The sequence below is a fragment of the Pleurodeles waltl genome, chromosome 6 (genome assembly GCF_031143425.1).
Source record: "Pleurodeles waltl isolate 20211129_DDA chromosome 6, aPleWal1.hap1.20221129, whole genome shotgun sequence".
NCBI lineage: Eukaryota > Metazoa > Chordata > Amphibia > Caudata > Salamandridae > Pleurodeles > Pleurodeles waltl.
Window position 1 is genome coordinate 205,523,538 of NC_090445.1, and position 288,358 is coordinate 205,811,895.

At 44.7% G+C, this 288,358-nt stretch overlaps 1 protein-coding gene across 1 annotated transcript; it reads right to left on the minus strand.

The window, feature by feature from the left end:
- Nucleotides 1–76,850: 76,850 nt before the first annotated feature.
- LOC138299535 (all-trans-retinol 13,14-reductase-like) lies at nucleotides 76,851–229,013 on the minus strand. Its single transcript, XM_069237831.1, has 11 exons — nucleotides 227,671–229,013; nucleotides 216,510–216,692; nucleotides 213,172–213,401; nucleotides 201,656–201,851; nucleotides 185,282–185,479; nucleotides 170,556–170,675; nucleotides 136,464–136,602; nucleotides 120,822–120,931; nucleotides 105,741–105,907; nucleotides 101,909–102,068; nucleotides 76,851–84,098 (listed from the first exon to the last, which is right to left on the minus strand). The coding sequence occupies exons 1-11, from the start codon at nucleotides 227,834–227,836 to the stop codon at nucleotides 83,953–83,955; spliced, it is 1,815 nt and encodes a 604-aa protein (XP_069093932.1). The 5' UTR covers nucleotides 227,837–229,013; the 3' UTR covers nucleotides 76,851–83,952.
- Between the last annotated feature and the right edge of the window lie 59,345 nt (nucleotides 229,014–288,358).

The window sequence follows — 288,358 nt, forward strand, 5'->3', positions numbered from 1 at the left end:
TTGAGGCGTCTCATGGGTCTGAGCTGGTTTGCACAGAGCATCAGCAATCTTAGTAGGAGAAATGAAAGTCTTTCCTGAAGGTGGCTGCCTCCAACTCAATCACTCCCTTGCAGGACCTCAGCAGCAATCTCTCTCAATTCTTAAGCAACAAAATCACCATCATTTACAGCGACTTCAACCCTCAACCGGACCAGAAGGACCTTGCCAAATGCCTCCTGATCTTATTCAAAGAACAAAAGCTAACCACATGGCTCACAATCCCCCCAGAAGGAACCGCCACAACCATGAAGTCCGTCCACGCATGGGCCCCATCAGACCCCTACCATACCTACTCCAGAGGACTGCAACCTGTCAGTGCCATGAACATACCCATCCTTAGCACCTCCTCCTCTTCTACGAATTTCCACATGCTCGAAACATACAATAGTCCTATTGCTGAAGAGCCTTCAACGCTTTCCAACTACAGATTCATCTCCCGGCTATCATTCCCAGCCAAGGTCTTAAAGAAAATTAGCAGATGCCTCGCCAAATACTTCAACGACTACCAACTCCTTGATATCACTCAGTCTGGGTTCAGACCCAGCCACAGCATAGAAACTGCCCTCATTGCTGCTAGAGGTGACAGCTGCATAACTCAAAGGAGGAGACATGGCAGCATTTATCCTCCTGGACCTCTCTGCAATGTTTGAGATGGTCTCCCAACCCATCATCATCCAGTGCCTACATGACACTGGAATCCAAGGACACGCATGCTGATGGATCTGTCCTTCGTGACTAAGATCCAAGTCACCCTGGCACTGTATACCTTTGATGCGTGAAACTGTAGGAAGCTGGCCTGGATTGTAGTGGGTACCAAAGGTACTTACACCCTATACCAGGTCACCTTGGAGACTATATTCCCTTAGGAGGTAAGTAATATACACAATATATACACTAGAATGCAGAAATAGCTCTAAAACATTAAGAAAACAGTACAAATAGTGAAAATCACAATAGGTTGCAATGGGCCTACGGGGAACACAAACCATATACTAAAATACTGGAATGCGAAAGTCTGTTTCCCACCTAGGTAAGTGTAGTGTGTAGTGTGTAGTGTGTAGAGGGGAGCTGGGAGTGTAAGAAACCACCAAAGGTAAGTAATAGAACCCACCCCAGAGCCCAGGAAACAGGAGTAAATCACAGTAAGTTTCCTAGAACACACAAGAAGTCGTGATAGGAGATTACGCAAGAACCAGAAGAGACTGCAAGACACCAACAATGGATTCCTGGACCTGAAGTACCTGTGGAAGGAGGGGACCAAGTCCAAGAAGCAGTGAAGAGTCCAGGGAGAACAGGAGCCCCTGATAACTCGGATTAAGGTGCAAAAGAAGGACCACCGGTGAGAAGACAAAGGGGGTCATTATGACCCCGGCGGTCGGCAGTAATATGGAGGGAAGTACTGCCAACAGGCTGGCTGTACTTTCCTCCATATTACAACATTGGCGGTTTGGCTGAAGCCTCAGAAGGCAGGTATGGCAGTAATGGGGGGTCCACTGTGGAGCCCCCAGAGTGCATGGAATTATAAAACCAATACTAGAATCAGTATTGCGGTACAATTCCCAGATGTTAGAAACCTTACATGGACATGCTCGGAGTTACCATTGTGAACCTGGACATAGGTATTGACCTATGTCCAGTGCACGCGTAAAGTGGCATCCCCGCACTCACGAAGTCTGGGAAAATGGTCCTGGACGACATGGGGGCACCTCTGCTAGTGAGGGTTGCCCTCACACACAGTTACCGTGCACCCAGCCTTCGGGGTTGGAGGGTCTGACATATAGGTGACTTATAAGTGATCTGGTGCAGTGTAAATGGCTGTGAAATGGTGCAGGCACTATTTCACACAGGCTGCAATGGCAGTCCTGTATAAGCCTTTGCATAGACTCCCTATGGGTGGCAAAATAAATGCTGCAGCCCATATGGTTCCCTTGGAACCCCAATTCCCTGGGTACCTAAGTACCATATACTAGGGACTTATAAGGGGGCACCAGTATGCCAATTTGGGATGAAATACTGGGTTACCAGTATGTAGTTACAAATTTGGGAAAAGACAGAACATAAGCACTTGGTTCCTGGTTAGCAGGATCCCACTGACTCAGTCAAGCATACTGACTAAACAGTCAAACATACTGACAAACAGGCCAAAAACCATAAGCACTGGGGTCCTGGCTAGCAGGATCCCAGTGACAGAGTCAAGCACACTGACAAAACAGGCCAAAAATGCAGGTAACCATGTTAGAAAGAGGCTACTTTCTCACAGCAACCCTATTCACGGCATTTGCAAGAATTCTCCCTGAGCCTGCTTCTCTTCAATTCATAGATGATTCCTCTAGCCAACATCATTTACTCTCACAACATCAGCGTCCTCTATTACAACACACAAATTATTCTCTGCTTCAGACACTAAGGGGGTCATTTTGAGTTTGGTGGGTGAAAACGTCTGCCCGCCAAACTCCCACGATCAGGTTGCCGCCAGTGCAGCCGCCTTCCTGCGGACCCCATTACAAGTTCCCCTCTGACCCAGCAGGGAACAGCCCACAACATTGACGCAGGCTCATAATGGAGCGAGCTGCAAAGTTGAGGTGCATAGTGTGCAACAGCACCCATCACGCTTTTCACTGTGAATGGCAGACAGTGAAAAGTGCGTTGTGGCTGTCTATGGGGGCCGCTTCACTGCCCATGCCTCCTGCACCCTGTATCTGCAAGCTTTAATATGGCGGTGCAACCACCATGTAAAAGCTGGCAGAGAGAGGGCTCGTAATCCCAATGGCAGCGCTGCATGCAGCACTGCCCTGGCAGATTAGGACTGCCAGTCCCTTCAGTTGAGGGAAACTGGCAGTCAGACCGTGGGCGAACTGCCACAGTCATAATGTGGCATTCTGACCGGCACCAAATCAATGGTCTGACTGCTTTGGCAGCGGTCAGACCGCAGACAGGCCAGGGTTGTAATGACGGTCCAAGTCTCTGGAAATCATGATCTTTGGTAAGAATACTTCACCTGGTGGCCAGCAGAGCTAGGCTTGACACCCGTCCCCAGCACCAAGAACCTTTGGATCATCATCAACCACAAACTCTACATGACATGGCCACAAACCTTCCAGATACTACTGCTCATTCAGACTTCTACTAGCAGACATTCAATGCATACAGAAAACCAGATCAGGTGGTCAAGCCTTCTCCTACATCATTCTTAAAGCATGAAACGACCTGTTGTCTACTCACTTCTTGAATTCCACAAGACACTAAGGGGCATATTTATACTCCGTTTGCGCCGAATTTGCGTCGTTTTTTTCGACGCAAATTCGACGCAAAACTAACTCCATATTTATACTTTGGCGTTAGACGCGTCTAGCGCCAAAGTTCATGGAGTTAGCGTCATTTTTTTGCGTGAACACCTTCCTTGCGTTAATGATATGCAAGGTAGGCGTTCCCGTCTTAAAAAATGACTGCGATGCATATGCGTCGTATTTATACTCCCGGGCAAAAATGACGCCCGGGAGTGGGCGGGTCTAAAAAACCTGCATTTGCGCCGGATTTTAGCGCCTGGGTCAGGGCAGGCGTTAAGGGACCTGTGGGCTCAGAATGAGCCCAGAGGTGCCCTCCCCTGCCCCCAGGGACACCCCCTGCCACCCTTGCCCACCCCAGGAGGACACCCAAGGATGGAGGGACCCACCCCAGGGACATTAAGGTAAGTCCAGGTAAGTATTTTTTTTTATTTTTTTTTGTGGCATAGGGGGGCCTGATTTGTGCCCCCCTACATGCCACTATGCCCAATGACCATGCCCAGGGGACAGAAGTCCCCTGGGCATGGCCATTGGGCAAGGGGGCATGACTCCTGTCTTTGCTAAGACAGGAGTCATTTCAATGGGGGATGGGCGTCGTTAAAAAATGGCGCAAATCGGGTTGTGGCGATTTTTTTGCCTCAGCCTGACTTGCACCATTTGTGGACGCCCATACGCCATTTTCCCCCTACGCCGGCGCTGCCTGGTGTACGTCGTTTTTTTAAACGCACACCAGACAGCGCCGGCGGCTAACGCCGGCTAACGTCATTGAATAAATACGGCGCCCGCATGGTGCTTCAGAATGGCGTTAGCCGGCGCTAATTGTTTTGACGCAAAAATGCGTTGGCGCAGTTTTGCATCAAAAAGTATAAATATGGGCCTAAAGACCTGACTTTTGTCATAGTTTGGACTCTTGCTCTGGGCAAGACTGCTGGTTCAAGGATGACAGAACTTATGTTTGTAGGCAACTATGCCTATCCTACAACAAGTTGCAACTGTAGTCCCAACCCTTCCAGCTCACTAGCAGTACCTCACCAACAACCCAAACAGTTAAAGGTGATTTGTGGCAGCCTTTACGCATGGACTCAGAAGTATGATATCTCAAGGATTGTCGTGGTAAAACGGATATTACCCCTTTCTCACAGATATATCATGTCCCAACCAAACACAGGCAATGATGAAGATGCAGTAATGATTCAATAGTTTTTATTTAATACAATGCGGTAAATCGCATGGGCTGCAATGATTAAGATAATGAACAGTGCAAGAAATAGAATTTTAAAGACGAGAGTCATGATTATGAAGACCCCCACCATCTTGCGCTAGCACGGAAAGAAATAAAGTATGTAGTATGTCCTAGTACCCTATCATGATAGCTCTAACTTTCTACCTAGAGGAGAGCTGGGCATGTTAAACCTAATCTGCCAATGCCATGTCCCTGGAAGGAGCCCCCAACCCTTGTTACCTTGAATGAGGTCTCAAGCTCAGACTTCGGAAGAACACGAAGTCTGGGTCAGCGTTAAGGCGACGTACAGCATCGATAGCAGCGATGGTATCTGGTCGGAATCCCTCTGATTATCTGTCTAAAGTGTGATGTATTTATACAGATCTACTTGGACCCCTGATGTAGGCTGTTCCAAAACAATAGATAACGCTGCATGCTTGGGACGGTAATTTCAAATGTGAGCACCTACAGTTTGTTTGTCTTAATTGCATGGGTTGATGCCTTAGCTCGGTGACACTAATACATAACTCTAAACAAAAGGGCCTAACTATAAACAAGGCAGCCATCTTAGAAGAGTCAATTAAATAAATGGTCTAAGACAGAGCAAGCTAAGTAGGTTAAAAGTCAATAGGTGAAGGGGGCATGAGTCTGCAAGCCAAAGGCTAAGCTAACTCCTGTTATCCTATTAAAACAAATTATGATTCACTACACTTTGATTAGTCCCACTAGGCCCTAGGTTTGGCTAGACTCATATTTGCTCAGCACCAGGATACCCCCCGCCTCCCTCCCTGGGGGATAGTGTTCTCTACAAATCTGCAAAACAATGTTTGTTAGGAACCCTAGCTCGTGGGAAAAGATTCATGTTTGTCCACCATTAGCCCCTCACACCACTCTCGTTTGTCACTGTGGTCCATCTAATTGTACTAAACAGTGCTACATGATCCATGTAACTGTCTGCTCCTGTGACCTAGTATCCATAGGTAGAAAGGGCAGTGCCTCTGGAAACAAACCGGGATGTGGAATTCCTATAGCCTGATGCCCGGGTTATATTGTTTGGGGTCAAGGGCTAAAAGTTTTCATGTTTATTTTATCCTTGAGACAAGTAAGCCAACCCTGTCAGCCCAAACCCTTTGGCTGTCAGTTTACAGAGAAGGACACTGTCTGCAGTTGAGGTAATGTGTATTCAAATGATAATGCTGTTCGAACATGAATTTATGGTTCATTGATGAAAAGCCTTTATTATTAGGATGAGCGCTGTAAATTAACATTTTACGATCCCAGTAAAAAAGAAAAGTGTACACACTTGTTTTAAAAGTTTATCAATATGAGGCTTACTATAAAGTTCCCTGAATGCTCTCTAATAAGATGCAAATGTTTACAGAAGCTCGTAAGCAAGAGTGATGATTCTATGCTTTTAAAATAAAATGTTCAGAAAAAAATGCAACTAGGACAAAAAAAAGTTAGAGACTATGAAATTATGCTATTTCTCCAAAGCCTCATTTAGTAAAATGTGTTGATGCATGCTAGTATTTCCCAAAAACATTACTAATGGAAAATCAGTGTAACCATTTTTTAACAAGATTATGGGAAGCATTAAAAACAACAAGCACTTGCAAAGACAGCTGATCCAATATTTGTTGAGAGTCTTTTGGTTTCGTCAATAGCTTTTGTAACACTTTATTGTTGTGGGAGCTGCCAGGTCTTCACCATTGTAATGAACAGTGGCAAAAGCAAAAAAAAGTTTTTGGGTCTCAAATAAAAGCACACATTGCCACCAGTGTTGCGACAACAGGCCCCTCAGCACAGCACCTGCCCTGAGTGCACCCATGAATTATGTCTTTGAATTAGCGGCTTTCATGAATTTCCAAGAACTTACAGAAGGAAATCGTACTCATAGAAAATATTTGTGAACTGTAATTTAGCACGAGTAAATATGCATGTGTAGATTTGCTCATATGAAAATCTAGTGAGCGTTTACAAGTTCACTTTCCCTCCAACAACTTTTTTCCCAACCCTGGAAGGACTTCTATTTTCTGCTATTGTCAGGAGTAAATTTCCAACCTTTCTCAATATGGGAAAAGATTAGAGAATATCTGCTGAACATCCTTAAACATGCAAGTTAGTAGGTTTGCAGACTCAAAGGCATTTCCAGCCCTGGAACTATTGCCGCAAAAGAGATCATCAACATCTAGTGGGAACACAAGAATTTGAAACAGAAGTGCATCCAGGTGAAGCAGAAAAAGATGGGAGCAGTCGAGCCAACTGTATTGGCCTCTAAACCACAAAGACTGCCTTGGCATTGAAAAGTTTGCCTACCAAGGACTATTTGAGGAAAGTAGAGCCCCTCGGCTGCCATACAAAGGATATCATAGGCAGTCAAGCCTCTGAGAAAACACCAGCGTCTATAGGCGATAGAGGTACAGAGAAAGCAAAGAAGATAGCTGCCCAGTCAATAACAGCTGAAACTTCTACGCTAAAGAAAAGACAGTTGACCACACTCTGCACGGAAAAACATGCATTTGAAATCAAGCACAGGAAAAGACGGCCGGGGTCGAAACAGCTGTAATCCTCAAAAAAAGGACACGTTGACTTCGATGGAAAGTGCATGGGAGGAGAAAGGCTGGGGCAAACAGATTCACAGCTGATGCCAGAGCTGAAAGGGAAGGGGCAACAAGAACTCTTCCATGAAGAGAAAGACCCAGAGTCTCAGAGATTGTCCCAGGATGTCAAGGGGTCCAAAGGAATTGAAGAACAATGGCAAGACCTCATTACAAATTGACCCAAGGAGCATGTGAACACATATCTATCAAGGCCATCACCCCCAGATGACCTCTCCATGTACAACCAACTAGTGAAAAAGGAGGCAGTGTGGTATAGAGTGCAGTTGGATGAGGAGGAGTTGTAGACATGCTTTCTGCACTCCTACCCTCACAAAGTAAGTTTCTGCCAGTGCTCCTGAGCATCTTGGACCAAGGGAGAGAGATGTCCAATGAAGCAGCAGGTTAGTGATTCCCCAGGTTGAGAAGAAATACAAACATTGTCCAAAGAGTCCTGCATACATCTGGGGCAATGCAGTGGCAGACTCCATCATTCTAGCCACCGCCAGGAAAAGACCCAACATTCCAACTTCCTCCAGATCCCTTATGACTAAGAAAATTAAAAGGATGGACATGGTGGGGAGAAAATTTGAGAGGGGAGCTGCAACACAGTGGCATATTGCAAACTTGAATGCCCTGCTTAACAGGAATGCCTAGCAAAATTAGGAGGAGAGGGCCCAGTTAATGAAGCCTCTGCCAGAACAATACCAGAAGAGGGCAGGTGCTCTCACAGAGGAAGGGAAGAACAAAGCTAACATTTGCCTAAAATCAGCACTTAAATGCTGCAGACACAGGGGCTAAACAACTAGTGGCAGGAGCAAACTTAAGGAGACATGCATGACTGCAAATCTCTAGGTTCAATAATGAACTTTAGGCCAAGATTACAATTCCCCCTTCAACTGAGCAACACCTGTTTGGAAGTGCAGTAGAAGACACTCTGCAACAAGTCAAAACAACACAGCAAAATTGATGGGGGCCATACAGTTTAGAGGGCAGCAGCAGAGAAAGGGAGCCACCCTCACTACAAGACCAAACTGGAAGAGGAGGTTTTCAAACCATCGCAACACATCAAGCCTACCAACACACAGGTCAGGCACAAGCACCAGCACTGTAGTGGTAAATCCAGGTGCCACAGAGACAGACATTTTGCGGGTGAATGACAGGCAAGGGACAGCTTCGAAGAGGGGCGGCAGTAGCAGCAAAAAAGTTACTTGGAAAATCAAGAGTTCTACCCACACACACTTCTGTGGGAAAAATAGGAGCCTTCCTCCATTCGTGGCGTGAGGTCAAGTAGAAAGTGGCTATGGCATAGAAGTGGAAAAACATCCACCATGTCTGGGCCCAAAGCATACAACCCACTTGAAAGAAGAGAAAACCTATCTTCATCAGGAAGTAAAATTGCCGCAAAAACAGGCAATAGAAAAAGTGCCTCCAAAAGAGATCAGCTAGGGTATCTATTTAACATACTTCCTGGTACAGAAATGAGAAATCGCTATGGCCTATACAAAACCACAGTTTCCTAAACAAGTTAAAAAAACACAAAAGTACAAAATGACAACTCTAAAAGACATTATCCCTCAACTCATGGCAACCATAGACTTAAAGAACACATATCTGCACATCACGGTGAATCACAGGCATAAGACATTTTTGCAATTCATAATAGACCAGGCACACTACCAATTCAGAGTGCTACCTTTTGGGACAAAATCAGCTCCGAGAGTATTCACAAAGTGCTTAGCAGTTGTAGCGCTCACCTGAGAAAGAAGGGAATGCATGTGTACCCCTACTTGGATGACTCGCTAGTGAGGGCATGATCCTCACACAAGTGCAGAGACAGCATGAAAACTGTGATGACGACACGCGAAAGGCTGAGGTTCTCCATAAATGTGGAGACGTTTTCACCCACACCAGAACAGGAGAGGCTCTTCTTGGTAGCCAAAAAAAAACAGTGCAAGTGAAAGCATTTCCATATAAGAAAAGGGTTCTAGCAATAATGCAAGAAGCTCGCCATTACTAGAAGGGTCATTCTCTGAAAGTGAGGACTGTGGGGAAGTTACTAGGATGGAGTCGATGACATGGAAGCGAACAAACTGAGCAGGCAAGCATCCACCTCGCACAAGTGGAAGTTGAATGATGCAGTGATAAGGTGTTCAAAAGGTGGAGGCACACCAGAAATAGACCTGTTTGCAACATCAGGAAATGCTAAATGCCTGTTCTTTGCATTCAGACACCACATACCCCCACTCCTTAGAGAATGTGCTGTTAGACTGGTCTGGGAGATTTATTTACATTTTTCACCTGATCCCGATATTATCAGTGGTGATCAATAAGTTCAGGCAATCATGGATGACGCTGATTCTCAGCACTGCCGAGTGGGCAAGACAAACTTGGATCTCTGATCTGATAGAGATGGCACACAAAGTACAGAGACTGCTAGTTTCACAAGACATGCATTCCATGCAGGGAGTGGAAGTTTCTTCAACCAGAAGCAAGAACACCGAGTCTAGTGGGATGGCTCCTGAAGACATAGAATTTGGTCATCTGGGACTGCCAGAGAAAGCAATGGCAGCCCTCAGGAGGCAAGAAGACCGACAACTAGAAAATGTCACACATCAGAATGGGAGAGATACACAAAATGGTGCCAGACATCCTGCCTTTTTCAGGGCAGGGCACGTGATACTACAGTCATCAAATATCTTACACATCTGTGAGTAAAAAACCTAACTTATGTATCACCAAATGTACATCTAGCCGCGATAGTGGCCTATAGAAGGGGATGAATAAGAAAATGCTTCTTTGTTGCACCAGTGATCAAAGGTTTCTGGAAGTCGCAAAAAGGATAACCCCACTAAGGAGTGCACCTTCGTCCACGTGAGACCTTAACATGGTGTTGATGCCACTGATGAAAGAACCATTTGAACCACTCCACAGGGCCACCTTGAAGTTCATCATACCAAAAAAACATGTTTTTTATTGCTATGACATCACTCCGCAGAATAAGCAAACTGCAAGCACTAGTCATACAGGAACCATACAAGCAAATACGCAAGGACAGGGTAGTCATGAGGACCAACCCATTACTCTACTTCCACATAAATCAGGCTACCCAGATACCATGTTTTTTCCAAGAGCCAAAGACTCAAGCAGAAAGAGCATTGCACACACTGGATGCCTGCTGGGTGATTATGTATTATGTGGAGAGAACAAAGTCCATCAGGAAAGGGAAGCAACACTTCGTATCAATTGCAGACAATCACAAAGAAGGACCTGTCACCAAAAAAACACAATCCCAAGTTGGATAACTCAGACAGTTCAAATGTGTCACAAGAGGGCTGGCATACAGGTTGTGTCTAAACCAAAAGCACATTCAACAAGAAAGAAGGGAGCTACAAAAGCATTCCTGGAAAACACTCTGATTAATGATATATGTGTGGCAGCCAGATGATCATCTGTACACACGTTCACAAAACGCTGCTGCATTGATGCAAAGGTGAAAAGAAAAGCACAAGTGGGATAGAGTACTGACGTATTTGTTTACAAGCTCAACCTCATCTCCAGCCCAGCCACCAAAATGAGGAATCCACCAGAAAAGATTCACACTGCCAAATGAAATGGTTACTTACCTGTAGGAGTAGTTTTGCTGATTGAAATATTTTCTGGATTCACATGCGACCCGCCAGTCTGCCCAGGAAATGAGGCAAGTCAGTAAACATGGGACATAAAGAGGGTACAGCAAAGGAAGCCCACAGGACATTAAATAGAGAATTGCTGGGTGTGAGGGTGGAGGAAGAATCTGAAGATGGCGCCCACGCATGGAGACTTCCAGGGTGGGCGTCTGACATCAGGAGAGGATGGACTAAGCACCAAATGTTGAGGACCGTCAACGTCCAAACAAAACAAAAAAAGGGAGAGAGGAGACTACTGTGCAAGAGGAGAGTTACGGACCCAACCACGAGATGGTGGAATAATGCACAGCTTCTGAATCGAGAAGATTCTTCAAGCTGTAAAACTATTTCTAGAGGGAACTAAACATTTAGGGGGTCATTCTGACCCTGGTGGTAATTACCGCCATGGCAGAGGTCGGCGGTAGCACCGCCAACAGGCTGGCGGTGCACCGCTGGGCATTCTGACCGCGGCGGTTCAGCCGCGTCCAGAAACGGAAAGTCGGCGGTGTCCCGCCGACTTTCCGCTGCCCTTGAGAATCCTCCATGGCGGCGGAGCGCGCTCCGCCGCCATGGGGATTCTGACACCCCCTACCGCCATCCAGTTCCTGGCGGTTCTCCCGCCGGGAACAGGATGGCGGTAGGGGGTGCCTGGGGGCCCCTGCAGTGCCCATGCCAATGGCATGGGCACTGCAGGGGCCCCCGTAAGAGGGCCCCAAAAAGAATTTCAGTGTCTGCCTAGCAGACACTGAAATTCGCGACGGGTGCAACTGCACCCGTCGCACCTTCCCACACCGCCGGCTCAATTCTGAGCCGGCGTCCTCGTGGGAAGGGTGTTTCCCGCTGGGCTGGCGGGCGGACTTTCGGCGGTCGCCCGCCAGCCCAGTGGGAAAGCCAGAATGACCGCCGCGGTCTTTTGACCGCGAAGCGGTCTTTCGGCGGGAAACCTATTGCTCTTTGACACCAATCTCTTTGTAATGTCAAATCAACTGGCTCTCTCCGAGACAACCCAAAATGTCTACAAGTTTATCCTCACATTGCTCAATGGAACCAAACAATATGTGATTAATTCTGGTTCCAAAATAGTGGCCGTAGATTATTTTTCTCCCTAACCTGGATGTTAACATTCTGCTTTCATTTCACCTCTTTCCGTTTCTAAAGGCCTTCAGTTCCAAAAGTATATATATTTTCTGCAACATAATGTATTGTGCCATTGTTTTCTAGCTCTTAAATCAAAGAGGGTTTGCCCCCAAATGATTTCTCACCACTATGGGTTAATGCATTATCTGAACATCATTTTCCCCAAATTAAATAATTCTTGTGGTCAAATCCAATATATATTGATCAACATTATATTTAAATCATCATGCAGTAAGCGCTGTTGAGATACTCCATCTTACGCAGGGATAGCTTACCCCCTTTGCATGCTAATTTGGCACCCATATGTTGTGAACTGTTAAGGACTTCACCTTCATTAAACTCCATCATCTGAGGAGCGTTAAATGTTTCTTTTTCCTTTGAACACTTACCCCCAGGTCCCTTCTATTACCGACCCTCATCTTGTGATCAAGACCAAAATTCTTCTCCTTCCTCTGCAATCTTGTTTCTTCTTTAGGCTTTTTAACAGCATCATTCCTTTACTGATGTGCCTTTTAATAATCTCCTTTTGATAGTAGGATCACAGTCAAACATTTGTGTCATCTTTAGATTTCCTAATCAAACATTATACCAGAAGTTACACAAAGATGAATTGAAATAACCTTATACTATGTAATTTGTTTTAGTGACCAAACTCTTCACATCTGAGCAAACTTAACTTGTTTCCAGTGGGCACAGCTGACTCGACATAACTGTCAAATTTCTGTGCCTAGGCAGCTGTGCCTTATTGAGTGTGAAAACAAAGGCATCTGCAGACCTGTCAACCTGGAAATGTTTTTTAGTGTGAGGATGGGGGTGGGGCATTGAAGGGCGCAGGACTTAGTGCCGTGCACAGCTGGAGGCACTTTTAAATTGACTGCCTCCCAGTACACAACCCACATAACAGCGCCGCTCACCCCATTTTCTGCCCTGCCAACAGCATAATAAGCAATGGCAAAGCCAGTAGGTCTCATCTATACAATAGCTTTTGGCTTTTGCAATGTATTTTGCCATTTTGTACACCAGTGTGGCTGCTGTTCAGCATGGCTAAAATTTAGTGATGTGGAGTGTCAGAGTGAAGTGGGGGAGCAGAGTATCGTAGGGTGGATTTGTTGGAATGTTGTAAAGTGGAGTAGGATGAGTACAGTGTCATAGAGTTGAGTAGAGGGGAGTAGAGTTCAGTGTTTCAGTGGCAGAGAGTCCCATGGGTTGGAATAGGGTGGAGTGGATTGAGGTTGTGGGGTGGATTGGAGTAGAGTGGAGAGAACTGGATTGGGCTTAAGTGTGGTGGATTGAAATGGGGTGAGGTGGATGGGACTGTGGTGGATTAGATTGGATTGGACTGGAGTGGGGTGGATTGGATTCACTGGATTGGAGAAGGGTGATTAGGATTGTGGGATGGATGGGATTCTAGTGGATAGGATTGCATTGGAGTGGGCTGGATGGATTGGGGTGGGGTGTATATTGGACTGGGATAGAGTGGATGGATTGGAATTGTGTAGTGGATTGGAGTGAGTATGGATAGATTGGAATGGGGTGGGGTGGATTAGATTGGAGTGGGGTGTGTTGAATTGATATGGCGTGGGGTGGACCGGAGTGGTAGGCTGGATTGGGATGGATTGGATGGGAGTGGGATGAATTGGGATGGAGTGGGATGGATTGGATTGGGGTGAAGTGGATTAGAGTGGGGCGAATTGTTTCGGACTGGAGTTGGGCAGATTGCAGTGTGGTGGATTGGAGTGAGACTGATTGTTTTGGACTGGAGTGGGGCAAACTGGAGTGTGGCGCATTGTCATGGGGCAGATTGTTTTGGGTGTGGTGGGGCTGGTGGGAGTGGGTCATATTGTTCTGGATTAAAGTAAGGCAGATTGGAGTGAGGTGCATTGGAGCAGGGAAGATTGTTTTGGATTGGAGCAGATTGCTTTGGATTGGAGTGCAGCAGATTGCAGTGAGGCAGACTGTTTTGGATTGGGGCAGATCGTTTTGTATTGGAGTGGGGAAGATTGCAGTGGGGTAGATGGAAGTGTGGATTATTATTTTGGATTGGAGTGTGGGCAGCTTGTTTTGGACTGGAGTGGGCCAGATTAGATTAGAGTGGGTTGGGAGTATTTGAGATGTGTGTGTTGGACTGGATTGGGGTGAGGGGTTTGGATTGGTGTGGGGATAAAGTGGAGAGGATTGGGGTAGATTGTAGTGGGGTGGATTGGAGTATGGTGTATTGGTGTGTACTGCATGATTTTGTGTTAAAGCATCATTAATAAATTTCACATAATAAAGAAACAACGTTGCACTGCAATATTTCGAACAAGATAATCGTTCAAGAACGACCATGAGCAAAAAACAAAATAAAAAATGAGTGGAACAAGAAAGGCTGACTTGGCAAAATAAAAGAAAGTTAGCTATAAAAAAGAAAACGTTGTAATTTTGTTTGTCCTGCTGTGCACGTTTTTGCCAGTTACCAGCCTTCTGTTTGTAGAGCACTAGAAGTCAAAAAGAACAAAATAGTTCCTCAATCACGTTGGGAGCTGTGGACGGGCACTTATTAAGTTAAATCAAATAGTGCTTGGTCCCTGCGCCATATAGAGGAAAGGAAATAATGACAGGCCTGAAGTGGACAAATTACGAGGCTGTAAAGAAGAGTGCCACACAAGCCAACAAATGGTGAGTGACTGGCAAGCTACAAGCCCTTTACAGTACACAATAGAGTTTTGAAGGTGAGACGCCCGCGCTAGCGCATGCACTCGCAGGCTCGACCCTACACAGAGCTGCTGAGGCTGTAGCGATGTTCCTGGAAGGGTTCACACCTCGTATTGGACACTGGCTGTACAGAACCTCAAAACAATTAGCTGGAAATCTGCTCTCTGCACGGGTTTCCAGCTAATTGTGCTGCCCAAAGCAGACCACAATTCATCTCAGTAAAGCACTGATGTACTTAAACAAAAGAGCACACATCAAGTTGCCTCAAAACATATTAAACAGCCCTTTAACCTCACATTTCAATATTAAGATGGTTACTTAATGTATTTCCCATAAATATGGAAATTAGTACAATTCTCTGCCTAGCCAAAGCCATAATTTTCTAAATCAATAAATCAAAGTTCTACTTATGCTATACTGAGTAACAGACAATAGGAGGATGGATCACTGAGGGTTTTACATCGGAAGAAATTGTTGTATTTTCCGTTGTGTTCTTACAATGTTCTACATTCTACTGTTCTATAAAGTGCTGCAAAATGGTGAATAGGAGGGATAATGCACATTTCTAGCCTCCTATCTTGACCTAAAATCTGCATGCCATGCTAACTCCTGATATGCGTATTGGCGAAGCACATTTCGACCCCTTAGGGCAACTTGGCAATGAAGAACAGATGCTCATTGTTACCTTACTCACACACTGGTGTTAATCGGGCCAATTATCCATGTAATTTCAGGATAGTGGCTGACATATTTATATAATATTTATTTTTTATGTAGTCTATTTTACAAACCGCAGAGTTAACCAATACACATCAGAGTGCCTAACAACTGAGAGCTTAGCACAGACATCACATGAAAATGCAAGATTGAATTATGGCTGAGTCAGTTCAGTAATGAATAGAAGCAGCTGGCCCTGAGCAAAAATAACCAAGCAAAGCTACTTAAAGAATCACAGAAAACAAGGTCATTTGCCTCCGTCAGGTCACAAATCCGGAAGAAGCAAGATGAGTGAAACTTAGACCGGTTGAAGAATGTTTGTAGTCGCAGCAAGATGAGTGAAATTTAGACCAGTTGAATGTTTGTAGTCGCACAAGAAAATGCCAAATTGTGTTTATGACACAGGGAATGGTTGTGAAATGTTTGGTCGGTTTTGTGTGTGTAGGCATTTTCCAGGAAGGGTAGCTGGTTGGTACGCACCTTATTTAAGAATGACTTCATTATGAGTGATACAACCAGTGTTAAATAGACAAATGCTCAAGTGAAGGAAACCGCACATTAGACAGAGTTGACCTTAGCTATTGGTTCCTGCAACCCAGCAGGTCAAATGTGAGCGATCTTGGGAAGCCCTACTTGAAATACGGTGTTTGGAAACAATGTGGATACATTTTGCGTGTAATAGGACCTCTTCTGAGAGCTCTGCGTCACATAAATCAGGTCCACGTTGCTTTCTGCTGTTCAAATGAAAACTTCTGTCCGAGATACCGTAGTTCTTAGTCGCCTAGACGTACAGTCATGGATCACTTTGATCTGGTGGTCTGCTGGCGAGCAGGATGGTGAGGTTTGTGAGCTTCACTAGGGTGCAGCCTCCAAATGGGTTTATTTCATGAGTGTGCTTGTCTTTTGTGTGGTTTATTTATTTCCTGTTTTAGATATTCTCCTACAACACGACCGTGGTGAACCAGCATTAGGAGCCTCCACTTGACCTTGTAGACTTCAGAATTCTTTTAGCCTCAACTGCAGGGGCTGAGAGTCACTGGGGCTAATGGTGGAACAGTGCAGAACACAGCAATCTCTGGTGAAGGCCCGCCCTGACTACCTTCTTTCATCTGCCACTGGGAGTGCATAAAGCTGTGGTAGGCCACCCCCGTGACCAGGCCACACCCACCAAGCTGTGAGTTCATATTAGGCTCCCTGCTGGTAGTTGTGAGCATGAGATTGCATGTAAATGAGCGCACCCTGGCTCCCTCCCACATAGGATACAGGCTTCGTGCCCTACAGAGGCCCATTTTTTAAACTTCTCAATATTACATATCACTCTTGAGGCAGTGAGTGATGCGGCTAGTGATCAGAATGATTATCACATAGTGCCTCTGCAGCCGTGAGTACCTCCGGGCTGGTCCATGACAGAGAGTGGTAGCACACAGGAACAATCTTCATTGTTGATCTAAAAGTCTATACTTTGTACCTTAAGATACCACGCCTGTGGCATCAAGTGCTTTGATTAGTAAACAGAGGCCTCAGGGTGGTTCATGCAAGTTGCATCTTGTGTACCTCTCACCACTGCCAGTTCATGCTTGAAAAGGTTTGGTGCCTTGCCGCGTTAGATATTCTCTGGTCAGGGCTCATAAAAGTGTTGTGCAACTGCTGCTCTCTATGTTGCCAAACCATGGGCAGATTGTGCTCTATGCAAACTGCAATGATGTGACTTTCCTCCCATCCTGTAAAAGGAAATGATGTGCATTCACTCCCAGGCCTTGGACTGGCTACCTAAGGTGCAGTCTGAGATAGAGTGCCCTCCCTCGCCATTCAAGCATTGTACATCATTACTGTGTGAAGAAACATGATCGGCACAAGGTAACCTTAGTTTCAAATGAAGATCAACTTTAATACTTTATTGCATAGTTATTACAAATCATTGCAATCAGCAGCGAACATAAAAGCGTTATCAACTAAAAAACCTCCTACTGGGATTTATTATTCTCACAGATTTAAAGGCACTAATACCAAGATAAGCTATTGGTCACCCACTTAAATAAAGTAGTGTATTTCATCATGAGTGCAATAGCGGGAACTGTCTCCTCCAACTTCATGCTGTCCTTAAAGTTCTACATGTAGGCTGATCTTGTAAATGGGGCTAACAATGTTCCTTAGTCGTAAGCAGAATAGCTCCATCAGCTTTCACAACGCATGCTTTAAAATGTGTTACGCTTTTAAATTGAATTTTGCCACGCATGCCATGTGTTGAGGTGTCAGCCCTTTGAGAATAAATAGGATTGCTGATGGCAAGATCTTATACCATTGGAGATAAAAATATTTTTGAGGTACAGTTTCTTCCAGGGTAGCAGTGTGTGTCATATGAATAGAAAGTGTAAAAAGTATTTTTGGTGGTATGCACATAGCCTACAATTCCCGTTGACCAAATCTGTTGTGCAGCACCTTTATTTTTTAGAGATTTTTAAAATATTTCTGCCAGGTTTGGCTGTGCTGTCGGAGCATTGTACATGTTAATAGTCATACTTGAATGGGATTGTAGCCTAAACTTGTCTTTATCCTTGCTCCATGATAGCCACTTGATTTATTTATTAGTTGCTTAAATGATTTATGCGGTATGGTCTTTTGCCACAGCTCTTCTAACTATAGATGCTTAATTGCCGAGACAATTTCATCTGACCATGAATTTGAGACCTCCGACAAGTTCAGGCCCATTTCCTCCCAGATCAGTGCTTTTTGAGTGTTCGGGTGCACCTGACCTAGGAGAGAGGCATATTTGAGGAGAGCCCTGTCCTGTACTAAGGCTTAGCCTTGTAGCCCTAATTCCAATCTGATTTGTGCTGGTGAAGAACTGTATGGCAGGCAGAAAAGAAAGCAAAACATTTTACTCTGGGCAATGTTCATGAAATCGTTAAACTTGCCAGGATAAGTTTCCAGACCAGATGCCAGGGAGAGCAAAAACTTTGCCTTAAATCACCATGAGGAGTGGGCTCCAGGTTGGTCTTTGCAAATTCGCTGACAGATTTAGAAGAGATACAAATTGGGATGCTACTCTGGCTTTCAAGGTGTTTAGGTGCAAGTCGTGAGACCACTGATCCTGCAACCAGACCCACAGGTATTTGTAGCTACTACTTCTGCCCACAAGTTGGTTTCCACAGAGCCACTGCTTTTTCTTGATTACACGCTTGCCAAAGATGACTACCTTGGTTTTCTCCAGGTTTATCAGCAGCATGTTGGTCCTGCAATACTGATCAAGGGTATTTAGCCATTTTTGGAGACCCGTGCCTGAAACATTCAATTTAATAGTGATGTTAGGAGTTGATGGCCCAGTTTGGGGGATGGGAACTGGACGTGTTCAATTGTGTGCACAGATCTGCCAGATATAAGTTGAATAACACTGGTGCTAGTATATGGCCTTGCTTAATGCCTCTATCTGGATTTTAGCAGGCACTCTTCCATTACTGCCAACTTTTACCCTAGCCCAGTTGTCAGAATATAAAAGCTGTATTCCTCTTAGCATTTTTGGGGGAAGATTGAGATCTACTAACTTCTTTCACATTTTGTGCCATTCCTCAGAGTTTAAAGCTTTAGACAGGTCCACAAAGCAGGTATACAAGGCCATTTTCTTTTTTGTGTATTTTTCAGCTAGCATTGCTTGTGCTATCAGGTTGTCAGAAGTGCTGAATGTTTGGTTCAGAGGAATTGGATTCAGTTTGGTTGCCCAGTCGTTCAGTTCCTCTAACAGGCAACCGCAAATATTTTTGCATCAGGGTCGAGTAGATCGGTAGCTATCGGGTTCCCATAGGCCCCTTCTTGTAGATTGGATGGAAAATTGCCCCTTTCCAGGAATCAGGAATTTTGTTTTCTGTGATGCAGGCAGTGAACATATTACTGAGCTGGTCAGACCAAAAATCAGGATCATGTTTTAAGACCCCCCTCGGGAAGGCGGTTTGGACGGGGGCCCCATTAGTTCTGCAGTGTCAGAGTTATCCTTCGATCTTTTGTACTTCAAGTGATAGGAGATGTGGCTCATAGTTTAAGATACATTTGAGTTCTGCCACTTTCTGACAGCCATATAGTTTGGAAATATACTCGATCCACTTCACCTCTGGCACAGTGTTGCATAGGGTCCCTGCAGTCCCACGTACCAGTTGATTGACAATGGACCACAGGGGACGTCTCTTCTTTTGTTTGCACGCATCAATTACTTTGATCCATTCCTGGTCTAGGTGTGCCTGCTTTGCTTCCTAGACTGCCTTCTTGTATTGCTTTCTTAGTTCATGGAAGGCACCAAGTTGGCTGGTGTCCTTGTGTTGTTTCTTTAAGAATCTTGCTGTTTGTTGCGCTGTTGCCTTTGTTGCTTTAGGGGTTGTGTGAACCATTGATTTTTATTCCATGGTGAACCCACCTTGGACTGTTAGATGGGAGCTAGCTGGTTCCTTAGTGACGTTAACATTGCTTCCCATATGATGATTGTGTCCATCTGGGCCCGTAGGGTGGATAATAAGCTGTTTTTTCATGCCTCATATTTCCCCATACACATTTTCGACCATCTTATACGATGTAGATGGCTTCCTGGATCCTGGATTCCTATATTATGTACCAGTGTCATGTAATGGTTGTTGTACGTGAGTTTCATAACTTGTGGGTGATGGTCACTTTCGCATCTGACCTCTATGCTAAAATCATGAAAGTACTTGAAGATTCCCATAGAAGCAAATGTGTAATCTAGGGTGTTTGCCGATTTCTTTGATTTGTGTGTAGGGTTCATTGAGCAGTCTGTGGAGAATCGATCATTCAGGGCCCTTAGTCCTAATGCCTCTAAGGCTTTCACCAGAGGATGATCACATTTATCCATGTCCCTAAAGTGTGATAGTTGCTGCGGGATGCCCTGGCACTGATCCAAGGCTCCTTCTCCTGCACTTTTTTTTCCCATGGTTGGCCATGTTTAGGTTGAAATCACCTGTGATAATCTAGGAGGCATTCACGTATGAGGCTCTTAGAGATAGCAATTAATGTTCCGCTGTGTCTAATAAATGCTGTTTGTGAGCCGTGTTGGGATTGATGTAAATGTTTAATACTATGACCGATAATGATGTCTGTTCCAATAGCCAATTTTCAGTGATGACGGCTAACATGTGGGCTGGAAGCTGATCAATGCTCCTTGCCTTTAAAGATTTACTTGTGGTTATGCCTGTTGATAGACCTCCCTTAGGGTGCAACTTGGATTTTGGTTTTGCAGCTGGGCTAAAGAATTCTTGGAACCCTGCTACCATATTTTCAGCCTCTCTTCAAGTTTCTCATAGACAGATGATATCAAACTCTCAAAAAGGATTCCAAGTTTGGGTCTTGAGCGGTTTTGCTTGCCCCTCTATGTTCCAAGATAATTACCCAGTGTACATTTGGCAGAGTTCGAGAGTTTACGATTTTTTGGTGTAGCTGGATTCCAGCGCCATCCTTGAGGCGCAGAGATGCGTCAGGATCGAGGGGGCAATTTGTTCCAACTGGCTTCCTCTTTCTGTAGGTCTGCTTCCTGGCAAGGTCTTGTCACTGATTGTTCCTGTGCGATGGAGATTATGAATTCTCTTGGCCCTGTGATGAAGGGGGAGGATACCATCTTGGCGTGCTGTAAGATTAATCTCTGATTGACTGCCCAGAGGTTTGCAGTCAGTGTTCCATCGCTTTTTCCATGAGCTCCTTGAGGGATGAGGAATGTTGGCTACTTTACTTGGTTCACTTCCTTAAGCTCTATACCCCCATGTTCGAATACTACAGCAACTGCACTATTTCCGTGCTGCTAAAACAAACTTCTTTGCACTCATTTGAATCGCCCTTTCTATGTGCTAAAAAGGCTACGTATTCAAGATATTTACTGTTCAATTGTTCCAGACCTTGGATAGCGTGGCAGATTCTCATGAGGTTGTCTATATTTAGGATATCCTAGGGGCCTTGAGATTTATATGTTGAATTAAAAATTAGGGTGTGAGTGCCCGTATCCTTTGAGTGCAGCAGGTAATAGTGTGCTGTCATATGGCCTTTTGTGGAATGCTGAGCTGATGCAATTGCGGCATCTGTACTTATCCTTTGCTATACCACGGTGGGTGCTTGATACGTGGGATGTGCACTAATCTGGCGGGCGGCAGTCTTTGCGATGGACCCCGGTGGTCTTGGGACCCAGGATAAGAATCGCATGGAGATGTGATCAGTCGATTGTTCCCTTGTTTTTCTCAAGGGCAACCCCAAGACGGGTTGCCTGGATGGATGTCTCGTATCTATCGGGTTGGACACGGTTCTCCTGGGACTCCACCACTCTAGTTAATATAGGGTGTGCCCCATGTGAGGCGATGGATCTTAGTTCCCCTCCTGCACCATCCCGGGAGTTGAGATCTGTATGTTTGTTTCTGGGGGTGCCAACTACGGATGGGCATTTGACCTTGGGCAGTTTGCTTGTAGTTCTTTGAGCTTCCCTGTTGGCCCTGTTTTACCGAGGACCCCTTGGTTCATACTTCCTGCTAAGACAGATCCTTCCTCTTTCTGCTGCCATTGAGGATTGTTACCACTCTGTGGAATTGGTGGCTGAACTTTGGTGTCTGTCAGTTGAGCGGGGGTGTGCATTCTATCATTTTCACTTTGCTACTTACCTCTTTTTTTGTTTTCCCTGTCAATGGGCTGTCACTCCCATTTCTGTGCAAGTGAAGGGCTTTGTTTTCCTGACCCATAGATCACTTGTTGTGCATTTTCCTTAGGCACTTCTTATTTTTCCTGGACCGAATGGAAATGAAAGGTCCTTCCTCTTGACTGTACTTTTTTGGGGCTTTCCGCTATTACTCCCAACATCCGTTCTAGGCCTACTTTTGCCTGTGTTGCAACATCTGGCACTCTTTTTTTGTGGGTTGTTTGTTGTTTCAGGGCTTCATACTCCCTTTGGCTACTACTTGCCATTTCTCCACTGTTCGGCTTCCTATTTTAAGTTTACCACTATTGTCGACATAATTGATGGGAATTTTTGTAGTTTGTCCAGGATTGGGCTGTAGTGGCAATGATGGACCTGAGTAGTTGGCTCCTTGTCGGCCTCCACATACGCTTGTGCTTTTTTGATTCTTAAATTTAGTTTGTCCAACTTATTGTCATTTGCCATGGTAGTTGTTGCCAAGCTTTGCAAGATTTGAATTTTAATGCCCAGTTTGTCTGTAAATTGTGGCATTTGCTATGGCTGTTAGCGGTTTGTTCAAGAGTCCCATCCTGTCAGGAGCAGGGTGTCCTTCGAGTCAATAAGCCCATGATTTTGCATAGTTTGAGGTGCATACGGCATATCTGTGGTGGACTGGTTAATGTTCCTTTTCATGGGTGTGTGTTGGGAAGCCCCCTCCCCTGAGCACAACTCTTCGTCTTTGTTGAAGCCCTACTCTAATTCCTCCTGTGTAAGAGAGGTCTCCGTGGGGCTGGGGTGGTTCTTCCTTGGGGTTGATAATTGTAATACCAGATTATCCCAGCTTCCTTTTTGGCTTCCTTCTGTGCAATGTCCCTTAGCTAGGAAGTCATCAGGGACTATGCTTCTGTCCTTTACCACTATAGTAGGAGATAGCAGGATTACCCACTTTTGTGGCTGGAAAGTGTGCTCAGTTTTATTGCGTTATATTTCCAAGCGAGGAAGAGCGCTTGGTGCTGAAAGTTCCAGCATTCACTCTCGTGCTGCATTGCTTGGCGGGAAGTCCACCCAGGAGTTGCCCAAGGTGATTGCACTATCGCTGAAGGATCTCCAGCCAGGATATGGTATTGGGACTGCTTCTCCAGGGAGTGCTCTGTGACTGGTGCTTTTCCCCAGTGGCGTAAAGTATTCAATGATACCTTTAGATCCTCCTTTCACCTTCTGGCTTCTCCCTTGTGACTGCTCCTGGGGCCCGGGGGAACACTCCTTTTGAGACCGTTGCTCCCTTTGGTGCCGCCTGTGTCATGGGTTGAGGCCTTACAGTGTGCTTCACCTTCCCCCCTTTCGTGCATCCCCCCCGTTTGTTGGGGGCCGCCTTCTCTCACCTTATTAAATTTTGTACCCTTTCATGTGCCATTAAAAGGAGCGTGCTATGGGTCCTCATGCTCTCCCCACACTCTGCTTCGGCTATCTCCCCCCGCTGCTGATGCCTATAGATTAGTCCTCCTAATTCTCCCTCTCCTCCTCCTTGGAGTGAAGTACAGAAATGTGGTGGGAGAGCTGAAGTTTTCCCCAATTTAAAGTGCCTGGCTGCTGCTGCCTGCCAGTTACAGGCATTAACAAGGGGGCCTGAAGGCTGATGGCGAGTGGGTCTCTCCGGCTGCCCCAAATGCCGCACCTAGACCTGGCTGGGGGCTTCTGTGTGGTACTGGGGCATGCACCCAGTGGCAGCCACCGACAGCTGCCATGCTCGCTTGGCAGCTTGATTGCTGCACTCACGTTTGCTTGCTGCACTGCTGCAGTGGATCCTGTGGCTACAGCAATAGCTGTAGCCTGTAGAGCCAGGGTAGCCTGGAGTCCTGGGGTATTGTGGCTCGCCGCACTGTAGTCCATCCCACAATCTGCAGCGGCCCTCTGGTTGCTGGGGTCGCGCTGTAAAAGCGGGGGGTGGGCAGCTCACTTTATAGGCGAATCGGCCAGGCGGCAGGCAGTCACAGAGCCACGCTACGGCCTCCTCCACCTGTCTGCCTGAGCGGATCAGGCCGGGTAGCCAGGCCGGCAGTTGGCAGTTGGGCGTGCTTGGTGCTCTGCACGCGGTTCTTCCTCTCAGCGTCAGAAGCAACCTCAAAAGTCAGAGAGATCTGAAATGAGGATTTATTCGTTCAGGAGAGACAAGACTCTGCATCGCCAGGTCCAAGAAACCATCGACTGTGAAAGAGAAGCCGACGTTCCCAGGACACAGCAGAAGCACACGCCTCTGAGGTGTTTAAATGCCATAACCTGGAGAAGGACACTAGTGGAGGGGCACACAGAGATTGAAAAATTAAAGTGATAAGTAAAGCACAATTAATTAGAACATTGGAATCCTGGGAGCTCCACGGAAGAGAGTGAAGTGGCTCAGGGCTAATAATGGCTGGTATAAGCCCCTAGCTCAACACTTCACAGCTTGTATTTTTCTCCCTTTTTAATGTAGAATATTCTATACTCAGTGAATGTAATGTTCTAATAGCCATATAGCCCTAGTTTTCTCAGGCTATACCAGTTGGTAAAGGCCCTCGCCTTTGTTACACGCCCTCGTCTGTGGCTCTGTCCTATAACTTGGTTCAGGGGCTTCAAACAAGTACAATCAGTATTGTTCTTGGCAGTGGGCTATAAGGGCTTTAAGACTATATTAAACAATGCTAAGGAGGGAGCAAAGGCAAATAAGGATTCAACAACCATATTGGCATCAGATAGAGGCGTTCAGGAGCTTTGATGGGGCTTTGGAAAAAAAAATGTTCTACAGGCCAGAGAGCTCGCCTAACACACAGAATACTGATGGTCGTGGAGATGTTAATTGATCCCTTTAAAAATAAGACCTAGAGGGCAGGTAGGGTCTTATAGCCAACAGAGCATGTGCAATTAGTGAAATGTATTTGTAATTGTATTTGAGGAGAGTGGAAATTAGGAAGTTGCCTGCCCTCTGCCGCCTGCATGGCAAAGTCTATGGTGGAAAGATGATTCTTCATCATAATTGGGAATGTTATATTGCAAGAGCATTACAGCATCTTTCCCAAATCCCCCATGACTCCCATTCTCATACACATAGGGAACAAGTCTGGTTGTGGATATGCCCAGGCTCCCTTCTGCAGACCCTCAAGACCAAGGTATTTCAACTTCTCCATGAAGACTGCATATCCTCTTCTGCTGAGGTCTGTGCAGGTCCCAGGGGTCTCAGGCAGGATGCTGATCATTGCATAGTCAATCAATCTGGTATATTCCACTCAATGGAGAAACTGTTTAGAAGTATTGAACAGCCTTCCTGGGAGATTAGGAACAAAACAAAAACAGTTTTAAAGCAGAAAAGCACCACAAAAAGGGCCTTCTCGAAGTGTCAAAATAAACCAATTCTAGAGAAAATTGAAAGCCACTCAGAAAAAAATTAAGTACTGAGGTAAGGTGTAACATGCCGTCGAAGCCCACATCAAAAATGCACCTTTCTCCACATATTAAAAAAAAACACTGACCCCCCTCCCACCCTCACCCCCTTAAATACTATCTGAGTGCCTGCTCCTTGACTAAAATCCTGTCCAGACTGAGGGGGTTATTACAACTTTGGAGGAGGTGTTAATCCGTCCCAAATGTGACGGATATACCACCAGCCGTATTACGAGTTCCATAGGATATAATGGACTCGTAATACGGCTGGTGGTATATCCGTCACTTTACCGTCACTTTTGGGACGGATTAACACCTCCTCCAAAGTTGTAATAACCCCCTGAATGTTTTACGACTATCAGAGTCCAGTTGGGTTAATGCTGCTGTAATCCCAGAAATTACCTTATGTAAATTAGTGTATTTGTCGCGTAAAATGTTTATGCGAGGTTGGTAAGACTATACATTATGTGGAATCAAAATGAAACGGAAATGCATGCTTTACCTAGGCGTTGACATATATTGTAACTTGTTCTGTTAATAGATTTCAACATGTATATTGTGTTACTGGTTTAACTTCCTTAATCCTACTTTTATGCTTTATATACAACATGTATGCGACATTGCACACTGAGTGGAGTTGCATCACAAATATGTAGCGCTCGGAAACTCTCTCAAGTCAGGTCAGCGCTTTATTAAACAACTAAAAATATTCAAGCTGACAAATGGCTTGAGGTTCCATAACGCTCGTCTTGCACCTCTAAGTACTTATAGTTTAATAAATAAAGCAAATGACTCTGCATTTCCCCATCAAAGTGGCTTTTGAACTCGAAGATCTTTCCTAAATGCTCTGGCAGAACTTCAGTCTTTGCCGCCTTAGGTGTTCTGCTCCTCTTGAAAAGCTGTTTTCTGCTGATTGGTAGCCACCATTTTCTCCTTTGGGAGGGGGTGTCGTGGTTTCCTTTTTAGGGTCGAGCCTGCATCGCATGCGCATGCGTTTCGCTTGCAAGACGCTTTAGGAATTAGAAAGGGCTGGGAGCCCCGTTGTCTTTCATTGGTTCGTGGGCTTGCCTGTTAAAATCTGCTTGCTTTCATTAGTGGAAGGCACGCATACGTCATGCCTTTTCCGGTGGTTAGCCCTCCTCGAGCACAGCAACCAAGTACTGGAAACGTGAGGCTCGCTGTTTCCCGTCGTGTTTGTGGACTACTTTTTATCTTTTGTTTGCAGCGCCATCTCGCTTGGCAGAAGTCCAGCGCTTTGTATAACATCGACCCTGTTACATAGTTAATTGCACTTTTGACCATAGGTTTCATTACAAGTGAACTGCTGCAGCGCGATCGCGCAGTTTTTTTCTTTCAATGTGGAAAGAAAAATCCGGTTGGGAGTTTACAACTACGAATAGCTGTAACTCGGAGAAATGCGAGACCCTAGTGCATTGCAAATGCTTGTTTTCGTTTCTTAGGACAAAAACAGCGGGTGACGGTTTACCGGTACGTTTACGCTTTGCAAACCTGTACGCATAAATCTTGTGCAAGGAACTAGCTGTCAGTGTCTGCATTGCATGTCCCTTAGGTGCATGCACATGCATACCCATTTTACATCTTATTTGAACGGACTTCAAATGGCCACAAGAGGGCACTGTTGATCCACGATACCCCCTATAAATTTCGATCGGCTGTATCACAGGAGGATGACCAGCTACTACGAATTTGGATCAATTTGTTATTTGTTAAATGTATCGCCTTACCGGGCATCTGTGCTTTGCTAGACCGGGTGCGCCGACCTCCATTCTCCTTTCCCCAAAAGAACTCGTTAGGCAGGCATATCCTGAAGTGAACAGAAAATAATTGCACCACTTTTATTTAGAATTAGTGCTCAGAATTAACCGAAAACGGGACACCCAAACTCCTAAAAACTTCCAACTAAATTAAAAAAACATTTATAAAGCCAGTATGTCTAGCTTTAATGTGCGGGAGTATGCAAACAGCATTTGTGCTTTTTACCTTTGTTGGTGGTGGTTAATCAGCTGGGTGACTTAGTTAAATACATTTTACGTTTGGTCGTGTTACCATGCGCAATATTAACAGCTTGAAAGTAGCAGAAAGGTAGAGGATTATCGTTTTGCTAGTGTGAGGTCAAAATACAGTCCAGTTTCCTGCACAAAGGTGCCAAAATCTAAGAATTTTAGAGTTATATCCAAAGTACTGCATCACTAAAGTATGATGCAAAAGTTACAAAAAAGTTCAACAAGTGTACTGCTGCCTCATATTTGTTATCATTTACTCAGCAGTTTAAAAAATGGATTATGAATTATGCTATGCGTCATATGCGCTCTTACAAAAGCATCATCACCAGATGGGTAAAGAAACCTGTTAAGTTCGAACGATGCTCTTTGTAAGAGGAAAGGGGTGGATGGTTTGGTGGGTGGATAGATGGGTGGAAGGATAAAAGAACTAGCGGAACAATGAGTCAGAGACTCCCTCTTCCTCATAGAAATGAAAAAGGATGTCATTGTCCACTATGGGGAATTTACACCGAAGTTTGCATGTATTAGGAGTCATTGTTGGCTGTCTGGGGCCGGTCCTGAGGTTTGCAACAGGGCTGTTTCAGTTGCACGCGGATGGTGAAAACCAGGCAACAGAGGGTCTTGTAAACAGTGTCAGAAGGAGCCTGGAGTTGGGAAACAGCACCTTTGTACAGGCTCTTGTTTGCAGTAGGAAGCCAGGGCTGTCTGTCGTTGGTGAGGACTGTTTATAAGTGACTTATTCAGACTACTGGTTAATGAGATTGGTTATGGGCGGATGGCTGCACACTCTTGGAAACATTTTTATGCGCATGGCCAAAGAGGGAAAAGCTTTCATGTAGACTTCTAAATGAATCCTTGATGGTGGTTTTGAGGATGGTTTCTAAGAGAGCAGAAACCATACCTGGTGTCTTTGCTCTCGATCTGTTTTGTTGATGGTGTTGATATTGGTTTGGCTATTCCGTTGCTCAGTGCACCGGCACTTATTTTTGAGGGCCGGTGCTTATTTTTCTGCCTCAAGCATTTACTGCCAGCAAATGACACATATGGGAAAGACGGAGGAAGAGAAAAACGAAAAAGCGTCACAATGGGAGAATGCAGAAAGCTGCAAGAGTGAGCTGAAGGGGCAGAGAGAGGCTGTAAATGGATTGAAGAGGTCCAGAGGTGGCTTCAGGATTACGCTGCCTCAGTATTCAGTGCTCGCACACTTAATTGCAGCAGCCGCGCGTTTAAGAGGAGGGCTTTGAGCACCAGCACGTTTTTATGTACAAATTAAGTACTGCCGTTGCTGCATCTCCCAGTGTTTTGTTTTGTCAATGAAGAAAGTTTGCAGATTTCTACAAAACTGTTGAGCATCGTTCGAAGTGGGCTATAATCAGGTGGAGTCTAGAGACTGGGATGTAAATTTGAATTCGATTTTTGGGCATTTGTACTTTCTCTGCATGTTACATCATTATAGGGGTGCCTTTGGAACAGAGGCTTTCAATAGTGGTCCTTGGAGACATTACTGAAAGAATATGAAATGTAAAGTCAGAGGTTCTAAACAAAGGACGATAATGTAAGTAAAACTGTGGAGAAGCTGAGATTGTATCAAGAAAGATAAAATAGCTCTCTCCGATTAGTGCCCAATCTGCAGTCAACCAACTACAGGGCCCAGAGAGAATATTAGGAGACAAGACCTAAATGATAAAATGACAATTGCTTGGTATATGTGTGCACTTGCTGAGTATCTGGTAGCCCTGAGACGTTTTCAGGTTACCAATTTTGTGTTATTTGTAATGCTTCTTGACCTGGTGCATTGGAATCAGTGCCTCACGTGTACCCTCATGGTTGATTGGCCATTCATTACTCATTTTTGTTATGCAGCTCCTTAAGTGTGACGAGTTGCTTTTTGTTTTGTTCTTTTCTAAAATCACACAAGCAATTCACACTATCTACAGCTATCATACACATATTTGAATATATTTTATACAACGATAGACTTGATGCTCTTTGAGCTTTCCTTCAGGCTGCCTGGAAACAAATTAATTGAGCACAACCAGTACTACAGAGAGTTGGCAAAACCTAATGAAAGAACAACTAAAATCGAAGTCTTGATTTTCTTTTGTGAGCCCTAAAATCTCTTTTTAGGTAGGTGTGTTGTCTCTTCTACTCCTCGCTTCCCGACTCCTTGCCAAACAAAAACATATTTAAATAAATGTTAACCTCTAGAAGCTGAGCATATCGACGATTGGAGAAGGAAAGGGGAAGGCTCGGAAGTGATATTTGCAAATAGACATTTGGAAAGTATAGTGACGGAATGGAATAGTTTCTCAACAGAAGCAGTGGAAGCAAAATGCAAAAAACAAATAAAACAGTCTGAGTGAGATATGCAAGTAGTAATAAAAACAATATGCACACCTGGCGACCTGGTGAGATGTTTATAATAAGTGAAGGCTGGAAGCTGAATGGGCCTGGCCGCCATACTATGTGAAAAATGTCTAGTCCGCTACATTTCCCTGATTTTGCTGAAGAAAAGTAATGGGACATTTATTTATGGTAGTGGTGCCTGGCCTGTTGCTGGCTGTACATTTCTAAAGTGCCCATTTCCTGAGGTGAGTGGTCTCACATGATTCCTTGTGGGTAGAATGACTCTTGGGAGGCTATCTGTAGAGTTTAAGGTGTGGTCCACTGACTGCACCCAAGCGAGTTTGCATACAGGGTCCCATGGAATATCCATGAAGGTTCAAAGGGGGGGTTCTGTTTCCGCCACACACTTACGAATGGTATCCCCTTCAAAGTGATACAGCAGTGTAGTAAGGGAGCTGACCCTTAGGCGCTCATGATAGGATCACACTTTTCTTTTCACTTAACCCCCTCCCGAGACTGTCAGCACCTTGAATTTTCCATTACCCAACCCCTTGAAGCAATTGAGCTGGAATCTGGTTACCCTCAAATGGTGTCTGTCAGACTTCCTTGAGCTCACCTCTAATGAAAACCCCGCGTCCTCCAGACAATGCCCCTAAAGGGAGTGGTGATGGCTGGCTGAAATATACTAACTTCTGCCACGCCAGCTTAATAAAGTTTAACCAACAACTTACCTCTGAATACACACCGGTCCTTCACGGTCAGGGATAGTCAGACTCAAACAATGCCTTGATCCTTATTTAAAACTGCGAATAAGTCACAAGTTTCTACAAAACAATATGAATACTAGACCTTGTGGATAGTGGACCAAAGCCTTCTGAGGAGACAACAGATCCTGCAGACTATTCTCCAGAGTGTGGGTATGCCATGAGGCTACGTCCATCTCTAAATTGGGACAATCAAGATAATTTCAGCCCTTCTCCTTTGACCTGCTTCTACCTGTTACCTGAACCAACCAAACTGTGACTATCTAGCAAACACCCTCCAGCCACCACGCTCCATGACTTCCCTCCCTTCGTAAAAGTCCGAGCAAGTGACTGTAGAGCTCCCATTGTAAACAAGTGAGCAGCTGGTGGGGACGGTACTTGGAGTGCTGTTTCTCACTTTTAACATTGTTTTCATCCTAAGGTGGCGACTCAGCCCTAAAAAAGCAAATATCCATTTGAGGGATGGGGCACATGCTGCCTCCTCTCCCAGCTTCCTTATCAAGACCGCATTCTATCCTCACAGAACCAGGCCGATTTGAGTAGGGTGAGTGACCCTGAGCCCGTTTTTAAGTCCAGCATAGCGGTGCACAAGTGCTGCGTTTACGACGTGTTGGAATCTATGTGGGCTTTTAACTACGCCCACCTCATGTCCATCACTTTCACTCGTTCGTGGGCTTGCCTTTCAAAAATCCTTTGTTATCGTTGGTAAATGTTTTACTTTGGTCCCTCCTTGAGGCAGTTTTGCTACCAGCTTGGCCATCGACACTGTTACCTGGATAATTGTTCATTTGCCGATATGTTTGACTGCAAGCAAACTTCTTTTTCTTTTTGTGTCTCTCCTTCGTGCTCACGCTCATGGCAGCTTTGGCGCTTTCAATCATCTCGCTTATGTCAACTGTTTTACTTTACATTTTCAATTTATGTGGCAAGAAAAGTCCAGTTAGGACTTTAAAATGCTAATAGCTCTAACTCGAGCAAACGTGAGATCCAATGCATTGCAAATGCTTGTTATTTCTGTAATGGTGGCCTTCGCCTTCATGCGCCTGTGCGGGCTGTGTAACCGGCTATGTCGGTCCAACGCAGGGCGACACACAAACAACATAGAATCTGGGCAGTTCCATGAAGCACCGGTGTCACCAACAATCTCTGTCCCTTTCACGCACTAGCAGGAGATTTATGGAGCACCACCACCTTACAGTGAGGTAAGCGCTGCAGTCTTGCATTCTGTTTAATCTCAGTATTTTGTGGGTTTGTTAGTTGATGAAGGTTGGGACCATTACAGTCGTAGCTGGAAGGATCGCCATTTAGAAGTCCATGCTGCAGGAGCTCTTAGAAGCGTGTGACATGTTCTTAAGCCTGTTATGATCTCCTGTGATTAGTGACTTGAGTGTGAGATGTCATGCCTTCAAAGGGGTGCCAGATCTCTGGATCACCGGTGCTGGTTCTTCTCAGTGGTCTTGGACTGCTGGTGCCCAACTACAGGTTGCTCTTTGTTGTGGAAGTGGGTCAGTCGTATCCTTGAATTTCCCATGTTTTATGTTTGACTGGAGCTGAAGACCCTGCTGGATCAATGTTTTTATTCTGTACACAGCACACCAGTCCTTGTAGTGCTTCCCTGATAACCCTTCAGGTCTAGTGTGAAAATATAACCATGTCAAGCATAGACCCCCCCTCACCACACACACAGACTCCTACCCGTTTTCCTGGTGCACCCCGTTAGATTTCCATAGCTCCACAAGGTTTGGGATATAACCATCTCTTTCCATCTTGGAGAAAGAGAAAACAGACAGGCACCCGCCTCCCTCCCTTTGAGCTTTACAAATTTGCAGGAGAGATGTTTGGAGGACAATAGACCTGCCAAGGACTTTGGAGGGTTTGTGGGGGGCTTGGATCAGGACACCCACAAGGAGGTGGGTAATTATATCCAAAAATATTGTATAATGTGTGCACATCATAATCGCATTAATTGTAATAGAAACACTAAAATAATCAGTAGTAATGTAAAATTGCAAACCATAAAGATTGTTTGCAAAATTCTACCATACACTGTTTCTTAGATCTGCATAGATATATAAAACTTTCACACCATACCTTTGTGCATTTAAGTTAACTGGACTGCTGACTTATCGGTAAGAAAGCACCCTTTGGAAGGGCATGGCTCACCTGCTCATAGAGATGGTCCTCCTTCAAGATCCCAATGCCGAAGAAAGTCAGAAACTCCTTGTGTGTCTTCATGAATAGGCTGAAACGTGTTGACCTGAAAAATGGGGAGGATGATCACCTCTTTTTATCCTCCAGGGTTTGTAATCTTACTGTTGCAGGCTGAAATAAGAGTATGGGTTTATTCTTTTTTTTGTTTCTTTCTGAAACGCACGCCCATTTGAGCATTACAGACTTTTGTCTGAGTGAGTAGTATAGGCCCTATTACAAAATATACCACCATGGTATTTGAGGTTCTTGTACATTTTAAACAAAAGTGTTTGTTGGTGTAATCCTGCTTAGTAATCAATTCTTAAAAAAAAAAGACAGACACTGTGATTTCACAAGTGTGAGCCAATCACACCTTTTGTTGAATGTAATATAGGGAGGGGGGCGGTCTGACTGGCCCTACAAACACATCTCTCCTAATAATTTCTTAAGATTAGTATTTTGCCAAAAGTGCCCACAATATGCAAAGAATAACCGTTGTTGGAAATTGCGCTTTTTGCAGGGTTATGCCAAAACTGTTCGCCTTCTTCCTCCTATTTTTTTAATTTGTTTTTACTGGTTTATTGTCTCTGGGCACTTTTTCAATGCTGATCAGTGCTAAAATGCAAGTGCTCCCTATGTAAATTGTATTGGTGATTGGTTTATCCATGATTGCCATATCTGATTTACTGGTAAGTCCCTAGTAAAGTGCACCAGGGGTGCAATTGGCCTGTAAATCAAATGATACGAGTGGGCCTGCAGCACTGATTGTACCACCCACATAAGTAGCCCTGTGAACATGGCACAGACATGTTGTGTCTATGTGTGCACTTTTAAACTGCCAATTCGACCTAGCAAGTGTACCCACTCACCAGGCCCAAACCTTCCCTTTTTATATATGTAAGGCACCCATGGGGCTTCCCTAGGTAGCCCCATGGGCAGGATGCAGTGTATGGTAATGGTAGGACATGTACTGATGGGTTTTACATGTCCTAACAGTGAAATGCTGCCAAATTCGTTTTTCACTGTTGCAAGGCCTATCTATCTCATAGGTTAGCATGGGGACTGCCTTTAAATAACTTTTAAGTGCAGGGTCCCTTTGAGGGCAGATGGATATATGGAATTTGGGGTCTCTGAACTCACAATTTAAAAATAAATCTTTTTGTAAAGTTGGTTTGTAAATTGTTTGTTTGAAAATGCCCCTTTTAGTAAGTGGACATTTTCTTGCTTAAACAATTCTGTGCCTCTGCCTGCTTGTGTATTACACCTCTGGCCGTTGGGCTGTTGTGAATTCCTTCTAGACAGTGATACAAAGGGAGCTGGGGTGTATCCTGCATATCCTGATGGGCCATCAGGACTAGAGGGGGAGGGAGGAGTGGTCACTTACACCTGAAAGGGCTGTGCCTGCCCTCACACAATGCAGTCTCCAACTGGCTAGTGTGTGTCTGTGGCCAGGCCTGGGCAAGACAGGATCTTGTCGACGACAGAGACTTTCCTTTGAAGTTTGCCTACTTCAAAGGCTGATAGGGGTATAAGTATTGGACCCAAAACCCTAGACTTTTAGGGGCATATTTATACTCCGTTTGCACCAAATTAGACGCAAAACTAACGCCATATTTATACTTTGGCGTTAGACGCGTCTAGCGCCAAAGTGCACGGAGTTAGCGTCATTTTTTGGCGTGAACGCCTTCCTTGCGTTAATGAGATGCAAGGTAGGCATTCCCGTCTTAAAAAATTACTCCGACGCATATGCGTCGTATTTATACTCCCGGGCAAAAATCATGCCCGGGAGTGGGCGGGTCAAAAAAACCAGCATTTGCGCCTCAGAATGAGCCCAGAGGTGCCCTCCCCTGCCCCCAGGGACCCCCCTGCCACCCTTGCCCACCCCAGGAGGACCCCCAAGGATGGAGGGACCCACCCCAGGGACATTCAGGTAAGTTCAGGTAAGTATTTTTTTATTTTTTTTAAATATTTGTTTGGGCATGGGGGGCCTGATTTGTGCCCCCCTACATGCCACTATGCCCAATGACCATGCCCAGGGTACACAAGTCCCCTGGGCATGGCCATTGGGCAATGGGGCATGACTCCTGTCTTTACTAAGACAGGAGTCATGTAAATGGCGCCTGGGCGTCGTAAAAAATGGCGCAAATCGGGTTGAGGCGATTTTTTTGCCTCAACCTGACTTGCCCCATTTTAAGACGCCCTAACGCCATTTTCCCCTACGCCGGCGCTGCCTGGTGTACGTGGTTTTTTTTCACGCACACCAGGCAGCGCCGGTCTGCTTGCACCGGCTAACGCCATTCTATAAATACGGCGCCCGCATGGCGCTTCAGAATGGCGTTAGGCGGCGCAAAATTTTTTGACGCTAAACTGCGTTAGCGCAGTTTAGCGTCAAAAAGTATAAATACGGGCCTTAGAATCTTCCTGGATCAAGAAGAACCTCTGCCAAGGAGAAGAGCAGAAGAGCTGGAGAAGGATTACTGCCTCTTTGCTGTTTTGCTTTGCTTGGTTGGCCTGCAGTTACTGCTTCTGCCTTAAAAGAGAGCAAAGGGTGAACTTTGCTGTGTATTCCTCTTGAGATAGTTCTCCACGAGGTTGGAGAAGAGCTTGCTTCCTATTGGAAGTCTCAGGGACACCAAAGACTTCAGTTTTATCTGCTTCCAGAACTGGGAACTGTGTGTTTTGCGCTGTTCAGGAAGAAAAACCACTGCAACCCCACCAACGATTCCGCTGGCCTGCACCGTGATCTGCCGATGCCGTACGGAGCAGCACTGCCCGCTTCACACCGCCACCCTAGTCTCACTGTCTAGCCACAATATGATGCCGCCACTGAGCCGTTGCTTCCACCGTGACCTGTGGGCCCCGCACTCCGGCATCGTCTTGCTCACACCACAGCCTAAGCATCCCTGATGACGCTGCTCCTGCTGACACCGGCACCGCTCCCTGCACCGTGGCCGGTGGACACCTCTCGTAAGGTACACAAAGCACCGTCCTGCATCTTAGCCCCGGTTCACCGATGCCAGCACCATCGACTCCAGTATCGTCACCAGGCGTCCCTGTCTGCACTGCGACCTGTGGATGCCGCACAGAGCCTGTCCTGCGTCGCACTTCCGACTTGGGCCTACCGACCACAACGCTTCAACAACGATGACGACGGTGCCTGCATGTGACCTGGTGATACTCTACGTTGCACCGCCCCACTTCACACCGCAGCCCTGTTCTCACCAGCGCCGCTGGATGATGTCACCAAGCCACTGCCTGTACCGTGACCTGTGGGCACCACACATCACATCGTCTCGCTTCGCAATGCAGCCCCGACGCCATCCACGCCAGTGCTCCTGACTTCATCAGCTCGTAGTTCGATCTACAATGCAAGTGACTTCAAGGGCCCGACATCCCCTGCACCTACCTCTGGAACCGATACCGCAACGGCAGCGATGCCACTCTCCAGACCATATCACAAGGATCACGACGCCGTGCATTTCCAAGGCATTGTTTGCGGGTCTCCCCAACACCGTAGCTGGCCGACGACACAGCGGCCGGCCTGTACTGTTGGATTTGTTGCTCACAATGCCGTGATAGGTCCAGACAGAGCTATTAAGTTCAAGGAACTGTCTTCTTAAGTAATACTTTCAAAATTCGTATCTTATTTATTGTATGTTGGATTTTTATCGTATTTGGTCTTGTTTTATATAGATAAATATTGGCTATTTTTCTAAAACTGGTCCAGTGTACTTTTGAAGTGTTTTCATTGTATTACTGTGTGTTATGTGCAAATGATTTACACATTGCTTCTGAGATAAGCTTGAAAGTTTGTGCCAAACTACCAAGGGGTGAGCAGGGGTTATCTGAGCGTGTATCTCCCTTATCCTGACTAGAGTGAGGGTCCCTACTTGGACAGGGTGCAAACCGACTGCCAACTAGAGACCCCATTTCTAACAGTCAGCATTATCCCCGAGGCACCACCACTAGCCAGGGTGAGCACTATTCCAGTGGTCACAGCCATGCCAAGAATGGCCACCCTCATAACAGAATGGGCCTATCAGCAAAATATAGTAATTTATCCTATCATGGTCCACAAGATGTCACATGGCCACTAAAGGGGACATTGCCAGGACAGACAGAAAGACAGACACTTGTGCAGAGGTGCATACATACACATATATACAAAGGTATGCATAGATATCCCCACCCTACAGCTCTCTAAAAGAGCTGAGAAATTTTATTTTACTCCTCTGTTTTCGTGGTGCTTCCACTCAGACGCTTACTTTACTGCTATACTTAGGGCCATATTTATACTTTTCGACGCACAACTGCGCCAACGCAGTTGTGCGCCAAAAACGTTAATGCCGGCTAACGCCACTCTGAAGCGCCATGCGGGCGCCGTATTTATTCAATGACGTTAGCCGGCGTTAGCCGGCGCTGCGGAGTGGTGTGCGCCAAAAAAAACGACTCACACCAGGCAGCGCCGGCGTAGGGGAAAATGGAGTTTGGGCGTTAAAAAATGGGGCAAGTCAGGCTGAGGCAAAATTATCGCCTCAACCCGATTTGCACCATTTATTTTTGGCGCCCAGACGCCATTAACATGACTCCTATCTTAGCAAAGACAGGAGTCATGCCCCCTTGCCCAATGACCATGCCCAGGGGACTTATGTCCCCTGGGCATGGTCATTGGGCATAGTGGCATGTAGGGGGGCACAAATCAGGCCCCCCTATGCCACAAAAAAAAAAAAAAATACGTACCTTAATGTCCCTGGGGTGGGTCCCTCCATCCTTGGGCGTCCTCCTGGGGTGGGCAAGGGTGGCAGGGGGTGTCCCTGGGGGCATGGGAGGGCACCTGTGGGCTCATTCCGAGCCCACAGGTCCCTTAACGCCTGCCCTGAGCAGGCGTTAAAAAATTACGCTAACGCGGGTAGACGTCATTTTTTTTGACCCGCCCACTCCCGTGCGCAATTTTTGCACGGGAGTGTAAATACGGCGCAGAGGCCTGGGAGTCATTTTTTAGACGGGAACGCCTACCTTGCATCTCATTAACGCAAGGTAGGTGTCCACGCTAAAAAATGACTCAAACTCCATGAACTTTGGCGCTAGACGCGTCTAACGCCAAAGTATAAATATGGAGTTAGTTTTGCGTCAAATTTGCGTAAAAAAAACCGACGCAAATTCGGCGCAAACGGAGTATAAATATGCCCCTTAGTATTTCCTTGCACCAGGTGCCAACACCTTATTTAGCTTTGGAGAAAGCAGAGCCTGCAAAACTGTGTAGCATGCACCCGCTACCCATGTATTGCATGGGTGTGTGTTAGAAATGGGGTCTCTAGTTGGCAGAGGTATTCACCTTTGTCCGAATATGGACCACAATCCTATTCAGGGTAAGTCACACACAATCCAAACTATCCTGTGCCCACCCTCTGGTAGCTTGGCACTGAGCAGTAAGGCTAAACTTAGAAGGCAATGTGTAACGTATTTGTGGAATAAATCATACGTTAACACAGTGAAAAACCACAAAAATACACCACACAGGTTTGGAAAAATATAAGATATTTATCTGGTTAAATTAAGGTCAAAATGATAAAGATTTAATAAGCACAAGTTGAAATATCACTTTTGCAGGATTAAGAAGAGTCTTAAATCTTAGAAAGCAACAGTTCTCTTTTCTTGTTAGCACAAAGTACCTGGTTTTCATAAAAAATAAGGAGGAGGAGATACATGGAAAAATAGGGTGTGCTTTGGAATTTCCGGTGCAGCACAGATGATGCGTTGTTTCTTTCCATACTGCAAGGGGCTTTGTGTAGATTTCCAGCACAAAGGCTTGGTTCCTCACTATGATGCAGGGATCTTTTCAACGCCCAGAGATGATGCGTGGAAATCCTGGGAGTGTGGGATGAAGTCACAGCTGTTGCATTGATCCGGTAGCTGATGCGTTGAATTTTCTGTCGCATGGCAGGTGCTGCATTGTTTCTTCACTCAGTAAGTCAGGCTGCGTCATTCCGGATCAGCTGTGCGTTGATCCGGTAGGGCTGTGTGCATCGAATTTCCGGTCTCAACGCAGGCACTGCGTTGATCTTCACTCTGTAAGTCAGGCTGCGTCGTTCCGGTTCGGCTGTGCAGTGATTTTCTTGTCCCAGGGCAGGCTGTGTGTTTTTTCGGCCCTGAGACGTCAGAAAACATGAGGCAAGCTCAAGCCAAGCCCTGGGAGAGCACTTCTCAGCAAGCAAAGTCAAAAGGGCAGCAGGGCAACAGCAGGGCAGCAGTCATTCACAGCGAAGCAGTCCAGATGAGTCCTTTCGGCAGCCAGGCAGTTCCTCTTGACAGGTTGCAGGTTCAGGTCCAGAAGTGTATGATTTGGTGGGGTCAGAGACCCAGTTTATATACCCCAAAATGCCTTTGAAGTGGGGTAGGCTTCAAAGAGTGGTTTTGAAGTGCACACAGTCCCCTTTCAGTAAAGGTCTGTCTGCCAGGGTCACAGTAGGGGGTTAGGCAGTCCATTGTGTGAGGGCAGACAATAGCATTTGAAATGTAAGAGTCAGGCCCTCCACCCTTCCAGCCCAGGAAACCCATTCAGTATGCAGATGAGTGCAGGTGTGACTGAGTATCCTGTGTTTGTGGTTGTCTGGGTGAAATGCACAAGGGAGCTGTCAACCAGCCCAGCCCAGCCCTACTCTGGAGATAGGCTGTAAGGCACATATGAATTGCAAGTGCAGAGAAATGCTCACTTTCTAAAAGTGTCATTTCTAAAATAGTAATATAAAATCCAACCTCACCAATAAGCAGGATTTTGTATTACCACTCTGGCCATACTAAATATGACCTTGTTACTCCTTTCTGATCAGAATCTACCACTCAAACAGTATATGAGGGTAACCCTAATGTTATCCTATGAAAGGAGCAGGCCTCACAGTAGTGAAAAAACAATTTAGGAGTTTTCCACTACCAGGACATATAAACTACACATGTACATGTCCTGCCTTTTAACTACATAACACCCTGCCCTATTGGTTACCTAGGGCCTACCTTAGGGGTGACTTATATGTGGAAAAAGGGGAGTTTAGGGCTTGGCAAGTACTTTTAAATGGCAAGTTAAAGTGGCGGTGAAACTGCACACACAGGCCTTGCAATGGCAGGCCTGAGACATGGTTAAGGGGCTACTTATGTGGGTGGCACAACCAGTGCTGCAGGCCCACTAGTAGCATTTAATCTACAGGCCATGGGCACATGTAGTGCACTTTACTAGGGGTCAAATATGCCAACTGGGTATGAACCAATGTGACCATGTTTAGGGAGAGAGCCTATGCACCTTAGAACTGGTTAGCAGTGGTAAAGTGTGCAGAGTCCTAAAACCAGCAAAAACAGTGCCAGAAAAGTGGAGGGAGGCAGGCAAAAAGTTGGGGGATAACCACTCTAAGGCTGTCAGGTCTAACAGTGAGCATCCTCTGCCAGCTTGTTAAAGCTGAAGTCCATGGTGTTGGAGTCTAAGCCCCATATGTGGCGAACATAGCTCTTCCTTCCACACACTGATGTGCTTGTAGCCAAGGCTTTGCCTCTCTGAAGGGATGTGGCCTAGCTCATGGCTCAATGAGGGAGGGTGCATGTTGAGTGGGCCACACCCGCAGCCATCTCGTGACGGAGATCACTGTGCTGCCTCGCAGTCCGAGCAGGTGATATAGACAAGAGCCTTCAATACAGCCCTGCTTGTCAGGGTGAGTGGCAAAGAGCTATTCACTGTTGATCCGGTGCATGGAAATAGGTTGTAAACCGCCTCCTCATTTAAGGCTTCCTGCATACCTACTTTTGATAAGGATTTATACCTACTACTGGAGCCTTTCGGCTAGCAGTACTCCTAGCACTTGCTTTATAATGTAAATAGAGATAAGGCTGAATTGAAAATGTTTCAGTAGTGATCTGCTGTGGTGGCAGCCATCTTAAAATGGGGAAAGGCAGTTTCAAATATATACATTAGAAATGTGTGACAATTCTGCTGAACTGACAAGTATGAATGCGTTGCTGTCCATATTATAGCAGCAAGTGATTTGGCATGGGGGTTGTGCATGTGACGCTTTGTCCCACATCCGTTCAGAATTCAAAAGAGGAGCACACATTTGTTTTTCTGCAGGCTGGAGCTTTGTTAGAAGTCACTTGGTGGTCCACTTTGGGTGAAATAAGCCAAAAAAGACCACTTTCCATTTAGTGTCTGCAAAATGCTGCTTTACTGGAACAGGTGCGTATCACAATTCAGCCCTTGGCATCCTGCCATCCAAAACTATGTACCTCTCTATACAAACAACATCTGCCTGACACCTACCCACACCCCTAAAACAACACCCTCCCCTTTTACGTTGCAAACTACCTAATGTCGGACTACCTTCTGTTATTCATAACACTTGAACTTCCCCGCTTAAGTTTTAACTCATGCCTATTCGTAAGTGCCAACTTCCTGTGTAAATAACCCTAATACCTGCCCTTATTCTGTTTCTAATTCATTGCCTCCTTTCTTAGGGCCTAGTTCCCCTCTGTAAGCTCCACTGACCTTCTGTAAAGACCCCTCCAACCTCCCGGGCATCCTCCCCACTACACCTGTTCCAAGCGACACCGTACATCATTGCCTTACGCTCCTGCTCCTACAACGCAGCCCTATTATCATTAACCACTTCAAATCCCCATTCCCTAGGGTGGGAGGGCAGTGCTAAAAAGAAATATACTGCCTCCTAAGCAGGGCTACCACTGTGTGTTCTCACAATAAAATGGTGGCTAGCCCTGCAAAATGGCCACTATATATCCCTTGGGCTACATCCTTTAACGGATATAGCCCAAACACAGCTCATTCGTGCGGCTGGGCTACCTTCCTCCAGTGCCCACAGGGGATGGACTGCTTGCGGCATCTGTCCCCCAAAGCACTATTGTGGTTTCCTCGGAGGCTGTCTCCCAGCCATCTCCATCTTAAGCTGAGCGCTGGCGTGCGGTGACACGAGGGCGCAGGCAGCCTGCCCCAGCAGTGCCGTCTTTCAGCACAGCTTGCAGCAGAAGCCTCGCCCCTCACTTGCAGCCTTCCCGGAAATGCATTGTAATGTAGTGACTGCTGAAAAGACTGACAGCGTTACACTTTCTCTGTGGATGTTAGGGGCTGTACTGCCAATGAGAACATCTCTCCCAGAAACCAGCTGCCCTTAAATTGCTTCTGTCTCCACCCTTCATACAGCCTGGCTAATGAATTAAGTGAGAGGAGAGTCCAAACTAGAGAAATGTATTAAACAAATGATGGGCCTAGTGCTGCAGGATACATTCGTGAATCATAGCAGCAGGTTTCCATTGTCCCATGGTGTGTTTGGAATGACAATAGTGAACAAATCTTTTCCATTTAGCAACGTAACAGGCCCAACTAGCTGGCCTGCGTGCCTCTTTGAGAATGTCCACACACTGCATTAACCTTCTGTCACTGTTAGATCTGCGGACGCTTGTTGACTCTACATATTTTGTTAAATTTGATTCCAAATCTGGCTAGTAACGAGTGAAGTGCTGTAATTTCTTGGAAGACCCGATATTTTTACCTATTCCCCAAATCAATTAGCTGTTGCTTTTTGGGCCTCTGACACCAAGAAGTATGACGCAGTGCGGTAATCCCAAGGATGGTACCTGCAGTTTCCACTGCTATTGCAGTATTATCTAAACAGCAGCATAAGCATCCTCAGGGAAACATTGATGTGTGCAATTTTTAGGACACATGGAAAATTCATGCTCATGTCTTATTAAAGAGTGTAACCTGGCTCCTTGTTCATTTTTAAGGATTGTGTCATTAGCCATGGTAGCTTAAAGGTCAAGGCTTTAATTTTGTCTTTCCAGTTGAAGTGGATTACCTCTACTTTCATGGCTGGGAGCAGGAGGTAGCTCTGAGTCCTCCCATCCTGAACAATTTTTAAGACTTCAGCCACTTGTACCTACTTCAGGGAGATTTCATGTTAAACAATGCAAATGAAAATACTCCCAAAGTATTTTATGCAGAAGAAATTCTCAAAGATCCTACGACTGGAGGAAAAATTGTCTAGCAAAATATTTTGCGAAAAATTCACTTATAGGTGAAGTTGTACGAAGTAAAAGAGCTTCAACTTCACAAAGCTTTAACGCTATAAGCTTTTCCGTTCCACAGGCTTTGGCCACCCACAAAATGAAAATAACTTGGCTCTGCATGTGCTGCTGGAACCAATCAGTGCTGAACTCTGACTTCTTGAGACTCACAAGCTCTGAATGGTTCAGTTTGGGAATATTGATTTATTTTACTTCCAAAGATTATTCTATGTAAAATTTTAGTAGTACTATTGAGATCTGCATGTGGTACCTGTTCTGCTTATAAATGAGACCTGATGCGGGGGGTTGCTTTCAGAGCTGTGTTGTCCTCAGGAGGACAAGGTCATGGGACCTAATCTAGATCTTAGGCTGAATTACATATTGAAGATGGTATCCAGTTCCAAATCTTGTCTTTTTCTATCTTTACAATGCCTATATACATATCGATGCTGGATACATGCTACAAGAAAACCTTAATATGTGTCAGTGGACAGTGGTTTTAGTAAACCTCACTGTTGGTAGTAACCCCTCTGACCTAACAAGTTGCTTGTATACCTCGGCCTAAATCAGAGGTTGATCAAGACTCTGCTCTTCATCTGGTCTGCTATTCACAACCTAGTATTCACCAAGAACTTGCTAATGTCTTCGGTACAGCCTCAGAAACCCTCTATTAAGCAGAAGCAGCCTATTATACTACAGTGAGTAAGGCTTTTGCACTTCCAAGATGAGCTACGGCTAGAAAGTGCACAGTACCTTACTGCTGGTTCTGCAAATCTATTGTATTTCCAAAAAGTATTGGGCCTTTTGAATCCCCTTCACTTCACAGGTCAGATTGAGAGCCACAGGGAAGATGGAAATATATATATATATATATATATATATATATATATATATATATATATATATATTTGTACTTTTGTTAGCTATGTGTTCGCCAGGGGCCTTAAGTTTTGATTTGTTTTCAGGAGCGTAACAATAACTAACTAACTTGTGTTTGTCAAACATTTGGAACATTCAGAGTTTTGTTAAAAGCCTAATCTGAACTCTCTAGAAATCAAGTGTCTCTGATACCAACATGTTTCTGAAAATCATCCAAATGTTATTGGTGGCTGTCTTTTAAGACCGTAGGTCAGATGTCCCGGTTCACAGTAAAAAGTTGGTTTTATTATACATTGACCTCTCAGCTATGTCCATCCACAAAGAGCTGGACATTTACATCTTTTGACCTCTTTGTTAATTGGCCATGAATATTTTAAATTTCACCCTGGACCTACAACTTTGTAGTCCTTTGTGCCAGTCCATTCCATCAAAGTGAAGTGTAGAATCAGTTGGACTCTACAGATGTGCACCCACTGCACAGTGAGTAGTTGAACTGCACAATGCCAAGGGTTTGTCTTGATCTTCACAGATCACCTTTACTGGTCGGACACATTGTCCATTTCCAGGAGCCTGCATCAAGAATTAGGAGAGTCCATTGCTTTTCTTTGGATACCTTCCTCATTAGCTTTTTGAAAGTTGTGGTCAAGGTGTGGGCTTGCAATTAAAAAGTATGTATAGGGATCTGGATTGTTGCCCATTGATAGAAATTCATGGGTCCCTAGCCTTGTTTAAATAATGCTTTAAAATACTTGCATTGCTCAGAAAATGGTAAAGTCACTAGTTAGTCATGGAGAAAGCCAAATAGCTGAGAGTCGCGCTACTTCAGGTTCTCCTTTTTTGCTTCTTCGGGATATGTGGATAGTTAATCATTTTGCATAAAGCTGGTATCCTCTAAATGGATCACTATGGCTGAGTGGGTTATGGTGCCATAAGAGTAATTGCAGGACAAATTCAGCAATGTGCTCTACAAATTAAATTATGCCAATTTGGTGTCATGCTTACGCAACTCAGCAGTACTTCTAGACTTAAATTTCTTGTCTCGTGATTTTCTCTGCTGGTTGAAATCCATATGTTTGCAATTATTTATCTCCTGATTCCCTTTGTAGGTAACGTCTAAGCCGTTCCTTTATCCAGCACCTGAAGGTCAGCCTCCAGCCTATAGTAGGCTGATGATCGAAGATGCCAATTCTGAAGAAGGCTACATCCAATCTGCCTTCTGAGGCAAAGGCTTCCTTATATGGACTTGAGTCTATTAGAAGTGCTGTGTGAGCTCAACACTGACTGTAATGTGTAATGAGCAGTCCACAGGGGACCACAGCATAGAGTGTCCCATGTGCTAATAGGGCTCCTTGGGAGTCCGCCCGCCCTTGTCTTTTGGCATCATCTCGTCTCTTTCGGAAAATGTGAACTCCCTTATTGGAGTGTATCTGAGAGATGGTTCATTTGTATCCAGCTCCAAGTTTGAAGATGGTGGGTGCCCACCTTTGGTCATTCGACTCTATAGGTGCAGATGAATAACCAGACTTTACAGTGCCTCTTTGGGTGCAATGGCAACATGTATCTTCTGAAACATTACAGTCTGCATGTGGGAGGGCCTTGCACCCTAGTGGGCTTATTCTAGAGGTGTGTTGCTCATGCAGGGTCTAGAGGCAGATGGAAGGGACGTTTTCTAACAAAAGAGGGAGCTGCTATTTATGTGAACACTCAGAGTATACTGTACACAATTGATTTCTCTACTGTGTAGATGACTGTGGCTTATTTATATGACTGATTGTTGTTTTATCTTTTGTTAAAAATCAAATACATATTTTTTCCAGAAAACTGGTATATGGGTATCATTGGAGTTTATCTGGTTATCTGGCCTTTGAATGAGTGAGTGATTTGTTGGAAAATTTAGGTCAGTTTTATATGTGGGCTGAAGTAGGGCACCATGGTGGGGACCGTAACACTTCAGTAATATTGTACTGATTGAAGTCCAATTTCACTGAAATATTTTAAGTGCAGATATTTTCTCCAAATGACATTTGGGAGGGGAAGACACAGAGCAGGGTGGGGGCGTGTGACAAACACTAATAGGAGTGGTAGACACTAATAGGAGTAAGTAATAGCAGATGTGCACATTACAGTAGTGGACGTTGTAGGTGGGTGAGCTGCAGGAGGAGTAAAATAACTATTGACACTGCATTGCAAATAAGAGACAGAAAAGGGGCAGTGGAAAATAGCAGTGAGTTAGCACAGTTGCTGACAGTGTGGCACAGCAATGGAAAAACCTGGGCAAAGTGTGGCTCTGCATACTTTGCAAGTTGGGATAAGAAGGAAACCAGCATTAGAAACAAGTACGGATTGTAAAGGGTAGTGAGGAGAGTGGGTGGGAAGGTCTGGTGCTTGTTCAGTGTGTTGCTTGTGCAGTGTGTTGTGGTATTTTCACTGTGGCAAAACCTTATATGGATCTAAGTAAATGCTGAAATTTTACTCAGTGAATGTTAATCTCCGACCCGGCGCTGAATGTTCATCTCCAACCCGGCGGTCCACAGAAGACCACGGGCGGCATTAGAGCAGGCCTATCGCCATGGTTACCGCAGCAGTAGCACTGCCACGAAAACCATGGCGGTAGGGCGACTGGTGACAGGGAATACCCCCTAGCAAGCATTTGACTCCCCTACCCCCCTACACACATAGCGCCCCTACACACATAGCACCCCCTACAGTCACTGCACCCCCCTACAGTCACTGCACCCCAAACCACCTCCCCGCATACATGCACATGCACACCCACACGCACCACACATACACCCATTCAGCTCCACTTCCATACACGCATCCATTCACCCATACTCACATGCATGCACACTGACATGCAGAGATGCACTCGTTGCAACATTCATACACGCATTCATTCATACACCACAACACACACAGACTCATTCACACATGCACCAACATTTGTACACACACGCAGACACCACACACTCAGACACAACACCCCCATCCCCCTCCCCTGTCGGGCGATCACCTTACCTGCTCCGAGGACAAGGTCGTCTGGAAGTAAACAGGAAGGTGTGCTGCTACCGCCGGCAGCGCCCCACCATCAGAACACTGACAGGCCGTATTAATGGTCAAAATATACCTGGCGGCGTCCTTCTGGCCGGGCAGTGCAAGTGGTAGCATAGGGCTGGGGTGGCCAGCATGGATACTGCCGGATTTCCTCTCAAAGTGTGGTAGAAATCCTGCAGTATCCATAATTTGGTGGGCGGGAGACTGCCAGCACTGGTGGTCTCCTAGCCCCCGTGGCTTCGGCGGTCTTAAGGAAAAACTGTTGAAGTCGTAATGAGGGCCCATCATACCTGCTCAGCACCAGGGTGCACTATACCACAGGTGAGGGCATAGCTGCATGAGCCATATGCCCCTACAGTGTTTAAGTCAATCCTTAGACATTGTAAGTACAGTGTGGCCATATTAAGTATATGGTCTGGGAGTTTGTCAAAACAAACTCCACAGTTCCATAATGGCTACACTGAATACTGGGAAGTTTGGTATCAAAGATCCCAAAATAATAAACCCACACTGATGCCAGTGTTGTATTTATTAAAAAATGCACACAGAGGGCATCTTAGAGATGCCCCCTGTATTTTACCCAATTCTTCAGTGCAGGACTGACAGGTCTGTGCCAGCCTGCCACTGAGACAAGTTTCTGACCCCTTGGGGTGAGAGCCTTTGTGCTCTCTGAGGCCAGAAACAAAGCCTGCACTGGGTAGAGGTGCTTCACACCTCCCCCCTGCAGGAACTGTAACACTTAGCAATGAGCCTCAAAGGCTCAGGCTTCCTGGTACAATGCCCCAGGGCACTCCAGCTAGTGGAGATGCCCGCCCCTCCGGACACAGCCCTCACTTTTGGCGGCAAGTCCGGAGGAGATAATGAGAAAAACAAGGAGGAGTCACCCACCAGACAGGACAGCCCCTAAGGTGTCCTGAGCTGAGGTGACCCCAGCCGTAAGAAATCCTCCATATTATTTTGGAGGATTCCCCCAATAGGAATAGGGATGTGCCCCCCTCCCCAGGGAGGAGGCACAAGGAGGGTGCAGACACCCTCCAGGACAGTAGCCATTGGCTACTGCCCCCCAGACCTAAACACACCCATAAATTGAGTATTTAGAGGTGACCCTGAACCCAGGAAATCAGATTCCTGCAACCTACAACAAGAAGAAGGGCTGCTGACCTGAAAGCCCCGCAGAGACAACAGAAACGACAACTGGCTTGGCCCCAGCCCTAACGGCCTGTCTCCAGACTCAAAGAACCTACACAGCGACGCATCCAGCGGGACCAGCGACCTTTAAGGACTCAGAGGACTGCCCTGCACCTAAAGGACCAAGAACCTCCTGAGAACAGCGGCTCTGTTAAAAAACAGCAACAAAAAAACAACGTTAAAGAGACTCTAACTTCCCGCCAGAAGCGTGAGTCTTCACACTCTGCACCTGACCCCCCCGCCAACTCTGCAGATAGGACTCCCAGGCGACTCCAACGACGTGGACACCCTGAGTTGACCTCCCTGCACCCCCACAGCGAAGCCTGCAGAGAGGATCCAGAGGCTCCCCCTGACGCGACTGCATGGTAACAAAGGAACCCGACGCCTGGACCAAGCACTGCACCCACGGCCCCCAGGACCGTGAGGAACCACCTACCAGTGCAGGAGTGACCAGCAGACGGCCCTCATCCTAGCCCAGTCGGTGGGTGGCCTCAGAAGCCCCCCTGTGCCCTGCCTGCATCGCCAGAGTGACCCCCGGGATCCGCCATTGTTTTCTACGGCAAACCCGACACCTACTTTGCACACTGCACCCGGCTGCCCCTGTGCCGCTGAGGGTGTGTTTTGTGTGCTTGTGTGTGTGTCCCCCCAGTGCTCTACAAAACCGCCCTGGTCTGCTCCCCGAGGACGCAGGTACTTACCTGCAACAGACTGGAACCGGAGCACCCCTGTTCTCCATAGGCACCTATGTGTTTTGGGCCCTACTTTGACCTCTGCGCCTGACCGGCCCTTTGTTGCTGGTGCTGTGGCTTTGGGGTTGCCTTGAACCCTCAACGGTGGGCTGCCTACGCCCAGGAGACTGACTGTGTAAGCGTTTTACTTGTCTGAGAAACTAACTATTACTTACCTCCCCCAGGAACTGTTGATTTTTGCACTGTGTCCACTTTTAAAATAGCTATTTGCCATTTTTACCAAAACTGTGTATACTACTGTTTGAAATCAAAGTTCTATACTTACCTGTGTGAAGTACCTTACAATTTATGTACTTACCTAAACATTTGAATCTTGTGGTTCTAAAATAAATCAAGCAAAGATATTTTTCTATTTAAAAACCTATTGGCCTGGAGTTAAGTCCTTGATTGTGTGTTCCCATTTATAGCCTGTGTGTGTACAACAAATGCTTAACACTACCCTCTGATAAGCCTACTGCTCAACCACACTACCAAAAAATAGAGCATTCGTATTATCTAATTTTGCCACTATCAACCTGTAAGGGGAACCCTTGGACACTGTGCACACTATCTCTCACTTTGAGATAGTATATACAGAGACAACCTCCTACACCTGTCTTCACCTCAACTTGTTGGAGTTGCAGGCTACTTGCTTTGCATTGAGAGCCTTCCTGTCATCCATCAAGGGGAGGCTAGTTTAGCTCCTCGCAGATAACCCCATCACCATGTGGTATTGCAACAAACAGGGAGGGTAGGGGTTCTGTGCAATGGGGCCCTGCTACTTTAAGACTGACCGAATCATCTGTGTTGTTTCCTAATCGTTCTCAATCTGGTAGAATTTTTAAACGTCAGGGCCGATGAACTCAGCAGATGCTGCCTATTTGATCACGAATGGCAGTTACACCAGGAGGTGGCACAGGGCATCTTTCAGCAAATGGGAGAACCCCAGCTCATTCTCTTCACCACTGCAGAGAACGCACAATGTGAACACTTTGGAGTTCCCAAGAAGGCCCTTTCTCGGAGACACCTTTCACCTAGAGTGAAGCATGGGACTCCTGTATTCCTTCCTGCTGCTACCTCTCCTGCTTTCAGTTAAAAAGAAGCTAAAAACGATTGTGCCTAAGTCATCCTAGTGGTTTCGGATTGGGCAAGTGGTGTATAATATTCAGAACTCTTGGGCTTAAGCATCTGTCCTCCAATCAAGCTGCTCCTCCAGAAGGATCTGCTGTCACTGCAGCAGGGAAGGGTTCTGCACCTAGGCCTTTGCAATCTCCAGCTTCATGCTTGGAGATTGAGCAGCGACAGTTGAACACTTTCAGCTGTCCTCTGGAGTTGGCTGATGTAATCGTGGCAGCTACGCGTCACTGGCCAAAATCTGGATGTGCTTTTTGTTGGAACATATTTGTTGCTAGGTACCTTACTTGGCATAGAGGTCTGGCAAGGCTTTCCTCTGGGCACTGAACACAGGGTGGATGATCAGTTTTTTGTAGGGTTGTCTGGAGTGAAGAAAGGCAAGGTTGTGCAGAGGATAATCTCCCACTGAATCGTGCTCTGCATGAAGATCTGTTGTATACTGGTGAAAAAGCAGCCTTTGGAATGACTGCATGCTCATTCTACCAGGGCCAAAGCTGCTACCACTGTGTTGGATATTTCTTGGATATTTGCCAGGTGGCTATATAGGCATCCCTCCATACGTACATGAAGCACTATTATCTGAACCGTAAGATTCGCTGACAGACATTTTGCCTGCTTGGTTCTGCAGGACCTTCTGATTTGAATCCAGCCACTGACTCACCTCCAAATAGGTAGCGCTTTGGTATTTACTCAAACAGTGAATAATCTGAGGCTAGAAGTCTCTATCAGAAGAACAAGTTACTTACCAATAGCAGTGCTCTTTCTGGTAGAGACTCCATCTAACTGCAGATTCCAGACCAACCCTCCCATCCCCATCCTCCCGTTCTGTGATTGTATTCTATCCATTAATAACATCCTAAGTCTGAGGATCTGCAAATTGGTTACACCAATTTGTTTTTGGGGCTCTGTGTCTGGAGGAGCGGACACTCCCGAAAGCAACTGACATCAGAACATGCAGGAGTGATGCCTATATAGGCTATGCACATAATTGCAGCACCTACCAGAGTGCAGGGACACTGGTGAAAAGTTTCCGGATCCAGTCTGAGGCTTGTTGAATATTTAAAAGATGAGGAGTATGTGGCTAAATAGAGTCTCTACCTGAAAGAATGTTACCAAATATGCGTAACTTGTTCAACACAAGGCTATTCCTATGGTATAAGACCCATATCAGATCTGGTTGGATTGGGAGATAGGTTTGCTGAGTGAGACCTTAGCCACTGAGATTGTTCTGCTGCCTGAGGCCTAGTCTTTTAGTATTATTGTGACCTGAGGGATAGATTTGCTATCCAAAGCTAGGACCTATAAATTCTGTGTTTTGCTGTGGGATTGCTCGCTGTTGATTGACAAAGCTTTCATGTTCTGTAGGACCAAAGGCATAGTACTGCTGTCCAAGGCAAAATGTGTGTATTTAACTCTCAACAATGCCACCATTCTGGCAAGAGGTTAAGTGTTAAAAGGGTTTAGGTAGTCGGTGTGCTGAGAAGTTACGGAGTGCTGGGCCATTGTTATCCAAAAGTAAGTTGAGCATGCGCCTTGCTATCACCAGGCTGTTCACTGCTGCCACCCATAGCCTCAGGCATATATTGGCCCTTGAGAAGCAATACACTTCAGTTATATTTCTAAAACAGACTACTGTCAGCATTTGCCTAATTATTACATATGACTTCATTCAATTGCGTGCTCCAACCTGTCTGTTAAGTTTAGCTATGGTTCATGCTGATCTGCTTGAGGAGATATCATGTGCAAATAGATCTACATGGAGTAGCACTGATGTAGTTTATTTGGAGACAGATGTCTTCTGCCACATTTAAATGACCTTGTAAGATTAGCACATTGAAAAGTTTCTAAAACTTAGGAGCTGTTGAGGGTGATGCAAGCTGAGAATATCACTTACCTACCACATCAAGATTCTGACTACATCAAGAGTCCTGTGTTTGCTGAGGGAAAACACAATTAAGACACGATCAGAGGTTGTTGAAACATAATGGGATGTGGTGCAGAACACCACTTGAAACAGTGCAGTAGGAGGGTGGAACTGCTGGTTGAATGATGTGGAAGAGGGCTAGGCAACCACCCACTGGAATCAGACTAAATGTGATTCTCAAAAGGACAAGAAGATTTGGCCTCACGTCACCTCAGAGACTAAAAGTCAAAGGAATAGCTTCTGTGGAAAGTGAGTGGCTTGAGTCAGACTCCTACTCACTCCACTCTGGTATTATAGCAGTCTCTTGAAAACTTGAGAGCTCTTAGCCTCTCTGGAGAAAGGTAAATACTTTAGTGGAAGGATGAGTTGACCAGCTGAGGCTGGACTTCAGGGGTGTATTCCAGGGAAATTTGGTGTACAACACTCCTGAAATAAATGCAGTTCTGGCTTGGTAGTTGGATCTAGGGGCCCTGAGTCAAGTTTGCTATGTCGGTTGGTTTTAATCATTGCCCGGATTTCACTACGGAGTTTAAAATTATTAATGTTTTGCATCAGAAACATAAATATATATAGTGACCGGTTTACCAAAAAGTACCAAATCTGCACCCAAACGAGCATTCCTTGAATATATATAAATGTATTACTTTTCAGAATTCATACACTTTGGCAGACAGAATACAAGTTTGCCAAATTTAGAATCAGCCACATTGGCCCTCCTAATGCAAATCAGTACAGATCCTACTCCTCATGGAAATGGTCCATCTTGAACACTGGTCATCTCCCCCATTCACCTTGCTGCCCACTGTATTTTTAGTTGGGAAATTTGAGACACACAGCCCTACCGCATCTTACTGACTAAGCTGTGCTCCTGCTGGACTGAGCTGTGTGATGCTTTGTTGGAAGTGAGTGGTTTGAGCATGGCTTCCACTCGCTGCATGCTTGCGTAAGGCGAGCTCTCCTTGGGAAATCTGAAAGCTGTTGTCATCACCAGGGCACAAATGCATTTAATACTTGGAAAAGTGAGGACCTATCTTCTGACTGTGATAGAGAAGGAGAGGGACAGAAGACTCTGCCTCATCTGGGAATCCTCAACCACAGGTTTCAAAGAACACTATTGATGCTGTGTACCAGCTTGCACATGCTCACTGACTCTAACCTGCTGAATATAGTATTATTTGTTTTATTGTATTTTTAAATTTGTATATAGCATGTACTGGGCCAAAGAGCATCAGAGGGCTCTACACAACATATAATTACTTGAACACATAACAGGCACTAGAAGGGAGAGTGCAAAATATGTAACAAAGCACACTGTCAATGTTCAGAAAAGCAGATCTCCAGAATCATAAGCTATAGTGCATTATAAGGGCAAATAGGTGGGTGATGAGGGAGATGCAATCTAGGTCAATATCAGAATATTCAGCACAAATAATAAATCAGGACTGTATGCAGTATAGACAGACGAAGAAGATATTGAAGGTGGACAAGGACAATTGCCCATCCCAGTCCAGTATCAGAAGAATACCCATGCATTTAAAACATGAGAGCATGGTCCAAAGTCAAAAACTAACCCCACCTCCTGTAAAGGTGCAGCTAATATACAGTCATATTTAGAAGCCATTGGGTATGCTGCAGAGCATCCAATGAAGCTACTTAGGGGTTGTGTTTAGGAAGAACTTATTGAAGAGCAAATCTTTGAGTTGTGGTTTGAAGGCTGGTTGAGAGGTTAAGACTGGAATTTCTAGCGGTACTGAGTTTTCAATTCTGGGGACGCTTCCAGAGACTGTTTGCCTCAAAGTTTGTTTCTTCCTGAAGGCTAGGATTTTAAGTACTAGTAGTATAGTTTACATGCACAGGGTATTGGTGCTGGGTTTGTTTTTTGTATGTTTTTTAATTTATTCACTGAGGATTATTGCATATTGCACTTTGGTGATATGGCATGGTTTGGTAAGTAGGGGTGTATTGTCTAATATTGGAGATAATACGATTTAGTAATGATTATATTGGTCAAGAAACATTTTACAGTTTTATCATTTTTTGGATTACAGATGTTGAAAGATAGGACCACAGTCTTTGTGTAGTGATGTTTTCAAATAAAGCGCTCTATATTGGTTGTGTGCCCTGAGGAAGGTGAGTGTCCGGATGGTCATGTGGCACCGAAATGCGTGTCAGCAGACACTTGGTTTGGACTTATCCTTTTCTTTACCTACCCCTGTTCTGATTATCACATATCATGAATGGAAATGCCCCATTCCTGTGACAAATGGTTATGTTTATCAGACTACACAAGATTCATTGAGAAGATTATTTAAAAAAACTTTTTAGAGAATCTGGAGTAATCATCATAAGTTCAGAAGAACAGTAATATGTATATCATGCTATGTATTTATGTAAATTCTCTCTGTTGGTTTGTGGGGGGAATTTATATCTGTTTTGTTCAATTGTTATTGAGTTCTGGTTTTAGTAGTAAGCTAAGTATGTGATTGGTATGAATGATATGCTTTGTAGTCATTTAGGGAGCACTATGGTGGGGTCCTACAATTGTATATTATATTATGAATGACGATCAACAAATACAAGTAAGAATATTAATTAATAAAATAATGTTTTTTTATTATCAGTTTTGTTTCTTCACTCCTGTTGCTTAAACATCTAAGGAGGGATTCCTTTTTAGGAACCATTTTGGAGGTGGGTTGTTCCTTTTCTAACTTTTGTTTTTTAGGTCGAGCATTCGAGACCTCTTGTATATACTTAAGTATATACTTCTATACTTCTTTGTGGGGTCTCTGCTTTTTAACTGGTTTGTTTTAGTGTCCTTAAAAGATCCTTGCTTGCTAGTGGTCAATCCTTGCTCTTTGGCCCACCTTTTCCACAGTTGTACACTCCCCTGGAGCATGGCCCTAGCACTTGTACACTTCCACTTGTGCCTATGTAGCATGTGCTGAAGGATTACTTTTTTCAAAGGCTAATAGCATTTGACCAGAACGCTGGATATTTCAGTGGCTCCAGTCTGTTTCTGTTAACAGGGCTCTAGTCTTTTACTTATTTTCATCTGCAGTCATGTGTGACTTTGTTTATTCCATTCATTACTCTCCCTCAGTCATTTTTTTGTTCTTGCATTGCAAATTCTTGTTCCTTTTGTCTATCTCTGCGACCTCACAGTGGCGCTTTGAACCGGCCGCTTATGTCAACTGTTTTACTTTTTATTTTCAGTATGTGTGGCAAGAAAACGCTAACAGGTCAAACTCCAGCGAACACGAGACCCACTGGAGTTCAAATGCTTGTTTGTATTATTGTTTTCGTGCTGTAACACGAGCGAGACAACCTCTGATTAAAGCAGCTTAATTAAATCTGCTGCTGCTGGACCCATATCCCACTGCTCACAGCCGCTCACTCTTACCACCGGGAGCCTGGAAGAGTAACTGCGGCGCACAGGGAACATGCTAGCAAGACTCCTCTTGGAGGGGCGGATAAAATGCACACTGCAGCTTTCAACATGTACTGGTTTGTTTGACTTTTATGGCGCCCTGGCACACCGCATAAAGAGCAGTGCTGTTCCTAAACACAAGTCGCTCTGCTCCTGTGCTGTAACACAAACTAGCAGACATCTGCTAAAGTCTGCTTAATTAACTGCTCACTGCTCACAGCCGCTCTTCAGCTTTCACCATTTACTTGTTCGACTTTCATAGCTGGATGGCACTGAGTGTAAAGAGCAGTGTTCTTCACAATTGACATTTGAAATGCTTGTTTTTATTCAGTGCTTACCTGTCTGTTTTCGGAATGGTGGGAACATAAACCTAAAATACGAACATGCTACTAATTTTTTTATTACTTTAACTTTGTAATCAATTTTTATTTACATTTGTTTTCCACAGGGCATCCTGAACGTAGGAACAAGTGAGAACAAACTTTGCTTTAATCTGTTACTTGAAAACGTACATTTCACTTTGTATGCAAAAAATGGCAACTCGTTATTTTCCTCAAAGCAGATCAGTGTGTAAAATGTGATTCCTTCAGATCTTGCATAGTTGCCACTATTTTTTGTAAATCTTCGTGTTCAAGTATGAGTCACAGTTGATTTGTCACCATTCAGGATGGTGTTATTCATAGGAAATAGAGATGTTTGTCTTGCTTTAACAAGATGTAATTTTGTAGCTAATTATTAGTCGCTGTGAAGTTATCATCCCAGTGCATGCTTATTTTAATTCTGCTATTTTAAGTACCGAGCTTCAAAATAGGACTATCATGTAAATAACCATTATCTTGGGCCCTCTTCTATTGAACGGGGTGCTCTGGTTGCAGCTAGTGGTACTAGTGATGAAATAGGGAGAGAATGCATGCGATTTACGTGGTAGATGGGCTTAAGTATTAGGGTTTCTATTTGGTCATGTTTTCGTTTTGATTGTGCACTATGTCTATTCATTTGCAGCAGTAAGTATGTAACAATACTATGTTCCTAAATTAATAATAAATCTGAAAACTTAATCTGAGGGGTATTATGAAAAAACACAAAATAATAATATAAAAAATATTATAAATAATGGCAAAATTTTCATTTTTTTGCTGCAGATAGAGGAAGAAGGTAAATAGAAGTGCTTTAGTTATATGCAGGGTCACTAGAATAATGTGGCAGAGAGGACCACATTATGCAGCATGGTTGACCAATTTATGTGGCGAAAAAGTCCAGTTATGCATTTACAACACCAATAGCTGTAACTCAAGCAAATGCGAGACCTATTGCATTGCAAATGCTTGTTTATTATATCACCCATCTCAAAGCCAGACCCATAGAAATGATGAAGAATTCAACAGGAATATCTTCCTCAAGGAAGGCAGCATCACCCAACTCGTGTTGCATGCTTTCTACTTCGTCTAGGATGTACTGACACGTATAGCAGAAAAGCAAAGAAGCAGATAGTCATCAACTTTGAAAGTGCTGTGCTTTGTGTCAGACCAGCCCTTCAGGAACTCTCTGATTGCCTTACAGGCCAGTCCGACTCTGCTATCCATATATTGGCATGCAACCATTTCACAAGTTTGAAATGTGGTTGGCTGGTCAATGGTGGATAGAGATGATTTGAGACATCCAAGCCAGAAAGCTAATGGTAAAATATTTGTGAAATAGCAACTATCAGTATCGCGCACACAGGCTAGTTACTCATGGACACAAGTCAACCCTCCAAGGCCTAAATGCCTTTGAGCAAATTGCTTCTGAATAAGATGTCCATGAGAAAACTGAGAAAGATCAATATGCCATTTTTAGAGGGGGTGCTGAAATTCCCAGAGGAGCACGCTTTCACCTTGAGGGCCAGAATTCTTATCCTTTAGTAGACTATAGAGGTGCAGTCATTCTCTTGAAACAGGCACAGTCCCAGAGCTGGAAGACTTCTGCAAACATCTTACCCTCCGCATCGTACGTTTTTCTCATTTGGAAGCTGCCATTTTGCTCCTCTTTTGTTAGCTCTGAACTTAGAAGTTTGCTAATGAGCACATTGTGCGTGAGAAACCACGCTCTAGAATGTTTGTAAGAGATCACCTTTTTCTGGAGGCATGCACATCAAGGACCAACATATTCTGTAGCGAACTACGCGCTCTGTTCTCCTCATAAGGACTGAAAAAAAAACTGCCTGTCCAACACAGCAGACTTTAAGTGTGCTCCTACCTGTAAAGGATGTTACTGTGTTTCTTTGTTTATGTTTACCTGATGCAACTAGAATGACTAATTAATGTAGTTTCTCGCTGCCTGCGGGTGACTGGCTTGGCCTTAAGTGTAATCAGCTCCAGATGCCAGGAGGCCAGTTCAGGATGACAAAGGAGTCGCAGAAGTAACTGAAGGTCGTGGAGATGTGACCAACAAAAAGGCACATAGGTAGGGAAGGAGTTTCATTGCTAACAATTAAAAAAAATTCTAGGGTGTAGGCACTCCTGTCACTCCAATGCTTATAACCCAATACCCAGCATAAGGGCCAGAGTGCATGGATATCCCACCTCTACGGGGACACAGGATTGTAGGGTTGTTGATTGGCAATTGACCTCATGAGTAGCTTCTACTCTAGTCTGTCCCAGTGGAGCAGACCATATCTGGGAAGTCATTTCATGTGTTTTGTTACATGTCGAACTGACGATTGTCACTTCTGTTCTGGTATCATTACCAATATTTTCTAATCGCTGTTCAGTCATTGGATATTCATTTCAAAAGTAAACTTGACTTCACGGACAAGCAATAGGAGTGGGTCCTGGATGTCCCATCCTCCCACATTTGCTCTGGCTTCTCTATATTTACTTATGTTTCCAGGTATGGTAAGGGATTCAAGTCTCTTCTTCTAGCAGGGACGTATCACAACCAGGAGGAACTGGGCTAACTAAAACCCGTGTGAGGTTACATTATTAACCCTAGAAGAAACCATATTGGAGCAAATACCCTCCTAACTCCAGGAGATGCTATTACTAGCACTTTTGGTTGTAAAGTACGCTATTCTCTTCTTTTCCACTGATATTTCCACCCAGAACCCCTACAACAGACAAAGCAAAAGTCTGTCACTGTACTAAAGCAGACTTAAACAACATCGCCAAAAATTAGTCCCAGCTACCCACCAGGAAAGACATGAATAAAGAAACATGACTTACGATCCCAACATAAGCTAAACATGCATTCACATCCAGTCATAAAAGGGTCAATTTTCATATTGCCCTTTATGACTGTCAGAGGATCACATGTCAAGATGATTTTTTATTTATTTTTACAGATCTAGAGGTGGAAAATGCAGGCACTTGTTTGACTAATTTAATTTTAATTTACAGTTTTAACATGGCCGTTCACCATATTAGAATGGTAAACAAAAAAAGGTTGACTGTGACGTGACGGATGCCCAAGCTCTTTGGGCACGTGGCATGAATCCATTGTGTAGTCCCAACAGGTTCTAGTCATAAGGTAAACCTATTATCAGTGTTGATCCATTGATATAACAATATTAGAAGAGTCCAAAGAAGTGATAAACACTTGGGTGGCTGGGCTGCCCAGCTGCTGTTGTTGCAGACCGATGGAGGACCGTGTGCTTCAATGTAGATCTTTGCTATTGTGGCAGGAGTTTTACCCCAGGGCAGCTCCACCAAAAATTGTAATGGTCAAGCAATACTTATGGCGGCACTAGCCTCATGACCTTGGCATGGTCTTCCTGATTGTGTCTCTTAGGTTCTCATTATAGGAATGAGGCTACTGGATTTGGGCGGTAGGATCGCCTGGACTGCGGGTACTAAGTACAATTCCACACCAGGTGACACCTATTGTCCTAATCCGGGGTTTCCGGCTAACTAGAAGCACTTCATCCCACACTGAAATGATTGTGGCAACCAGCACATGGCAACCTATAGCAATAACTAAAATGATAAAACACAATAGAAGCAAGCGGGTGACTAGAAGTGTAAAACACAAAAACAGTCCTACCATACTGCCGATAGGGGGGATGAGCGCAGCATACTAAGCCCAATCTGCCCTTTGGGTTTCCCCATGGGAGAACATCATCCCTCATACCTGGAGAAGATGCATGAAGTCTAGAAAGACACCGTCCCCATATAGATCAGGGGTTCGGCTGTCTAAGCAGGTAGCTGTAGCGAAGCATTCAGCAATCAGCATACAGTCGCGGTCATCTGGCTGGAATCTCCCTCTAACGTGTCTGGGATAAAGGGATGTTTTATAATAAAACAGCTGGCAATCTAAGAAATATTCCCACGTATGAATGTGCGTTTTTCTGTGAATGTTGGAAAAACAGCATACCACGCTTGTCGGCAATCCTATCTGACCGTAGCCTTGCATAGAGAACAAAGGGGCATATTTATACTCTGTTTGCACCGAATTAGCATCATTTTTATTTACTCTAATTCAGTGCAAAACTAACTCCATATGTATACTTTGGTGCTAGACCCGTCTAGCGCCAAATTTATGGAGCTAAAGTCATTTTTTGGAAGTGGAAACCTATCTTGCCTTAATGAGATGCAAGGTAGGTGTTCCCGTGCAAAAAATGACTGTATGAGCTTAATGTCATATTTATACTCCCGTGCAAAAATGGTGCACGGGAGGAAAGAGGAGTCAAAAAATGGTGCAAAGCTTGCTTTGCCCCATTTTTTAACACCTGGGTCAGGCCAGCCGTTAGGGGACCTGTGGGCCTATTTCCATGGTGGAACACCATGCAATAAGCCCACAGGTGCCCTTCCCAGGCCCCAGGGACGCCCCCACCCACACCAGAGAGACAGCGGCGGATGGGGGACCCCATCCCAGGTAAGTACAGGTAAGTATTTTATTTCATTTTTTATAGTGCCTGAAATGGGCCCCCCTACATGGTACTGGGTGAATTGGCCATGCCCAGGGCACCCTGTGATGGCCATTGGGGTGGTGGGCATGACTCCTGTCTTTTCTAAGACAGGAGTCATGTGGTATGGATGGTTTTGAGTCAGAAAATGACTCTAGGCAGGTTAGAGTAATTTTTTTTACTCTAACCTGGCTAATGTCATTTTCTGGTGCAAAAACCCCTTCTTCCATACTGCCAGCCCAACCCGGCTAAAGTCATTATTTTTGCCGCTAGCCTACCCTTTGCACCGGCTTGCACCATTCCATAAATATAGTGCCCGGCTGGTGCACAGAAATGGTGCAGCCTGGTGCTAAACTTTTTGGTGCAGAACTGAGTTGGTGCAGTTTTGCACCAAAAAGTATAAATCTGGGCCAAGGTGTCTACTAAGAGCGTACTGTTTTTCTAGTATAAAGGACAGAGTGATAGTAATAATAAAACAGTACCGCAAAAGTGGCTCTTGGTAGCAAAATAAAAACACACTGACGGAAATGTATCTAGGTGAAAGTGCACAGCTGCAGGCCCAGGTTGCTAAAATAACGTGTATAAAATATGGCTAAAATAGCTATACAACGATTGAGGAGCTGTTGATGGCTCTGCCACAAGGAACACAGCCTTCACCACACTCCAAATGAGGTAGGGAACACAAAACTGGGCAGACAGGATTGAGGCCATGTTTGGGAAGATACCCTATTGCCAACCACCTCTACATCAGACCCCAGTTATCTGAAAGATATATTTATATAATTTAGGTCATTTTTATAGTGTGGTAAAACATTTTTTTATTGAGAGGCATGTTAGCAGATCCAATAATGACTTCCCATAGCAGTAGATATAGAGTTAAACATATGGTGTGAGATTTATTAAGTAGTTACATAGAACAATAAAATAAGCTAGTATACTAAAGATGTTTAGAACATTAAGAGCTAGATGTATGGCCACTAGTAATAGTGATTACCAAATAGCTATGCTTTGCGAATCGCTATTACTAATGTACTAAAGTGAACCCTGGCCCTGATTTCTTACCATGATGTTAGAGTTTATGCTGCCCTGCTGGTCTATGACACTGGCCAGGTAGGTGAAGGCCTAAACCTCTTCCAGTGCATCACCTTCATTAGTGACTGCAGTTGTGCTGTCCATGCTAGTCTTCAATATCTTGGTTTTTCCTCTGTAGCTGTTGAGGCCAAGTTGTGCTGATATGGCTGACACATTACCTTTCTCCTCGATCATCTGCATCTCCATTGGATTCCATTTCTTCTCCTTGCTGTGGATGTCTTCGTGATCCGATCTGTGGCCAGGAGCAAGAGAAAAGATGAGAACAAACAATCTTGTTGGACTCTGCTCTTCTTCCCTTGAAAGGCTTCTGTGAGTTGTCTTCCATGGACTATCTTATAGGTAATTTCCTTGTAAGAGTTCCTGATCATTCTTACAAGTTTATCTGGAACACTGTAGTGGCGGAGGAGTTTCTGTCCATGCCACAGAATGCCTTCTCGTAGTCGATGAAGTTGATATAGAGGGGGGAGTTCCATTCCATTGTCTGCTCAATGATGATCTGCAGTGTTGCAATCTGGTTGGTGCAGGATCTATCTTTGTGGAAGCTAGGTTGCTAGTCTTGCAACTGAGTGCCTACTTGTTCCTTCACTATTTTTAGGATGACTCCGTTGAAGACTTTGCCTGGGGTTGATAGAAGAGATATCCCTCTGTAGTTTGCACAGTTACACAAGTTACCCCTTTCTTTGGGATCGTGATGAGATGTCCCTCCTTTTAATCTGATGGCACCATTTCTTCTTCCCATATCGTTCCAAACATGGAGAAGCACATATCTACTGATGTTTCAATGTTTGATCGCTTGCTGTATTTCTTCCTTGGTTGGGCTGCTGCAATTTATCGGCAAATCCTTGTCAGCTGGCTGTTTGTCTGATGGAGACTGAGGCATGGGCTGGTTCAGCAATTATTCAAAGTGCTCCACCCATCTTCGTTGTTGGCCTTTGTTACCCATGATTGTCTTCCCAGCTTTGCCTTTAACAGCTTTACCGGGCCTTTCTGACCTGCTGTATGTGCCAGAGAGTTTCCTTGTTATGTTGTAGAGTTCTTTCATGTTTCCATCTCCTGGTGGCTCTTGAACATCTGTGTCAAAACCATCTAAAAATCTTCACTTGTTTGCACTTAAACTTCTCTTTGCTTCCTTGTTGGTGTTGGTGTATTCACCCCGAGCTTTTGCTTTGTCTACTCTTGTTCGGCTGGTACTGACTGCAGCTTTCTTTTCCTTACCCTCTTGGATTTTGCAGAGAGTCTCCTGGGGATCCATTCATTATGCTGGTGTTTTTTGGGACCCAGTACCTCCTTTAAGGTTGATATCACAGTTTCTTTGGTCTCCTACCAATGACTTCTACTGGGTCTCTCTCATCCTGTAGGTTTTTAATGAGGGTAACTCATTATTCACTCAATTTCTGTTAATCTTTGAGGAAGGTGATGTTATATCGCTGGTTTTGATTTATCGGTTCCATCTATGCTTTCTTCAGCTCTAGGTTTAGTCTGGCCAGGACAAGGCATGATGCCACGTCTGCTCCTCTCATCACTCTCACATCCTGCGGGGACCTCTGGAACTTCTTGGTAGTACGGACATGGTTGATCTGATTCTCTGCTAAATGTTCTGCTGACACCCTTGTTCCCTTGTGTATTCTTTTGTGTGGGAATATACTACTGCCTAACACCAGACTGTTCAGGGCACAGACATCTGCAAGCCTTTTACCATTCTCATTCATGTAGCCACAGCCATGGTTGCCCATGAGTGTTGTTGCGTCTAATATTGGCATTGAGGTCCCCCATTAGTATGGTGGTGTACCTTTCAAGGCACCTCTCCAGGATGGACATGAGTCTGTTGTAAAACTGTTCTTTTTCCTATTCTTTGCTTTCATTTGTAGGTGCACAGCACTGGATTACATTAATGTTGATCCTCTTCTTTGTGCAAAAGGTCACTGTGATGATTCTGGGACCGTGGGCTTCCTGTCCAGTCAGAGCTCTGCTGGCTTTAACATCAGTGCTACTCGCTGAGTATGTGGCACCATATCTTTTCCTTGTGTCCAAAATACAGCAGCATTCCTCCTGGAGCCAGTCTTTTTGTCTGGACTGTGTCCATTTGGTCTCACTGATGCCAAACAGGGCAAGGTTGTATTTTGTCATCTCCGCTGCCTCTTGGGCAGTCTTGCCTGTCTTGTACATGGTCCACACATTTCATGTCCTGATGATGATAGTTTCGATCAAAAGTTGGTGGATCAGCTTTGTGGCTTCTAGTGATCTCTGGCTTTTAACCCAAGGCGTCATAGCTCTTCCAGTGAAGGGAAAACTCTCTCCTCAAGGCTGGGATTTCTTTTGGTTGATGTTTCAGTAGCTAGGATTTATTTACATGGTGGGGTAGATAGGCTTCAGACTGGCCATGGTGGAGTTAGCGATTTCAAGTGGGTCGCAAATAGAACTACCTCATGAATATTAATGAGGTAGGTTGCAATTTGTGACCCCCTAAGATTTGCTGCCATCACAGAGAAGGTGGCCTGCTGGTGTCAGCAGACCATCTAGTCTGTGATTGCTTCTAGATAAAGCATTCATTTTTTTTTCAAACACAGACGGTTTTCCTTAAGGATAAAAGGGATGTGTCTCAAAAGAAAAATTAAATGTTTCATTTTTATGTATGAAAAGCAGGTAGTGGTCCTTCAAACCACTCCCTGCTCTTACAAAATATTTTTTCAAACATTTTCAAAAGGGAAAGCATCCCAAGGGGATCCCTATACATTTGCCATTGGGTTACCACAACATTTTTATTTGTGGGAAAAAGCAAATGTTTTGTGACCACATTTCAGTTAAAAATAACATTAGTACAAAGCATTCAGATTCCCTATTTGGAAGGGATGCCCTGATCGATGACAAAAATTCTCTGTACATCTAGCCCTTAGTTCAGTAACAGCGATTAGAGTAGCAGGCAGCAGGCAGGTGATCTTTAAAGTTTGGACTTGAAGATAATAAAATTAGTGTCTTTAGGTGTCTTTGTTGGGAGGAAGTTCCAAATGTTTGGGCCTTTGCTTGAAAATGGAAAGCAAGCTTCAATGTCATTGTTTTCCTAAGTTTGGGAAGACTGGGTTGCAGTAGGGAGTGCTTCCCTTTTGAGTCTTTTCGTCCTTCAGATAATTTCAGCTTGTTTTCCAAGTATTCTTGAGTACAAATTCAAAATCTTGAATGTGATGCAGGCGGTCTTGTGCTTCATGGCTCCAATGGAAGTGAGTTCAATAAAGTTAGGACTGGGTGAAGTGGTCAAATCTCCCTGCAGGTAATGCAAGATGGACAGCAGAGTGGAGACCAACTTCGAGTGGAGCAAGTCACAACAGAGTGAGGCCAATGTATAGGCCCTTTCCATATACAACACTAATTTCAGGGCTTGAACTAAGCTAAAGATTACATCTGACCAGGAAATAGCTTATATTACATATCATTCTGAAATGGAAGTTTGAGTTATTTTCTATTATCATTTGTGAGTGTCATGATTGAGTAGTAAAACTACAAAAGGCCCCTAGGTATTTAGTCAAAGATATGATTTTAGGTGCAAAGCCATTTTATTAAGATGGTCGATGCAGCCTTAGATAGTTCACAGGTTTGGCTGGAGGAAAGAAAGAACATTTTGTGTATTTGGGGTTGAACTTTATATAGTACTATATTTCAGATATGCAGGTAGTTTGGGTCAGACGGCTGCTGGGGCAGTTCCATTTTCAAATGTATCTGTGTTTCATCTACGTTTTTTCGAAGGGAGGCTTTCTGTGGGAGATTTCCCTAACAAAACCAGTTTTCACTTTGAGACCCATACATCAGAAAAAAAGAATCAGGAGACTCCAGTAGCCAGTTGTATCTACCGCTGAGGATAGGATGAGTAGCATGAAAAGTCACCAATTTCTTTTGTTAGTAGCTGGAGAAGTCATCTACATTTTGAGAAGGCCTGTTTCACTACTGTGTCCAGATCTAAAACTAGACTGGGAAATCCCAAGAAGAATGTATTGTTGATATGCTCGGTGAATTGGACAGCCACACATTTTTGAAGTAATTTAGCCAGATACTAAAGCTTAGGGGCTAGTCCATAATTGTCAGTTTGGATAGGATCAGCATTTTCATATGTTTTTCTAATTTTAAAAGGATTAAATGGAGTACCATTTTGGATTGAACAGTCAATGCAGTATAGCCAGAAGGGTGTAATGGCATCTATGTATGTTTTTTACCCATTGGAGAAGGGTTAGGAATATCATAGTATTATGGTGGCCTTGTCTAAATTGTGGCTTTTTCAACATTCTGTACAGTGATAAAAGCACATGTACTAAATTCAGCTGATAGGTTTCTTGGGGTAAAAGTTGGCATGTTGTCTTTGTTAGTGGCTGTATATGCAAATGTTTAACAGAGCATCTTGAGTTTCAAAGGGGGTTCTTAGGACAGATGCTTTTTCCACGAACATCAACAGCTCGTTTTTCAGTTTTTGCATTTGTGTATTTACTGAATCACACTACCAGTGGGTGGTTTGCTTGTTATTTTCAGTTAGATGTGAAGGGGACCAATGATTTCTAGGATATGAGCAAGTTTGCAGTTGTATTCTTAGATGAGTATGTCCAGAATCATGCTTTTAGCTAGTCTATATTTTAATAAGCACCCATGACTCTGAAGGCTTTAGGGTTGATGTTGTTTAGATCTTGATTGTTCTCTACGGTTTTCTGGGTGGCATGTCCTTATAAAGAGTAGTGTAGTGGAGAAGGAAAAGGAGGTATAAGCGATAGTACCACTCAGTTTAAAGCCGGTAAGAAATTGGTGTGACCTCTTTCCCGGCAATGATGAAGTCAGAGGTGGAGTCATTGTTTTGTGTGGCAGTATCTGAAGTGTTGGGCAAGATCACTTTCATTCCAAAAAAGCTTTCACTTTACAGTGGGCTTGTTATTATATTTGTTCCATTGTTCACGAAAGTCACCAATATTTTCCCTGAATGGTGACACTCATTCACACCTTCAGAGCATTTGACAACAGGTGCCATTCTTTTGAGGGCATCTTCAGCTAGTCTAATCACCAATTTTACTCTGGCTTTTAGTACCATTGAAGTTCAAGATTTCTTGCCGATGACTTTCTGCTTTACGAATCTTCCAACTAAATGCCCAATCTTTGATCATGCACTCCTTTTACTTCTAGGTGCAGCAGGGACCAAGTTGTTTATAGACTTTCAAAAGTGGAACTTTGCACTCCCTGTACACCTGTAGCATACTGATAACACAAAGCCAACAAGTAAGAAACTAAAGTTAATAATTACCAAAAACAATATCAAACTGACAGATTAAGAAGATTAAAGCATGTACGGTACAACAAACTATTCTGTTAATGTGAATGAAATGCAGACCAGTACTAAACAGAGCTGTCATCATGGGAAGCCAGATGTGTCAATTTCTACCTTCACACTAATGAAACCTCTTTCCACCCTCTGATCTCCCTACTAATATTTTGAAAATAAGTCTATACTTAGCTTTTTTTCATTTTATTAGCTGATTGCCTTTATGTTCTGTCAACCACTATTTATTTACCGTCCTGCTGTAATCCAGTTTCTGTCGTGGAGCAAAAACAACTAGGGATACCGAATGCCTATAGGGATCTCATAACATCTGTTTGTATGCTTACATAACATTCTTGATCTATTATCTTTTTTATTCTTTGTCAGGAGAATGGCCAAAGAAAGCCAATGCCTGCTACTGCTTGTACACGAACCACTTGAGATAGTGAGATTTTCAGTGTTTGTGAGAATGAAGACTAAACCCTAGTGACCTAGCTGCAGTGTATTGGGCATTCATTATGTGGTAAAAAAACAGACATAATTAGGATGCAGATGGCCTCTCTCACCCAGGACCACTGCACCAGATGCCACAATTGATAGCTAAACCCCGGCTTAGCCACATCAATGAAACATGCCTCTGTATACATATAAGAGAGTGGCACAAAAATAACTTAGGACATAGAGATATGGTCCAATGGCCCTTGGACAAGAAGGGGTTAACTTAGGTACCCAATTATAGATAACCTTAGGAAGACCTTGGGACCTTACACCTGCATGCAAATACTACAATGTGCAAGCTTGAAAGTAAGGTGGGCCTCAATCGATAACCGCTATCATAAGAAGTATGAAGTTATTTAGGGCTAGATTTACAAGGCCCTAGCACCACCGGAGTGTACGTTCAGAAACGCTTTGGTGGCACTTTTCACTGCACCATATTTACAAGGAGGCATAACGCCTCCTTGTTAATATGCCCCCCCGGACAGTTTTCTGCGTAGAGGGGCGTGCAATGGGTGTTGCTGTGGGCGTTCCACAAACACCCACTGCTTTTGACACTGGTCCAGATTTACTAGAAGGCGTAAATCTGAGGCAGTGGCAAAAACTAATGCGTTCGCATGGCCCAACGAGGAGGAATACTTTTATTTCTCCTAATTTTTGCTCTATGTGTGCTGCATTCTGCAGTACACAAAGAAGGAGCAAAAGGCAATGAATAATAGTTTGCGTGCAGAAAGGAAAGGTGTCCCTTGCTGCACATAAACAATCATCCTAAAATGATGCTTTGGTACTTCTATGTGTGCTGCATTATTCAGCACAAACAGGAGTGCCGAATCGCCACTGTAAATTAATTATGTGCAGGAAGGGACACCTTCCTGCACGTAAACAATCTATCCCCTCACCGCAGACACCCTTGCACAATGGTGCAAGGATGCCTGCATTGGCGCAGGAATCTTAATTCAGCACCGGCTTAGGAGGAAACACAGGACCGTAATTACGGTACATCACTGCATTTCAAAAGTGCCACTGCACCGCGCTGCGTCACTTTGTCGTAAATCTGGACCTTAATTTCTTAGCAAAGGTGAGCCGATGAGATACAGAGAGCACAAAGGTTTTTTTAATATCTCTTCGGAAGGGTTAGGGTTAGTGCCTTACCAAAATGTTCATGCATATGAGAGGACTCGTCACTGACTTCACATCTATAAGGTGAAGCATGCCCTGATCTTAGGAAACTGATGGAGATGCAGAATTCACATTCAATTACTGTGGCCTAGTGATCTCAGACTGTCAGGTGGGTTTTAACTGTGAAGCCAAAACATGTGGCCTCAGGACCTAGAGTGATACAATAACTGAAAGTGGGAGTTTGTACAGCCAAGTTTGGACAACAGGCAGACGATCTTGTTAACAGCACCCCATGACTCGCTCGGCCTAGAGTAGAACAGGTCTCACCAGCCTCATGGAATAGGGAAAAAAGGCACTGGCAAAGTCAACAAGACAGATTTACAGTAAGTTATTCTTTTTTCTTGTAATGGCTGAATGTTGTGTGATGTCTGGATCCACAAATATGGCCCACATGCAGATCGAGGCTAACAGTCTGAGACTTTAGACAGCATAAGCCTTCAAGAGACACAACTTAACAGAGTCATAACACAATAGTATAGAAGTATAAATAGATAGATAGACAGATAGAGAGATAGGTAGGTAGGTAGGTAGATAGACTGAAAAAGTGGTTAAGGTGACATGATAGATAGGTGAAAATGTCAGTTAAAATGTTACATTTTAACTTAAAAAAACACACACAAATTCACCACTTATCATTACCTCAAGTAACTATAACTTGCACAAAGTGATGGCATCAATTAGGTCATGTCAGTTTTCATCAGTGATGTTATGAAGTTATGAATGATATAATGGTTGTTGGAATATGTGAGGTTATATGCAGTATGAGTCCGGTGTAGGCAACAGTCCAGATATTTTGAACCTTAACTTCTCAAAAACTACTGGATATATTTGCCCCAACTTGCAAAAAGCACACTTTCTGAGTGAAGATCTAGCTTTCTGCCAAATGTCTGTTCAGCCGTTTTGGCTGGAGTGATGTTAAAAATCTTTATGGAAATTGCTTATGGGAAAATTACATTTTGTGACCCCCCCCTTTTTTTCCTTCTTGGCCTCCACTTAACCAATCACCCCAAAACTTTCCAGGAAGGAGCTAAGGTGGATGAATTTTTTTTGGGAAAGGTTTGGAAATACTAATCAAAAGTTAATAGAAAGTTATTAGCAAAATAAAAAATCCATTTAGAAATCCAAAGTCTATTTCCTATAGTAACTTGGCCCTAACCACAGGGGTGATTGCCACTAAGTAATACATAAATAAATAAATATAGATAGATCAATAGATAAATAGACATATTGATAGCTTGAGAGCAGACAATAAGCATGATATGACATATTATTAGAAGAGAACAATTCTGCGCTCATTGGACTCCAAACTTATGCCACTGAAATATGAAAGTGTTCTAGCCATGCACCAGAAACTTTGGTACGTTTCTGCAAACATTTCAAGGCACTATAGATATCATGTTCAGTCAAAGTGGATCTATTAATTGCTCGAACCTATTACTGGAGGGGGACCAGAAGTGGATCTCAATTATTTAACAATGTATCTCTTGGAGAGTAATAGTCCCAATCTCTCTTCTTCCCTAGTTACCAGAGGGAGAAAATAAAATGCCTTGTCAGGAAAGCTACAAGACTCCTTAGATATCTAGAAAGTATTGATGGATACTGGTTCATCTGATGAAACATGCAGGAAATCCTCAATTTGTGTCCAACATTGAAGGCTCAGTCAGTCAGGAAAATGTAACTTACCCAGACAGCATCAGTTTGTGGCATGTAGTGCTGTAGATTCACATGCTCTGCATACTCCTGCCATCTAGTGTTGGGTTCAGAGTGCTGCCAGTTGTTTTTCTTTGAAGAAGCATTTTCGTGTCACGGGATCGAGTGACTCCTTCTCGGTGATACTGTGAATTGGCATTGACTCCTTTGTTAGATTACTTTCCCACAGGCTATAGCTGTGAGATGTAAGCAAATGGGTAAGCTAACTTTGCTTTTTGTTTGTGAAATAAGTAACAAAATGATGTCTTGGAAAGCAGCTTTAATGGGATTCATATGTTTGGGTTGGCAGTACCATACAAAACGTTTCCATTTTGCAGCATAACATGCTCAGGTTGTGGGTATATAAGCTCCCCTGAGAATGTTCATACATTCCGCAGGCACCTCTAAGTAACCAAACTCTATGACTTCAGGAGCCCTATCGCAAGGTTGAATGACTTGGGGTCTGGATTTCTGATCTGTTTGTGATTTTGAGTGAGAAGGTCTGGCCTGTTGGGGAGCTTCTTGTGAGAAACTACTGAGAGGTCCAGAAATCTGATAAACCGTGGCTGATGCACCCAAGTGGGAGTTATAAGGATCATGGTGAGAGATGTCTGGTCCTCCAAACCAGAAATGGAATGAGAGGGAGAGGTGAAAAAGCATATCCAAATATCCCTGACCAGTTCATCCGTAGAGTGTTGCCCTTGGGTAGAGGGTGTGGGTACCTGGAGGCAAAGCTTGGGCATTTTGCGTTTCTGCTGTGGTGAAAAGGTCTACCTGAGGAGTTCCCCATTTCAGGAAGTATTTTTAAGAATTTGTGGGTGGAGCTCCTATTTGTGGACTTGTTGCTGCATCCTGCTGAGCAGGTCTGCAAAGTCGTTGTCCGCTCCTGGGAGATACTCTGCCACTAGGTGAACGTGGTGGTGAAGAGCCCATTTCCATATTGTTTGAAAGAGTTGTGACAACCACCATGTCCTCCCCTTGTTTCTGTAGGTAATACATGGCTGTCATGTTATCCATGCGGACCAAGACAACCTTGTGAGACAGGTGGTGAAGAAAAGCTTTCAGGGATAGAAATACTGCTAGAAGCTCGAGGTAATTGATATGTAGGGATTGGTAACTGACACCCCAAACCTGTACTGTGAGGTCTTGAAGGTGAGAGCCCCAACCCGTCAATAATGCATCTGTGGTCAGAACGGCCGGAAGCACAGGGTCCAGAAAAGGCAGCCCTTTCAACAGGTTGGTGAAGTATGGTGGTCTAACAACAATAAATCTTCCAGGTGACCTTGTGACTGAGACCACTGACAAGACAGCCACTGTGGTAGTGGGCACAGGTGAAGTCTGGCATGGGAAACAATGCAGTGCAGGAGGCCATCATCCCTAGCAGGTGCATAACAGTCCTGACGGTGCATGTATAATTCTCTTGATAGTGGGGAAGAAGAGACAGGAAATTGTGAACCTAAGTGGAATTGGGGTATGCTATCGCTAATTCCGCATTGAGAATAGCCCCTAGATAGGGCTGTATTTGAAGAGATTGGAGGTTGGATTTGAGAATGTTGAGTGTGAATCTTAACATCTGCAAACGGTCTACTGTCATCTGAGTGTGACGTTGGCATTGTAGTAATGTGCTGGCTTTAATAAGCCAGTCGTCTAGGTAAGGGAACACATGCGCATTGTGTTTCCTGAGATATGCTGCCACTACTGCTAAGCACATTGTGAAGACCCTGGGAACTGTGGTGACTCCGGTAGGGAGGGCTTTAAACTGATAATGTTTGCCTGAAATTACAAATCTTGGGTATTTGCGATGTGCAGGGTAGATGGGAATATGGAAGTATCACTGTTTTGATGTCTAAGTAGAGCTGCAGGTGGTGGTGCTCTTACCTCAGCTCAGTTGTTATTGCCTCTATAGGCTCCCCTGAAGAAACCTCGAGAATATGAGATTGAAGGCTGTCTGGGCTGGGAGGTAGAGGCTTCTGGGGTTGTTGATCTGTAACCCCCCTCTAAATGTGGGGCAACAAAAAGTGCCTCTTTGTGAGGGAGACTGAAGAGCACACATGACTTCTGCGGTGTCTGTATCTTTTTTCATCTTCTCAAGGGTGGAGTCCACTTGAGGGCCGAAAAGATGTTCCTTGTCAAGGACATATTGAGCACTGCTTGCTGGACCTCTGGTTTGAAGCCAGAGCATCTAAGCAAGGTGTGTTTCCTTACTAGGATGCTGGTGTATATACCGCATGCAGCTGTGTCTGTGGCATCCAGGGCACAACGGATGGTATTATTAGTGACTGTTTTCCCCTCTGAAACAATCAGTTTTTCTCTTTCGCAGTGCTCATCTGGGAGATATTCGAGGAGCTCCTCCATTTCATCCCACAGAGCATGATCATATCTTGCTGTCAATGCCTGTAAATTGGTGATGCGCCAATGTTTGGCTGCCTGTGCGGCCACCCTTTTGCCAGCAGCATCCAGCTTTTTGCTTTCCTTGTCTACTGGAGGGGAGTCCGCTGTGAACTGACTATTGCCCTGGTTTTGTGCAATGGTGGCCACTATGGAGTTTGGCAGGACCTGAGATCTGATATATAAAAGGTCAGAGGAAGCAGGTTTGTACTTTGTGTCTACTCTAGAGGTGATAACCCTACAGCTGAACTGTTCTTTAAAAATGTAATCTGCATGACAAAGCATGCCAGGGAGCATGGAGAGGAACTGGATATCCATATGTGTGGACGTTATCATATTGAAAAGGAAGTCCTGCTCAGTGGGGTCCTGTGCAGCTCAACATTATGGAAGGCGACTGCCTGAGCTATTACCTGCTGGTAGAATGTAGAATCCTCTGGTGTGGAGGGTTGTACAGGGTACAAATCTGGTCAGTAGTTATCATGGGATTGGGGTCAATGTGTCCCATGGATCTGGATCCTGATGCATTCCCACATCCTCCCCGATAAAGGGGAATTCTGAGGTGTCAAATCTCCTGCAGTAGGAGAGGCAGGTGAATGAGGAGGTGGAGAAGAAGTGGGGAGTGGAGGTGGTGGAGAAGGTGGATCAGGACGAGGAGGGGAAAGAGGAGAAGGCTTGAGAGAAGTGGAAGTAGCTTTGTCCTTAATGACTTTCTTTGGTGGCGATAAAGTGACCAAAGCATCCTGGAAGGACAGTTTCCTTTTGAATGTGACAGGGGGCAAGCAATAATGGATCCTGGATATGGAGGCGGTGCTGTTGAGTGTCCATAGTCTCCAAAAGAGGCTCAACTGGTGATGGCGTAGCTGAAGCCTGGCTGGAGTTTTTGTGCTCTGAAGGAGTTGGGTCCCTTATTTTCATCTCTGACAATTTCGGTTGGTGTCCATTTGCCAGCCCCAAAGCAGAGGTGGAAGCTAGTAGGTGCAGAGCCAAAAGTACTCAGTGCCTGAGTCCGGATCGAGATGGCTTTGACCGAGGAGCAAGAGGTTGATGCCAAAGACGGTGTGTTGTGGTCTTGGCTATTTTCGGAGCTGAGCCTGAAGGAGGGGCAGCTGAAGCAGTTTTTGTGTATCTGATCATGGCTTGATGACAGTGGTGGTCTGGTGACCACTACAGGAGGCCTTTTAGCAGTTTTATGGTGGGCAGGAGGGGCCACAATACTCATGGGTTGTGCTGATGTCACCTCATGGCTTTCGATAGCCGACTGGATGTCAGAGCCCTGGATGGAGAAGGCCTTCACTTGTTTCGGCTCTTCCTGGGTGTGCTCCTCCCCGTAGATATCCGGAGTGTCATCCAGAGTCTTGTGCGCGAACTCCAACCAGCAAGCTCTTCAGTCCCGAAGGGTCTTCTTCGACAAGAGGGATTTGCAGGCATTGCAGGATGCTTCCTGGCAATCAGGGGAGAGGCACGTGTTGCACAACAGATGTTGGTCGGTGTGGGGGAATTTCGAGTGGCACAGAGGACAGAAACAAAACAGCATCTGTTCCATCAGCTCAGCATATTCTTCGGTGCCATGTGGTGACGTAGGCGTGAAACGGGCAAGGGTGCCCCGGAGGGCGTGCTGTCGGTGCCCAGACCGATGAGTGGAGATGAACGTGAAGGTGGAAATATGCAATTGAGAAAACAATCTTGTTGCTAAAGTGAAGACGGAAGGAAAGTTTCAAACTGGAGCGAGTCAAAAGACGGAGCAAAGACACACATGTCTCGATTGTGGAGATAAAACAATCTAAGAAAGGAGTCAATGTCCATGCACAGTATCATCGAGAAGGAGGAGTCACTCAATCCCACGTCCCAAAAATGCTTCTTCGAAGAAAAACAACTTGCAACACTCCAAACCCGTCACTAGATGGCAGGAGTATGCAAAGCATGTGTATCTACAGCCACACATGCCATCAAATATTTATTTTCATAGTGGACCAGTAAACCTTTATGTAGCTACTCATATAATTAACAAATGATGCTGTCAGTGTGAAAAAGGAGTAAAAGGAAAGATGCATTGTTTTAAAATCTGTAATGTTCCTCTCTAGCACCTTATTTATGAGTCCTTAGGTAATGGCTTCGAGTATCTTAATCATATCCTTTGCTTTCCACGCCTGCTGGTATGTGGGATCATGGGAGGAGGATGGGCTAGTCTAAGCAAACACTTCAAAGGTTCATGGGGGCATGCGTCCATTTATTGACTGGTCCTAGGTGAAACCCAAGCACAGGTCTGTCTGACGGCTGAAGAAAGAGCTTTACCTTCGCTATTTATCCGGTAGTAGGGTTTTACCAGTGTTTACCACTTAACAGCAACAAGCTTGAGTCTCTAAATATAAGGAATCAGACATAATATAAATTTTTCTAGCATGATAGTTCTACGTATTTTGATATGATATGACTGAATATCTGAAATGATTAAATAAATTCAGATTCAGAATCAGAATTTTATTCATTTTTGTAGAATATGTATCCTTAAAACACATTTGGTGAAACTACCGATTAAAATCAAAACTACTCACAACAACTTAATTCCATATCGTGAAATCCACCATGTAGGGATAAATGCACAACAATGCATGTCATAACAAGTATTATTATTCATAATGCTTAATGAGGAAAGTATGTTTAGTATGTGTATCCGGGTGCCCACATAGCAGAGGAGTATGAAATAAAATATATCCTTGTTTAATAACTAGGGCCTGATATATTGTATGGTGGTCTTGACTCTATCTGTCAGTGTGGCAGAGGACATTACTTCTGCCACACTGACGGACAGAAACCACTTTAGAGACCACCTCTGGCCTAGGAGTGATATCGGTACTATCAGAGAACGTGCTCTCATGGTGGTTCCTCTGAAGGTACCAAACGTTTAACAACCAGCCACCAAGTGTTTTGTTTTTCAAACACAAATAACTAATGGTCCCCACACCCAGGAACTTTTTCCCTGTCTCTATAGGTCGTTATTTTAATTTTTCTGATTGTTACCGTCATGTTTTGCCTGGTAATAACATAATGAAAAAAATTGCATCAGACATTATCTTTAATTAGGGCAGGCAGTTTGATGCCCTAACTCCGTTCACCACTTTGTCAGGCCATCAGTATCAGCTTTTTGTCGAGAGGAACTAACGGAAATACTGCGGACGGCAAGCAGATGATCTGCCCAACTCTAAGTGGGGTGGATGGACTGAACGTCTGGCAGACAGGGCTCTCACGTTTGTGAGGGAGTAACCTGTACTCCAAACTCTAAACCAGGCTCTAGTACATCAGTACAAAATGTATTTATAGAGAGTTGGATTTCATAATTAGCCATTAAAATTTGTTTAAACTCTTTTGTAATATTGTGTTCTACAACACATACTCAGTGGCATATTAAGGACTCAGTCATTATTGGATACTATAGAAAAGCAGGCCTGCATTGGCTAACCATTCTTTTTCACAGTTCGGGGAGCACATACCTGAAACATAAAGGCCCGTATTTATACTTCGTTTGCGCCGTTTTTTTCGACGCAAATTCGGCGCAAAACTAACGCCATATTTATACTTTGGCGTTACACGCGTCTAGCGCCAAAGTATGGGCAAATTGCGTCATTTTTTTGCGTGAACGCCTTCCTTGCGTTAATGAGATGCAAGGAAGGCGTTCCCGTCTAAAAAAATGACGGCGACACAAATGCGTCGTATTTATACTCCCGGGCAAAAATCACGCCCGGGAGTGGGCGGGTCAAAAAAACCCGCATTTGCGCCACTTTTTAACGCCTGGGTCAGGGCAGGCGTTAAGGGGCCTGTGGGCTCAAAATGAGCCCACAGGTGCCCTCCCATGCCCCCAGGCACCCCCCCTGCCACCCTTGCCCACCCCAGGAGGACCCCCAAGGATGGAGGGACCCACCCCAGGGACATTCAGGTAAGTTCAGGTAAGTATAATTTTTTATTTTTTTTTAATATTTTTTTTGTGGCATAGGGGGGCCTTATTTGTGCCCCCCTACATGCCACTATGCCCAATGACCATGCCCAGGGGACATAAGTCCCCTGGGCTTGGCCATTGGGCAAGGGGGCATGACTCTTGTCTTTACTAAGACAGGAGTCATTTAAATGGTGCCTGGGCGTCGTAAAAAAATGGCGCAAATCGGGTTGAGGCGATTTTTTTGCCTCAACCTGACTTGCCCCATTTTAAGACGCCCTAACGCCATTTTCCCCCTACGCCGGCGCTGCCTGGTCTACGTGGTTTTTTTCCACGCACACCAGGCAGCGCCGGTCTGCTTGCGCCATCTAACGCCATTCCATAAATACGGCGCCCGCATGGCGCTTCAGAATGGCGTTAGACGGCGCTAAATTTTTGGACGCTAAACTGCGTTAGCGCAGTTTAGCGTCAAAAAGTATAAATACGGGCCAAAGTGTTTTTGAGATCTTTGCAAAAGAGATAAAAGCTCTGGTTTGTTTTTTTTTACTTAAAGTGCGATATACAAAGTTACAGCATTCTCTTGCTGACATCACTAGCTCACAATAGCGTAGCAATGTCTTTTACTGAATATCTTCCTTGATATGACAGATGTATCCAGATGATGTACTTCCCTAACCATCAGATGGCGCTGAACCAGGCCAAGGGCAGCAGGCATATTTGCCTACCCTAAATAGGTGGCGACCATTATGACAAAGGAAAGCTGGCGAACGTTGTCGCACTATGGTGATAACCCAATACAAGGCAAAGAATAACAGAACAGCTTGTCAGCTCCGACTGAAAGGTATAACACCAATGGCCGGTAACAAAGAGCAGACAAACTCATCCACTCACAGCAACTAAAATGGTGTCCAGGTTTGTGGATCACTGCGAACAAGGTAGGAGCTTTATCTTCCCTCTAGCACTGATAAAAAGGTGAATGAAACCATTGACTTACTCAAGTATGTAATGTAATTTAATTTTAATAACAAATCCAAAGCAGCCCCACAACAAACAAAATCTTTCCTTAAGAAATGTCTCACATATTTAGATGTGTTTTGGGAATCGGTAAAGGTTTCTAGCCTGTAATTATAAATAAAAGTCAAGACCACAGAGCAATAACTTTTATTTGCGATATGTGGATAGGCACATGAATTGCAGAGCGGTGTATCTTTCTGATCTGGATGGACAAGTGATAGAGAGCTGTAATGTCATGGAAGCTGAAAGGCTTAGGTTGTGCCAATAACTGCATGCCTGTATTTGCACTCACAGAGACAAGTGCTGGAGAGCTTCAACGATCAGCAACTATGTTATGTTTACTATGTAGTTGGAATTTAGAATACAGGGCTCGGGGTGGTGGAATGTGGAACAGAGGGCTTGGGGAAGCTCGTGGGGAATGAGATCGGCGGTTGGCATGTTGCCAACAACACGCGTTGTGGTGGCTCCTGTATTTGATTCACGAATAAACTTATTTTCCGCTCTTACTTCGCTTCATCACGTTCCTGGATCACAACATAATTTTGGCGACGAGGGGTTCGTCCTGCTGGAGCCAATGCGGAACCTGCGCGAGCCTTCGGCGTACCTTCTGGTTTCCGTTTACAAGGCTGAAGACTTTCTCTGTCAGTAAGCTGCGATCCTACAATCGCTCGACACAAAGGTTGTATTGTCTAATTGTTTTTCTAACTACGCCTTGAGACAAACTTGCACGAGCCCGCACTACGACCAACGAGCGCGTGAGCAGGGTGTGCGCGCGTCCATGTATATGCCGATCGGATGATTCAAGTTTACTTTGTTTCCTAGCAACCGGAAAGCTCATGTGGAAGAGCCTTCGTCTGCGGAACGATTGCTAGGCAACGGACTGTTTTCTTTGCCGAGGATTTTCACGTTACTGTTGAAGTTTTACAAGGAATACAAGGCTTACAAAAACGGCAGAATTTACCTTATGAAAGTTGTGGCGGCTTAATATTATCTTGTTATTTGTACTTTAAAAGGTGTGGTGCGGTTAGACAGGAATTAGACAGTAATTGTCTGTTCCCTTTTCACTGCTCATTGTCTAAAGTCAACCAAAGTTCTAGGATTGACTGGTTCTTATTCACCACGTTTTGTTCTTCATACTTTAAAGGTCTATTTGTTTTCCATTATGCAATCTGTTATTGCTTCCCCGCCATTCTTGGAAACACCTGGAGAACCACCTGTGTTATGGTCTCAGTGGTTTGACGCTTTTGAGACTTATTTAGGGGCAATTGGGGCCTCACGTTACAGACCAGAGAGGAAAAAGTTTTTATTGTTACACTCTCTAGGTTTTGAAGGCCGTGAAATTCTGAAACATCTCCCAGAGATCGAGATTGCAGAAGGCGAAGAATTGGATGAATATCAAGAAACAGTAAAAAAACTGGTTTTGAGATTTGATAAGCAACCAAGCATCGTTGTTTTACGACACAAATTTTTCAAGAGGGCCCAGTTGCAAAATGAATCCATTGATGAATTTGTCAGTGCACTTCGTAAATTATGCGCACAATGCCAGTTTGGCACATTTCGGGATCAACTTGTCAGGGATCAGCTGATAGGACATTGTGTTGACAAACACATCCAGCAAAGACTACTTACAATGGGGGACCCTTCACTCGAAGATGTGATTAAGCAAGCTAAGAGTATTGAGTTGGCTCAAGCATCTCTTAAAGAACTACCAGCTCAGCGCAAGGAAGAAGAGAAAGTCAATATCAATGTTGTCTCTGCGCGCAAAGAACTTAAATCTGTGACCAATCAATTTTTCAAACGAACAAATATTTGCTTTAGATGTGGGAATTTTCCACATGCAAAAGAATCTAAAGGTTGTCCAACCAAGAGCGTTGTGTGTCATAAATGTGGTCGCATAGGCCACTTCGCTAAGGTGTGTCAGAGTAGTGTGAGCAAGAATATCAAAGTTAACTGTGTGTGTGAAGCCAGTGAAGTATCAGAACAAAGTTTGGAAAGTCAGTTCCATGATATGATTGTTGTGGTCACGTATGAACAGGCTGTTTAAGGTAATCCTGAAGAGTGTGTTGACCCCTATGTGGACATTGCTGTGGGTGGCAAGATTCTTAATTTGCTCGTTGATTCTGGTGCACGTATTACCATGGTGACATCAGACTTATTTAAGAAGACGTGGGGTTCTAGGAAATTATTTCCACCTGACAGAGCTCCTGTCTCCTATGAGGGTAGGAGGATAGAACTTGAAGGTTTAATTGAAGATATTTTGGAGTTCAAGGGGCGCAAAATCCGGGGAAAAGTGTATGTTGCTATAAAGGGTCTTAACATATTAGGGTGGTTCCACCAAGGCCTCTTTGGTATGGTACTCAGACCGGGTACCAGTGAGCAAGTAATGGTGGTTAAAGAGTGTGGTGGTCTAAATCTGCAAATCTTGCATAACACATTTCCTGGTGTGTTTAAAAAAGAACTGGGATGTATCAAGGGTTTCAAACATAGGATCAAAATCAAACAGGGCGCCATTCCCATTAAGCACAAATTGAGAGCAATCCCTTTCAGCTTGAGAGAGGATGTTAAATTAGAGTTGGATAAATTACAATTGGCTGGGGTAATTGAACCGGTGGAGTCCAGTTTGTGGTTGTCTCCCATTGTGGTTGCTCGCAAACGCAGTGGCGAAATGCGCTTATGCGTTGACTTAAGGAGTTTAAACAAGGAAATATAGGTCGACTCTTTTCCGTTGCCCAGTATTAACGACTTGTTGGGTAAACTCAATGGTGCAGAATGGTTTTCCAAGATTGACTTGGCTTCAGCGTACCACTAAGTTGTTCTTGAAGAAGACTCTAAACATTGTACTGCTTTCAACACTCCCTTTGGTACTTTTCAGTTTCGCAGGATGCCTTTCGGTCTTGCGTCTGCAGCTTCAGTTTTCCAGCGCATCATGTCACAACTATTGAGGGATATTGAAGGGGTCCTGGTGTTCCAGGATGATGTACTTATTTTTGCTAAGCAATTGACAGAACACGACGCAATACTTAAATTAGTATTACAAGTCTTTGAGGAGAGTGGGGTTGTTGTAAAAGATGAGAAGTGTGAATTTTGGAAGAGGAAGATTGAGTTTTTGGGACATGTTGTTTCATCGGAGGGTGTCAAACCAAGACCTGGTCTAGTCGATGCAGTTAGGAATTGTCCTCCCCCTAAAAATAAGGACGAGTTGCGCTCTTTTGTGGGCTTATGCAAGTTTTTTTCCAGGTTTATTCCTAATTATGCCTCTATGATGAAGTGTTTGTCTAACATGATGAAAAATAGTGTTGCGTTTGTTTGGGACAAAGGTTGTCAAGACACTTTTGATTTAGTGAAGTATGAAATGACCAATGCTTAAGCTCTATGTCCTTACGATGCCCTGTTAACGTGTAAAATAATGGTTGATGCCAGCAAATATGAGTTGGGGGCTGTTCTCGTCCAAGATACTGAACAAGGAGAAGTAACTATCGGTTATGCTTCTAGAGTGCTGAGAGAGGCAGAGTTGAATTACTCTGTTATTGAAAAGGAGTTATTGGCGTGTGTCTGGGCAAGTGAAAAGTTCAGAAGTTATGTTTGGGGAAGGAAGTTTGTGATTGTGACCGATCATAAACCGCTGCTTTATATTTTGAGTGGTGACAAAACTAATTATACTACCACGCGCATTGCTCGTCTTACTACAAAATTGTTGCAATACAATGTTGAGGTTAAGTTTTTACCGGGTAAACTTAATGTAAGGGCTGATTTTTTCTCTAGATTACCCATTGAGGACTTGGATGATTTTGATTCTGAGGATAACAGAGAGGATTGTTTCGTTGCCAGCGTGGATCTTCCAGTATTCAAGACTTTTAGCAAAACTGATTGGGAGATAGCAGTCCGGGATGATCTGATTTTAGTTCAAGTTAAAGAATTTGTGACTAATGGTTGGCCGAAAGAGAAAAATGTTCCTTTACCGCTACAACCGTTTTGTAAGGTTGCGGATGAGATCTCAATTGAAGATCAGATAATTTTGAGGGGTGAGAGGTGCATTCCACCGTTTGGTATTCGTTCTGGGTTGATTAATTCAGCACATGAAGGTCATTTTGGAGCTACTATGACCAAAAGGAGGTTAAGAGAGAGTTATTGGTGGCCATCTATGGATAAAGATGTAGATGTTGTGGTTAAGGGTTGTGTCATTTGCAATTCTGCTGAGAAGGGTTTGAAAGTTTGTACCCCGCCTTTACACCCTATTCAGGTTCCGGAAAGACCTTGGTCTAAACTTGGTATTGATATGATTGGGCCATTTAATTTTCTTCCTCATAATTTGCGTTGTTATGCCTTTGTTCTCATGGATTATCAGAGCAGATGGCCAGAGGTTTATTTTTGTGCCGCTCCGTCAGCGACCAATGCGGTCAATTTTCTTAAAGAGGTTTTTATGCGCGAAGGTTTCCCGAATACTATTATTTCTGACAATGGGGTACAGTTTGTTAATTCTGAAATGGAACTCTTCTTACGGCAAGCTGACATTAGACATTTGAGAAGCTCATTATATCATCCCCAAACTAATGGTTTGGTCGAAAGAATGAATAGGGTTGTTGGGGATTGCATAAAATGGGCTAGACACAATAATTATGACATCCAAGAGGCGATTAGCACCATGTTGTGGGTTTATCGTTCCACTCCTCATTCCTTGACTAATGTGTCTCCTTTTGAAGCGTTAAGAGGTCGCAAACCTACTTCCACCTTGTTTCCATCTTGGTTAGCAAGTTCATTGAAAAATAAAGGAAAGAGTGTAATGAAAGGTGGTGTCAGTTGGGAGAATGTGGAGTCAGGACAGCAATGCATGAAGAAGAGATACGATGTGATTAAAGCCACTAAGTTGCAGGTGTTTTGTCCTGGAGACTTAGTACGTATAAAAAAAGAGCATGTTTGTTAAAAAAGGTGGTGCTAGTTTCAGTAAACCTTTTAGGGTGAGAAAAGTGTGTGGAAGTGCGATCATGCTTGATGATGGTCGGTGGTGGAATATGTCAAAGATTGTAAAGGTGTCCGAGGATTTTTCTCCAAGTGCTAGTGGTCAGCGTGATTATGGTGAGGGGTGTAAAAGTGGTAATTTGAAGGTACATGTCCAAAATTCACATAGGTCTAGTACTCAAAATTCAGCTACAAATTTTACAGAAGGGTGTTTGCGTAGATCTTCCCGGGAAACGTTTTTACCATGGAAGTTGAGGTCTGTTGAGTGATGGTTGCTGGTTTAGTCTCTGTGCTCACAACAGAGTGTTTTCAGGAATTGTTCAATATTTATGTTAACAGTTAGATATTTGTTTTTTTTGTTATGTTTGTTATTTATTTAAAAAAAAAAGGGGAGAGATGCTATGTTATGTTTACTATGTAGTTGGAATTTAGAATACAGGGCTCGGGGTGGTGGAATGTGGAACAGAGGGCTTGGGGAAGCTCGTGGGGAATGAGATCGGCGGTTGGCATGTTGCCAACAACACGCGTTGTGGTGGCTCCTGTATTTGATTCACGAATAAACTTATTTTCCGCTCTTACTTCGCTTCATCACGTTCCTGGATCACAACAAACTACCTAACATCTCTTTGTTTTGATTGCACCATAATATATCAAAGAACATAATACAATGCTGTTTTCATAACAAGAGACTTAAGAAAACCTTGCTGAAGAATAGGCGTGTATTTGTTACAACCATAAGCTATTAGTAGTAATCGCAGGACTCTAACCAACTTGTATAGTTTAATGTTTCACTGTAAATCACAAGTACATATAGAGGTTGTAATGATGAACAGCACCTCAGCACCCTTGCTTTCATACAGCACTTGAATAGTCTGTAGATTTGTCATAGAAAGAAATCCACACATATATCTTTCGAGCATTGAACAGGACATTTTAACATATCCTCATTCAACCTATTATGCAATAGATGACAATTTATATGCAAATCACAAAATATATATTTAACACAGATACTTGGGTACCCTTCCGTGAAATGCATCAGATTCAGTCTTAGCTGACCATCAGCACAGTCCCACACTAGTAGCTATCCAAGACATTTACATTATTGATGTATTTATACTTATACCAATTAATAGCAACATCAACCTACCACTCCATATGGATCTACTCAACAGGAAGGACAATAGCTCATTATTCCAACAGACATGAGTAATGAAGACAACATTTTATGAAACTAGAATAACCTGCAAGACTGTAGATTCTCTTACAGTTCATTCATTTAATCTTCCAGTGTAAACTTCACAGAGAAATTAAACACCCATGTCATGGTTAGAAAAAGCCAGCAGAGCACATTCAAACAAATGTGCTACAAAATAATTGGGGAAATACTGCATTACAAACGGAGAGAAGCTGTGGTGTGATTGCACCTACTTCCCTGAGGTAGGAGGTCGCATTATTCAGCAGCAATAATAGGATGAGAGCATAGACTATGGAAGATCTACTGTGGCATAGGAGGTAGAGAAAGAGCCCAGTGACTCGGGACCACCATCAGTACTGGGGAATATGCTCAGATAGCAGCTATATTTATTTGTACTCATTCAGTTTAGGACGGCAAACCTTCAGATCTGGAATAACTGGGGTCCATGCAGATGTTCCCACAGTATGTCAGTACGAACCAAGATCTGATCTTGTATTTCAGACACTTACATTAGATAACGAGCAGCCCGGTTACTTGCGATATGTGTAGTAACTCCTGTTAATGCACATATCGCAATTATGAGTTGACATGCCAATTCTTATCGAGGAAAAAATTGCCAGTATTTCATTGTTGACACATTGGAGCATCCCGAGAACCTCATACAGGGCAAATCCTGTTCTAGCTGATTGTCCCATCCAGTCTTCATCTCCTCAGCGTATCAAGCAGACTTCTTAGCGCTCTGTCTTTTCAGTCTCTTCTTCATAAGCAAGAGGTCCAGGTAAAGGATGCGATTTAGAACTGCACAGCCAGCAATCAGACCACCGTGGACTGCCCCAGCGATGCCACAACTGAACACGTCCTGTCCTGTAGAGGAACAGAGAGATACCATGAGCCTTTGGTTCAATGCAAGATTGCATGCTCATACAGGTAATGCCATTAGGACACCAGCGAGCTTCCACCACTTGTGGAGACACTGCTTCTACCAGACTGCTGCTGCTTTTTTTTTCGCCACACCGCACCACTGCCACAGTGTAGCCTGAAGAAAAAAGTAGGGACGCACCCACCTCTATTTCCCCAAACTGAGCCTGCGACTCTTCCAAAAAACTGCCACAGAAGTCAGGAAAGGGCACCAGATCGGGAAAAGTGGTACAGTGGAGTGGGGTAGGAAAACAATAGGATCCCAATGCTGAGTGAGACAGGTCATGGGCGAACCATGGCGGCACGGGTGGGGAAGTCACAGGAGCTAAGTGACCAGCGGTGTGTGTACAATGGTGAACTTTCCATTTAGAATTCACCTACGAGTGCTCTCTCTCTCTCTCCCCCACCCCACCCCCCCAAACATAAATCTATGGATGAACCTTTTTACCTACTCACAACACAGACTGACAAACCTGATCTACTGTAGTACAGGACAGAATATAAAGCATTTCCAAGTGTACAGTACATCCCAACGAAAGTGACAACAAAAGGCAGAAAATCAAGATACACAAGGCGAGAGTCCAACATAAGTAGAATACCTAGTATCTCAGGAAGAGGTGGTAAATCAGGGAATGCAAAGGGCAGATGGGTACTACAGGACAGAATACTAACTAAAGATTCCAAGGACAGAGGGTAATAGAGAAAACAAATAACACGGATCGCAAGGATGAGAGTTATACACAGATAAAAGGGACAGGAAGTAACACGGGGTAGAATCCCAGGGAATTTCGATCACAGAACAGTAATCTGAGAAACAACACCAAGACAGGTGGTAACAGAGATCAGATTACCACACTGTTCCAAGCACAGGAAGTGACACAGCCAAAAATGAAGTATCCAAACGACCGAGTAGTAATACAGGGAAGAAAAATGTGTCTCTCAAGGACGTGGGTAATATAGAGCAAACAGATGTGTTTTTAGACTTACCATGCTATGCACAGTGATCCTGGGCAGGAAAAAAATATTTAAATTACATCAAATGGGTAACTGTAAATAGGGTGGGCCTTCTGAAGCTGGTGCTGCCTGCGATCACAGTGCTTCCGAGGAATTAACTGGCTGCAGATCCATTTTAAGAAACACAGAGTTTCCACCTGAGTTTAGCTCCACCAATGGAAAAACAGCAGTAACCCACCTCTAATTGAGGATGGAGAACCAAGAGTTGGGCATCTGTCAATTTTATGCACATGCCACATTAACTGTCCAAATGTAAACAAGGTCCACTGTATTCATCAGAGCTGCTCAGCAATACATGGTAGCGCCTGAAAGCTGCGTCAAAAGAAATCATTCACTATTACGGGCGAAAATGTACTATACTGCAGATCAGGCGCTAACGAGATGCTAAGCGGGACTGCTATGCAAAGGGACGCCACCAGCAGCATCATTCAACTTCCACATGCAAAAGCATTTTTGCCTAAATTAAGCACAGTACTAACTAGTTTGCATCATATTTAACACCAATAATTAATGTAAAGCACGCATAATAACAGTGTAGAAACGCCTCAAATTCCATATGAAGTCAGATCAATTAAACCTAACATGACATAGCTTCGAATAGCATTCTATTAACAAATAAAATGAGGTAACAATGGGCATAGGGAACATTGTGTGATTTTCCCAGGCATTACACCTGTAACTTCCATGGAATTACATATTTTATTGAATAAAACAGCATCAGCTGTTTTCGTGTAATGATTTGTACTGGAAGGTAAGCCTTAAGTACCCGTCTCACGCAAAACAGGGCATGCTCACCTATGTGCATTAGCACAGTGTAGTACGCTAAAATTACATTTTTGCTAAGGAAGAAATGTATCATAACATACAACAGGTACTCTGATGTTCCAGGTATATCAATAATACGTTGATTTGTTGAAGGTCATATTCGAAATGGTAAAACCAGAATCTGAAAAAACACTATCCACAAACCTTAAAGTGACCTGTCAAGATTCTTCCAAAACTATCAGTCAAAAAAGTTGTGAATAAAAGCACACCAGTAAGCCTGCATCACCTGAACTAGCAAAGTGACGAGGGAGGAGCGAATAGGAGAAAGAGCAAGCAGTCAATATCAGCAGTTAAAGGGGGCATCCATTGTTCTTGACTAGTCTTGCATTACGAGCAGTTAGATGATATTTGCTAGGGTTTTAAGACATATTTTGAACTCATTCACCGGATGGTCACTTGAAAGGGCCATTTTGCAGTACTTTAGGTACTCTACTTGCCATTTTTTTTTAAACATTATTTTTAGTGGTGAGATATGTTCACAGATCATAGGGTATCTAAAACTTCATTGGTCTTTATCAGCAAGTAGTACCTTAAACATTGTCCATGTGTCCATAAATAGTTCTGCAGTGGGTACTATGTTCCCAAGTATGAAATGGGATTTCGATGCATCAACCAACAGGCCCTTCCTCCTTTAATAGGGATAGCGTATTTGTTTGTGGTAACACTCGAGGAACTCAGACTTCTGAGAGAGGTTTATACAACAGGAAGGGACGGTGAACATGAAAGGAATAGGAAAGGCGAGGACGAAGGGTTATCGGGCCAAATGTCTGATTGTGGTTGTAGGGGAAATGTGAAATGGCATGAGGGGTGAGAAGTTGAGCGGGGGCAGGCAACATAGAGGACCTCCCTCTTCTTGACTCTGGTGGGTCTTTGGCAAGATCCCTAAATCTCCAAAAGGCAGCAACTGCCTGAGGAGACTAAAGTATTTCAGTGTATGCGGCATCCAATGAACGACTTGTCACAAAACTAGACTACAAAGAAGAACTAAAAAGCTCAGACCCCTGACGTCACACAGAAAACATGAGATGTAATATGAGTCTAAGAAAGCAAATGAGAAGATAAAACATAATCAGCACAACAGAATCTGACAACAGCCAGACCACACCAAGGCTGCTTAGGAAACCCCCTTTTCTGCTATCTCAGAGAACAGAACTCTTCTAGAGAAATGCAAGGAAACAGGATTGTGTTCAGTTAACAAGATACAGCAATTACTGTGCACAGTCTCAGGGGCTCCAACACAACCCACAGAAGAGTGAAACCTTATGAAGAAATTTGAAGCAGAAATGAAAGTGCAGCGAAGCAGTTCTTCCCCACACCACTGAAGCAGTGAGAATAAAGCAGCCAGAAGGGAAAGCATCACCCAGAACAGAGTATAGGGCTTCTGGATGTGGTAAAACAATCAGTGGCGTAAAAGAGTGCTGCAAGCCTTAAAACAACCAAAGAAACATTGTCTACTCTATCTCAGTAGTAAACCATGGCCACAACTGGCAACAGTAAGCAAAGCCACTTCATCTGCTGTACTAAAGATAACCATGAACTGAACAACACAAACTTCACTTACAGCTGCACTCAGGCAGCCAGCGCAAGGAGAGCCGGCTGTCACTCACTGTTGAGAAAATGTGGCTTACAACTGAATCGATGGGGCACATCTTTTATTGATGCTCAATATCATGTAACCCAAACAGGCACCAACAAGCTTCAACAACTACACCAGAGTGTGCAAGCGATGGAGGACTGCTGATCTTCACTCAGAGAAGACATGAAAGCACGAGCATAGTGTTTCCATTTGTTTTCCTAGAAGGACCAATGTCCTCAATACATGTTTAGTATCAACCAGTGGATCACCAAGGATGGAGATGCACATTACCCAATATCACAAAAACAATTAAGGCAGCATTTACATAGCAACCTGTAAACCCAACACAATATAGAAAGAAACTATTTATCATACTACTGAAAGACAATTACCTTACTTAGGTTTTGGGGTACATGTCCTGTCTGCTGCATTTAAAGTACCTTTGCCACCAATGCACTTGTAACACAGCAGACAAACATATACCTCTTTTAGCGGGTGTCGCTTACACGGCCAACTCTAACTAACGCCCACTGCCCTGACTCGAGACCCTGTTTAACCGGGTTCACAGCATTGCATTCCCATGGCTTTGCACACACATTAGTTTAATTGGGATAGCCAAGCAATTACCAAGGCTTGGAAGCACAGCAGGAGTCCAGAGAGGTTCCCTGAGGTTTAATACCCACAGCTGTGTCTTAAATTACAGTACTGCACTGTGAAAAGGCCAAATAGGCAAAACCTCAAAAGAATCACTAGAATACTGTTCCATGGCCCTAAAATTCTGTCAGGTGAGGGTTCCGCTTTAACTAATTTCTTTACTAATGATAGCAGCGATTTAACAATTATGTTTGTAGGAACACTGAATCAGGCAGCGGTTTCAGAACAATTGTGTGACCAGCCCCACCAACCCCAGCTATGAAACTCGTCTATGTCTTGGCTCTGCTCTAGTCCTTCCTCTTTCTTTCCTACTGGAGAAGCTGCTGTGGGGACTAGAGTCAGGGGTTAAATCGTGTGCAAAGTGACTGGGCTTGAGGAGAAAGCAAACCATGTGTTGCGATGCTTCGCTTTTAACTGTGTTATCAGCAATTGTTGTCCCATCAGAGGCTGCAGAACTCCTACCATTTCCACTCTTTCTGTGGAGTGTCAGCTGCACGTCTACTCACAGCAAGGAGTGCAGCTTCACGGGGCACGGTTTTGGGGATGGAACAAGGCAGGAGAGATTCCCAGCACTGAAGAGAGGTAGACGGTAAATAGTCACTTTCTGCAGCGGTGCATGGTAGACGCTGTCTGTGTGGCATCCTTAGCATAGCAACCGTGACTACGGGAGGAAGCGTTTGCTACATACCCTAAGCACCTTTAGGAAGGATCGGGGGTGGGGGATGGGTGTAATCAAGCCAGGTGCTTTGTTAATCATCCACATTGCCTTTGAGCCATGTGTTACTGTTAGCAGTACTTCACTTGTGTCAGTGTTTTCCGCTGCTCGGCACCAGCACTTATTTGTAAACACCGGAACATATTTAAGAGAAACTACCACATAGTGGCGTTGTGTGTGTATTTTTAAGCAACACTCATTAATGAAGCATCAAAGAAATGTAATATATGCTAAAAAATAATTAAACTTCAACTCGAACTTGCATTTGAAAGTAGTGTGGGTTATGACAGCTGCAGTGTACCAATGAGTAATACCTTGGGCCCTGGAACTTAATTTTTTGCAAATTAAGCACTGCTTGTGAGGGATCACATCTGGCATAGCTCTGGCGTATTTAGAATTCCAACCTCATCATTGACAGAGGGTATAGAATATGTATACACTTCAGTACGGCAAATTTAAAATATTAAGAAAAAAGACAAGGAAAAATGCATTTACCTGGCCTATAGAGTTGGCAAGATGTGGAGCAAAAGTATTCAAAAGATGAAAAGCTCTGCCCTTTGGGGTCAGTGGATGAATGATTGTCTTCCACTGACCAACAGGCCCAGAGTCAGTGTCATGTGCCTTGCTGGCGGACAAGCCATTCGACTAATGGAAGACAGTGAGATCCCTCCACATCGAGGGTACAACACAAACTGCTAGTGGCAAACATGAGCCATGACAGCAACTCTTTAGGTTTCATAACAAACAGGGCATTTTAAAATAATAGAGCAATTCCATGAAATGAGTCTCAACGCAGGAGGTTAGATTGATGAAACTCCTCCTAAGACTTTGGTCAAAGACCAGGGACATACCCTACCCTCACACCCATCACTCAAACAGCAGAGATGAGAGATGAAGATTATCTCTGGAACCCTCGGTGGAGGATTAGAACCTGTTGGCCAAGAGGAATGTTCAGACAGTGAGCCCGTGTTTGATTATGATGGTCTACACACCATCAGTGTTACTCGAATTCAACTCCCAGAGTCAGCTCCATTGCCCTCCAAGAGGCCAGTAGTTAGCACATATTCTGGAACGTATATTCCAGTCACTAGAGCGGGCTACCAGGCAAAGTGATTTTACTCCAGTTAGCACAAATTACACTTTAAAAAAAACAAAAAAAGCTTTTCCACTACAGTTATGAAAAATATACTTGTACAATTTAATTTGATTTTTGGTAACAAACAAAATTATTTCTTTATCATTTTCAAGTCTGAATTATGAAAAAAAATATTCACAATTAGTCCTACACATGGAAAATGTTTTTTGGCTTGTATAGTGAAAGCCAGGTTTTGGCAACGGTTCACATAAGGACGTAGTTTTTCTTACTAATTTGCAGTGGAGGCTGGTGAAATTTGAAAGTGGGGCGGCGTAAAACCAGTGAATAAATTGTTGCATGAGCAAGGTCAATGTTTATTGGGGGGGGGGGAGAGGAGGGTCTCCTCTGAGAAACGTTTTGAAAATTGGTGAGTTTCGGGGCAATATTCAACAATATTTCTGGGGTAAATGGACAAAAAACAGAGTTCTTATGTTGGCTTAATCCTGCCACTCTCCCTCTACCCAGGATGTGGTTTTACAGTCAGAGCTGCTGAATTAGGAACTGAGGAACCAAGTTAAATTCTCAGCATGAATACACTGTAAATCTGGGCAAATCACCTAATCTCACATGTGCCAATACAAAAGTGAATGTGACAATGTTTAATGTAATTGATGCTCATGAAAGTGCTTAAATTACTTTGGGTCGAGTTTGTGCAAGATAAAAAAGTATATATAAAAACTGCACAAAGAGGTTAAAAACAAAGCCTAAGCATAATGAAAGACAAACAGATACCCATTTAGTGGCTGATTGGTTCAAAGTGAAACCAGAAAATATTGATAAATCATGGCTACCCTACTTAAACTGTGTGATCTTAGGCAAATATTTTATTTCATCAAAACTCCATTTTCTTCATTATCATGTATGAAGCACTTTTAAATATGTGAGTTCAGAATATCTGTTGTACAAAAGGTGTTGCTTAAAAAAAAAAAAAACACAAAATATTCCGTACGTTTCACAGTCAGCTATCTACATATAAAATAACGCACAACTTAAACAAAGAAGGCACTATGATCTATAATACTTCATAAAAGTCTACTAATTAATACACTGCAGAGGTCTGCGTGTAACGAGACCGCTACAGAATTACATTTTGGTTGGAACAGTGAAAAATAGTGACGTATATTTTTAATGCTACGAGGCCACCGCCTGTGACAGAAAGCACTGTGAATATGGCATTACACACAGTATAAGACAGACTGCAACAAAATGCGCAAAAGGTTTTAAGAGAAAATGGTGCTTCCAAAATAAAGGTTTTAGTAATAGCAAGACTATACTTAATGTAGTTTACTGTCCCTTCAACACCTCATCAGGGGGTTTAAGCGCTATATAAATAAATACAATCACAATTGTGGTTTTGCACACACTTCACAGCTCAGTTAACTCTTTGCACTACCACTGAAAAACAATAAATCTTTGTCAAAACAAAGCGTCAAGTGATTCCATCAATTAAAGCCAGTACACTCCCATTCATCCTTTACATTTACAGATTACCCTTAACAATTTCACATTAACTCATAGTGCACATATGCATTTTTTCAGGCAGCAGCACCCTGACAGGAGAACTTGTATAGGAAACTCACTGAATGAAACTTTAAAAGTGAAGAATTTAATTGAACCTATTGGAAATAACGAAGGACACAGGAGAGAAAATAGTGGGAAAGGAGTGAGCAACAGGCCAGGGACAGTAGGAAAAGGAAGTCTGGAAGGAGTTAAAGGGAGGGAAAGCAAACCTGAAAGTAAAGGAGAGATAACACCACTCACCCAAGTACTCTCGTAGTACATCCGGTGTTCCAGTGGCAGATCACGCCCTTCCGGTGAGGCCCTGCTGCAGCTCCTAAAAATGCCTCTGTCAGAAGGCTCTAGACCATGGGTAATCACAACATTTTCCCAGGGGCCGCACTGTTTGGTCTGTGAGGTGACCGAGGGCCGCATTGATGTCAGAACTAAAGTTGAGTTCCAGGACACCCTAGTTACTCCCTTTTCCATTAGCTTCCAATTAAATACTTGATAGTTTATTTAACATTTTTTAGTGCTGGTGCCAAGTCGAAAAAAACAGCAGCACAGTGCTGCTGTTGACCTTGGGGCCGCATGTAAATGTCAGGAGGGCCGCATGCGGCCCCCGGGCCATACTTTGAGTATCACTGCTCTAGACAGAATACAGGGGGCGCAGTATAACTGTTTAGAGCACATGACGATCTACGTCAGGCCATCATGCTAATGCTGTAACCCCCCCTTTTCAAGCCATCACCCTGTGACGACTTGAAGGGGGGGGGGTGGTAAAAAGTAGCTGGTGATAGCCAAGCAGCACTTTGGGTACGGGGCTGATTATTTAGAGGCGTGGGGCTGCTTCAGAATGTGACCATTTTAAGCGTCATTTGTGGACAGTACCGGGGGACCCCAATTATAGCAGAATCAGGCTGGAAGCTTCTCAGTCCTTTTGCTTTCTTAACTTTCCCCGCTACCAACTGGCACCTGTGCACTAGCACAGGTGTCTAACTAAAACTGCCTGACTGCCCGGTGTCCGTTTTGCAGAACAGGGACCAGGCAGGTCACAGAAATGAATGCTTTTAGCATACTTTGAAAAGGTCGGATGATAATTGCTTTTTGCAATTACCATCCGTCATGTTTAACTGCACGGGCATAGCCTCTCCGCCCACCTCCAGAAATTGCTGCTGGTATTTTGTATGTTTGACTTTTATGCATTAGGTACCCAACTTTGTGGACTTACAAGGCACACTTGGGTGTGACTTAACTAATATATAAACAAAGGGTTCCTTCATAGATTCTTTCATAGCAAAAGCAAATTTCCTTGGATCACTGCCTCGTTATAATGTAGCCAACCACAGCACAATAGTGTAACCTGGAGCCATATACAGCAATCATACATGTATGGGCTAAAGGGACAAACTGTATCCCGTATATGGCATTTAGCTTTCATGCCACTAGTACGTTTCCTGTGCCTATTTACCATGGCTTTACTGAAAAGTTATATTTTCCATTTAGTAGTAACCAGTTATATATGACTGGTTTCTAACAGATTACACAGGCTGTGGCTCTGAAGTCCAGTTCCAGTCATAAGCAAAAATAAAGGCCCATATTTATACTTTTTTTAGCGCCGCATTTGCGTCATTTATTGACGCAAAAGCAGCACAAACTTGCAAAATACAATTGTATTTTGTAAGTTTGTGCCGTTTTTGCGTCAAAAAGCGGCGCAAATGCGGCGCTAAAAAAGTATAAATATGGGCCAAAGTATATAAAAGGTAAAAAATCAGAGAAGCCCATGAAGAAAAATTCAGATTGCTATAATTCAAGATTGGTCGAAGGTGATAAATAACTCATTCACGTCCATTAATTGAATTTTCAAATTGCTAGAAAATAGCTGAAAACACAAGGATGGTTCCAGTAGTTACGTCATAGATAGCACAACCTTCGTTCCCATTTCTACTGGAACTTTCCTGAGACTTATAAATTGAACTTCTTCACAATCTGATGTTCAAGGATTCAACAGAGCAGTCACATCTGATGGGGAGAGTGGACTTGCCGAGGTTGTCTGCTTGTAAGATTTCGGGATGAGTGATTAGGGTCTTCTACTGACCAACAGACTCAGAGCCATTTCCATCTTTGTCATGTTCCTCTCCAACAGACCAGCCAGTCCACTAATGGTAGGGGATATTGATCTTTTCCAGGACCTTTTGGAGTCACTGACAAGCTCATTCAAGACTCCAGGATTCAATGGATAGTTTAAAGTTATTAATCAGTATTATTGTGATAATCTATCATGGGACAGGGTTATAATCTTTTAACATCCCTTGTATCGGTACGGAGTACCTTGTAGAGAAGGTAGAGGCAGGTGAATGACACAGAACCGTGAAAACTATGCTGTCAGCTATGTTGGCATGTCATGCAAAGAGGTGCTGCCTGGTGATCTTCCCTTAGTCCCCAAATTATTTTAGGATCCACAGGTGAAGAACCTGCTGAAGGAAAAATACACCAGTATGCGGGATGTTACCAGGATTTAAAATTGTTTCTGGAGTAAAACAAAATGAGAATTTGTCAGTTTATTGTCAGCTTAATTTGTTATATGTGATTTCATCCAACAGGATCTCAGCATCACAGTTCTCCGCTTGAATGGAAAGGTTTGTCCTAAAGGAGGTGTGATATCTGATGTCACAAGGAGTGCCAAACTCCATACCAGCACCATAGTGTATCCTAGATTTGAAGATAAACACATGTTGTGCATTGCGTGTGAAGATAAACACATATTGTGCATCGCATGTTGTGTCAAACTGTACAAGAACTGTGGTCCTAAACTAGTCAACAGTTGTTGATTGTGTCGAAGAGCCTTTTGCCCACAGCATCTTCTTTCACTCTTACACATTGGATGAGATGGGTAATGCAGCAGGCGGATGTTGATACGTATCATTTTGATGCTCATTTACCAGAAGCAGTATCATGGAAGATTCATTTTTAGCTAGATTTAGCCTAGAGAGTATATTAAAAGCAGCTGATTGGTCAGGGGAGTCTATGTTAAAAAAACATTTTAAACGAATTAATGGAATGTACATAATTGTGATGAGTAAGGTATGAACGAAAAATAACCCGTGTCTTCAGTCCTGACATAGAAAAAACAAGTTACTTATCTGTACACCGTGGTTATCTTTCGTAGATTCACATTCTTGAATCTTCCCTGTCGTCATGGTGGGAGTCAATAATAATAGTAATATAAGAAGTATTCAAGCAATAAAATTATAATCTCATAGAAAACAATAGACATTGGTAACCAAATGACATTGTTTTAAAGTATCCAAACTTCAACACATCAGAGCAGAGACCCTGAAGCACTCATCCCCTGCAGGGCCACCATACCTCAGATTTCGTGCAAGTGTAAAAATCATAAAAGAAGAGGTATAAAATATGGTGAGCCATAATGGGGAGGAGGGAGGGTTGCATGTGAATCTATGACAGATAACAATAATGGAGAACCACAGTGTACGGGTAACTCCCTTTTTCTCCAGTATTGTATCTTTCATAAATTCACATGCTTGAATCAGACTAGCCAGCAGTACCGAAGCTGCCGCTGCACTGACAGAGGCCTAATCGGAGGGTAGGCCCGAAAAAGTCCCTTCGTGAACTCTTTGATAAGGCGGTCGGACCATAGTGATACCTTTCCAGAACATCTCCTGAATCTGGAAATGGCTGCAAGGTGGACTTCAATGGAGGAATGGAGCAATAGAGGAATGAGATAGACCTGATTTGGCCAGCTGCAATAGATACAGCAAGAGCTGCTGTGTGGAGAAGATGGGATGGTAAGGATGAGAAGAACACCATGAACAAAATCTTTTCCACTGTGCCGAGTAGCATTTGTTTGTTGACGCAGCTCTTGCCTGTAGCAAAATGGGCGAGCATTCCTCAGAGAAATCTAAGGGATGAAATTCAATGTCATGAGGAGCCAGGCCGACAAATTGAGAGCGCAAATTTGAGGATGTAGCACATGGCTTTCCTTCATTGATAACAGATTCGGCACATAGGCGAAGTAGCTCTGTGAACCAATATTGCCTTGGCCACATGGGCTACGAGAATTAAACGGCACAGCTCGCTCTTCATCTTGTGAATGACCCTGGGAATAAGTGGAAACTGAGGGAATGCATAGGCAAACATGCCTGTCCATGCAAAGTGGAAAGCGTTTTCCCACTTATCTGGCTGAGGATATCTGTTGCCATATAGTTTGCACCTCTTGTTGCGATGAGTGGCTAACAGATCCAGGTTCCGAAAACCACACCATTAAAAAATTTGACGCAACTCTTGATGATTTATTTCCCACTCTTGGCATTCTTTGTCTGTTCTGCTGAGTGAGTCTACCCAATCGTTCTGTACGTCGGAAACATGCTCTATCTTGAGAGAGATGTTGTCCAACAACCAATTCCAAATCAAATGAGCCTGTGTCGAGATTGCTTGAGACTTAGTGCCCCTTTGCTTGTGAGATAAAACATTGTAGTAGTGCTGTCTGTTCTCACTAGAACTGCAGAGTTACGAATTCTGGGAAGAAAAGCTTAAAGGCCCAGAAACACTGCTTTCAGCTGTTGAAGGTTTATGTGCAAGTGAGCTTCCTGAGTGACTACTTTCCATGCACCTCTAGGTCCTGTAAATGAGCTCCCCCATCAATCAAGGTGGTACCTGATGTTATTATCACTTGTGGTGTAAGAGGAAGGAACGAGAGAACCTGTGAAAGATTTTCCGTGTGTGTCCACCTGAACATTGCAGCCTCCATCTTTGGTGTGATGACAATAGTGTCCTCGAACGATCCCTGCCCCTGGATTCACTGAGTGTCTACCTGCTCCTGCAGAGGGCACATGTGGAGACAACAGTTCGGGATTAATGAGAAGCACAAGGACATCATCCCCAACACAGACTTGTACTTCCTGACAGAAGTGCACTTTCCTCTTGAGAGCGTCTCCGATATCGCTTTGAGATGTAGAATTTGTTCTTGAGTAGGAAATGCTTTGGAAACTGTTGTGTTTAGCACTGCTCGTAAGAACACTGGCGATCTGAATGGGATGAGATAGGATTTTTGTTCGGTGAGCTTGAGACCCAGAGACTGAAAGAGCCGATGGCAAGCTTGAGTTGACTGCTTTGCCTTCAGAAGTGTGGGGCCTTTTATTAACCAGTTGTCCGGATACAGAAATATCTGGTGACCTGAATGTCTGAGACAGGCTGCCATTGGCTCCATGCACTTCGTAAAAACCCAGGGAGCCGATTTCAGGCCAAAGGGGACCACTTTGAATTGGTAGTGGCACCCTGTATCCAACAGATCCAGGGAAGTCATTTAGACCCCAGTTTCCATCATCTGTGGATCTCTTGCAGAAATAACATCCGGAAAGACTGCTTCTTGATGAATTAGTTCAAGAGCCAATGATCCATGACCTGCCTCCATTTCGCGGACTTCTTTTTGATGAGGAAGAAATTGGAATAAAATCCCTTGATGTGTTTGTTTGGCAGAACCTTTTATACCACATTTTTGGTTAAAAGTGTACAAATCTCCTCCTTCAGAATGGTGAGATATCGATGGGAGGATCTGAGCAGAGGAATATTGGGGGGCTTTTCCACAAATTCCATGGTGTGACCATACTGGACTACGTCTAACACCCATTTGTTGGAGGAGATTATATTCCACTGATCAAAGAATTTGGACAAAGGGTAGCTGAATTAAAGAGGGACTTAGGTGCCAGGGGCCCGCATCACTTAATTGCCTCCTGGAACCATCCTGGACCTTTCCTCCTGCCATGGGATGTCTAATCACTGGTTGTCTGGCGTAAGATGCTGCTGATGATCTGAAGGGGTACTGTGATGAGTAAAAAGCCCAAAATCCCTGCTGTGGATAAGGTTGATACCTCATTGAAGGCATAGATTCCTTGGTCGAAAACTGGCCTCCACCTCTGCCACGAAATGGCTGAAACCTTCGTTGTTGCAGAGTGTCTAGAGAACTTGCCGCCTCCACCTTGATGGACTGTAAGGTTTCATCTACGTGTTCACTAAACAAGTTCTCTCAGTCGAAGGGCATATCTAGTATCTTGGACTGAATCTCAGGACAGAAATATGGTGCTTTTAGCCATCCTTGGTGACGAAAGACTGCTGCACCTGCCATCTGCCTGAAAGCTGTGTTAGAGATGTCCATGGCGACATCTATAATCTCCAACAAGACTTTTTCACCCTCCTTTAGAATGTCTTGAGCCTCCTTCTTATTGTCCTGTGGCAGATAGTCTAAGAATGATAATAAATCAGACCACATCTGGCGGTCATATCTACCGAGGATGGTCAGAGCATTGGGGATCCTGACAGAAATCGCTGCCAAGGCCGAAAATCTTTTGTTTATATTGACCAGTCTGCGACCTTCCTTGTACGAAGGAGCAGAGCAAGGTGAAGATGTTTTTTTTGCTTGTCACTGCGCAGCCTGCATAATAACCGAGCCTGGCTTTGGGCGACCAATAAGGCATGTTGAGTGGAATCAGGAGCCTTATATTTTTTATCCAGCTTGGGGACAGCTGCTGGGATAAAAGCTGGAGTCTTCATAACTTTCAATCCTTCCTGCCCACTGAAGTCTACAATGGGAATGGCCCTCATAGAGCTTTAAGCATCAGGCTTAAAGTCATAAAGGAAGCATTCAGTTTACTTCACTAGTAGCAGAAGATTTAAGCGTTTGCATGCCCTCTCTGAAATATCATGGAAACCCCTATTTCTGCTAGAGGGGAGTCCGCTGGAAGAGGAATAGGAGAGTCCGGTAATAGTGTTACAGAACCATCCCATTTAGGTAGATCCCAAGCATGTGAATGGATTTCACCCTCTTCAGGTGGCTGATCACCATCGCTGTCAGCATGAGTATCCAGAATAGTAATAGGATGCACAGACTTCTCTCTGGGTGGTAAGAGAGACAAACCTCTAGGGGTTGACGAAGGCACTTGAACAGGTTGTGTTGTTGACGTTTGCGCATCTGATGTATTAGCTTAAGGAAAAAGCCTATAATAATCCTTAATCACTAAGCATAGGTCAGAGATTAATGATACTGGAAGCATAACAGGAGAGTCCTGTACCTGATTATGATCATCCTCTGACTCCTCATACGGGTAATGTTTATTGAAAAGAGTCATATACCTGATGCTGACAGCCTTCCCTGTCTTTAAAAGAGAAGTCACCCCCCGGATAGGTGGACTGTTCATGGTCTGGGCCCTCATCCTCTGACTCTTGGCATTTCACATTGAGTTTGGAGAGACTGCAAGCAGGGCCAAAGAGACCCTCATCTCCTGACTCCTGCATCTACAGTAAATGTACAGGTGTCAAAAGAGTTATATGAGACAAGTTCCGTGGTAAGGAGGATAGTCCCTTTGAAGAAATCAATATAATGTCTTTTGTACTCGTTGGCAGGGTCATCGACGATGACGTCGATGATGGGACCCCAGAAGAAACCTTAGTTGATGGTAGGTTTTGTGGTGCAGGCATCGCAGATGGCGAGGAGATTTGTTCCATTGTAGATGGTCTTGTCGACAAGGAGGAGGATGTTATCACTGTCTTCATCAACAACGCGGAAGTTGTGTTTGTCATTGCTGTCGATGCAGTGAACAACGTTGACATCATCACTCGTATAGAAGATGACATCGTTGTTGCCACTGTCATCGGTGCTGTAACCTTCGTCGACGGGGCCATCGATGGGCGAGATTTCTTTAATGAAGATGGCTGTTTAAAAGGCATAGAAGGCGCAGAAGAGATGGTGGCAGACTGCTGTGCCTGAGAGAAAGAAGGACCAGCCGGCACATTCACTTTACACCTCTCCTCACTGGTCTCCCTGGAGTGAGACTTTGCTTTTATGCGCCAGAATTCTCTGAGAAGGAAGACTTCTCTTTTTGTTTTTCTTGAGGAGGAATGACCCCTCATCTCAGAATCAGACTCAGAGTGCTGCTTTTTCTTTTGCAAGCAGAAGAACAGTTTGTTCTCACAGTCTTTAAGAGTTTTTGCTGAAAAAGCATGGTAATATTTGCACTCATTAGGTTTGTGCTGAGGGTATAAACAGTAAAGGCATTCCTTATGAGGATCTTCTGAGAAAAGCCTTGACTTGCCACAGGATCTGCAAGGCCTGAAGAGCCTTTTTTTGGAACCCTCAGACATGATGAAGAAAAAATACAATAAGAACTTCCAAGTGTACCTCAGGTGATCTCTGAAGGGCTGGTGAAAAACTGGAAAGCTGCCAGGTCAAAAGGTGAACTGAGCAACACAGTGACTGAGCAACACAGTGACTGAGCAGAGCTCAGGGAGACTCCCTAACACACGATATGCAGTAATAAATCTGAGGTATGGTGGCCCTGCAGCGGATGAGTGCTTCAGGGTCTCTGCTCTGATCGGTTGGAGTTTGGATGCCTGAAAACAATGACAATTGGACCAATATCTATTCGTTTTAACATATTTTAATTCTGATGCTTTAATACTGCTTAGATTACAGTTACTGTGGGAATCCCACCATGACGGCAGGGAAGATTCAATCATGTGAATCTGTGAAAGATACAATACTGGAGAATATTTTTTCTACTTAGCATGAAGGAAAACTCAATATTCTACAAACCAATATATCTTGTTTGTTGAAAATAAGTTAGGTATGAATAATATATAGGGATGTAAAAGCCCCGGATTGGAATCAAAGCAATTAACATAAACTAGATTCTGGAGTAGTCGCTGAATGGCATTGAAAACTGTACTGTAACTGCAGTTACGTGTGGAGGAGGGATTAGAGAGGATTCACAGCTTATATGAGTTGATGGTCAGGGCTGGTAGAGATGGTCGCATGTTCTTGCTGTGAAACTACTGAATCCTTTAAATGTACATGGGGAATCTAGTTTGGTAAACACTGCTGTAGTAAATTAGGCCCATATTTATACTTTTTTAGCGCCGCATTTGCGTCATTTTCTTATGCAAAAGCAGCTCAAACTTACAAAATAAAATTGTATTTTGTGAGTTTGCGCCGCTTTTGCGTCAAAAAGTGACGCTAATGCGGCGCTAAAAAAGTATAAATATGTGCCTTAATACTGAAAAATAATTGCCTTTGGACCATTAATACAATAGAAGGATAACACATAAAATGTTAAATTGGTATCGCAGAAAATGAGTGGCAGGAGGAGGGACTGCCCAACAGCCTGAGTCAAACACCTGGGCGCTTATATACAAGCCCATTGCGCCGCCGGTGCGTCACTTTTTCTATTGGAAAAAGTGACGCACCGGTGGCGCAAGAGGTTTGAAAATAAACCTGTTATAGGGGAGATAATCTGTAAACAATTCGCCTTGGAAAGGTCAAAACAGGGAGACACTGCCACTTACATATGCACATTTGTTTCCCGTATTCTCAGGGGAAAATAAACTTATTTCGAGATCGGCCTCCTGGTGGACTACGGCCCTCCATATTTAAGTATGCCCACATTCCTGTTTGGAATCCCTTTTTCAGAAAAGTGTATCTGCAGATGCGTTGGATCAACGTTTGGCAAATATGAATGCTGAGAAAGTCACATGGTTTTGTGGCGACTTTGCATTCTTTACATTTTTAAATGTTCTATAGTGACCTCTATAATGGGTTTCGCTTTGCAGACCAAAAAAAGTCCCTGGCATGCAGGAAGATATCTCTCTGTGCGTCAGGGCTTTTTTAAATTTATTTTCATGAACCCTGGAACAAAAGGAATAGGGCAGGGCGTCTGCCTCTGTGACAGACAGGATGCAGTGGACGTAGAGGTGGTGGAGGTTTCATGAGCAGAAACCCTTCAGTATCCCCACCTCTAAATGTAGCAGAGACTGTAAGTCTTTACTTGTGAAACCAAATTATATTGCTGAAGAAGAAGAAAACTATAGTTCATACTAGCAGGCCTACCCCAAAGAGAGGAGTGAGCAGAAAATGTGTCTATGCATGTCACCAAAAAGACTGAATAAAACAGCACAGGCATCGACATAGGCTCTATACACTGTTATATTATCAACTTTATGTACATTGACAGTACGTGTCTGAGGTATCACAATTGGTACCTATTAATGTATGTTATTGTACTGAGTACTAAGGCCTCCCAGGAAAGAGCTGAGAGGGTTTTGCAAGAGTGAGGGAGATATGGTAGAGAAAACAAGAAAAGTTAATGAAAGAGATACAAAGGTGATCTCTATGGGACCGCTGGAAGAATGGGAAAGGAAGGAAAATATCAGGGTGGGGGCTCAGGAAGAAGAGATACAGAGTACAGTGATGGGTCTAATCACTTCCAAACCATTTCATGAGAACAGGACACACAGAGAGGACAAAGCATCGTGTCCCACCTCCACCTCACCTGACAGGTAGAGTCCCTTGACTGGAGTCTCTGCACGGATGGAGGCCATTACCTCCAGTTGAAAGCGCCCTAAGTCGTGCTCGGCCCCATACATATCACCGCAAGGGGCCCCCAGGTAGTACTGGTTGGTGAGTGGGGTGGCAGCATCCATATACTCCATCTATGCAGAAAAAGAAGAGTCAGAAATGTAACAGGCACATAATAACAGGCCCTCCTGCCATTGGATTCCCTGTCTGTCTGGACAGAAGGATTATGTTATGCACACAACACCCCACTCCAAGCGCCCTACCCAGTTTCATACTGTTACCATGAGCATTCAGTTAGGAGTAGCCAGGTCTAATAGCTGCTAACTCTGGCTTGCCCTTCTGCACACTTGCACTACCCATCCTAGCCCCGTATATATATGTGGTATCTGCACACTCTAAACCTGACTGAAAGGCGGTGGAGCACTCTATCCTGTCGAAGGCACACAATACAATCAGATGCTCTATGATGGGAGGCCAGGGCTTGGTCCTGAGACAGTTGTAGTACTTACTGTGTCATAAGGGTGCATTATTTAAAGAAGTGTGTCTTCAATCCTTTGCTAAATTGAGGAAGAATGGCGTGGTCATCATGCGTATGAAGATGTCATTCTAGATACTCGTTGAAAAGGTGGAGAAGGTAAGTTGCCCATTTATTTTCTTTCTTACATTTCTTTGTCTCCAGACTAATGGTGTCCTGGCTGAGGGTGAACCGAGAGCGCAGGAGAGGCTGACCTTGTCAGCCAGAGAGGCAGGGGCGCTGATCATGAGGGCTTTGTAGAGGATACAAATGGTCTTAAAGGTAAAGCAGACCAGCAAGAGGAGCTAGTAAAGTTCCTTTCGGATTAGGTGATGTGGTCATATTTCTTCAGGCACTGAATGAGGCATGTAGGATTCCATTAGGAGAGGCTAATTCTGAGTCTGGAAAACTGTGAAGCAGAGGCCATTGAGAACATCCAGATTCAAGAACGCATGGATTTCAAAGTTCCCAGAGGAACAGTTTTAATTTCTTTAGTTCACGTAGCAGCTACCAAGTTGTGTTGCTTAATTGAAAGTTGAACTTTGAATGCATCCAGGTTCGTGCTGTTGATCTCTTGACTCAGGGGGGTCACAGGAACAGAAAGTGAAAAAAGCATTGGCAAAGCCAGAAGGGCTCACATTAGAGACCTGTTGGCTGTAACAATGCCTTTTGTTCATGCTGCAGAGCGTGGGAAAAATGCTTATGCTTTATAGCATCAGCAAAAAAAAAAAGAGGTACAATGATGTGCCTGCATCATTTTGGAGGCACATCTGCATCATTTTGGAGACGTGGCTGCATCATTGTGTGTGCATGTTTCATAACAGATACACATGACACAGGTGCCATTTTTTATTTACCCCATCTGGGAGGAAATAAAGTAGCACAAATCACTTTTATTTGCAAAGTGTAAGGGCAGGAAGCAATCTGCTCCCTGGATCTGCAGAAAATGTAAAATTAATATAAGAAAAAAGTACCAGAGTGGGGCTTGTAGGAGGAGGCAACGGGAACGGCTAAGTGTAGAGGGTGGGGAAAAGAGAGGAAAAAGAAGCACATTAGGGGGGACCAACAATGAGGGCAAGGGTTGATGCACACGAGGTAGAGGACAACATGGGGTGAAGGGAAAAGCACAAGGGTGAGAGAGCAACACAGAGCCTAAGGGGGAGAAGCACTTGAGGGAGATAGCTGGAAAATACATGCACTCTTATTGAGAGCTTAAAAAGGAAAAAATACTCCTAATAATTATCAGTGGAAGGGTACAAGTAATAGACTATTCTTCAGGGCAAACAACAGATGGAAAAGGCGAACCACTGAATAAGAAGCAAGCATATGAGAGTGACAATATAGCTAACCAATGGTAAGCAATGGGTGCCCAATGTTTGTTCTCAGTGTAAGCTGACAAGAGGCCTTTTGCAACATTGAGCTGTATTGTAGACTTGATCTAAAATGGCTCAAATGCGTCTATGGTCATGTTCTGTACTCTTGGCTAAAAGGTTTCACGAAGACTAACTAAAAAGGTCTCAAAAGTCCATGTTAATAGACATCAAAGACGCTTACTTTCCTTCTGGAAGGAAGGGAGGAACTGAGAGCCACATAGGCCAGTCCTTCCCTTGACCATCTGCTTTTCTTTCCGCACCTACTTCTCTCGCCTAACTCTGAATTTCATTGTCTCAAAAGGTAAATAAATACATCTACCCACAGGAAGTGGTGCTTGTCTTTGTGATCTCTGAATTTCATTAGGCCTAGTGGTGTTCTTATCTCTGACTAACTAAGAGGATAAAGCTGAAGAACTAGTTCTAAAGTTAGTCAAGTTCATGATCAGCCCCATGCCTCCTTGCGGTGAGTTCTCTTGGCACATTCTAAACACGAGCCAGGTTCCTTCAGAAGAGTGCACTCAGTTTAAAGTGATCTAGGTCTCACAACCTTTGAAGTTACATAAAACTAATGGGTATATTTGCTAACGCACGTGGCATGGCACAATTTTAAGCTATGTCAAAGAATGGAAGCCCCTGCACCATTAAACTAGGAATAGTAAAACCTATTATTTACAGCACTTAGAATTCGTAGAAGTGCCATGAGAAGCGCTATATTGTTACTGTTAGAAGAAGGGAGACCAATGTGATTATATGATAATGAGTGTATTATTATTATTGGGTATAAGCAGTGCGCCCCACTGATTACAACCGTTTGATACTAGAGGGCACAGGTTGTCCATCACAAATAATCTTGAAACCTATTTTGTTGTTCAGCTCAACTGCAAAAGCCCTGTTAAGTCTGCGATGCTGTGCACTAGTTGAGTTGTGATGTTCTTGTGCATGTTGGCATTGAGGGTGTTTCTTCATTACTATACACGTTTTCTGTGTATTTGTGTTTTTTAATTGTGTATTTGTATGCTGGTTGTGTGAACTTCATTTTGTTTGTACCTGTGTGAATATCGGTGCGCAATATTGGTGTGGATGTCGATTGGGCAGATTTAATAATTCTCAAGTTTATGGGGCTCAGTGTCTAACTGTGTGTCAGTCAATATTTTATTCTGCCTTTATCCTTATCTTTACACATAGGTCCATGCGTTTCATCCTTGTCGATTGTCCATGTTCTCCTGTCCCAGTGTTGATGTTGCCTTGTCATAGTATGTGAAACACTGTCCCAGTGACCCTTCGGGCAGTTTCTCCCTATTATAATGGTCACCAAGGCTCAGGGCCTGAATCACAAAGGTAAACTTACACTCTTGTGTAAGTTTACAATTTTTTGCAATTCACAAAGCAATTTTCCAACTAGTATCTTTACTACCGCAGTCCCTGCGCTCATGGCAGATACTCCAAACACAAACATATAGGTAGTCGGAAAGATACTACTCGAAAAATTGCAAAAAATTGTAAACTTACATAAAAGTAAAAGTTTACCTTTCTAAACCAAGTACTCTTTGCCCATGTATTCCCTTCCCAGCACACGTCTCCCTGTCCAGTGCCCATGTGACCTGCCCAGTGTCCATATCTCCCTCTCCCATCGTCCAAAAGTTAAAATGATGTTATAGTTAGTGTTAGACCTGACATAGGTTAAAATGACGTTATAGTTAGTGTTAGACCTGACATACTTGGCGTGTTCCCCTGACTTTTTTGCTTTCAGATCTCTTGTTTTGCTCACCTCGTTTTTACAGGGGTTATCTATAACTTGTGCCCCTATCGTGCACTGCTCATAACCTGACAAATTACATCACTCAAGACATGTTCTTTGACATTATTCATGACATCACTGTGTGTTTGTGCCTGGGTTGGGGAATGTTGAGACACTTTACCTTATCCTTCAGCTGTGGGAATCTCTCCATAGCCATGTCTATCATTGTCTGTGCAATCGCCATCTTGTAAGCCTGGTATTCGGGGCCCCTGTGCTTCACACGGGCATCCTTCCACTCCTCGAACCACTCATAGCGGGCCATGGTCAGCATAGTCATGCAGGACTTCCCTACGGACCGATCAGAATATATTATCACCTGTCCTAATCGGGACATTCAGATCACTGTGCAGTCTTTGTCACTACCTTTGGGAATACCCCTACTTCACTGTATATTAAAAGTAGCAGATTTCATGTAAACAGTTGACCAGGGGTTCTGTAAACAATGACAGCAATTTTAGTTGGCCAATTACAAATGATTTCTACCACAATAAGAGAGAAAAGTTTTGGACAGATAATGAACTACTCTGAAGAAAGTTCCAATTAATTCTAGTTTCGAATTGTAACTGGTTGTTGGCTGCTGCTTCTACTTAGTATTTGCTGAACCAGTAGAAACTCCTGTGCTTGCTCTACTGGACACATATTGTGCAATGTCCAAAATAAATGTATGCCTAAACTGGATCCATTAGCAACCAGGTGCAGTTGATTAGCTAGAATTTCACTGGCTGAAAACTGATGTGTAATCATTTCTAAAACATGGGAAATTCATAATTTTAGCATTGCAGTTCTGTTTGGATCATCGTAAATTGCTCTTGAACAAACATAATTTGGTCCAGAAGTACTTTAAAAATGTCAAGGTGTACTCTTTATATATATATATACATATATATACATATGTAAAATCTAGTGGCGGTGCCACTAGGTAGTTATTGGTGGGATCTAGTTTCAATAGAAAACGTTTTTTTTAGTTGTTTATATTTTCGGTGCCAGTAAATGAGCCTTCACAAAATTTTCACATCAGCTGCTGTCTGGAGAGTTTCAGGGTGATCCATCAAGTGGAGTCCCAGAAAAAAGGGTGGGGGATAGCAGGTTTAGGGTTGGGGTGGAAATAACGGGGGGCAAAACTGTTTTTCCCACATGTGAATTCCAATAGGGTTTTTGAACAGGTCTAGAGCCTGAACCGCTGAATTACACCAAATTTGGCAGAGAGGTAGCTTTTGGTCCAAAGAACACCCTTATTGTTATTTGGTGTAAATCTGTTCAGTAGTTTTCAAGATATTAAAGAAAATTCAAATTTAAATATATAGGGATGCAAAGGCTCCGCAAACCCTTCTGATCTTGTGCTGAGATCTGACTGGCTTCCAACACTTCAACAAGGAAGTGTCGGTAGCCATTTTGTGGACTCAGCTTCAGCCAAGTACCTGAAAAAAGATAACAAATAAAAAAGAGGTCAGGGTAGGGACAGCCTACCCTCATAGCTCTGGGGTCCCAGAGTGCCACCCCAGGGCAAAAAAAGCACTTTTTAAAAAGTACCAGTGGCCCCACCTCCCTGGGGATAACCACTTAATGTATGCAGGGGGGGGGCTGTGCACCCCTCTCCCCACAATCCTAGGTACTGCCACCTCCCAGGGGCCATTGATTTAAATGAATGGGGGACGCAGTCTTCCTGCAGCCCTGGCAACAGCTACCTTCCCGGGGCCCCCGCATCACCGGGGACTGTCACCTTCCCTGGGCTGAATTTAAATGATGAAGTGGGTCCGTCGCAGACCCCCAGCCCCGGGGACCACCACCTCCCTCTGGATGTTTAACATTAGAGGTGGGTCACACGGCCCCCAAGGAGGAGTCAATATTGGCCCTGGGGACCACCGCACCCCAGGGCCAGCTCCTGCTATGTCCTGGGGTGCCCACACCCAGGACATAGCTGTTTGCTCTGGCTTGGCAAGTCAGAGCAAACACTCCAGTTCCAGAAATTGAGAGCTGTCAAACAGCTCTTGTTCCTGGAGTGGAGGTTTCCTCTGTTTACCTGCCTGCATCTCTGCAGGCAGGGAAACACAGAGAACTTTTGTTCTCAAAGACATGGAGCTGCATGTTTAGTAGCTCCCTGTCTGTGACAGCAATGCCAGCTCCCACAGGAGGCGGGGAGCTGGCTGGGACCACAGGGACCTTCAGTCTCCACCCTGCAGTCCCCAACAATGTTGACTGGATGCCCTGGGGGACACCCAGGTGGAATGGCCGGGCCCCAGGGATGGGTCCTCAGAGCTGAAATCGTCCGGGAAAGGGCCCCCTTACCAACCAATTTCTTTTATAAAATGTTAAGGCTGGGCCTCGGGGATGGGGTCCCAAGGGCTGAAATCGGCCATAGGAGGGAGGTCACGTGCCCCACCCACCCACAATTTTTTTTTGTGTTAAGACCAGTCCCCGGGGGGTGGGGTCCCCAGGGCCGAGATCAGCCTGGAGAGGGGTCCGCATGGTCACCCTCCTTCATTTAATGAAGCCCGGTGGATGGGGTCCTTGGGCGGAGATCAGCCCGGGGGCATGAGGGATGTGGAGGTTGGGGTAGGGGTAGGGGTTGTGCACCCCCACCCATTGAACTGTAGTAGGCTCTGGCGATGGGGTCCCTGGGTCTGAAATCGGCTCGGGAGGAGAGGTCCATGTGGCACCGCCAACCCACACTGGCCATTCACCGAAATAAGGTAGCACTTGCTAACTAACCAGTAGAAAGTGCTCCCTCTCACACACACATGGAACCACTCACACCTATTCCACCTATTCCTGCACACAGAGAGGCAGGCCCTTAGCCAACTTCTGACACACATAGCCTTCGGCTATGCGCGATTGAGTGGTTATGGCCAACTGCCGCCTTTGGCTGTGCACTGCAGTGGCTGGATTAACATATAGTAATGAACATTACTTTACGTTAAAAAAAAAAAGCAATTCACAGAAAAAAAACAAAGATTACCAGACGTTATAGTTAGGGAAAAGAATTAAAAATCCTTACAAATCACTTAAAAAAATCAAATGTTACAGGGACGTTATAGTTAGTTTCTGAATTTGATCGTACAAAACCAGACAAATTCACCAGTTATAGTTATTTCAAGTAACTATAACTCACGGCATAAGGTAACTATAACTCGTGCCAAGTGCTAGCTTTCTGCCAAATTTGGTGTAATTCCATTCAGCGGTTTGGGCTGTAGTTGTGTCAAAAAATTTGAAAAATCCCATTAATGTAGAATGGGGGAAACGTGCTTTTTGGACCCCCCCTAGTCTCGGCCCCTGCTTGACGGATCACCCCGAATCTTTCAAGACATCAGATGAAATGACTAAAGTATTAGGGCCCGATTACGACATTGGCGGTCTGAGGACCGCTAATGCCTTGGTGTCTGTCGGACCGTGGCGGTTGTGGCCGTCTGACCGCCACATTACAAGGTTGGTGGGAAGACCCGCCAAACTCCTGTCATCCCCGCCAGGATCTTAAATCCTGACAGGCTGACGGCGGTGCAGGTTTCAATCAGCCAGGGCGAAGCGGAACAAATGCAGGGGGCCACAGGGTATGGGCAGTGCAGTGGTCCCCCGGCCCAGCACCAACAGTGTGCATTTCGAGGGTGCTGGTGTCCCTTACGTGCGGCAGCATTGCCACCAGCTCTATTATGAGCCAGCGACAATGCTGCCGCCACTTTCCCGTCAGTCCAGCGGGAAAGTCTTAATAGGGCCAGTGGGGAGGTTGCCAGCATGGCAGTAACCACCCTATCTGGAGTTTGGCAGACGTGTGTTCCCGTTCACCTAACTGGTAATAGGGCCCCAGGTTTTGAACATTTTGCGAAGATTTGTCAAATGGCACCAAAGTTATGGGCAAAACAAAATATGCTCCATTTAATATATATATATATATATATATATATATATATATATATATATGGAAAATGTCACTTACCCAGTGTACATCTGTTTGTGGCATGTTCCGCTGCAGATTCACATGCTATGCATAGGTCCTGCCATCTAGTGTTGAGCTTGGAGTGTTACAAGTTGTTTTTTCTTCGAAGAAGTGTTTTTTGAGTCACGGGATCGAGTGACTCCTCCTCTTCGGCTTCATTGCGCATGGGCATCGACTCCATCTTAGATTGTTTTCCCGCAGAGGGTAAGGTAGAAGTGATAGAGCATAAAGAAAAGAGATGTCCATGCAAATGAAATTTAAATAATATATATATATATATATATATATATATATATATATATATATATATATATATATATATATATATATATATGTACATATGTGCAAATGTTTGTTGTAACTTTAATGGCTACAGGCTCCCGGGGAGGCGGGTGGGCGCATGTGAATCTGCAGCGGAACATGCCACGAACAGATGTACACTGGGTAAGTGACATTTTCCTTTCAATGGCATGTGTAGCTGCAGATACACATGCTATGCATAGACTACAAAGCAGTTTTCCTCCCATAAGCAGTGGTCAGCCTGTAGGAGTTGAAGTTGTTTGAAATAGTGTTCTTAGTACAGCCTGTCCAAATGTGGCTTGTTGTGCTGCTAACACAGCTACATAGTAATGCTTGGTAAATGTATGGGGTGTTGACCAAGTGGCTGCTTTACAAATCTCTGTCATTGATATGTTTCCTAAAAAGGCCACTGTTGCACCTTTTTTCCTTGTGGAATGTGCTTTTGGTGTCACTAATAGCTGTCTTTTGGCTTTCAAGTAACACGTTTGGATGCATTTTACTATTCATCTAGCTAGTCCTTGTCTTGAGATGGGATTTCCAGTATCTGTTTTTTGGAATGCCACAAATAACTGTTTAGTTTTCGTAAATTATTTTGTTCTGTCAATGTAATACATTAAAGCTCTTTTAATGTCTAATGTATGCAGCGCTCTTTCCGCTACTGAGTCTGGCTGTGGGAAGAAGACTGGAAGTTCCACTGTTTGATTTATATGAAACGGTGAGATGACTTTAGGTAGGAATTTTGGGTTTGTGCGAAGTACTACTTTATGTTTGTGTACTTGTATAAAGGGTTGTTCAATAGTGAATGCTTGTAATTCACTAACTCTTCGTATTGAAGTGATTGCAACGAAGAATGCTACTTTCCACGTTAGATATTGAATCTGACACAAATGCATGGGTTCAAATGTACAATATTGAGATTCCATGAAGGCACTGGTGGTGTTCTTGGCGGTATGATACGTTTTAGCCCTTCCATGAAGGCTCTGATAACAGGGACTCTAAATAGAGACGTGTTTTGTATATTTTGTAAATACACTGAAATAGCTGTGAGATGTATTTTAATGGATGAAAAAGCTAAATTTGCTTTTTGTAGATGAAGTAAATAAACCAACAAAGCATTCCATGAGATTTTCATGAACGACCGCACTCCGGGACCTCGTATTTCAAAAGGTGCATTTATTTAGGCTCCATTAAATTCGTTTTCAAGCACAAAAACACCCGCCCATAAATAACCTACAATGTCTTGTATGGATGCGGAAAGAGGTGCTATTTGTTTGGATTGACAGTAAAAGTCAAACATTTTCCATTTGTTTGCATAGCACTGCCTGGTAGTGGGTTTTCTTGCTTGTTTAATTACTTCCATACATTCTGGTGGAAGATGTAGATATCCAAACTCTAAAACTTCAGGAGCCAGATTGCTAGATTGAGTACTACTGGATTTGGATGCCTGATTAGTTGTTTGTTTTGTGTCAACAGATCTGGTCTGTTTGGCAGCTTGACGTGTGGTACTAGTGATAGGTCTAGCAATGTCGTGTACCATGGTTGACGTGCCCACGTTGGCGCTATAAGTATGAGTTTGAGTTTGTTTTGACGTAGTTTGTTGACCAGAAATGGAATGAGAGGGAGAGGGGGAGAAGCGTAAGCAAATATCCCTGACCAGTTGATCCATAGAGCATTGCCCTTGGATAGAGGGTGTGGGAACCTGGATGCGAAGTTTTGGCATTTTGCGTTTTGGCTGGTGGCGAATAGATCTATGTCTGGTGTTCCCCATTGACGAACGTACTTGTGAAGTACCTGGGGGTGAATTTCCCACTCGTGTGTTTGCTGATGATCCCGGCTGAGAACATCTGCTAATTGATTGTGAATCCCTGGAATGTACTGTGCTACCGGGTGAATGTTGTTGTGTATTGCCCAATACCAAATCTTTTGTGCTAGAAGACAAAGTTGCGATGAGTGGGTCCCTCCTTGTTCGTTTAGGTAGTACATTGTAGTCATGTTGTCTGTTTTGATGAGAATGTGTTTGTGTACGAGAAGAGGTTGAAAGGCTTTGAGTGCTAGAAATACAGCTAGCAATTCTAAGTGGTTTATGTGAAGTTGTTTGTGTCTGTTGTCCCATTGTCCCTGAATGTTGTGATTGTTGAAGTGTGCTCTCCATCCAATCATTTATGCATCTGTTGTAAGTGTGGCTTGAGGCACAGGGTCTTGAAATGGCCGCCCTTTTTTTAAATTTGTGGAATTCCACCACTGAAGCGAGTGTGTGTTTCGCGGTCTATCAACACTAGATCTTGAAGTTGTCCATTTGCCTGTGACCATTGTTTTACAAGGCACTGTTGTAAGGGCCGCATGTTTAGTCTTGCATTGAGGACAATGGCGATGCAGGATGCCATCATGCCCAACAGTTTCATGACAAACTTGACTGTTTACTGTTGGTTTGGCTGAATTTGTGGTAATGTATGGTGGAATGATTGTACCCTTTGTGGACTTGGGCTTGCAAGTGCTGTTTGGGTATTTAATGTGGCTCCTTAATACTGTTGAACTTGCGCTGGTTGTAAGTGAGATTTTTGGTAGTTATTTGAGAACCCTAGTGTGTGTGTAGGGTCTGTATTACATAATGTGTATGGTGTTGACACTGTGTCTGACTATTGGATTTTATTATCCAGTCGTCGAGATATGGAAAGACATGGATGTGTTGCCTTCTTATGGAGGCTGCGACTACAGCAATGCATTTTGTGAATACTCTGGGAGCTGTTGTTATGCCCAAAGGTAACACCTGAAACTGGTAATGTTTTCCTTATATTACGAACCTGAGATGTTTTCTGTGCGCTGGATGGATGGGTCTGTGAAAATACACATCTTTGAGATCCAGTGTTGCCATAAAATCTTGTTGTTGTAACAGTGGGACTACATCCTGTAGTGTTACCATGTGAAAGTGTTCTGATAGGATGTAAAGATTGAGAGTTCTGAGATCTAGTATTGGTCTCAATGTTCCGTCTTTTTTGGGAATGAGGAAATACAGGGAGTAAACCCCCGTTCCTAATTGATGATGTGGTACAAGCTATATGGCTTGTTTGAGTAACAGTGATTGCACCTTTGTTTGCAACATTGAAATGTGTTGGGAGGAGAGTTTGTGTGGTTTTGGAGGTATATCTGGAGGACTTTGTGCGAATTCTATGCAGTAACCATGTTGGATAATGGTTAAGACCCATTTGTCTGTTGTGGTGGGTAACCAGTGTGTGTGGAACTTTTGCAGTCTTCCTCCCACAGGGGAAGTGTGGTGAGGGAAGATGTGGAGCAAGTCACTGCTTTGTGTGGGTGGTTTGCTTTGAGGGCTGATATTTTCCCCTACTTCTGGGGAATTGGCCCCTGTATGTTCCTCGAAACCCCCCTCTTTGGTACTGTGGCTGGAAAGACGGTTTTGATTTTGAGGTAGATGCCTCAGATGTTTGGGCTCTAAAACCTCCCCTGTGTTGAGGCTTTCGAAATGAGCCTTTGTACTGTGTTGAATAAAGAGCCCCCATGGCTTTAGCAGTGTCAGAGTCCTTTTTCATTTTTTCAATGGCTGTATGAACCTGTGTGCCAAACAGCTGTTTTTCATTAAATGGCATGTTAAGGACAGCTTGCTGGATTTCGGGTTTAAAGCCTGACGACCGAAGCCATGCGTGTCTTCTAATGGTGACCGCAGTATTGATTGTTCTTGCTGCTGTGTCTGCGGTGTCTAACGCTGACTAAATTTGATTATTTGTAATAGCCCGCCCTTCCTCGACTATTTGCTGGGCTCTTTTCTGTTGATCCTTGGGGAGATGCTGGATGATATCTTTCATCTCGTCCCAGTGGGCTCTATCGTACCTAGCCAGTAGTGCTCTGGAGTTGGCTATTCTCCGTTGATTAGCCGTTTGTGATGCTACTCTTTTACCAGCAGCATCGAATTTCCTGCTTTCTTTATCTGGTGGCGGTGCATCACCAGACGACTGGGAGTTAGCCCTTTTTCTTGCTGCGCTGACCACTACGGAATCTGGAGGTAGCTGTTGGGTAATAAAAGCTGGGTCAGAAGGAGGTGGCTTATATTTCTTTTCTACCCTAGGAGTGATTGCTCTTGTCTTAACTGGTTTCTGAAAAATCTGATGTGCATGTTTTAGCATGCCAGGAAGCATGGGTAGAGACTGGTACGTGGTGTGAGTTGAGGACAACGTATTAAATAGGAAATCATCCTCAAGAGGTTCTGTGTGCATGGGTACGTTATGGTATGACACTGCCCTAGCTAGAACCTGAGTGTATGAGGTGCTATCCTCTGGGGGTGATGGTTTTGACAGATAGCAGTCTGGACTGTTGTCAGAAATGGGATCATCGTAAAGGTCCCATGGGTTGACATTATCTTGGTGTGAATCTGCAGAGTGTACTGGAGAATGTGCAGTGGGGGTAGTAGGTGGAGAGACAGTTAGGTGAGGAGAATGAGGAGGAGACTGGTGAGGTGAGAACTGAGGAGGTGGAGATTTTTGTCTGGGTTTTGTCACTTTAGCCAGTGGCTGATCAGTGTCCAAATGTCCTTGAAAGGCCAGATTCCTCTTTGTTTTTAGAGGGGGTACAGTGAGGATCTTGCCAGTGTCTTTATGAATTTGAATTCTGGCTTGCCTTTCATCAAATTCCTCCATTTGCATAAGTTCCTCAGCAAATCTATGGCTTTCTTTAGGTTGTTTGGAAAGTCCATGCTCCTCTGTATATATGGGTCTTTTCGGCTCCGAAGCCGGTTTCTTTGGGATCGAAAGGCCTGGAGTAGACGTTGGCCTCGGCTCCGAGAGGGATTTTCGAGGCTTCGACTCGATGGGTAGGTGTTTGACTATTTCGGAGCCTGTGCTTCGGCTCGAGTCCGAAGGCTTCGGTGGCTTGGCCTTTCTCGTGCCGAAGTTGTTGCTTGGTCACCGGAAGTCTTATTACGGGTGGAGCCATGGCCTTCTGGCAGTGGCGTCCCCGAGGCCTTGTGCTTGGGCTTGGATGGGACAGGGGCAGGCGTATTCACGTACCGTCCTGCTGTTATTGGTCTGTCATTTTCGGACTCCTGCTAGGAGTCGGACCCCCGGAGACTGCGGTGTGCATAATCTCCTCCTCTTCCACGTCGAGACGTTCAGTGCTTCTCGACACCACTTCCAACCTTTGCGCTCTTCGGTCTCGTAGAGTCTTCTTCGAGCGGAAGGATCTGCAGGCCTCGCAAGTATCCTCTCGGTGGTCTGGCGATAGACACAGGTTACAGACAAGATGTTGGTCCGTATAAGGGAACTTGGCGTGGCACTGAGGGCAGAAACAAAATGGGGTCCGGTCCATGAGTCTTCGACGAGGCTTTGGTCAGGCCAACCAGGCCCGAGTTGTGCACGGGTGCCCCGAAGGGCAAGTAAAGAGCTGGATCCGCAGGTACCGAAGTGTCGATGATAGATGGTACGCGATCAAAACAATACCGACGAATTTAGAGAGTTTGTAGTACTTTTCTGACTTGAACTACTGGAGCGAAAAGAAACACGTCTGAACCCGATGGCGGAAAGAAAACAATCTGGAGTCGATGCCCATGCGCAATGGAGCCGAAGATGAGGAGTCTCTCAATCCTGTGACTCGAAAACACTTATTTGAAGAAAAAACAACTTGTAACACTCCGAGCCCAACACTAGATGGCAGGACCTATGCATAGCATGTGTATCTGCAGCTACACATGCCATCAAACATATATATATATATATATATATATATATATATATATATATATATATATATATATATATATATATATATATATATATATATATGATACACCAATTGGAGGAAAACCACTGCACACAAATATTCTTGTATTATACAGTCTTTATTCCTTTCCAGCAAACACCAATGCGTTTCAACTCCAAAGAGTCTTGGTCACCGTGACAATACAAGAAGATTGGGGTGCAGCGGTTTTTCTACAATTGGTGTATCACATTTTGAGGGGGATTGGTCTACCCCCTACTGCTGGCACTGACAGCTGAGTGCACCGCAGAAATCAATTGACCTTTTGCTACACACACACATATATATGTATCAGCAATACAATAGTGATACATGAGCTACAGAAGGGTTATAAATCTCAAGCTGCTTTATTCAGTCGTGCCACAGATAAAAAGACAATACGTTTCGTGCTGCCCCCCCATAGGTCACGCTCAAAGTCATCAGTCTTTTAAACATAAAGAAATTGAAGAAAGACTACTTTCAGTTAACCTAGGTCACTTATACTTTAAAAAAATGACAATACGGTTATGCACATAACTTTAATAATTTGATAACTGTATAATCAGTGTTTTATCTTGAATCAGCATCAAATCTTATTAGTGACTGATTACTCTTAAAATATGTTGATGTTCAACATTATATTGATTTAATTTTTTTTGAGATTGTCGTCCTTCATATCATAACTTAACCTAAAATCTCAGATCTAGTTTTTCATCATAACTATAGTAGTCCTGTTACAGAATTAATCTCCATTTGAATTGTAATAAATGTCACAATCAAGCAGCAAGTACACTCCTTTCTATAGCAGACCACAAACCTAAAAATAAAAGGCTGTAAAATTTCACTGGTTGTCGACCCCTCCAATTTTCAAGTGTTATTCACATTCTTTTTGTGACAATCGGAATATTGTACCAATTTAATATAGGGAGACTTTTTGACAACTGTTTTGAAGTTTGTTACCCCACTTAATGGGAATGAAATGTTGAACATTGATATGTTTCAAAGAGTAATAAATCACTAATAGGATTTAATGCTGATTCATGATAAAACACTGATTAAGTACACCATTTCCAAGTGATTGTAGTTATGTATATAAACGTTCTATGACGTTTATTAAGTTTGGATGTCCTGGGGTAGCTACACAGTCTTCTATTTTTTTGTGATGCAAGAATGTTTCAAAGACTGATGACTTTAAGCGTAATCATGTGATCAAGACTTGATTGGATGGAAACGTGTCATCTTTACACATGGACACAAATGAATAAAGGAGCATGGCATTAATAACTCTGGTTAGCTCGTGTATCATCTCTGGATTGCTGATACCAGTGAGTATTAAAAAACAGTGAATGAGCTGCGTCCCTGCAGTGAGTGATTCAATTAAAACAAAAACAACATAAAATGTTGTACATAATTAATTACAAATGAATAGATTACATATAGATATCAATTTAGATGAAAAATGTTATTTTTATTTTCTTTACAATCCACTCACCTAAAAAACACAGCTCTAAAAAATACATGTAGGATAAACATATAAAACGTAAAAGTATAATAAAAATAAAGCTGAACAATCAAACAATAATTAATAAATTAAGTAACTTACATATTTAATAATCAAATCATATTTAAGTAACAAAAAGGTTTTACCACTGAATTAAAAAAACATTTAATTTTATGTAACTTCTCACAATAACCCCTACAAACCCAACAACCACAACTAAAATGTAACTTAAATAAATCACTATTAAACTATTTATATATGTAATAATGAATTAAATAATTAACTAACAAGTAAAACCTAAATGTCAATATTATTGTAATTATTTATATCTTAACTTCCCACCCTAAAGCTCTAAAAACCCTAAAGCACACTAGTAAAATATAACTTACTATTACTAATAACAAAACAAGAATAAAATTTCAAATTACAATTTTAAATGTTAAATTCAAAATATAACACATTTTTACATAGTTAATGATCAATTAAAAAAGTAACAATAAAAAGGAAATTGCCAATAAATTTAAAATATAGCTTATTTGAATAAAATCCCAACTTATCTCCCTACAAACCCAACAACTGCCTTAGACACTATAAATTACTAGTAAAGTTTAAAAGAAATACTAAATTACTTAAAATCACAAACTATATTTTATAAAACTAATAACAACTAAACCAGCAATACTAGCATGTAGAATATATTTACTAAAACACATTCAAATATTAGGAGGAATATTTTTACAAATATATTAATGCAAACAATATTTAAAAAATAATGATATTCTTGAAAACTATATTACTTACCAAAAAAAAGGTATTTCTGACAACAATATTCTATACCGCTATATTTTGGAACTACGATATTTACTTCTTAGTATTTATGTCCTCTGATAATTGAAACTCAATATTTTGTCCAAACACCGCTGTAACTGCGGTTTAACGTGGTTCGCTGCATGTTCGCTGAGGTTTTTCCTGTGGGGGCTTGTTTGAATTAAAAATAGAAATCATCCAGACAGAATTTGTCCACATCATTTCTCATGACACCAACTTGGAACAGCTAGCTTGGGTGGTTTCCAAAATAAATAGCATGTTAGCTGAATTTAAATCCATTACCTTTTAGCAATCCAAACAAGCATTCTTGGACTGTAGGTTAGAATCAACAAACGTCCCATGCTCTCTGTAATCTTAGTCAAAGCTCAACAGCCTATTAATCTGATTTTTAATTTTCTGCCTAACTCCTCATGGAATTTAGCTTTTGTCTCGCAGATTTAGAAGGCGGCTAAGGTCACTCCTCTGCTTAAATAAACTCTTCTTCAGATCCAGAGATTCCATTTAATAACTTTAGACCTGTCTCATAATGGATTTATCCCCTCTGATTGGTGGCCAGAGGGATTGGCCAACCCTTCTCTGACTTCACCAGTGGTGAGAAACCTAGTTGTTAGCTTTGATGAGGATTTGTCTTTCCGTCTACAAATTCTTGCATTGGAAGGAACATGTTTCTACCTGATAAAGTCATTAAAGAACTTTCTTGATCTCCTGCCATTATATGCACAAAACATAATGTTATATGCACTTATCACTTAAGGGATTGACTATGCTAACAGTCTATATCTGGGTCTACCAAAACATCTAAACAGTAAATTACAACCACTGCAGAATTAAGCTGCGATATAGGTGTTTACACTTTTATGTTAGACTTCTGTCTCAGGTTATCTGTAAGAACTGCCCTGTTGGGGATTACATAAGCACATTTAAAAAAAACTTTCATCTTGCTTTCTTCAAGAGAGTAACCAAAATATCTCAATAAAGGATGTAGTCACTATACCTCTAGAGTATTAGGATCTTCAAACTCCAACCTCCCAGCACTCTGAAATTCAGATTGCCTATGAGAGGGGCAGCTCCTTCTGGGTGTTCGCTGCAAGAGTTTGGAATAAACCCCCTCAAACACACAGATTCACAAAAAAGTAAAAGATCTTTAGGAAACAAAGATGTCACTGTTCAAGCAACCATGGTGGTTGGTCAACTGAATAGCCCCTTCACACAGCTGAGAGGCATAGTACATTGTTTCCAGTCTAGCCCCAGGATGTACCTTGCGGCAACAGCCGCACTCTATAAAAATGACCTCATTCATTCATTCAAGGAGATCAAAGGAATGGAACTGTGAATTAGCACAAGAAGGTTTGGGGTAGAAAGTTGGACTCAGGAGTCAAGGGGGTAATTAGGGGTCTAGAGAGACACCGGATGGCCGAATAGGGTAAAGATTTCAGTTAAGAATTTGAACTGGGCTATGATTTGTACTGATAAATAACTGACTGGGATAGATTAACAAATGTGGCTCACTGACACTGTAGTGCAGGAGCACACTCACAGTGACACTTGCAGATGAGACTCATGTGTCACTTTCAAAGTTCTACTGGATATGCTCACATGGTTAAAGTATGAGCAGGAGCCTGCACAGGTCACAAACATGGAGTGGGGCTCATCCACCAATGTCTTTGTGTGCTGGAGGCCATCAATCAATCAGCATCTACTCATAGTGGGTGCAGTTAAAGGCTTAACCCACCATTGTGGGTGCCTCAGAGAGACTCCTTCAAGAACTAAGTTGCAGGGGACCCTTGTGCATGTACTAACAGTAAGACCCCTGACACATAACATGTCTTTCTAGGTTTACTCTCCTTGTGAAAAATCTCCAGTTGAGGTGGCCCCCTAATGGCAAATGAAGGGTGCTATTTGTGGTCTATCTCACAACTTCAGGGCTTCTTTGTGTGCATACTTTTTCATATACCATATACCCAAGCCATCACAATATTTATTTTGCAGAATACTATGTCGCCATGTGTTTGAGGTTTCATACTCTTTTGAATCTGTACCCTCTGTAACAGCAAGTGCATAATCAGTATTTCAGAATGGGCATCCTGCCACCATCTGTACCTTATTGGGGACACAGATTTTATAATAGGGCTCTTAACACCTAAAGCTTGGAAAATTCCTACTGGACAGGTTTCTGATTTGCCAGGTGGAGTGAGAAAATGTATAGTGGGGTTCCAAAATGATCTGGTTCTTTGACAGGGTTTCACATAAGTGAAATGCTAAGTGTGAAAGGATTAAGGGGTCAGTTTAATTAGCAGATGGAGTTACTCCATCAGGATGGTTGAGGGCATTACCTCTGCCATCCCAAGGATCTCTCTACATTGAAAGAAACTGCCATCATGGAGATTCCTGTCAATGTAGGAAAATGTTTATGGATGGTACCATCAGCCATGACAGCCAGCCATTAAACTTTATTTAAACATTTTTTGTGATGATTGCAAGTAGAACCATATGAGGAATCCAGCACACTAAAGTGTTGCCAACCTCTGCACCTTGTTTTATTGCTGCAAACAAGTGTAATAGAAAATCGTTTGCGGAGTGGATTAGGGTAGAGGTAGACATTTATGGGTTGCGATATTGCTGACTCTCACTTAAGAGGGAGCAAAGGGAGAGAGGTAATTTACATAAATTTACCTGACATTTGATGGGTTTAATAGAGTGTTCATTTGGGGTACCGGGGTTAGAGATAAGGCTTTCCCCTTTTGTCATGCAGCAAATTAATTGAATGGTGATGCACCTTGAGTTATTTAATATTTGGTGTGTGTGTGAGAGGGAGAAGCATAGCTGAGTTACTTGATGTAGCTAGTAGTCTCATGTAGGGGTGGCTTATGGGTTCAGGCAAGCAACAGATTAATTGGGTGTCTTACCTGGATGTCTCTGCTGGTAGGTTGGGTCTTTGGCTGATGGAAAGGTGATTAACATCATTGGGATGTTTCCAGGTACCTCCTCTTTGCGAAGAGCTGCAAATCGAATTGTCCTGCATGGTAACAAATCAAGAGCGTGTGAAGTAGCCAAGTCCTGTAACACTTTTCCAATACAACTGCTATCGACCTCAATGTACTAATGATTTTCTAGCCAGCCTCTGAAACCTTAAATGCATGTGCTTAACTTATCCCAGCAGCCCATTTGCCCTTTATGAAAAGTCAAGATCCTTATCTCATTAAACTTTGCGTCCTCCAACTCAGCCTGCTGGTCCATATGTCAAAACACCTCATCTCAATAAGCATCTAGTTACATCAACACCAAGATGCTGCTTTTGTGGTGAATGATCACTTTATTAGATTAGTAATTGTTGGTAATGTCGCCCTTTCTGCAATCCTGGAATTTGTACTTTTATGCTAAACCCTGGATTTGGTGGCTATAGAATTCAGTGCACTTTACCAATGCTAACCAGTGGTAAAAAGTTTGCTATCCTCTTTTGAACATGGTAACATTGGTATACTACTGATCATCATATTAAACTTATCCATAGGTCCCTAGTATCTGGTACCAACAGTGTTCTCAGGCCCTCTACTTTAAATATCACCTGTGGGCTGCAGCGCTCACTATGCCACCCATGCAGTGAAAATGCCAAGATGACTGTAGACCTGCCACCAGCAACCTTGCTGTAGAGGTTTAAACTGCAGTTTCGATCCGTCAAAATAACCCCTTTTGACAAGTCTAAAACCCTCCTTTTAAATATTTGTAAGCCACCCCTAAGTAAGCCTTTCTGTTCAGTAAGGCAGGGTGTCTCATATTTAAAAGCAGGGCATGGAAAGCTTAATGTTAAAAATTTCTTTACAGTGACTATCGTCTTAAAGCTATTTTCACTGTAGCATGGTTGGCCCTCCCACAGGCAAGCAATGAGATAAAATACTATGCTTACTAAATATTATATCCGCCTAGGGAGCAGATAGAGAAATGTTTCAAGGACTCTTTAATCATTAAGCAAAATCTAATTTAATGGCAAAGTTGCATTTTATCTAACTATTACAAAATAGGTACTTTAAAAAGTTACCTTTTTGCTGTCTAAAGCCTCTAGAGGCCTTTCTGTAACTATTCAACTGTCCCCCGTGGTGAGGTATGAACTATTCCCAGGACAGGGACAATGGATCTTGGATGGGGGGAGGAGTTGCCCTCCCCTTAACAGGATGGCCTGCGCCCAGACCCTTGGTACACTTCAAAGGAGTCGCCCCTCTCACAGCCAGATTTGGCTTACACCTTTTGCCAGCCAGGTACCAACCCCAGTGGGAGGGAGAGCTGCCCCAGAATTGGTTTAAAGTGATCACTGGGGTGGGGCTGTGTAAAGTGTCAAATTGAATGTCACATCCTGCTCAACTGGTCTGCTGGATTTACATATAACATGTGTGTGCACTTCAAAGGATGGAAACAGAATGCCAAAACACTTTGTGAGTATTCACTTCCTAGTTGCTGGAAACTCAGCATTGCTTTTACCAGATTTCTGTCTCTGAGTTTTTGTTATGTTAATTTCTATGGTGCACTAATCATCTGAGAGGGTGTCCTGGTGCTTAGGAAGGTCTGAAGGTGTGTGGTCCCAAAGGTGCTAAAACGAAGAGCTAGATCTTCAGCTTCTTGCAGAACTCAAGAAGTGAGGAGAAGGCTCTGATGTGCTGAGGGAGGTTGTTCCATTTCTTGGTGTTATGTAGGAGACTGTTAGATGTGGGAGGGCACCAGGATTGCTATGATATACTCCCCACACATACCCCCAGCCCTCAAAGGCCAAGTTTAATATGGACGAAGACTGGCCATCTTGAAATTGCCCAAAGCAGGTAAGATTAGCTCCAGGAACCTTTACCTCATTGGATAGTGCATCCTCAGGGGTCATTCCCAACCTCTAGCTCATGCCAGGCATAAATGTGACACCTCCGGATAACCACTTCAGAACAAACTTGGATCTGTGGAAGATCAGAAGACTGAACCTGCTGTTGGATACGAGACTTGAGAAGAGCCTAGAGAACTGGACCTGCTCTCCCTCCTGTAAACAGGACAAAGAAGGGGACTCAAAGGGTCATAAGGCTGATCTGCAGTTACAGGCACACAACAAGCTATTTCCCTTTCCTGCAACTGCCCAGCTGAAGAGTGGCAACTGGACCTGGAATGGACTCTGCTGGGGTCTCTGCCTGCCACCCTGTGAGTATCTAAGTGCCTCCCGTGAGGTCCTGATGGGCTTTAGAAATGTATTCCTGTGGTGGATTTGAACTTAACAGACTAAAGTCAGAAGGTAAACTCTTTGACTAGGACGATTTTGGTTAGTGTATCCAACCTGTGCTCCATTGCGGCCAATGCCAAATTGCACCTAGGTCCTGTTCTACCGGGACCATTGACTACTTTTGGCACTTTGTGCTTCCCGCTACTATTTTTACCTAAAACTTTAAAAATTCATATATGTAATTCACCTTATTGGATTTTTGTCACTTTCGTGAAATGTTGCGTGTTAACTTTATTTGCCTGATTTGTTTTGGGATTTTTATTGTATTGCACCTTAACTTTATAACTGTTTTAGTACAGCACAAATGCCTTACACATTGCCTCTAAGGTAAGTCTGTGTGCTCTGTGCCATACCCACCAGGGGGTTGAGCTCAGGTTTATTTAGTGACTTTAGTGGTACACCCTGACAAGGATTGTGATTATCACTTGAGGTGGGTAGTTACCCCCTCAACTAATAGCTCAATTTCTTAGAGGGATACAGAACAGAATCTTGCCATACCCGAAAGGGTAACCTTATCCTGTTGTACAATGATTTTACCAAGTTCTGAATATGTGGCTCCCCCAGTGGTTCAACTTAACCTACTGATCCCTAATTCCCATGGGTTCACATCCCATTCCATTGGTTCTCCTCTCCCTGAGGCCGCTTCTTGACTTGCAGCCCTCACCTTTCCATTCCCTAAGACAAAAGCTATACTCATGGCCTATTTTCTCTTGTGGGCTTTAATCAGTCAGTTAGTCTATCATCCCAGGCTCTAATTCAAATTAGAGGTTCAAACTAGCTAAGCCCCCTATCACAGCTGTAGACCTCTTAGTGTGTCTCACCCATCTGCTGACCCTCATACAGCCATCTGCCAAAACACAAAAAGCTGCCTTGGAACCAGGTCTCTCATCTAACAAAAGTGAAACCATTATTTACAGAAAACAACTTCAGAACTGCTTTTCAAGCCCTTGTACTATTGTATTTGGATGGTGGTAATGCCCTGCTCCTTGGCCTCCCAGACAAATATTTATAACGTCTTGCATATGCCTCAGCAAGCCCTTGGTAGTTGTATAGAGCGCTAAATGTTACCTCATGGCTACTTCAGAGAGCAATGATGTTCAATGATGTTCAAACACAGAATTAAGATTTTGGTATAGCAGAAGTCTAACTAAATGTGCAGTTGGACTTTTATCTAATAGTGCACACTTGTTTCCCCAGGTATGACAAATGGAACTGGGCACTGACCCAATTAAGCCAAGTCTAAATCAGTTATTAATCTGTATCAATTAATTTTTCTATCTCAGCTCTGCGATTGAAGCAATGCACTTAAACAAAAAAGGGCATGAGATCCAGTTATCAGGGTAATAGATCAGTGTAGGAAATTGGGTTGTTAGTTGAGGGGGGTGAAACCCCACTTAAGCAGCAACCACAATTCCTGTCCGGGTGGAGTCACAAGCAACCCCAAATTAACCTGTGGTCAACCCTCTGCTAAATTGGTACAAAAGCAGTCAGGCTTAACTTAGAGGTATTGTGTAACATATTTATGCATCACTTCAAACAGTAATACAGTGAAAATACAACACAAAAAAAATCCCAAAACAATTTAAAAACATAAAGTAAAAGTTAATACGTAATTTGAAACCAAAACAACAAAAATACAATCAGTAACATAGGAGATGTGCAGTTTTAAAAGCACAAAGCGCCAACTGTGGTTATGTGGTCACGCCAGCCCGGGACAAAGTCAAAAGTTCAGGCAGACCATGATGGAGTGCGGACTGGATACAGGGACCAGGTTAGGCCAGCTGAACAAAGTACCTTAAATCCTGGGTGCGGAGCATTGTGAGATCCCGCGTTGAGGATGAGTCACACAGTGGTGGCTCTAATGAGCTGCGGGTAGCGATGCGAGGTTCTGTGCATGGATGTGTCACACTGTGGCGGTTTTGATGAAGATGTGGATGAGGCTTGTGATGCGAGGTCCTGCGTCGTTGTCGAGGATGCAGTCGATGAAGGCTTGCATTGTGAAATCTTGCATTGTGGATGCACTGTGCAGAAGCAGGTCTGATGAGCTGCAGGCTGCTATGCGGCTATCCTGCCTAGGGAATGCATCATGCAGTGTTGGTTCTGATGCGGAACTGTGCGGAGATGTGTCAAACTGCATCAGTTCTGCCGAAAAGTCCACAGCTGGGTTGGCGAAGCACCTTCAGGCCCACTTTCAGGGGTCCAGTACTGGGTTGGCACCACTTGGGGAGGAGGGAGCAAGGCTTAAGGTAGACAGAGTCCAGGTGAGGGTACTGAGTCAGAGCCTTTGTGATATGTACTTGTGGTGGGTGACAGCTTCTCTCGTCTATCAAGTCAGAGATGACCCACCCTGCCAACAGCTGTTCCCAATTTGTCTCACTGTCTGGAAGCAATGCACAAAGGCCAACTGCCAGCTACACCTATTCATGTAACCCAGGATACAGGCTACAGGCACCAAACGGTAGGGACCAGAAAATGATGACTTTTTAAAAGTAGCATTTTCAGAACTGTGCCTTAAAATATAACTTTACCACTAAAGAGGCTTTTGAATTGTAATAATTCAGACACCAAACTCAACATTCCAACTGCTCCCAATTTAAAGTTATAACTACTAAGGTAACCCAATGTTATCCAATGGGAGAGGTAGTCTTTGCAGTAATGAAAAAATAATTTTATTGATTTTCACTACAAGGACATGTAAAACATAAAAGTACATGTCCAGCTCTTCGAATAAACTGCACCCTACCCTATGGGCTGTCTAGGGCCTACCCTAGGGGCAACTTATATGTATTAAAAATGAATGTTTAGGCCTGGCAAAAGGATAATTTTGCCAGGTCGAAATGGCACTTTAAAACAGAACACACAGGATGCAATGGCAGGCATGAGACATGTTTCAACGCTGCTTAAGTGGGAGGCATAATGAGTGCTGATACCAACTAGTAGCATTTCATTTACAGGCCTCAGGTACATATAGTACCCCTATACTAGGGACTTAAAAGTAAATTAAGGGAGCCAATTGGGTTTAAGCCAATTTTACCATGTTTCAGGGAGTGACGATACCACTGGTCAGCAGTAATTAAGTGCACAGAGTCCTAAAGGCAACAAGAATGAGATCAGCAAAAATGGAGGACTAAGGCAAAAGATTTGGAAGAAGACCACCCTAAGGCTGACAGGTCTAACAATCATGCTCAGAATGAGCTGAACACTACCTCTGTATGCAAATCAAGACTAATGAGTAACAGAGGTCTTAGTAATGGATATATTCATTGGGAATAGTGACTGGCCATATCAGTGCAAACATTGAGCCTGATTTAGGGTTTTGGAGACAGGGTACTCAGCAACTTTTGTCTGCAACACCCTCGGCCCACCCACCTCATTTAGAGACAGGCAGACCATATGCATTTGGCCAATGGAGCCCACATTGCCTCTGTCAATGGAATACTTCCTCTGATGGGCCAACGAAGAATAGGCTGTCATAGGAATGACATTACACCATCTGCCCTATTTGGGGTTGACAGTGTAATGCCTCTTTTTCCTGTCTGTCACTGCCAGGCAAGTTTGACGGTGGCCATCAAACATTTCCTACATTGACAGGAACCTCCATGATGTCAGTTACTGTAAATGCACAGAGACATCCCTGGGGTGTGCGTGGATCTCTAAGTTTAGTGGACGAGATGCCTTTTAGAGCGACAGAGTAAAGTACTCTGTCTCCCTGATGGACTTTAATCCATCTGCCAAACTCTAATCAGCCCCATAGACTTTCTATTTCGTTGACCAGAGCCACTAACAGTAGCAGTAGAATTAGAGGCAGAGAAATACAAGCAAGTTCTCTGGATATGCTATTAGAGGGGAGGCAATGGTTTTTGTGTTGTGTGAAGATACAGACTAATACTTGAACTGGCTGGTCTGTAAACACTGGCACAGTCCTATGCTGAAAGTAAACAGTTATATAACATAAAAATGTGTGTCAAGGGGGTTGCACAAAGTTTAGCCTGATGTTTTCTCAGCAATACAAAAGATAAGATAATGCAGTAGCGTTATTCAGTAAAATAATAACGGTACCAAGTGCTAGTCAAAGCAGTCCTATGAACTGGGTGAATTATACAAGGAACTGCAGAGACAAAAATACTGCCATGTGCACTTCCAACTTCACGTCTGTAAGGAACTCTTTTGAATCAGCATATCCGTCATAGACCCTAAGAAATTTGAAAAGCATGCCCCTTATGAACTAACCTTATCGACGGACACGGATCGACAGAAGACTGTGCTGTCCGCTACCATCTCTGGATGCGACCCATACGTTGCTGAACTCCCCTGTCCCTGATCTACGGTGTCACAGCTTTAGGGACTCACTGACACCACCCATCAGTGAAAAACAAGATATTGTCTCTGAGTTGCATATTGACATTGATAGTATGCCCCCACCAGAAGTGGCGGCACTCTTCCCCGCCGACCAACACAGCATTGTGCCGCCTCGGATGTCAGAGCTGGGACTCTGAGAGGTTTCTCCTGCCAAATAGATCACTGTGTTGCTCACCACCATCCCTTCAGAGCCCATTTAACTACTCACACATCTGCACAACAACCCGCACCTTGTTAGAGGCTGCCCCAGGCTGGAATTTGAGTGTGTGTCCTGAGAACGAGTGTGCAATTCAGTCGGTGAGGGCCTGACTAGCCTCAGTTGCGGTTCTCCTAAAATAACCACAAGTAGGGCATGACTCGCTCGCGTCACCACGGTGATCACTAGAACCTCAGCTACCTCCTGAGCACACCAGCGGCCCCTGATTATATCTGCCATCATGGTGAAACCAAAATCCACAAAAAGGGCGGCAATGGAAGTGACTGCCTTTCTGTCATCCCCTCTCCCATCCAGGGAGGGCACATCCGGGGTCCTACAGCAATTAGAAACCACTCTCAAAACACATTCCACACCATTTAAAAAGATACTGCAGGTGATACTGGAGACCAAGACTTTGTTGGCATCAAGAATCAATACTATCTCCCTGGAAGTCAACCTATTACGGACTGATCGCCACAAACTAGTTGATCGTGTTGATGATGCAGAATCATCAATGACCTCCCTTCGCCCCACAGTACAATACCTACAACCCCAAGTGAAATTGCTCATGGACAAGATGGTCACTCTACACCGCCGCTCTGAAAACGCTGAGGGCAGATCCCGGAGCAACAACATCCGACTGCAGGCATTTCCTGAGAAAGCTGAAGGCCCTAACTTGGAACTCTTTGTGGAGAACTGGCTGATTGAGACAGTGCTAGCTGGGAAGGTCCCATAGTTCTTCTCCATCGTAAGGGCACATCCCGAGCAGCCACCTAGCCCCTGGTGCACAGCCGAGAGCAATCTTCGCCATCGCGATTTGGTGCTCAAAACTTTTCAGGTGCATGGCCCCATGAAATATGAGAATGCTCTGATCACGGCCTATACAGGCTTCATGGCTGAAGTACAACAACTCTGCAACTCCTACTATAAAATGAAGCAGAAACTCAGAGAACCTGATATCAAATATGCTCTCCTATACCCGGCAAAGCTGAGAGTCATATCTGATGGGACCACTCATATGTTCTCCTCGCCAGAGGATATTTGGACCTCACTACATGCCAAGGGATTGGTGCTGCAGACAATTGAAACTGCACCCACAGAAGATTGGCTGATTCCTCGTAGGCACCACAGGTAACGTAAACCGGGTGGCAAGCACGGACCTACTCGAGATCAGGCAGCTGATGAACAAGCCACTAAAGTACAAAAAGCTTCGCAGCTCAGTTGCAATACTTTTGCCCCCCCCTCTTGAATGGAATCCAGTCAGACGCCAACTCGGAAGCAGAGGAATCCAATCTATCAGCGGCAGTGTCCCCTGTGGGCCCATGGTGACTCCTGGGTAAGCCGAAGAACTTTGACGTTGATGGCCCTTAGCTGCATTATTGGACAACAATTATAAGCATCTTAGGCATGGGGCAGCAGCTCAGGTAACTCAATCTCTACCTTAAACTTTGGATGGGACGACATCTGTGATAGGCCATTGGCACAAACTTAAGGGCTCTCTACCTTACATTCCCCCCAAGGCTTTCAAAATGAACTTATGTGGTTATTTGTTATCATTTATATCTTACAATTATATTAGTGGGTTTGGATGTCCGGGGACGGGTCCGTGAACTGACCGGGGAGGGAATGCATGCTCTTGTTCTTAAGATTTTTGTGGTTATCATTATGTCACATTACTGTTGCTGCACACACTTATACATGCAAAGGGCGCACCTGCATTGCAGACTTTTCCTCATCCCGGATATAAAGGACAGACATCAGGTCGCCCTAGTCTATCGCCGAGCAATGGGATCCTATCCCTCACTTCTCTGTGATTCCTTTAATCAATGACTGATATGCCATATAACAGAATACCACACTATAATCTTTTCACATGGAACATGAGGGGTATAGCTATGCCTGTTAAGTGCTATCGGGTACATGCATATCTCAAGCGCCACAATACACACATTGCTATGATACAAGAATCCCACCTCACAGAGGCTGAACTACGCAAACTGCACACAAAATGGGAAGGACAGTTCTACGGTACCACATCCTTGGCGTATGGCCAGGGAGTACTTATATGGATTGCCCGTGGGTGCCCTACGCAGTTACCAGGAACCTTATGGACCCGGAAGGGCGCTATGTAATTGCAGAGAGACACTTGGATGGCTCCCCCCTTACACTTGTGGGCCTTCATGCTTTGAATTCCAATCAGTCTGCTTTCCTCGACAACCTCTCTCCAGCATTATTCACTGAACCTCAAACCGCCAGAATTTGTGAGGGTGATTTCAATGGCATAGTGGACATCGACCTGGACCGCTCCATACCTACATTACACTCCACCCCCTGCGTCAAGACATCTCAACACCTTAAAGCATGGTTGGAGCGCCAGCATCTCCATGATATATGGCGTACATTGCACCCAACTGACCGGGACTTCATTTTTCTTACCAGGTCATAACTTACATACACAATTAGATTTAATACTCAGCAGGGACACAATACTAACACTCTCCACCCACACCAGGTATCTAGCTGGCACCCTCTCAGACTACTGCTCCTTGCAGTTAGTGCTGCAATGGGGAAGATCCATTCCGACCATTCCCACGTGGTGACTACAGCCCAAAGCTTTACAGGATCCCCCTTTTAAGGCTGACCTGCCACAATACATGATCTATTACGTCACACAGAATAAGGGATCTACTCCAACTAGAACGACAGAATGGGATGCTCATAAAGTGGTTATGAGAAGGCACTGTATGTCCACCTCGTGGGGTGTCCGCTGTACTCTTCCCAAGGAAATAGTGTCTCTGGAGCTCAACTTGCGCAACTTAGAGCCGGAAGTGGTGGTTGCCCGGAGAGAGCAACAAATCTCAGAGACAAGCGTAAACAATATAGAGAAGCAGAGGTATGCCTTAGACGCCATGATTATTGATGACGTATATCTAGGTTACACGCAGAAGGTGACAGGGCGGGCAGGCTACTAGCTTGGCTAGTTAAAGAAGATAATCAACATACACTGATAGGGGCCATAAAAAATAGAGACAGTAGAGTACTGAATACACAGAGGGAGCTCAATGATGAATTTCGCGATTATTACTGTACGCTCTATGCGGCAGGACCAGCCCCTTCATTTGACAGTACACCTGAGTTCCTCCGTGGCCTGCTAATCATCCGCCTCACTCCCCTTCAACAAGCTGACCTGAATGCACCAATAAAATTAAAAGAGGTCAAAGTAGAGCTGTCACAGATTGCCAGAAACAAAGTTCTTGGTTCTGATGGATTACCAGTCGAATGCTATGCGGCTTTCTCAGCAACATTATCCCAACATGTACTGGAGATGTTCCAGGAAGCTCATTCAGCCACCTGCTTACCAGCCTCGATGCGAGAATCCATAATAGGAGTATTGCATAAGCAGGGTCGCTATCCATAGATGTCCGCTCATACCGCCCCCTCTCCTTATTGAACCTTGACTGTAGAATATTGGGGAAAGTCCTAGCCAATAGACTGCTACCCCTCATCACCACTCTTATATACGCGGATCAGTTGGGGTTTATACTCAGACGAAATACGTTTGTGAATATCAGCCGCTTTCTGCTACTGGTCCATGACACACCACCTGGGACACATGGCAGAGTAGTAGTCTCTCTTGATATTGAAAATGCGTTTGACACCCTTGGCTGGAACAACTTATTAAGCATGTTGGAATTTATGGGCTTTGGTCCTGGATTTATAAGATGAATACACACCTTATATTCCAAACCCTCAGCTCGAGTTAAAACTGGACACATGATCTCAGATAGTTTCCCTATTCAACGAAGCACTCGCCAGGGGTGCCCACTGTCCCCTCTTCTATTTGTAGTTGCAATGGAGCCCCTGACTTTTCACCTACGCCTCTGAGTGGAGGATTGGGGGATTCGAGTCCTGACAACTTATCATATAGTGTAATTATAAAAATGACACTTTGGTGTTTCTGCGCGAGGTAGTCGACTTTACTGGAATTGATGACATTATTGGACGATTTTGGCCTGCTATCCGGCCTCAGGTTTAATTGGGGTAAATCTTGTCTGTTCCCACTGACACGAACACCTGAACATAATAGGAGGATAGAATCCAGTCTCAGACTTAGGTGGTGTCATATAAATAACATGGAGAATGCCCTCAGGGAGGGCAACCTGGACTGAGTTGTGTGCGCTCTACGGGGCTCTCTGCCCTTCTGGCACTCAATGCCGCCATCACAACTGGGCCGTGTTAGGATATCCAAAATGCTGATCCTGCCAGGGCTATTACACCTCTTTGCTGCCCTCCAGGTTGTACTTCCTAAACCTTTCTTTCGAGACCTCGCTGGATTGCTATTGGAACTGGTGTGGGCGTTGGGTAGGTGAAGGGTAGCACTATCGATCATAAAGCGCCCACTGATGGAGGGAGGGTTGGCTGCACCACACTTCGAATTATATTATGCTGCGGCAAAGCTGCAATGAACTATGACTTGGCTTTACCAGGCTGCCACCCCGGAACAATTAGCAGCTCGGGCTTTTATGGGTGACTCTAATATATTCTTCTGGCTGGCAGACCGCAAGATCCACCATCAACACCAGCCACTACAGCCACCAGCCACTACAGATGCGAACGGCTCAACAGTACTACTAGCGATACCTATATTAAAAGGGCCAGCCCACTCCATACTCCCCCCCCCATATACCAACAGATCAAATAACAGGCATGTACCGCCTAAAATCGCAGCATGATATACCCTGGTGAGCAGTGGGATTCACCAAAGTGGAATGCTTCTTCCATGAGGGCTCAGTACTATCTTTTCAAGACATTAGGATTGAACACATTGTTAGACCAGGATTGTTCCTCTCTTATTATACCATTTAACGCCACCTACAAGTAACATGGGGGGCAGGGGAGAAGGAACCTGCATTAATGCCCGCTTTGCACACACTCCTAACATGGGGGACCGCACACCAGGCAGTATCTGTGTCATATTTCACTCTACTAGCTGCACCGCTAACTACCCTAACCCGGGCGAGGGCCAGGTGGGACAATGTATTGGATCCTCCATTGGCGAATAAAGCTTGGATGCTTGCCCTCCATCAGGTTAAAGGCGTATCTCGTAACCCCAGATTCAGATACACACAATTTAATTTTATCCACCAAACATACCTATCGTCACACCTAACTGGCCAGATATTTCCAGATGCACACACTGAATGCCCGTGAAGCAGGCTACCCGATGCCGGGTTCTACCATATGCTGTGGAAATGCCCCCATTACAAAAGGATCCTGGATGAGGTCACAGCACTCACATCAGAACTGGTGGACCACACCTTATCTCCCACTCCTGAATCTTGTTTGCTGGGAATCAGACCCAAGGCCAAAGGCTCGAAACACACAGATTTGTTGATCTTGTGTTTGCCCTTTTCAAGCACCAGATAGCCATGACATGGAAAGCCCCACTGGCGCCAGATAGGGGACAATGGTTGCCAACCCTGCTCCTGTGGGCCCAGGCCGAAACCAATACATTTCACACAGCAAAAAATAAGGGCTTGCTGAGTACAGGGATGGGACACTGGGACACATACATTCTTAATGTGGAGGCCAAAAAATGATAATTACCCAACCTAAATAACAAGAACCGCCTGCCCCAGACGGTTCAAGAAGTGGTTAGCTTTGTTTTCTGTTTTGAGACATTCATTACCTGGTGATGAGTCCTGTTGCTTCACCCCATGCTGTGATGTGCATGGCCCGACCCCTGCGGCCTTTACGGCTAGCGCTTACCATGGCCCAGTCCCTTCTCAATGCTTGATCCTTTTAGGAATCACTATCATTTTCACATTTTCATCCGAGCTCCCTGCACTAACTCCATTGCTCTCATACTAAATGTTTGGGTGATTCAGTATATCCCCAGCGATTAACAATAGCAACTATCGTGTATACCCATCATGTGGTTGGTTAGCACCCTCACAGATATAATGGCCCTCATTATGATCCTGGCAGGGCAACAGTGGCGGTTTTACCACCAACAGGCTGGCGGTGAAGACCTCCAAATTATGAGGGTGGCGACTTGGCCTCTGCCAACCCGCCACATCCCCACTTGTATCGCCAGGGTGGTCGGACGCGCTGGGCCAGGGATGACCATCTCCGACTCCGCGGTCCACAGAAGACCGCTGGCAGTATTATTAACCGCCTTTCCACCAGGGTTTCCGCGGCGGTAGTACCTCCACGAAAACCCCACCGGAAAGGCTACCGGTGACAGGGAACTTCTTCCCTATCACTGTCATATGACTCCCCCAGCACGACCACTGCTAGATTTCTGCCCAAAATGTGGCGGAAATCCAGCAGTATCTGTAATATGGTGGGCGGATGAGGGCCAATGTGATCTAAACCATCTAAGTGCAGATGTATTGGATTGATGTTCTTATGCATGATTAAGTTGATAAATGATGTGTTAATCTCAATAAAAAGATATGAAAAAAAGCATGTTTGGGGGTATTAAGATAAAGGATTGACAAGTAAGTTCTATATTGGAAAATATTCTCCATGGAATTTAGAAAAGATAATGGCCCTCATTATGACTTTGGCGGTCTTTTTCAAAGACTGCCAAAGCCACGGGCGCCCGAAAAACGCCAGTGCTGGTGGTCTTCTACCCACAATATTATGGGTACTGCTAGATTTCCGCCACATTTTGGGTGGAAATCCAGCAGTAGTCCTGCTGGTGGGTGGAGACACTGGGGCGGTTCTACCATTGGCACCGCCCCACCAGTAGGACACCGCCTGCCATATTGTGTGCAGTAATACGGCCTGGCGGTGTCCTGATGGCGGGGTGCTGCCAGCCGTGAAAGCGCCCATTCCCTGCCAGACGACCTCCTCCCCAGACCAGGTAAGTCGATCGTTCGACAGGGGAAGGTGGGTGTTGTGTGTGCATGTGTGAATGGATGTAGTCTGCGTGTGTGCATGAATGTGTGTATGCGTGGTTGAATGAGTGTATGAATGTAAGTGAGTATGCGTGTGTGTATGTTGTGGTGAATGCGAGTATGAGTGCCGAAGTGAATGCATGTGAGTGAATGCCTGTATGTCAGTGTTGGTGAATGAGTTTATGCACGGTGCGTGTGGGTGTCTGTGTGCATGTGCATGTATGCGGGGAGGGAGGCGCTGTACTTGGTGGGGGTGTTGTACTTTGTGAGGGGGAGGGGGAGAATGTGCTTGCAGTGGGGGAGTCGTCTACCAGTAACAGGGAATAAATTCCCTGTCATCTGTAGCATTTCTGCCAGGGTTTTTATGGCGGTGCTACCACCATGGTAACCCTGGTGGAAAGGCGGCTCATAAATATCGTCAGCGGTCTTCTCTGGATCACCGGGTGGAGATGGTCATCTCCGGCCCAGCGGATCCGACTGCCCTGGCCGTACAAGTGGGCAGGTGGCAAGTTGGCAGAGGCCAATCCACCACACTCATAATTTGGCAGTCTTCACCACCAGCCTGATGGCAGTGAAACCGCCACCGTGGCCCTGGAAGTCAGTAGACCGGCAGGGTCATAATGAAGGCCAATGTGTCCAAATTAATAAAGTCAAAACATTTATGAATTTCAATCAGATGTTATATTTAGGGATGATCGTACATTTTCCAATTTGATGCTTAGCTGATAGTAATTGGAGCTACCAACTGAGGAACGTATGAGCAATATGTGAGTAATTGAGTGACTGGATAATTGTCTGTCACAAACAAGCACACCTGTGAGGGGCACTTTATGTTAAAACTCATCACTATGTATTGGCATGTGGGATAGGTGCATGTAGCATGTGGGAGAGCATCTTAAGTTGTCAGTCATGCACTGGTAGACTCACAATAGATGTGGAGTTTGCACACATGAAGAAAGACTAGTAATACCTGGTTGTAGCACTATTAACATAATGTGCACGATGTAAGCAATAACTTGGTGACCATGCTAGAGTTATGAATGGCTATAATCATAGAATATATGCAGATTTAAAGTACAAAAGTACAAATAAATCAATTTAAAGTGACCCGTTGCTGTGCCATGAGCCTAAACATTAAACATTACATTGTATTGTATTTCGAACATACCCCATATTCAGAACACAAAAAATATATATTTTTATCACAGTTGGTCCTGAAGAAGGTTGCACAGAAATAACACTACCACTGAAAGTCCCCAAACTATGACCCAAAAGTTGTGGAAGAGATAAACGATAACCTCCCTGTTAAGGTGTGTATGGATTGGTTTGACACAAGTGGTCTAGTATTATGAGTATGTGTGAAGTTGTCTGAATGGTATGATGTGAGGGCTTTACTTTCTATGCGGGGTTTATGATTAATGGATTGTATTTTAAACTGTACAATGAGAACAGAAGTATGATATGAATGTTTCACTATATATTTAAAGCGGTTGTGAATATATTATAGCAAATGAAAACAATGTATTTTTGTAAAACGTAATAAAATAATCAATAATTTTGGATAAGACACATTTGTGGTCAGTCATCTGTTGATTTACTCTGGAACAGATGTAATACATGTTAAGTGGGAACATCTTGTGATATATTGTTGTCACAGTACCCTTGTCCCGAACATAAAAATAATTATTGTGGCTGCCCTTTGTGTATTGTTCTATAGGGTTGGACAGACCCATGGCAGATACAAGTATTGTACTACCTTGACAGAAGTTAGTCAGTTTGCTCATGTGTTGACAATGGATACTGGAAAACTGATTGATTATTGGTCCCCACCCTCACTTACATGTTGTCCATATCATTGTGCTTGAAGATCCAGCAATTGGTTGACTTGAGTCCCAGTTCCTCTTTCGATCCTTTCAAGCCCACAAAGACCAAGAAGGATCCCATTCCGTGGTGGATACTGTTTAGCTGAGACTGTAACGCTAAGCAAGAGAGACAGAAGGAAATACCGTCTTAGAATACATCACCTACCATCTTTTATGTTCATGGAGATTTTCTATTTTTTGACTGCAACAGTCCCTGACTTCCAGGATCCTTCATACTGCTCGCACACACATAAACAGACTGGATTTTTCATCCATCGACTACCCACGAAATGGGAACAACATAGATCAGAAGTCAAGTGGGATTTGAACCAGGCGCATTACTATTTGATTAGCTCTCAAGGCAATGAGATTGCTATGATTACTTACTGCTACGCTTCGTTACCTCAAATACACTTTTTCCTTATCAGTCCTTGCTGTTTGTGGTAGAGCCTGCACCTGCAAGACAGGCCAGTGCTGTTTGCCATCAATTATATTTGTAACATGTTTTGACCATTTAATTTAGGTTTCTATCCCTTCCGTTTCCCAAGTACATGTCCTCAGTAACAGCTGTGCATAGCAATCAGTGACATACATGGACCAGTTTGAGGATGAATTGTGCCAAAGAATAACTGGACTTGAAGTAATAATATGGATGGTTATCAAGTCATTACTCCCTTTTACTTTTTCCCTATCACAATCATTACTATTTGAGTAAGTACTAAGCGGAATTAGATCAATGGTATCAATAATAAAACCAGCCCATCCTTGATGCCCTATCTATGTTTTATTAAGAAATATTTACATAACATCAAAGACTTCAAATACTGTTTAAAAATATCAGCCTAATGTGTGTAGAATTTCCATTATTAACTCCAAGCGGGCAACATGTTTTGTAAAAGATATTTAGAAAACAGTATTTATGTCACAAGATACTCTGGCTACGGTATTCTGGTAGCACAAATACTGCCATGGCGCTAGAGGCACATAGTGAAGATTACTGCCTGCTACCTTCATCTATGCATCAGCACTTTCCAGCACGAGCCTTGAGTTACCAAAATCTATATATCCTTACATACAGTGCTAAGCCTCTACCTACACTGTCCACTGCTTTTCTCACAGTGCCAGAAATGTAATATAACTGTACGAGATTATTTTCCTGCAGTGCTGTTCCTGACACCACTTCCTGCAATACCATTTATCCATCCAGGAAGTTTAGATGTCACTTCTGTTGGGAGACAGAAACAGCCCAGAGTGGAAAATACTGCCTAGCTAGAAAAGAGGCAATGATGAACACCTGCAATGGATTGAAGGCAGTGGTTGGCTGAAGCAGGGTAACTGGGATTGGGGCAGTGCTGTCATGCCTTGTGGCATATGGAGCATATACTGTAGTCTCCCAGTCAACAGTGCTAGGCATTGGACTTCAGATATTTCCCAGACCTCCGTGGCATAGCAAGTATACTCTGTGCCCTATCACATTAAGGAAAATTGGACTCCCTCTCCTAGTTTGAGTAGAAGACAGGCAAAACTGGGACCCAGCGCCTGGTGCAACTGCAATCGCTGCACTAATGAAAGGGAAATCCAGGCTGAGCATCCGGGCCCCACTAACAATATTGTGAAGTTCCATGACTCCACTTGTTTGCTAGGACTTTGAATTTGGAGTCTGGGAATTATTGACAGAGGGCAAGAGAGGGGAGAGAGACAAAGAGAGAGATGGGCTGTGTCACACAAGCACCCCACAAACCTTTAACAAATGCGGCCACAGTAACTACATCTTAGCCTTGAATACAGAGAGAAGCCAAGAGGAGATGAAATTCGATCTCCTGCACAAAGTCTTTTATAACTGGGCACAAAGGTTGCACTTATAAACTTATAAAGAAGAAAAAGATACGGCTTATGATATAGCGCTATTTTACTTAGTAGGAAACGCCATTGTTTCAAAGCTTTGAACAGGTAATGATCTGGTTTGAAGAATATGGAGGTTTCCATGATCTAGATGTAACACACAAAATACAGACATGTCTACCCTATCTATATGCTCTAGTCAGAGCTGTGATTGTTAAATGTTGAACAAACAAAGTGATGTTGTTGTGTCCCTTGCAAGAGAACACACAAATGTTCTCACCAAGACAGGACATATTTGACATCCAAGCACATCATTTCACTTTATTGGGGACATTATCTCATGTGGCTCACCTACAACCTCTACACTGAAAATATGCTCCCTCTCCTAACCTCCAGACTCCAATTTCCAATGCTATCCCTAGCTAACACTGTATGGATTGGTTGTTCATTAAAATGAGGACTCCATCATGCAAACTACTACACCTTGCTGTTGAAAGTGATCATTTTTATGTCTATGATATGTCTCACTCACCAGCCCCATGCAAACTCTTCTCAGCTGGTAATCTCTCCTCTGGCAATTTCAATATCCTTAATCTCCATAAACCATTGTGTTCCTCAACCAAGAGCACAAGTTGGCCACAGGGCCTGTCTCTGTCAGTGGATGTGTAAATTGGTGCATGAGTGTCTGAGTAGGTCTGAAAGTGGGTGTGTGAGTCTATGTGTGGGCCTGACTGGGTGCAAGAGTGTCTGAGTGGGTGTGTGAGTGGGCGCTTGAGCCTCTGAGTGCATGCATGAGTGAATAAATTGGTGTATGAATGAGTCTGTGGTTTTTCTTTAAAATATTTCCATAATCGCGAATGTTTAGCAAATAATTCACAGAAATTTGCGAATTATCACGCATATCGAGAGTTGTGCAGCAAAATTATATTAAACCTACAATTTTCCCCTTAATCACCCTATATCACACCCCTGGGGTCGGGGTACCTTCACCCTGACCCCTTACGCCACTTTCTTTTTGCATGCATATGCGTGAAAATTTACAATATACAAATGTATTGCCCTTAAATATCTCCTAAATTACTGAATGGATTGACACTGAATAACAAAAAGCACAATCTGCGTACCAGGAGCTAGTATTCTGCAAAATCTGGTGTAATTCTGTTCAGTGATTCAGGCTGTAGGCGTATTGACAGGACCTATGGGAATTAACATGGGAAATACAATGTTTTTTGGTCCCCTTTTTCAAGGACCCTGCTTGACGGATCACCCCAAAACGTCCTGTAGGCAACAAGAATCACTGGGCCACTTTTTTGGGAAAACTTCGTGAAGATTCGTCAAACGGTGTCAAAGATATAGGCTAGTCAAAAAACGTTTTTTATATGGAAGCATGGTCCTAGCTATAACTACTTCCTGGCCACTGCCAGTAGGTAACATATATATAAAAATGCATATTGCACTGGTGGCGACATATATATATTAAAAGAAACAAAACCAAACTATACAAATATTGGAAATTTTTAAATCATAGGTGGTCATTCTGACCCTGGCGGTCTTTGACCGCCAGGGCGGAGGACCGCGGGAGCACCGCCGACAGGCCGGCGGTGCTCCAATGGGGATTCCGACCGCGGCGGTAAAGCCGCGGTCGGACCGGCACCACTGGCGGGGTCCCGCCAGTGTACCGCGGCCCCATTGAATCCTCCGCGGCGGCGCAGCTTGCTGCACCGCCGCGGGGATTCCGACCCCCCCTACCGCCATCCAGATCCCGGCGGTCGGACCGCCGAGATCCGGATGGCGGTAGGGGGGGTCGCAGGGCCCCTGGGGGCCCCTGCAGTGCCCATGCCACTGGCATGGGCATTGCAGGGGCCCCCGTAAGAGGGCCCCTACATGTATTTCACTGTCTGCTGCGCAGACAGTGAAATACGCGACGGGTGCAACTGCACCCGTCGCACAGCTTCCACTCCGCCGGCTCGATTCCGAGCCGGCTTCATCGTGGAAGCCTCTTTCCCGCTGGGCTGGCTAGCGGTCTGAAGGCGACCGCCCGCCAGCCCAGCGGGAAAGTCAGAATTACCGCCGCGGTCTTTCGACCGCGGAACGGTAACCTGACGGCGGGACTTTGGCGGGCGGCCTCCGCCGCCCGCCAAGGTCAGAATGAGGGCCATAGTTCTAACATATATTTATAATTTCCACACCACCTTCAAATTACTTTATCTTTATTCTTTTTATACAAACTAATCCTAGACTACACAAATATTAGAAATTCCAAAGTTATAGTTATACCTTTAATTTATAATTTACCCACAACTTTCAAATTTGTGTAACTCGCTCACCTCCGTAGAAAGTGTTGTCAACTCGCTAGTCAGACTAAATTGACTATAACTCGCAACTCTACCATGCACGTTGTTCTCACAAATTATGCCATTAGAGATGCAGTAAGTATTATTGTCAGTGCTATGGTTTTATAGTATAAGCGATGTAATATTAAAGAGTATAAGCAATGCATCGTAAAAGGAGCATAGAGTGAAGTGTTGTACAGTGATGTGAAGTGGGGCAAAGTATCATACAGTGGAGTCGATTCAAGTGGTGTAGCATTGAGTGGAGTAAAGTGTCATACAGTGGAATCTGTTTCTATCAATCTATCTATCTATCTATCTATCTATCTATCTATCTATCTATCTATCTATCTATCTATCTATCTACCTATCTATCTATCTTATTTATATATGTATGGAAAATGTCACTTACCCAGTGTACCTCTGTTTGTGGCATGTTCCGCTGCAGATTCACATGCTGTGCACTCTTCCTGCCATCTAGTGTTGGGCTCGGAGTGTTACAAGTTGTTTTTCTTCGAAGAAGTCTTTTCAAGTCACAGGACCGAGTGACTCCTCCCTTTCGGCTCCATTGCTCATGGGCATAGACTCTATCTTAGATTGTTTTCCCGCATAGGGTGAGGTAGGAGTGGTAGAATGAGAGGTCCAACAGTGTGGTGTACCACGGTTGGCGAGCCAACATTGGTGCTATGAGTATTAGTTTGAGTTTGTTTTGACTCAGTTTGTTGACTAGGAAAGGAATGAGTGGGAGAGGGGGAAAAGCGTAAGCAAATATTCCTGACCAATTGATCCATAGAGCATTGCCCTTGGACTGAGGGTGTGGGTACCTGGATTTGAAGTTTTGGCATTTTGTGTTTTGTTTTGTTGCTAACAGATCAATGTCTGGTGTTCCCCAGTGGTGAAAGTATTCTTGTAGAATCTGGGGATGTATTTCCCACTCGTGAGTTTGCTGGTGATCTCGACTGAGATTGTCGGCTAACTGATTGTGAATGCCTGGTATATATTGTGCTATTAGGTGAATGTTGTTGTGAATTGCCCAATGCCAAATTTTTTGTGCTAGGAGGCATAGTTGTGACGAGTGTGTCTCCCCCTGTTTGTTTAGGTAGTACATTGTTGTCATATTGTCTGTTTTGACAAGAATGTGTTTGTGAACTAGAAGGGGTTGAAAAGCGTTTAGTGCTAGGGAGACTGCTAGCAGCTCTAAGTGATTTATGTGTAGTTGTCTTTGCTGATTGTCCCATTGTCCTTGTATATTGTGATTTTTGAGGTGTGCTCCCCACCCAATCATTGAAGCATCTGTTGTGAGAATGGCGTGAGGCACAGGGTCTTGAAAAGGCCGCCCTTTGTTTAAATTTACAGGGTTCCACCATTGAAGCGAATAGTGTGTTTGGCGGTCTATCAACACTAGATCTTGAAGTTGACCCTGTGCCTGCGTCCATTGTTTTGCTAGGCACTGCTTCAAGGGCCACATCTGTAGCGCGCATTTGGGACAAAAGCGATGCATAATGCCATCATGCTTAGGCGTTTCATGACAAATCTGACTGTGTAGTGCTGATTTGGTTGTATGTTTGACACCATGTTTTGAAAAGATTGAACTCTTTGCAGGCTTGGAGTGGCAATTGCTCTTTGTGTGTTGAGTGTTGCTCCCAAGTATTGTTGTACTTGGGATGGTTGTAAGTGAGATTTTTGGTAATTTATAGAGAAACCTAGTCTGTGTAGGGTATCTATTACATACTGCATGTGATTTTGACACCAATGTTGAGTATTGGCTTTTATTAGCCAGTCGTCGAGATATGGGAATACGTGCATGTGATGTCTCCTTATATGAGCTGCTACTACAGCGAGGCATTTTGTAAATACTCTGAGTGCTGTTGTTATCCTGAAGAGCAGTACCTTGAATTGGTAATGTTTGCTCTGTATGACAAACCTGAGGTATTTTCTGTGAGATGGTTGGATGGGTATATGGAAATACGCATCCTTTAGATCCAGTGTTGTCATGTATTCTCTGTGTTTTAGTAAGGGGACTACATCTTGTAGTGTGACCATGTGGAAGTGTTCTGATTTGATGAAAAGGTTTAAAGTTCTGAGATCTAAGATTGGTCTTAGTGTTTTTTCCTTTTTGGGAATAAGGAAATATAGGGAATAAACCCCTGTTCCTTTTTGTTGGTGAGGTACTAGTTCTATGGCTTGTTTTGTTAATAGTGCTTGAACCTCTATTTGTAACATGTCTAGATGTTGTGCTGACAGTTTGTGCGCTCTTGGGGGAATAACTGGAGGGAAATGTGTGAATTCTATGCAGTAACCATGTTGGATAATTGATAGGACCCATGTGTCCGTGGTTATGTCTGACCAATGTTTGTGGTAAAATGTTAATCTTCCCCCTACTGGTGATGTGTGTTGGGGAAGGGTGACAGTGAATTCACTGTTTGTTGTTGGTGGCCTGCTTGGTAGGCTGAAACTTTCCCCTTGATCTTGGGAATTGTCCCCTGAATGATCCGCGAAACCCCCCTCTCTGATATTGGAATTGGTAGGTGGGTTTTGCTTGAGAGATGGATGTCTCTGAAGGTTGCTGTCTGAAACCTCCCCTAAATTGTGGTTTCCTAAATGTACCTCTATACTGGGACGAGTAGAGCGCGCCCATGGCTTTGGCTGTGTCAGTGTCTTTCTTCATCTTTTCAATGGCTGTGTCCACTTCTGGCCAAACAGTTGTTGCTGGTTAAATGGCATGTTCAATACTGCCTGCTGTATCTCAGGTTTGAATCCTGAGGACCTTAACCAAGAATGTTGCCTAATTGGACCTGCCGTGTTCACAGTTCTTGCGGCAGTGTCTGCGGAATCCAATGCCAAACGAATTTGATTGTTCAAAATTGCTTGCCCTTCCTCCACCACCTGTTGAGCCAGTTTTTGATACTCTTTAGGTAGATGCTGGATGATATCACTCATTTCATCCCAGTGAGCTCGGTTGTAACGGGCGAGGAGGGCTTGTGAATTTGCGATACGCCATTGGTTGGCAGCTTGTGACGCCACACTCTTTCCCGCTGTGTCAAATTTGCAACTCTCTTTATCCGGAGGTGGTGCATCTCCCAATGATTGTGAGTTTGCTCCTTTTCTTGCGGTACCAACCACTATGGAGTCTGGTGGGAGCTGTTGCGTAATGAACACTGGGTCCGACAGGGGTGGTTTGCACTTTTTTTCCACCCGCGGTGTGATGGCTCTTCCCTTTACCGGCTCTTGAAAAACATGCTGTGCATGTTTAAGCATGCCAGGTAGCATAGGCACTCTCTGGTATGATGTATGCGTGGAGGCCAGGGTATTGAAGAGTCATCCTCCAATGGGTCAGAACGCATACTAACATTATGGAATGCAGCAGCCCTGGTCAAGACTTGGGAGTACGAGGTGCTATACTCCAGTGGAGATGGTTTTGAGAAGTAGCACTCAGGGCTATTGTCCGAGACAGGGGGATCGTAGAGGTCCCAGGGGTCTACATCATCTTGCGTTTGCATAGTATGTGTGGGTGACTGTGCAGTGGGCGTGCCAATTGGTGACCCTGTCCTTTGTGGCGAATGCGGGGGAGAAAGTTCCGGTGAAAAATGGCAAGTTGGTGATTTCTCCCAAGCCACTTTAGCTCTTGGCTGATCAGTCTCAGTCTCTGATTGAGGTTGGATAGCCAGCCAGCTTTCTCTTGAACTTGAGAGGAGGGGCAGTTTGGATCTTTCCAGTACCCTTATGGATCTGTATCCGTGCCTGTGTTTGGTCAAACTCTTCAGTGTCCAGCTCCTCTTCAAATCTGTGCCTCTCCTTTAGCTGTTTAGAGAGCCCATGTTCCTCTGTGTAAGAGGTCTGTTTTGGCTCTGAAGCCGGTTTTCTCGGCACTGAAATGCCCATGGTGATGGTTGGCCTCGGCTCCAAAAGGCTCTTTCGGGGCTTAGTCGATTGACAAGGCGATGCCGACTTTTTTCGTCGCCGGGTTCTCGGCTCGAGTCGGAAGGCTTCGGCACAATTTTGGCCTTTTTCGGTGCCGAAGGTGTTGCTTGGTCACTGCTTTTTTTATGGGTCGAGCCATGGCCTTCAGGCAGTGGCGTCCCCAAGGCCCTATGTTTTTTCGGTTGACTTTGGGGTTGGGTCGGGGCAGGCGTACTCACTTGTTGGCCTGCTGTAGGCGGTCGGTCTCCATTGGAGTCGTCCGAGTCCAATTCCTGGCTGGAGATAGCCATCTCCTCCTCTTCGACGTCGAGGTGTTCCGATGCTTTTGATGCCATCTGCATGAGCCTCGCCCTCCGATCTCTCAAGGTCTTTTTTTCGACCGAAAGGACTTGCAGGCCTTGCAAGTATCTTCTCTGTGCTCGGGTGACAGACACAGATTACAGACCCGATGCTTGTCTGTATATGGATACTTATCGTGGCACTTCGGACAGAAACGGAAGGGGGTCCGGTCCATGAGGCTTCAATGACGTTTGTGGTCTGGCCGACCGGGCCTCAGCTGGGCACGGAAGCCCCGAAGGTATGACCGAAAGGAGGAGTCACTCGATCTCATGACTCTGAAAAGACTTCTTCGAAGAAAAACAACTTGTAACACTCCGAGCCCAACACTAGATGGCAGGAACAGTGCATAGCATGTGTATCTGCAGCTAAACATGCCATCGAACATATATATATATATGGAAAATGTCACTTACCTAGTGTACATCTGTTCGTGGCATGTAGTGCTGCAGATTCACATGCTATGCATTATTCCGCCATCTAGTGTTGGGCTCGGAGTGTTACAAGTTGTTTTTCTTCGAAAAAGTATTTTCAGAGTCACAAGATCGAGTGACTCCTCCTTTCGGTCATACTGCGCATAAGCATCGACTCCGTTGTTAGACTGTTTTCCAGCAAAAGGGTATCGTAAGGAGTGGTAGAATGTAAGAAATGTAAATGTATCTACATATGTACAAAAGAAATAAACTGCAACAACTACAGGCTTCCGGGGAGGAGGGAGGGTGCATGTGGATCTGCAGCACTACATGCCACAAACACATGAACACTGGGTAAGTGACATATTCTGTTCAATGGCATGTGTAGCTGCAGATACACATGCTATGCATAGACTACAAAGCAGTTACTCTCCCCAAAAATTGCAGTGGCTAGCTTGTAGCAGTTGGCCTGTTGCTTTCAAAATACATCTACACAATAATGTTTTGTAAATGTATGTGGAGTAGACCATGTGGCAGCTTTACATATCTCTGCCATTGGTATGTTTCCTAAGAATGCCATAGATGCACCTTTCTTCCTAGTGGAAAGTGCTTTAGGTGTGATTAAAAGTTGTCTTTTTGCCTTAATGTAACATGTTTGTATACATTTAACAATCCATCTTGCCAGCCCTTGCTTAGAGATAGGATTCCCGTTATGTGGTTGTTGAAAGGCAACAAAAAGCTGTTTTGTTTTTCTGAATTCTTTGGTTCTATCTATATAGTACATTAGAGCTCTTTTAAGGTCTGCAATTGAATTTGGCTGTGGAAAGGCAATTCCACTGTTTGGTTTATGTGAAAAGGTGATACCACTTTTGGCAGAAATGTGGGTTTTTGTTCTAAGTACAACTTTATGTTAGTGTACTTGGAAAAAAGGTTCTTCAAGAGTGAATGCTAGTATTTCACTAACTCTTCGCAATGAAATAATGGCCACTAGGAAGAAGATAGGCCTATATATATATATATATACATACATATGTGTGTGTGTGTGTGTGTGTGTGTATATATTTATGGAAAATGTCACTTACCCAGTGTACATCTGTTCGTGGCATGTAGTGCTGCAGATTCACATGCTGTGCACATGGGTGAAGTAAGGAGTGAAGAATTGTGTATGCACAACTATAGATATATAAAAAGTAAATAAGATGTCCATGCAAATGTATATACATATGTACAAATAAGTACTACATTGACTAAAAGCTCTCGGGATGGAGGGAGGGCGCATGTGAATCTGCAACACTACATGTCACAAACAGATGTACACTGGGTAAGTGACATTTCCCGTTCGATGGCATGTGTAGCTGCAAATCCACATGCTGTGCAAAGACTAAAAAGCAGTTCTCCTCTCAAGTAAGCGGTGGTTAGCCCGGAGGAGTTGAAGTAGTTTGAAATAGTGTTTCTACCACTGCTTGTTGAACATTGGCTTGTTGTCTAGATAACACATCCACACAGTAATGCTTTGGGAATGTATGTGGTGTGGACCATGTGGTTGCTTTGCAGATATCTGACATTGGTATATTTCCTAAGAATGCTATGAAGGCACCCTTTTTCCTAGTGGAATGTGCTTTTGGAGTTATTAATAGCTGCCTTTTCGCTTTGAGGTAAAATGTTTGAATACATTTTACAATACATCTAGCTAATCCTCGCTTTGAAATGGGATTACCTTTATGAGGTTGTTGGAAAGCAACAAAAAGTTGTTTAGTTTTCCTAAAGTCCTTTGTTCAGTCTCCATAATACATTAGAGCTCTTTTGAGATCAAGAGTGTGGAGAGCTCTTTCAGCAGTAGAGTCTGGCTGTGGAAAGAAGACTGGCAATACCACTGTGTGATTGATGTGAAAAGGTTAAACCACTTTAGGCAAAAATGTGGATTTGTCCTAAATACTACTTTGTGTTTGTGTACTTGGAAGAATGGTTCTTCTAGAGGAAATGCCTGAATTTCACTTACTCTTCTCAAGGAAGTAATTGCTACCAAGAAAGCAACCTTTCATGTTAGAAATTGAATAGCGCAAGAGTGCATGGGTTCGAAAGGGGGACCCATAAGACTTGTGAGTAGAATATTAAGATTCCATGCAGGAGCCGGTGGAACTCTAGGAGGAATAATGCGTTTAAGCCCTTCCATAAATGCTTTTATGACAGGAACTCTAACAGAGAGTTATGTTGCCTGTTTGGTAGGTAGGCTGATATGGCTGGTAGATGAATTTTAATAGAGGAATAGGCAAGATTTGCAGTTTGTAAATAAAGCAAATAACACACAATATCCTGTACCGAAGCTTTAGCTGGATCTATATTTTTAGGTCGACAGTAGTATTTAAACCGTTTCTATTTATTTGCATAGCGCTGTCTGGTTGTTGGTTTACATGCTTGTTTTAGAATGCCCATACATTCTAATGGAAGCTGTAGGTATCCAAATTCTATGACCTCAGGAGCCAAATCGCCAAATTGAGCACACTGGGATTGGGATGCCTGATTTGACCGCTGTTCTGAGTTAACAGGTCTGGTCTGTTTGGAAGTTTGTGATGTGGTACTACTGACAGATCTAGCAGTGTCATGTACCAGTGTTGGCGTGCCCACTTGGGTGCTATGAGTATCATGGTGAGGGAAGTGTGACGCATTTTGTTGACCAGAAATGGAATTAACGGGAGAGGGTGAAAAGCATAAGAAAATATCCCTGACCAGTTGCTCCACAGAGCATTGCCCTTGGACTGAGGGTGTGGATATGTGGATGCGAAGTTTTGGCATTTTGCATTTTTGCTTGTTGTGAAAAGGTCTATGTGTGGTGTTCCCCACATTTGAAACTAAAATTGAATTACTTGTGGGTGAATCTCCCATTTGTGTATTTGTTGCTACGTCCTGCTTAGAAGGGCCGCTAGCTGGTTGTGTATTCCTGGGATGTATTCCGCTGGCAGGTGAATGAGATTGTGAATTGCCATTTTCTATATTGTTTGAGCTAGAAGGGACAATTAGGATGAGTGTGTCCCCCTCTGTTTTTTCAGATAATACATTGCTGTCATGTTGTATGTTCTTATTAAGACTATTTTGTGTATGATCTGTGGTTGAAATAACTTGATGGCTAAGAACACCGCTAATAATTCCAAGTGGTTTCTGTGATAAGTTTTTTGTATTGAGTCCCATTCCCCTTGTATCGTTAGATTGTTGAGATGGGTCCCCAACCTGTCATTGACGCATCTGTTGTGATTATGGTCTGTGGCACAGGGTCTTGAAATGGCCGCCCTTTGTTAAGTTGTTGTGATTCCACCATTGCAGAGATTTGTAAGTTTGGCGGTCTAACACTAGATCCTGTAGCCGTCCCTGTGCCCAAGACCATTGTTGTGAGATACACTGCTGCAGTGGCCTCATGTTTAGCCGCGCATTTGTTACTATCTCTAAGCATGATGCCATCATTCCCAATAGTTTCATGACAAATATTATTATGTAAGTTTGATTCACCTGCATTTGTGATATGAGGTAGTGAAAGGCTTGTATCCGTTGTGGATTTGGGTAGGCTAATGCTGACTGAGTATTCTGAATTGCGCCTCGATAAGGTTGAATTTGAGCTGGCTGAAGATGAGATTTCTGGTAATTGATTGCGAATCCTAATGTGTGTAGGGTATCTATTGTGTATTGTGTGTGTTGATGGCATTTTAGAATGGTACTGGATTTTATTAACCAATCGTCTAGATAAGGGAAGACATGTATGTGCTGTCTTTTGAGGTATGTCACTACTACATCTAGACATATTGTGACACTCTTGGTGCTGTTGTTACTCCAGAGGGTAGTAACTTGAATTGGTAGTGCTTGCCTGAGATTACGAACCTTAAATACTTGCAGTGAGCTGGATGTATGGGAATGTGGAAGTAAGTATCTTTGAGATCTAGTGCAGTTGTGTAATCTTGTTTTGTAGTAGGGGAATGACATCCTGTAGAGTGCCCATGTGAAAATGTTCTGACAGGATATATAGATTGAGAGGTCTGATATTGAGAATGGGTCTGAGAGTATCATTGTTCTTTGGTATAAGGAAGTATAGGGAGTATACTCCTGTCCCTTGCTGTGAGATGGGAACTATTTCTGTTGCCTCCTTGAGTAATAGAGATTGTGCCTCTTGTTTTAGTAGAACAGTGTGTTCTGGAGAAAGTCTGTGAGAACGAGGTGGAATATTTGGTGGAGCAGAGATGAGCTCTAGGCAATAACCATTGCGGATAATTGAGAGCACCCATTGATCTGTGGTGATGTTTTGCCAGTGAGAATTGGGAATTGTTGCAGTCTTCCTCTCACAGAAGACGTATGGGATTGTGGGATGTTTGGGAAGTCATTGTTTAGTGGGTGTGGAAGCACCCTTTGAGGCTGCAAATTTTACTCTGGCCCTGCAATTTTGTCCTCTGTAAGAGACTCTAAATGACCCCCTTGGGTAGCACTGCTGTCATTGCTTTGGATGGGAGGTGGAAGCCTCTGCAGTCTTGGTTGTAAAACCTCCCCTAAATTGCGGTTTCTGAAAGGAACTCCAAAATGGGTCAGAGTCTTTCTTGAGTTTCCGAAGAGTTGCTGTTTGTTAAACGGCATATTAAGGACCGCCTGTTGTATCTCCAGTTTAAAACCTGAGGACCTCAACCATGCATGTCGTCTAAGTGTGATGCTGATATTAATTCCTCTAGCTGCATCTAGAGCAGACCTAATCTGATTATTTGTTATGGCCTGACCCTCTTCCACAATTTGCTGCGCCCACTTTTGGTGTTCCTTGGGTAGGTATTGCAAGAATTCTTGCATTTAATCCCAATGTGCCCTGTCATACCTTGCTAACGTGGCCTGGGAATTGGCATTGCGCCTTTGGTTGGCTGCTTGTGTTGCCACCCTTTTCCCACAGCATCAAATGTTCTGCTTTCTTTGTCACGGGGTGGGGTATCCCCAAAAGACTGACTATTGGCACGCTTCCTGGCTGCACTGACCACAATTGAATCTGTTGGTAATTGTTGTGTGAAGTAAATTGGGTCTGTTGGTGTAGGCTTATATTTTTTGTCAATCCTCGGTGTTAGAACCCTAGCTTTAACTGTTTTTTAAATATTTCTTCTGCATGCTTAGGCATACCAGGAAGCATTGGTAAACGCTGGTATTGCTTATGAGTTGAGGATAGCGTATTAAAAAAGAAATCCTGTTCTAAAGGTTCTGCATGTACTCCATGGTATGCAGCTGCCCTGGATATTACTTGGTTATAAGCTGTGCTATCCTCTGGTGGAGATGGTCTTGTAGGGTAGAGATCCAGATCATTAGATGGTATAGGATCCGAATCATACATGTCCCATGGGTCTACAGTGTAACGGGAATCACCCCTTTGTTCTTCTTGTGAAGAAGTGTGAGAGTGTGATGGTGAACGTGGTGGTGGTGGAGTGAGAGGTTGTGGTGAAAAAGAAAGTTGCGGTGAATGTGGTGGAGAAAGTTGAATAGGTTTCGGCTTTTCCTTCTGCTTGAAAATGTTTGCCAGTGGTGGGGGAGTAGCAAGAGTCTCCTGAAATGCTAACTTTCTTGTCTTCTGTGGAGGTAGAGAAGTAATAATTTTTCGAGTCGCTTTCTGGATTTCTATTCTTCTCTGCTTGCTGTCCATAACCTCTAAAATAGGCTGAATGTCTGATTCCTCCATTTGATGTTCAGAGGTATGTTTTGTTCCCTTAGAGGAATGTTCAGTCAATGTTTTGGGCACCTGCCTCATTCGAGCCGAAAACCCTGTCTCCTCTGTATAAGATTATGTTTTCGGCTCCGAAGTTCGACCGAGATGTTTCAGCCCCAAAGCTGTTGGCCGAGGTTTCGGCTCCGAAGCAGAGCGTACCCTTTTCAGATCCGATGACGTTGGGCATTCGGCTCGATTCAGGGGTTGAGGCTTGTAATTTTTGGCTTGACCCAACACCAAAACAGGCGTGGTAACATGTAGTGTTTTGGCCTTTTTCGGTGCCGAAACCAAGGGTGGGTAGATGATTAATTTTTTCTGGGTCGAACCGTGGCTTGACAGCAGTGATGCACCCAAGGCATTGCCTGCATTTTTAAAAGCTGGTGTTGGGCAGGTGTACTCACGTACTGCACGGCTGCTATTGGCTGGCTGTCTCATCTGAACTCTGCTCGGAGTCAGAGCCTGGGATCGAAACTGCTGTTTGTGCCTGCTCCTCTTCGAGGGTGTCGGTGGTGGACTCCGTGTGCTTGGACGCCATCTCCAGTTTTCGTGCCCTTCGACCGCGTATTGTTTTCTTTGATCGAAAAGACCGACACGCCTCACAGCTTTCTTCTCGATTTTCCGGAGAAAGACAGAGATTACAGACCAAGTGCTGGTCGGTATAAGGGTATTTCGCATGGCACCGAGGACAGAATCAGAATGGAGTCCAATCCATCAGGCTATCACGCAGTAGGCCCGAACAGGCCCAAGAAGGGTGCGAGCGTCCAAAAGGGCGATTCTTGATCCCGACTGTACTACTGGATCGAGTTGAGAAGAAACTCCCTTCGAAACAATACCGACGGTATAAGAAACGTTTGAGAGAATATAGAGTTTCTGAATCGAAAGTCCCAGAGTGAGAGGAAAGACGCCCAAACCCGACAGTGGAAAGAAAACGATCTAACAAAGGAGTCAATGCCCATGTGCACTATCACCGAGAGGAGGAGTCACTCGATCCCGTGACTCAAAAAAAAGACTTCTTCAAAGAAAAACAACTTGTAACACTCTGAGCCCAACACTAGATGGTGAGATATGCACAGCATGTGTATCTGCAGTTACACATGCCATCAAACATATATACATATAAAGTTTAAACTGCACAAACTTTTAAAAAAAGTTACAGTTAAAACTTTCATTTACCATTTATTCACCACTTTCAAATTATTCTAAGTAGCAGACCTCATTACACATTCTCTTCAGCTTGCTAACCAGCCAAAACTAACTATAATTAGCCACTCTACCATGCATTGTGTTGTGGCAAGTAATGTCATTTGAGAAGTTATAAGTGTTGTAATGAAATCTATGCTTTCACATGCTATAAGTGATGTAGTATGCAAGGGTATAAACAGTGCATGGAAGAGGCATTGGTTATAGTTAATATTGTGTGGAGAGTGAGGTGACAAGACTGTGTTCAGAGGTGTGAGACTTATAGTAACTTAAAGGTGGTGCATACATTATAAATTGAAGTTATAATTATAACTACAATTTTCAATGCTTGTGTATTTTGAGTTGGGCTAGTATAGAAAGAATATATAAGGTATTTCTAACTATAAATTATCCTTAACCTTTGTTTTTTTGCATTGTCTGTTAATGGTTTTTATTTTTTAATAGAAATGTGATTCAAATCGCAGTGTGGACTGTCACTGATTGGAGTGTGGTAAAGTGGAGTGTAGTACAGTACAGTTAAGGAGAGTGATGTACAGTCTAGTGTTGTTAAGTGGAGTATCGTGGAGTGTAGTAGAGTAGAGTGGCATTGCGTACAGTGGAGTAACATGTTGTACAGTGGAGTGCCATGGTGTTTTGTGCTGTGGGGTGTAGTGTGATAGGGTGGAGTGGTATGTTGTACAATGTAGTTGCATGTTGGACAGTAGAGCTGAGTGTTGTACATGGAGTTTTGTCCACTGGAGTGCCATAGAGTGGAGTGTCTTAGAGTGGCCTGGAGTGTAGCAGAGTGTTGTAGAGTGTAGTGCTATACAGTGGAGTAGAGTGTTATATAGTTCAGTGTTGTTGAGTGTAGTGTTGTACAGTAGAGGGGCAGAGAGTCTTGTACAGTCTGGTGTTGTACAGTGGAGTATCATTATTTGTGAGAACACAGTGCATGGTAGAGTGGTGGGTTACAGTTAGTGTTGTCTGGTTAGCGACCTGAAATGAGTGTGTAAAGAGGTCCACTACTTATAATAATTTAAAGGTGGTGACTAAATTGTAAATGAAAGTTATAACTGTAACTTTAGTATTTTTAAAGTTTGTGTACTTTAAACTTGGTTTGTATACTGAAAGGAAAATGTTACCTTCCCAGTAAGCATCTGTTTGTGGCCCGTAGTGCTGTAGACTCTCATGCTCTGCATACTTCTGCCATCCAGTGTTGATTCCGGAAGGTTGCAAGTTGTTTTTCATTGAAAATCTTTGGAGTCAAGAGGTGTAGTAATTTTCTCCCTTTGCTGGTAACAACTCCATTGTTAGATTGTTTTCCCTCAGGTGGGTGAGAATAGTGTGTAATGTAAGAGTAAAGACAGAGATGTCCATGCAAATGTATATATCTATAATGGTAAAGATACTGTAACAGCCAGAGGTGTCCGGGGAGGGGGGCAGGCACATGTGAATCTACAGCACTACATGCCACAAACAGATGCTTACTGGGTAAGTAACATTTTTCATTTGCTGGCATGTGTGACTGCAGATACACATGCTCTGCATAGACTGGCAAGCAGTGTCCCCAAAAGCAGAGGCTAACCTGTGGGTATTGCAGTGGTCTGGAAAAGTGTACGTGGCACTGCCTGTCCAACATTAGCTTGTTGGTGTGCTAATACATCCACACAATAATGCTTGGTGAAGGTGTGTGTTGTGGACCATGTGGCTGCTCTACAAATGTCAGCTATGGGAATATTTCCTAAAAAGGCCATGGTTGCTCCTTTTTTACGAGTAAAGTGCACTCTAGGAGGAACAAGCAATGGTCTTTCAGCCTTAGCACAGTAGTGTTGTATACATTTTACAATCCATTTGGCTGTGCCAGATTTAGAAATTGGGTTGCCTTTGTGTGTTCTTGAAAAGCAACAAAAAGTTGTTAGTCTTTCTAAAGTTTTTGATTCTATCACTGTAGAACATAAGCACTCTTTTAACATCTAGAGTGTGAAGAGCTCTTTCAGTAACCGAGTCTGGTTGTGGGAAAAAGACTGGCAGTTCAATAGATTGGTTGAGGTGGAAATTAGATACCACTTTTGGTAGGAATTTAGGGTTGATACAGAGAACCATTTTATCTTTATGTATTTGGAAAAAAGGTTTTTGTAGGGTTAAAGCCTGGAGCTCAGTAAGACGCTCCTAAGTGAAGTGATAGAAACTAAGAATGCCACTTTCCATGATAAAAACTGCATAGGGCACGAATGTAGAGGCTCAAAAGGTGGACTCATAAGTCTTATAAGTACAGTACTGAGATTCCAAGAAGGCACTGGGGAAGTCTTTTGTGAAATATATGAAGGCTTTGATAACTGGAATATTGAAAGGTGAAAGACGATGTCTGTTGTGAAGATAAGCAGCTATGGCAGCCAGATGCAATCTTTTGGATGTGTATGCCAAGTTCGTTTACTTTAAATAAAGAAGGTAAGAGAGAATGTCCTGCACTGTGACTTTGAAAGGGTCCAATTGTTTTGACAGGCAATAGCAAACAAAACGTTTCTCTGCATAGCATGCTCTAGAGGTGGGCTTGCGTGCCGCTTTGAGAATAACCATGCATTCTTGAGGAAGGTTAAGGTATCCAAACTCTATGACTTCAGGAGCCATATTGCAAGATTTCATTCAATGGGATTTAGGTGCCTGATTTGACCATGGTTCTGAGTCAGAAGCGCTGGGTTGATGGGAAGCTTCTTGTGAAGAACTACTAATAGCTCTAGGAGGGTGGTGAACCAATACTGCGGGGACCATGTGGGAGCTACTAGTATCAGTGTGAGGGATATTTACCTGAGCTTCAGACCAGGAAATGGAAGAAAAGGGAGAGGCGGAAAAGCATAGGCAAATACCCCTGACCAGTTAATCCATAGAAAATTGCCTTTGAGCTGAGGGTGAGGAAACCTGGAGGCGAAGTTTGGGCATGTTTCAATAAGGTTTTAATGAAGTGGCTGCATCTTAGATAGCGAAGCATGTACTGTAACACCCAGGACGATACAGCATGACAAGATTAGAAAGGTGACAAGGAGAGTGAAGCATAGAAATAACGCTATCATATTATCAGTAGAGTCAATGGACTAATTCCTACTTAGGCTGTGATAGAGCACAGCATGTTAAGCTCTAATTCTGCCCTTCAGGTTCCCCTGGGAAGACATCATCCCCCATACCTGAGCAAAGGCCTGTAGTCTACATAAGCAGCTGTAGCGAAGCGTTCAGCAATCAGCATACAGTTGTGGTTCTCTGGCTGGAATCTCCCTCGAACGTGTAAGGGACAAGGACGTGTTTTTATAATAAAACAGCTGATGTTCTGGGAAAATGTCCCTACGTAAGGATGTTTGTTTTTCTATGAATACCAGAGACAAAACTTGTACCACGTTCACCAGCAACCTATCTTACTACAGCCTTGAAGGAAGCACAGAGTGAGCAAGAATGTCTTGTTTGAGAACGTAGTGCTGGCCTAGGCAAAAACAGCTAGATAGAGAGAAATAAAACAAGACCGCAAAAGTGGCTATTGTTAAAATAATAAACAAAGCTGAATAAAATATATCTAGGTTAAAGTGCACAGCGGCAGGCCTAGCATGCTAAATTAATGTGCATGAAGCTATAACTAAAATGGCTACACAACACCGTCAGAACAGTGCGCAGACAGAGCACACTCCGATGGCACTTAGGTGCTACGGTATTGGCCTTGCACTGTTCCCACCAGTCAGCCCAGTCATAATGTCATAGTACAATGTTCCTGCCTGTCAGCCCGGCAGGAACATTGTAGTACGACAGTGACACCACCAGCATGCCAGTGGCATCCTCCTCGTGGCTTTGGCAGTCATGTGGTGGGACCACCAAAGTTGTAATGAGGCTCAATGTATGGAATCCCCCACTTTTGGAAGTAGAACAGGACTTGTGGGTGGAGCTCTCATTCGTGGACTTGTTGCTGCATCTTAATGAGGAGGTCAGCAAAATTGTTGTGTGCCCCGGGAGATGTTCTGCTAGTAGATGAATGTTATGACAAATAGCCCAATGCCAGATTGGCAAGACAGCTGTAAAGAATGTGTGTCCCCGTTACTGCACATAATACATGGTTGTCATGTTGTCTGTACAGATCAGGACAACTTTATTGATCAGGTGAGGTGTGAACGCTTTCAGCGCTAGCTGAACTGGGAGAAGTTCTCTGTAGTTAATGTGAAGACTGTGGTGTTTGGAATCCCAGAGACCTTTGACTGTGAGATCCTGAAGGTGAGCAACACACCCTGTTTGTGATGCATCTGTTGTCAGTATTGTCTGAGGAACAGGGTCGAGGGAAGGCCATCCCTTTAACAGATTGTTCTTGCTTCACCACTGCAGACAGTGATGGGTGAAGCTGTCTACCAAAACTAGATACTCCAAGTGACCCTGTGAGTGAGACTACTGATGTTAGACATTCCTGCAATGGACATGTGTTGATGTGCATTTGGTACCAAGGCGATGCACGAGGCCATCATGCCCAGTATTCTTATGACACACCTAACTGTGACTGGCTGCACTGGGATAAGCTAATTCCAGCTGCATGTTTACAACAGCTCCAAGATAGGGCTGGATCTGAAGAGGTTGAAGATAAGATTTTTGGAAATTGTTTTTGAACACTATTTAGTGGGGCAGGGCTATGGCATTTTGTGTGCTGGCTTTGATGAGACAGCCGTCTAGATATGGAAAAACATAAATGTTTTGTTGGTGTAACTGTGCCGCTACTGCTGCTAGATACTTTGTAAATACCTGTGGTGCAGCAGTTACCCCGAAAGGGAGAACTTTGAACTGGTAGTGGTTGCCTCCTATCACAAACCTGAGATATTTGTAATATGCTGGGTGAATAGGGATGTGAGAATAGGCGTCCTTCAAGTCTAGTGCTGAGAGGAAATCGCCATGCTGAAGAAGAAGGGTCACGTCCTGGAAGGTGACCATGTGAAAGTGCTCTGACAGGATGTATTGATTTAACACCTGCAGATCTAGAATCGGCCTTAATGATCCGTCCTTTTTGGGGATGAGAAAGTATAAGGGGTATATTCCTGACCCTTGATGTTGCATGGGGACGGGTTCTATTGCTCCTTTGAGTAGGAGAATCTGAACTTCATGTTTGACCAGGTTGAGATGTTCTGTGAAGAGTTTGTGTGAGCTAGGGGAATGTTTGGAGATGTGGAAATGAGCTCTAGACAGTAACCATGTTGGATAATATGCAACAACCATTGATCCAATGTTATATTTTGCCAGACAAGGAAGAATTGCTGGGAGCAATTGTAAACATCCCTGAAAGGTGTTGAGTAGTCGGTTGAGGGGAAGAAGGGAGTCACTGCTTTGGGAGGTGCCATGTGGTGAAGTTGTTTTGTCCCTTCCTTTTGAGTTATTTTCCCTTCATCTGCTTCTGTAGAAACTTCTAGGGTAGAACTACTGGCCTTAGCCTTTATGGCCTTTTGAGACGATGAGGCATTTGTGGATGTAGTCTTAGAGCCTGGTTTGTATGATGGACAGCGAAAGGACCCACATATAGAAAGGGTTTGCAAGGCACCCATGGACTTATCCACATCTGTGTCTTTCTTCATTTTTTCCAGTGTATGTCCGACTTGTGCGCCAAAGAGGTGTTCTATGTCAAAGGGAAGGTTCAATATGATCTGTTGCACCTCTGCTTTAGAGCCAAGATATGCATAACCACACTTGACAGTGTAATAAGACACTCCTGTTGATCCTTCTGGCAGTGGTGTCTGTTAACTCTAAGGCACACCTGATGGATTTATTGGAGATAAGTTGTCCCTCAGTAACTGCCTCCTTGCTCTGCTTCTTATGCTCCTCTAGAAGGTATTGGAGGAGTTCCTCCATCTCATCCCAGTGGGCGCGGTCATATCTGGCTAACAGCTCCTGAGTGTTGGCTTTATGCCAGGGATTGGTGGCTTGGTATGCAACACGCTTATCAGAGGCATCTATGAGCTTGCTCTCCTCGTCAGGAGGTGGATCTTCACTGGTGGCTTGGGAGTTGGCCCTCTTACCAGCATTGAAGGCCACTGAGGAATCAGGTGGGATTTGCACTATGATGAATATCGGATCAGAGTGTGAGGGTTTATATTTTTTCTCCACCCGTACTGTAATGATGCGTAGCCTAGCCGGATCTTTAAAAATTTTATCAGAGCGCCTCATCATTCCTTTCAGCATGGGGAGGTACTGTGTCACCCTGTGAGAAGTCAAGAGGGTTTTGAATAGGAAGTCATCCTCAATCAAATCAAATCTGAATTTATAGAGCGCACTACTCACCTGTAAGGGTCTCAAGGCACTGTGGGGGTTGGTCATCTGTGCTTCAGTCGTAGAGCCAAGTCTCAAGGTCCTTCCTGAACTGAGGTAACAATGGTGACTGTCTGAGTTGAAGAGGCAAGGTGTTCTAGCTCTTTGCCACGAGGTAGGTGAAAGATTAATGCGCTCCTTATCTAAGGGTACTTGGTGGTGAGTGGCTGCCCTACCAGTAAGCTCTTGGAAAGAGGTGGTATTGTCTAGACAAGACAGATATGCAGGGTAGATGCCTGGGTCAGTGTCAGGTTGTGGATCAACATCATAGGCTAACCAAGGGTCTGTGTGTTGAGGCAAATCAAAGATTTCATCCACTGTTCCCTAGCCATCAGTAAAGGAGCGCGGGGACCTCTGAGGGGTGATGTCAAGCGGGGCACCCTGTGAATGAGGGGATACGGTGCTGGAGGTGGTGTTGGAGGTGGAGGAGAGGGAGGCAGAGGACGATGTAAAGTGGCATGCTTTATCTGCCCTCTTCTTTTTGACAGCAGGCACTGGTATATCAATGGCCTCTGCAAAGAAAAGCTGTCTCTTTGATGGAGCAGTTGTTGTCACAACAGTCTTTATCACAATACCACCAGTCTGAGGCGGTATGTGGATCAGTTTCTGCTTGGCATTGAGTTGTTCTTTCATTTTATGGAGGATGGGTTCAACCGAGGTGTAAGGAAATGCCACCTTGGCATGGTTACCCCCTGACTTTTTTGCCTTTGCTGATGCTAAGTTATGATTTGAAACTGTGCGGGGACCCTGCTAACCACGCCCCAGCACCAGTGTTCTTTCCCTAAACTGTACCTTTGTATCCACAATTGGCACAACCCTGGCACTCAGGTAAGTCACTTGTAACTGGTGCCCCTGGTACCAAGGGCCCTGATGCCAGGGAAGGTCTCTAAGGGCTGCAGCATGTCTTATGCCACCCTAGGGACCCCTCACTCAGCACATACACACTGCTTCACAGCTTGTGTGTGCTGGTGGGGAGAAAATGACTAAGTCGACATGGCACTCCCCTCAGAGTGCCATGCCAACCTCACACTGCCTGGGACATAGGTAAGTCACCCCTCTAGCAGGCCTTACAGCCCTAGGGCAGGGTGCACCATACCACAGGTGAGGGCATATGTGCATGAGCACTATGCCGCTACAGTGCATAAGCAAAATCTTAGACATTGTAAGTGCAGGGTAGCCATAAGAGTATATGGTCTGGGAGTCTGTCAAACACAAACTCCACAGCACCATAATGGCTACACTGAAAACGGGGAAGTTTGGTATCAAACTTCTCAGCACAATAAATGCACACTAATGCCAGTGTGGGATTTATTGTAAAATACACCCAGAGGGCATCGTAGAGATGCCCCCTGAATACCAGTCCGACTCCTAGTGCTAGACTGACTAGTTTCTGCCAGCCTGCCACACACCAGACATGTTGCTGGCCACATGGGGAGAGAGCCTTTGTCACTCTGTGGCCAGTCTGACCAAGTTAAGGAAAGCATCGACGTGGAAGTCCACAAGATGCTGGAATTGTGAGTCATTGAGCACTCTGACAGCCCTTGGGCTAGCCCAGTGGTCTTAATCCCCAAACCTCACACAAAAGATGGCAAGAGAGAGATGAGGTTTTGTGTGGACTACAGAGGACCTAATTCTGTCACCAAGACAGATGGCCATCCCATTCCAGGGCAGATGAGTTAATTGATAAATTGAGTGCTGCCAAATACTTAAGTACCTTTGACTTGACAGCAGGGTACTGGCAAATAAAAATGGCACCAGGAGCAAAAGAAAAGACAGCATTCTCTACACCTGATGGGCACTATCAGTTTACTGTGATGCCCTTTGTCTTAAAGAATGCCCCTGCCACTTTCCAAATGTTGGTGAATCAAGTCCTTGCTGGCTTGGAGTCCTTTAGTGCAGTTTATCTTGATGATATTGCTGTCTTTAGCTCCAGCTGGCAGGATCACCTGGTCCACCGGAAGAAGGTTTTGCAGGCCCTGAAAGCAGCAGGCCTCTCTATCAAGGCATCCAAATGTCAGATAGGGCAGGGTACTGTAGTTTACTTGGGACCCCTTGTAGGTGGTGGCCAAGTTCAGCCACTCCAACCCAAGATCCAGACTATTCTGGACTGGGTAGCTCCAAAAACCCAGACTCAAGTCAGGGCATTCCTTGGCTTGACTGGTTACTATAGGAGGTTTATGAAGGGATATGGCTCCATAGTGACACCCCTCACAGAATTTACCTCTAAGAAAATGCCCAAGAAGGTAAACTGGACTGTAGAATGCCAACAGGCCTTTGACACCCTGAAACAAGCTATGTGCACAGCACCAGTCCTCAAAGCTCCAGATTATTCCTAGCAATTCATTGTGCAGACTGATGCCTCTGAACATGGGATAGGGGCAGTGCTGTCCCAAACAAATGATGATGGCCTTGACCAGCCTGTTGCTTTCATTAGCAGGAGGTTACTCCCCAGGGACCAGTGTTGGAGTGCCATTGAGAGAGAGGCCTTTGCTGTGGTCTGGTCCCTGAAGAAGCTGAGACCATACCTCTTTGGTACTCACTTTGTAGTTCAGACTGACCACAGACCTCTCAGATGGCTAATGCAAATGAAAGGTGACAATCCTAAACTGTTGATGTGGCCCAAATAGCTACAGGGAATGGACTTTATAGTGGAACACAGACCTGGGACTGCCCATGCCAATGCAGATGGCCTTTCCAGGTTCTTCCACTTAAAAAATGAAGACTCTCTTGGAAAAGGTTAGTTTCATCCTCTTTTGTTTGGGGGGGCTGTGTAAGGAAATGCTTCCTTGGCATGGTTACCCCCTGACTTTTTGCCTTTGCTGATGCTAAGTTATGCTAACCAGGACCCAGCACCAGTGTTCTTTCCCTAAACTGTACCTTTGTCTCCACAATTGGCACAACTCTGGCACTCAGGTAAGTCCCTTGTAACTGGTACCCCTGGTACCAAGGGCCCTGATGCCAGGGAAGGTCTCTAAGGGCTGCAGCATGTCTTATGCCACCCTAGGGACCCCTCACTTAGCACATACACACTGCTTCACAGCTTGTGTGTGCTGGTGGGGAGAAAATGACTAAGTCAACATGGCACTGCCCTCCGAGTGCCATGCCAACCTCACACTGCCTGTGGCATAGGTAAGTCACCCCTCTAGCAGGCCTTACAGCCCTAAGGCAGGGTGCACTATACCACAGGTGAGGGCATATGTGCATGAGCACTATGCCGCTACAGTGTCTAAGCAAAAAACCTTAGACGTTGTAAGTGCAGGATAGCCATAAGAGTATATGGTCTGGGAGTCTGTCAAACACGAACTCCACAGCACCATAATGGCTACACTGAAAACTGGGAAGTTTGGTATCAAACTTCTCAGCACAATAAATGCACACTGATGCCAGTGTGCACTTTATTGTAAAATACACCCAGAGGGCATCTTAGAGATGCCCCCTGAAAACATACCCGACTTCCAGTGTGGGCTGACTAGTTTCTGCCAGCCTGCCACACACCAGACATGTTGCTGGCCACGTGGCAAGAGTGCCTTTGTCACTCTGTGGCCAGGAACAAAGCCTGTACTGGGTGGAGGTGCTTCTCACCTCCTCCTGCAGGAACTGTAACACCTGGCGGTGAGCCTCAAAGGCTCACCCCCTTTGTTACAGCGCCACAGGGCATCCCAGCTAGTCGAGATGCCCGCCCCTCCGGCCACTGCCCCCACTTTTGGCGGCAAGGCTGGAGGAGATAATGAGAAAAACAAGGAGGAGTCACCCACCAGTCAGGACAGCCCCTAAGGTGTCCGGAGCTGATGGACCCCTGCCTTAAGAAATCCTCCAACTTGGTTTTGGAGGATTCCCCCAATAGGAATAGGGATGTACCCTCCTCCCCTCAGGGAGGAGGCACAAAGAGGGTGTAGCCACCCTCCAGGCCAGTAGCCATTGGCTACTGCCCCCCCAGACCTAAACAAACCCCTAAATTCAGTATTTAGGGGCTCCCAGAACCGAGGAAGGTAGATTTCTGCAACTTGAAGAAGAAGAAGGACTGCTGACCTGAAGCCCTGCAGTGAAGACGGAGACGACAACTGATTTGGCCCCAGCCCCACCAGCCTGTCTCCCTACTTTGAAGAAAACTGCAACAGCGACGCATCCAACAGGGTCCAGCGACCTCTGAAGCCTCAGAGGACTACCCTGCATCTAAAGGACCAAGAAGCTCCAGAGAACAGTGGCCCTGTTCAACAAACTGCAACTTTCTGCAACAAAGAAGCAACTTTTAAAGACCACACGTTTCCCGCCGGAAGCGTGAGACTTTCCACTCTGCACCCGACACCCCTGCCTCGACCTGCGGAAAACTAACACTACAGGGAGGACTCCCCGGCAACTGCGAGCCCGTGAGTAGCCAGAGTTGACCCCCTGAGCCCCCACTGCGACGTCTGCAGAGGAAATCCAGAAGCTCCCCCTGACCGCAACTGCCTGTAACAAGGAACCCGACGCCTGGAATCAGCACTGCCCCCACAGCCCCCAGGACCTGAAGGAACCGAACTCCAGTGCAGAAGCGACCCCCAGGTGACCCTCTGCCTAGCCCAGGTGGTGGCTACCCCGAGGAGCCCCCCTGTGCCTGCCTGCATTGTTGAAGAGACCCCCTGGGTCTCACCATTGATTCCTATCAGAAACCCGACACCTGTTTGCACTCTGCACCCGGCCACCCCTGTGCCACTGAGGGTGTACTTTCTGTGCCTGCTTGTGTCCCTCCCGGTGCCCTACAAAACCCCCCTGGTCTGCCCTCCGAGGACGAGGGTACTTACCTGCTGGCAGACTGGAACCAGGGCACCCCTATTTCCATTGAAGCCTATGTGTTTTGGGCACCACTTTGACCTCTGCACCTGAACGGCCCTGAGCTGCTGGTGTGGTAACTTTGGGTTGCCTTGAACCCCCAACGGTGGGCTACCTTGGACCCAACTTTGAACCCTGTAAGTGTTTTACTTACCTGTGAACTTAACATTTACTTACCTCCCCCAGGAACTGTTGATTTTTGCACTGTGTCCACTTTTAAAATAGCTTATTGCCATTCTTGTCAAAACTGTACATACTATTGTGATTATTCAAAGTTCCTAGAATACCTGAGTGAAATACCTTTCATTTGAAGTATTACTTGTAAATCTTAAACCTGTGGTTCTTCAAATAAACTAAGAAAATATATTTTTCTACATAAAAACCTATTGGCCTGGAATCAGTCTGCAAGTGTGTATTCCTCACTTATTGCCTGTGTGTGTACAACAAATGCTTAACAGTACCTTCTGATAAGCCTACTGCTCGACCACACTACCACAAAATAGAGCATTTGAATTATCTCTTTTTGCCACTATCTTACCTCTAAGGGGAACCCTTGGACTCTGTGCACACTATTTCTTACTTTGAAATAGTATATACAGAGCCAACTTTCTACACGAGGTACTCGGTTCCAAAGGTGGTGTGGATTTCGCTGAAGCGCTCTCGTGTTACACAGTTGATATGGTTGATGCCGAACCTCTACCTCGGACTCAGAGTTCTTAATTGAAAAGGCCTCCTCCTCAGCTGCAGAGGTCTCTTAGAGTTCTTCTTTCTCTTCAGGCTGGACATCTTGGTCTTAGAAGGAGTCAGGTGTATCTTCAGCCTCCAGTATCTGCATTTCTCTACGGCATGCTCTTTGGTTCTGTAGAGTCTTTTTTTAACGAAAGGACTTGAAGGCCTTGCAGTCTTCCTCTCTGTGGTCGGGAGACAAAGACTGCCGACATGAAGTTGGTTGGTCTGTGCGAACTTTGCGTTGCAACTTGGACAAAAACAGAGAGGAGTCCATTCCATAGGATCATTCTCAAGGTCAATGAAATCAAGAAACTGTTGGCCCGAAGGACGCAGGCCAGAGGGCCTCTGACCAAGTGCATCAATCGGGACAGGCAGCGTTTTTCTTGCTCCCAAAACGCAAATGGTGTAGGAAAACGCATTCAATAACAATACCAATGATATAGGGTGGATCCTTAATGGAAAGAGTCTGCAAAAACGATTTTGACCCAGAGCTTGGTGAAATACGACTAGACCCAAGGATGAAGGAAAATAATCTAACAATGCTTTTGATAACCATGCGCATTACCAGCAAGAAGAGGAGTCGCTCCACCTGATGACTTCTAAGAATGTTCGCAGAAAAGTAACTTTTAACCTTCCAGACCCAACACTAGATGGCAGAAGTGTGCAGAGCATGTGTATCTACAGCCACATATGACCTCAAACATATGTTTTCCTAACTATAACTAAGCTTTAACCTTTATTTTTTTCATTAAATTTCAATGTTTTTTAAATTGTTAATAAAAATGTGTTTCAAATCGTAGAGTGCTGTGGAGCAAGTAAGAGTTGTTATATAGAGTATCATACAGTACAGTGGAGGAGACTGGACTGTTGTAAAGTCTATTGTCATAGAAAGGAGTATTGTAGATTGAAAGAGTGGAGTATAGTAGAGTGTGGTAGCCTATCGTATAGAGTAGTAAAGTGTTATATAGTGTAGTGGCGTGGCATGGTGTTTCATATAGAGAAGTAGAGTATCATAGGCTGGAGCAGCAAGTTGTATAGTGGAATGGTGTGTTGAACAGTAGAGTAAGGTCGCATAGACTGTCAGAGTGGAGTAAAGTGTTTTATAGTGGAGTAGGGTGGAGTAGGGTGGAGTAGAGTGTCATAGAGTGGAGTATCGCCAAGTGGAGTGTTGTCAAGTACAGTGAAGGAGAATGCTGTAGAGTGGAGTACAGTGCCATATAGTGGAATGGTTAATCACAGAGAGAAGTTGAATGGCAAGTTGTTGCATGTTATACAGTGTAGTACAGTGGGGTAAAGTGGATGGGCATAGAGTGTAGTATAGTGTCATAGAGTGTAGTACAGTGTTATAAAATGGAGTTGCATTAAGTGGAGTAGAGTGTCGGACAGTGGAGTGGCGTAGAGTGGAGTATAATACAGTGGTGTAGAGTGGGTATAAAGTGTAGTAGAGTAGAGTGGAGTACACTGAAGTGAGGTAGTGTAGAGTGGAGTAAAGCGTCAGTGTGAAGTGGCATGTCGTGGACTACTGTGGCATGAAGTGCAGTAAACTGGAGTAGCGTAGCATACAGTTGAGATAAGTGCCATAAATTGGAGTACCATGTTGTACAGTTGAGTGTGGTAGGGTGTCATACAGTATAAAAAAGTGATGTGAACTATAGTAGAGTAGAACAGCATACGGTCTAGTTGACTTTTGTAGAGTGGAAGAGTGTACAGTATAGCACAATGTTTTATATACAGTATTATGGCTTAAAGTGCTGTAGAGTGGAGTGGCGTACAGTGAAGTAGTGAAGTGCAGTGGAGTAAAGTGGGGTGTACTGGCATACAAAGGGGTGCGTACAGTGTCACAGTGGACTAGAATATTGTAGAGTAGAATGTTGTACAGTGGCATACAATATAGTACAGTGTTGTACAGGGGAGTGAAAGGGTATAGAAGGGATTGAAGTGTTAGTGAGTGGCATACAGTGTAGTAGAGAGTTGTAGAGTGGCATTCTACACTGTACAGAAGTGTGTGAAGCAGTGGAGCTGTGTAGAGTGGATTGTTGTAGAGTAGCACAGAGTGAGGTAAAACCCTTCCCAGTTGAGCAGAGTTAAGTGGTGTGGTGTAACATAGTATGGAGTAAGGTACAATATAGTGTATGGGTGTGCCGTAGAGTGGCATAGAGTGAGTGTACTTGGGTAGCATAGGCAGTAAACTGTTATAAATTGGAGTGAGGTCTTGTACAGTAGAATGGAGTGCTGCGTCATATAAAAGGTGTTGTACAGTAGAATACAGTGTTGTATATTGGGAGTGTATGGGCATAAAGTAGACAATAGAGTTAGACAGTGGAGTTTACAGGGATAGAGAAGAATAGAATGTTGCAGAGTGCCATGAAGTCTGGTAGACTTTTAGAGTGGAGTTATATCGATTGGAGGAGAGTTTCATACAATGGAGCGGCGTAGAGTGGAGTGGAAGCCCAAAAAATAAACTAGACTCCATATGTAAAGTTTCAGAATTACTACATGAACAACTAAATAACACATGTTTGGTCACATGATTATATACATCAATAAGCAAGTACATAACACATACAACAGAGAAAAGGAAAGATATCAAATGAAATTTGATTGCCCCTCAGTAGTTATATTTAGTTTTTCCAAAGATAGGAATTCCTCTAGTATTACCTATTAACTTTCCATTGTTTGACGGATCACCACAAAAGTGTCCAGAAATATATAATTTTCTACATTTTGAGATGATGTATATATTGAATCTTGAATCGTCAAGGGGGTACAAAGATGAAAAGAGGCACCAAAACAAGTTTTCCACCAATGCATTTTCCATAGACTGTTGTATTTGATGCAGTACGAAAACTGCTGAATGGATTTACAACAAATTTAGCAGGACTATACATTATGGTGCAGAGATGATGGTTTTTGGGTACTGCAGTTAAGTAGGGTAAGTATTTTGAAAGATATAAGGCATTCAAACTTAGTGATATCTGTCACCGCAGTACCTTTGGAGATTTTTGTGAAACTACTGCGATACATGGCAGTAAACCTATTTAAATATATACATATATATTCAATGAAAAAAAGAAAGGTTAAAGCTTAGTAATAGGAAAGCTTATTATCCCTATACAAACCAAGTACACAAATTAAAAAAATTCTAAAGTTATAGTTATAACCTTAATTTGCAATTTAATGCACCACCTTCAAACTATTGTAAGTAGCGGACCTTGTTACACACTCTTTTCAGCTCGCGAACCAGACAACACTAACTATATCTCACCAGTCTACCATGCAGTGTGTTCTCAAAAATAATGAATCTCTACTGTAAAACACTACACTGTATGAGACTCTCTGCCACTCTACTGCATGACACTATACTGGACAACACTGAACTATACGACTCTCTACTCCACTGAACTCCACTCTATGCCACTACACTCTACAACACTCTGCTAAAAAGAACTTTGGAAAGCTTTGCACTGATCCATCAGGGCTTTGTGGGAGGGGAGAGGGGATAAGCTAATAAAAAGGGGAGTCGCAAAAGTGCATTTTTTCATTTTTATTCCCATAGGAACGATTGTTCACAAAGTATTAGCTGAACAGAATTAGACCAAACTTGCCACAAAGTTAGCGCTTTTGATGGTTTAGTGTAAATCTGTTTAGTAGTCTTTGAGAATTTAGAGTTCAAGCGCACCCTGGCCCCAAGGCCCATGTCAGGCCAGTATGTGTATTAAAATAAAAAAAGCTACCCTTTGTCACGAGATCCATGGTACCAGTGCCTGGTACCGTAGAACCCAGCGAGACCCCCATATGTGTATCCACTGTTCTACTGCAGGCCCTCAGAAGCAAACGTACCTGCCATGGTACCGCAATTGTGAGCAAGGAAGCTTGCATGGGACCATGATCCATAGTACTGATGTTTTCTCCCAAGGGACCATGGATCCAACTGAGGTCCTGCACCTGCTGTCCGCAGTTGATCATTTGCAGAGGAAGAGGTGTGTAGGGATTAGTTGTGCACACAAGGCTCAGGAGGCACCAAATCCTGCTGCACACAGAAATGGGACTACAATTGTTTGGAAACCATAGACCTACCAGTATTGTGATCACTATGAGAGCCCAATGTGAGAACCCATAAAGCAATGCCACCTAACTCGGTGTATCTCCGCTCCAGAGTGCCAGAGTGGATTTCCATGTCTTTACCACTACCACAGTTGCCGGGTGGGCTTCCCCCTCCGTATAGAATGAGGTGGAACAGGATTCCCCTGCAGGTTTTTTTGACGTATAAGTTAGGTCACTTTGGGTATTGTTCCGCCAATCATTAATAATCTAGAAATGTGATGCTCTATAGTAGGTTTTGACATCAGTGCCTTGTCTTTTTACTTCACTTCCACCAAGAGACAACTTAAAGTCCTTGGGTTTTTGTCTGGACTTCCACCTGACTATGGACTATCAATCTAAAAAGCTGGCAGCCACCTGTTTTAGTCTATTAAGACATCTTAGAAAAGACTTTACGATACTTCCTTTTTATGCCAAAAGACTAGTCACTCAGGCTCTCATAATTTCACCCCTGGACTATGGAAATATCCTCTATCTGATTTCAACTCAATATGTACTAAATCAACTTCAGGTGGTGCAGAACGCCGCACCACACCTACTTATGAAGATTCCCAGACACCTTTCCGCAAAACCTACTTTAGTTTCCCTTCACTGGCTGCCTGTAGAACAACGGATCAACTTCAAGGCCCTCTGCACTTTGCACAGAGCTCTGCATAATAAGGGCCTGGCCTTCCTTAAACAGATTGCAACACCCTACATCCCTCAAAGGGATCTTAAATCCTCGACGGCCTCCCTAATTAACGTTCCACAGATTAAGAAAGCAAGATGGGGAGATCGATCTTTAGCATTTAGAGCCTCAAATCTCTGGAATTCCCTTCCCTTGGAGCCCTGCCAGAATAGTCAAGAAATTTCCTTTCTTAAGAATTTGAAGACCCTTTTATTCACAGCATAAGTGGCATCCTTGTCATCCTGCGTCTGCTCTAGCACTGGGAGGCCTTCAGGTAGCCGTGCACTTTACAATCTCCTAAACTAAACTAAAACTCAAACTAACTACTTGAATGCACCCAAAGGATGGGTGCAGTTGAGGGGAGGGTCACTTGTGGAGAGCTGTCCGCTGAACATCTTTGAACAACAGACCCTTTGGTCAACCTTTGCTGTGAAGGGCTGAAGAATGAGCAAGTAGGGTGTTAGGTGGTCATGGAGAGATGAGCACAGGGCATGGACATAGGTCAAGACCACAGCCCAACCCTTACTGTGTGTTGGATGCATCGTCTGGTGTGATACCAGGCCTTGCAGACAACCTCTACTGTGTATGTCCAAAGACTGTGCATAGAGCATAGGGTGTGTTGGCTGCTTGTGCAGCGGCAGGTGCAGACTCTATCAAATGTGTCCTATGTATGGCTGAAAACTGTGCAGTGAACGTTTAGGGCAAGGCCTTGCCAGAGCCTAAGAACTGAGTTCAAGCCCTGATGCTGACTGAATGCAGGGTCTGTCCAGAGGCTATGCCTGAGATGTCATGAGTGATGGCATCAGTTATATCATTTAACATGTCATGAGTGATTTAATATCTGAGGTGATAAGCAGTGCATGAGGGGAGTGCAAGTTATAATTAGTACACTAAGCATTAATTGGTGTATTTCAGTGGTTAACATTAGTCTATGTCCCCTTCAAACACCTAACCATAACAACACTTTAACCATTGTACTTTGCAGTGAATTCCTGATTTTTTAATATTAGTAAAGGTCTTAGAACCAAACTTAACTGTAACGTAACTCTAGACTTTGTTTATATATCTATCTAGAGAGACAGGAGGCTGAGTCATTGAAGGCCCTCTTCAACCCTTGAGCCCAAAACGAGGCAAGCTTTCTTACGAGGTGATGCGGTCTAGTGGCTACAGCTGCTGACCCAACTATGTAACATGTTGAACCAGGTTCGAATTCATGCCTCTGCTCAGGATCCTGGGCTCCTGTGAATCCCGACAAAAATCTCTGTGCTGAAAATAAAATGTGTAACTAGCTTGTATCTGTAAAGCACTCTTATGGCCTTGGGCAAGTTTGCACTATGTAAAACTACCAAACAAATTTGCTTTCTGCCTGTCACCCACGAGCAGACCTTATATGCCAGCAATTAAAAACAATCCATTGACCTGTGATGTCACAAAGAGATACCTATCTAGTGGCTGAATTGCATGGTGTCAAACTGGAAAATTTGATATCAACCCAGCTTCTGTGTTTGACCAAATTGTGTGATCCTAGAGTAATACGTATTTTTATTCATGGTCAGATATTAGACCAACTTCAAATATGTGAGATGAGGGTGTGTGTTGTACTAAATATCTTGTGTGACCAATTCTTTATTCCAACACCCTGCCAGGATTCTTACGTTATCCAAGGACTTTACTCTCCAACCTCAAGTAAATTGGTATTTCCCCTTGTAAGTAGCACTCACCAGGCTTTGCACTGATCTCTGGGGGCAGCAGTCGCTCATAGGTGTTGAATATTCCAGCATTTGAAATTACCACAGGAGCAAACACATTGATCTCTTCATTGCCCTTCTTTACTGCTACACCTAGGAGAAAACAAAGATAGATTTAAAGGGTTTTTAAATAAACCCAGGGCTTTGGCTATATGAATAATAATAAGAGTAATTTATGTTTTGGTATTACCTAGCCATTCATGTCCTCAAAAAACCCAACTTTGACAAAGGATTATTAAAACCATTGTTTAACCCCTTGGGTGCCCTGGACAAGCTGGTGTTGCCCTCGGCTATAGCGCTGCTGTGCTGAGGGCGACACCAGCTCTTCCTGCACCCGGCAACAGGAAGAGCGCTAGAGCTCCCCTGGTGGGCCTCCCACCACCCTCCCTTGGGCAGGAATGGAAGGGGAATCACTTAAATATCTTACAATGAGATTTGTGTCTGTAAGAATGATGAGTGCTGTCCACAGTGAGTGGACATCACAATCCCAAAGGTCTTCAAGTTCTCTTTTTTCCTATGGTTGTCTGGAAGGAATCCACATAGAGTCCCCCCCACATCACCCCACCCCGAGGGGCAGCTTCACCTGAAAGCCATGTATGTCTGTTGCGATCTCAGTTAAACAGTTACCCCACCCTGCTGTCTAACCAGGGAAACCTGACTGGGTATTAGGCATCTGTTAACTGCCCAAATGTGAGACTATAACATGGAACTTCCTGGCAGCTCCCTACACATCTCTTGGCCCTTGGACCTGCATGAGCTATTGTTGCTATAGCATAAACAGTCCATGGAGCTGGTGTCTACTGTAGCTGTATGCCAAAATAACAGAAATAGGACTGTCTGACAGAAATACTGTGTCCTAAATGTTCTTTACAAACATATTGTCCATTGAGTGTCTGGTGTGCTCCTGGCAACGTACTCCAAGATAGCCAACCAAGAGGTGACATTTTGCATGTTTAATTGAGAAGGTAGCAAGCAAACCCCTCTTTGCCTCTTATTTTGATCATTGTTTTTCACTGTTACATTTTAGTCTTCTGTGTAACGCAGTTATGAAACCGGTTGTCTGGACAACTAGTCAAAGTCTGGAACTTTTGTGATCCAGACAAGCAGGTGGTTAGCCCAAGCCCCACTAGGACTTACCTGTGAGCAGTCTTCCGACTGGTCAAGACCCAGCTCCACTGTCACACAGCTTCTGCTACCATCCTCTGTGTCTCTCTCTCTGTCTATCTTTCTGTCTCCCTCTCTGTCTCTCTGTGCTCAGGTCCGCCTTTGTCTGCGCAGCGGTTTTCTCTGCTTTCTTTTTGTCACTCATTTTTGTGCCCTTTTCCACTGTTTTGATCAAATTATTATGCCTTTTCTCTCACATTCCTGTGCACGTTTTCCTCTTTTCTGACCCATTATTAATTCCGTGTCTCTCTGTTTCTTACCTATTTTCATTGAGCCCTTTTCCTCTGTTTTTGCTACTTGCTCTGCTGGGCCTGTAAATCTTTTTCTCCCTTGTTCCTTGGTGCTCATTTAGTTTTTCAGTCTCTTGCTCCGTTTCCCACACTCCCCCCACCAGTGCTCCTTACCTGTTTTCACCACTCTTTGGACTTGTGCCCCCAACAGCATCACCCACTGCTATCCTCCTAGGATCTAATCAATGACAGTCGCACCTGGAACGGGCCCTGTGCCAGGAATGCTGGTCCTCCGTCTAATCACGACTACCCTGCTGCACTCCACCTGGTGCTCAACCATGCAACACGGAGGAAGCCTTCACCTACACCTACTGGCGTTTTACCTGCACCCTCACGCCAACAACCGCCACAACCACACTAACAGGAACCAGCACATCACCTGCTCAAGCACACTCAAACCAGTACCAACCTGCACCCCCTCTACACTCTCATGTATGCTCCTCAGCAAACACGCCACTGATCTCTGGGACCTGCTGGGTGCCCCAGGCCACTTCTTCCTTGCGGAAACATGGTTAACTCCAGCATCAACACCAGACATCCCCATGGCCATCCCTTGGATACAAGATAATCAGACAGGACCGCAAACACAGGCCCAGAGGAGGAACAGACATCATCTTCAAAGACACCATAAGCTGCACCACCTCTGATGACACCAAAAGCAGGTATATGGAACACTTCACCTTCCTTCAAGATATCTTATCACATCCAACTTCAACCTGTGCGGTATCCTGGTCTACAGCCCTCCAAGATCCCCACGCCATCTTCACCAGCAAAATCACAGGCTTCATCGCTCTACTCATCAATCTCCAGCACATTCATCCTCATGAAAGAACTAAACTTTCACTTAGGGGACCACACTGAACCCAACTCAATCATCCTCCTTGAAAGCCTGGGAAACCTCAGACTCATCCAGCATGTATCCAGATCGACCAACACCACTTGACACCTCCTGGAGCCCATGTTCACTTCCTTAATGACATCATGATCAACAAACCATCATCCATCATCTGGAATGACCACGCTAATATCAACATCAACACTCTGCCAACTAACTGAGCACATCGAGAACCCAGCGGAAGACATCAAGAACTTCAGTAGCTGGATCCCGGCCTGCACAGACACTGTGGCCCCCTTGTAAACAAGGCAAGAACATGAACAAAGGCTAGCTGGTACTTAGAAGAACTCAGGTTAACCAAGTGGCACTGCAGGCAATTGGAATGCAGGTGGAAAGTGAGCAAGGAAACCTCATTCAAGATGTCTTCAAATCTGCCTTAAGGCGCTACCACTGGCAAATCCTGAACACAAAATGGATCACCCTAGCAAACCGCATGGATGCCAGCACCAACAGCAGCAAATAAATCTTCTCCATTACCAAAGGTTTCACCTCGCCCTCAGCCATCGTCAGCAACATCACCCTATCCCTTGAACTATGTAATGAACTCTCAGCAACAGAATCATAGTCATATATGGCAACTTTGACACCCAACCGAACCTCATCAACCTCGCAGCAAGTTTACCAAGCTCTGCTGATGAACTCATCTTGACCACATGGAACACCATTACCACAGACGGGAATGCCACAGCCATGAAGTCTATCCACTCCAGGGCCCCTGCGGGCCATGCACCCATCACGTCTTCAACCCCCATCAGCAAAGCCCTCAAGTCTATCCTCAACGCTTCTATCAACACTCCCTTTTTCACTGGAGCATAGAAGCACATCCTGCTCAAGAAGCATTAAGCAGGCCCAACTAAGCTCACTAACTACCAACCAAACTCCCACCTACCAAGATTCTGGAAAAGGTCATTAACCGACACCTCATGGACAACCATCATGGACAACCTTGTCAACCTCCAGCTCCTCAACACCACCCAGTCATGATTCAGACCCAACCACAGAACAGAGACAGCTCTTTTTGCAGCAACTGTAGGCATCTGTATGATGCTAGACAGACGAGGCCCTCATCCTACTGGACCTCATCAGTGATGTCATCAAGGATGTCATTATAGATGTCATCAGTGATGTCATTAATGATATAATTGAACATATCATGAGTGATCTATTATGTGATGTAATAATGTATGTCATAAGCATTACATGGTGGGAACACAAGTTATAGTTAACTCAGTAAACGGTAACTAGTGAATTTCAGTATTTTTTAGTTTACAACTGTATTTTTAAAGACCATTTTCACCTAACTATAATGTCAGTTTAACATTTGCTTTTTCATTGAATTTCTAGTGTTTTTACGTTAAATAAGATATTATTATCAGATATTACTGTAATTTCACTTTAACCTTTGCCTTATTCAGTGAATTGCTGAGTATTTTGTAACATGAAGTAAGATTTTATCACCCTACCTAACTATAGTGTCACGTTTTAACTGTTGGGTTTTTCAGTGAATTTCTAGATTTTTTTTTAACACAAAGTATGATCTTACAACCATGCCTAACTATAGCAACAATGGCCTGTGGCAGACAGCTGTGCACCTGATACCTTGGGGCAGCCAGCTTCGTGTGCATGGCCAGACAACAAGAGTGCTAATCACAATAATAAGGGGTGTCATTTTAAATAAGGCTGTTTACTGTCTTTGTAATGGGGTGCTCACAATAATATATAAAAAAGGTAAACCTATTGGCTTTGTCAAGGGGTGACCACATCAATATACAAGGCAAGCCAATTGGCTTCTCATTGGGTCACTACATCAATGTATGATGGCAAACCTATTGCCTTTGCCAAGGAGTCACCATTTTAATAAAACAACAATCATGTTAGAAATAAACATTAATACCAATAGAATCAATACCATATTCAAAGTCATTCATGAATAATAACAAAGATTGCAATGTTTGTCAATAAACCTTTAACCTTTTCGCTGCACCGCCTCTCCATGCTGAGCATTCTCTTGGCTATTTCAGGTAGTTCATGCTAAGACCTCCATAACTTTTTGTCCATATGAGCTATCCACATCAAATTTGGGTAGTTTTTTTCCAACATCTTGGGGATTCCAAAGGTACCCTAGGTGTGTGGATTCCCCTGGAGGGGACTAAGAAAATGAGAAAAAGAGTTGCAGAAGAAAGTGTCTGTTTTTCTGCTTTTTTTTGTCCTGCAAATGGCATCAACGAAAGGTTTGCGTTGCTAAAATCACCATCTTCCCAGCTTTCAGGAACAGGCAGACTTGATTCAGAAAAACAATTTTTTTAACACAGTTTTGGCATTTTACTGGGAGATAGCCTATTATTTCTATGTTTTGTGCTTTCAAACCTCCTTCCAGTTTATGGTGAAAAAGGGTGTGAAACCCATGGTGAATCCCAGAAAGCTATACATTTCTGAAAACTAGACAAAATTCTAAATACAGCAAGCGTTATTTGTGCCGATCCTTCAAGGTTTTCCCAAAGAAAACAAGTATTGAAATGAAAAATACTGAAAATTAGTAGGAGAAAACACGCATTTGTGTCAACGTTTTCATTTGCACCTTCTCATCACGACGGCCGATTCACAAACTCTATATAGCATTACGTCTGCTAGACCATTCTGGGTGTGGGCATATACACGGTTTGTAGGTTTTCCAAGAACTTGAGGTACTCAGAGCCAATAACTGAGCTGCACTTTGCAATGGTTTTTTATTGTGTACCGGGTCTATAGATCAGTTCAAATGGTAAAATATAAACAGTGAAAAATAGGTATCAAGGAAACCTATGTATTTCTAAATGGGCACAAAATGTGGAGTTTAAAAGCAGGGGTTATTTGCACATCTCTGAATGTGTGGGTACCCATAGTAGCATGTGGATTAGAGGTTATTTCTCAAAAGGACTTCTTTCTTACACATTGTCTTACATTTGGAAGGTGCAAATGCAGAGCAATACAATTGGTAATAATACTTGTTCTACTACTCTGGGTTCCCCTGTCTCCTGATACAAATGGCACCTGTCTTGTGTGGGTTGACCTAGTTCCAACAACAGGAAATAGCCTAAAACACAACATAGAGACATCACATTTTTCCACTGAAACCTGACTCGTCTTTTGTAATGTGCCTACCTTTGGAATTTGGGCCCTAGCTCAGCCGACACCTAGGGAAACCTATCAATCAATCAGGAGTTGCTTGTAAAGCGCAAGCCTGTCACCCCGGGGGTCTCCAGGTGCTGGTTTGGTGCCGTGGGGCTCGTCTGTCTGGTGGTGGTGGTGGCTGAAGAGCCAGGTCTTGCTTTGTTTTCTGAATTCCTTTAGGGAGGGGGACGTGCGAAGGTGGAGGCTGTCCAGGTCTAGGGCGTGAGATGGGAGAAGGAGCGTCCTCCTAGTCATTTGTGGTAGATGGGGGGATGTGTGCCAAGGCAAGGGTGACCGTGAGGAGTTCTTTAGTCGGTCGATGAAATATGAGGCAGTTGTTGGTGTAGGTAGGTCTGGCGTCATGGAGGGCCTGGTATGCGTGGATGAGGAGCTTGAAGAGGCATCTTTACTGTATGGGGAGCCAGTGGAGGGCCCTGAGGTGGGGAGTGCTGCTAGTCTGGGAGGTCGAGAACAAGCCTTGCTGCAGTGATCTGGAGGTGGTTTAGAAAGTGTTTGGTGGTTCCGATGCTGAGTGCGTTGCAGTAGTCGAGGTGGCAGGAGATGAAGGCCTATGTGATTGTCTTCCTGGTGGAGATGGGTATCAATCTGATGATTTTGCTGAGTATTTAGAGGGTGTTGAAGCAGGCTGAGGAAACTGTGTTCATCTATTGTTTCATGGTCAGGTGAGTGCCCAGAGTGATCCTGAGGTTGCAGGCATGGTTGGTCGGTGTGGGTGGAGGACCCAGGGTTGTGGGCCACCATGTTTCATCCCATAGAGGAGACTTGTTTCCGAAGATGAGGATCTCTGTTTTGTCTGAGCTTAGTTTGAGGCAGTTGGACCTTATCCAGGTAGCGATGTCGGTCATAGTGTTCTAAAAGTTGGTTTGTGTTGAGTTGGGGTCGTCTGAGAGGGAGAGGACGAGCTGGGTGTCGTCAATGTAAGATATGATGTTCAATCCGTGGGTTCGGGCTATGTCAGCATTGAAGAGGGTGGAGCTCAGGGAGGAGGCCTGGGGGAAGCCACAGATTATGTCTTTGGGGGCAGAGACGAAGGGTGGGATGGGGACCCTCCATGTTCGGCCAGTGAGAAAGGAGGAGATCATGTTGAGTGCTTTGTGACGAATGCCGATGGTGTTGAGTCTGGTGATCAGGGTGTGGTGGGAAACGGTGTTGAAAGCTGCGGATACGTCGATGAGGATGAGGGCTGCAGTTCCCCTGAGATTGAGAAGGCGTCTGATGTCGTCAGTTGCGGCAATCCGGGCGGTTTCAGACCTGTGGTTTGGTCGGAAGCCGGATTGAGCTGGGTCAAGTAAGTTGTTGTGTTCGAGGTGGCATGAGAGCTGCCAGTTGATGGCGTTTTCCAGAACTTTGGCGGGGAATAGTAGGAGCGAGATTGGGTGGTAATTTTTTGGCTCTTTGGGATCAGCTGAGGGTTTCTTTAGTAGGGGTTTTACCTCAGTGTGTTTCCAGGCATTGGGGACGGTGGTCGTGGTGATGGAGGTGTTCATGATTTTGGTGAGCACTGGTCCAATAGCTTCTTTTCCTAGGTTGTATAGGTGGAGCGGGCAGGGATCTGCGGGTGATCCGGTGTGGATGGAGGTCATGATGGCGATGGTGTCCTCTGTGGTGAGCTGCTTCAATTCGGAGATCTGGGGGGCTTCACGAGGGGGGGTCCGGTTCGGTGCACTGTGTGTCAAAGTTTTTGTAGATATCAGAGATTTTGTGGTGGAAGTAGTTCGATAGCTTGTGGGAGGAGAATTCTCTGGCAATGGTCAAGAGTTCCCTGGCGTGGTTGGTGCTGGTTTCAATGTGGTGTTGAGAGATTCTTTCTTGGTTTCCCTGAGTAGAAGGTGGTAAGTCTTAAGGGCGGATTTGAAGGGGTCGAGGTTGGCGGGGGTCTTGTTGGAGCACCATTGTGTTTCTAGTTTCCTGCAGTGTTGTTTGAGTGTCCGGAGTTCAGGGGTGACCCATGTGGCTTGTTTGGAGGGTTTGTTGCTGGAGGTGCACTTCAGGGGGGCAAAGGTGTCTACGGCAGAGGTTAGCCATTTGGAGAGTGTTGGAGTCCTGGGGTTCCTCAGAGGTTAAAGTATATAATACTAATGCTCTCTTTTGTGGTAGTGTGGTCGAGCAGTTAGGCTAATCGGAGGGTAGTGCAAAGGATTTGTTGTACACACACAGTCAAGTAATGGGGCACACACTCAATGACCAACTCCAGGCCAATAGTTTTTATATAGCAAAACAATATATTGTGTTATTTTATTTATAGAACCAAACTATCTTTGTTGCAGGTAAGTACAGTTGTAAGTAAGTATCAAGCATATGTATCAAATGTACTTTCTTTGGGTTTTGCAGAAAAATTTTCAGTTTTAAAAGTTGACAGGGCAATTTTTCATAGGAGTCAGTAGAGTCCTGGGGGGAAAGTGTTAGCACATTTAACAGCAAAGTACACAACTTATAATTCCAGGCTTCGGGGGTTAGGATAGCCACAGGTCAAAGTTCAAGTTGACCCCAAAAGTGCACTACCAGCAGCACAGGGCCGGCTGGGTGCAGAGGTCAAAGTTGCCGTTGGGTTTTCAATGAAATCCTATAAGGACTGGTGGGACTTAGTAGAACACAGACTGCATGTAAGTACCTGCGGTTTCAGGACAAAGGCCCTGAGGTTTAGGTCAGCACCAGGATGGGCCACAGGTCTGCACCAAACACACACCCTCAGCGACACAGGGGCGGCCAGGTGCAGGGTGCATACACAGCGTCGGCGTCCAATGCTTCTCAATGAGGGAACCCCTGGGGTCACTAAAATGGTGCAGGCTATGTTCAAGGGTTGGTTACGGAAACCCAAAGGCTGGACAGGAAGGAGAGGCACCTGCTGGACGTTGCTGGACCATCGGTCAGATTCCCCAAGGCTAGGGGGCTGGAGTGTGCAAGAGCACCTTTGGGCATCGGGAATCTTCATCGGATCCGGTCACGGTTGAGGGGGGTGTCTTCTGGATTCAGGCTGCAGGTGTTGTTTTGTTGGCCAACCCAGGATGAACTCAAGGTCGGAAATGCCTGGGGACCTTTTCTGGACCAGTGGGCCACCTGGACTCAGGCCGTGGGTGTCGGGTGCAGAGTGGACAGGGCTGGCGGAGCCGGGGCGGTTCTAAGTCCTTTTGGAGATTTCTTCTGGACAGGGCCAGAGTCTTCGGGAGTTCTTGGTTCTCTGCTAGTCAGGTAGTCCCAATGGGGGTTTATAGAGGTCGCTGTTCCTGCAGTATGCGTCGCCTTTTTGGAGCAGGTGTATTAATGCTGCAGACAGGCTGGAGGGCCTGGGGCAAAGTCAGTTGTCGTTTGGAGTCTTCGTTGCTGGGGTCGGCATAGCAGTCCTTTTTCTTTCTTCTTCTTGAGGTAGCCAAGAATCTGGTGAGTAAGATTCAGGGAAGCCCCTAAATACTAGATCTGGGGAGGTTACATGGGTCAGAGGGCAGTAGCCAATGGCTACTGTTCCTGATAGTGGCTACACACTTCCTGTGCTCACTCCCATTGGGGAAGGGGGAACATTCCTTACCCTATTGGTCCCTATCCTCCAAAACAAGATGGAGGATTCAGCATGGGTCAGAGGGCAGTAGCCAATGGCTACTGTTCCTGATGGTGGCTACACACTTCCTGTGCTCACTCCCATTGGGGAAGGGGGAACATTCCTTACCCTATTGGTCCCTATCCTCCAAAACAAGATGGAGGATTCAGCACAGAGGGGGTCACTTAAGCTCTGGACACCTTGGCGGTGGTCCTAGCTGCAGCAGTCACTCCTCCCTGGTTTACCTAATTGTCCCACCTGATCTGCTGCCAAAAGTGGGGTTTGGTCCGGGGGGGCGGACATCTCCACTAGCTGGAGTGCCCTAGGGCATTGGTACAGGAGGCCTGAGCCTCTGAGGCTCACCACCAAGTGTTACAGTTCCTGCAGGGGGAGGTGGGAAGGTTTTGTTTCTGACCCCAGAGAGCACAAAGGGTCTCACCCCATGGGGTCAGAAACTTGTCTGTTAGTGGCGGGCTCGCACAGACTGGTTAGCCCTGCACTAAAGGGTTGAGTAAAATACAGGGGGCATCTCTAAGATGCCCTCTGTGTGCATTTTACAATAAATCCATCAATGGCATCAGTGTGGGTTTATTGTGCTGAGAAGTTTGATACCAAACTTCCCAGTCTTCAGTGAAGCCATCATGAAGCTGTGGAGTTTGTAATGACAAACTCCCAGCCCATGTACTTAATATGGCCACGCTGCAGTTACAATGTCTAAGAATGGACTCAGACACTGTAGGGGCATATTGCTTATGCAGCTTTGCCCTCACCTATTGTATAGAGCACTCTGTCCTAGGGCTGTAAGGTCTGCTGGAGGGGTGACTTACCTATGCCACAGGCAATGGTTTGTCGGCAAGGCACCCTGTGGGGATTGCCATGTCGACTTTACCTTTTTCTCCCCACGAACACATACAATCTGCAAGGGTAGTGTGCATGTGTTTGGTGGGGGTCCCTTAGGGTGGCATAATACATGCTGCAGCCCTTATGGACCCTCCCTGGCCACAGAGCCCTTGGTCCCACTGGTAGCTTTTATAAGGGACTTAGCTGTGTGTCAGGGGTGTGCTAATTGTACAGTTTTAGGGAATAAACACTGGTACTGGGGCCCGGTTAGCTGGACCACAGCACAAACTCAGTCATCAGCATCAATATCACTCAGGCTCAGCATCAATATCAGGCAAAAAGTGTAACCATGTCAAAAGGGGCACTTTCCTACAGAGAGTTTCAATGCTTGGAGTTCGAAGGCGACTGCCGGGCTGGGTCTTGTGTTCTTGAGAGCGGAGATCCAATTGGCTTCTGTGACTTTACCCCAGTTGTGGCGTGGGAGGGAGGGGGGTCTGGTTGAGTCATTGTGTAGTAGGTTGATGGTGAAGTGTACGAGGTTGTGGCCAGACCAAGTTACTTCTATGGTGTGGGAGAATTTAGCTCTGTCTCTGGTGGAGAAGACGGGGTCCAGTGTGTCCCCTGTGCTCTGGATGGGGGCAGTGACCAGCTGATTGAGGCGATCATGCTCATGTTTTTGAGGAGTGAAGTTGAGATGATGCTGTTTTAGTCTTCTAGGTGGAAGGTCAGGTCTCTAGGGACAATGTAGTGGTTGGAGTAGACTGCCAGGGGGGCAATGAAGTCCAGAATGGCGTTGCGAAAATTGGGATGGTGGCCAGGGGGTCTGTAGACGAGGGTTCCTCTTATGGTGGTGTTTGAGTCTAGTTTGATCTGGAAGTTGAGGTGTTCCATGATTGTTGTGGTGTCGTCATCCGGGGCAGTGGAAGAGGAGTAAGTCCTTTTATATAATGGCAATGCCTCTGCCGTGTCTATTAGGGCGGGCGCGGTGGATTATCTTGTATCCGGGAGCACTTCGCTGGTGATGTCCAATGCTGACGCTAGGGTGAGCCAGGCCTCTTTAATCAACATTAAGTCAGGAGAGAGGGTGGTGATGGCGTCCCAGATCGATACGTCGTGCCTGCAGAGAGATCGAATGTTGAGTAGAGCACAGTGGAGTTGAGGTTTGTCATTAGGGGTTGGTCAAGTGAGGGTTGTGGTGGTTCCTATGTTGTAGGAGAAGCAGCAGGTGAGACAGGAGAAGAGGCCGATTGTGGATCAAGGCGAGGTAATGCTGCAGTTAGCGTTCGGGGTCTTTGGTCTGAGGCTGTGGATCTCGTCGAGGGTGTACCTGTGGAGAGCTGAAGGTCCGGGTGTTCTGGAGCTGGGACCGGTCCAAGTGCGGATGGGTGCAGATGGGCTTGCCCTTAGCACACATTTGGTGCACCAGGGCACGTCTGCTGTACGCGACCACCATTAAGTAGGTCCTGGGGAGGGTGGGGTGCTGTGGGTGGGGATGGGCAAGATGCACGGGAAGGCAGAAGGTGGGAAAAGGTTGAAGCCAGTACGAAGGCAGAAACAGTAACTAACAGCACAAAACAGGCTAAGACACCACTATACAGATAACAAGGGCAGAGGACAGACACCAACAGCATCAAAACAGAAGCAAAGAGAGCACAATACAGATGATGAGATAGAAACAGACACTAACGGGTACCGAGAGTGACAACAGGCACTAGACAGATGACGAAGACAGAGACCAGACAAATAGGGAGGGCACTGGCAAACCTAGACAAATGACGAGGCAGCAGGGCAGCAGAGATTAGCGAGCTCAACCAGCTCAGCAGGAAGTGAGTTGCCACACAGGGAGCAAGGTGTGGGACCTGCTCAGTGAGGTCGTGCAGCAACCGCCATTAGGGAGGGTGGGGCACAGCAGGAGGGTGCAGGTGAGACGTGCAGGGAAGGCAGAAGGCGGGAAAAGGTAGTGGGCAGAACGAAGGTAGAAACAGGCACTAACAGCACCAAAAAGATAATGAAGGCCAAGACAGCACTATACAGATATCGAGCGCAGACGACAGACACTAACAGCACCAAAACAGAGGAAAAGACAGCACAATACAGATAACTAGGCAGAAACAGACAGACCAGAAAAATAGCGAGGGCACTGGCAGACCTAGACAAATGACGAGGCAGCAGGGCAGCAGAAGGCAGCGGGCTCAACAGGATCAGCAGGGAGCGAGTGACTGTGCAGGAAACAAGGTGTGGCACTTGTACATTTTTTTAAACTAGACACCTAGAGCAATCCAGGGTGACTTGTGTGGCTCTCACCAGTTTAGTTTACCCAGAATCCCTTGTAAACCTTAAACTTTGTGTAAAAAACATTTTGTCACATTCCTGTGATGAAAAGTTCTGAAATCTGTGGGGAGTCACAAACTTCCTTCCACCTGGCATTCCCCAAGTCAAAACTGTACCTCACATGTGTGGGTAGGCCTAGTGCCCGCAACAGGAAATGACCCAAAACACAACATGAATACATCAATATTTTATGTTCAAATCTGACTTTTTTTGCAAAGTAAGTTGCTATGGTTTTTGGGCCCTAGCTTAGCCAGCACTGAGGGAAACCTAGCACACCTGTACATTTTTTAAAATTAGACACCTTGAGGAATCAAGGATGGGGGTGACTCAGTTGGCTCTGACTAGGTTGTTCTACCCTGAATCCTTTGCAAACCTTAAAATTTGATTTAAAAAAAAAAATCCTTACATTTCTGTGATGGAATGTGCAGGAATCCACAAAATTCCTACCACCCAGCATTGCCGCACTTCTGTCAAGAAAAATTATGTGGCACTTTTGTGGCTGGGCCTAGTACTAGTGACAGGAATGGATCAAGCCATGGACAATTGAAGCCCTTGCTAGGGGACTCCCATTGACCTCGATTGGATCCATTCTCGTTGCAGGAACTAGGCCCAGACACACAACAGGTGCAGAACTTTTAGTGGCAGAAGTGGGGACAATGCTAGTTAGTAGGCATTTTGTAGATTCATGTGGATTCTGGAAGTTTCCATCACAGATATGCGAGGAAAACTTGTGGAGCATTGTGGGTAAGAAAATGGTGTGGGGTGCGTGCGAAGCACACCACCCTGGACTCCCCATATGTCTAGCTTTCAGAACTGTCTGGGTCTGATAGGTTTTTCCAAGTGGCAGCCTACCCAAGCCCAAAAAGAGCAGTTGTTCACCATTGCAAGTGGGGTGATACTTGAAGTTAGCCAAACTCTCCTGGCCCATTTGTAAAAACAACTCCCAAAAGAATCAAATGTCCTCTTGCTTGCCATTGGTATGAGATGCTTTAGTCTGCAGGGGAGCAGAAAGACTGTTGCAATCATAGGGGTTAAGGGGGACCTGATGTTATGGTTGGAAAGATCCACACCATTACTTATTAAAAAATATATTGCGCTGCCATACAGTGGGATTTTACCCCCCTCCCGTACGGCAGAGTGGGGTAATTACCCCATCTTCTCCCAGAGGGTAGGAGGTTGGGGGAGGGGCAGAAAGACCATTTCCCCATTTTTATGGAGGCGGGGAAATGCCCATGCCCATGCTGGCCAGCCCCACCCCCTACAATTTAAAAAAAAGTAATTGCTGGTATCTAGTAGGCTTTCTGCCCCCCCCCCCACCCCAGAGGAGGTAGTTGGGGCTAAATTATCCCATCTGCCCCCAAGGGGCAGAGTGTTTCACTTTTCTGGGGGTGAGGACATATTCCCACCCTTACAAATAAAAAAAAGCAATATCTAGTGGGCTTTTTGCCCTGCCCTTCGGAGGCAGATGGAGGTAATTGCTCCATCTCCCCCCGTGGGGTAAGAAAGACTTTCTCTCTTTTGGGTGTGGGGGCATGGTCATGCCAGGCAGCCCCCACCCCTACAATTAAAAATAAAAAGTCATCCCTAGCCTCTAGTGGGCTTTCCTTCCCCACAATTCCTCAGGTGTGCAGATGGGGGTAATTGTACCAGAAAGACTGCTTCACGTTTTTGGTGGTGGGGATGGGGGCATGGCCATGCCAATACTGAACAGCCCCACCCCTAAAAATAGAAAAAGAAGTCCCTGGTGCCTAGTGAGCTTTCTGCCTGGGGGGGGGGGGGTCAGAAAGACTGCAATAATATTTTTGCCCAAAGGGTGCTCCCCCCTCCACAGCAAGCACCCATCTTGGCACAGGTTTTAAAAACATGTTTTGTGGGTGCCCCGGTCCCACTTGGGGCACCCATAACTCACTCACTCGCCTGGGGATGTAGGCCCAAGAACCCTGCAGCTCCGCTGACTCCTCAGCCAGCACTCATCCTGGGATGCTGGTGGGAGCAGGCCACAGCCCTGTATGCTCTCACCTGGTGGGAGCAGCTTTTCATTTTTCAATCCATTGTTCCCTCCCCACACACTTGGACATGCAAGTGACCCCCTACTTTCTGTTGCAAACTGAGTACCTAGTATTCTGATTGCTAGGGAGATTGATCTTTCTCTTGTGTAGAGAGCACATTGGTCCTTAGAATTACCCACTCTGGGCTACCCATCCTTACAAACTGCATTTCTAAATCACATCTAGGAAGTATCTTGAGGGGACATAGGTTCCATACTCATTAAGTCCAAGGTGCAGTACTCTCTCCTATGTTTAGGTAGCAGCAAAGATCAAAAAGATCGTAGTATTGTTAGTTGCAGAGCCCCTCTGTGCCCCTCAAAAATATGGGATACACACACACACAAACTTCAGGCAAACTATTAAGGCAAATAATTTGTAGGACTCTCTGTGACTCCACTTGCCCCAGAACACCATCTCCCAGCACTCACCTTCCGCTGCCCCTTCTTTATTCAGGAGGATCCGTGTAACAGGAGCCCTTACCAACACAGCACCACCTGCCCGCTCTATGACTGGAATGATGTGAAATGCAATCTCACTGGAACCACCTCGTGGGAACCAGGCTCCACGCTTGTAGTGATGGATTAGGAGGGCATTGATTAAAAAACTGGAATTATTTGGTGGCACTCCTGAGAAGAAGCAGAGAATAAAATGGTCATCCACAAATAGAGCATGGGACATATGAAGGAGAAAACATATGGTCAGGTACATATGATAATTCCATGATAACCAACAGATACATAAATGGATACATAAATATCTTATTTAATTGAACCTTACATACTTCATCAGGTATTACTGTTTTTCCAAGTTCACTCTATCTTCTTCTAAACTCTGTGTCTTTTTCCTGGCTTAACCCTCTAACTCAGGGATAAATGTCTCAATGTTTATGCATTCTACCATCAGCAGGGAAGCTCTCACATTCAGGACATACACTTCACTAGCAGGTGACACATGCCTCACATCGCCAAGAAGGACTTTCAAAGTATAATCCCACACACTATCTTTTTTGAAGACACACACACCACATTCACAGCTGACAATACTCTACTTGCAAGTTCAGTACTTCAACTCTCACCGTTAGAAAACATCTCTGCTCACACTACAGCCCAACATGCAACAGCTCTTTACATCTTGATACATCACAACACAGTACACATGCTGGAACACACTGGAAATAGGCATTTGTAAGATCCTCGTGCCTGCAACCTACTAAGGCTCTCCTACCTTTCAAGATAACACTAGCAAGGGAATTGCATACCTACCTCCATACCATACCTGTCACAAATAACACTGAACAATATTTTAAACAGAGAAACATAGTATTGCATGGTTTGTTCTTCTGCAACCTTAGAGTACTCGTCCATATGGCAGCAAAACAACTGGCAAAGGAACTCTATAAACTTGCCTGTTACAAATGCCAGCTATATCAGTAGACAGCTCCATTACAATGCCATGTCGCCTGTGTGTGTCTAAGCCCTGAGCCATTTGCAACCACAAACACCTTTGGCGGTTTTACACAGACAGCTGAAGCCGTGGGCGCCTGAAGACCGCCAGTGCTGGCGGTCTTCCGACCACCATATTACGAGTACTGAAGGATTTCCACCACAATTTGGGTGGAAATCCTTCAGCAGTCGTGCTAGGGGTCGGAGACACAGAGGTGGTTCCACAGCCGTCACCACCACAAGGACTCCGCCCGCCCTATTACGAACAGTACTATGGCGTGGCGATGTCCTGATGGCGGGGCGCTGCCAGCGGTGGCAGCGCCTGTTCCCGTTCCCTGGCGGAAGATCTCCTCGTCGGACAAGGTAAATCGATCGCTGGGGAGGGTGGTGGGAGGTGTTGTGTATGCATGTGTGAATGTAAGTGTGTATGAATGTGTGAATGTAAGTGTGTATGTGTGTCTGTTGGTGCAAGTGAATGCGTGTATGTATGCATGTTGGTGAATGCGTGTATGTATGCATGTTGGTGAATGTGTGTATGTGGGGGTGTATGTGCGTGTATGCAGGGAGGGGTTGCTGTCTTGGAAGGAGGGGTGGGGGTGCTGTTTTGGAAGGGGGAGGTGGGGGGGAGAGGGGTGCTGTCTTGGAAGGAGGGTGGGGGGAATTGTCTCCCGGCGACAGGAAAATAATTTCCTGCCGGGTTTTCGTGGAGGCGCTACCACCGTGGAAACCCTGGCAGACAGGCGACTCCTAATACCGCCGGCGGTCTTCAGTTGGTAGCTGGCCCGGAGGTGCTGTCCTGCGTCCCGGCTGTCCTACCGCCTTGGTGGTACCAGAGTTAGACTTGTAATGTGGTGGTCTTCACCGCCAGTCCGTCGGCGAAAAACGGGCCTGAATATCGCATCTTACCATTTATAAGAAAATCAAAGGCTGTCAACTTAAACTTGGTCAGTGCCACTTTCCCACTTGTGGCCTCACTGACCACCATCAAAGAAACAATACATTCTTTAAATTGTTGACTGCTTTATTTAGGTATTAACCAATCAATCAATCAATTTGTAAAGCGCGCTACATACCTGTGAGGGTTTCAAGGCGCTGGGGGGGGGGGTGCTGCTACTGCTCAAAGAGCCAAGTCTTGAGGAGTTTTCTGAAGGAAAGAAGGTCCTGGGTCTGTCGTAGATCCGATGGGAGGGTGCTCCAGGTCTTGCCGGCGAGGTACGAGAATGATCTGCCACCGGAAGATCTGCGCCGGATGCGGGGATGGAGGCGAGGGCGAGGTTGGCGGAGCAGAGCTGCCGAGTGGGGGTGTAGAAGCTGAGTCTGTTGTTCAGGTATGTTGGTCCGGTGTTGTGGAGTGCCTTGTGTGGGTGGGTGAGCAGCTTGAAGGTGATCCTCTTGTTGACGGAGAGCCAGTGCAGGTCTCTTAGGTGGGGGGTGATGTGGAAGTGGCAAGGGATGTTGAGGATGAGTCGGGTGGAGGCGTTTTGGATGCGTTGGAGGCGTTGTAGGAGTTTGGATGAGATACTGGAGTAGAGGGCGTTGCCGTAGTCGAGTCTGCTGCTGACGAGGGCCTGGGTTACTGTTTTTCTTGTTTCTGTTGGGATCCATTTGTAAACTCTGCGGAGCATGCGGAGGGTGTTGTAGCAAGAGGAGGAGATGGCGCTGACCTGCTTTGACATGGAGAGCGAGGAGTCGAGGGTGAAGCCGAGGTTTTGTGCGCTGTCTGTGGGAGTGGTGGGGGACCCAGTGTGGTCGGCCACCACGAGTTGTCCCAGGTGGAGGGGGTGCGCCCAAGGATGAGGACCTCCGTTTTGTCCGAGTTCAGTTTCAGCCGGCTGTCTCTCATCCAGTCGGTGATGGCTTTTAGTCCCTCGTGGAGGTTGGTTTTGGCGGTGTGCGGGTCCTTGGTGAGGGAGAGGATGATTTGGGTGTCGTCGGCGTAGGAGATGAAGTTGAGGTTGTGCTGACGGGCCACTTGTGCGAGGGGGGCCATGTAGATGTTGAACAGGGTCGGGCTGAGGGATGAGCCCTGGGGTACGCCGCAGATGATGTTGAAGGCTTTGGATTGGTACGGGGGAGGCGGACTCTTTGGGTTCTGCCGGCGAGGAAGGATGCGGTCCATTCGAGGGCCTGGTCCTGGATTCCTGCTGCGTGGAGGCGGGATTTAAGGGTGTGGTGACAGACGGTGTCAAAGGCGGCTGATAGGTCTAGGAAGATGAGGGCTGATGTTTCTCCATTGTCGAGGTGGCTTCGGATGTCGTCTGTGGCGGCGAGGAGGGCGGTTTCGGTGCTGTGGTTGCGTCTGACGCCGGACTGGGAAGGGTCGAGGATGTTGTTGTCTTCGAGGTACCGGGTGAGCTGAGTGTTGAGATTACCTCTGCCGGGAAAGGGACCAGAGAGATGGGCCAGAAGTTTTTCAGGTCCTTGGGGTCCGCCTTTGGTTTCTTGAGAAGGGCGTTGATTTTGGCGAGTTTCCAGCTTTCTGGGAATCTTGCAGTTCCGAAAGAGATGTTGATGGCTTTCCGTAGGTGTGGTGCGATGTCTGTGTCTGCTTTGTTAAAGATGTGGTGTGGGCAGGGGTCTGATGGTGATCCGGAGTGGATGGAGTTCATGGTCTTGCCGGTTTCGTCGTCACTGATGGTGGTCCAGGAGGTCAGTCGGCTGGAGCAGGTGGAGTTCGTGGTGGGTAGGGTAGGAGCGTCCGGAGTGTGAGCGGAGTTGAAGCTGTCGTGGATGTCCGTGATTTTTCGGTGGAAGGCGGTTGCTAGGGCATCGCATAGTTCTTGGGAGGGGGTGATGTCGTTGACGGTGGTGTTTGGGTTGGAGAGTTCTTTTACGATGCTGAGGAGTTCTTTGCAGTCGTGGGCGTTGTTTTCTAGGCGGGTCTTGAAGGAGGATCTTTTTGCTAGCCTGATGAGTTGGTGGTGTTTGCGTGTGGCATCCTTGAGTGCCGTGTGGTTGTCTGGAGTGCGTTTGAGTAGCCATCTTTGCTTGAGTTTTCGGCAGTGGCGTTTGGAGGCTTGGAGGTCGTCGGTGAACCAGGTGGCTTTTTTGTTGATGTGGTTGTTGGAGGGATTTCTGAGTGGAGCAAGGCGGTCGGCGCAGTTGGTGATCCATAGTTTGAGTTTGTGTGCGGCAATGTCAGGGTCGGTGGGGTTGACGGGCGGTTTCTGGGCTAGGGCGTTGGTTAGTTGAAGTTCGGTGACTTTACCCCATCGTCGGCGGGGCGGTTGTTTGATGAGGTGGTGTTCTGTCTGCTTCTTGAAGGTGAAGTGGATGCAGTGGTGGTCGGTCCAGTAGAGTTCGGTGGTATGGTTGAAGGTGACGTGTTTGCTTGTGGAGAAGATGGGGTCAAGGGTGTGACCGGCTGTATGGGTGGGTGTGTTGACGAGCTGTGTGAAGCCGAGGTTGGCGAGGTTTTCGGTGAGGGTGGTGGAGTTGGTGTCATTGTTGTTTTCGAGGTGGAAGTTCAGGTCCCCGAGGAAGATGTAGTCCGTGGAGGCGAGTGCGTGGTTGCTGGCCAGGTCGGCGATAGCGTTGCTGAAAGGTGCCCTGGGACCTGGGACCTGGGGGTCTATAGATTAGTGTTCCTCTGAGCGTGGTGTTGTGGTCCGTGCGGACTTGGAAGTGAAGGAGTTCGGCTGTGTTGAAGGAGTCGTCCAGGGTGGTTTTGACTTCAAGGGTGGCTTTCTGGACGATGGCTATGCCTCCTCCGGTTCTGTTGGTGCGGTATCGGCGAGCGACTTTGTATCCGTCCGGGATGGCTATGGTGATGTCGGGTGCTGAGGAGTCGTTCCACCAAGTTTCGGTTAGAAAGGCCACGTCCGGGGAGGTGGAGTCGATCAGGTCCCAGACTTCGATGGCATGCTTGCGTGCTGAGCGGGTGTTGAGGAGTATGCAACGGAGGTGGTTGGTCTTGCTCCTGGGAGGTATGTGGGCTCTGTTGCAGGTGAAGCTACTGTTGTGGCAGGAGAAGCGTCCGTGCGTGCTCTTTGGAGAGGCCTGGAAGCAGGGGGTGTCTCGGCTGGTGTTGAGTGTGTGTAGGGTGTTGGCATCGTAGCGAATGCTGGTGGGGTGGCTGTTGCTGGGGCCAGGGGTTCTGGCGCTGGGCGCGGTCCAAGCGCGCGCCTTTGGCGTGCCAGCGACATGTCCGCTGCCGGAGGGGAGGGTGGGAGTGGCAGCTGGGAGGCGGGAGGGCCTGACGAATGAGAGGGCTGGGGCCGCAGGGGACGCAGCGGCGGGAAAACAGGAAAGGATGCAGTGAGAAGGAGGGAGGAGGCGGGAAGGGCCGTAGGGGACGCAGCGGAGGGAAAACTGGAAAGGAAGCGGTGAGAAGGAGGGGGGAGGGGCCGCAGCGGCAGGGAAATTAGTGATTTTTAAAAAATATTTATTAACTGGTACTAATGTTGTGAAACAGTTCACCAGACACTATTAACTGATGGACAGGGGACGAACCTTTGTCTGCAACATGGGAAGAATCCTTACCTTTTAATTTGATCTTCCTAGACAGCACATGCGCCATCTGTTGCAAGGCATATTGTGACTAGGGTTGCAACAATTTTTTTTTTACCAGCATGACCAGTATGTTTATGTTCTGAGTAGTACAAAAAATTACAAAAATCACCTAATGCCTGTATTTTCCCTGTTATCAGTACATATATTAAACAACAAATATAGGAAAAAGTACTTAAAATTGTGTTTTACAGCTATCTTAATGATCCTTGGCTGATAATTAAAGTAAACAAAGACAGAAAAGCCATGCTAAAATTAATAGAGGCAATTTTATGCAAAATTCTATGTATGTATCAAATCTGTGCTTTTGTTGAATTTTAAGACATGAGCAAATGGTCAGTATTTTTCTCTTAGGAGGATAGATTATTGTAGCTAACGAAGACCACAGAGAGACTGGGAGTCCACAGCTTACTGCTGGTTGGCTTCATTACCACTCACTTTTGCATACTTCTTATTGGTGTCCCAGCTTGTGAATCTTGTGTTTATTCCTCCCAGGGAGCATTTCCTCTTTACAATCTCTCTGACTGGCTGGCATCACTGCTTCCTTTTCAAGAACTACTTTTCTCTTTTGTGTGAAGCTCTCCATTAGAGTGCTTGTTGTTTCAAGCTGTCACCATTGTGTAATCTTTTTCCCCTGCACTACATGTTGTTCTCTGTTGCCTAGCTGCTTCTCCCCACTCTCCTTACTCTTGCCCTCGCCCATGTGCGTCTCCCCATTGCTCCCCCCCCCATCTCCTCCATGTTGCTTTTCTCCCACCTTGGTTTTGCATCCCCTTCCATGTTGCTTTGCTGTTCTTCACCCCACCATCCTGTGTTACTTTGCCGTTTACCCTCCGTCCCCCTTGTTGCTTCCACTCCACCACCCACGCATCTTAAAAAAATTAAATGCACTGTGTTTTTTTATTTTGTTTTTAGTTACCAATCCCACTGGGACTGGTAACTAAGGGCCAGATGTAGGTAAGTCACAAATTGCGACTTGCAATTTGCGAGTCATAGCGACTCGCAAATTGCAACTCATAATTCGCGATGCAGAAAGGTGTCTCAGACACTTCTGCGACTCGCTATGGGGTCGCAAAGACCTACCTCATAAATATTTATGAGGTGGGTCGCAGTTTGAGACCCCATAGCGAGTCTAGGCACTCACGGGGATGGTGGCCTGCTGGAGACAGCAGACCACCATGTCCGTGACTGCTTTTAAATAAAGCAGTTTTTTTTTTCTCTTTGCAGCCCATTTTCATTAAAGGAAAACGAGCTGCAAATAGAAAAAATACCAAAACCTTTTTGTTTCGGTTTTTTTCAGAGTAGGCAGTGGTCCATAGGCAGTGGTCCATAGGACCACTGCCTGCTCTGAAAAAATAATTTTGTGGGCAATCACAAAGGGGAAGGGGTCCCATAGGGACCCTTCCCGTTTGCGAATGAGTTAACATCCAGTGGATGGTAACTGCGAGTTGATTTGCGACCGCTTTCGCAGTCACAAATCAACTCTACATCGCGGTGCGAATCGCAAATAGGAAGGGAACACCCCTTCCTATTTGCGAGTCGGAAACACATTTTGCGAGTCGGTACCGACTCGCAAAATGTGTTTCTGCATCGCGTGAGGCCTTTTGCGCCTCGCAAACGGCGTTTTTTGCCGTTTGCGAGGCGCAAAAGGCTACCTACATCTAGCCCTAAATTTTGGAGGTGTGGCACACAAACCAACAAAATTACAACCCAAAACCGAAGACATAACTGGGATACTTAGAATATAAGAGACACACATTTTATCGCAAGATGTAAGATTGTTTCCATGTTGTACTGCTTAGGGTCCCAGCTACAAGTGGGCAGGAAACAAAAAGGCAAGCTTGAAATCACAATGGTTTGGAAGCAGAGGGATAGCTAGCTGGAAGTGGGCCTTCACATAAGCAAGCTCCCCATCACCTGTTTTGGTAATAATAAACAAACAGCTACACCTGGGCTAGTGTGGGATCTTTATGCCCCTTGGTTTTGGTCCCTCTGCCATTATGCCCATGCTTGGAAGTTGAATGCCCCCTTCATTAGCACCATTAGGATTACCTGATACTTTCTAGCCTCAACACTGGTAGCTTTGAAGAAAGCCCATTCCTGGTCAGAAACAAACCCAGGGCAAAGGCCTTGGAGTCTGCAGGCACTTTCATCCTCTCTGACGAAAATGGCGATTCTCCTGCTGCTTTGCTAAATGGCGGTAATATCCTGTTGGGACCCTTGTCAGATACTGAAGTCCACTCTTGCTAGGCTCTTGGCCAGTTTCCATCACATTAAGGGCCTGATTTAGAGTTTGGCGGATGGGGTTGTGACGGAGTAACCCGTCAGCCAAACTCTCTTTACAGTATTTCCTGTGATGGAGCTTTTGATCGTTTAAATCAAAATGTGCCAATTCACATGTGTATACTGACATGGAGCTATTACAAATGAAACAAATTTGCTACAATATGTTAATGTGTGTTCTCCTGGCTTAGGCTAACTAGGCCTCAGTTAGGCCTCAACGCTATCTTGTCCAAAATAAATGTTTTATCATGATTATTCTCTGTTCATATTTCCGCCTGACTCTATGTACAGCAAGATGTGGATTTGTTTATTTCTGAATAAAACTGTTCTCGAAAAAGCCTGCTAGAAGAAGCTTCAGTGATATTTTTCAAGGACCCTGAACTTGCACACAGTATTGCATTAATATACAATGGTTGACTGTTGTTTATATAACTAGTTTGTTCTGACATATGTGGACAACATAATTTCAGAAGGGTCGAATCGGGTCAAATCAATATTCATGTAGTGGTTAGTGCTAAAGTGATAGGTTATATGACGATTCATAATGCTGTAAAATGATTTGTTTAACATATAATTCTTTGCTCACACCATAATGACTTTGCATTTTCACTGGTTTCATATGGAGAAAATTACTATATAAAGACTTGAGTATGGGGACACTTTGCCTTCTATTAGGGATGCTGCCCCTGATTTCTTACTGATTGTGAGGTGCATTTGAGCTTTCATTGCAAGCGGTCTATGCATTTAAGTGTGACTATTGCTGCTTCTGCATTTCACTATTTCTGTACTGTACCTTTTGATTTTTGTAAACAACCTTCATAGTTTTTCTAACTTCTGCACTAGAGCTTATTTTTGAGTCAGTCCTTTTCTTTATTGACTGTATTTTGAAATGCAGTTTTAAACCGTTTCTCTGGGACACACTGACTCATGATTTCAGGTTAACACCTTCCCCAATCCACCCAACATCTTGACATGCCATTGACATGCAGATGTTTTAGATGTATAGTGCGCACGGCAGTCAAGAAGATTCAGTTAACATGAACTTTTTTTATTGAGATAAGAAATTGAGTGAACATTTTGAACTGTCATTGCACTAGTCTGTAAATAAGGGACTGTGAAAACATTATGAACTAGAAAAGTGGGCATTGTTACTGCGTCGGAGTGCAGAATTTGCAATTATCCTGATACACAATATACTGCAAAGTATCTTGACAAATGCCAAAGAGAGGGGAGACTTGGGGTTTACAGAGGTAACAAACAATACATAGAACAAACTGGCTAGGGACAACCTGTACCGAACCAAGGGGCACATTTTGCAACTAACAAACAGCCTAAAAGCCCTGCATACACTATTAAGTGCAACACCCAAACAATATAGTAGCTACTAATGTTTCATCTGCAGTGTGAAAAATGCACTAATTGCTAACAAGCATCCTCTCCTACTCCTTAATGTCTGATACCCAAGTGGTGACTCAAAGCTGGCAATGCTATAACTGAATATTCTGCACTCCTAAGCAGTAAGAGTGCCCACTTCTCTAGTCCAGAATGTCTTCACAGTGCCTTCTTTACAGACTAGTGCATATCAGTTCAAAGTGTTCACTCAATTTCTTATCACTGAAAATCTCACAAATACTCTTGGGTTCAGCTGGCTTCTCCTCTCTACTCAGCGTGCCATACTTGTAAAATAATACGCGTTTTCCTTACTTTCCCAACTCCATCACTGTTATCGAGTACATACATACCTTTTTGATTCTCATTCTCAGAACCCAGCACGAGCCCGTTGCCTATTTATTCCTTCATCCTTTCCTGGTAGGACACTCTTACTCCTGGCAGCGCTCTCTTTCTAACCCTCAGCTGATGTGTTCTTCCTTACACAGCATGCACTGCACACGGGCGTGGGGACAGATGAAGAAACAAGCAGGAAGACCACAGACACTTCAGAAGTGAGATAGAGAATTAAAAGTGAGGGGAGAACAGAGACTATTCCTAAGTTAACAAGGTTATTGGGAGTACTTATTGAGGTGAAAGAAATTGGCGAGGTAAAAGAAAATGGAGGCAAGAGTAGATACAGAGAAGAGCAGGGGTTAGGGAGTGTTAGTGCACAAAGAAAAAGAAAACAAGGGAAATAATAAAAAACAATGCAGAAAAAGAAGAATACTGGGGACAGACAAGGGAAAGATGGTGCTTAACTGAATGCTACTCTAGAGCAGATAAGAGTTGCATTCGTATAGAAAGATGAAAACAACAAAGAGAATAACAAAGAAACACGTGGAAATTGCAGAAGATAATCTTTGGGAGAATGGAGAGGTGAAGGGATTCAGAGAGTATATTGTAGCAAATGGACAAAAGTATTTAAATGATAAGGGAAATAGAAAGATGCAATGAAGAAGTGAAGGAGAAAGAGAGATGCAAGAGATGGAAAAAGTAAGGAACACATGAGGAAGGAGAGGTAAACCATATGGGAGAAAGAGGAAGATTGACACGTAACAGGGGGAGAAAGAAGCGCTAGAAAAAGTCAGAAATAAAGTAAGTATCGACAAAGTCAATAGCTCTGTCCTTGACAACCGATTTTTAGTTCTCACCTACCAGCAGAAGCTGTCAGGTTGTAAAAGACCTACTGTGAATGGGCTTGCCAAAAACGTACAGTGGGCTTTCAGCCCACCTGTTACTTACCATTGGTTGGTTTTATTGTCACTCTCGTTTGCTTGCTACTGTTTTTTGGCTTGGGCTTACTTGTCTCTTCTTTTGTTTGTCCCTCCCCTAGAGCATAGACTCTTTATCTTCCTTTCTTTTGATTGACTCGCTTATATCCTATCACTATTCACTTGTGGTAACCTAGGGCCATATGTACGAACACTTTTTCCCATAGACACAGAATGGGTAAAAACCTTTGCTACATCTGGCCCCTACTTTTTTCTTTTTGGTTATGCTCTCCAGGAGAGTTCATGTGACCCAGCTCTCTCCCCCCTGAGCTTCTCCAGGACCCCCTCCTCCCCAGCGTTCTGTTGTTCTCTCTTCCTCAGGTGCTCTGCAATCCCTTTTTTTTTTTTTTTTTTTACAAATTTTATTTTCCCTCTGCCTTAAAAAAATGTCTCTTCAGCTACTCCAATTTAATTTTTTTTAATTTAGGATTCATCTCGGATCAGTAAATAAACATAAATGGCGCCCACCTCAATTACCCTTGCCAATGCTTGCTAATTACTTTGTTTTACATGCTACATACAAATTTGCAAAACAAAAAAATGTGAATATATAAAAAATAAAAAATAACAGAGTGGCCAAGTAGACCATGCACACCAGGCCTGGTACTGAAGTGCACTCCTTTTTTAGGAGATATGCACATGCGATCAGACATGATCCTTTCACTCATAGTGCAAAACAGCCAGTAGATAAAGTGGGCTGACCCACTGCCCTATGCTTTATGTCGCTATGGGAAGAAGCAAAATGTAAATGATACTTTATAGACCAATAAATGAAGAGAGCTGACCCCAAGCCTCTGTATCTGTGCATATGTTAGTGTGTTTTATTATGAATTGTGAACAAAATGGGAAACATAGGGAGAGATAGTGAGAAACTGAGTATACGTATCAAGGAGTGTGCGAAAAGAAAGAATGAGGCAGTAAGTGGAAGGAGAAGTGATAGAACATAGGAAATCACTGAGGATAGAGAATAAAAACACCTTTGCACTTGTACCTGGAAAATGTAAAGGTTGCACAATGCTACCTGCTTCCAATCAGTGTTATTGCTCGAGATGCGGCTTCTCCTATCTGTACACAGATATCTGCACTGCAGTTTGGACTCAAAAGTACCCATCTGAGGATTGGGCAACACTCCAGCTCACACATCTCTAATTGGTTTATCAACTAGCTTAATCGAGTCGGTCATATAAACATTAGGCAAACTGAGCCGCCCTTTGACAGTTCCCTAGAAGAAGGCCATTTGTCTTTATCGCAGTATACAGAGTCCACCAAGAAAAGAAAACTGGAAATGTTTGGGCTTATGAGTGTTAAAATATGCCAGTACACAACTCTCAGGTCCTGGCAAGATGATAAACTTTAATGGTGGTAAAAAAAAAAGGCCAGGCAGCCAGGCCATCGCGGTGCACCACCTAAGTCCTAGAAAGGTTACCGTAGAACTAAAGGGATCATGGTAAGCTTTGAGAAAAGGTTCAAAACTTGAGTAAATAAGCTATTTAGTTACATTAAACCTCATACAATCTGGCAGCGCATAGTTATGTAAATTGACTGGCTTCTCAGCACTATGAAGCCTCAACTAGTTATTTGCGGTGGTTGATTGGCTTCATAACATAGCATGCATTCTCAAGGTTTGAGAGGTATGTCTTGACACAGCCATAGAGGCCCAGCCTGGCCGAGGGAAAGAGGGTGCCAGACAGAGGGTTCAAGAAGGTCACAGAGCTTTGCTTGAGTTTAGGTTGGCCTGGGACCTGAACACTCACATTAACACAAGGCTTGGTTGTGGCTGGAGTGTGGTGGAGCTTCATCAAGGGTGGGACAGGGGCTGCTTGCGGGCAGAGTGGGAGAAGTTTTGTCATGGGGAGGCTGGAAGACCTCACTCTGTTTAGAGATGGCGGAGTACAATCACAGAGAAAAAAGAGGGCCTGGTTGGATTTAGAAAGGAGTGGAGCAACCCTGGTGAAAAAAAAGTACATTTTAATCACTTGGATTTGAGAATGATGCATTACCACACAAAAACTCATATAGTGATCAAACCGCAGTAACAAATCCCCGGTCAACATGCCAGCAAAGGCTCAGTCCTAGTGGATGTTACCGTACAGGGCTACTGTTGGTTTTGGGATACAGGAGGTGTGTGCAGGAAAATATGGATCTCTTGTGGTATTCCCCAGGGTCCACCCAACCACCTATTCTTTGCAATATCTTTGTTCATCCTAGGCTAGACTTTCACTCTTGTGTTGTGTTGTGATGTTGTGTTGTCAAATCAGGAATGTCATTAGCCTCATGAATGCACACTTAAATATGCAAAAGACATTAGACAGACCATCTACCAAATTACTCTTCACCATTCATTCAGAGTAGAAGGAAACAACAAACACAAACATCAACACAGAAAATCATGTCTCCCAACAAAGTTGTTAATTCAACATTACTCTCTCAGTAATACCAACAAAATCCCGAATGAGCTCACAATGGAGCCCAAATTACCAACCAGTGGTCACACTATCCTCTCTGTTGAAAAATAAAGATTTCTTTAGATGCACAGAAGAGCAATCCCTTTTCTCCTTTCTACATCAGCAGAGTCTCGGGCTCCAGATGCAAACATGCGGTACCGCGCTCGCAATGATAATCAGTGAAAATAGGAATTTTGATGGTTACAACAAGCATCCAAAGATATTAAAATAGCTGGGATCTACACAAAGACTAGATTCCGATTGTATCAAATCTCTAGAAGCTAATGAAAAAGTAGGCCCTGCCAACACAGACTGTCTGGCATCAGAAGTTGCTTTTAATCTCAGATGTTGCCAAGTCTAGAAAAAGAGCAAACACTTGTTGCATCCACACGAACTCAATCACTGAATGCCATGCAAGTGGTTCATAATTGCTGAAATAAATCACATGTATCATCTTCATTGACACGTGTCTCTGCCCTGTATCAAAGCACAATATCTAGGCATCCTTCCAGCAGCTCCTATTAACACTGACCTCGTGCGAGGCCTGCCCACCTCCTAGTCAGAAAATCCCCATTATAAACTTTATTCTGTTAACCGGGCTGGAATAACAGACAGCCTGTTGTGTTCCATATCTTGACTTATATACACACACACTATAAACCGAACCATCTCTAGCAGCAATATTTCACGCACCGCTATCTGTACTTGGGCCTTCTAGGCACCTAGTGGCGTGCTTTAGTCGGCGCACAGCTCAGCCTCCCATCTCTTGTGGATCACATCAGTGCTGCCCTCTCTGTCCAACACTCACAGCTGTTAAGAGGGGCAGCTCCACACTTTTGCCACAACAACATCTGGAACAGTATTTACTCAAATACAGTTCAATCATTCAATATTCAGTTGTTCTAGACAATGAAACACATGCATTACTGGTGCACATTTTCTGCAGCGTAAGTATACCACCACCTTGTCTACTGAGAATGCCCTTAGCACCACTGACACTAAGATAAGGACAGATATCTCCACTGCCCTTAGGACTCATTAGATACAGCTAAGGACATGAGATGATAACGTAACACTAATTGATTTATAAAGGATCTGATTAGCAGGATCATTTATTAGGAGACCCAGATATAGCTTATCATGTTGTGAAGCAACCGCATATCAGGCTGAAACAGGACTACCCAGGGACGGAGAGGGGCACAGATGGGTTCAATTCTTAACTTAGTTAAGCAACCCTTGTTCCTGGCAATGTACCATGTACAGAAGCAGGTCGAATATTGCCAAGGATGTCTTGGGAAAAGCACCGCCTGTCAGAAGATAAAGACCTCGAATCCAGTGCAGTCTGGCTGCTTCACAGTCTACTGTATTTTTGCAACACAAGCCATACATGGTCTCCAGCTTAATTCTTCTCTCTGTGTATGTACAGAATCCCTGCTTAAATCTACCCCCCAGTGTTTTTAATTTTATTTTAAGGTATATCTTTCCAGACGTTTCCCTGAAGTCTGTCTGATGTATTCACTTTTTATTCAGTGAAAAATGCAATTCTGGAGAAATCCCATCTCCAGTCTCATAATGTTTCCTTTAGTTCAAATCTGCAAATCATTTTAGGAATTATGTTGTCTTTATCTTGTCTCCCTCGACCTCCATTCCCAATAAATGTTAAATGCACACAAATGTATCTCTGATTTTAGTATGTACTAATTTGATAGCAATTCTCTAATCCGTTGTTATTCATCTGGAGTTGTGGCCTCCAGATCACCAATGATAATAAGTAATTGGGTAACAAGTGATCATCTATTGTGCTATGCACAACTCTGGCTCTAAACCCAATATCCCTATTGTTCGTTTCATGATCCCGTGACTTTGCTAAGCCCTTGCATGGTTATCCACAATAATCAACTCACCTGTTAGGGACCTTTAAATTCTCTTTGGTGCCTTGGTAGCTGGTGGTATCCTAAATTGCCTTTAAAAGAGCCATAAGCCGAATGATGTCACAGTCGATCTTAAAACTCCAGCTGACATAATCAAACACACTTGCTAGAATGCCTGCTAGGTCGTTGTTAGAGATGCAGAATGGGCAGAGAACAGTTTTTTCTGTACACTGGATGGCCCCTTTAACAGAAGCAAAGCTGAAGAGAAATATATTGGACAAAGATTGACCTGTGAGGGAAAGGTCCATCATATGGGACTTTGTGAAATTCAGAACAATGGGATTAAGGTAAGAGTTTATCTACAGAAGATGGGAACCAAGCTGACGATGCATGCCAGGGCATCTAGGATGCTGCCCACTCTTCTAATGTATGTTTCAATTCCCTATGTATACAGGAAAGCGAAGGCTTATGTTATCCTTAAGGACTTAATATGTCAGTGTCTTTACACATGGTTAGTATTCACATAGAAATATAAGCATTTACAATTTGAATTGACCTTACCTTTGTGGTGTTACGTAATTGTAATGATATCCCGTTGCAATTGCACAGTGTGTCTATTATGCATACATTGAAAAGTAGTTGTAATAAATTGTGCTGTACCAGTGCTAATTACCAATAAAACTAGACAAGATTTGAGATAAAAAGACAGATGGTGGAAAATATAGACCATCTTACATCAGAAGTTTAACTAAGTAAATGCATGCAGCCAATGAGAAGGATAATTGTAAGGGATACTGAGTAAAGCCATTCATATCGAGTAAGGACATGTCAAGGAATTGCATCGGAGCTGGAGCCAGCCACAGTAACAGATATCCTTAGGTGTGTGCTGTAACTTATGTCCTGTCTCGTGCTTTGTGTCAGTCCATTGTCACTCCTGATATGTAGTCTCGCGCTGTCAAGCACTTCTGTCTCATGCGCTGTTTCTTTGGATTTGCTTAGAATCGTTAAGGATATTTTCCTTCAAGCTACAAGGTCGTTTGTAGATGGGCTTTCTCTGCATTGCAGCTCATCTAGGCAGCGGGCAATAAACTGCTTTTCCACCTGTATGTGTAGCGTGCTCCTTTTCTACATTTTGTCAACGAGGATGGGGTGGGATGTTGGAGAAAGGTGATAACCCTTCCGGAGATGGGCAGTAGGAGACATCAGTGAACAATTCACAGGCTGGACATTTTTTAATTGAGACTACTGTTTTTGGACATGCCTTAAGGAGGTTTTTTTTTTCTTAACGGAGAGGTTCTCAGAAAAAATTTCACAAAGTGCATTTTGAGTTTGAAACATTTTTCAAAAGCCTCTCTGGAGTGACTACTCGGGGATAACTTATATTCTGTTATTAGAGAGGCTGCAGTAGAGGAGTGTCAAGAACTTCATAAGCAATATTTAAAAGAGGCTATTCCATTACAGAGTCCTACGGTTTCTAATGGGAACAGAATTCACCGTAGTACAATGAAGCATCTAGCAAGGATAATGCAAGGGCATGTAGTGTCCTCTCACCATAAAAGATATAGCTGAGGATGGTTTGTAGGTCCTTGTTGCTAGTGAGCCGGTTCAAGACGTCAGTGTGGTTGGAGACTACCAGCTTGAATACGGGTGAGATCCAGTGGACAAGACCTGAGCGGATCATGGCCAAGGAGAGCCAGAGCGGGATCATCTTCATTATGGCAATTAGCTTAACATGGGTGGCAGTAATCTGTGAAAACAAAGAATAATATCCAGCTGTGAGCACGTCTCAGACTTGAGCCCTCTTGCTTCTCTTACTCAAAATAAAACGAAATACACCAGCTCAACAGAATGTAGGGGCTGCACTTGTCGACTCAACAAATAGTAAAATCCAGGCAGGTTTTCAGAACTACCAAATATATACAAATAACTTCTAAAGAAATCATTATATAAACTTTTTTGTTCATGCATGTTCGTAGCAAATTTAATTAAAACCTAAATAGATTTTACTACTCAGAGGGTCGAAGGCCCCAGACTTAGGGCCTCATTACAAATGTGGGGGGTCAAAGGACCACCACATTAGTGTTGATGGTCGGACAGCGCACTCCAGGAAGTCCAACAGCCCAATTACGACTTAGGCGGGTAGACCAGCGTGAAAACCACCATCCCCGCCAGTATCACATATCCTGTCAGGTTGACGGCAGTCAGGCCTCTAACCAGCCATGGCAGCTGATTGCAACCTCACTTTCAGTCAGTCTTTTCATGGTGGGGACCTCGCCATGAAAAGTCTGGCAGAAAGCCAATGCCGGGGGACCAAGGGGGACCCTTGCACTGCCCAAGTTGCTGGAAAGGCCTCTTGAAGCTTGTTGTACCCCTGTAGCTTGAATAAAAGTTCATCCTTATCACCACTGGAGTCCACTCTCTTTGTCCTGGGTACAAGAAATACATCATTTCGAGTCTTCCAGGATTGTTTCAAGGTTGCAGACAGCAGGTTCAGTCCTCTTCTGATCTTCCTCAATTCCAGCAGTATTCTGAAGCGGGTGCCTGAAGTTACCACATTTATGCCTAGTATGAACTAGTGTGAAGGAATGACCCCTGGGGACACGGTGACCAATGGTTTGAAGGTTCCAGAATCTAACCCTACCCTCTCATTTTCAAGATGGTCAAAAACGTCCGCCACACTAAACGTAGGCTCTGTTGGATGGGTGTATGTGTGGGAAGTGTACTACGATAATCCTAGTGTCCTCCCACATCTAACACTAATGGGCTCATTACGAGTGTGATGGTCCAAGAACCGCCTCACTCGGGGGTCAGTCGGACTGCCGCACTCAAGGCAGTCCGACTTCCACATTACTACCCTGGCGGGCGGACCACCAGGAATATCACTGCCAACAGGCTGATGGCGGTCTGAGCCATACTCAGCCACAGCGGAGCTGAACTCAGCGCCGCCTTGCCGATTACAACTCAGCTTTCCGCCAGCCTTTCCATGGCATGGAAAAGCTGGAGGAAAGCCAGTGCCGGGGGATGCAGTGGGGCCCCTGCAGTGCAATGCCCAAGGTATGGGCAGTGAAGGGGCCATGCTGCCCAGCACCCTCGGAATGTGAACTGTCTACTTTGCAGACAGTGCGCATTCCGATGGTGCTGGTGTGGTACAGTATTGGTCTCGGCTTCCCTTAAGGGAGCCAAGACCAATACTATAGCATTGTTCCCGCCATTCAACCCGACGGGAACGTCGTAATACAATGCTCCCACTGGTCATCCCAGTGGTAAAACTCTTGGGGGGGGGATGCCACCGTCTGCTAAACTCATAATGAGGCCCTAAAATCTATCTTGTGGCAGTTGCTGTACCCACAACAACCTCAAAGAGTCTGGATACACCACAATTGTTTCAGCATCCTGTCTTCCCCCTTTGAAGTGCAGCCTAAATGTTATATGTAAACCCAGGAGACCTGTCAAACAGGCTTTGACACTGTAATGTGAAAAAAAGGCCCACTGTGATTGTGGCCTGTCTAACTGGTGGGATCAAAGTAGGGCCCTGCTAAAGTGTCACCAGAGACAGTACAGGCCTCTTTGAAGTGCACCCCAAGTGTAATATAAAAACCCCCAACAGACCTGTCCAGCAGAATGTGGCATTCAACCTACATTTGACATTTTAATGTCTAAAAGGATCCTCACAGCCCCTCCTTGTATATTCTCTCAGGTTCAGATGGGCCATCTCTGCTCATTCAGGTCTGACTATTTGCTAACTAGGACCACGTTCAAACCTCATTCATGCCTACTCAAATGCTAATTACTGGCTGGCAGAAATCTGAGCACAAAATTCAGACTTAGCTTCCAAGGACTTCAGGCAGGACAAAGGTAACTTTCTAAGAGTGCCCCTTACTAAATATTCTGACAAATGTGACTTTACCAATGAATTGGGCTTATCATAAATAAAATCGAAAAACTGAATTTATAGATGTTCCCTAGTCAGACCTAATATTCATTAAACTTAATATTGTATCCCAGTGCTTTTCTATAGAACAGCCAACCCTTCTTACAGTGAAAATAGCGTTTACGGCCTTGTCACTGTAAGGACTGTAAGGACGTGTTTAACACTAAACGTTTACATGTGTTCATTTTAAATACCATGCAACCTGCCTTATGGGCAATAACCTATCTACACCTAGAGGTGCCTTATTAATATTTAAAAGGAAGGCTTAGGCCTGTGAAAAACTGGGGTTTTTACCAGGTGAAATTTGCAGTTTAAAACAGTGGTTCCCAACCTTTTGACTCCTGAGGACCCCCACTGAATCACTACTGGAGGCCGGGGACACCTTAGCCATTAGTATGATTTAAATTTCAAATATTAAAACAGTAATATGCAAAAAATATACAAACAAGTACGCACCAAACAAATACTGAAATTACTATAGATATAATTATTTTATATTGAAAAAATTTGAAAAAATAGAAACAATTTTAATGGGAAGGTTGCTGCTGCATCACAACAACTCTTTTCAATGTTTGGTTTTATTTTGGAAAGTCAAGTCAGATTCTACTTTTCCCAAGCAATTTCAATAGTTATTTTTTAGGTATTTATTTTTGTTATTTACTTTCCAGGGCAAAACTTGTTTCACACTGGAAAGTTGCCCAAAAGTAACATCAAGGGTGCGTTATATGGGTGGTACATAGGTGTCCCCATGCAGCCACTCATTCTTTTTGACACAAAATCCTATCTACCAAAAGTTTGAGAGAGGGTTCAACGTAAAAAATTAACGCGACTTCAAAGCAGGTGTTTTAAGGAGAGATGCTTTCATTGCTCCTTTCTTTTCTGACTTTGCATGTGTGCTACACTGTTCAGCACAAATACAAGTAGGATAAGTTTTAAAAGTTGCCTATCCATAGTATTTTGTACTGGAAGGGAATCCAGTACAAAACCTATGCTGGACTCATGCACACACCCTTGCACTACGGCGCATAGGTGTGTGCGTGATGCTTGGCAAAATTCTATGCTGTGCAAGGAAGAGGGAAGGAGAGAGCCATATCTCTGTAGATATGGTGCTCTTCTTCTCTCTCCTTTGCATGCAATGCAGTTCAGACAGCTCAAGGAGGTTGTCAGGTTCATATGTTACACGGCATTGACATTTTTGGGGATTGAGACTGATACTGAACAAATGGAGGCATGGTTGCCGAATGACAATAAAAGGGCAATAATATTGCTAATTGATGTGATGCTATGAAAAGAGGAAGTGCAAATGCTGGAGGTTCAGCTGCCCCTGGAACATCTGAATTTTGCATGTAGAGTGGTCTGGGTAGGCACCAGAAGGCTAGGGATTTGACCTTTACTGGCAGTGACAGTGGTGTGCAGAACAGTGGCCAGAGGAATGGAAGACTGGAGGGAGGAATCACACAAAGAAGAATGGGGTTCACTGGAAAATGAAAAAGTGTAAACAAGGGGTATGCTTATGCCCCCTGCCGCTTAAAGTCCTTACTAGGAAAATGGGGTCAGTGTGAGGCTGTGGAGTATTAGAGAGACAAGGGGGAATTTCCTTTACGGACTAGGTGGTCTCACACACTATATAGTGTTATGCTTTATCATTTGACCCCCTAAGCTAGCCTAAGCTAGCTAAGGACTACCCTACACATCTGGTCAGAAGAGCCTATAAAAGAGCACACAATAACAATAGGGACCAACTATTGCAACCACGTGCAACCAAACCTAACACTGAACAAATAGTGTGTGTTACCACCTTTAAACCACTATCCAATAGGATCCAGAAAATTATTAGAGAAGATTGGAAGACCCTCACATCTGGAGGCCTACCTTTTCAGCAACCCTTGCAAGCTTACAAGAGAGCCACGAATATACGCGATATGGTGGTCCATACGAGACCCAGGGTAAAATCCCCTGCCAGGCAAACCACACTCTGGCACTTACCACCACCGACAGGCCACTACCTGTGTGGCAACTGTAGTGTTTGTCGGTTTACACTCAAATCTACAACGATAAACCTAGACCTGAAGACACCAGGGGTACAGAAATCACTGACTAACTGCAACAGCAAGAACATTATTTATCTGATTAAATGCCCCTGCCAGCTCAAATACGTTGGAATGACAACAAGGAAGGTTAGCACACGGATTTGTGAGCATAGGAGCACGATTCGCTGTAAACGAGACGCTACTAAGCTGACTAGCCATTTCATCCTGAGCAACCATTCCCCAGATGATTTATCCTGGACCATCCTTGAGCAGTTGCCTCTAACGACTAACAACATGACACAGAAGCTGTTCTTGTTTGAACAGCGCTGGGTCTGGAGATTACATTCGGACATCGATGGCTTGAATGATGAGATCCCGTGGTTTTCACTCAAAAAATGAGTTCATTCTACTTACTGTTCTACCGGTTTTGTCCTTCATCTTTTCTCTGATTTCTTTCTCTCTTTCTCTTCCCCTTTTCTTGCTTGCCTTCCCTCCCCCCTTTTCTGCCCTCCCCAGCAGGATCTCTCCATTTCTTCCCTTGTCCTCCTATCTCACTTTCTTACTTCACTGCTGTGTTTATTTCTTTATTTCTTTGTAGTCTTTTTCACCTCTCCGCATACCCCACCCTCATTCTTCTCCCTTTCCCCCGTTGTGTGGTTTTCATTCCTCCTCCCCCTTCTTGTTCCAGCATCTCTCTCATTTCCTTCTATTCCCTCCATTCCTTTTATCTTACTTATTGCTCCTCTTCTTCCTCTCCCCGCCCCGTGTTTTCCAGCCCTAACTTCCCGTCCCTCCTTCTCTGACTTACCCTTATTCACCTCTATTTTTCCCTTCCGTCATCCCCCTCCTCTCCTCTTCTTTCTTTCTCTGCCCCCTCCCTATTAGTCCTCCCCCCTTTTCATATCGGAACTCCATTTACACACGAGGTCGCTGAGAACTACACTTCCCAGCGGCCCCGGATATCCATCACAGCAACGCCGAGTCACTGCACCCGACGTTGAAGATGCGCTTCCCGTCCTCACATCGGCCAACAGCTGCACCATGCGTTGCAGCGGTGATCACGCATCTTCGGCCCACACCTGCTTTACGTGTCCGCAATGGAGACGACGTATTGTTTGCACGCCAGCAACCTTACACCTACTATAAAAGACCGCCTCTCCCTGGGCCATTCCACCAAGCGGTCAAGGGAGAGGACGATATAGGTGCATAGCGAGCGCCCCCTTTGAGGCAGTGAGTGGCTACATCGGATATCACCTAGCACAGATAAGATACTTTCTTAGTGTTTTTTCCTTCCATGTACTGTCCGTTGTGGCTTTCTTGCTTTTTGGTTTTATCAGAGGTGCCTTCCCTTATGTTGTGTTCCTCCCCTTTGATCTGTATCAGACCTGTTTGCGCCCTACAATCTGCCCAGTACCTAGGACACTGCTGGTACCGGTTTGGGTACTTCCCTACTTTCATTTTTTCTAATTATAGAAGTTTTGGGTCACTCTCCCATTTGTGTGTACTCCTTATTCATTTTTTATTTATGCTACTTTCATTGTATTTATCCTTAGTGTTTGACAATAAGGGGACACTCCCACTCCTGGATACCAGAGGCCAGTAGCCTCTAGGGATAGGGTAAGATTTCCTACCCCCTTTCAGTGGTAGATTTCTCTACCACATGTATACAGTGCATGAACTAGTTTCTCTCAGTCACGCGTGGTAGTGTGGTTTGCTGTGCAGTGTTGTGTTTCACTAACCTTTGTTTTAATTGCTTCATTGTTTTGTTTTGTATTCCCCGGGCCCCCTCAAGGTAATTCCTTGGGTAAGATAGGCCTTTTACCTTATTCGCCTTATTTCCTTTTCTCCGCATATTGGAGGAGGCTCTCTAATTTGAGTCTTAGGGATCCGAGGCCCTGACGAATGCCCCGAGACCTTCCTTATCTCATCATTAAGGGCAGAAACATGTTGGCAACCGACTTTTTAGATAGGTGACCCTGTGAGTCCTTGTTTTCACGGAGGGGTCCCATTTTTGTTTTTAACCACACCAAACAGACACCATTATTAAAATTGTAACTTAGTACAAGTGACTGATTAGTTGTTTTTATTTTCCCTAGGTTAGCTGGATCCCAAATCTTTCCAGACCAACAATTTATTTACGCACTCCATCCTGTTTTTTTAACAGTGAGGTTGAGTCCGCCCAGGTGGCACTGTCCTACCTGGGTGGGGCTAGGTGGTCAAATGATGAAGCATGACACTATATAGTGTGTAAGACCACCTAGTCCGTAAAGGAAATTCCCCCTTGTCTCTCTAATACTCCACAGTCTCACACTGACCCCATTTTCCTAGTAAGGACTTTAAGCGGCAGGGGGCATAAGCATACCCCTTGTTTACGCTTTTTGATTTACCAGTGAACCCTGTACTTCTTTGTGTTAGCGATCCATTTGGGGCGAAAATGATTTAGGGCCCGATTTAGAGTTTTGCGGAGGGGGTTGCTCCGTCAGAAACATGATATATATCCCATCCGCTGTATTACGATCCCATAATAGCCTTTGGAGATCGTAATCAGGCAGGTGGGATATCCATCACGTTTGTAACAGAGTAACCGGCACACCAAACTCTAAATCAGGTCCTTACTCCAGGAAAAGAGGTTGCCATTCCTAAAAGCAGCGAAAGCAGACTTGAAATAAATTAAGCGGGCCTGGGTGGGAATGTTCATATTATGCACAAAGTTGGTTATATACATAGGGAGATTAGTACGGTCGAGTTCCTCCTAGTCATATACTTCTCCCTCACTCTCTCCATGTGTTATGAGAATGGAGGGAGGAGCATGCATTTTTGGAATTTTTTCCTTTAGTAATGGCGCTGGTCCTCTGGGGCGATGGTTTTGCCACCAAGAAAGTACTGTTCAATGTACACAACATTGCAGTACTACACGTAGTGAATAGGCAATCAGCGAGAGACACAAGTGTTGAAGCTATTGAGGGTCATTGTGCTGGGGTATTTGAAACTGAATATACTGTTCAGGGGGAGACATGTACCAGCACTGATAACAACAATGCAACGCTTTGTCTCATTTTTAGTGGAAGAGGTTCTGTGGTCTTGCTTCGGGACTCAACAAAGACAGAACACTGATGTGGCTGGAGCTGTGGGAGATAGGAGAAAGAGGATGCTACAATTGATGGTGAGTTCCCTAACTGAGTCTACAAAAAGGGTGTACCGGCAGGCTTGGAGGGATTCTTGTAGTCCGGGGTGAGGAGGAGACATGATGAGGAGGAAGCCTGTGTGATACACAAGGATGTGGTTAACTTTATTATGGACATGATTGGGAAAGGTTGGTCAAGGGTGACAATAGCAGGAAAGTTGTCAGGCATTGCTTATGTTGATAAATTGCTCTGGGGGTATGCCCGTTCAGGGGAATTGGGTCAGAGGATTTTGGAAGGATGGGCAAGTGAAAAGGGAGATGGGGAGAAAGAGGAGACTTCTGGAGTGGTCAATATTACGTATAGTCATAGGTAGCTTTAACTGCGTTTGTAGCAGTGAATGGGAGGCAGACTTATTTTCCGCATTGATGTGCTGGATGTTTTTGGGGCCTTTCAAGGCTTGAGTGGGACGATGTGGACCTGTGTGAGGATCAGGTGTTAATTCAGATATGAAAGTCTAAAACAGATCAAAGAGCTAAAGGTGAGACAAAAAGACTGGGGGCATATCCAGTGCAGCGTTTTTGCTGGTATATTAGGGGACTGGTCTGGGGCGGCAGGTCAAGAATAGGTCAAGTAAGTGTTTAGGCACCAGGATGGTGCAGTAGTCACGGCCTTTCAGTTGCTGATGGTGTTTCATAGGGCATTTGTAAAGGCTGGCACTTCCTGCAGCAGAATATGGGACACATTCCTTCCAGATAGGTGCAGCGATTGAATAAAGGAGACAGGGTTGGTTTCCAGGACAGGATTATGCAGTTGGGGAAGAGGTAATCAGAATGTTACAGGGCATTTGTGCATTAGGTGGGGGATACCACATAACTGTTTTTGTTGTTTAATTTTAAGGTGTACTTTAAGCCCAGCGCATGAAGGCATGAGCCTCTACATGGTGGGATATTTGTTTGTAAAATGGACAAAAAAGCGTTGGGGAGAAGTTATGGCAAACAGTTGCAATTTGGAGACTACCGGATGCAAGCTGAATGGAATGAAGAAAGGATCATGTTAACGCAACCAACGTTGAACAGATTTTGTAGGGGTTGATAAATGCCCATATGTGTTAGCGATCCATTTGGGGGGAAAATGATATAGGGCCCGATTTAGAGTTTGGCGGAGGGGGTTGCTCCGTCAGAAACATGACAGATATCCCATCCGCTGTATTACGATCCCATAATAGCCTTTGGAGATCGTAATCAGGCAGGTGGGATATCCATCACGTTTGTAACAGAGTAACCGGCCCACCAAACTCTAAATCAGGTCCTTAGTCCAGGAAAAGAGGTTGCCATTCCTAAAAGCAGCGAAAGTAGACTTGAAATAAATTAAGCGGGCCTGGGTGGGAGTGTTCATATTATGCACAAAGTTGATTGCTAGGAGGGTATGGATCATCCAGCAGCTGTAGAGAAACCAAGGAGGAAGATACACAGGGAACTGTGAAATGTTTGTAGGGAAGGAGTAGGGCGTATTGTGCTTTCAGAACTGAAGTCTGAAGCTACGCCATTCTTGCAGGGAGATGGGGTGAATCTATCGCCGGTGGGACTAGACGTGTAATTGTTGCAATTATGCATTTCTTTCTCTGATGCTTTAGGAGTAGAATTGTGGTAAGCCCATTAGGCACTTGGGAGGCTTTTATGGAGAATGAAAGAGAGCAAAGGGTGGGATAGGGCAGAAAGACTCATGGGAAGTGTTTCTGTGTGGCAGTCTGAAGACAGATTTTCATAGTTTGAAGCAGTTTATTGTTGTTGGGGAGGGTGAAGCAGTTGAAGAGGGAAGTAAGTTTAGACTTGCAGAAGGCAGGAAGTTAAAGGTTTACAGTTTGAGAAAGTAAGATCAGTTCGGATTGTAGAGAATAGGTACAGTGACAGGTAATCGAGTTGGGACAATTGTGGGGAGTAGCAATTAAGGATGGGGTGCAGGCCAACATTTGTGATGTGCACCCGCTTCATTTAAGTGGCCTTTTCCACACTAAAAGCTGTCAGTGGTTTGTGCTGTGCCCTCACGCCCAATAAGGACTTGGGGGCAGCCGACAAGGGAGGTCTGTCCCACGGACAATTTGAGTGGATGGTACAGTCCTAGGGACGGCAAATGTTTTGAGGGTAATTTGGTAGGCAGAAGGTGTCAGAGAATGGATAGATTCTGGGTTTTAGGTTTACCAGCTACTGTTTTGTGCAAGATGACACAGTGGCTAGCAGCTCAGTAAGAGACAGAATGTTATTGGCCCATCAACCTACCCTCTTTTAGTAAAGGTCCAAGGGGTGGATCAGTGTGAAAGTAAAAGGTGAAACAGGTGCACAGGGAAGGGTTATGTAAAGTAGTTGTCACTGGTGAGCAGGTGCTGGCAGGCAGTTTGATGACCGGTTTTCGTGGTTTGAAGCAGTTCTATTGTTGAGGTGGGTTACGGAGTTTGAAGGGGTGAGGTTAGTTTATGCTTGCAGAAGGCAGGAAGTTAAAGGTTTACAGTTTGAGGAAGTAAGGTAAGTTCCGGTTGTACAGTATAGCTCTAGTGATAGTGAGTTGAGTTAGGGGAATTGTGGGTGAGGGGGCAATTAGGGGTGAGAGGTAGGCCAAAAAGTAGGTGATTCTCGATGTATAGTGAGGTTAGTAGCTTTGTAAGGTGATTTACCTAGGAAAGGACGTTTGTGATCTGCATCTGCTTCATTAAAGTGGCCTTTTCTACACTAAAAGTTGTCAGTGGTCTGTGCAGTGCCCTCTCACCCAAATTCAGCAGTAGGTAGATAAGAATTTGACAGAATTCTCTCCAGGTGGTATTGTTTAGTGTCAGCAATTCCAATTCCATGTGGTGTCTTGGAATGGGAAGGTGGAGCTCTGGGACTGCATTGGAAATAGTTATTATTATTAGAGGTGATCATGTTTCATCTGTGGAGCTAGAAGGGCTAGCTTCATAGTCAGTTACAGGTTTGCTACAGGTCTGTTTAAAACATACACTTTTAGACAAACAAATCTAATGAAATTCACCCGTTATAGTTATCTAAAGTATCTATAACTTGTGTTCTAAAGTAACTATAACTCGCACCCATGCATTGCTAATTACCTCCCATATTACATCACTCATGACATGTTCTGTGGTATCATTGATAACATTACTGCAACATCTGAAATGACATCATTCATAAAAACACTGCATTTCGAGGGCCCCAGTTATACTTACTTTAGAGCACGTTATAGTTACGTGCGATAACTATAACTGGAGAATTTGAGTGGTTTTGTTTGTTTTGAAATGGCATGTTTTAACTGATATTTTCACCTAACTATAACGTCTCTTTAACCTTTGGTTTCTTTAGTGAACATAGATGTATGAGTTTTTTGGGAAAACAGCATAAGGATGGTAAAAACAGCTAAAGCTGTCTCTTAGGCCACAGCTAAAAATGAATCCTAGAAGGACATACATACGACAATCTGCAGGGGCTTTGGTCAGTCATCTTCATCCATTGGTCTATCCAGTGTATCACTCACAAGTTGCTTCTTCCACCTCAGCATACAGCAAGGGGCAATAAGTCAGCTTACTGTAGCTATTGGCTCTTTTACCAAGAGAGACAGCATTTTGCTTGTGCACGTGTGCACATCGGCCTATTTAGTAGTCATCCACTTGAGTGCCAAAGTTAGGGAGCTAATCTGTGCTTCAATTTCAGCTTTCTTTTTTATGGATAATTTTTTACTTTGTATTTCAGTAACAGATAGCAACATTTGTACTTTTAATGCCTAGTGCATATATTTGCAAAAACATACACAAATAAAACTATTGTGAACTTGTGACCTTTTTACATTGCCAATGCTTCTTATATGTACCTGATTTTTTTGTGCTCAAGGAAATAAGCGGGTTTCACTGTCCAACAAGAGGATGTGCAATGGTTACCTGCACTGGCATTTAGGAAGCATTTACACCATCAGCTTTGCCAGACCATCTTACTGCCTCACCTTCATCAATCCCAGGAACTCTCTGATGGCCTTCTTTTCTTGGGGGAACTGGTCCTCCAGGTTGGTGGCAAATGCCTGCTTGCCAGCGCAGAGGTGGTACTCCTGCTGTTCCACGAATATGGTTTCATAGTGATCATCCAGTCGGGCCCAGTCCAGTTGACCATCAGTCAGCAGGTCCATGATCAATCGTAGCATGCCCTTGGGGTGCATCTGTCCCACATAGTGCAAACCTGAGGGGACAGAGTGAAGGACAGTATAGAGGTCAAGACAAGGAATATAGAATGTTGGTGTCCCTAGGCAATATATTTGTTCTAAGCGTATTTATTTGATTCCTAAAAATACCTCAGCAAGAAACAGTTTGCATATATTAAACATAAGCATTATAACATAAGTTGCAGTGAGGGCTGTTGGCAGAAATTCGGATTGTTGATGGTAAAATAGAGATAGGTTGTAGGTTGAACATGACATGAAAGCTCACAATAGCGAAAGATCAAACCACAAAATTGGCAAAGTTCGAGTGATACTGAGTACATTAAATTAGAATTATTACAATTGTATGCTTAAATTACTATAAATATGCCACAAAACTGGTTTATTAGGTCTTAGCCTGATTGCACTAAAAACATAGCTTTAAAAAGGTGCACTGTGCACTATATTCATTTTTTTCCATTTATACAGAATTTCCCTTTTTATATAAAGGATGAAATGTGCCCTGATCTAGGGTGATGTTTATTTTCACTGTAACAATTCACTATCTCCTATTTGCTGCCGGAATAAATATGCACAAATCTTGATGTATTTGCTCTACTCATGTTTTGAAGCGGCTATGTTTCTAGAGTGGGCTTGTTTTAAGTAATAAAACTTCTGAATGTTGATTGGCTTTTTAAAGCAACATTTGGAGTTCAACCCACGGTGCCATTACACACAATGTTTAGGGCCTGGTTCTCTGCAGCTGAAATCCTAAAAGAACTTTTGTTTTTCGGATGTGCGACTATGATTTACCCCTTTTTCATAGAGACAGACCCCATGCCAGCCTTTTTTGATTCAATACTTAGAGATTTTTTACAATTATCTATTGATTTTTAAACTGAGCAGTCCCTATGACAATTGCCATTTGACGCATTATTTGTCTTGTGCTAGACAATGTTTGGTTCTGGATATTAACTAGAATAGGACTCAGCTTCCGTTGCCTACGCTTATTTACATTTATTTTCACTTTCAGTATTTTGAATTGAACCGACTATTTTGCCTTCTGTAATCCTTCTAAATCTTACATAGACCTCCGTGATGTAGTTAAACCGTGTCTTGTGTGGATTTTCCTGTGTGGGTTTGCCTATAATTCACTCCATAGCGCTCTTGTCCTTTGGGACTGATGCGGCCCTAATCTGTTTTATTCGTCCTTTTAGTAGTAAAACGCACCATCAATACACAGGTGCTGGCAGTGCTCGGCTAGTTGAATGTGCCTGGATGAGGCTTTTTGTTGCATATTCATGGCAGACTTGATGGTTCTTTAAAGCCCTTCTGCAGTCGGGACTGGGTGCATTCCTCATCAATACCATTTCCTGTTAAAGAAAATGAACTATATCCTGCACATACTGCAGAGCTAAAACAAAAGTGAGGTGTGGAATACTTGAATTCATCTGGTAGTTACTGCGATCCACCCAGACTTACTTACTGTAATCGTATATACTCTGGTTGCTTAACAATGCTTAAGGGGCTGTCACTCTGCTTCTGGGTGTACTATGCACTGTATACAGCCTGGATGTTAAACACTGCTACTAGGGGTTATGCTTCTTGGTGGACCCCACATGATATATACCCTAGTAGTTTAACAGTACATCCAGGGGTTGGGTCATTGTTGAATGAGGTTGTAGTCATAGCTTATATGATATACACCCTTGTTGAATCCACCTATTCAAATGGTATTCACTCAATGGCAGACTCATCTTTGGAATACTGACCAGTCCTAGAATTGTAGAATGTGAGGCAGTGTCAATTTATGTGCTTGCTCCAAAACTTCATGTTTAGGTGTAGTAACTTTCACCACACCATGTATGGAGCCGTTTATGAACCTCTTGCACCCCACCCATTACTTCCCATGCAGGCTCACTACATTCAACACCCTGTTCACCATGTATTCTGAAAGGAATATAGGAACCTAACACTAGTCAAAGCACTCCATGGACTCACCATGGATATAAAGTGTTTATCAATGCTAACATACAATACAATACAGTGCAATACCATACAATGCAGCCGCCTTATATTTTCTGTTTTAGGGTACAGTAGTGCTATTCCTGCTTGGTTATGCTTAGCTGGCTTTGGAGTCGTATTGCCTTGTGCTGAAATATCTTCAGGCCAGGGGTTCTTTGGGAATCAAAGATGCTTTTGATGGAGGCGTTTACCTTATCAGAGCAGAACTGAAGAAGACCTAATCCACTTACTCAAAGACACATATGGATGGGCGGGACAGGCTATCGACGCTCATCACTTTGAGGCTGCTCTCAGGCACATCCTGAAGTGGTTCTGAGTCTACAAAAAAGGGGGTGCTGGAGAAAGGAGGTGAGTGTCCTCTCTAGGTTAGCTTCAGACTGGTAGCCTCTATCAAGCTCTTCAGTTCCCCAGTGGCTACGCAGATGAGTAGCTGGATACAAGCAGGATGGAGTAGCCTATTGCTCTTCCCATATCAGATGTCGGAAATGGACTGCCCGCAGCCTCCAATACTTCTCAGCACACAAGAGTGCAGACCTGTGGGGCTTGCAATAGCATCGCCCAGACTCACTAAGCAGCTGCTAGCATACGATGACACTGCCGTCATACTACTGCCACTCAGGCACACTGAGCTGCATCTGACATACACTGGCTTCATCTTCATGTTACTGCCATCCAGGCATACGGTGCACCTCCCGGCAACACCTTCATATTACTGAGCAGCCCCAAGCATAATTTCAGCACTTTTAAAATATGTTTTCTAATTAAAATTCCATTTTCGAGCATCAGACTCATTCTATAGCTAGTTTAAATTGTAACCTTCCTCAAAAGGTCATGTCAGAGCATCTTGTGCGGTTATTAAGTCATTAACAATTGGACACAATACACACTCATTTATTTTATTTATAAAGCACTAGCTTGTGACTTCAAAACACATCTTATTGCTTACAACCATATATAGGAAGTTCTTGCTGTCGGCAATCCCTTGTAGGTAGCTGAAACCCCTTGTAAGCTACGCGCTCTTATAAAAGACATTACATGAATATTTTCGTGTGTTCACTGTCTGGTGGTAGCTGGAATCAGTGGACAGTACCCACTCCTAACACCCTGTGCTCAATGTCCCTCACCGGCATCAAACTCGAATCCCTTCTCCTCGAAGGTGTGGCAGCATCCGCCTGCCTGGTCATGCTGCTCCAGTACCAGCACCCGCTTGCCCGCCTTTGCCAATACAGCTGCCACACTCAGACCACCGATGCCACTTCCGATCACCACCGCATCCAGATGAGAGGGGATCTTACTCTGCACAAAACCTAGAAGTCAAAGAAAGAGGGGGTGAGAATAAGGTGAGAACGAGAACGATAAAATATGGAGGAAGAAGGTAATGTGAGGGAAACGACAAAGGGGAACAGAAAGAAAAGATGAAAAGTGAATGAAGGAAACCTGAGGGAATTAGGATAAACCAGAAAAAAACAGATAAAGTAGGAGGGAGTGTAAACCAGTGCTTAATTTGTACATAAAAACGTGCTGGTGCTCAAAGTCCTTCTCTTAAACGCGCGGCTGCTGCAATTAAGTGTGCGAGCACTGAATACTGAGGCAGCGTAGTCCTGGAGCCATTTCGGGCCTCTTCAATCTATTTAAAACCAATTCCTTCCCCTTCAGCTCACTTTTGCAGCTTTCTGCTATCTCCGATTGTGACGCTTTATCGTTTTTCTCTTCCTCCGTCTTTCCCATATGTGTCTTTTGCTCGCAGTAAATGCTTGAGGCAGAAAAATAAGCGCCGGCCCTCAAAAATAAGTGCCGGTGCTCAGCACCGGAAACAACAAGCACACATTAAGCACTGGTGTAAACATAAATTGCAAAGGGGAAGAAGAAAAGAGGAAGCAAGGAAAGAGTGAAGCCAAGCAAGATCAAAAGGAAAGAAAGAAAAATAGAGAACAGAGATCAGAGGTGAAGACTGATAAAAACGGAAGTAAGATTAAAAGGGGAAGAACAAGTAAATGAAAAAGGAGAATAGAAGGTAGGAGAAAGAAAGTAAAGTTGGAAAGTTGAAGTAAGGGGAAGATGAATCAGGGGGAAACAATAAATAGAAACAGACACCAAAGGGTAAGAGTGAGCAGAGAGAAAGAAAGAACAAAGCGGATGAGAAAGAAAAGGGGGAATTAAATCCGGAATGGGGCATCAAAGGGAAAAATAGCAAGAAGGGATAACCAAATTAAAGATGAAAGGGTAACAAAGGAGCAGACGGAGCAAAGTGAAAAAGACCAAAGTAGTAAAAGTGTGAAGAGAGCTGGAGGAAGAGAAAGCAAGGGGGGAAAGAGATGAAACAGGAGACAGCAAAGAGGAAGGAAGGCCAAAAAGAGAGAGTAAATAGGAAAAAGATGAGAAATTGGTGGAAGAGAGCATAAAGCCTATGAGGAAGAGGGAACAAAGAGAAACAGACCAACGTGTGGACATAGCCAAGGACGGGGAGTACAAACGATGTAAAGAGCAAGAGAAAACACAGGGCAAGACATAAAAGGAGAGCTAAAAGCGAAAGAGCACGCAAAGTATACGGGTGAGCAAAGCTGGAGCAAAAGAACAAAGGGGTGAGTATAGGGAAGGAAGTGCACATGGGAAAGAAAAACAAATAGAAAGAGGGAACAAACAGAAACAGAGCAAAAGAGAACAAAGCGCAAAGGGGAGGGGAAAGTTAAGAGATACCGTTAGAATAGGGTAAAGGATACCGATATTAAGCGAGGGAGAAATAACAGATTGAAAAGTGAGCAAAGGAGGAGAGTGAGCAAAAGGGAAGAGGGACTTAAGAGAACAAGAAAACAAATAAAAATAAAGGGCAGGAGAGAACATTGAGTAAACAGGAGAGGCAGTTAAAGGTTGGAAAGGCAAGAAAGAGGAAAGAAGAAGAAAAATAAAAATTAGATCAAATGAGAACGGAGCAAAGGAGAGGAGGGGTTGAAAGAAACAGAACAAAGAGAAACAGCAAATGTAAACAGGGAGCAAAGGGCAGAGGCAAGCGGGAAAAAGAGATAAAGGGGAGTGTGAAAAGTGAAAGATCGTACAATTAGAATAAAGAGCAAATAAAAAAGCAGCAGAATGGGGAGAGACGCAGAGGAGAAGCGAAAGAAAGAGCAAAGGATATTCAAATTCAGTGAATGAAGTAAAGGAGGACAGTGGACAAAGAGAGGTAGCTAAGAAAAGGGTGATCAAATGGAAAGCGAAAGCAAAGACAGAGTCGGAAGAGTGAGGGTTAACTAGATGAGTGAAGGAGAAAAGAAAAATGTGACATGAAAGCAAATGATAAGTAGGCATGTCTGCGGGGGAGGGCTCAAATATGAAAAAAAATAAACACTCAAACCCTCATTACGTTAAATTGCGATATATGCCGTAACTCCTGTTACCGCACATATCACAATGATAGTTCTGTGATAAACATCGGCAGGTCAAAGCTGATGATATTTATAGAAGAGAAACATGCTCGGTACTTAGCAGAGCACATGGATTTTGGTGCAGTAAGCATAAAACGGTATGTTGTTCCCCTAAAAGGTGTAGTTAGGTGGTATTTATCAAACCCGATAAATTACAATTTGGCAGGATCATATTACATCAGGTGCTGTAAATGCCACACCAACACCGGCTACTGGCATTGACGACCACAGAAGCCAACAAATTGGAATGGCCATGGCAAGTGCAGGATTTTTTCTTTGCAGCCGTATGTCTACAACTGATAGAGTATGCAAATGTATTTGTACTGAAGAGTACTATAATATTATGTATAACACTTGCCAATAATTACCTGAAATACTATGCATTGTTGAGCTTACAACAGTGGTGCAGGATCAGCACACAGCCTAAATTAACAACACTACACAATGTAAAAGCCTGTAGTAAGAAAAGCTGCACAGATTCCTTGTGGGTGAAAGGTGCCTTTCTGTTTCTGAATAAGAAAGGCCATTGTAATGATTAGGTTAAGGGGGTTGCAAAATTTAAATAGTTTGCTTTAGCATAATTACGCAAAAGATCGGCAAAATGATGTAAGACATGCATAATTAAACACAATGCAAATCTGTTATTTGGTGCAACATTTTAGCGCGAATTGCGTCCTCTAAACAATTGTTGGCATGAGGATCAATTTAAACAAAAACACCACGAACATTAGCATTCTGTTGATGTGCACTTGTGGTAATTTTTTACAGCTCATAGTAAATGTTTACCGTGAATGCCATGTAATTACGCTAAGTGCGAATGGTGCACTCATAGTACATTTTTGCCGCAAATGACATGTAATTACACAAAGTGATGTAATAGCGTAATTTGAGGAGTATCCCATATAAAGTGTAATGTGTAGTTCCCGAAATTACATTAATCATGTTGAGGTCATTTAAATTTCACCCAGGCCCAATTAAGTGTAAGCAGGGCCACTGAAATTATGCGCAAAGGGCCCATTTATGCAGCAGGGCTCAATTAATTATGAAACAACATTAGGCAAATTAAGCAGCATATTATGTGGCACATTCTGCGACAGCATTACTTTAATGTATTGTCATTTTAACATCAAACAATTCTTTCTTGTTGAAATCCGCAAATTATCCTGTAGAAAATGGTTTATGTGCCGATTTCAGTAAAAACCACAAGAATGTGGAAAATGATGTGGCTGCAGAACTGTATAATTCCAGGTGACCCGGATATAAATCCCTGAGAGGTAAATTTAAGCAAGAACAAGACAGATTGTTAACGCGTTCCGTGTTGTTACGCAATTTGTGTTCACCGTAAATTGTTACAAGGGGTCAATCATTTCTTAAAATATTTTCCAAGCAGTGTCACAGCACTGTCAGAGGACGTGGCTACATTTTCAAAAAAACTATTGACTAATTCTGATAAAAATACTAGGAAAACATGAAGTACTAAGGTGGCACTAAAGTGGTGCTTTCATAGATATCAAACATATACACTGCCATAAAGCTCCATGCCATAAAGCTCCATGCGAAAGCATTGTTCACAATCTAAAGGATGATGAATTCATTTGGGTGGTTGGAGAATATTTACTGTCTTTTTGAGCTAATGGAAGAACTGCCTTAAAATTAATATGTTGGTTCCTCTGTAAAAATAAGTTATCTAGGAATTCATTTGAAAAAATAAATGATATGAACAGTCTGAAAATAGAGGATCAAACCATGGACGTCATTACTGGAAACATTTACTGTCCTCGAGGAGCTATGTAGTCTGACTGTTGGTGAAAATAGGACTAAAGAGGGCTAACTTCTTCCTCTTCTCTATGTTGATAAATCTAATGTGTTTAAATGGGAAAATCAACAAGGTTACTTCAGTGAAAGCTGCAGGCCATCATGGGACGTTCTGTACTCCAAGCTGAAGCGAAGGCCTTCCCAAAAACATTTTGAGCAGCTGCTTTATTTAAAAACAAACTAAGGACTGTTCGTACACTTCACTCCTCCTATCTTAATTCTGCAAGGACCATTTGAGGGTTTGGGCGTGAAACACAGAATTCAGGGCTCACAACTCACTGAAAACTGAGACAAAACAAATCTCTCTAAATACCATGGCTAAGCCTGTGCATTCTTTTCAAAGACCCACAGTTTGTGTCACACGTCCTTCCCTAGAAGAAGGAGCTCTGAAACGACATCTGTCTTTAGAACAAGCAGTGAGGACCCTAGACTCTCAAGAGCATGGAGTTAGTGCCCACAACCAGCTGCAGTGAGCAGCTCAAGACCCACATCCATCTGAAGAGCCAACGCTCAAGGTCCACATCTCTGCCGAGACTATGCAGCTTAAGGCCAAATGGTTCTTACGAACAAGGAGGTCCGGGACCACATCAAGCTAAGGAACCTAAGTTCACACGCCACTCATGAACATAAAGCTCTGTACCAACATCCTTCTTAGGAGCAACTTAGAAATCACACACTTCACAGGACGATGGAGCTCAGAATCCACATTCCTTTTAAGAACACGGAATCTAGCACACACAACCCTCTCAAGAGGATGCACTACAAGGCCCACTTCTACTCTGGACGATGAGCTCAGTGTCCACAATGCCACATGCATAGAAGAAACCGAAGCATCCTCTAAACACCATGTAGTTGAGTGCCCACACCCATGTTAGCTCCCACATCCCTCTCAAATGTCCGCAGCCCAATGCCTACATCCCTCCAGACCTCAGTCAGTCAAACTCTAGAATAGAGAAAGGTCTCAGAGTCCAAACCCCTCAAAAACTACACAGCTTGTATTCCTGGCAAAAACAAATATACCAAAGTCTACATCCAACTTAAGAATAAACAGCTCAGGCACTTATGCATCAATTAAGCATTCAGCCAAAAGACTGCATTCCTCTCAAGAATGCATGATCGCACCACACACAAAATGCAGTGCCAGTATCATTCTTCCCACGAATATGGAGCTCAAGGTCACATTCCCCTAAAGAGCAGAGAGCCGGAAATATCTACAGGCCACAGAGTACAGACCTCTAAATTCACAATCCTCTCAGAAGCATGAAGCTCAGAACCCACATCCCTCTTAGGGACATGGGAGTAGAAACCCACATCCCTAAGAAGAACATGGAACTGTCAATGCGCATCATTCCCAGGATCATGGAGCTCAGAGTGCACAAGCTGTGAATTCAAAGTGATAGACAGATTTCTGCAGATTTGCTTACTAACCTATATCATCTTGTAAAGTTGTTTTCATGATGCAAATGAGGGGTGTTGAACAAAAATATTGATTTGTAATTATCGGGAGAGAGAAATGTCAGAAATAAAATATTGTGATACAAAAATTTTGTGATGCACAAATATTGTCAAGATTATAGATTTTTTAGGTAAGTAGTATTATTCTTATGAATATCGCCATTTCGCCATTTTCAATATTGTTTTCAGCAATATAGTTGTAAATAATATTGTTTTTTAATTATTTTCATGTGTTTTAGTTCACATATTAATTTTATGTGCAGCTAATGTCTGGATAATTGTTAATGATTTTTTTAAATATAGTTTGCAATTTTAAATGATTTAGAATTTTTTTATTTATTTGTTAACAGTAATTTATAGTCCAGCAGCGGGTTGCTGGGTTTGTAGGATAGAGTGGGAAGTTAACTAAGTAATAATTAAATACTAATTCATTAATAATATTTAATTGATTATGTGACTGATATAAGTTATGTACATTATGTAATACTGATTTATTTTATTTTAGTTATATGTTAGGTAAAGGTTGCTAGGTTTGTAGGGATAGTTATGTAAGTAATAATTAATTAATAATTAATTATTAATTTACAATTCATTATTTTATTGATTGCTACTTATGTACATTATGTAATACTTATATATTTTTGTTATATTTTACGTATGGGTTGCTAGGTTTGTAGGGGTTTATTTTAGGGAGTTAAATAGGTAATAGTAAACAATTATTCATTATTTTTTATAGATTATTAATTATGCAAATTGTACAATACTTATATATTTTAGTTATATTTTAGGTGAGGACAGCTGGATTTGTAGGGATAAAGGGAGGGAAGTAAATTAAGTAATACATAATTAATTATTACTTCATTATTTAATTGATTATCAAATATATAAATTGAGCTATACTTAAATATTTTAGTTTTATTTTAGGTCTGGGCTGCTAGGTCTCTAGGCCTATAGAGTGGGAAGTTAATTAAGTACTAGTTAAATTACTATTTTAATAATATTTTCTAAATGGTAAATAATTATTAGAATTATTATTAAATAGTAAATAATGTTTTTTATTTGCAAATCATATTGATTTTTAATTAATTTTGTTGTTGTTTTTTAATGAACATATATATGTGTGTATATATATATATTTTCACTGAAAAAACAAAGGTTACAGGGACATTATAGATAGGTTCATGTTTTACCCACATAAAACCACAGAAATTCAGTAGTTATAGTTATACTTATGATAAGAAACTATAAATCATTGCCTAAAGTTACTTAGCTGCACAAGTTATGGTTTCTTCAGAGAAGTATAACTAGAACTATAATTGCTTAATTTCTATGGTTTTGATTGGATAAAACGTGAACCTACCAATAACTTCTCTGTAACCTCTGCTATTTTTCATTGAATTTTTACGTTTTTTTAATGTAAAGTAATATATAATTACCATACGTTAATACAATCATGGCCTGAGTAGGTGCATTTCCGTGGATTCTTTGCAATTGTACACTGGGGTGGGGCTGAGCACCACAGTAGATCCACAGATCAGTGGATTGGTCAAAAACAAATTATTTGGGCAATTTTTTGTCCATAAGGGGTCCCTCAGAGTCCCCTCAATGTTTCTTATGGGGTCGATTACCTCTATCCTGAACCCTTATGTGACTTTTTATTTATAATTTCTCCCTGGGGCCCACCCAAGAAACAAAATGGTGGCTGCAACTTTCCTTTCAGGTTGCGGCCAGCCAATAGAGGCCTTGCTTTTGAGGTCGGATCTGCAGGTACCCACGTAGCTGTACAAGATCCGAGTCCCTAGACAACTATATTTTTTCCTCTAATGACTGCAAAACTACTGAACAGATATTCACCAAATTACAAAAAATGCCCTTTCTAGACCAAAATCTAGGTTTCTGCCAAATGTGGTGCAATTTGGTTCAGCGGTTCGGGCTGCAGTCGTGTTTTGCAAAATCTCCATAGACATTGCACGGAGAAAAGTGTTTTAGGACCCCCCCCACCCCTTTTTATCATCCCCCGCTTGATGAATCACCCCAAAACTTTTTACACATCACCTAAATTGAGTGGCAAACTTCTTTTGAAAACTGTGTGAAGATTCATCAAACACCACCAAAGTTATTAGCACTACAAAAAAACGCTTTGTCTATGGGAAAAGTTGGTCCTAACTATAACTAAAATATATTTTATTTATATATATATATATATATATATATATATATATATATATATATATATATATATATATATATACTACTTACGATAGCCAGTAGGTAGTTATAGTTAGGACCTAGGTTTCATAGAAACAACGTTTCTTGCTAATAACTTTGGGGCCCGTTTGATGAATCTTCACAAAACTTTCAAAACTAGTTTGCCTGTCACTTCAACTGACTTTTGGGGCGATCTTTCAAGCTGGCTGAGAAAAGGAGGGGTGGGGCTCAAAACACATTTTCCCCATTCAATTTCCTATAGGGATTTTAGACATGACTACAGCCCTAACCACTGGACGAGTTACACCAAAGTTTGGCAGGCAGCTAGATCTTGGTCCAGAAAACTCTCTTTTGTAATTTGGTGTAAATCTGTTTAGTCGTTTGGGAGTTAATAAAGTAGAAAGATTTATGTATATCTAGAAATCCATATCCATCCCGGATCCAGGTGGATTTGTGAATCGACACACCAACAGCAAGCCATGATTGGCTGGCTGCAACCGGAAAGGAAAGTTGCAGCCATTATTTTGTTCAGCGGGACTTGGTTCCCAGCGGGGAAACTATCATTTAAAAGTGATATGAGGGGTCAGGTTAGAAGTACCCTGACCCCATTGGTCTGAAGGAGGGGTCTGTGAGGGACCCCTTGTGGGCAGGAAATAGTTCAAAAGCATATTATTTAGCACACGTGGATCCTCAGGGATCCTCACAGATCTGGGTAGATTCTCAGATGCAGACCCTAATTTAAAAAAAGATGCATCCACCCACTCATGGACTCCTACTTACACTGTCACGTACACACCCACAAAGCTACTCATGCACACACTCACAGACCCCAAAAAACACTCATACACCCACTCACAGACCCACACAACTACTGACACACCCACACATCCACTGACACACCCACTCACACACCCATAGAATGACTCACACACCCACTCACACTCCCACAAAACCACTCACACCCACACAGCCATTCACACACCCACTCACCTACTTACACACACACAACCACTCATACACCCATTCACACACCCATACAGCAACTCACAGACCCACAAAACCACTCACACACCAAACCTGCCACTCAAACACCTAATCACATAACTATACAGCCAATCCCACTCACAGACACACACAGCCAGTCACACTCACTTACACACCCACCATGCCCTCACACACCCACACAACCACTGACACACCCAGGTTACAGGGACGTTTTAGTGAGGAAATAGAATTAAAAACATGGAAATTTGCTGAAAAAATCAAAGGTTACTGGGACGTTATATTAGGTCCAGATTTTACACGCACAACACCACAGAAATTCAGCAGTAATAAACATATAATAAATATAATATAATATAATAGAATTAACATATAGTAATGAAAATTACTCTACGTTAAAAAAACATAGAAATTCACTGAAAACACCAAAGGTTAAAGTGACTTTATAGTTAGGTTCTGAATTTACTTGTACAAAACCATAGAAACTCTGCAGTTATAATTAGAGTTCTTTCAAGTAACTATACCTTGCACCCTAAGGTAACTATAACTTGCGCCCTCCTCTGGAACTCCAGCACCAGACATAAGGGGTCCGGGTGACTCTACCCTGGCCCCTTTTCTTGTTTTTTCACTTTTTTTCCTGGGACTCGGCTGAAGCTGAGTACCAAGATCACTGCCAACACTTCCTGGCTTAAAGTGCTGGCAGCCAATCAGAGCACTGCATTTCCCTGCTTGAGCTTGTCATTATTTGCAAAGTTGTCGTTGACAGAAATATACAAAATTAGATTTTCTTAAATTTCTCTAAAACTACTAAACGGATTCACACCAAATAAATGAAAGGGTAATCTGTGTACTGAAAGCTAGCTTTCTCCCAAATTTGGTGTAATTCCGTCCAGTGGTTGGGCTGTACTTGGTTCTAAATGTCCTATGTGAATCAACATGGGAAACACAACTTTTTTGACCCCCTCGTTTTTCTTGGCCTCCACTCAATGAAGCACCCCAAAACTTTTCCGTGCACAAGGCCCACACTTTTTGGGAAAATTTCAAGAAAATTCATCAAAGGGTGTCAAAGATATAGGCAAGTCAAAAAACGTTTTTTCTATGGAAACATGGTCCTAACTTTAACTATAACTGGTGCCTGCCAGTAGCTAATATATACTTTTCATAGTATTAAAGTAGTAGTATTAGTGGATTTTATGCAATGTACATTAAATTATATTAATGTTACATACTAAAATACTTAAGATTTACTACATTAAAAAATGATATTTTTATATGTTTCTGGACGGTATCAGTGTAAAACAATATTTTGTTTTTGAGATTTTTGTACATACCATTGTAAGTATAGGGACACAGTATTTTGGTAAACAATATTTTTGACATGGTATTTGTGTCAAGAGATATTGATTATCTCGATATTTTGTCAGTGATCCTAATGAGGATTAAAGGTCAAGTGATGCCACCTCCCTGCAAGTTTACTGCACACTAGTAGTAGTGAATATACCGGACCAATTTGTGTGCCTGAGATCCAGCTATGAGGACCATGAATGGAGGGAGCTCAAAATGTAATTCTGAGAACTAAGAAGTTTTATCCTGGCTGTAATTTACCCAATATAAAGACTTACACGGAGCCTACTAAGCCCCGAGAACATGATTCCTGATGAAAGGGATGTGGTACTAAAAAGGTACTGAACCCGTGGTGGGATTAACCTAAAATAGTCCTAAAACGAAATATGTACAAATCCTGTATCCTCAATGGAATGTGTCCATTTGCTCCCCTGCGAGCAATATCGCCTTGCTGACATACGGCCATTTCATTATATCGCTGTCTTTTTGTATTACATTGTGCTAAAAACAAATACATTGAATTATTTAAAAAAAAAAGGTGACGTCAGTTCCATGATGTTACTTTCTGTAACGTGACGTCACGCCAAATGCAAATTAGCGTAACCTCGCACTTTTTGGCATTCCGCCTAGGACCCCAAAAATCCTAGGACCGACCTTGGTCAAAGACCATCCCTTTCACAAACACTGGGACTTGGAGCTTATAACCTGTAAAGACAACGTGTTTTGTCAAGTCACTTGACAGCATCTTCCCCCTGTCTCACCTGGATAGGTGCCCTTGAAGTCCCGCCTCAAGGTGATCAAAGAGCTTGAAGTAGACACCCACGAGACATGCTCTTGGGCACTGCGCTGGCACTTGCACTGACTGTTCCTAGTACGCACTCAAGAACAATCACAAATAAATATGAATATTTTTTTTTTGTTTGTTTACCTCCATCTTCGGTTAGCGCCTGCATTGTTAATTTTAAAGAATGACTGGTTTATAAATCTGAACCTAAACCATTAGCTATAGCACTTACAGTTCGTGGGCACTTGTAGTACTTACCCTGCTTCAGCACCTTGTCTCTGAGCTTCTGGTCCGTCACCAGTGGTTTGGGCGGGGCCAAGTGGGCTTCATTGAAGGGCGACCCTGCCCCGCTGAAGAACTTGTAATAGATGAGGGCCAATGCCAACAGGACCAGACCGAGAAGCAGCAGCAGGGTCAGTGCCATGGCTCAGGGGGCTCAGCACAGCCTGGGACCAGACCACTACTGTCAAGGACCAGGGCCAGTGGCCACAGCACCAAAGCCAGCACCAGAATCTCACAGCCGGGGACAAGAGCACACTCAGGGATCAGAGCACCCACTGTCAAGGACCAGTGTACCCAGTGAGAGGGCCTACAGCACGCACAGCCAGGGATCACAGAGACGCAGACCAGGACCAGGGCACTATAGCCAGTGGCCACAGCAAGGAATTAGAGCACCAGAGACCAAAGCAGCACTGTCAATGACAAGACTACCCACTATCTAGGAAAAGAGCACCACTGCCTGACACCTGAGCATCACAGACCAGGACCACAGCCCTCAGTACAGGACCACAGTACCGCAGCCCAGGACCAAAGTACCACTGCAGGGGCAAGAACACTCTGTCAGGGATCAACGCACCCACTGCTACGGATCAGACAACACACTGACCAGGCCTAGGGTAAGCCCAGCCAGGAATCAGAGCACCACTGCCAGTAGCCCGAGCATCACGGCACCGCAGTCCAAGACCAAAACACTCACACACATAAGAACACTCTCTGTTAGGCTTCAAAGCACCCACTGTCCAGGACCAGCGTACCCACTGAGAGTTCCTAAAGCACGCACAGGTAGCGATCACAGAGACACAGACCAGGGCACCATAGCCAGTGACCACAGCAAGGAACTTGAGCACCAGAGGCCAAAGCAGCACAGCCAATGATAAGACTGCCCACAATATAGGAAAAAAACACTACAGCCTGACGACACCAGAGTACCACAGTGCAGGACCAGGGTTCCACTGCTACGGACCAGAGTACACACTGATAGGGCCGAGAGCACGCACAGCCAGGGATCAGACCACCACTGCCAGTGGCCTCAGCACCACAGCGCCGCAGTCCAGGACCAGAACACCACAATCAGGGAAAGAACACGTTCTGTTAGGGTTCAAAGCACCCACTAAGAGTTCACCCTGACCGGGCCTAGAGCATGCACAGCCAGGTCCAGATCACCACAAACCAGGACAAGATCACTCACTACCAGGGCCAAAGCACCACAGTCTGAGGCAAGAGCACAAATGCAGTGACCAAAGAAGCACAAGCAGGTACAGGAGAACCACACACCACCACTTCCAGACGGAAGGAGCGCACAGTAACAGGCAAGCAAGAGCGGAGGTTATGTGAAAGATAGAGTGCCGGGCATGGGCGGTAACAGTCCAAAGTGCTCCCTAGTCCCGCCCTGCCAGCGGCTGACTGGAAAGCACAGGCTGCCCTTCCTAACGCTAATCTCTGGGGCCGGGGGGAAGGCATAAACGCATCACGAGGACACAGCTGCGCAGCAGACACCTATACATAACTTAACAGATGCAGCTACGTACACCCCACTTACGTAGCAGCGTACGTCGCGCGCCAATAGTGAAATGCAAGGCCCGGCTCCTCACGCCGCTACCTAGAAGGGGACGTGGCCGTGGGGGTAACCTGCCTTCACACTAGGACTAGCAAGAGGCTAGGGTCTTTTTTAGGGTTGCAGTATGATAATGCAGGTTTCCATTTGCACTCAACACGGGAAATTGTGTTTACCTTAGTCAATGTGGTCAGTAAAATTGGCAAAAACCTCTGGGTTAAAAACTTCTGTAGCACGAGAACAAAATCACAGTTGTCTACAATTTGCTGATAGACTGAGTATTCTTACAAATATGAGGGGCCTTATCATGTACTGTTATTGACCCAGTTTGCTTCCAGCAAGTTTTATTTACGGGGCTGGAACAGCAAAGAAACACCCACTGAATGCATCGTATTGAGAGAGAGGAAATTACGAAAGTAGGAAAAGGTGAGATAAAAAAGGGTTCAAAATATATTGCATAAAGGCTTAGTTTAGTGCTCTATTTAAGATCCGGATTTGCTGCATAATTGAACTAATATGGGTAATCAAAATAACCTGCGTGAAAACTGAATACTGGAAATTCCTGATTAAGTATGTTAGAAACGGGGTCTCTAGTTGGCATAGGTATACACCCATGTCCAACTAGGGACCACAATCCTAGTCAGGGTAAGTAACACACAATCCAAATAATTCTTTCCCCATCCTCTGGTCGCTTGGCACTGAGCAGTCAGGATTAATTTAGAAAGCAATGTGTTAAGTATTTGTGCAATAAATCATACAGTAACACAGTCTACACACAGGATTAGAAAAATAGATAATATTTATCTAGTTAAAATAAGGTCAAAACGATAAAGATTCAATAAGCACAAGTTGAAATATCACTTTTGCAAGTTTAAAAAGAATCTTAAATCTTAGAAATCAATAGTTGTCTCTTGATTACATAAAGTACCTGGTTTGCGTAAAAAATAACATGCACAGAGACTGCAGAGGAGGAGATGCGTGGAAAAATAAGGTGTGTGTCGGATTTTCCGATGCAGCACAGACGTTTTGTAGTTTCTTTCCACGCTGCAAGGGGCTTGCAACATTTTTCGGCACGCAGCCTTGGTTCCTCACTGCGATGCAGGGATCTTATTGACGCCCAGGGACGATGTGGGGAAATCCTGGGCACTATGGAAGAAGTCACAGGCGTTGCATCGATTCAGGAGGGCGATGCGTCAAATTTTCTGTCAGACGGCAGGCGCCGCATCGATTTTTCACTCAGGAATGCGCTGTGTCGTTCCAGTTCGGCTGTGCGACGATCTGGTAGGGCGGTGCATCGAATTTTCAGTCGCAAGGCAGGTACTGCGTCGGATTTCTACTCAGGAAGTCGGCTACGTCGTTCCGGGTCGGCTTTGCAGCAATTTGTCAGTTGCAAGGCAGGCTGTGCGTCGTTTCAAGCAGGCTATGCTCTGATTTTTGGCGCACAAGGAGTTTCCTGACGAGATGAAGTCTTTTTGGCTCTGAGACTTCAGAAAATAGCTCAATCCAAGCCCTTGGAGAGCACTTCTTAGCAAAGTCAGAGGTCAGCAGGGCAGCAGAGCAACAGCAGTACTTCTCAGCAAAGCAGTCCAGATGAGTTCTTTGGGCAGCCAGGCAGTTTCTCTTAATAGGATGTATGTTCAGGTCCACAAGTGTGTGAGTGGTGTGGTCAGAGACCCAGTTTATATACCCCAAAATGCCTCTGAAGTGGGGGAGACTTCAAAGAGTAGTTTTGAAGTGCACAAGTTCCCATTTCAGTACAGGTCTGTCTGCCAGGGTCCCAGAAGAGGGTTTGGCAGGCCATTGTGTGAGTGCAGGCCACTAGCCTTTGAAATGTGAGTGTCAGGCCCTCCACCCTTCCAGCTCAGGAAGACCCATTCAGTATGCAGATGAGTGCAGGGGTGACTGAGTGTCCTGTGTTTGTGGTCTAACACAGCAGTTATTAGAGACTGGACATGAAGGGGTTACAGAGCAGACATGCACACTTAACCATTACTTACCAGTAAACTCCATTCCTCCTCATAGATCCTCCTTGTCTTAGTCATGGAGTAGTGAGGAAATCACCACGGGACTAGATAACGTTTGCACCGTTCTTTTGCAATTAGTATTTTATTTTGAACAACAATTACTTAATTGCTGCTTTGAAAACCATATTTTCAAAATTGTCAGAAACTGGATCAATCACGTCTGTAGTGGTGAACAAAAGTATGGTAAATTTCCCAGGAGGCTGCCCTGTATATTTTTGGGACGGAACCCCCGTGCTTCTGCCCAAGATGTAGAAACTGACCTAGTTGATCTACCGTGAATTTGGGATAGAGGAACTTTACAAATTGACTTACATGCCTGACATATAGCTTGCAGACCCACCTTCTCAAGGTGGATGCAGTCCCCTTCTTCCATTTATTTATGCTCCCAAAAGAAACAAGTGAATTTGACATTCTCGAGTTTGCTGCAGATACGTCAATAATGATGTCCTTACATCCAACAAAGAAGGAGTATGTTGAAGATCCTTCCTCCAAAACACCAGAAGAATTATCACCTGCTCTATGTGGAATTTTGAGTTGACTTTTAGGATAAACGTAGGATCACACTTGAAAATAACCTTATCTGATAGAAGCTTTAAGTAAGGTTAAGAAATGACCAATGACCCCAGTTTATCCACCCACCTGGTGGATGTAATGGCTATCAAAAAAGCAATTTTTGCTGGCAACCAAACCATGCTTGCTATAGCTAGAGTTTAGAAAGTTGCCACCTGTAATGCCCTGAGAACCGTGCGTAAATCACAGGTTGGGAGAGTCGCATTAGTAGGCAGCTTGCATAGGCGAAAACTCTTCAAAAGCCTTGAAACTAATGGGGACAAGCTATCCAGGTTGCCCTTAGTGGCTCTGAAAGCTCTAATATCTGCCCACTGAGCGGCCAGGTTAGAAGGTGTCAGGTTCTCAAGGACCCTTCTCTCAAAAACTCAAGAACCTAGAATGGATCCCCAGACACCAGCTCCAAACCATTAGGAAAGGACCATTTAGAAAAGGAATTCTAGTTCTTTCTATAAGAATACAAAGTTGATTTCCTTTGAGATAACTGGATCTTGCCACCCCACTTGAACAACCCATCTAAGGCTCTTGTCTCAAGTTGTCAGTTTGAGGTGATGAAGATGACTGATCAGCAGAGTTAGAAAGTGGAGAGGAGACAGAATGAAAGGTAGTTTGAAGACTTTGCCCCTGGAAAGACTCAATAACAAGGGGAACCCAGGGGGTCTTGGCTGGAACAAAGCTATCAGGATCACTGAAACCGCCTCCTCCTAAATCTCCTGAAGCACCCTCAGGAGGAAAGGAATCAGTGGAAAAACATAAAGTCATCCCTGGGCCACCAGATCAATAAGGCATCCACAGTCCAAGCCTCCCAACAATTCTGTTCTCTGCAAAAAAAAAAAAATCAGAACTATTGCTTTGGAGGTGGAGACAAACATGTCTATCCACGGGTCCCTGAAACAATGGCAGATCTGATGGAAAAGAAGAAAGGGCTGGTGATAGAGGACAGAAGAGGAGAGAATGAAACTGAGACTTAACCTGCCTGCCTTGAAATTTAGATCCCTGTGCAGATAAATTGTTCTCAAGGATAGGAGATGCTGCTCTGCTAAAGCAAAAATGCGGTCTCTCAAGAGGTTCAGCTGAAAACCCTTTGTTCCTCCTTGATGATTTATGTAACATTGTACAACTTGATTGTCCGTATGGACTACAAGAATGTTGTCCTGTAAGTGCGGCTGAAAATTCTTGAGTGTGGGACCTGTCCTCCTCTGATCACTGACCCTTGCATTCTAAATCTCCCAGAGTTGGCCCCCAATGTTAGAGACTCACATCCATTGTGAGTTAAAGGGGAGATGGGAAGAGAAAAGGGACACCTTTCTCTAGATTTGGCCTGTGCAACCACCAACTCAAGTCCTGGACAGTCGCCGGCGTCTAGACCTAAGTCTCATAGTTGGCTGAGTCTGTATTGCAGAGTCGTAGCAGGTGATTGATTACTGGCTTTCAGTGAAATCTGGCCCATTGAACCGCATTGACTAAAATCTGTCCAGGGCTGAATGGAGAAATGTCAGAGTCTGTGCATTTGTCAGGAGAGAGCTGATTCTATTCTGTGGAAGGACAGCTGTTTCCTCCACGTCAAACACTGCCCCAATGAATTGTCTCTTCTGAAGAGGCTGAAGGTGAGACTTAAGAATGTTCAGTTTGAAACCCATCTCCTGAAAAAGATTGTCATTTGTGCCACTGGTTGGTGTGATCTAGGGGAGAAGACACACAAATTAGCCAGTCATCGGGGTATGTAGAAACCCCTCTAAGCCGCATGGCTGCTACACCTTGTGCCAATACCTTGGTGAAGGTCCTTGGAGCTGTTCAAAGACAAAATGGCAGGGCTTGGAACTGGAAATGGTTCCCATCTACTGCAAATCAGAGATACTGTTGGCTGTGATGAATGGGAATATGAAAATAAGCATCCTCCTGGTCTAGCGTTGCCAAGAACACATTCATGAGATATTGAGCGAGGACAAGAACAGGATAGTCTTCCTCACAGAAACATGGACGTCAGACAGGCACCTGAGGTGGCACTGGCTAGTCCGTTTGGCTACTCCATGTTGCACCCAAACAGAGTGGGGGAAAAAGAGGCGTTGGTATCACCTTCATTTATAAACACACCTTGAACTGTGTCACTTTTGACACTAAGGAGCTACTGGGGGCAGAATCCTTGGGTTTCTGCATCACACTCTCTGCCAATAAAACCTTGGCTGGCATGCAGGTGACTCCCTGGACGAGTTCCTGTCCAAATAGTCTAATTTCACGGTATTAGGGGACCTCAATATTCATGTGGATGCTCGATCTGATACACATGGCAAACTCCTTTTGGAAAACATGTCGTCTTGGATTTGCAGCAGTTTGTCACCCAGCCTACTCATGTAGCGGGACACATCTTAGACAACATATTCACTAACAGCCTACTTTTGGTGTCACACACAAAACACTTCACCTGGTCTTACCATTCCCTTATCTACTTTAATTGGCTGGTGCAACATGGCCCCTGAGGATGCAAGATGTGTTCCTCTTCATCTCGCCAAAATTGGGCCACAGTTTCCCCCTTGGAGTTCAGCTGTGCCATGGGCGAACATTCTCCGTTCATGAGTGGGGACATTAAGGTTGATGCCCGTTCAGGTAATGACTGGCTTACATGGTCCACTGACTGCACCACAACCAGCAAACCGAGAGATGCCACTCCTTTGCCAAAACAACAGTCTGCCCCTTGGTTCAACAAGGAGCTCAAGAAGCTCCGTGAGCATTGTAAGGAACTTGAAAGAAGCTGGAGGCATCACATCTCGAAGGATAAATCATTTTACAAAAAGGCTCTAAACATTTACCGTCTTGCTATTAAGAAAGCACAATCAGACTTTTTTTACTGCTCAGAGTGATTCTTCTCACAATAAACCTGGCGATGTTTTTAAAATTGTTAAAAAACGTACTCACCCTGATGCCCTACGACAGCAACTAACACCGTTTCTCAAGCTCTGCACCCAGATTTCGAATTTCTTTGACACTAAAATCAAATCTATTGTTGACTCCCTACATCCCACGAACTCTGACTCCCTGAGTATCAGTGGCCCCATGACACTATAGGAGGCTGTATGCCCCTGTTGCCATGCATTGCAGGAATTTGCCTCTATTTCACTGGAGGACTCTGCTCCTACCCTCAGAGCCTGTAAATCAGGGTCTCCTGATGACCCTTTCCCTCCTCATATTCTTGTTTCCAACAGCGAGGCCATAAACTCCCTCCATTAAATCATCTTCTGAACCTGTCTTATAGTCGGCCACAGTCCCCAACAGCTGGAAACAGGCCAAACGAATTCCTCTTTTAAAAAAAACATTGGATGATAAATCCAACCTTGCCAACTTTTGATCAATCTCTTGCTGCCAGCCTACACCAAAATATTAGAGAAGCTCATTAACAAACAACTTTTTGCCTATTTAGAGCAGACCATGCTACTTCACACTTCTCAGTCAGGCTTTCGCCTGGGCTTCAGCACAAAGATGACTCTGCTAGAGGTGGCTGATACTATCAAGCGTTGATGTATCGCGGGAAGCAGGAGTCCCTGATTCTCCTCAATCTATCAACGACTTTTGACAGGGTCTTGCATACTATACTCCTACATTGTCTAGGTGCCATAGGTGTTGGCAGCTCCATGCTAGTCAGGTTCTGCTCTTTTTTTTGGCACACAGATCTCAGTCGGTTTGCATGTCCCATTCACCTCAGAACTGTAACCCTTGGGGTTTGGGGTTCCCGCAGGGGTCTGCTCTCAGCCCAACATTATTCTATGTTTACATGACCCCTCTGGCGACCTCTATAGAATCATATCGAGTTCAAATTGTATCTTATGCTGATGATACAGAAATGCTCCTCACCATCAATAAAAATGCCCACAATGCACAGAGCAAATTTAAGACATGCATGTCCGAGGTGTTCCAATGGATGCGCAACAGCTGACTTCAATGCAAGACCAGCAAAACAGAGATCGTGCTCTTTGGCATCCAACCGTCCAGTTGGGGAAAGGACCTCTGACCAATTGATATCCCGCCTCCTCCTGCCCCTACCACCGTGGCTCATAATGTGGGGGTAAAATTTTATAACACTGCATCCTTTGCCACCCAGGTGGCTGGCATAGTAGGTTCCTGTTTTGGACTGTTACAACTGCTACAAAAGTTCCTCTACCTTCTCCCTCTCCCACAGAAAAAATCAGTGATCCAGGCCCTGATCACCTCAAGACTGGACTAGGCTAACTTGTTATATTGGGGTCTGCCAGGTCTCTTGAGTAGACTGCAGCTGGTCCAGAACGCCGCTGCTAGGCTTTTACTGCAACTCTCCAGGGGGGTCCACATACAACCCTGTCTGAAAGAGCGACACTGGTTGCCTATGAAGGACCATGCAAGGTTCAAAGAGCTGGGCCTGACACATAGGCCCTCATTACAACCTTGGCAGTTGGTGGAATAGTGGAGGTATTACCACCAACAGGCTGGCTGTACCTAACTCCACTATTATGACATTGGCGGTTTGGCTCAAGCCAAACCCCCAATGTATCACTCCGTTTGCCAGGGTGGTAACAGCCCTCGGGATTATGACCCCCCCTACTGCCCTGGTTTTCATGGCAATCTCACTGCCACGAAAACTATGGCGGTAGGCACTATCAGTGCCAGGGAATTCCTCCCCTGGCACTGATAGGGGTCTACCCCACCTCTAACCCCCTCCCCAGAGTCCTCCCCCACCTTCCCCCTCCCCTCCCGACCCCCTCGACATCAACACACCCACACACATACACACTCATACACACACGCATACCCACATCCACCCACACATGCACACATACATACTGTTAGACCTGACAGCCTTAGGGTGGTCACCCCTAACTTTTTGCCTATCTCCCTCCACTTTTTGGACACTGTTTTTGCTGGCTTTTAGACTCTGCGCACTTTACCACTGCTAACCAGTGCTAAAGTGCATATGCTCTCTCCCTTAAAACATGGTAACCTTGAATCATACCTGATTGGACTATTTAATTTACTTATAAGTCCCTAGTAATGTGCACTCTCTGTGCCTAGGGCCTGTAGATTAAATGCTACTAGTGGGCCTGCAGCACTGGTTGTGCCAACCACTTAAGTAGCCCCTTTTCCTTGTCTCAGGCCTGCCACTGCAAGGCCTGTGTGTGCAGTTTCACTGTCACCTCGACTTGGCATTTAAAAGTACTTGCCAAGCCTAAACCTCCCCTTTCTCCACATATAAGTCACCTCTAATGTGTGCCCTAGGTAACCCCTAGAGCAGGGTGCTGTGTGGGTGAAAGGCAGGACATGTACCTGTGTAGTTTACATGTCCTGGTAGTGTAAAACTCCTAAATTCGTTTTTGCACTACTGTGAGGCCTGCTCCCTTCATAGGCTAACATTGGGGCTGACCTCATACAGTATTGAAGTGGTAGCTGCTGATCTGAAAGGAGTAGGAAGGTCATATTTAGTATGGCCAGAATGGTAATATAAAATCCTGCTGACTGGTGAAGTTGGATTTAATATTACTATTCTTGAAATGCCACTTTTAGAAAGTGAGCATTTCTTTGCACTTAAATCTTTCTGTGCCTTACAATCCACGTCTGGCTGGGCTTAGTTGACAGCTCCTTGTGCATTCACTCAGACACACCCCAAACACAGGGTACTCAGCCTCACTTGCATACATCTGCATTTTGAATGGGTCTTCCTGGGCTGGGAGGGTGGAGGGCCTGCTCTCACACAAAGGACTGCCACACCCCCTACTGGGACCCTGGCAGACAGGATTGAACTGAAAGGGGACCTGGTGCACTTCTTAGCCACTCTTTGAAGTCTCCCCCACTTCAAAGGCACATTTGGGTATAAAACAGGGCCTCTGCCCTACCTCATCAGACACTTGCTGGAGAAGAAACCGGAACCAGAAACTACATCCTGCCAAGAAGAACTGCCTGGCTGCTCAAAGGACTCACCTGTCTGCTTTCTACAAAGGACTGCTGTCTTGCTGTTGGCCTGCTGCTTTGCTGAACTCTTGCCTGGCTGTGAAAGTGCTCTCCAAGGGCTTGGATAGAGCTTGCCTCCTGTTCCCTGAAGTCTCAGGACCAAAAAGACTTCTCTTTTTCACTTGGGCGCTCCGTGCGCCAAAATTTTCGACGCACAGCTTGTTCCGTGGGGAGAAAAACGCCGCACACCGACGCTGATTGACGCGACGCCTTTGGGACGACCGGAACTTCGACGCACGGCTTCGCAAGGACAACGCCGCCCGACCTCCAGAGGAGAAATCGACGCGACGCCTGCCGTGAGATCGAAATTTCGACGCGCAGCCCCGCAGAACGACGCGCAGCCGGAAAACAAGCAGGAAAATCCACGCACAGACCCGGGACATCTGGTAATCCCCGCGATCCACAGAAAGAGACTGTCCGCGCGCCGGGAAACGACGCACGACTTCCCCGCGTGAAAAATAACGACGCGAGTCCGTGTGTGCTGGGGAGAAATCGACGCGCACACCCTTTTTTCCACGTATCTCTTCTTCTGTGGCCTTCTGAGGAGATTTCCCACTCCAAACCAGGTACTTTGTGCTTGAAAGAGACTTTGGGGGTCATTCCGACCCTGGCGGTCCAAGACCGCCAGGGCGGAGGGCAGCGGAAGCACCGCCAACAGGCTGGCGGTGCTTCCTGGGCTATTCTGACCGCGGCGGTAAAGCCGCGGTCAGAAAAGGGGAACCGGCGGTTTCCCGCCGGTTTTCCCCTGGCCCAGGGAATCCTCCATGGCGGCGCTGCTTGCAGCGCCGCCATGGGGATTCCGACCCCCTTCCCGCCAGCCTGTTTCTGGTGGTTTTCACCGCCAGAACCAGGATGGTGGGAACGGGTGTTGTGGGGCCCCTGGAGGCCCCTGCACTGCCCATGCCACTGGCATGGGCAGTGCAGGGGCCCCCTAACAGGGCCCCATACAGATTTTCACTGTCTGCTTTGCAGACAGTGAAAATCGCGACGGGTGCCACTGCACCCGTCGCACCCCTGCAACTCCGCCGGCTCCATTCGGAGCCGGCTTCCTCGTTGCAGGGGCTTTCCCGCTGGGCCGGCGGGCGGCCTTTTGGCGGTCGCCCGCCGGCCCAGCGGGAAAGTTGGAATGGCCGCCGCGGTCTTTTGACCGCAGGGCGGTCATTCGACGGTAACCGCATGGCGGGCGGCGACCGCCGCCCGCCGCGGTCAGAATGACCGCCTTTGTTTGCTTTTTAAAGACTTAAGACACTTTGGTGGTCATTACGACCCTGGCGGATTACTTCCGCCAGGGCCGCGGGACGCGGTGGCACCGCCGACAGGCCGGCGGTGCCCAGCGGGGCATTCTGACCGCGGCGGCTTAGCCGCGGTCAGAGAAGGGAAACCGGCGGTCTCCCGCCGGTTTCCCGCTGCCCCCAAGGAATCCTCCAAGCCGGCGCAGCTTGCTGCGCCGGCTTGGGGATTCCAACTCCCCCTCCCGCCATCCAGTTCCTGGCGGTTCTCCCGCCGGGAACCGGATGGCGGGAGGGGGAGTCGCGGGGCCCCCGTAAGAGGGCCCCAAAATGTATTTCACTGTCTGACTTGCAGACAGTGAAATACGCGACGGGTGCAACAGCACCCGTCGCACCTTCCCACTCCGCCGGCTCTATTACGAGCCGGCTTCATGGTGGGAAGGTCGTTTTCCCCTGGGCTGGCGGGCGGCCTTTCGGCGGCCGCCCGTCAGCCCAGGGGAAAAGTCAAAATACCCGCCGCGGTCTTGCGACCGCGGTACGGTATTTTGACGGCGGGACTTTGGCGGGCGGCCTCCGCCGCCCGCCAAGGTCCGAATGAGGGCCTTTATATCACTTTTCAGTGATATCTCTACAAATTCACATTGCAACTTTATTCGTTTTGACCTACAATTATCCTGATAAATAGTATATATTTTTCTAAACACTGTGTGGTGTATTTTTGTGGTGCTATATGGTGGTATTGTATGATTTATTGCACAAATACTTTACACATTGCCTTCTAAGTTAAGCCTGACTGCTCGTGCCAAGCTACCAGAGGGTGGGCACAGGATAATCTTGGATTGTGTGTGACTTACCCTGACTAGAGTGAGGGCTTTTGCTTGGACAGGGGGTAACCTGACTGTCAACCAAAAACCCAATTTCTAACACATACCCACACACCGCAACACACACTAACATACATTGTCTCACACACGCATTCACAACACACAACATACACGTACACTCACATTCAGTCATTCACGCACGCATTCCATGCTACTCACACCCGCATGCACGCATACAAACACAGACACACTCCAACACACACACAACACCCCCACACACACACACAAGACCCCCACACACGCACACAACACCCCCACCCCCTTCTCCAGTCAGAGAACCCGACTTAACTGCTTGCAGGGGGTCCTTTGGCAGGAGACGGGACGAGGTGCTGCTGCCAGCAGCAGCGTCTGCCAGTGGAACACCGCCAGGCCGTATCATGGAACATGACACAGTAGTCGGTGTCTTGCTGGCGTGGCGCTGCTGCTGGCAGCAGCGCCACCTTACCGCAATCCGCCGCTATGACCGTCAACGGAATTCCGCCAGCCTTCTGGCAGAAGTCTGCCTACGGTCATAATGCGGTTGGAGGCTGGTAGCCACGACGACGATATGTTGGCGGCTGTCACCGTTGCGGTAGGCGTCATTTACCGCCAATGTCATAATGAGGGCCATAGATCTTTCCACCACACCAGCTCTCAGTATATGTCCTATAGATTTATTCCCTACCAACCTTCGAGGTCACTCTGGTCCTCCAACTCCTTGCTTATGGTGATTTCTCAATGCAGCAGGAAAAAGTGGGGTGGCCGTTCCTACTCCAACCTGGCCGCAAAGGAGTGGAACGCCATTCCGCGACAGCTCAGTGCTACTGAGAACATCCAGGCCTTTAAGCATCCCCTTAAAACTTGTCTCTTTAGGTCTGCTTTCTAGAACCTCAAGTTAGTAGGAGATCAGGCTTACTGCCAGCGCCGGGATACTCACTGAATAGCTATTGCGCTATACAAATCCCCATAATAATAATAATAATAATAATAAAAAAATAATAATAATAATAAGAAGAAGAAGTAGTTGTCCTTCTTGACAAAAGAATGGAATTACATATTGGAGAGATATCATTCTGAATGGCCCCAGCTCAAAACATATATTCAGGGATTTCTGATCCAGAACGGAAAAAACAAATCATCCTTTTTCTGTACCAAGAAAAGAAGCAAATGAAACCTGGTTGGGAGGTACTGGGATCATCTTCTAAACACCCTCTAACAACACTACTCTCTTTACAAAGCCTGTTGATAATGGTGTAGGTTGAAACATGTTCGTCGGAGGAGAGTGAGTAAATTAAATCTTGTAACCTTCTCCCACAATCAAAAGAACTTATTGGTCTGTGACATGTAGTGTCCACTGGTAGAGGAAAAAAAGTCTGGCTCCCACCTCCGAATAGTCATTTTTTACGTGACTTCTGAATAGAGTGATCTTGTGGTTGGATTTTATTGCAGAACGTGGGCCCCTGACCTGAAGCCCGGCCATGAAAGGGACCTCTAGCTTCTTTGTGTCCCTGAAGGTTCTGCCACTGAAAAAAAATGATTTTTTTCTTATGAAACAATTTACAAGGTTGACAAATCTTCTGTTCTTCAGCTGATTTTTGCACCATTTCGTTAGGTTCCTCTCCAAAATAACTTAGGGCCTGAGAATGGAAGCTTGGAAATTAAAGGCTTCTGATTTGAATCAAGCTTCCAAAGCTTGAGCCATTAGGTCCTACGTCTTACAGCTGTTGCAATTGCTGGAGACAGTGAGGCCCATACACTTAAAGTTTAATTCAGAAATGAATTGAGATAAAATCTCCATCCTGGCCTAAATGTTCATAGGATTCCCTTTCTCCTGAAATCTGTCACACAGTTACTCAAAATCCTTTAAAAGGACTTGGGAAGCATAAGCCGCATCAGTGCTTTCTTGCAAGCCATAACTATAAGCAGCACATGATCACTTCAAGACAGATACTACTTTTATTTCCACTGGATCAGATACTGTAGACTCTTCTTACGATAGAGACGAGGCGGAAGCCATAGAAGACAATATAAGTTGATGAACAAGTTACTTGCCTTATCTGGTAGCGACTCTACCTAGCTGCAGATTCCTTACTTTAGAAAGTAGCAGGTCCTTGTCCAGGCTCCCCCTCACTGCCTTACAGCTTAGTGCAGTCTTTCCTGTCTGCTTTTGCCCCCTGGATTACTCCTTCTGCCGCTCCATTGCTATTTGTTTCCAGGCTATTCCATTTCTGTTTTTCTGCTTGTTACTCCGTGCCCTACAGGTCTGTTTTGCAGTTCTGTGTCCTGCTGACTTGTTCTGTTGTCTTCTGCCTTGTGGGTGCCCTGCTGACTTGGTCTGACTTGGTCTGTTGTCTTGTGACTTGTTGATCTACTCCGCTGTTTCTGTGCTTATCAATCTGTCATGTTCCTGGTTTATTCTTTATTACTCTGTGCCTTGGCTATCTACTACTCTGTTTTGTTTAATCTGTTTTGTTACTCTGTTTTGTTTAATCTGTCTTGTCACTCTATGCAGTGGTTATTTAATAGTCTGCTTTGTTTAATATATTTTATCACTTTGTGCCTTTGTTAATTGTTTTTCCGTACCTTGCTTCTGTTCTCTGGAAAGCATGAACAACATCAGTCTCAAACAACTTGTCACTGACCCTACCCACATCACAGAACATATGCTCAACCCCATTTTTTCATCCATCCTGCAACAGAGTCAAGTACAGCCACGTTTCACAGCTCACCTGGACTGACCACTACTGCGTTCACTTCACCATCTCAGTACCAACCAACACTGGCAACATGCCCCCCAGCTCCATGCACAGTACTGGAAAAAAGATATTGGGAGACCAGTGGAATAACGCTGTGGACTCCCACCTCCCAGACATAACATCCAACCCCGATCAGGCCGCAAAGAACTTCTCCCAGTGGATCACTGGATGTGCAGAGAAAATCGCTCCTGCAAAACCAGCTAAATCCAAAACATCAGCAAGAAGAGCCAGCTGGTTCACCGAGGAGTTGAATTCCACCAAATGCAACTGCCGGCAACTAGGGAGAAAGCGGCGCACCAGCAAAGAGACAGGAGACCTCTCTACCTTCAAGACTGCACTCAACCAATACCACAGTCTCCTAAAAGTAACAAAGAAGTATGCCCTAACAGACCGCATAGAAGCCAATTCAAACTGCAGCAGGGAACACTTCACCATTGTGAGGGAGTTCTCCAACTCAGCAGCCGCTGGGAACGACATCACTCCCTCCCAAGAACTGTGTGACACCCTAGAAGACTTCTTACACAAAAAGATCTCAGTCATCTACAAAAACTTTGATCATCAACCCTCCGCCGCTGACAGCATCAGCCTGCTAACATCTACAAATACATACACTGCTCACCCACTGGGACCCTCTCACGATTGAAGCAACAGTCTCCATGCTGAACTCCATAAACTTGGAGCACCCACAGACCCTTGCTCCCACCTCGGGAGCAGGACAACTGACAAAAAGTTCAAGGAAGTCTTGAACACATTCCTTGGCCTCCTTCCCTGAGGACTGGAAACAAGTTGAAGTGAGGCCCCTCTTGAAGAAACCATCCGCCAAACCAGCAGAACTGAAGAACTACTGGCCTATTTCCCTGTTCCCCTTTCTAGCGAAGGTTCTCGAGAAGGCAATCAACCATCAACTCACCAAACACCTGGAACAGAACAACCTCCTGGACCCCTCTCAATCCAAATTCTGAGACAGTCCTGATCGCAGCAGCCGATGACATCAGAGCCCTTCTGGACTGCGGTGAAACATCAGCCCTCATCCTTCTGGATCAGTCAGTTGCCTTCATCATTGTCTCCCACCACATCCTGATCCACAGACTCTATCAAATCGGAGTCCAGGGGAATGCCCCCAAATGGATCACCACATTCCTTACCAGAAGACCCTAGAGAATCTGTCTCCCACCGTTCACCTTGGAACCCAAGAAGATAATACCATCAGATCACACAGACAAAACATCATCCTCTACATCGACGACACCCAGCTCATCCTCTCGGTGTCAGAAGACCCCTCTACCACCACAGTCAAATTCCACAGATGTAGGTTGAACGTCAGTGACTCAAGCTCAGCACAAGACGGAAGTCCTCATCTTTGGGAACAACACCTCGCCGCGGAAAGAAGCATCGTGGCCCGCTAAATTCAGCCATTCTCCAGCCCTGACAGACCAAGCCCACAACCACGGCATCATCTTGGACAACAAGCTATCCATGAAGAAACAGGTAAAAGCAGTCTCATCCGCCTGTTTTCAATACCCTACGCATGCTCTGCAACATCTTCAAGTGGCTCCCAGTCAACACCAGAAAGACTGTCACGCAGGCTCTCGTCACCAGCAGATTGGACTACTGGAACAATCTCTAAGTAGGAATCACGGCACACCTCTTGAGGAGACTATAGACAATACAAAACTACATTAGCCAGACCCGTCCTCGACCTCCCCAGACGAACCCACATCACAACCCACTCAAGAAGCTACACTGCCTCCCAATCCAGAAGAGATGCCAGTTTAAGATGTTGACGCATGCATATAAAGCCCTACGCAACTCAGGACCAGCATACATCAACAAATGCATGACCTTTCATCAACCGAGCCTTAAGACCTCCACAGGTGATTTGCAGCACTCTACACATCCCTGATTGATTGAATTATCCAGGCATCAGACTGGATCAGGAATTTGTTTGCGTGGCATCACCTGCGCTGGAAGTGATGTGCACATTACCTGTACAGACGCCACCCCAGTGTGCTGATATCAGTTTCGTTTCACCACTTTCCATGCCAGGATCGTGGTTATCGTGGGGTGGATAACTAGGACCCTGAAAGGGAAGAACCCGGTCCCTAGAAATCCATTCACAGAGGATGGTTGGGTCAGTAAGGAATCTGCAGCTAGAGAGAGTCTTTACCAGAAATGACATTACTGAAGGTAAGTAATTTGTTTATCTGATTGAGACTTCTAGCCGCAGATTCCTTACCTTAGAATGGATACCCAAGCAGTACCCCCATAGAGGTGGGTTTGCAAAACAATTTCACACTAAAAAGTCCTGCAGGACAGAACAGGCAAAATGCCTACCCCTTCGGATCTGACTGTCCAGGCAGTAGTGCATGGTAACCATGTGCAGAGATGCCCACTTTGCTGCCTACATTGATGCCTGGCAGACATACAGGACTGAAACTGTGCGAGCTAATGCAGTGGTCGCAGCCTTGGCTCTGGTGGAGTGAACACGCGCGACCTCTGGGGATTGCTTCTTGGCTTGATATTGCGTAGCAGATTTTAATGCAGAGCATGATCCATCCGGAGATGGTCCGCTTCTATATGGGCTTTCCCTTCTTCGCTATGACATACCCACAAAAGTTGGTCGCCCACCCGGGAACTCTTTTATGCAGACAAGGTAGAACTCTTTTTGGGTCCAGATGGTGATGTCACTCCTCTTCCTTGGGATATGGCAGAGCGTAAAAAGTAGGCAGGGTGATGGACTGGCCTACATGAAAGGGAGTGATAGCTTCTAGCAATAAGGAAGCTCTAGAAAGGAAGCTCTAGTGTAAATAACCAGCTTCTCTTGGTAGATGTTCAGGTACGGAACTGACCCCCCCAGGCAGATGTTATTGCCACCAGAAAGCCCATCTAGATGGCAAGGAGCCTGACAGGACAATTGTGCAATGGCTCAGGGGGAGTGCACATCAGAAAAGTTAAGACCAGATTAAGGTCTCACTCAGGCATGATGAAGGATGAAGGTGTAAACTTGTTGCAAACCTTTCTAGAACCTATTTACAATAGGGGATTTGAAGAGGGATGGCAACCACAGAATGGCTGAGATGGCACAAAGATATCCTTTTAGGGTGCCCAGAGCAGGGCCCTCCTGGGGGCAAAAAATGTTAAAGAGAAGGACCTGACAGAGGGCACCAGAAAGAGTGTCAGCCTGTTTCCCTGCACACCATGCCACAAACTTGCTCCAACTGCAGGCGTATATAGTCTTGCTGGAGGGATACCTTGCTGCAAGGATAACATTGTAGACTTCGGGCGGAAGGTCGAAAGCTCTCAACTGTTGCCACTCAATATCTAAGCATTAAGGTAGAGTATTGACAGGTTCAGGTTCAGAGCATCCCCCGCTGCTGCGACAAAAGATACCCCCGAAAGGGCAGCCTGACCAAAGGACCAATGGCAATGATCAACACCTCGGGGTACCAAACTCTCCGAGCCCAGTCTGAAGCTACAGTGATGACTTGCGCCTGTTCCCGGTCTTCTTGAGAACTCTGGGTAGAAGCGGTATGGGCAGTAAGGAGTACACGAGGTCTGAGTTCCTCTCAAGGTGAAAAGCATCTCTGAGTGCATCCACCTTGGAAACTCCAGTGCGCAGAGCCGCTGACATTGTGTGTTCTCCGTGGTGGGGAACAGATCTAGCCAAGGGACCCCAGAGACCTTTCACCACCTCCTTGTGGAGATGTCATTCATGATCCACTAGACATCTTTGGCTGAGTTCACCTGCCCTGGCTTTTAGAGAGCCTGCCAGGTGTTGAACAACCAGAGATATGCCCAGACGTTCCAGCCAAGTCCAGAGAATCTGGTCGTCTTGACAGAGGGTTCACGACCACATCCCTGCCCTGTTTGTTGCAGTACTACATGGTGCTGGTGTGGTCTGTGAACTCCTGCACTAGCCTTCCCTTGATGGAGGGTAGAAAGGCTTTTAATGCCAGTCGGGTCATCTGGAGCTCTAGTAGGTTGATGTGGAGTCCAGATTCCGCCAGAGGCCTCTGATCTCCACCTCTCCCTGGTGGCTGTCCGATCTCAGGAGTGAAGCATTTGTCACCACAGTCAGATCTGGTTGGGGAGGGGAGAAGGGTATGCCGCTGACCCAGTTGCGGTTTGTAACCACCACTGCAGATCTTTCGCAGTTCCCTTCGAGATCTGGACCATGTTCACAGATTCCCCTCATGCTGCATCCACTGGAACTTTAGGTCCCACTGCAGAGCCTGCACATGCCAGCGGACATGAGTCACAACAGGATTCAGAAGGCCGTGAGGACCTGCAGCCTCAGAATCAGTATCATTGAAATTCAGGATAGAGGTTGAAACATAGGAATCATAGTCTGAATATCCTGGACTTGCGGTTCGGGAGAATAGGCCCAAAACTGCACCGTAGCCTGAACCACTCCGATGAAAGGAAACGTCTGAGTGGGAGTCAGGTGTGACTTCGGTACTTTGATAGTGAACCCCAGCAAGAGCACAAGGTATGCTATAGTATGGAGGCGGAAGACAACATCCTGGGCTGAGCCCACCTTCAACAGCCAGTCTTTGAGATAGTGGAAGACTGTCACCCCTGATCCCTGCAGATGAGCTGCAACCACTGCCATCGCCTTGTTGAGCAACCGAGGGTCCAAAAGGGAGCACCGCAAACTGAAAGTGCTCGTGTTCTACAGTGAACCGCAGGTAAAGCCTATGGGCAGGCAGGATGGGAATCTGGAAGAATTGGTCCTGCAAGTTCAATGCTACAATCCAGTCTCCCTGGTCCAAGGCAGACAGTAATTGAGTGAGCATGGGCATTATGTCTCCTTATTTCTGAGAAAGAAATTAAGCGGGAGCAGGTCTAGGATAGGATGAAGCCCTCTGACCTTCTTGGGCACCAGAAAGTTGTGGGAATAGGAACCATGACCTACTTCTGGCGTTGGCACCCTCTCTATGGCTTCCTTGGCCAAGAGAGCTGTCAACCTTTGGCGGAGTTAAGTGAGATGGTCCTTTGTCAGTCTGTTGCAGGTGGGTGGCATGGGTGGAGGGGTGGTCACAAAGGGGAGGGTGTAGCCCCTAGTGCAATCTGAAGAATCCATCAGACTGATACTATAGATCTCTAGAGGGACAGGTGATGGGGTATCCTGTATTCCCCTTGATGCCCATGATTTTAACAGGACAAACTAAATGGGTTTGGAGGCTGCGGCTGCTGGACTGGGGTTGGCAAGTGGCTATAGAAAGGCCCAAGGACCTTGCCATAGGCGTGCTATCCTTGAAGCATTCCAACGCTGAGCCATCAACCGGCATGTTCATAAGTGATGCTTGGACATCCCCGGAAAAGCCAGTTGGCGTGGTGCTGCAAGGCCACCGTCAAAGAAACATCTCTGCCTAGCGAGTCAGAAGTATCCAGTCCACATCTGATTGTGAACTTAGCTGTATCTCTCTCATCAGCAACAGCTTGGGAAAGTATGGCCGTCCGGAACCACGGGTAGCACCTGCGCAACTGAGTCCCATACAGCATGGGAGTAACAGCCTAAAGGCACACAGTGTTGGACCGCAGTGCCAAGCTGGTGAAAGGAAACCTTTTCTGGCTTAAGGTGGCCAGCCTCTTGGATTTCCTATATAGTGGGGCGATAAGGAATGTGCTAAGATTTACATGGGACATGGAGGAATGGACAACCAAGCTCTGCGGTGTAGGGTGTTGCACGAGGAACAGGGCGTCCCCTGGAGTGGGGTGGTGGTGGGCCCGTGTCCTATTCACAGGAGCCCCTTGGCTGGGCTTGGACCAAATCCCAAGCAGGACATCTGACAGGGCTTCATTAAAAGTGAGAAGCAGTTTGGAGGATGTTGCTCCCAGCCAAAACACTTCAGTCAAGACATTGGTCTTGAATGCCACCAACAGCAACTTATGGTTCAGGACCTCAGCTATCCTTCTCACCACCATAGCAAATGATGCTCCATCCTCCACAGGCACAGTAGGGGGAGAAAGCATACCAGTATCTGGGGAGGTGTCCAGTCCACTGGCCTCCACCAGGTCCTCACACCAGTCTGCATTTGGGTCTAGGGGATGCTAGTCTTCAGGGTCCAGGTACTCCTCCCAATCCTCCTGGAGTCCTAACCCATAAGAATAGGGCTCTGGCTCTTGCCTTGAAGTCATGGCTGGTGTCGGCACCAGAGTCGGCATCTGATGAAGCCCTTCTGACATGGGGGCCAGCAGTGGGGAAGGTAGAGGTGATATGACCAGCGCCAGTCCGGATCCACCTGTGGATCCAAAGAGCCTGACTGGTGCTGGGGGTGGATCCACCAGCATAGAACAAGTGGAAACCCCTCCTGAACCCACAGGGCCCAAAGGCGAGCCACCCAGATGTGAGGTGCATTGCCTCATAGAACTTATGGAGTCGGTGGGAGTCGCTCCAACTCCTGGAAACTCAGGGAGGCATAGAGGAAGTCCAGGTGCATGCTCAACCATGGAGCCAGGCCTCGAGTGACGATGCTCCCTCGTCTCTTCTGAAGACCATGATGGATGGAGCAAAGTCGAATACCTCCTCGACTTCTTCTTCTTTTTCTAGTGGGACTTGGCCAAATGCCCAGACTTCGAGTGCGACGGAGATCTTGGGCTCTGCAACCGATCCCAGAACCTTCCTCTTGAGTGGGATCGAAACCGGCGTGGAGTCACACATCGAGTGGCAAGGAGTTTGGGAAACAACTTTGGGGTGCATGGCACAACAGTCGGCGCTGCTCTTCATGCCGTGGTCTCACTCCAGGCACTAGAGGCAAACAAGGTGTGGGTCCATCATTGGCATCTGTCCATGACAGCCACCACAGGGCTTGAAGTTGGTCTTCCTATTGGGCATACCTGCCACACCAGGAGAAGATTCTCAAAAAAGACTTTGACAAAAGTCATAAAAAGGTCAGTCAAAAATTGACTTGGGGGAGCTCCCTCTGGATTTGCACTCACTGGCGTGGAAACAAAAGAAGTGACATCAACGCTCTGGGGTGGTGTCTATATAGGTACTTCACGCGTCACTTCAGATGACACCATTTGCAGCCGAACGGTGCCGCCTACCAAAGCGCAGGGGTAATGCTCATGAAAATGTTTGGATCCAGTCTGACAAACGGGGATAATTCTAAGGTAAGGAATTTGTGGCTAGAAGTCTCTATCAGATTTCAGGGATTTGGAGAAAATCTTCATCAAAACCAAGCACATCACTTATGTGAACCAACCTGTCCTGTAAAATTTTCCATTGTGCATATTTTCTTTTAGAAGTATCCAGATCATCATTGATATCAAACTTCCCCTGTTTTGCTTGTCATTTGTTGGATATTTGTAAAATATCCTCTTCCTCCAAAACTTCCACATTCTTTGTATTTGGTATTGATTTCCCTGCAGAGGACAAAGCCATGCTGCAACAACAGTTTCTCAAATATAACAGGAAGAAAGATGTGCTAACAGCACTATTTCTATGTATAATGGTTTCCCAGCAACCAAATTGTCTTGCCACATGTTCCCTGGTTGCTGAAAACCAGTGTGCTGCCTTCCTGGCCCCAGGCTCAGAGAACCACTGTCACTTGGTTCCTGAAAAGCCCGTCTGGAGCAAGTTGCTCTCCTGCACTCTGCCCCAGCCCAGCCCAGAGCAGGGAATGTGGCCCCCGAAGGAGCACAACCACCCTGCTAGCACAACGTACCAATACTGACTTAAAAGTAAAAAGTGTAGCGTAATGTTCCTATCAGCAACAGGAACTGTAAACAGGAGATGCGAGACGGAAGGAGGGGCTTTTGTCTAGGGTTTCATTAAAACTGTAGCAGGACTAGCGTGTTACAATCTTCTCAATGGACACAGCTGCCTCATTACGTCATGACTGGGATGAGAAGGACCTATGAGCATAGCTGCCAAGGTTTCAGATTGCTCATGTGTGACATTTTCACAATTTCAGTGTAGTTACAAGTGACATTCAATGACTATGAGTGACACTTTCTTGCAAGCAAAATCAAGCAATGAAGATGAGGGAAACATAAATATCAGAAATTACACCCATTTGAGCAACAAGAAAATCTAAGAAGATCTTAAAACTGCTACAAAGCACCAGAAATGAAAAGGCACTAACCTAGTGACCCGGTTACTTAGACTCACGATCATGATGCGCTAAAGTAAATTAAATAAGGATTGGAGAAGGTGCTAGTGGCATTTACTAGTCTGTAGCGAGCAGCGCAGTGAGGACGTATTGGATTTATTTTGCCAACCATGAACTACAGCACTACATTCAGCAAGTGTTAAGTGCCCCATCTGCTTGGCCCCAATACTCTTACCAGCAGCTGCAACATAGTTCTGGAACACTCTCAGGCAAGGTCAGGCAAGAGCACCTCTTCCCAGTTGCTTATGTAAGCTTGCCCATGAGTCAGGAGCACTCTTAAGGCTGTTTTGACCAATGGTGCTGGCTGCCACTAGGTGTCACTGTCTGGTAGCTAATTAAAAAGAGTAGAGCCATTCATAACAAGGCAGGGATTTAGAGATATACTGCTTAGCTTTCTCTTCATTTTGCTTGTGTGACAAATTACAATTCGTGCAGTAATGCAGGAATTTAACTCAAATTGTGTTATCCCAATGCAGCATGCGTGGCACTTGGCAGGACTGTATGAGGGGGAAAATTGAAGATGTTTAATTGGTGATTCATTAGGAGCATTATAACACAACGGATATTCCTGTGGTATAAGGCCTCTATCAGATGTGGCTAGCTTAAGAGCTGTGGCTGCTGCCTTGGACCTGTGCCACTGAAATTTCTCTCCTGTCTGAGGCCTAAGGGTTTAGATTCAGTGTGACTTGAGGGATTACTCTGCTGTCTGAGACTGGGACCTGTAAATTCTGTGTTTTGCAGAGAGATAACTCTGCTGTTCTTTGATAAAGCTTGAACGTTAGGTGGCACAAGAGGTATAGCCCTGCTGTCCAAAGCAAAATGTAACATTTGGTACTGGTAAGAGGTTATAAGACGTATGGGCTGCAGGGCACATTCGTGGTTTTTAAAACTCTTTTTTATTAATTTTCACAATGTAAAACAACATACAGTAGTTGCCTGCCCAAAACATATAAAGTACAATAGCATACCATTAAGCATGTCATCAAATACATTTAGTATGACCAATGTGAATAGTGTCACTATGGGTCCATATTATGTGGTATGTCTTTGGGGACCCCTGTGATGTATAACATACTATTCTGTCTTTGTGCAGTAGTCCATACTATTGAACTATTCTTTAATAGAAGGAGCCTTTTCCAACCACAAATGATGGGCAATATCCCTTTCGCTTTAAACAGCCCTGTTGCCTCAAACAATCTCCTGGCTCGATCACCTCCCCATTCAATCCATAAGACCTAGGAGCACAATCTTAGGATCTGGTGTGATAGGTTTACCTACAGCTTGAGTGAGTCTGTTGGGTATAAACCCTAATATTATTGTATTACAGGGCAACTCTATATTGTGTGGTAGAACGTGCCCAGTTCCATCTGACATTGCAAGAAATAAGGACAAAGAGCCTGATTTAGATCTTGGTAGATGGAATACTCCGTCACAAACATGACAGATATCCGGTCTTTTGTATTATGACCTCCACAGGATATAATTAGATCATAATACGGTGGACAGGATGTCTGTCACATTTGTGACGGAGTATTTCCCTCCACCAAGATCTAAATCAGGCCCTAATATCCGATTCATTTTACTCAATCAGGATTGGGTAAAATATCCCTGAAGAAGGTATTTGAATTGCTTCAGTCTCAGTTGCATGGACACTACAAGGGCTCTAGAAGCCATTTTTGCATCGATCTAGTCATCTTTGTCAAGCGCACCAACATTTTAAGTCTATCTGTCTTGTAGTTTTTGAAGGGAGCCTGGGGGATTGTTGACCATGCATGGCATATGTTGGAAATGCCTCTGGTACCAAGTTGTGCTATCGTAATTCTGGATTCCAATGGGATCCACTCAGGTAATGCTTTGAGATTGGGTGCATGCCCTTCTAGGGTGTGGCATAGTTGTAGGTAGAGATACAATTATGGCATGTGCATGTTGTACATGCCTGTTAAGTGAGCAAAGGATCAGTAATGGTCTCCTTTCCAAACATCTCCCAGCTTAGATCTTTCAATCAGGTCACAAGTGCAAAATCCCAGTAGGTTGACAGTATGTTTAGGCCAGGTCCCACACCAGAGTAGAGTCTCTGCAGTCAGCGCTTTCTCCCATTTGATCCATATCAGAAAGCAGAATGCCAGTAAGACAGTGCTGTTTTATTAGTGGAAGAAGATATTGGCATATGGCTGGGCTATATAACAAATTAAGCATGCCATGCCCCACTATGCATCCAGTTCTAAGTGGACTCTTGGGTCAGTGCATTACCAAACAGCCAAACTGCCAATTGTAGGCACAACTGACAGGCCCAGTAACAAAGCTTGATGTCCAAGCCCCCGTCATATGGGGATAGCACACACTTGCTCAAACAGCTCAGGGTTGTTTACTAGCCCACAAGAATGACGAAACGGCCAACTGCAGCGATCTCACTGGATCCTGATTTAGATCCAAGGCTTTTCGTTTTGTCAGTGCAATCTGACTACCTGAATATTTAATGTGGTCAATAGGCAATTGCAAGTTGGCCATTGCCTCTAGTTCACTGTAGTTGTCTCTTTCTGGTATAGATACAGACCTGTTTCAATTTACTGCCAATCTGATGACCTCCCAGTAGATCTGCAATATCTGCATCAGTCTGAGGGTGGAAGCTTTTGCTTTCCAATTATGAAGTAGGATATCATCCACATAAAGGGATATTTGAGCTTCCTAATCTCTAGCCCACTTGAATCCACTCATAGGTGCATCCTGCCAGATCCACTCAGTGAGTGGTTCTATGACTAACACAACAGAAGGGGTCAGAGGGGCACCCTTGTCACGTGTCATGCTGTATATCAGAGGCAGAGGCTGAGGCAATGGAATCACTAACTGATCTTCGCCCAAGGTTTGGCATTTAGGATTTGCACGTTCATTTGTTCCAGCAATTGAAACATAAATGACCAATTAATTGAATCAAAGGCTTTTTCAAAGTTTATTAGGACTAGTGCTCAACACTCTTCAGATGTTTTAGAGATTACAAGGGCAATGAGACGACTTCGGAGGCAATGCCATGTACTATGGTCTGGCATGAAGCCTTTTTGGTCATGAAGAATCAGGTTATGCAATGCCACAACCAGCCTATTACCCAGGGCCTTGGCTAGCAGTTTGGCCTCCATACCAATTAAAATTATAGGATGAAACAAAGTGCAGTTTGTAGGGGGTTTCCCAGGTTTAGTGATTACCTTGGTGAACGCCCCTCACAGGTCATATTGCCCATTTCAAAGACTTCCCCATACATGGGGAGGAGTAGTGGGTTCAATTGTGAGGTGTATTTTTGAAGAACTGAGGTGGGAACCAGTTGGGGCTGGGAGTCTTTTTGGTGAGGAGGGGACTGAGTGCTGCCATTATTTCCTCTGCACTCAGAGCCTTTCCCAGCCTACCACGGTCTACATCCGATCATCAAGGGACTCCAATGTCCTCAACAATAGGGTTGTAAAGTTAAGGTCAATGGAGTGTCTTGGCTGAATATAACGACCTATACTATTTTACATATTTTTGTGCTATCCAATCGGGACCAGTAAAGCTCTGTTCCTCGGAGGTGTTTAACCTTGGAACCAGTTGTAACTCAGGGCCTGATTTAGATCTGGCAATAATGGTCCTGCTGTCGACTTTTCAACTGAAACCCGGTCTGCCGCCGTGATGGTCCACCAGACGCATTTAGATGTGGGCATTTAAATAGACGAAAGCCTGCATTCAAACCACCATCTCTGCCAAGAAACACCGTAACAGCTGGGCAACAGACACGCCGGAACCAGAACGCAACGAAAATCGCCGCTGAGGGCTAATAATAGAAGAGGAACATGGAGTGGCCTCGGCCAAGCACCCTATATGGTGCATGCAGCTCTTCAGCATCGGGCAGGTTGAGCTGCCCTGACGACGGTGCTGACCCAACAGACAGCAGACGGCACAGGGGAAGAGGTTGGAGCCCAGAGACCTGAGATTGCAAGGAGGAGAGTGGGAGAGAACAGGCAGGCAATGACACGGCGGCCCATCGTTGGCCCATGCGTAGCAATGTGGCTAGGGCCAGGGGTGCTGAGAGCCTGAAGACGCCTCCGAATCGGTGCAGATGGAGGAGACTGCCTGATTACCGGTCCGACTCTGTCCTGGAGTACAGCAGAGCCTTGCACCTGATGTTGGGTGGGAGGGGAGTAGGAGCGGACGGGCCGCTGAACACGTTGGGGTCCTGGGGCCTCACCCCCGCCAGACTGAGCTGTGCCTCCTCAATACAGTTGAAGTGCCTGACACCCCCTCCGTCACTGTCGGAGCTGTTACGACCGCTGTTATCACACCGGCTACTGTGGGATCTCGCTGAAGACAGAATTGGGGCCTGATGCCCCCAAGGTGATCAGAGGTGAGTGGGAGCAGGCGGGCTGTCGAGGGAGCCCTTCACCCGCTCCTTGCCTATGTAAGGATACGAGATGACCCCCTCCTGAGATCTGTGAAGCTGGTGCACGGATCCGGACCTTTCGTTGTGTGGCCTCGCTGGGCTCCCCAGGGAATATCAAGGGAACTGGGGTGTGAAAGGAGTCTGTGGCTGTGCGGGCGGTGTCGCACAGGACACACGTGCAAACGTAGCAAATAATACAGGCTACATAGACCCTTTTTTGACACCAAAGGCCTATACGAATCAGTACACAGTCATGAATAGGGGCGAAAGGGCGCTCATAATCTGGATTATATCCCACTATGGCAGAGATGAAGTGGTATGTTGTGTGAGTAATGCCAACTAAGAGCTAGTACGGTGCATTCTGACTTCAAATACACCTGAGAATATACAACGCAGGAGGATAATATTGGCAATGGCACCTGTTTCCTCCAGAGTCATGACAACTAACAAAGTGGCTTGTGAACACTTAGAGTATGGGTCTGCCAGCCTGGCCCTTGCCCCTAGAGCTTATAAGGTAAAGGCTGGCATCCGCTGTTGTTGTTCACACCTATTATGAATAATTAATGTATGCTATATGCAGACTTCGGAGTGGCGAGATGGGGAAATCTAAAGTGAAATCTGGTACCAGACATTCTCAGGCGTCCTCCTGTTTGCCACCTTCTGATGACTCCATGACTCCAATTTCATTATCTTGTATTCCCCCTATGGCCCAGGAGCCACCCCAAGACAAATTAGACCTCATTCTCCGAGAAATTTGAGAGTCCTGACTGGCCATCAAACAGAAGATAGGGGCTCTAACCACGAAAGTATACTTCATCAAAGATGAACATCGTAAATTAGTGGATAGGGTAAATAATAATGAGGCTAAACTTACCATTTTAGAACCTGCTTGTGCAGCTTGGGACACGGAGATCAAAAAGCTCACACAACAGATAGAGCTCCTGTAAGAGAGGGCCGAAGATGCAGAGGGGCGAGCCCGTAGAAACAATGTTCGCATCTTGGGGCTTCTGGAGGGAACGGAAGGACAAGTGCCAACACAATACGTGGGGAATTGGCTCTGGACAGTGGTGACCCCAGGGGGGCTCTCGGATATATTTGTAGTTGAAAGAGTACACAGAGTTACGACAAAAAGGTCTGTTCCGGGTGCCCCTCCTAGACCCACTGTCGCAAAAATCTTGAACTACAGAGATCGAGATATACTGCTGGGAGCAGCCCGGATATAGGCACCTATTCTGGTCAACATCGCGAAAGTCTCTTTGTTCCCAGATTACACTGCAGCAATGTAAAGGAGACAAGCTCCATTCCAAGCCATTAAAAAAGATCTCAGGGCTGCTGGAGTTACTTATGCATTATTGTTCCTTGCAAAACCACGCATTCAACATGATATGAAAGTACTTTTCTTTGACTCGCCGGACATGACGCGTACATGGATAGATAACACCTTTCCTTGCCTCGGCAGCCCCAGTCGGGAGACCTGGGAGCTCCCCAGACCTCAAAGGAAGCGTCGCCGACCTCGCCCCTGACCGGCTGGGGTTCCTGAGAAGGCTAGTGGTCTTATACACTCCTCCCAGCAGGCACTGCTAGGCCGATTGGAGGTGCTACGATCGGCTTCGCGTCTGTGCGATGGTGATGACCGGGACAGTGCAGATACCTCACAAGAAGATGGCTCAGACTCTGATTCCGTTGAGAGAGTGGCATTGTTTCCCTCTATAACTCCACAGCTGGCACGTGACCTTAATGGTACATTCATGCTGGACCTAATTGCTTAGTGCTAGTTAAAGTAGGTGTGGCCCTCACACTTACGGCAGAGAGTTTTATTTTGTGTTAGGAGGAATGTATAGCTGGTGGAACTCTGACCATATACAATATTCGAGCAGACTTTGGAGCCCACTTCAGCATGGCATAAATTTATGATGGTCTAGGGCCGGGTCTGGGATGTTCTCCGCAGCAAACAAATGGTGATCTATACAATGGCTTATGTCCCCCACATAAGTGTAGGCACAAGTAGTTTGATGTACATATGGTTTTTGTTTTCTATAATGTTTGGTCAAACGACTGCATAGCGCTGGACCGAGAATTTGTTTTTTCAAAGTTTACAGCAAGTAGCAGACCTCCCTGTCAACATACATCAGCATATACAGCTACACGAATTGTATATTAACGGTATGTTATCACACACGACGCAACACGGGTGGCAATGGCGTCTTATACAATCCTAACATGGAATGTCAGGGGCCTAGGTACTCTACATAAGAGGCATAAAATATTGGCCTATTTACATAGGAGAAGGGTGCAGATAGTATGCCTGCAAGAGACACATCTGCTCACATCTAAGGCGATTGGTTTGCAGAGGAGATGGAGGGCACAGCTTTTTAGAGCGTCATATTCAGGATATGCTAGAGGGGCGGCTATTTGGATCAGGGTGGGGGTTCCCTTCGAGGCTCAAGATATACATATTGATACACAGGGCAGATATGTGTTGGTCCGGGGCAAACTGGAAACCCACTGGTCCTGGGCTGTATATATGCTCCGAATACTGACCAAGAAACTTTCTGGGCACGTCTAACAGTAATCCTTAGTGAAAGGGAGCATTACCCATGGCTTTTGGGCAGACACTTTAATACAGTACTAGACATATCTTTAGACCACTCCCATCCACCACTACCTTGAGCAATGATAACAAGACAGGCAGCGTTCCTTCAACAATGGGTATTGGGTTGATAGATGCCTGGCACGCCAAAAATATGGGATTACGTGAATACTCATTTTATTTGTATCCACATAAGTTACTCAGCCGCATAGATAGATCATGTGTTCCCCACAACTACTGCCCACTATAACCCACTCCACCTATTTCGCTAAGACGTTATCAGATCACAACCCCCTAGAACTGACATGGCAATGGGGCAGAACCCCAACACCAATACCCACCTGGAGGCTACAACCCACTTATTTGGAAGACCCGCCATTCTGGAAAACACTGTCACAGATTACAGATTATAATTTTTTAGAAAACACTGGAATGGCCACCTCGTTGACATATGAGTGGGAAGCTTTTAAAGTGGTGATTCAAGGAGCTTCCATTGACAAGTTAAATGTAGGAGGCTGGACTGGCTTGTAGTGAGTACCAAGGGGTACTTGCACCTTGCACCAGGCCCAGTTATCCCTTATTAGTGTATAGGGTGTCTAGCAGCTTAGGCTGATAGATAATGGTAGCTTAGCAGAGCAGCTTAGGCTGAACTAGGAGACGTGTGAAGCTACTACAGTACCACTTAGTGTCATATGCACAATATCATAAGAAAACACAATACACAGTTATACTAAAAATAAAGGTACTTTATTTTTATGACAATATGCCAAAGTATCTTAGAGTGTACCCTCAGTGAGAGGATAGGAAATATACACAAGATATATATACACAATAGCAAAAATATGCAGTATAGTCTTAGAAAACAGTGCAAACAATGTATAGTTACAATAGGATGCAATGGGGACACATAGGGATAGGGGCAACACAAACCATATACTCCAAAAGTGGAATGCGAACCACGAATGGACCCCAAACCTATGTGACCTTGTAGAGGGTCGCTGGGACTATTAGAAAATAGTGAGAGTTAGGAAAATAACCCTCCCCAAGACCCTGAAAAGTGAGTGCAAAGTGCACTAAAGTTCCCCTAAGGACAAAGAAGTCGTGTTAGAGGAATAATGCATGAAAGACACAAACCAGCAATGCAACAACTGTGGATTTCCAATCTAGGGTACCTGTGGAACAAGGGGACCAAGTCCAAAAGTCACAAGCAAGTCGGAGATGGGCAGATGCCCAGGAAATGCCAGCTGCGGGTGCAAAGAAGCTTCTACTGGACAGAAGAAGCTGAGGTTTCTGCAGGAACGAAAAGGGCTAGAGACTTCCCCTTTGGTGGACGGATCCCTCTCGCCGTGGAGAGTCGTGCAGAAGTGTTTTCCCGCCGAAAGAACGCCAACAAGCCTTGCTAGCTGCAAATCGTGCGGTTAGCGTTTTTGGACGCTGCTGAGGCCCAGGAGGGACCAGGAGGTCGCAAATTGGACCAGCAGAGAGAGGGGACGTCGAGCAAGACAAGGAGCCCTCTCTGAAGCAGGTAGCACCCGGAGAAGTGCCAGAAACAGGCACTACGAGGATGTGTGAAACGGTGCTCGCCGAAGTTGCACAAAGGAGTCCCACGTCGCCGGAGACCAACTTAGAAAGTCGTGCAATGCAGGTTAGAGTGCCGTGGACCCAGGCTTGGCTGTGCACAAAGGATTTCCGCCGGAAGTGCACAGGGGCCGGAGTAGCTGCAAAAGTCGCGGTTCCCAGCAATGCAGCCCAGCGAGGTGAGGCAAGGACTTACCTCCACCAAACTTGGACTGAAGAGTCACTGGACTGTGGGGGTCACTTGGACAGAGTCGCTGGATTCGAGGGACCTCGCTCGTCGTGCTGAGAGGAGACCCAAGGGACCGGTAATGCAGCTTTTTGGTGCCTGCGGTTGCAGGGGGAAGATTCCATCGACCCACGGGAGATTTCTTCGGAGCTTCTGGTGCAGAGAGGAGGCAGACTACCCCCACAGCATGCACAAGCAGGAAAACAGTCGAGAAGGCGGCAGGATCAGCGTTACAGAGTTGCAGTAGTCGTCTTTGCTACTATGTTGCAGGTTTGCAGGCTTCCAGCGCGTTCAGCAGTCGATTCCTTGGCAGAAGGTGAAGAGAGAGATGCAGAGGAACTCGGATGAGCTCTTGCATTCGTTATCTAAAGTTTCCCCAGAGACAGAGACCCTAAATAGCCAGAAAAGAGGGTTTGGCTACCTAGGAGAGAGGATAGGCTACTAACACCTGAAGGAGCCTATCAGCAGGAGTCTCTGACGTCACCTGGTGGCACTGGCCACTCAGAGCAGTCCAGTGTGCCAGCAGCACCTCTGTTTCCAAGATGGCAGAGGTCTGGAGCACACTGGAGGAGCTCTGGACACCTCCCAGGGGAGGTGCAGGTCAGGGGAGTGGTCACTCCCCTTTCCTTTGTCCAGTTTCGCGCCAGAGCAGGGGTTAAGGGGTCCCTGAACCGGTGTAGACTGGCTTATGCAGAATTGGGCACATCTGTGCCCAAGAAAGCATTTCCAGAGCCTGGGGGAGGCTACTCCTCCCCTGCCTTCACACCATTTTCCAAAGGGAGAGGGTGTCACACCCTCTCTCAGAGGAAGTTCTTTGTTCTGCCATCCTGGGCCAGGCCTGGCTGGACCCCAGGAGGGCAGATGCCTGTCTGAGGGGTTGGCAGCAGCAGCAGCTGCAGTGAAACCCCAGGAAGGGCAGTTTGGCAGTACCAGGGTCTGTGCTACAGACCACTGGGATCATGGGATTGTGCCAACTATGCCAGGATGGCATAGAGGGGGCAATTCCATGATCATAGACATGTTACATGGCCATATTCGGAGTTACCATTGTGAAGCTACATATAGGTAGTGACCTATATGTAGTGCACGCGTGTAATGGTGTCCCCGCACTCACAAAGTTCAGGGAATTGGCTCTGAACAATGTGGGGGCACCTTGGCTAGTGCCAGGGTGCCCTCACACTAAGTAACTTTGCACCTAACCTTTACCAGGTAAAGGTTAGACATATAGGTGACTTATAAGTTACTTAAGTGCAGTGTAAAATGGCTGTGAAATAACGTGGACGTTATTTCACTCAGGCTGCAGTGGCAGGCCTGTGTAAGAATTGTCAGAGCTCCCTATGGGTGGCAAAAGAAATGCTGCAGCCCATAGGGATCTCCTGGAACCCCAATACCCTGGGTACCTCAGTACCATATACTAGGGAATTATAAGGGTGCTCCAGTAAGCCAATGTAAATTGGTAAAATTGGTCACTAGCCTGTTAGTGACAATTTGAAATAAATGAGAGAGCATAACCACTGAGGTTCTGGTTAGCAGAGCCTCAGTGAGACAGTTAGGCACTACACAGGGAACACATACATATAGGCCACAAACTTATGAGCACTGGGGTCCTGACTAGCAGGGTCCCAGTGACACATAACAAACATACTGAAAACATAGGGTTTTCACTATGAGCACTGGGCCCTGGCTAGCAGGATCCCAGTGAGACAGTGAAAACACCCTGACATACACTCACAAACAGGCCAAATGTGGGGGTAACAAGGCTAGAAAGAGGCTACTTTCTCACACAAGTTAGTGGGTGTTTGTAACAAAATAATGAGAGCCCTGAAGGACGCTAAAACTTCAATGGCTACTACTGAACAAGCAGAGGCCAGGGGAGAAGTTGACCCTGAGATACTACAGGAGTTGAAGATAGCACATGTAGAATATCTTGAGCGCTTAAGACTAATAGATTATAAGACATATATACAACGTACACACACTGAGGCTGACAAATCCAGGGCACTTTTAGCAAGCTTAGTACGTCACACTCCACCCCCAACCCCAATCCTCGCCATACACTCCGAAAAGCAAGGATTGGTTAGTACGCAATTGGGTATAAACAAATTGTTTCGGGACTTCTACGCTGAACTGTATACAGCCCCCATAGCTCCTCCTAATTCACTGCTCAGCACGTACTTGAATAGGATGCGCCTGCCCCAGATAACACTACATGACTGTGTGGAGTTAGGAGCTGATCTAACAATAGAGAAAATCAAGGGTGTGGTCAGGGACATGGCATGCAACAAAATGCCAGGATCTGATGGACTGCCTGTTAAATTTTATACTGCCTATATACACAAATTAGCCCCGCAGCTGTTAAAATTATATACACACTTATTACAGGAGGGACAATTACCCCCCACAATGCGGCAAGCTATGGTCACATCTTTACTGAAACCAGATAAGCCACCTCTTGAGTTAACCTCATATAGACCGTTGTCTCTCGTGAACACCAAATATAAAAGTTTAAGCAAAATTCTTGCACAATGACTTATTTTACACCTTCCACAGTTATTACACACGGACCAAAAACTGCTTTGTGCCTAACCGTAACATATCACTCAATATACGTCAGCTGTTCCATGTTATGTACAGTTCGAGTGCCAAATATCCATATGCAGGCTGCCTATCCTTGGATATACGCCATGCTTTTGATACACTAAGCGGGGAATTTTTGTTATTCACACTTGCACATTACAGGATACCAACCTCATTTACTAAGTGGGTTTGACTCTTGTACTAACTACCTACGGCAAGGGCAAAAACAGGAAAGTGTATATCAGAATCCTATAATATCTCCCAAGGCACTGTCACGGCTGTCTCTTATCGCCATTATTATTTTTATTGGCAATTGAACCCCTAGCGCAATTACTGAGATGTAGCGCACCGGACTGGGGCATCCCACTTAGGGGTGACATACGGACCACCTCTTTATAAGCGGATGACATGATATTATGCATCCGGGACATACGACAAGATGAACTGACTGTGTTTGGTAGACTTTCGGGTCTACGAATACATGCTGCAAAATCATGCATTTTTGCGTTTCAGCATACTTTTTATCAGCAGACGCTGACACTGGGAGCAGCTCAAATCCCAGTGGCGATCCGTACATTTAGCTATTTGGGGATCTATATATGCAGAGATCTAAAGGATATCTTAGAGGGTAACTTGCAATGGGTGATCAATTCTATTAAGACACAAATAGCCTTCTGGACTACATTACCTCTCTCTGTGGCAGAGAGACTGGCACTTGCAAAAATGGTCCTCCTTCGAGGCTTCTGTACTATTTCATTAATCTACCGGTGGTGGTTCCGGCCACAATGTTTGCTGCCTTGAATACTTTATTGATTGAGCTGCTGTGGGGGTTGGGACATCATAGGATAGGTTCGAAAAAATTGCAGTTGCCGATACTGGAGGGGGGAATGGCTGCTCCAGATCTTAAGGCGTATTGTGTAACAGGACAACTGCAATGATTGGCGTACTGGCTGGCAGGACTCAACTTATACGAAACAGGCTTTATGTCTGCGCAAGTACAAAATGGACAGCAGTATAAGCTGTTGTGCCCACACACAACCATGCCGTGCCGGGTCCCCATTCTGATACGGGTGGCCTTGACATGCTGGCGAATGTCCCTACATTATACACATATTCCAGTTCCTTACGCACCTAATATTTCATTGAGAGGGATTCCACTAGCAATGGGGACTATGTCAGCACAGAGATTGCAGCCCTGGGAAGTTGTTTGCGGAGGTAGTTTTGATGTCTCACCTAGACTTTATACAGGCTCATGGCTTGCCAGACACACTGATCCGGTTTGATTCGGTATGTGGGTCAACAATGGGCGCCGGACGGCATTGAACTTATTGCATTTGAATTCCTGAATCTCTTACATACAGCAGGTCATGGCAAACATTTAATTCAATGGATGTATAGAAGCCTAAGATCACATTTGGGCATATCGTTACATACACTGTCAGAGGTGGGACACGGACCTCCATCGTGTATTGACAGATGCGGAGTGGAAGAGACTGCTTACAATCCCCAAAATCATATCCAGGACCTCCAGATTTAAATTTATCCAATTCTCTATTTTCATAGGGCATACCTCACCCCATATATCATTAATAAATTATACCCGGGTGCAGAGGTGGGCTGCCCCCGTTGCCACAAGACGGACGCAGATCTCATAAATATGCTATGGAGCTGCATACAATTACACAATTACTGGGAAGAAATAACGCAGACCCTTAAACGTGTAACCGGGCATGACTATTGGGCGACACCAGATGCTGTTATTTTAAGTTTCTACTCGTGTACACGAAAGACGGGGGTGGTGATGTGTTTTGCTGACTTCGCGCTAATAATGGCACGACGAGCTATCACACGCCACTGGAAATCACCCATACTCCCCTAGGTAGCGCAGTGGAAACTGGAAGTGTTGGAATTGGGTCAGGCTGAGGATGTGTCGTTGTGTTGCAATGTAGTCTCAGGGAGTAACTGTATAGGACCGGGAACACCTCTTGCTTGTTGGGGTGTTAGTGGGAGGAAAGAGGATATTTGACGGTTTTCTACTGTGCTACTTTAAGCTCTTATAATAGAATGTCATTGATTTTGTACCTGAAATGAATATCATGGATATCAGTATGACAATGTGGTTTACTGTACCTTTGTTATGGTTAATTAAAATGTAATAAAATGTGTTTAGAAAAATAAATAAATAACTGGACACAACTGGACAACACGTGCCATCACTGCTGCCACTGAACCATGGAGAACCCCTTCCTGCACACATTCCCTCCCCTCACCGGACTCAAATGTACGGTTGCCGCATTGCCAGGGTACATGGGGTGGACACTGCATGAGAGGTCGGGCTACTGCAGTCATATACATGTCACAGTAATTTTCTTAAATTACTGTGACATACATATGTGGGGTACAGAATTGTGTCACTTCATGGCTGGGGACACACTGGCAGAACACCCACATTGGATACATATACAACTGTCATTTTGGTGTCACCATTCATTGCAAAATGAATGCTGGCCAGGTGCTGCACCTCTGCTAGGGCGGAGGAGTGTCATCCCCCTGCCAGCAGCAGCATCTGCAAACCTTTACCACAAAATTATAATAAACTGTGTTTATTATTAATTTTTTTGGCAAAAGAGGCGGAGCCATAGGCTGTGACGTGCACTGAGGGGGAATGCACAGCACTCCCCCTCACTGCGCATGTATGTTTGGCCAGCTGTCTCCAGCAGGCACAGGTTCCCAGCCCTGGGTGGGTGCTCCCAGCAATCCTGATGCTGCTCTATGCAGTGTCAGGATTGGCCACAGGCCTGGGAGCCTGTGCCTGCAGGAGAGGAGCAGCGCGGAGGTGACGGCGGCCGGCGCAATGATTCAGGTAAGTCTTTTTTTATTATCATTAATTCCCCCCACCCACCCACGCCGCCCCTAATTAGCACTACAAGCCACTCACCACAATGACGGTACACTTACACTGGACAACAGTGTCCATGTGTGCGCATTGCAAGTGGATCTTTATGGGTAGGTTTGTACTATGTGTTGCCTATGTGTGTCTGTATGCATATCTTGGTGGGTGGATTGGCTGGTTGAGATGGAGGGAGCTGAAGTGCGTGGTGTGGTTGTGTCTGTATGTGTGGCATTTGCATGTGAGACCGATGTTGTTTTTGTTGTGTTGCTGTGTGACACATTCAGGTGCAGAACTGTAACATCTAAATACAGCGGGTAGAACACAGCTGACTCTTTTGGTACGCTGTTGAAGCGGCTTGACAGTAACACCACCAAGATCTAAATCAGGCCCTTAGTCTTCATTGGAGAGCCATTAGACCAATTTCACGGCTTTGTCACACAGGTCATAAATTTTATATTGTGTCACTATACAGGCTCAAGCAGCCAATTCTAGCAGTTTTCAATGTAGGAAGAGATGCAGTGGTTCACGTGCATGGCTTATCGCTGTGTCTGGGGGTTCAATCAGCCTGTTTTCAAGATCAGTGATGTGGGCCTCAATCATACATATTTACTCATTTCTATGTTTCCTTGCATTCTTTTGATACAAGATGATCTGTTTTCTTATAACTGTTTAACAGCATTCTCGAATGTAGATGTAGAGGTAACCGAGCCAGTACTTATCTTAAATTAGTCCATCACTTGCATCTGTAGGAAGGCTGCAAATTTGGCCTCCCAAAGCCAGCATGTGTTTAGCCTCCAAAATCTGACCTGCTTCCCATGGAAGTGCTTAATGCATATCTGTATTGGAGCGTAGTCCATCAGTGCACGTAGTAGGATGGTAGTTGCAGCTAAACACCCAATGCTGGCGACTGGCAAAAAGATGTAATGAATTCTAGACGATGATTTGTGTGATAGTGAATAAAATGTAAATTCTGGATAGTTGGGATGTGTAATCCGCCAAACATCCATCAGGCCTAATGAGCGGGACCATGAATATAGTCTACTTGACCTACGGAAAGTCGAGGTAGTCGTTCTTTCTACCGCTACAGCCATCACGAAGTTCAAGTCGCCACCTAAGACAATTATTTCCAATGGTGATTACAAAAGTAGGTCAGTGATGGCCTGCAGAATAGGATTGACTAGTGTAGGAGGGGCAAAGATGGATATGAATGTCCATTGTATGTTTCCCAGGGTTCCCTTTACTACTGTAAACCTGCCCCCATTATCAGTATGAGCTTTATGGACATAGAAAGGGAAGTGTTTATGAATGAGAAAGACAGTACCATGGGAACTGCTATTATAGCTTGAGTAGTAAGTTCTAATGTAACTATTGCAAGCCAGTACAGGACATTTATAGGCTAATAGGTGGGTTTCTTGAAGAAAGACTACCTGTGGCGTGTATTGCTTAAGGTGCTGGAAGATAGCCCCCCTCCTTTGACCTCGTTATTAAGGCCGTTTATGTTCCAAGAGATTACATTAGTTTGTGGATGTTATGGTGTGGTGAACTTGTAAGTCACCCCACACTCATTCCACACATGTTTCAGGTAAGCTAACATGAAGTTAGTACCTCTGTCAGATACCACTTCCTTAATAAATCCCACTCTGGTAAAAATACCTATGAGTGCTTTAGCTACTGCAGGGGCAATAGCGGACCTAAGGGGAATTGCCTCAGGGTAACTGGTAGCATGATCCACTACTACCAGAATGTATTGGTTCCCTGATGCTGTAGGAGGTTCAAGTGAAACCACTATGTCCACTCCCACTCTTTCAAAGGGGACCCCCACCACTGGAAGTGGAATAAGGGGGGGCCTTTGGATGGCCACCTGTCTTACCACTGGCTTGACAGGTGACACAGGAGGTGCAAAACTCCTTAACCTTCTGGGACATGTTGGGCCAAAAGAAATGGTTGACTAATCTCTCCCAAGTCTTGGTTTGTCCCAAATGCCCAGCAAGGGGAATGTCATGGGCTAAGGTCAGAATGAACTCCCTAAACTCCTAAAGGCACTACACTCTCAAAGTGGCACCAGGTTTGGGATCTCTTGCCTCAGTGTAAAGGAGTCCATCTTCCCAATAGACCCTGTGGGTTCCACTGACATTACCCTTTTCTTGCTCAGCTGCTTGCTGTCTTAGGCCTTAAAGAGTGGGACAACTCTTTTGTCCCTTACACAGCTGTTCCCTTGAGGGCCCCCCTGGGCCCAAGAGCTCTACCTGATAAGGCCCTAGCTCCATGGACTCTGTTCCCTCAGGGGACAGAACATCTTCCTGGGAAGAGAGGTTCTGTTTCTTTTGCTGTGCAGAAGCTGGTTCCCCGGCCTTCTTTCCATTCCTCTTGGAATGTTGGGCCATTATTCCAGACTCCAACACTTCTTTTTAATCATGTACTCTGCATTGTGCTCTAGTCTTTACACACACCAGTTCAGGGATGCCCAGCATGGCTGCATGGGTCTTGAGCTCTACCTCAGCCCATGCTGAGGACTCCAGATCATTCCCTAGCAGACATTCTACTGGAATTGCAGGGGACACTACCACCTGTTTCAGGCCATTGACCCCTCCCCATTCTAAAGTTACCATTGCCATGGGATGGACTTTAGTTTGATTGTCAGCATTTGTGACTGGATATGTCTGTCCAGCCAGGTACTGTCCTGGGGAACCAGTTTGTCTGTCACCATGGTGACACCAGAACCTATATCCCTCAGAGCTTCTACTCTACTCCCATTTATCAAGAGCTGCTGCCTGTATTTTTGCATGTTAGGCGGCCAGGCAGCAAATGTGGCTAAATCCACCCCACCCTCTAAGACTAAAGTAGCTTCAGTGTGGACCCTGATTTGCTCTGGGCACACTGTTGATCCCACCTGGAGACTGGCTATTCCAGTGCTAACTGGCGTAGTAGTTGTTGTGGGACTTTTCTTTGGACAGGCCTTGTCTCCAGTTTGGTGTCCATGCTGTTTACAGTTGTGACACCAGGCCATCTTGGGATCAAAGTGTTTACCCTTAAACCCATTTGTGGACTGTGAATAGGCTCGGGCCCACCCTCCTGAGCAGGTTTTTGGGGCCCTGTAGAACACTCTTTGTTTTTGTCCTTGGAGGTCTCACCACCCTTCCCCTGGGGAGGATTTGTGACCTCTTTCTTTTGGTCACTCCCTGTGGAAGATTTGGTCACCCTTGTCCCTATTTTTGTTTTTAACCACACCAACAGTCTCCACCATTAAAGTTACTTTCACATAGGTGACTGCTTAGGTGTTTTTAAGTATACCTCTAGGTTAGCTGGATCCCACACTTTTCCAGAACAGTGATAATTTACACACTCCCTCCTGTTCCTTTAATAGTGAGGTTGAGTCCACCCAGGTGGCATTGTCCTACCTGGGTGGGGCTAGGTGGTCATATGATGAAGCATGACACTATATAGTGTGTGAGACCTCCTATTCCGTAAAGGAAACTTTCCCTCCCCCTCCTCCACCTCAACTCTCCACAGTATCCACCAGCATCAACTTACCTAATATGGTCTAAGAGCTACTAGGAACATTTCCACAGCTTAGAGCTCTCTTTGAACCCTGTACTTTCTTGTGTGATTTTCACCCTTGTCTTGACCCAGTGGTCTGCCTTCTTTCCCAAATTGGACCTAGGACTACCAGATGTTCGAGTTGCCTGGGAGTCCTCTCTGCAGTGTTGTTTGTCCTGAACACGAGCCGGGGGCGTCAGGTGCAGAGTGGGCAGACTCATGCCTCTGGCGGGAAGTTGGAGTCTCTTTAAAGTTGCTTCCTTTGCTGTTGTTTCTGGACAGAGCTGCTGTCCTCGGGAGGTTCTTGGTCCTTTAGGTGTAGGTCAATCCTCTGAGTCCTCAGAGGTCGCTGGTCCCGCTGGATGCGTCGCTGTGCAGGTTCTTTGAGTCTGGAGACAGGTTGGTAGGGCTGGAGCCAAGTTAGTTGTTGTCTCCGTCATCTCTGTGGGGCTTTCTGGTCAGCAGTCCTTCTTTCTTCAGGTTGCAGGAATCTGATTTCCTGGGTTCAGGGTCACCCCTAGATACTAAATTTAGGGCTGTGTTTAGGTCTGGGGGGCAGTAGCCAATGGCTACTGTCCTGGAGGGTGGCTACACCTTCTTTGTGCCTCCTCCTGAGGGGAGGGGGGAGCATCCCTATTCCGATTGAGGGAATCCTCCAAAACCAAGATGGAGGATTTCTTAAGGCAGGGGTCACCTCAGCTCAGGACACCTTAGGGGCTGTCCTGACTGGTGGGTGGCTCCTCCTTGTTTTCTCATGATCTCCTCCAGCCTTGCCGCCAAAAATGGGGGCAGTGGACGGAGGGGCAGGCATCTCCACTAGCTGGGATGCCCTGGGGCGCTGTAACAACAGACATGGGCCTTTGAGGCTCACCGCCAGGTGTTACAGTTCCTGCAGGGGGATGTGAGAAGCACCTCCACCCAGTGCAGACTTTGTTCCTGGCCACAGAGTGACAAAGGCGCTGACCCCATGTGGCCATAAACCCGTCTGGATGTGGCAGGCTGGCAGGAACTGGTCAGCCTAACACTAGAAATTGGACTGGTATACAGGGGGCATCTCTAAGATGCCCTCTGTGGAAATGTTTCAAAAAATCCCAAACTGGCATCAGTTTGGATTTATTGTGCTGAGAAGTTTGCAAACTTCCCAGAATTCAGTGTAGCCACTATGGAACTGTGGAGTTCATGTTTGACAAACTCCCAGACCATATACTCTTTATGGCTACTGTGTACTTACAATGTCTAAGATTTGGCTTAGACACTGTAGGGGCATAGTGCTCATGCAACTATGCCCTCACCCGTGGTATAGTGCACCCTGCCTTAGGGCTGTAAGGCCTGCTAGAGGGGTGACTTACCTATGCCACAGGCAGTGGGTTGAGGGCATGGCACCCTGAGGGGAGTGCCATGTCGACTTAGTCATTTTCTCCCCACCAGCACACACAAGCTGTGAGGCAGTGTGCATGTGCTGAGTAAGGGGTCCCCAGGGTGGCATAATACATGTTGCAGCCCTTAGAGACGGTCCCTGGCCACAGGGCCCTCGGTACCAGGGGTACCAGTTACAAGGGACTTATCTGTGTGCTAGGGTTGTGCCAATTGTGGGAACAAAGGTACAGTTTTAGGGAAAGAACACCGGTGCTGGGGCCTGGTTAGCAGGATCCTAGCACACTTTCAATTATAACTATCATCAACAAAAGGCAAAAAGTTAGGGGGTAGCCATGCGTTTTCCTACACAAAGCTAATGCAAGATGGCAGGCATGTGAACATACATCATAATCATAACAAGCTCAAACCAATTGCTAGCCATGAGCCATCAACTACTCCAGAGAATGTATGCTCTCACTCAATTCACAAGTCCTAGGAATTAGCAGTGGCATTCGTAGAAAATATTCTGTTCGGTGACAATTATACATGAACAGCCATCACTATATTTGCTTAACATAACTGGAGACACAAATGGGAAGAGAGGCATGGTTGGCCATAGAGTTTTAAAAACATAGCTCCAGATGTATCAAGGTTTTGTGTCGCCCTTGCACCATGCAAGCAGTTGCAAGGGCGATTTATCAATCCACGTAAGGTCACCTTGCATGGCCTTGCATGGCTTGAGAAATCTGGAGTAAAGCAAGGCAGTGCAAATTGCTGCCTTGCATTACTCTGCCCCTGGGAGGCATTCCATGGGTGGAGTGCGGGTGTTCCCACACACACACCCATGGATTATGATGCATTCCCAGATTTACCATTAGTGGTAGATCTGGGAATGCATCAAAATGATGCGCCTTCCCAGGTGAGGCGTAACAAGGAAAAATATTGATTTCTCCTTGTTGTTTCCTCTTTTTACGTGTGCTGCATCATGAATCTTACGTCATGAAAAGGAAATTGTGAAATGGCTGGAGTGTTGTTTCAGAATGCAGCACATTTAGAAAGGGGAAAATGCCTCTGAGGATGGTTTTTGTGCAGGAAGGTCTCTCTTCCTGCATGAAAATAATCCTGCCTACAACGCAGGCACCTTGGCGTCATGACGCAAGGGTGCCTATGTTGGCTTTAGGCAGCCAAAAGTGTGCCAGCGCTAGCAAATGACAGGAATACACCATATAATGTTAAACGCAGGGTATTCCTGCCCTTTTCCTTTTACGCAATGCAGCAAGGTGGCTTGCTGTGTTGCGCTGAATGAAAAAATTACAAATATGGGCCATAGGAGTACTGCTTTTCAGCATGCGACTTAGCTACATAGTCCCAGCACATTCATTATAAGTTGGAGGGCGTATAGTCAGAATTCATTTTTGGCACGCGTGAATTCAAAACCAAAGACCCTTAAAGGAAACAATTTGCAGTTATATAAACCCCACACTAGATGGTGGGAGAGTGAACATACATTATAACAATCTCCTTACCAGTTCCTACAGTTCAGTAATATAAGCTTTTTTTTTCTCGAAAGAATGAGACCAGTTCAGGAACTTTAGAGGAAAAGGAGAAGGAAAATGATTCTGGCAAGGAAATGGGAAGTGTTCAATTCTTCTAGTAAAAATTATCTATTCAAAGGGAGTATCTTAACAAAGGCAGAGTCTTTTACAAATGTTACGCAAATATGCATATATTTACCTCTTTAAAAAATTAACAAAAGCTTCCCAGCAAAACAACAGAGCATGGCTGCTGAGGTACAAAATGGGAGAAAAGTAAGTTCAAATGTGGTACATTCTTACCTAATTGGCAAACAAAACTTTAGACAAGTTTGGAGTAAGGGGTGGCAGAATTACCTTGAGGAGCTGGTCGCTAAGATTGATGAGCAAACTGTGAAGGGAACTCTAGTTGGTCAGTTCAGAGTCCTGCTTTATATTGATTAGTCTGAGGTGCTGTGAGGGAAAGATCTGTGAAGTCTAACTTCTGAAATTGTTTCAAAATCTTTACATTGTTCTTGCAGCCAGCAGTTTGGACCTTTGCTTGAACTTGCATCAACACCAGAGCCCAAAACCCATTCTCATATGTTTAAGGGCCTGATTCACAAAGGTAACTTACACTTTTGAGTAAGTTTACTCTTTTGGGTAAGTTTACTTCCATTCAGTATTCATAAACTTCACCTTTGTAAGAACTTACACTTTTGTGTAACTTATATTTTCGTAGTACGTTCAGCACCACAGATGGCCAACAAATGGAAATGCAACACCCTCCCATAGGCAATATTGGAGGTAGGAACTTAAAACTAAAACCCCATAGAAAATAATGTTAAATTAAATTAAAATATTTAAATAGTAATATGGTACTTTCTACTAAGGGACATTGTAGGATTAAACGTTTAGGACCTGATTCACAAACTTTGGAATCCATTTACACTTTTGAGTAAACTTACTACTTCTCGGTATTCACAAAATGCACTTTTGTAGTAACTTCTACTTTTACAATAACTTACACTTTTGAGGTAATTCCAGCGCTACACATGGCCATCCACTTGTAATTTTGAATTAAATTAAATGATTTAAGATGGGAAATTGTTGCAATTCCAGTGACTATTACTCAAAACTGTAAACTTACTCAAAAGTGCAGTTGGGGAAACAGGACCTAAAAATATTTAAATCCACATTGTTCCTTGGCAGACAACACTGGGGAGAATATGGCAGGCTCTTAATCTCTTCTACATGGTTCTCTGTTGCTTTGTTCAAGGGCTAAGTTAGTACTTTAACTGCGCCGAAACACATTTCCTATCAAAATTAATACACAAGGTGGGGATGCTCTGCAAACAGGGGATGCTCTGCAAACAGAAATAGAATTTGATCACAGGATTATGATTTCTGATAGCTAGAGAAACTCTCATTCACATGAGAGAAGGTCACACTGGGCATCTTAATTGGTCTGGGCACACTGCTGAGTTATTCTTTCAAGATTTTCCCTGACTATCCAAAGTGTGTCGATGAAGAGATTTCAAGAAGGAAGAGAAACTCGTTGGTGGGACAAAAGATGAACAAGCAACGTCACATCAGGATACAGTCCACAGCCCTTCAACTCTCAGGACTTCTAAACATACTCCTGCACTTGATAATTTCTGAATAAGTCCACTGGTGATTGTGCTGCTGTAAGAAGCCACCTGGATAGTGGGCCTAATTCGTAAAGGAATAAGTGCCAGAGCTCTAAGTTTTGCATAGAAGCCCATAGCTGGCGCTACAGATTGTGGGGGTTGACAGATGCCAAAGCTGCTTCATCTGATTTCATCCATGCCTCTTCTACCCTATCACACACTCCCTGTACCTTAATTTCACTCTTGCAGATATGTTTTTATTCCATTATTTTCTCCTTTATCACTGTTGATCTGTTTCTCTCTACTTGGTTATTTCTCCCATTTGTGTTTTTTTTCTTTTGCTCTAAGTCAAAGTTGGTTGAGGAAAAATAAGTGTCAGTCCCCCAGAATAAGTGCCGGTGGGCCCCACTTGCAGCAACTAGTTTAAATTAAGCAGTGGTGGAGGATATATTTCAGAAGACCAACAACAAAAATATCCTACAAAAATATCATCTTCAGAATATTCATTACCACAATATCATGAAGTTAAATGTATATACATGAGTTTCCATCCTCAACTGTACATTTATGTACTTGGTGTATATATATATATATATTTTTTTTTTCGGTGGCATGTGTAGCTGCAGATACACAGGCTATGCATAATCCCGCAATCTAGTGTTGGGCTTGGAGTGTTACAAGTTGTTTTACTTCGAAGAAGTCTTTTTTCGAGTCACAGGATCGAATGACTCCTCCTTTCGGTGATAGTGCTCATGGGCATTGACAACTTTGTTAGATTGTTTTCTTTCCGCTGTCAGGTTCAGACTTGTTTCCTCTCACTCCGAGACTTTTGATTCGGAAACTTTATAATAACTCTATTTCACAGTCTGTATTGTTTTTATCGTATTTCCATCTGTAATCGAGCTGATAGTACCGCTAGAAACCAGAAAACGCCCTTTTGGGCGCGCGCGCCCAACTCGGGCCTGTTCAGGCCTACCACGACGGAGCCTGATGGATCGGACTCCATTCCGATTCCGTCCTCGATGCCACGCAAAATTCCCGTATACAGATCTACACGTGGTATGTAATCTCTGTCTCTCTCCAGAGCATCGAGAAGAAGACTGTAAAGCTTGTCGTTCGTTCCGGTCAAAAAAGACACTGCATGACTGGAGAGCAAGGAGACTCGAAATGGCAGTGAAACATACAGAGTACAGACTCGGAGGAAGACAGCCAACCGATCACTGCGGCTCAGCATGTAAGTACAACTGCTCCTACGCCCACTTCCAAGAGACATATTAAGGCCTTGGGTGCACCACTGCCAGAGAGCCATGGTTTCACCCAAAAGAAAACCGTCGGCGATGACCTTTGGGTTCGGCGCCGAAAAAGGCCACACCCAGTTCGATGCCGGAGTGGAGTAAATCTATTAAAAACTCCACATCTGAGCCGGCGTCCACATTCTTCGGAGTCGAAAGTTTGATGTCTAGCTTCGGAGCTGAAACCACAGGCTGTATCTTCGGGACCGAAAAAGGTGTTTACTTCAGAGCTGAAAAAATCTTTTTATACAGAGGAACAAGGACTTTCGAGACGATTAAAGCACAGCTCAAAGGCATTTGATGATCAATCCTCTAAACTACCTACAACATCAGACTATATTTCTGAAGAATCAGATATTCAGCATATGCTTGAAATCATGACGGCCAAACAAACAAGGATACATATCCAAAAGGAGACTGGGAGGATCATTGCTTCACCTCCTCCACAAACCAAAAGTAAGTTGGCATTTCAAGAAAATCTTGATACTGCTCCATCACCAGCAAAAATCTTTAAAAGGAACAAGAAACCATTACCTTTACACATTTCTCCACCACATTCGCTACAACTTTCTTTTTCACCACCACCTGCTACCCCTCCACCATTGCCTTCACCAGCAGACTCCCATACATATTCGCATGGTGATACAGTTGACCCCTGGGATTTCTATGATCCTGCTCCCATGCCACTAAATGACCCAGACCTCTATCCTTCCAAACCTTCGCCACCAGAGGATAGCACAGCATATACACAGGTCATTTCGAGAGCAGCTGCGTACATTGGGGTACAAATGCATGCTGAGCCTTTGAAGGAGGATTTTCTTTTCAACACTTTGTCCTTCACCCACTCACAATACCAGTGCTTGCCAATGTTGCCTGGCATGCTCAGACATGCAGACGACATATTTGAAGAACCTGTTAAGGCTAGAATTTTAACACCACGAATAGACAAAAAATACAAGCCTGCACCAACAGACCCAGCTTATATCACGCAACAGGTACCACCAGACTCTGTTGTCATCAGTGCTGCTATGAAAAGGGCCAATAGCCAATCTTCAGGGGAAAGACAAAGAAAGCAGGATGTTTGATGCTGCTAGTAAGAGGCTAGCTACACAGGCAGCTAACCAATGGCGCGTTACCAATTCACAAGCCCTACTAGCGAGATATGACAGGGCACACTGGAACAAAATGCAGGAATTCTTACAACACCTGCCAAAAGAACATCAAAAAAGGGCTCAACAAATTGTTGAAGAAGGTCAGGCGATTAGCAACAACCAAATAAGATCTGCTCTTGATGCAGCCTATACAGCAGCTAGAATCATAAACACCAGCATAACTATACGTAGGTATGCATGGTTAAGATCTTCTGGTTTCAAACCAGAAATCCAACAAGCAGTGCTCAATATGCCATTTGATAAAAAACACCTATTTGGTCCTGAGGTTGACACAACTATTGAAAGGCTCAGAAAAGACTCTGACACTGCGAAAGCTATGGGAGCTCTATACACTACACCTTATAGAGGCTCCTTTCGTAAACAACAATTTAGAGGAGTTTTCAAGCCCCATTCTGCAGACGCTTCCACCTCGCAACCTAAACAAGGTCAACAGCAATACCAAAAAGGAGCATTTAGAGGCTCTTATAGAGGTCAACACTTCGAAGCTAGAGGCAAATTTCAAGCTTCAAAACAGTGACTTCCTCAGTATACCACAACCCCACACAACAGTCTGTCTGGGGGACAGACTGCAGCAATCCCACTCCCAATGGCAAAATATCACCATAGACCAATGGGTACTTTCAATTATCCTCAATGGTTGATGCTTAGAACTCATTTCTACTCCTCTAAAAATTCCCCATCGTTATCACAGGTTGTCCCCAGAACACAACGTTCTGTTCCAACAAGAGGTACAATCGCTATTACTAAAAGCAGTAATAGAATTGGTTCCAAAATCTCAACACGGAAGAGGGGTATATTCACTATACTTCCTCATACCCAAAAAGGATGTGACTCTCAGACCCATTCTGGATCTCAGACCACTAAACCTATTTTTCCTGTCAGAACACTTCCACATGGTAACTCTGCAAAACGTAATTCCACTACTGCAAAAACAAGATTACATGACTGCATTGGATCTCAAAGATGCATATTTTCATATGGCCATACATCCAGCTCATCGAAAATACCTAAGGTTTGTAATAGCGGGAAACCACTGCTAATTCAAAGTTCTTCCATTCGGCATAACAACAGATCCAAGGGTTTTTACAAAATGTCTATCGGTTGTAGCAGCTTACCTAAGAAGACAACACATATATGTCTTTCCTTATCCTGATGACTGGCTAATAAAATCAAGCAATATTATACAATGACAGCAACACATTCAATACACAATAGAAACCCTACACACATTGGGGTTCACAATCAATTACCAAAAATCTCATCTTCAACCAGCACAGGTTGAGCCTTACCTAGGTGCTATTCTCAATACACAGAAAACCTTAGCCTATCCAAATACACAAAGGATACACGCTTTTCAAAATCTCATGTCACAAATACAGCCAAATCAACATTACACTGTAAGGTTTATCATGAAACTATTGAGAATGATGACATCCTGCATATCAATAGTACAGCATGCAAGGTTAAGCATGAGAACACTAGAACAGTGCCTCTCACAGCAATGGTCTCAAGCACAGGATCAATTGCAGGATCTAGTGTCGTTAGACAGCCAAACACACAAATCTCTTCAATGGTGGAATCGCAAACATTTTATAAAAGGGGGGGGGGGGGTCATTTCAGGACCCTGTGCCTCAGACCACAATAACAACAGATGCATCAATGACAGGTTGGGGAGCTCATCTCAACAACCTTACCATACAAGGGGAATGGAATTTAATATAGATAACTTATCAAACAAACCATTTAGAATTGTTAACTGTGTTCCATGACTTAAAAGCTTTTCAACCCCTTCTCAAGCACAAAACAGACAATATGACAACAATGTATTATCTGAAGAAACAAGGAGGAAGACATTCATCCCAACTGCCCCTTCTAGCCAAACAATTTGGAAATGGGCAATTGACAATCACGTTTACTTGCTAGCGGAATACATCCCAGGGATACACAATCAGTTAGTGGACTTTCTAAGCAGGACACAGCAACAGATACAGGGATGAGAGATTCACTCACAGGTACTTCAACAGTACTTTCAAGTGTGAGGAACACCAGAAATAGACCTATACGCAACAAGCGAAAATGCAAAATGCCAAAACTTCGTATCGAGACACCCACACCCTCTGTCCCAGTGTTTTATTTGGCTCCTGAAGTCATAGAATGTGGTTACTTACAACTTCCATTAGAATGTATGGAAGTTCTAAAACTGGCATGCAAACTTACAACTAGGCAATGCTATGCTAACAAGTGGAAACGTTTTGTTTACTACTCTCATCCTAAAAATATAGACCCACTTAAAGCATCAATACAACATATTGTATGCTACCTGCTTCATTTACAAAAAGCAAACTTAGTTTTCTCCTCTATTAAAATTCATCTTACTGCTATATCAGCATACTTACAAACTATACAACATACCTCTCTCTTTAGAGTTACTATTATTAAAGCCTTTATGGATGGACTTAAACGTATAATTCCACCAAGAACCCCACCAGTTCCTGCTTGGAATCTAAATATTGTACTCACAAGATTAATGGGACCACTGTTTGAGCCCATGCATTCATGTGGTATTCAATTTCTTACTTGGAAAGTTGCTTTCTTAGTAGCAATTACTTCATTAAGAAGAGTTAGTGAAATACAAGCATTCACTCTGGAGGAACCTTTTTTCCAAGTACACAAACATAAAGTAGTACTTAGGACTAATACATTTTTTTGCCAAAAGTAGTTTCTCCTTTTCACATTAACCAAACATTGGAATTGACAGTCTTCTTCCCGCAGCCAGAATCAACTACTCAAAGAGCTCTTAATATTCTTGACTTTAAAAGAGCTCTAATGTACTATGTTGATAGAACAAAAGAGTTTAGGAACATTAAACAGCTTTTCATTGCTTTTCAGCAACCACATCCCAGCTCTAAACAATAATTAGCTAGATGGATTGTTAAATGCATCGAAACATGTTACATTAAAGCAAAAATACAACTTTTAATAACACCTAAGGCACATTCCACTATGAAAAATGGTGCTTCCATAGCTTTTCTAGGTGACATACCAATGGCAGACATATGTAAAGCTGCCACATAGTACACTCCACATACATTTACTGTAAAGCTGCCACATGGTCCACTCCACATACATTTACTAAACATTACTGTGTGGATGTATTTTCAAAACAACAGGCCAATGTTGGTCAAGCTGTACATAAAACTTTATTTCAAACTACTTCAACTCCTACAGGCTAGCCACTGCTGTTTTGAGGGAAGGACTGCTTTTTAGTCTATGCATAGCATGTGTATCTGCAGCGACACATGCCACCGAACGGAAAATGTCACTTACCCATTGTGCATCTGTTCGTGGCATGTAGCCCTATGAGGGGTGCTTGTGTGCCCCCTCCTTATTTTTAACATGCCCATTTAACGTGATCAAGGCTGCCGAAATGCATTGTGTATTAAAGCTCACCACTTTTTCTTCACTTCTTTGAAGTCCTCAGTGTGCGTATTTCATTGTTTATTTTTTTATTGATTGGATTCCTACCGGCTTGCTCTGCCAGTTTTGCGCACCACCCCTCGCATGCCGCCCTGAGCCCAGAACGAGCACTTTTGTTGAATATGTATATATATATATATATATGGAAAATGTCACTTACCCAGTGTACATCTGTTCGTGGCATGAGACGGTGCAGATTCACATGCTTTGCACATCCCGCCATCTAGTGTTGGGCTCGGAGTGTTACAAGTTGTTTTTCTTCGAAGAAGTCTTTTCGAGTCACGAGATCGTGGGACTCCTCCCCTTTCGGCTCCATTGCGCATGGGCGTCGACTCCATCTTAGATTGTTTTCCCCGCAGAGGGTGAGGTAGGAGTTTTGTATTATAGTAATAGTGCCCATGCAATGGAGTAAATATGTATGTACATAATGTGGTTTACAGCGATATATTTACAAATTAACAAGTGTTGAAGATGAACTTCAAACGGCTACAGGCTCCCGGGGAGGTGGGTGGGCGCATGTGAATCTGCAGCGTCTCATGCCACGAACAGATGTACACTGGGTAAGTGACATTTTCCGTTCTATGGCATGTGTAGCTGCAGATACACATGCTTTGCATAGACTAGTAAGCAGTTATTTCCCCAAAAGCGGTGGTTCAGCCTGTAGGAGTTGAAGTTGTTTGAAACAAAGTTCTTAGTACTGCTTGTCCTACTGCGGCTTGTTGTGCTGTTAACACATCCACGCAGTAGTGCTTGGTAAACGTATGAGGCATAGACCATGTGGCTGCCTTACATATTTCAGTCATTGGAATGTTTCCTAGAAAGGCCATGGTAGCACCTTTCTTTCTAGTTGAGTGTGCCCTTGGTGTTATAGGCAGTTCTCTTTTTGCTTTGAGATAACAGGTTTGAATGCATTTAACTATCCATCTGGCAATGCCTTGTTTGGATATTGGATTCCCTGTATGAGGTTTTTGGAAAGCAACGAACAATTGTTTTGTTTTTCGAATTTGTTTTGTTCTGTCAATGTAGTACATTAAAGCTCTTTTGATGTCTAATGTATGTAGTGCTCTTTCAGCTACAGAATCTGGTTCTGGAAAGAACACTGGTAGTTCTACTGTTTGATTCAAGTGGAACGGTGATATGACTTTTGGTAAGAACTTAGGATTTGTCCGTAAAACTACTTTATGCTTGTGTATCTGAATAAAGGGTTCTTGTATGGTAAATGCTTCTATCTCACTTACTCTTCTTAGAGATGTGATGGCAATTAGAAATGCTACTTTCCATGTTAAGTATTGTATCTCACATGAGTGCATGGGTTCAAACGGTGGACCCATGAGCCGTGTTAAGACAATGTTAAGGTTCCACGAAGGAACTGGTGGCGTCCTTGGTGGGATAATTCTTTTTAGACCCTCCATAAAAGCCTTTATGACTGGGATCCTAAAAAGTGATGTTGAGTGCGTAATTTGCAGATAAGCTGAAATTGCGGTGAGATGTATTTTGATGGATGAAAAAGCTAGCTTTAACTTTTGTAAGTGCAGTAAGTAGCTTATGATGTCTTTAGCAGATGCGTGTAAGGGTTGAATTTGATTACTATGGCAGTAATAAACAAATCGTTTCCATTTATTTGCATAGCAATGTCTTGTTGTAGGTTTTCTAGCTTGTGTTATGACCTCCATACATTCATGTGTAAGGTCTAGATGTCCGAATTCTAAGACTTCAGGAGCCAAATTGCTAGATTTAGTGATGCTGGATTTGGGTGTCTGATCTGTTGTTTGTGTTAAGTTAAGAGATCTGGTCTGTTTGGCAGTTTGACATGAGGCACTACTGAAAGGTCTAGTAGTGTTGTGTACCAAGGTTGTCTTGCCCAAGTTGGTGCTATTAGTATGAGTTTGAGTTTGCTTTGACTCAATTTGTTTACTAGATATGGAAGGAGTGGGAGAGGGGGAAAAGCGTATGCAAATATCCCTGACCAACTCATCCATAACCCATTGCCCTGAGACTGATCCTGTGGGTACCTGGATGCGAAGTTTTGGCATTTTGCGTTTTCTTTTGTTGCAAATAGATCTATTTGTGGTGTTCCCCAACTTTGGAAGTAAGTGTTTAGTATTTGGGGGTGAATCTCCCATTCGTGGATCTGTTGGTGATCCAGAGAGAGATTGTCTGCTAATTGATTCTGAATCCCTGGAATAAACTGCGCTATTAAGCGAATGTGGTTGTGAATCGCCCAATGCCATATTCTTTGTGCTAGGAGACACAACTGTGTCGAGTGTGTTCCTCCCTGTTTGTTCAGATAATACATCGTTGTCATGTTGTCTGTTTTGACAAGAATGTGTTTGTGGCTTATTATAGGTTGAAATGCTTTCAACGCTAGAAATACTGCCAGTAGTTCTAAGTGATTTATGTGAAACTGTCTCTGCTGAGTGTCCCATTGTCCTTGGATGCTGTGTTGGTTGAGGTGTGCTCCCCACCCTATCCTGGAGGCATCTGTCGTTATTACGTATTGAGGCACTGGTTCTTGGAAAGGCCGCCCTTGGTTTAAATTTATATTGTTCCACCATTGAAGCGAGGTGTATGTTTGGCGGTCTATCAACACAAGATCTTGAAGTTGACCCTGTGCTTGTGACCATTGTGATGCTAGGCACTGTTGTAAGGGCCGCATGTGCAATCTTGCATTTGGGACAATGGCTATGCATGAGGACATCATGCCTAGTAGTTTCATCACCATCTTCACTTGTATCTTTTGTTTAGGGTACATGGCCTGTATTACCTTGTGAAATGCTTGTACCCTTTGTGGGCTTGGAGTGGCAATCCCTTTTGTTGTGTTGATTGTTGCCCCTAAATATTGCTGTGTTTGACACGGCTGAAGGTGTGACTTGTTGTAGTTGAGTGAGAAACCTAGTTTGTGGAGGGTTTCTATGACATACTTTGTGTGTTGTGAACACCGTTCTTGCGTGTTGGTTTTGATTAACCAATCGTCTAGGTACGTGAACACATGTATTTGCTGTCTTCTGATATGAGCAGCCACTACTGCCAAGCATTTTGTAAAAACTCTTGGCACAGTTGTTATCCCGAATGGCAACACTTTGAATTGGTAATGTACCCCTTGGAATACAAACCTTAAGTACTTTCTGTGTGAAGGATGTATCGGTATATGGAGGTATGCATCCTTTAGGTCTAGTGTTGTTATGTAGTCTTGTTGTTTGAGCAATGGGATTACGTCCTGCAGTGTCACCATGTGAAAGCGATCTGATTTGATGTAGATTTTTAATGTTCTGAGATCTAATATAGGTCTTAGAGTTTTGTCTTTTTTGGGTATGAGAAAGTACAGCAAGTAAACTCCTGTTCCTTTCTGATGAATTGGTACTAGTTCTATTGCATCTTTTTGTAACAACGCCTGGACCTCCAGTTGTAGAAGATCCATGTGTTGTTTTAACATATTGTGTGTTTTCGGTGGGACATTTGGAGGGAATTTTAGAAATTCTATGCAATAACCATGCTGGATAATTGCTAGGACCCAAGTGCCTGTTGTTATTTCATCCCATTGTTTGTAGAACTTGGTTAGTCTCCCCCCCACTGGTGTTATGTGTTGGGGATTTGTGACATCTAAGTCACTGCTTGTTTTGTGGAGTTTTGGGACTTTGGTACTTCCCTCTACTTTTTGGGAATTGTCCCCCTCTATATTGTCCCCGAAAACTTCCCCGCTGATATTGACTCTGATAAGTGGGCCTTGTTTGTGAGGTTGTGGGTTCCGTGCTTTGTCCTCGAAACCCCCCTCTAAACTGTGATTTACGAAATGTGCCTCTGCTCTGTGGGGAGTAGAGTGCGCCCATGGCTTTGGCCATATCAGTGTCCTTTTTAAGTTTTTCGATAGCAGTGTCCACTTCTGGCCCAAACAACTGCTGTCCGTTAAATGGCATATTCAGCACGGCTTGTTGTATTTCCGGCTTGAATTCTGATGTACGCAGCCATGCATGTGTCCGTATTGTCACTGCTGTGTTTACAGTCCTAGCAGCTGTATCTGATGCATCCATTGCTGACTGTATCTGATTGTTCGAGATACTCTGTCCTTCTTCCACCACTTGCTGTGCTCTTTTTTGGAACTCCTTGGTCAAATGTTCTATAAAGTGTTGCATTTCGTCCCAATGAGCCCTATCATATCTGGCCAACAAAGCTTGTGAGTTGGCAATACGCCACTGGTTTGCTGCCTGTGCCGCCACTCTTTTCCCTGCCGCATCGAACTTACGACTCTCTTTGTCTGGAGGTGGTGCATCTCTTGAAGTGTGTGAGTTCGCTCTCTTGCAAGCTGCCCCTACTACCACTGAGTCCGGTGTTAACTGTTGTGTGACGTACACGGGGTCTGTTGGTGGCAGTTTATATTTTTTCTCCACCCTTGGAGTAATTGCCCTTCCTTTCACAGGCTCCTCAAATACTTGTTTGGAGTGTTTTAGCATTCCAGGTAGCATGGGGAGGCTCTGGTACTGGCTGTGTGTGGACGACAGTGTATTAAATAGAAAGTCGTCTTCAATTGGCTCAGCATGCATGCTGACATTATGAAACGCCGCTGCCCTTGACACCACCTGTGCGTAGGCTGTACTATCTTCTGGTGGTGACGGTCTAGCTGGATAACAGTCGGGACTGTTATCTGACACTGGCGCATCATAAAGATCCCACGCGTCAGGATCATCCTGAATCATTCCTGTATGAGTTGGGGATTGCATCATTGGTGGAGTGGCTACCGGTGATGGTTGTGGAGAGCGTTGTGGAGATGGTGGCGGGGTTACTTGTTTAGCCACCTTCGCCTGTGGCTGCTTGTCTTTCTCTTGGAAGTCAAGTTTTCGTTTCATTCGAATCGGAGGGAGAGTACTGATCTTCCCTGTTTCTTTTTGGATATGGAGCCTTCTTTGGGTGTAGTCTGGCTCCATTGTCTCTAGTTCCTGTCCAAATCTATGTGTTTGCATTTGTGAGAACAGGCCTTGTTCCTCTGTGTAGGAACTTGATTTCGGTTCCGAGGCTGGATGTTTCTGTATCGAAACCTTTTGGGCTGCCTTTTTCGGTTCCGACGACACTTTTTTGCTCTTCGGCGTACTGATTTCTCAGTGCCAACTTGATTCGGTGGCACTCTCTCGGTGCCGAGATTGCTCTGACCCAGTGTCTCGGGGTCGAGTGTGCTCTGTGCCGGTATCTCGACCGGAGTCGGATGACTTCGACACATGCATGCCCTTTTTCGGTGCCGATGCTTGGTCACCTATTTTTCGGGTTAAGCCATGGCCTGTTGGTGGTGGCGTCCCCTGGGCTTTACTGGTCTTTAAGTGATTCTTGTGTATCGACATCTTACTCACGGTTTTCGGCGTCTGTTCAGGATCGACTTCTTCCGAGTCTGAATCCTCGATGGAGAAGGTTTCCTCTTCTTCCTCCATGTGTTTTTGTCCTGTCGGCACCGACGCCATCTGCAGTCTTCTTGCTCTTTGGTCCCTTAAGGTCTTTCTGGACCGAAATGCTCGACAGGCCTCACAGGTATCCTCTTTGTGTTCTGGCGACAAACACAAATTACAGACCAAATGCTGATCTGTATAAGGATACTTGTTGTGACATTCGGGGCAGAAGCGGAATGGGGTCCGTTACATTAGCCTTGAAGACGCACGCGGTCGGGCCGACCAGGCCCCGCCGGGGATTCGAAAACCCCGAAGGGCCGCCGGAGCTCTTCCAAATTCGGTGTCGATCTATTGTAACTAACCCGATACCGAACGCAAACAATACCGTCAAATTTTCCAAGTTTTTCACTAACTTTCCGAACCGAAGCACGGAGCGAAAAGGAACACGTCCGAACCCGATGGCGGAAAGAAAACAATCTAAGATGGAGTCGACGCCCATGCGCAATGGGGCTGAAAGGGGAGGAGTCCCTCGATCTCGTCGAAGAAAAACAACTTGTAACACTCCGAGCCCAACACTAGATGGCGGGATGTGCAAAGCATGTGTATCTGCAGCTACACATGCCATCGAATATATATATATATACACAAACAGTCCTCCCTCCACAGCATCCTCCCAGCATTTCACCGCAGAAACAACCTGCAGCACCACCAAGTCCGAAGTTAATATATTTATTGCAAATTATTGCAAATGAAACCAAAAAGTGTAGGGTGCCAGGAAATGTATCCCTTACACCAGATATATATACGTTGAAGCTATATATGTATCTTCAAGATGTGTAGAGGTGGCGGGGCTCCCGGAAATGGGAAACACATTTATATTCTTACTGCACTCCCAGACAAGATTGCAGGAACGATTTAAAAATGATATGATGAAAGAGATACTATCAACATAGAGTAAAAGTTAGAGATTGTTCTTTCATTAAATAGAGTAGAAGCTGCGTCTATGGATAATCTGGGCAACCTATATCTACGTACGAAAGGGTTTCCCAAGAGTAATTATTTGATCAGAATCATACTTTAGTCAAGTCATTAATTTGCACACTGAAATTAATCCTAGACTCTATTATCAAGTATGCCCATTTGACATTTTATTTTGAAGATACGATGCCATCGATTCATTGGTATGTGCTGATTTAATACACATTCTATATTATTTTTTTAACTGAACTCCTAAAGTGCACTACTACCAACACAGCTAAAGACTCATCAAGTTCTCCTTCAAGGCTTCAGTTTTCCTAGACTCCTGTGGTTTATGTTACCCGTCCCAAGGATCCTACATATAAATTAAAGTAAATCATCTAAAAAACAAAACACTGGAACATGCCACAGGCTTTCTCGTAGTTAGCTGAAGAGACAGAAACTAGATATTTTTCTCTGTTTGGCCTGTCAGAAAGAATCAAGGCTGCAAAATAATATTACAAAATGTTATGGTCAGCTGTATAAAAAGATGCTGACAGTTCAATCAATTCAATCAATCAGGGTTTGTACAGCGCGCTAATCACCCATGAGGGTATCCAGGTGCTGAGTCCAGCTGCTCGGAGTTTCAGTCATAGAGCCAGGTTTTAAGCCCCCCTTTGAATTCATAGACAGAGGGTGCTATTCTGAGGAGGCTGGGGAGGCTGTTCCAAGATTTTCACTGTGAGGTAGGAAAAGGAGCGGCCTCCAAAACTGCAGTGGTGGATGCAGAGGTGGTGGCGAGGGAGAAAGAGGCAGAGCGCAGAGGTCTGGAGGAGAGGTGGAAGCTGTGGCCGTGGTTGAGGTATGCCTGGTCACTTACTTAGTGGACCTGGGCACTAGCAGGACACCCAAGAGGGTGATCCATGTTAACCGCCTTAAGCTCTACCATGACAGGGCAGATGTAAACATGCTGATGGTTACTGAGGAGGATCAGGAAGCAGAGAGTGAACCTCTCCCTGACCTCCTCTCCATTGACCCTAAAGATGGCTCTGTAGGTGGATTTGTCTACTCAGACACCCTCTCTGGCCAACAGCAAGCTGACTGCAGGAAGGTCCTCCAGCAGTTTGCTGAGCTCTGGTCAGACCCCTGGTCAGACACACCAGTGTACCCATGATGTGGACACAGGAGACAGTTTACCTGTCAAGAATAAAATATTCAGACAGTCTGACCAAGTCAAAGAAAGTATGAAAGTGGAAGTCCACAAGATGCTGGAATTGGGAGTGATAAAGCACTCTGACAGTCTCTGGGCTAGCCCAGTGGTCTTGGTCCCCAAACCTCACAACAAAGATGGAAAGAGAAAGATGAGGTTTTGTGTGGACTACAGAGGGCTCAACTCTGTTACCAAGACAGATGCTCACCCCATACCAAGGGCAGATGAGTTAACAGACAAATTAGATGCAGCCACATTCTTAAGTACCTTTGACTTGACAGCAGGGTACTGGCAAATCAAAATGGCACCTGGAGCAAAAGAAAAGGCAGCATTTTCTACACCTGATGGGCATTATCAGTTTACTCTTATGCCATTTGACTTAATGAATGACCCGGCCACCTTCCAAAGGTTGGTGAATCAAGTCCTTGCTGGCTTGGAGCCCTTTAGTGCAACATATCTAGATGATATTGCTGTCTTTAGCTCCAACTGGCTGGATCACCTGGTCCACCTGAAGAAGGTTTTTTGCAGGCCCTGCAAGCAGCAGGCCTCTCTATCAAGGCATATAAATGTCAGGGCAGGGTACTGTGGTTTACTTGGGACACCTTGTAGGTGGAGGCCAAGTTCAGCCGCTCCAACCCAAGATCCAGACTATTCTGGAATGGGAAGCTCTAAAAACCCAGACTCAAGTCAGGGCATTCCTTGGCTTGACTGGATACTACAGGAGGTTTGTGAACAGATATAGATCCATAGTGATAACCCTCACAGAACTTACCTCTAAAAAAATGCCCAGAAAAGTTAACTGGACCTTGGACTGTCAAAAGGCCTTTGACACCCTGGAAAAGCCATTTCCTCAGCCACAGTTTTGAAATCTCCAGATTATCAGATTATTCAAAGCAGTTCATTGTGCAGACTGATGCCTCTGAGCATGGGATAGTAGCAGTTCTATCCCAAACCAATGATGATGGCCTTGAACAGCCTGTTGCTTTTATTAGCAGGAGGTTACTCCCCTGGGAGCAGCATTGGAGTGCCATTGAGAGGGAGGCCTTTGCTGTGGTTTGGCCCCTGAAGCATATGAGATCATACCTGTTTGGTACTCATTTCACAGTTCAAACAGACCATACACCTCTCAGATGGCTTATGCAAATGAAAGGAGAGAACCCTAAACTGTTGAGGTGGTCCATAGCCCTACAGGGAATGTACTTTGTAGTGGAACACAGACCCGGGACTGCCCATGCCAATGTAGATGGCCTTTCCAAGTTCCTTCACTTAGAAAATGAAGACTCTCTTGGGAAAGGTTGGTCTCATCCTCTTTCGTTGGGGGGGGGGGGAATTGTGTAGCAAAATGCCTCTCATGGCATGTTACCACCTAACTTTTTGCCTTTTGTTGATGCTAGTTATGATTGAAAGTGTGCTGGGATCCTGCACCAGTGTTCTTTCCCTAAAACTGTACCTTTGTTCCCACAATTGACACAGCCTTGGCACACAGATAAGTCCCTTGTGACTGGTACCATTGGTACCAAGGGCCCTGTGGCCAGGGAAGTTCTCTAAGGGCTGCAGCATGTATTATGCCACCATGGGGACCCCTCACTCAGCACATGCACACTGCCTCACAGCTTGTGTGTGCTGGTGGGGAGAAAATGACTAAGTCGACATGGCACTCTCCTCAGAGTGCCATGCCCTCAACCCACTGCCTGTGGCATAGGTATGTCACCCCTCTAGCAGGCCTTAAATCCCTAAGGCAGGATGCACTATACCACAGGTGAGGGCACAGTTGCATGAGCACTATGCCCCTACAGTGTCTAAGCCAA

What these genes read in the sequence shown, in the direction of transcription:
- LOC138299535 (XM_069237831.1), bottom strand. Translation starts at nt 227,836, where the DNA reads ATGGCACTGACCCTGCTGCTGCTTCTCGGTCTGGTCCTGTTGGCATTG. An exon ending in GGGATTCGAGTTTGATGCCG is followed by an intron (nt 213,402 to 216,509) that starts GTGAGGGACATT and finishes CTGTCCCCTCAG; the next exon opens with GTTTGCACTATGTGGGACAG. An exon ending in TCCCACAGCTGAAGGATAAG is followed by an intron (nt 102,069 to 105,740) that starts GTAAAGTGTCTC and finishes TTTTCTGCATAG; the next exon opens with ATGGAGTATATGGATGCTGC.